The following is a 236,377-nucleotide window of genomic DNA, read 5'->3' on the forward strand; positions in this document are numbered from 1 at the left end:
AGGAGAGTTGCGCGTGTGTGGGAGGACGCATTTGCCTTCTCTCGGCGAAGTTTGTTAAGTCGCCGAGATACAATCAGTTGATCAACTATATTCCTCTCTTCATTATAATTACGCGAAGTTTTTTTTTCTTTCGTTGAATTAAAGTCCTCTCTCACTCTCGCTTTCACTCTCGCTCCGATCGCACTCTCAAGGATCATACGTTAATTGCCGCCTGTGCATTCACTCGTAAAACCGGGCGATCTCCAAGCGTGTTGCCTTGTATTCTTCGGTTGCGACGCGGCAAGGTCGTACGTGAACGGTGCGGCTCCTCGTAGTCGTGAGATCGTATCTACATCGTATGACGCAGGCAACGATGATCGCTCCGTATAGCAAGAAGGTATATCTTGATCGCCGACGCACAAGGCTGCATTTTATACCGAATTATCAGATTAGGATAATTTTCTGCCGCGGATCCAAAATTTTCTAATCTTTTCGATGCACTCGTATTACTACAGAATGGGCGCGGTATGCATAAACTTTCGAAATTGAACGGTGCCGTGCTGTTAGCGCGACCAGCGAATAACTTCGGAATAATTTCGGACGAGCTTTAAGCTAACTAAAAACCGATACGTTAAATGAGAGAAATATATATATGAATATATAAATAACCATTGAAAGAATAAAATAATTAGCATGAAATTTGCTTGCAAATGCGAAGATAGTTTCGGAAACAAATGCCACGAGCACATAATAAATTAAGCACGGTGCGAGGGGAGTACCGTGGATGGTAGGTAGATGAAAATGAGCCGCTGAGAGGATACTCTCACGATATTCCCTCACGTAACCCCTGGCAGTAGTATATAAGACCCGAGGACTTCGCGTCTCTAATTGCGTTAGATAGTGGTAGCCTTATTAATAACCCTCGCAGAGAATTTCTCGTGATGCAGCGGCGAAGGGGATTATCCCGTTCCGACGTGCCGCTCCGCTACGATATCCGGGGACTCGCAGAAAACAAGTCCTGGCACCGCGAAGAAGCAGTGCCGGGGGCCGCGTGAGAGCCGAGAGATAGTGGACACGGCATTTCACTTAATGATAACCCGGTCCTCCTTCCTCCGTCGCGCCACGAAGATGGAGAGAAAGGATCATATGGACACCGCGCCAGGACGAACCGTTCTTTCTTATTCTTGGTGCATCTGCGCTTCTCCGCTGCTGCATTATCACCGATTTGATCTCGCCGGCGCCTGAGTCGTGAAGGAACGTATGATTCCTATGTCCATAAAATCTCGTTACCCGGCCGTTACCCGCTCATCAAGGGTTATATGATTGCAAAAGTTACAATTGGTCATTATCGAGATGGGTCGATGTCCAGATCACCTGGGGTCTAAATAAATCAAGATTCTAGAAGTCGATTAAAAATAGATAGCAAATAGAAAGGCTTTCCCTTTCCCACGGTTCGACCAGATAAGTATCTAGTCCGGCATGAAGACCAAGGCGTGTCTTTTCTTTCTTTTTTCTTTCTCTCTTTCTCTCTTTCTCTCTTTCTCTCTCGCTCTCTTTCTCTTGCTCTCTCACATCGCTGCCGCTGTAGATCTTTTGCGTCTGGTCGGCAGGAGAACCGACATAACTCGATACTGGAGGGGATTTGCATGCGTGTGTGAAATTGCCGTGGTATCTCGTTACATGCCGTCGTCATTGCGCGCTCGTCGTCGTGATGGTACTTCCAGACGCCATGACGAAACGACGAAGACGACGACGAAGATGACGCAAGCTGGCATAGCGAGTCTCGAAGATCGTCGATGCAACATTGACAAACTAGGTATGCAGATATATACCTACTGCAAATACATAGGATGACGGTTGGCGATCAAAAGTCATGTAATGGTATGGGCCATCGTCAAGCAAATAGCTATAGTGTGGGCGTAGCTGTACGCGCCGGACGAAGGCGAGAGAGAAAAACCGTACAGCGAGGGAACGAGATCGCACCTTGCCTCCCATCATCCCCCTCCTCCCCCGATTCTTCTGCACCGTGGAACCATTACTTTGTCTCGAACGTGATTCGCAGGGATATGTCATCGATTTCGTCCCCCCTGCGAGATTATGAAATTTGGTTTGAATTACGGCGACACGCAAGTCTCTATAATTCCTCTTTTCTGATCTCTTCGATCGTTTTTACTTTTTTATATACAAGTAGTAGTTAAATTTAAGCCTTCTAGAATCTTTTTAGAAATATTTATCAAGTTTCTAAAGTTGCATAATATATTTCATATAATACTTTCTTTTGCATATGTCATTCATAATTTTATATAAGTGCACACATATTGATTTGATTGAATCATCGCTTTGTGCAGTATAACATCTCTGCAATCAGCGAGAATTTAACACATTATGGACGGCTTACAGAAACTCTCTATAAATAAGTGAATATAATTTTTGTAATTCTTCGTCAATATTAAAAGTCAAATTGCCGCGGTCCTGGATCGTTAATACATCGACGTACTGGTAATACGACATCCTAGGCAGGCATTATTATGAGCTTGAGGAAACGCGAGACAGAACGGAGGAATTTCTCTCGGAATCGTTAGTATAGGAATAGTAGAGTTAGTATAAGTATCCCCGTCCGCATAGCTAAGTGGACACAGTGGCGGAGAACGGAATGGCCGGGATCGACATGATGTCTTCCACATCCCGGCTATCTTGCACGCGGCACTTACCGGACACGGCAGATAATAACACGGAGAAGAAACTAGTCGTTGCACTCCCAAGACCTCCCTCTCGGCTGGCTGGCTGGCTTTCCTCGCGCTCCCTCAGGCTCCTCCTCCGCGGTCTTCTCGCCATACGTATATCCTTGGCGCTTCCTGCGTAGAGCGAAATTTCGCACGCTAAGTACGATTAACGCAACGAGGCTCGTGGGGAATGCAAGCAAAACCGTGACACGCGATGCGACCGCGTTAGGCGGACCGTTTGACGCATTCGCCGGAGATCCTATGACGGCGCTGGAGCCGTATATTAATTGCGCGGAAATTCGGAGCACGCGGCTAGACCCCGATCTGTCGAGTCCGCTCACGTATAATTGATTTCTTACTTATCGTAGGACGCGCAGTGTTCTCTTCACACACATGGCTTTTTGTCTCTGGATGCTTTTCCCGCTTGCACCAGAAAACGATTTTTCTCGTTTGTGAGATATTTTAAGAAAGACCAGGATGACACGACGCGCGAAGAGAAATCCTCGGTATTGTGGGCTTTCGCGGAAAGGATGTTTACTGCTGCGAACGAGAAGAAACGTTCTCTGTGCTGCAGGATCTTCCTCGATTACCGAGAATCCATTGATATACTCTCGATCGATCGCGTCTTCGTTTCTTTTTCGATCTTGTGACTAATATAACAAATGAATTTTCCGATGAGAGAATACAATTTCCTGGGTAAAATTCGCTGTTTATACAAGGACATAATTTTTTTTCAATTTTTTAAATCAAAGTCGAATGCCGTCAACAACAACGCAATTTCTGTTTATTTAAATTATGTTATGTAAATGCCACGAGAGTTGCTTGTACCTCGCACATATGTGTTATTGGAATCACCGAACGGGAAACCACGAGAGACTCGGGACGAGAGCATGTTGCATATTTTACATTCTGCTGACGTTCGCGCCGGACACAGTTCGTTCTCTCGTACTCTCGGAGTGTCGGCAAAAAGTATGGCGGTTCCGAGGCGAACGGCAGGACCGGGGGCCCTGTGAGTCGGGTCACAAGTTTTATACTTTTTTTGCACGGAGGCGGCTATAGCTGCGGCTGCGGCGTTGCTCGGTTCGTCCGGTATGCGGACCGGAGCGAACCGAGAGCGGGACATCTTCTGACCCGCGAGTGCCTCGTGCCCTTCTCTCGTCCTTAATTTGCGATTCCACGCATCTTTGGTCAGTGCTCAGAAGTTCTCCGCTCTTGTTTGGATTTTACCGCTTGCTCTTCCAATACGTGCGACGATTATAATATACTGTTCTTCTCTTAAAAATGATTTTTAAATAATCTATTGTGATGATTTATGTAAAAATATGAAGATTCGTTGCGTTGATCCCGACTATATTTTCTAACTCGCATATTCTTATTTCGTGTAATAATTCGTGATGATATATATCTATTTTAAGACGACAGCAATTACGACTGTTGTCACCGACGATTAACACAAGTTTTAAACAGTTCGAGATAATTTGGATAAGTTGAAACCTGAAATGACGTCGGCATGTCACTTTCGCCGAGAGATTAGAACTTGGTAATAATTGTAATTTGAAGAGGCTGCGTTTTCACGTTTCCTCTATTTTCTTACTTCTCTCGTCCGTGTTGTCGAATGGAAAAGCTGCATTTCTCTGCTGTCGAGATTTGTACAAGTATGGTACGAGAGTGGTTGTTATCTTCTTTATTAAACAGATTCTGTCGAAAAAAAAGTATGATGGATCGTTGGAGACAAGAATTCACGCTTACCGATTTAGTCGGTCTCGACTCGTCCCGTGGGACGTCGAATATTTTATTTAATATAAAACAAAACGTATTCCTCGCATGCTCTGCGTGCCGATGAAGCGACGAGGACATCGGTGCGGCTACATCTTCGCGGCCATATTGTGCTTCTCATGCTAGCGGGGCTCCGAACGTAGGTATCTTCGGATTGTCGTGGGTTCTCAACTTGAATTTCTTACATTACAGAAAATTTGATTTCTATTACGATAAATTAATTCTTTCCCACGGAATATTAATATCGTTTTGTTTGAATTAGAGCCCAATTGTCTCGTTGTAGTGGAAAGCATTTTTATAATGAGAACAAGATTAGAAATATTATCACACACGTGCTAATTAAAATATTTAATATCTTTTTGTAGAATACTCGGGACAAAAATTTAAGCAGCCCGGCATATGCTCCCAACAACTTACAAAGTTCCGCGCAATTTGTCCGACAAACTCTCGATTACTTCTGCGTGTGGTTACGTAAGCAAAAGATGGTGTTTTGCGTACGTGGTCGCAAAAAATAAATAAAGGAGGAGCAAGTGTAGCAAGCGAACACAACTGTGCATTCGCGTATCCGCATGCAGAGGAATTACGTGCACGCAGGTCTCGAGCGTGTATCGCACCTGCCGCGCGCGAAATGAGCGCGACGTTTGCGATGTCAAAGACCTGTTTTCTTTTCGAGAACCTGACGCCGGACATCCTCGCCGGAACAAACACTGCCTCGGACTCGATCTGCTATGCCCGTTATGATACATCTCGATTTCGAACGAAGTCGTCCGTTATCGTCTTATACGTTAGCGTAATGTTATAACATATCGCGTTCCATGTTAATAATATATTAATACTACATTAACAGTCATAAATGTGAACGTGATTAAATGATGGACACCATCGTATCAATTTTTAATTGACATTTTTCCAAAGATCCACGATCTTTTGGAGAACCCCTGCCAAGCCGGCCAGCTCGAGGTGTGCGTGTGGCGCACGGATATGAGACGTACACTGGCGCGACCAGTTCCGAGGACACTGTCGCCGGCAGCAAAAACACTATTGAGTTAATCAACTAATTTATAATTAAAATTCCACGATGGGAGTCGTTCGGGCCAGCCAATTCTCCGCCAGTCACCCGATGCGATCTGCAAGAACCGAATCAGCCGTCTGCTTCGCGTTGTTTCGCGGTAATCGCCGCCAAATTCATAGAACACCAATTAACCGCTCGTCTCGACACCCTTTCCGTTTCTCTCTTCCGACTCTCAGTCTGTCGACTTTGCGCTCGAAAAAAGATCGACCTAGTTTCGCGGCTCGTCATCCGGTTCCTCGCATCTTTGAGCGGAAATGTCGTGTGCGTTTTTGCTCGTCAAACCATCGAAAACAGTAACAGAAGAGAGACGAGATCATTTTTAATAGAAGTATTGTCGAATTTACACGTCAGTGTCGCAATTAGTGATAATTACAGTTGTCGAGAAACGAAACGAGATGATTGCAAGTACTGAATTTGCCACTCGTACTCGCGGTTAGTAATTACAACTTATTGTTAGACAGAGATCTTAATCCTTTTCAGTTTTTATCTCTTTAACGCTCAAAATATGAAATTCACACGCAAGATGAAAGTTATTAAATAGAGATACAAAGTTCGAATATATGACTTTCACATTTGAGACTTTTTACGTATGATAACGAGTAATAGATATTTATCCAATTACTCTTTTCTCGCGGTGTATATCATGACGCATCGTTCGTTATTTTTTTTTAAATGGAAAACGAGTGGGTACCTCGTGCTCGTTTGTTAATAACGGTGGGTTTCACGGTAGGGCAATGACGACGATGTCACGGACGCTACTTATCGAGTCCTTGTCACTTGACACGCTCCGCCGAACACGATGCTTAGATCGCGTTAATTATCTACGCGTGTTTGTCATGTCCGCACCTTTCTGCTTGTACGCTGCCACCCATGTAGAGCGAATCTTTATTCTCGCGATTTTCAAGTCGTCAATCCGCCGTACGAAGCGGATAAGCGTCTATTTTTAGATCTCTTTTGACATTCGCGATAACGTCATTAAATCGCATATATTCATTATGCGCTGTAATTTCCGCGAGAATCTTAAATTTTTCCTCACGGTTTAACGCACGTCCGCTCCGACTTAATCACTTAATCGCATTAAAGCTCTACGATTTAAATTATCACCGAGCCTCATCATCTCCATCCATTTCTATTCTTCACGTGTCATAATGGATATGAATGTTGAAATCCGCGGAAATCACATGAAAAATCGGCGAGTCTGCGCAATGCTAATTTTAATACTTCCGAGAACTCTGTAGCGCGCGCTATCCTCTTACTATTTAATGAAAAAACCGTGCGTCGACATTAATAATTTACTGATATATCAACTTGTCTAATCAATTATTCATTCGCTTTCGAGATGGTTTCTACCAAAATAGTTTCGGTCACTGAAAACAGACATGTACAAGTAGCTTTAAACATTTTTTATCGTCAAAAATTTAAGAACACGTTAAGCAAAATCTAAATAAATGGCTTGCTGTTTTCTGTACGTCGTATAAATATCAGTCGATCGATTTTCGAAAGAGATATAAAAAATTGAGCTAGCTTAACGAAGCTTAAAAAGGAACGCGCGAAGTTCGCACTTGATGTCTTTTTTGCGGGAATCTTTTTGTGCGACGTGATCTCGGTTTCAGAGTGCTCTTCATATGCGATTCACTGGACGATCGCGTCTCGATCGATATCGCGCGCATTTTTGCTTGCTCGCGTCTCACGTCGCGGAGGGAGGCACGTCTCGTTGAGCGACAAATTGAGCTTACGCGCGTCAAGGATTCAAGACGCGATCTCTCGGGGTATTATGCATCCGGCGCTTTTTCGCGTATATATATACCGCGCGTCGGCGCGGTTTTCTTCTGCGCGCGGCATTCCCGCAGCGAGAAATTAAAAGCTGCCTCGATAGAGAGATACCGCACCAGAAGCGGAGTTCGTTTGGCGGATTTACCGTGGCGATTATCCCAATTAAGCGCGTACGCCCTTTTCAGTCTCGGCCTGAACTACGACGCTCAAGTGCCACCGCTGCGGACCAGTTCCCGCGGCGCGCTTTTTGAGCCGTGCTACATTCAAGTAAGACGTTAAGTGCATCCCGTACGTTTCCGGAGAACATTATGGCCGTCTCGCAAATTCCCATTAGCGGACTCCGTCCTTCCCCTCGTCAGCTCTGACTCGTCGCTCCGCGGTATTAAGCATCGGGCAAGTTTTTCTCCCGGTCGGCCGCTGCTCTGCGGCGAATTCGGCGGATTCACAATTGGACTCTTCATCGACGACCGCACTGTTGCTATATTACTATCGCTTTTATCGAAGAAAGATTTCTTCGCGCAGAGAGATTTGCGTGAATCTGCAACTTATCTGAGAAATGGAGTCTTTCACTTATTTATGTAAAATAGCGTTGGCTTGTACTTTGCTCGAAAAATTGCGTTATCTTATTTTTCATTTATTCGCGAGTCGAACGTTGAGTTTTCTCTCGACGAATACAGTACACTTAAGTGAATATTAAATATGTTTTCATGAAGTTTGTTCACAAATGTATATAAGGAATGTCAAGTTAGGGCAAACTCAAACTCAGAGACAGTTAAGTCTCTGACATATTCTAATATTGTAGAAAAATACAGATTAAACAGAACGTGCGCTTCCTCGCACCAAACTTTCAACATCTCTCCGTTACTCTCTTGTTTACATCAGCAATTATCGACGTCATCAACTAAAACATACATTGGCTGGTTCTTGAAGTTCAATACAGCTAAACGCCTTACAAATATATGCATTAGGATTCGTTCTGGCTAGACTTTATCGGCCATAATCCCTTTTGGACGGTGTTAAACGTCGGGCGACTTTTTCTCTCGCTCGCTCGCCACGCCGTCGAATTCAGCGGATTCCAAGCTCTGTCTCTTCTGGCCATTGTCACCGTTCGTCCATATTAGCGCAGCGTCAATGCGGGAGAGACCGCGAGGAGATTAATTAGGGACGATGTTTTAGCGGCAAAAATGGAGAAGGGGGGACGTGGCAAGAAGCGGTAGCATCAACAGCCGTCTTAAGTCGCGCTAACTAATCTGGCAACGCGACGAGACGATCGAATGGACCTCATCGCCCCTTCTCCATAAGAACGTGCTACAAATTAAGCCCGGATCGGTTGAAACCATCTCGAAAATTTAGCCGCCGCGCCGGTTGCTGCGCCCTACGCTTCATTGTCTGTATGCTTGTGAACAGGGACGGACGGGAAGTTTCCGTAGCCCGAAGTATCGAGTTATTCTCGAGAAGGAATTTCTTAAGGAAACGTCATTCTAATATTCTATTCGTTAATTTTAAACAAATGACAAATATTTTTTAATGAAATTACGTAATGACTTGTCCGGGCTTCTGAATTTTTCTTTATGACATCGATATCCGCTTGATCTCCTAAATTTACATGATTTCGTAATTTAATTATAGGATTTGTGTTGAAACAAATTTAATGTGACGCGCGTGCGGGACAGTATAGTCTCGTAAATAAAATACAATAATATATTAATGTTTTGGCGAGAGGCAAAGATATATTTCATGTCGTGGAATGTCGTTTGATGAAATTCGTTCTGTTTATATTATAACATGAAGTAATGAGAAAACACCAGGTTATTGTCCTCACCATTGGATATGTTTGGATCACAAATAATGATATCGATAAATCGGCTTTGCGTCACTTGAGCAAATCTCTTCTTTGGCAACGGTAGCAACAACTGTCACTGGATTTATGATGGCCGGCTGTTGTCATTACCTCATTTATTATATTTGCCGCGTATTTTATCGGTAATGTTTACCAGGTACGCGGCCAACTATCACACTTCCCGTAATACCCTATCATGTGTGTCTCGCGAATTCTTTTATATATATAATCATTAATTTATTTCTTCGTTTACACTTCCACCTACCACTGCTACTTCTATTTTCGCGACAGACGAACTATTGGCATCCTCGTGAGAGAATTGCAAGAATAACCGCTGCATGTACGATCTGCGCGTTTCCATTTGCAAAAGCTTGTAATAATTTAAAGTTGAACAAAGTTATTTTCTTTCCTAGGCAGAAAACGCTGACAGTATTGCTGTACAACTAGATTAGCAAAAAAAAAATTAATTATTCTTGCAGTTCTGTGCAAGCTTGCCATTATTTAAATATAGGTAAAATTATTTTTCTTTAGAAGGCGCGTTGGCATAATTTGTCAGAATAAATAATCGATTTTTTCATTTTTAAAATTAATCTTTATATCGTCCTCGACAAAAAAATTTAAAAAGTATAAAAATAAATATAATATGCGACTTTAAATTAAGGTATACATCGTCCAATATATTACGCCACTTGGTGTGCAAGATTCCAGCGCGCCTGCTATTCATTTAGCGATAACTGCGGCTAAAGCAATTTTTCTTTCCTCGGTCGATCGGCTGCGAGAGAAACGACGGGGCCTTCCTATCGGCAGGAAGTGTTCGGCGTGGCTTTTATCGATCGATTCGCCATGTCGATCGGCAGCCAAGGCGCTAATGGGTTAGTCAGCCCGGACACGAACTCCGCCGTGCTTGGAGCGTGCAACCGGCCGTGGAAGAGAGGACGGAGCGCACGAAAAATACCCATGCTCTATACCTATACCTATATACCTATCTGCGTGCCGTTGCATATTGCATGTGTATACACGTGCTGCTCCACACGCGAGAAGTGTCGGCTATCTCGGCGGAGACACATAGTCGCGCCTAAGGATAATAAATAGAGATAGACGAAAGTAGATACTACGGTATGGACGCGAGGAGTTTGCGGTGTGTGTATCTGTTGCCCACGCCGGAGATTATCTCGTGGAGTTACGAGTGTGACCGGGGCCGCCGCGGGGCTTCTAGTTTAGATAAAGCTGCAGGCTGCCTAGTTCTATATCGATGCCTGTTCTTGATTTTCATGCGCGTTTGAAACTTGTTCCGTCGATTCTGTGTCACGCGGTACATATTTGCGTCTCTCCCTTCCTCCTCTCTCTCTTTCTCTCGTGTTGTTTCTTACGAGAGATCTATCTTTCTTCTCGGCTATCTCTCGTGTCAACCCACGGCGACTCTTTGGAACGCCGTGGCCGCTCCGCCCCGAACAATATTACGAATTACAGCGAGCGATTAGTAAGAACAGATATTAGGCAGCGTCACGAAGCACGGTCGTTTGTTTCGCAAGGTTTCATTCAGTCGCGCTCGATTGTTTCGAGCGCCGACTCCGGTCTTTGGCTATGATTTATCGTGACGGCCGCCGCGCGTGCTTACGTGACTCGCACGCTCACAATAAGGCAATTAGACCCCTGATTCTTTATTTAATAGAAACGATACGAATATTGTACGCCCCGGCTAAAGTCGCGTCGCAATACCACCTTTCGACCGTACCTGAGGGAGGAGTCGGGATTTTTTTTCAGCGTTCACCGGACAAAGTGCATCCGCGGTAATTTCGACTTTCATCTCTCCTCGCATGAAATCACGACCGAGAAGAATGCCATTCACGCTCTTAATCCCCTTTTGCACGGAAAGCGAACTTTTTTCCCCCCCTCTGAAACGCTCTTTAGCGCCGTAGGGCAATTAACGCGGAATTAGCCGTGTGTTCGCGCGGTCTTCTTGTTGCGCGTTGTACATAAAGTCATTCGGTGCGGCTCTTACCGAAGACTCGGAACCGCGAACTATGCATATACCGTGAACTTCAGCGGAACGATGACGAGGCGTAAGTATTGATGTAACCGTCCGTGTGTAATTACGTCAATATCTTGCGCGAATATTCAGTATGATGTAGAAATGAAAATGTGTATATATTTAATTGCTTCAATTTTATATTTAATTTTATTTAATTTTGGCTCCCCTTTAAATAAAAAATTGGAAGTAATTGACCTCCGTGATCTTGTACAAGATGAATAAAAGCGTGGATATTTCAATTTAAGTATTGGTAATAGTAAGGTAGAGAGTATTCTCTTCTAATTTAATTCTTTAATTAGCACTATATATGTATATCTGTTTTAACTGACCTGTACTAAGAATTATGATTTCTATTTTTGTTTCAGATGCAATGGGTAAGTGAATCTATCTCTCACCAAGTCAGGTATTATCGGTAAGCGTAACAGAATAGTTCCATCTTGTCTGAGGTATGTGGAAATTTCCTGCTCGTATCGGTTGCGTGCGGATTAATTATCATAATTAATGAAGCGATTTGTTAGATTAGCAGTTTTTACTCGAGAAAAACCCACGTTTCCGTAATCATTCCTGGAATTTGGAAAAAAAAACTCGTCGATTGTCGTAATCGCTCATAATGTTTACGTGCGTGTCGTGAGATTACTAATGCTGACACGAAACATAATTACATGCACATGTGAGCACACATGTGATACGTATACGGTCACGGACATAATTAAAAATGGTTAATATGAAATTCCGGGATGCGAAGAGGTGAAATTAAAATTAAACATCGCACGTGAAATCCATAAATGTAAAAATGTTTTCCCAAATTTGCGTGATTTAATTTCAGCCGCTTTTACTTCGTCATCTGCTCTACTTGGCAGAATAAATTAAGCGCGATTAAATTTGAACACATTGCGAGCATAATATTTGCGGGCTGCAGAAAAAAAAAACATTTTAAACTAGGTACGTAAGAGAGGAAGAGCGGCGATTGCTCGATTCGATAATAATCCTCTTAATGGATCTTGTCGGCTGTCGGCGACACGGTCTGAACGACGAGGATCGGTGAGACGATCTTGCGTTACCGATCTGTTACGAGCGCAATAGCCCACTCTCTTACATTTCTTCTTAATTCCCCCTTGTGCGTGCGGCGCGCGCCGCAGTAACGAGGCGCTTCGGCTTAATTAGATTAATTAGATTGCAAGCGAGGCGGATCGCGCGGATGATGGCGCTCGACAAGATCGAGCTTTCTGAAGATCTGTCGTTAACCGCATTAACGTCGTTAAACGATCCTTTATTTTTCTTTTACGCAATATTTTGTAAACAAGTTGCTAGTTCTACTCGAACATTGCAATGCACGTATAATTAATTTGAGATTTATCAAACCTTTGAAAATGACAATTTACGCCTGTCTTTTCTCAACGTTACGTACATTAATTATACTATTACACATGTTGTGTGTATTTTACACTCGTTATATGCTGTACTCACTCCAGTAGTTTTTAAAACAGTATTTAATGCATAGATGATAAAATGTGATGATTCCTCAAGAATAATATATCCGTATATATTGATATTTTGTATTGCTTTTGCTACGGCATAATCGAATAACGACATGGCGACTGTTAATAATATCAAATAATAAGAAACGCGGAGGATAAACGACGTACGGATAATAATAATCTTGAACGAATTGCTCTCATCTTTCTACAGGTAGTCTTTAACAATTCATGCAACTATCATTAATCCTTTAGCTAAGCACAAAAACTCATATAATCAATCTCTATGGAATGATAGATATCGTTACAGCCATCTCATTAGTACTTTAGTGCCATCCAATCAAACCAAATTATGTCAATGACATGTAATAATAGTATTACCGATTAATCGTTAAGCCTTCATAAAATTTATGACGTTGGCGATATATAAACACCGTTACCAATTAAATTTAAATAACGCAATCATGTTTGTTGAAAAATGAAAAACGTATTTCGGATATTTATTGCGTGTATAGACAATATTATTTATCTACTTATTATTTGATTCATACAAATTTGATGAAATGTATACCGAAACGAAAGCGTAGACGGTCTCATCGTAAGAGAATGCGCTCCACTTTTTGAGCGGTGATCCACTCGCCAGCCAACCGACGGTTATTGAAGAAGTGAAACGAAGAAGACGCGATAGCACGGTTAGGCTCATCCAGTTCAGTCGGACTTTTTCTCGCGGTCGCGAGCAAAAAACTTTCCGATGGCCCCACTTTTTAGTCGTTAATTAGTTGCATTTTTTTACGATCGCGCACACGTGCAGGGCGAGCCGACGAAATGGACGGAGGGAAGCGCGATCGAGGAAGAAAAATATGACCGAGGAGAAAGAGAGAGACACGAGGATATAGAACGCGCGAGAGGAAGCTGAAGTTAATTTTTAACTCGCGCAGAGTCGCTGCACGCATAATGTTTGGCATTGTGCAGTGCTTCTCGGCTTGGCCTCCTACGTCCTAGAGCACACAAGAAGGAATCTTTCGACGACATTGCGCGATAAGAAGTGTACATGAAATACTCGCCACCGATCGGGCATCACCGCGACGTTTAAAGTGTAATTACTATTAATCGTGACTTGAACTATTCATTAACGCTCACGGCAAGGAGCCTCTTATGGATAGGGTACACGGTGGCTAGGTAGATCGCTGAAGCGCGTGCATTAATCGAACGGTACTCGAACGATCATCTATAGATATCGTAGATAGACGTCAGGGTAACGTCGATCTATGATTCCCCGTCGCGTTACGAGACTCGCGTATAACTTAATACTTTGTAATAATGTAGACAGGCCGAAAGAAAAATGTTAATATGAAAATGGAAGATGATTTAGCTCGCTTACGGACGTTATCGCACTTCTGGTACGTGGCTAACAGTATCAGGACAGTAACGGTAATTGCTTCGAAATTCTGACGAGGATAAGAACACTCCTCATTAAGCATATGTGTACCTACTCCCCGTTATACGATGTTAGATAAGCGAACGTAAGGGAAATTGAAGGAGGAGTATACTAATTTTAATACATATGCGTTCGCGTTCGACGATTCGCATGATATTAATTTTGTGCCGACGCGTCGTGTCCGAGGGAAATTAATTTCGTACTGTGCATCCTTATAAAAATATGATTATGAACGGCGTGTATTACAAGCGGGTCAAATTGAGCGCGGCGGTAAATCAAGCACGGATGGGCGGGTTAATTAAAAAATTCGGTAGTAGCCGTGAAAGGTTGGAATTAAATTTTAGGGGCAAGATGCGATTAACGGCGTGTGTTTATACTTATTGGATATACTAAGGCCGATTGGATCTGACGTAACAGTGGGCAATTTTGGGGAAGGTCCGACGATAAGATAAAACTATTTGTGCGTAGATGTTGTCCCGATTTGCTCGCCATCTCTTTATATCGTTTATATTTTACGCGATGGTCTTCTACCATTTTAAAATAAGCATTAATTTCGCCCTTTTTCTCTCTCTTTCTTTCTCTCTTTTTTTTCTATCACAGTCATCTTGGCATCTGTCTGATCATAATATGCATTAATGAAACAGATATGGTTTCGTGGGAGATGGTTGATATAAAATGTCGGTCGCTGTTTGAATTAATTCGGTATAACTAGATTCGTAACGACCGGCCGGCGCGTTGTCAGAACGCCCGCATCCTTGTGTCCATTTCCTGCGATAACACGTATACTTGTGCGTATTAAACGGACGCATCGGAGACGCTATTGCCTTCGCAAGACCGACCGGGATGGATAAGATAAGAGACCCTTACTTTTTCGATTATTGACCGTTCTCGGCCGTTCCGAGGACTCTTTGGCACCTCGTTCCGTGATGCAGAAGTCTCCTCAGCCGCTATCGCGCGGATATTCGAACGGAGTCGTAATGGCACGTTTGTCAGATTGTCCGCGACAATTAGAATGCAAATCCGCGTTGCTCGCATATGCATATGCACGAGCTGGTTCCGCAAGCCATTCGCGCGGCCTGCGAGCGGCTCTATCCATCGGATCTCTCGGGCCCCGCCGAGATCCATTCGTCCCGGGCACTTTTCAGCGCGACCCGTCGCCGTCGATCGGTCCCCAAAATTTAGCACGTCTTCGGCCCCGAATTCGACGCCTTTTATGGCCCGTTATTCCACGAATTGACGAGAATGAGAACCCGAGGGCGACACGATAGCGCCAGGAATCCATTCGGACGGTCGACGACGTGCTTGAACGGATACCATCTTGATGGTCCTCGTGGCGCTTATTAAAATTAAATGCTACTTTCGGAAGTTTTACAAGTTCACTCGGTGACTCTTGTCTCCCTTCCTTTTGCCGCCCCCCTTCGTTCGCGAGGATAGACGGCGCGAAATGCATGCATTATGGCACCAAATATCGCCAGTGACTCTTTAAGTATGCGTGATGAACATTCGCATGGATCTGCACGCGTGACGATAAAAGTCTCTCACGTTGTTATGGCGAATCGTTTCAGCTCGGTTTCGACTTTCTCAATGGCGATGGTGGCTCAAGTACAAAACCGTAAATGCCCGCGCGCACATTCGAAGATAGGATTTCTTACGACCAGAAATACGACATTTACGTTAGTGTTACTTTCGGTTTTACACCATCTCGAAATGGCTACGAGCCGGTTAATGTCGATCGCGGCTGTGCCCCCTAGGATTTCCCTTTACATACATATTGCGCCCGATCCCTCGGAATTTATCTCTAACAGCGGTCTCTTCTCAGACCTATTCAAGCGAAGCTTCTTTCGTGTCGTCTCGAATGTCTCGAATTCTCGAAGCTCTCTTCTCTTATCTAACGGCGAGAATAGATTTTTTTTCGCGGTTTGCACCACGAGACAGCGTTTCCTTCCGTCTTTGCGAGCTCGTTGCATCGGTTTCACATTTTCACGGCGTGTCTCTTCGAAGTCAGACGATTCTGTAACGTCGCACGGTTTTGCGGTCGCCCGACAAATAGATTACGTGCTCGCGAAGGGTATTCTTCGTAGGGTGCCCCAACCGCCCTTCTTCGCCCTTTTACACATGCCACTCACGTACTCATCCGCGTTCCGGGGACGTCGTATTCGCCAGAGTTGTCGCTCGACGTGTTCTTCTCTCTATTCCGGTCCTCTCTCTTCGGGGCGCTTCTCCCAAAAATTGCAACGCGTTAGCACGAAATCCACTAACCATTCCATTATTAAATCTGTGTCCGCATTACATGAATATAGGGGCGCCGCGACGTCACCGGCATTAAAATTCACGTCATGCCGGAACCGTCGAAACGATGAGACGCGATCGAGCTTCTCGTCGATACGCCGGAACGGATTACGCGCAATGACTTTATCTGCATCGTGCAATTAAGCGTGACCACAACGCTGGTCGATGATGCATCCTTCAATTAAGAAATTATTTTTTAATTTATTTAAACGTTTATCCTAACGCGCGTGTGTGTTGTTGCACGCTGTTTTTGTCGTAACAATTATTATATTATTCTTCAATTATTCTTCAAACTATTCACGACGAGCGATAACACGATTAAGATCTTTAAAGAAGAAAATATTATTTTATATGATGTTATTGTGTCATTATTTTCCGATACCGAAGTTCGTTAAAGAATCAATTATATAAGATATTTAGAAATACGAAACGGATAATCGTCACGTCTCTCATAGATATATATGCATCGTGTTATTTTTTTATTATAACTACAGCATTGCAAGTTATATCGGGATATTTTTAGGCAATAACAGGTAAGAATTAATTGTAATTTTGTATTTGACAAGGAAGCAATATTTTTTAATATTTTGAAAAATTGTGAGCCAGTAATTGTCATCCAGTAATTAACTTTAGCTACAGATATTAATATCTGTAGCTAAAATTAATTGCTGGATGACTCATAATTTTTCGAAATGCTGCTTTGTTCTACTAAAAATTGCGCGATGTTCTTCTCGACTTCTTGCCGCGAAAGACAACCGATGATCACCAGCGCAGCAACCAACGGGATTCAGCGACGAAATGGCAGCCAATCGGCAACCGGCACGACACGCGATACCGAAAAACCAGAACGCTCTCGACGAGAAGGTGACTAAATCGACCGTAAAGTGCTATCACTCGCCGGCGAGGACGCGCGAGCAAGAAAGTTGAAAACAGGAGGAGAAGAGGGAACGTGGAAGCCGGGATCGGATTCGTATACGCGTTCCACCGCTGATCGCGCGGAAAAAACTCACGCCTGTGATCTCACCGCGAAAGAGACTCCGGAGTTGTTTATCTACTTATTATGTCAGTCCGTGGCTAATTGGGCATATTTGAAGATCGGAGCTTCGGCGGGGCCGCACGGCATTTTCGCACGTATCTTATACGAGGGAGGAAATTGACTCTCTTCTTCATCCAACGCGCCCTCCGCACCAAATCCTCCTCTTTTACCTCGCGGTATTCGCGGGTTCGCGATTACAAGGATACAATAAGCCGGTAACAGGCTTCGGCCGGTCCAACGCAAGAACAGACGCATAACTTTTGGGCGATCGCGACCGGCTCGCCATCCGTCTTTGAGGAACCATCGTGCCCATCGGGCTCTTCTCGCTGCGTGCTCGTGATCTTACCTTCTTTTTCTTCTTGTCCCGTTGGCAATTCTCAGGTTGGTCCAGGGCGCGTCTCTTCTTTCGTTACGCTGGCTGACTCGGGCGCCGAGAGATGCATCGCTTCATTCTACGCGCGCGGCGCGGCGGCCGGCCACTTAATCCACTTCCCAAGGAGACTGGGCATTGCGCGCGATAACTTGTGCGAATTCGGACAAGTGCCCGCGTAATTCGCGATGGAAGATTATTCAACTTCTCATCTTGTCTTGGTAGAGAGCGGTAGATCCACGTTTTAGAATTCTGTAACAAAATATGAGAAATGAAGGAGACGTAAAAAAAAAGAGTTGAACTTTTCTCTCTCTCTCTCTCTCTCTCTCTCTCTCTCTCTCTCTCTCTCATTCTTTATCATATGTGAAAAATTATAAATCTGTCAAAAGTTCTCTACAAAAATGCTATTACTCTAAAGCAATTCGTTTTGTAAGGATCCTGATTTTTCTCTGTGCGGCTTCTCGCCTTTTTTCGGCTACATAATACGGCGGGTGGATCTCGCGCCAAGTTGAGGTCGTAAAGCAATTTCGCGATTGTCTTATCTTGATGTCTTACAATTAAGCAGACGTCATAATTGAAGTGCGCGGGCCGCGAAGAGAATGAAGTGCGATCAAGACATCAAACTGTCGAATGAGAAGGAGAGAAAGAAATGATGCGATCAGAGCGAAACGGAAGAATAGGAGAGGGAGGAATAAGCATATTCAGTGAGAATAGCCGTTTGCGCGCGAAGGTGGGAGAAAGTCTTATCCGACATCCTGGATAGGATGTGTGCAGCCAGTCGCAAGGTAGTGCAGTTTATTAATGTGATTTATGGGGAGGCGAATGCCCTCCCTGTATGCCGCGGTCCTTCGTAGTTCACCATCGCCTTCCCACCCACCTTTTCCGGTATACTCGTCGTGTATCGAATCGATCGAGTTTTGTTTTATTTACCCGCCGAGAGAAGAAAAGAGCGCACTTCCGTCGTGCGTGTTTATGCATTCGTGCGTGCATGCGTTATACTTCGCACAGGTGTGTAACGTGGCACTTGCGCGTTCCTCTCTTGTTTCTGCCGACTTGTCCCACACGATCTGCGCGGTCGGTCGGTCGGTCGGTCGGTCGGTCGGTCGTTCGGTTTAAAGTGCTCTCGGATTCCAATACATAAGCTAAAACGACGCGCGAGCCGCTTTGATAGTTCATAAAGTGAAACGGATTTTGATTCGGCGCCTTTTGTAACACAACTCGCCGTCTTATTGGATTATATACGGCGTCGCGAACGACTGCGCTTCTCGAACTGCGGTTTTTTTGTGACCGCAAATAAAAAAGGATTTATGTAGCAAGAAGTTGTGTACGAGCCTCGGTACGAGCTGTCTTTTTGTATCGAACTCACAACTACTGTACAATATTTTGACCGTGTATTCCGAAGATTGATGAGACTCAAAGATTGTAGTATAAAAATGTGGAAGGTGCAATCGTTTCCGAATTGTAAACGATTAAAGAATATATTCGACGTATATCTATTATAATTATATACCTACGTTTTTCAGAATACGTTAAATATTTTGTCGCGGCAACGGAGTGACTGGTACACAGCAAGCCGCGCGCAACGCTGGCTTTTTTTTTACAGTGTACGACTACATACTCGTTTATACACAAGGCCGCGCTATTATTTCCATAGTGAGACAGGCAGGCAGTGGGTGGGTGGTGTACGTTGCTCCGTCTGCCGCATTATCTTTCCTGAAGCGATCGCGACAGGCACAAGAAGATACGCTTATTCCATACGAACTGTGAGATAATTATTTTATTAAAATTTGCATTTAGTCGAAAATGCAAGTGCGAAGCGCATATGTGTCTCGATAACGCTTCGCTTTTCATCGGTTCGTATTTTTGCGGCTCCGTATTTTAGTTGCCTCTGTGAAGCTATTACGGGGAATTTTCTTTATGCGCGTCACGAATACGTATCGCTGGATCGGAAGAGAGCATGGACCACGTATACGCTTCCTACGCGAGGTCCCTGGACAGAGCCAGATCCGCAACGAAAGTGGCGAGTGGTGGTCAGTGCCGAATACCAAACGAGTTCGTCTCGTTCGGACGACAAAGCGGTGTGTCATACATAAGGTATGACCGGACCGTGGTGAAACGAAAGAGGGCGAGATAAGGGATGGAAATGGCACGGAGCCGAGAGAAGGTGTGCGGAGATCCGAGCGGAGGTCCGGTCGGCGGAAAGAGGATATTGAAACGATATAACGTTGCATCGCGCCGAGTTCGCGGTCCATCTTGCCCCATGGGACTGGAACGGGCGATTTTCTCGGGTCCTGATCAAAGGAAGGAGCTGCGTGCGCGGGCATATATTTCCGTGTCGCGTAATATTTCATGAGCCGTTTCTCTTTGTCGACGATCGGCTGCGCGCGGAATAGGGAATTGCTATCCGGACGCGCGCTACGTGGCCACTTCGGCACGACACCTCGATAGCCTCGATAGCGGCAGAAAAGGAGAGAAAGAGAAAAAAAGATGGAGCTGTGAGGCGGGTGAAGGGGGATATAATTGCAACGGGCACGATCTCATCTTAAGGTCTCACGCGAGACTGACAGAAGAGGAACGGAAAAAGAAATTTTGGTTTTTCGCGACGGCGAGGGAAATATCGTTCGAGTGACCGGTAATTATTATAAGAATGGAAATCGCGATTTGTGTCAAGAATTCGTCGTTTAATCTATGCGTTTATCTGCTCGCCCGCAACTCGCGAAAATCCTCGTGAATCAACTTCTGTATTTTGTCATGCTCATCTCACGTACGTATTTTCGTGTTTTCGTCTTGAAATCATTTATTCGGGTTTTTATGGATTGTTGTACATAGTACATAATTCGTTTAAAAAGATCGCATATTTTGTAGTTCGGCAACGCTACGGCGCGCGAAAGAGATTTACTTGCCGACGACTGCGCTTCTCAAGGCCACCAGTTTGGCCACTCGAATTCCTTCGTGTATCGAAATTTCATTCAAATTCTCAGCACTCGCGCACGATGCAAACGGCACATTGCGCTTTGACCATCTGGCAAGGCGCGTGTTCGCTTAGCGATGCATTGTAAAGGACTGACTGAGAGAGAGTCAATGGTGGAGAACTGGGAGTTGGAAGACGAAGGAATTCATAAGGTAGAATGAGTCGCGTATCCACCGAACACGTTTTTACTCTCTGGATATACTTTCCTTACCATTGTTGGTTTTTTAGTTTCTTGAACATTTTAATGTATATCATATCGCATCTACGAATAATTCGAATCTTTAAAAATATAATCTGTTTCTTCGCTATTTCAGTCTGCAAACAATGCAAGTCGCGATATACATATCATATACATATATTATTTCTCTCTCTATCTCTTTCTCTTTCACACATATCTTTTTATCATAGAATGTTTTTAAAATATTAAAAATACGGATTAAAAAAACTATAAGCGAATGGTCAGGTATTAAATTCTTAAACATCGAACATACACCTACAAAGATACCCGAAACGACACAGTGTCGAGTTTGCTGATCGTATCAGGGACTTTTCGTTCTCTGTCTGATAAATCGGTTCGCTGACGTAATGTTCGATGCAAATCGTCGAGTGGCAAGTGAACGCGCGCCGGAGATGTACTCCCACGGAGGTCCCCGGGTGCGATCGCCGACCGATCTTTTCGTTCCCAGATGATTCGTTTAACAACGTAAAGGGACGAAGATGACACGCCGTTTCCCGGGAAATACGCTCTACGACGAGAGAAATCCGAACACGTATTATATATTCCTGTACACATATGTATGCAGTCGCGGAGGAGCGCCAGTCTTTTATCCTGCGCTCGTCAGACTGCATTGCGCAATATGAAACGTATATGAGAAGCAAAAGAGAACACTATAGGGTAAGGTTTCTTTCTCGCCTTGCATCGTTCGTAAATAGATCCCGCGGAGACTCGCGGTGATTATCGCAGATAAATCGTCTCGCGGGTAGAAGAGGTTTCTCGCTCATCGCGAACAGGAAATGGGTTCGTGGGTAGCGAAAGGACGGTAATTGATTCTCATCGTCGCTACCGCGGTAAGGAAGGTAAAGGGTAATCGATCGTAACTGCGAAGTGATTGAGGTTTAGTCGGTGCTCGCGTTATTAGTTAATCAGTTATTCGTGCGCATCGTGGAACGCGGTGAGGGATAATCGAGCGTGACTTAAAAATTATCGGAGTGTCGGAACGCATTGGATTTATACCCGATTGAATCGACATTCTTGTCAGTATTTCATTTTGTCAACTTATCTACAGGCCGACCGATTGATACTTTTTTTAATATCACCGCGCGTGTGTGCGCATAAATTAAGGATCGCTTTAATTTATGCCAGTTTCTCGGTAAGTGTTTACACCACAAGGAGACAGAGAACAGTCGATCCTCTGAGACGTGGGCAGGATGGATAATCTCTGAGGATCTATCTCGATCCCTCTCGTTCGGTCACGCCCAGGGTAGGACTTGGCGGCTGCTGCGCGTCATCACGCCGTTCGTAAATTCACGGCGGACAAACTGGCAAGAATAGTTCGCATAATTCCTCAAGGCCTACCAGTTTTGACGGCGGCGGTCGACCTATCTTGGCACAATCTCTACCTCTCTCGCTCGCCGCTGCTCCGTTCGCTGTCTGTCTTTCCGTCGAAAGTTCGTCCGTCTCCTTTCATCTCTCTTTTGTTCTTTCTCCGTTGCTTTCTGTACGTCGTCTGCGGTCTGCTCTGTGAATGCGCGACGGTTTTAGATTCTGAATCTCCGCGCGACCGAACGGAGAAATATAGGCCTGAGGAATGCTAGACGAAGATAAAGCGCGCAAAGGTATGACCAATAAGTGTGTTTAATTCCTTGTTTCTTCTATTAGTAAAATTAAATTATTAGTAAAATTAGTAAATTATCAAATTACTAAAAAAAAACACGATTATAATATTAAAGCCATAAAAATGAAGGAAATTTGAATTCAGATATAATTTAATTAGTTCAAATACAACTATTTCATATGCTGTCTCTCGCAGATAGGCAAAAATATATTCTGAAAGTATGCGAGAAGGGTAGTGACCACTGACATTTTTTATTATCGTACATGATATCTGCAGCCGGTGTATTGCGATACTCGTTAAATACCCGTATCGCACGTATACCCTGTGTGAAAATTGGCGGATATATCGATAAGCAAAAAACCGTTAGGAAAGATCAACAAAAACACACCTTCGCTAATAACGATCACAGGCAATACCCGCATTTTGCATCAGGCGCGTACGGATATCTACGAATGCACAACACCGCGGTGCCATGCGACTCGCGAGATATGCGTTTTACACGCATGCATGAATCACGATCTTTTGCCGTGTGTCGAAGATCGAAGGTCAATCGAGATCCCGCTCGCGCGAGAGGAAAAGAGTTTGGCTCGTCTATGACGGGGCAGTTGCTGCCTCACGAGAGTGCATAATGAATGAACAATTAAAGATTGCGATTGCGTTGCGTCGCTGTACACAACTTATCGCGTCCGGAGATGCACAAACTGGTTTCGCGCCAGTCAATTTATCTTTGCGAGTATGAAAGTCTTCTCCGCGTTGCTTCCGGTTGCACAACGATCTCCGCTGGATCTTTGCCACTCTGCTCGTTTATTAAGGATCGTTCCGTTTTCTTCGTTCAGCTATCGCGCACAATTGGTAATTCGACGAGAATTTTGATCGCCGCGATTGTGTAAACTGATGCAAGTTATAATATTTTGCCGACTATACATACAACTATCGGTCGATTACAGCTGGATGCGATTATTTGTATATAAGAAATAGGTGTATAGTTAATATTTCAAGTAGAAAAATAAAAGAAATAAAATATCGATGGAAATATACTCGATCCGCTGCACCGGCGTTATTCGCAATATCGCTTTGCGTCCGAAGAACGCTCGGGGAAAAACACGAAGCCGAATGAGAGAAAAAAAGGAGTATCGAGCTGTAATGCGCTTATAATTAATTTCCGCGTAATTAGAGGACGTTGGCACGGACGCGGATGGCACGGCGGTTATCTCGGTCGGACGATCGTTACACGGCAAGCCTGTGCGGACGGAGGCTGCACAATGAGCTGGAGCTCCCGTTATTATAATACATCGGAGAAAATTAATATACGCCAGGCGCAATCGGTATCTCATCGCTCGAAATAGGCAGCAACTTCCTAAGTACAAACGGAAATTATTAATACCCAAGCGTTTGGACGCGTTAAGAATTATCACGTTCTACGCTGCGGTGGTTGCACGAATGACAATAGTCATGCTACGTGATTTAGAAATGATTTAGATATTCAATATCGTGTATCTTTACACGTAATTTAAAAAAAAATGTGTTTGAAAGTTATAGAGCCGTATAACGTTAACAGTCTTCATGAATGCGTCGATGGTAGCAGAGATTCACGATAGTCTATTTCGGTATGTAATTTCGTTGACGGACTTGACGAGAGTGAGCGATGTAAATGCTGGACGTATATGGATGGTGCACGATTTGACCTCGCTCGGTTGAACTCTCGTCGTGCGACGCGCTGTAAATCATCAAGGCCCACTGTAGTAGCGATACGAGTCTGAGCAGTTTGATGGCCGCGGCTCATTGACGCGGTTCCTCGAGAGAGAGAGAGAGAGAGAGAGAGAGAGAGAGAGAGAGAGAGAGAGAGAGAGAGAGAGAGAGAGAGAGAGAGAGAGAGAGAGAGAGAGAGCGAGAGAGAGAGAGAGAGAGAGAGAGAGAGAGAGAGAGAGAGAGAGAGAGAGAGAGATGCCCCTCCATTCACAGGATTCGCGCTGTTATCATATATCCGCACGCATTTAGACTCCACCTATCGCGGTTCCATTGATCGCGATCGCACATATCTTTCTTACCTCGCTCCATCGCGAAATATTGCTCGTGCGTTTTATGCAAAAGTATAAAGATCGACGATTATCTTGCCTATTTATACTATATCTTTATATTCGCGCGTAGAACTTTACTAAACTTTATAAATTACACCAAAATATTAACTGTAAGACATAAGGCTATTAAAATATTAATGTATTAATTATTGAATTTAAATTGGTACGAACTTTATTTCTTGTGCAGAATGCACTTTGATTTCTTAGATTTTGATCGAAACGGACGAGTAGTGTAGAAGTATAGTGAATGGAGAAGACACGTGAAATAATTAATGCGCGTCTTTTATTATAAACCGTTTTCCTAATTTTGGAGTAATATGAGCGCATGGCAATATATAGTCGGCGTGATATATTCTAATCATGTACTTATCGTTCGATCGAATGAACTTATTGAGGCTAGCTTACTTCAGTTTGCCTCTCGCTACCATGCACGAATAACTCTAGTGGTGAACTATGATATTAATTCCGTCTCGTTTACTGATTTAGACGATATCGATTTTAACTGCTAATTCATGACATTTGATTGAACTCATGCGATTGTAAAAGTTGTATAATATCTAAGTGAGTTCTATGTTTTCAATATATTACAAAAATTATTTGTCGTAGCTGTCTGATCGAGAGATTTTGCCGTTTTATTTAATCCATCTTGGATTCTTTTCACATGGACTCTGATATAGTATTATATTTCGATAATTTACAACTATCAAATCGCGTAGGTCTTCGATTCGTCGCTGGAACCATTACCTACCGCGATCCGCCTACTAGAGTAGCAACTTCCACTCTTTCTCCCTCTCTTTCTCGCCTCCGTCGTTCGGTGCTTCTGCTGGCTCGCTGAGATCGTGGATAACAGTTATTAGAGGCTTTTTATAATGCGCGTGTATCTTCTGTCCCTTTCGTTTTAACGGCCCTTTCGCTACTTCTCGCTCCCGCTATCTTGCTCGTCCTACCGTTTTGCACCAACCATCGACCAGCGAGCGACCAACCATCGTGGAAGCAAAAGAAAGGCGGACGAATGTCGGGAGAGTGAGAAAGAGAGAGAAAGAGAGAGAGTCGCTTTTCTAGAGTTCGACATGCATCCACGTAAATGTATGCGTAGGACACTCCCCGATGCTTGATTATATATAATTATCGGCATTTTAATAACTAATCATTTTCCCCGCTCCTTCTTCCACCGCATTTCTGCGGAGAAAGGAGCAGCTTCCGACGATGAACGCCGCTACCGTATCTCCGGCTTCTTTCGCTTCCTCTTCGGGGTGCATCTTCGTTAAGCACACGACCGACCGGCTATATTCTTTCTATCGTTTCCACTTTGTGCTCCGTTAAAATCTTAATTACATACATGTCGAATAAATATCTTAACGGATTCATTCGATAACGTTCGTTTTTCTCGACTGCAATATCAGAATATTTGAATATAGGCGATATTATACGTGTACTCGATTAAAATAATACTTATTATTGCGTCAAAAATATGTTTCGATCATGATGTATAATATATACCTACAACTCGAGATATAGTTTATATTTTACATCGCTCTCGATCTGTTTCTTTTTTACGTCTAGTAAAGTTATCTTTACGCGAAACGTATATAAAAATTTATCTCAGTTTTTTAAATAAATAAATGCGAACAATATGATTTGATTTGACATGATTTTTTGACTACATACTAAACGAACGTAAATTACAAGATTTTAAGAAGGCAATTTATGTATATGTATGTTGCGATGAAAGGTATTCTAGAGTCATGTCCTATTATCACTTTTAGAATCTTTAACACGTTGGATAAGTGCGAGATATTATTTCGACAAATAAAATGACGTGAATGATAATTACGAATATTGAATCAGTAGTACTCGCTCAACAGAGTTTTTACTGTGCTTCGTGAAGAACATAAAAAAATCTACTGGATTGCACTGCGGCTGAAAGGGCGACTGCTGAAATCCCGTAAATATTCCCGGGTGTAATTAAAAGCTATCGATTTGTCGTAAGCCGCGTAATTGCACGAGTTACTACGCGCTTCGAATAATCGCTCCGAACCCCACCGATCGCCGCTTGCACCCGGTCCGAAAACTTGGTTGTGGGGCCGCGTCGCCGGAGATAACGGAATATTTACATATTATCGCGGAACACCGACCCGACGCGATCTACCTACGTCTCCCACGGTGAACTAGTCAGTCTCATGGGGCAAAGACTCGCGCGCCATCATAGATTTCGGATATCATTGCGTAGGGACGAGCATTGTAGTCGCCCTGTGATAAGTTAAGGTTGACTTTACAGCGTAAAAAATAGATTCAAATTGCATTTTTTAATTGAAATTTATTCATCGGAAGGAGAAAGAGAGAAAAATGACGGACGTAAGAATGGTTGATCGAAGAATTTCATTCGATAGCTTTCAAAACGATTTTTTAATTTTAAAATAATGCGTAAATATTCTTGCCGGATTGCATTTCGAGTGCAATCTTACACAAGCATTTTTATGTTGCCTTGAGATCGTCTAAAATTCCATGGAGAACTCTTAAGAGCAGACGTTCGAGCATAAAACAGTCGATTCTTCCATTCCGGAAGGAACGCCCGAATCTCTTTCCTTAGATATATACACTAACCGAAATTCTCAACTCCTACCGAGAACGCGGGAAGCGGGAGGAAGCTTTAAGGGGAGACGATCGACGCTTTAATGCTCCGCTCGAGCGGTGAAGTGGCCAAGCTTTATGAAGCACACACGGTAATGGTCGTCTATTCGTGGAAGGAGACGGAAGGAACGATTTCGGCGTCGCGTCCGCGTGTGTCCGTGGGCTCGTTCACGGGGTGTAAGTGAACTCGCCCGGGGTTGTAACGCGGGGTGGTGAAGCCAACTCGAGTGGAGTTAAGGGGCAGCTCCTCCGGATAGCTCTTCCTGCGCGGGAATAAGAAGCCCAATACTCCGCACTTCCGTCCCTCTTCCTTATATCCGAATGCGCATAAATCACTCTCCCGCTCTCAGTTGGCGCTCCGAGGATGTCCCGATATTACGTAATGGCAGACACATCGTTAGCAATAAACTTATAATTTGTTTTTCCTCGATGGCCGTGCATTCGTAAACACGTTGGCACCTGTCTAGATGTCGTCTCGCGTTCCCCTATATATTGACTTAAAGTATCGCGAGAAACGTTGCTTCAACGGAACATCCGCGGTGTATTTTTATTCATGGGATAATAAAGACCAGTTTGTGTGTGTGTGTGTGGAATTATTAATGCACCGCTATAGCTTGCGAATTACTTTATTCTGGTTCGTGTTCCACTTCATGAATGAACATTTATTGAGTTTCGATTCGGTTTCTATAGGATCATCAAAATAGTTCATCTGCGATATTCATTCGAAATATAATTTATTTTCTCTCATAAAACTAATGCTCTTTATCATTTGATATCGAATCACTACGGTTATGTTGCGGATATGTTAAAATTAACCATGTCGTTTTTTAAAGTCAGATTTTCACAAATGTATACATCTGTTTTTTTTTATTATCCCTTTCGGATCAAGTATAGAGAATCTATTTATACCTTTAGCGTAATACGCGACAAAGGTATCTTGAGGATCGCAAAAAAAGGAGGGATGTGTATATAGAGTGTCGTCGGATATATGGCCAGAGGGTGCAAGTGGTAGGTAAATGTAAGCAGTAAGCCATTTTCCAGACGATGAGGCGCGAAGCCCTGCACGTCTTCTTAGCACGAGTAATCCCTGCTTTGCCAACCGAACCGGCCGATGTCCCAGGGGATGAAGCCACCCGCAGGTGCGACTTCGGGGCTTCCTCCCCGAGGCCCATATTTAATATCGCTCAACCCCGTTATAGTCCGCGCGCATCGACAGGGAGTAACTTGCTTGGAAACTCGTTTTCTCCGCACCGCACCGGAATACATTACGATGTTGCGAAGTCACTTTTTGCCCGGCGATGAAATTCCGCATTGCCTCCTCGTTCGCGTCATAAAGACATGCGATGCTTAACAGTTAACTTTAATCGGTCGCACGTGGCTAGTACGCGTTATCGATCGGTATCGTAATAAATCCGCATCTGAGGTGAAAAAAAAACATGAAACTTTTCACGCCTAGATTAATTAAATGCGATTGTCGAAGTTATGTGCTGTGATTATTCACTTGACCCCATCGTGTAACGATGGCCGGCGTAATGTCCACGCATGCATTTTACGAGACCGCCTTTTAATCATTATTCGCGTCACGCTTTTTTGCGTTCGATCTCGCCCATAAGTGTCTCGCCGAACGCTATGAACTTTTGTGACAGCTGTCAAGATTCGCGATCAAGTTAGAGCGACATTTTCTCACGTTTGTGACACAAATCCGTCCGTGGATTTCTTATTGTGAAGTCAAGTTCAACGATTCTTGATAAGATTGGCAATTACACACCCACGCGAATCGATAGTGATCGAAGAGAGGAGATGAAAATGGATGAAGGAAAGATGAAGAGACAAAACTGGCTGCCACTCTGTTTTTCTTCATGTTACATTATTTTATTCATTCGCTATCTATTACTCGCTTTTTTTTGTATGACGATGAACGGCTATATGACCTTAGCTTGTCTAGGCACGATTTTTTATATCGGATGAATATCAGTATTTTTACTGTGTTGATCGCGATAATAAATATTAAAAATTTAATGAATATTAAAGATGTATCACACTAATACAGAAACATGTTTTAATGATGAGTTTTTGTTAAAGTATGCTGTAATCGTCTTGTTAGAAAATTGATAAAATCTATAGGCAGAATACGCCTAAAAATACGCGTTAATAATATTAGCCATAGAAATGAACGGAGATGCTTTGCCATTCGATTGCGTATATACGTGCACGATAAAAACTCAATTATTGTTTCATCCAATTGCGTGAATCTTCTTTATTATAGTCTCGTACGATCACTTTGTTTTTCTTTTTCGCTCACTTTTCTAGGTATGCGTTTTTGTTTTCTTCAGTTTCCGCATGCTATTAATAAATCTTTTCCAACCGTTTTTTTTTTCGATCTTCTCCCCGATGATTCGTATACGCCATCGCTCTTAAACAGTAAGCAGCACATTAAATTTGACGGGGTGGAAAAATGATTTCCGCGGTACGCAGCACCGCATTATTTCTGCCTTCCTTCCGCGTCGTCGACTCACTTTTGGCGACGTAAATTTTCAAGCCCGGCCGCTTCCCAAATTCTCCGCTAAGTCGAGCTAATTTAAGTTTCGTTAGGGACTTCCCGGACGGCCGGGGCATAAATTTGATTTCGCTTTGATGCCGCGACATGTCCGCAATGGTATAACACTCAGCGAGTGTTAGACTCGCATGTTACTTTTTTGCTCGTTTTATTCCGTCGCTGTATACCTAACAAATTTCTTTCGCGACAATCGCGCGCATATATGAACCGCCGACTGTTTTTAGGAACGATTCGGTTGCCCGACCGAGTCAACTGTCGGTCTAATTTAACTGGACATTATTCGGTCATCATACGAGCGTCGCCACATAATTAGACGGCCGCGTGGCGACGCCTACGGCACCATTGCGGCGCCGAGCGAGCGCGATAGGCGCAAGAGACAATTTCATTGCCTAAATGAAATTTGAACGAGCAATTCTCTGAAATACACTTGGACGTGGGCTTTCTTGGTTCGGCACCCTTTCGGCGCGCATGTGTCGCAGACGCCAAGTCGAGATACCACCTGCTCGCAGGACGAACACCTGAATAGTCAATGATTCGTCGCGGTAATCCCGCCTTGAATGCCCAGCCTTTTTAAGAGGCGATAGGCACACGCTTAACGACGCGCATACGGGCCCGGCACCTTTTTAGTCACTTCTCATTCAGCATTATGCGTGAATTCACCTGTCGTCGGTATGTCTCGAGGTGAACCGTTCGTGGTCACCTTTGATCCGCCTTCCGCTTGGATAAGATCCAAGCGAGGCATTGTCAATGAAGAGGGCCGCTATTTAAAAATAGTATTGGATTTTTTTCGGTATATTTATGCATCAAGATTCCATTCAAAATTCAAAATTAATTCCGCCAGCGATACTCTGAAAGAAATATTGTAAACGAGCTAATCTAAACACTGTAATGAAAAAAACCCATAAAATACTGTGAAATACTTATGATTTGATGAATTGATAGTAAACGAGTTTTATCTTAACATTTATTAGCGATATAATTGTTTCTTCTATATTTTTACCTTTCTTTTTTTATGTCACATTAAGAGTTTAAAAACTACATGCTATTTTCATGCGAAATATGTTATATTGACATATACTAGCGCTTTGGGGTTAACGAACACACTATCGTTCAAGACACATCGCCATGCTACGAATGGATGAATTTTACGGGCATCAGGCTTTTCCCTTTACACCCTTATTGCGTCGCCGCGGATACCGTGTCCCTTCGTGGATACTATTTGCCCTGCCCGCGGACGATGCAGCCGTCACCGCAGTCACATCCATAGTTTATATCGCGCGAACACGCGGATCCCCGCGTAATGGCCGTCCGTAAAATATTTATCACGGAAATTAGTCGCACAATGATGTATGCCACCAACCGCGCGCGCGCGCCCGCGCACGTATGTACGTACATACGTACGTACGTACACTACATACATACAAAGTAGGCACGAGCGAATAACGAGGGTGCGCTTGCGGACGCTGCAAAATTGGCGTGAACGCACGTGCGTACGTATGCGAACGTGGCGAATGTGCGTGCGTGCGTGCGTGCGTGCGTATGTACCGTTTTCGGCTTGACAATACACGCCCGTCATGTCGTATCGACGACATATCGATTTGCCGTTTCGACGACCGATCTTTCCACTCTCGCGCGTCTGTCGATGTCGTTATAACGGATGGCTCGGCGAGACGGACGATTGCGTATTTCGCTCTTTGACGATTTTTTTTTTTTCGTTTCGGATAAGTGTGATGTCTTGATCAATCCTGGCGTGACGATGACGGGGAAAAATAGTAGATACATTTTTTACAAAACATGGTGTTACGCGGGAAAAATAGAAATCTGCAATGTATCTGTAAACGCAAATGGGTTATTGGTCTATTACAGTCATTATGTCTCTTTCATTATTTCTCAGTTTTTGACGTAAGAATAGAATGTATGAGAAGAATTGTTGAAGTACAGTTCTATTTGTAGAAATTGAAAAAAGGTGACCGTTGACTTAATACGCCCTCAAAAAGACCAGGTGTTCTCGAAATCGCCGGTCAATAGGACACGGTGGGCGTTTGCCGTATAAATGAGAAATGCGAGGCTGCCGTCATAGGACTGTGAGAAGGACATAAAAGGAGCTCAAACGATTACTAATGAAATCTTATATGACCGGGACATTATGCGGAATTACTGAAACAATTATTTCCTGATCCGGATATTCTATCAAATATATATAGAAGAAAATGAGAGTGATAGACAAGAAAAGCGGACGGTAGGAATAATCCTACGATTAACGAACTCTTACTTGACTTGGGCTAAAAATTTTCTAATAAATTCAAGTGCTATAAATGTTTTTTATTACATGTCGACTCTACACGATTACTTCGATTTCACAGACGTTTCGATTGTTTATCTAATTACCGGTATCGCGTAGGCCGTAAATGATATCGTATGCATATAGCGTAAAACTCGTTTGAGGACGTGACTTGACAATCGTTATTCCACCATGCTGTATAAATGGAGTTTGTCACGCGATTGTCGTAACGTCGAGACGGTCGAGCGTAAAACAAATTGTGACGGAAACAAAGTATTAATTAGCGATTCCCTGTTGTTTACCGGCTTACGATGACGCGGTTGACATTGGGAGATGTTTTACTCGCGGTGGCTGCCTCTTGCTATTACATGTTATTTAGTCGGCGGTCCGCGGTATTGCGTTCCATTACTTTTACGACTGGGTCAAAGCCAAACCGTACCGGCCGAGGTTCGTGAACCAATTCGTCTCTTACGCTCGTGAGTGGGACGGTTCTCAACTTCGGTCCGGCATCACGATTGTAGTGGCTCGTAAATCCATAAACAAGTTTCATCCTCGCATTTAAATCGACTCCGGGGACTCCCGCGCGTTCATTTTACGTTCATTATAAATATTTATTTCGGCCTGACACACCGTCAATGCGGATTGTATTAGCGCGAATGAAAGCCGAATTTGGAAGAAATTTCTCGCGCGTCAAGCGAGCCGATAGCGCAAGTGAAATTAAATCGCGCGTCCGTACATTAATTAATCCGCATCGCCGCGCCGGCACGTCGATTCGCGCGCGCGATAGCTAATACGCGGCTTGATTCCATCCGATACGCAGTAGTTTCTAATTAACGAGGCACTGCCCGATCGATTCAATAAAAGTGACCGAATAAATCGATGATACGCGCTATCATTATACACTCGCCGTGCGTTAAATCATTATCCCTCGCGTGATTATATCGGGTACACAAAATTGCGGCACGAAGCAAATATTTTTTAATTACACGCTTCGACGTTAATCTCGTAATGACGAAACCTCGGTGAATATTTCACGCTTTCATTCACTATTGCCAATGCCGCTGCGCGCGACGTTAATTCGACAACCAAACGCGATTAAAGTTCCGATCAGATCGGGAATTATCCCAAACCTGGAATTTATCTTCTCGCATCCCCCCCCTCCCCGCCGTGTCGTGTCATCTTTCGCTGATGGCGGGGATTTCACGAAATGCGAAGCGAAGCGGAAAGAATAACGGGAGCATCGCAGGCCAGACAGGACGGACGAATACAATTTGAATAACTGAGAGAGGCAAAGTCGCGACTCGCGGTTACAAAATCCACAAGGGACATCAAGTTCTCGTAAAGCCTTGACGTTTACCACGCTCGCGAATGCGGCATTAGCATCGAGAAGTGCCAGAAGTTTAGCTCGCCGTGTCATTTCGATGTCTCTTTAACTTGGTCCTCTCTCTCTTTCGCTCCTTCTACCTTTGTTTCTCTTTCCGCCGTTCTCTCCCTTCGTCTCCGTTCATCTTTCTTTCTCTCTGGGTTATCCTAAGCCGAGAGATCCTTCTGGCTCTCGATGGATTTTAAAATTGCATGCGAGGAAGTACCCGACTGCACGTAACTATCTTGCACGTCCAATGATGCACGCAATTGCATAAATTAATAAGTACTCCCCGACACAAGATGCTGCCGCCGTTATGCCGCAAGGCATTCAAAATTTCGAACGTGATGTTAATGCGACGATTCGACTTTAGTTTCTCCTCGATGTATTTTGCGCGCTATAAAATATAATTTTATAGCGTGCAAAAAACTAGTTGCTTGAAATTCCGAAGAACTTGTATATTCGTATATTAAATTTTGAAGATAAGATACTATGCGTGTGTTATGTCATATGTTGTGTATAGGAAGACAAATCAATAAAAAAGTATTTCTGTAAATACTTTAATCCATAATGAAACAGCTCTTAACTCCAAAATTGTTTGAGTATACTATTTTTAGTTTATTGGATTTGCATTTGGATTTGATATAAAAGATATGAAGAAATAAAAAATAAAAAAATATATTTATTAATATTTTATTGGATTGTGTATTGGACTAATACAATATATGATTTTATGTTTAATTGAATTCGATTTATCTAAAATATAACTTTCTCCATAGTATATAAAAATTCATCACAACTGTTCTTGAAGCACGTTGCGGCTGCAGAACCGATAATCTATGGTAATTTTCCATAAAATTCTCTCGGCGTATAATTCCCATTTTCGTGTCTCGCTTCGAGTGTTCGCGCACGTTCTTCGTACGTAATTTAGGCAATTCCGGAGCATTTCGCGAATGAAGGACGCGCGTAAGAGCAATGAAGTTTGCGCATCTCGAAGACCTCATAGGTGGGTTATGGGTTGGAAGTTGAACGAGCTGTAGCGGAGAAAGGCGGCAAGCTATAGAAGAGCGAAGCGGAGCGGACCGGGGCGGGGGTGGGTTCGGTCGTTGGGGTGCAATGACGTAGGGCGTCGGAGGCGTTGGTGGCGCTAGGTTCCCAGCGGCGTATCGATTCCTCGATGCCAGGCAAGGAAACCAACCCCTACGCCCCTTTCCTCTAACTTCGTCCACCCCCGAGCGACCGTGCCGGCTGAGCCAGCCCTCTCTTTCTCTCTTTCTGCCCATCCAGTCGACCCAACCACCTACCATCTGCGACCCCTCTCGTACCGCCTCGTCTTCCGCCCATCTCCGACTCTCTCCCCCGAGCTGCTCCGCCACCCCTCTTCTATCCACCATTCCCACCCTCATCACGAGCAACTTTCCGGATATGAATTAACAGAGTTACGGAGCCTCTGCGGTGGTCGAGCTTCGAGTTATGCGGCTTACCCACTGCAAAATGTCTCTGATGCCTTGTGCCTCTGTATACAGGCATGAACACAAAGTATAAGCGAGTTGTCGATAGGAGAGATATCGCGTTAGTTTAGAATCGTTGAGCAGAGTCTCAAGTCGTTCTCCGACTTCATTTTGATTTATGTCGGTCGAAGGAGAAATTGGTTTTTGTAGTCGGGCCACGCGCGAGGCTAATAAGGTAATTAAATCGACCGATGCGAGAGTGTCATAACTCGTCACGAATGTTGATCATCATCAGGGAGTAATCTGTCATAATATCTAAATGTGCTAATAATCTAAATGACATCAACGACAGAATCAATGAATTTGTGACGTCAAGAAAAAACTCGATCATTATAACAAGTGAATGTTTTTACGGCTAAGCTTTTTAAGAAAGATGCTAGAAAAAACTCCATCGCCATAATATCAATTATATTTTTGTATAGATAAAAATTGGTTTAATTTATTCGTGACTTTTAAGACCAATTATTTTTTCAATCACAACTTTATCTTAGCAACTATAAAGACTTTAATGTTTTGCGTGTTCAGTTTTCGTTGTTCTTCATTACGATACGATTTTACTTTGTATCAACTCCACGGACGAGCACTTTCGCTGGCTGGTGACAGATCGACAAAATTAGAGTGCCCTTCGGGTTCGGGCTTCCCGTCGCGATGCCATTTAACCCGCATGCAGTCATAGAAGCATCCGGCTGATAATGCCATTCCGCGGCACTAGGTTAGTGCAAGCACGCGGATGCAATGTCGAGAGGGCAGAATCGGGGGATCGAGGGGGGCGGGGGAGGCGGGGTGCCAGCATACCCGGGAGGAGAGGGTAGTCGACCGAAGAGGGGCGGTCGTAAGGGGGTGGTCGCGCAGAGAGGAGAGAAGGGTTTGGGGTATTAAATCATAGAGCCGGAGTGCGCCTGCCGCCGCAGTTTACTGCCGGATAAAACGCAGCGACTGTTATGTTATGGACCACCTGTATGCCTCGACCCTGAACTCCGCTCTCCGTTCGTCTCTCTTTCCCTTTCTCTCGCCCTCTCTCTTGTTCTCTCGAAGCTGAGATCTATATAGGTCCGAAAACAGCCCTCGTGCCCCGTTCGTACGCGGACGCGAAATTGCCCGGCAGTTCGTCGTCCGTCTCGCAAATTCCCCAAATTTGTCTGCTCTTGACGGGCCAATGGTAATGGCTAAAAGGTTCCAAATTTTTATTGTACGCCCACTATGTTTCTGTCGTATACGGTTTATTGTTTAAAAGTGCTTGATCGTCGTCTTACTCAACAAATCGTTCATTCAGCTCTCCTCTCTTTCTACGTAAGTTATTAAATAATTAAGATTTTTTCCGATACCTATACTCAGACCTATACTGCATTATTTTTGTTTTCGTAATTACGAATTTTACTGCAATTAATTAAATCATGTAATGATGCAATTATATCGTTAGTCTTTGTACAATTTGACATTCATTAATTTAAATATGTATATAATTGTGTAATATTTAACAATAATTCATTAACAATAATATAATTAACTTTGTTTAATGACATCACACACGCGATATTTAACAAAGACAAGATCTATGTTGTGCTTGATATTGCAAAAAGCCGTTCGAAATCTGTTACAAATGCCGTTCCGTAGCAGCAGGCATCGTGGAATCACGCGATTTCTAGCGATTCGCCGACGAACAGCGTGAACATGAACTGTGCGACGAGTAATTAACGCATCGCCCGATCCGACAGGTCTGACGTGCGCGTTTAGGAATGGAATTCGCGGCGGAAGCGGCCGCTTGGCACCTAGACTGGCGTTCACCAGGAAAAACGACGTTCCCAACGAAGGGAGAAAGACATGGAAGTGGGTTTTACGGTCGTTTGATTGCCCATGAAAGAAAAGCGTCGTGCGTTATACGTGGTGCGTTCTCTCCGTCATAATGCCTCTCTCCTCGACCTTGGTACCGGGGAGTTTTTTCTTTCTCGTTCGTCTCCGACGAAGAGAGATCGGTATCCACGATTATATTATAAATATACATGTAACTCGGTGAGTTCCCCGACAGTGCTCTCTGTGAACCTCCGCGATCGCGTCCGCCTATCCGTGTGTCCGTACAGCCGGCACACATATATGCGCGCATTCGTGTTGGGCCGCAGCCGGTACCATATCTGTCTCTTATACATACACCGATATATCCTAGGAAGGCAAGGCACACGGCCGACTGCGCGAAGCAAGCGAGGCGCAACCTTTCTCTTATCGCTTTGTCTCCCTCCGTTCTTTCTCTCCTCCTCGCTCGTGCGTTGCTCGCGCGCGCGGGCCCGCGCGCACGGGGCATTAAATACAATAAAGACATTCAATGGGAATTAATCGGGTATCTACCTATCTACCGTTCACTCTCGGCGTATTGTTGCGTCGTGCCGCCAGTACAACGCCGGTATACAGGGCCGGTGCCGTGACGCCATGCCGGAGCGTGCGCAACCCGTCTCGTTTCTTCCTTCGTTCTCTCCGTTCCTCCTCTCTTCTGTTCCCTCGCTTCGCCGTTTTTTTTTCTTTCACCGCCTTCGACCGAATAGAGATATTCCGTAGCAGAATAATATCGCGGATCACGTTTTTAGCGGGCGTAACGCCTCGCCGCGTCCTCGATATCGTTGCGTTGCGCTGCGTTATTCGCGTCGCGTCGTCGAACACACACACACACACACACACCGGCGTTTTCTACTACCCAGCACCCAGCGAGTGCTTAACGAACCCGTACCCCGTACGCATCTTCGGCTACGTGGCTTTTTCCAAGCAGCTGGAACGCGTCGCACGGTTCGATACGCTACGACGGCGAGGACGTATATCTCGGTCTGTGAATTTATTTCGCGGCGTTCGCGCCCAGCGTCTTATAATTAGACAGATATACATCAAAAATATCTCACTGCAGAATCCGGTTCTTTTAAGCACTTTAGGAAATTTACGTAATAATGTACGTATAATGAAGTAGCGTATATATATTTCGACAAATGAAAATTTAAAGCGGAACATTGTTGTTTGTGGAAGGCCTCTTGATACCAGTCCGTGAATCATTATCTTTTATTGCTCGGTGCAAAAAGTTGCGAACAACTTAAGAATCTATAATACTACGTCGCTGAATAGTGACAATAATGCTCAAAGTCGTAAACTCGCCGGTGATGTCAAGGTAAAGCGACAATAATAAAGTATCTAGATATCTAGGCTATATAGTGCGCGATTTATTCAGAATAACCAGAGCGACGCGTAGCACGATGTAATACGGTTAAAGAGACGTAACTTTGTCACAACTGTCACTCACTGTGGCACCGTGGCGTTTCGTATCTACCGACACCACAAACTTTTGCGTTCGCGCTGCACTCATTGTTGGACGCGCCGTCGAATTTACATTATTGACGCGACTCCGTTATAGAACTTTTCCCGGCAGTGGTAAATAATCCAGGTAATCGGCGCCGTATTGTGCCATGCACTTGGTATGTATAAAGAACGGAGAGATACGCCAATAAAACGGCGATGCCGGGAAAATGCGACTAATGGCGACACGCAATAAAAAATTAAAATTGGAACTCGGTCCACGAGCGGAAAAAAAAAGCGAGAGCTATATTAAAACCATCAATGAACGTTACTCACGTAATTACTAACGAGTGGTGGATTTTCCTTTCTGCAACTAGATTTCCGGAATATTTCTCTCTGTTCATTCAAGACTTTCAGTTCTACGTTGATTTTTACGATGGACGAAGTTTAGACAAATATATGTTTTCTCAAATCATTCACCGTATAATATAGAATGATAATTGCAAGTTCGCATTGGATATCGCCTTATCGACAATGAAACCGTTCCCATCTTTCTCTTCGACGTCAGTATACTCTCCCTCGCGAGTCACCCGCCCTTGTCGTTACAATTATTATTCATCTTATCTCTCGCTCGATTTGCATTATATTTAAATTTAAATACACAGCTCAGTTTCCGCTATCCCACCTTCTAAACCTTCTGTCTATACATAGTTCCCCTCTCGTCCTCTTGTTGTTCTGTCATTTCCTTTCCGCAGTCAGAGCCCTCGTTGTTTGCACTCTGACAGACCTACCTATCTCACATCCCTTTTGCTCACTAAACTCGTTTTATGATAGTAGAGACTGTAGAAATATTGTCAAAATCTATACGATTGTGTGAAAACTGATTCGAAATAATATGTGTCCACTATTTGAAGATTTTTATGAGATTTCTTCTTACGAAATTTAGAGAGAGATTTCTCCTCTGTCTTCCTATGCGCGAAAATATTGCACTACATAAACAAAAAATATTCCTATACGTTTAATAATTAAACACTTTGTAGTAAATTATACATTCTAATTCTTTTTAAAAATTTCAGAAGAACTCTTTTACACTTTCAATTCACACATACAAAATACAGCACATATACGATGACGAGTAAAATAAGTAAAATATTCCGAAACGATAACGGAATTGCGTTGTCATATGAATTTTTTTAAAGTTGAAAAAATATCTATCGAAAGTACTCGTGAGATATTTTTACGTCGCAACATTGCCAGCATATCAACTTGTTGGAGCGGAAAACAAGTATAGGACACATGTGAAAAATAGTATCGTAACATTTTGAGTAATATACGAAGTGGCAGGCTGTTATTTTAATTGAACGGAATTGCGAAAAATGCGCCGTGCAGTGCGCGTCTCTGTACGGCGATAGATCCAGTTACATCATTTCCTTCCATTCGTCATTTCCGTTTTTCCTGTTTGCTGCACCGCAGCGATATCTTAATCCTTCGTGGAATTTTTGTTCTCGTCATAAACAGATCGGGCAAGCACCCGACCTGCCTCAATCGAAACATTAGCGGTGAAACGACGTCGTAAATAACGTCTTAAGTGTACCGTCATACCATTGACCCTATGCCAAGAGCATGCTGACCTACCAGAAGCTTTTTATGTTTTGTCTAACGAGTTATCGTATGTTCATGAATGGAAATAAGATAGATTCAATCACGTAATAACATTAGTCGTCACGTTCCGTTCTAAAAAATACCAGAATAATTTTTAATTATAAATATATTACGTTATAAAAAATTATCTTATTGTAGTAGAAAATTGTGATATGTCACTGTCACGAAAGAAAGGATATTTTTGTATAATTTCGGGGGGGAATATAAAGAAGAGAAAGGTACTTCTTTCTTTCATCGAGATGGCCGTTTTAGACGAAAAAGTACATTTCCAGGGCTCGTATTTGGCGATGTCGAAAGTGAAAGAAGGAGAAGTAGCTCACGATCCGGCATCTATAGAAGACGTAAAAACTGCGGGGATCGTTTCTTTTTCCCATTTAGGAGGAGTGAAGCGAGAGGGCCGAGAGGAGTGATGGGGGGAAGGGCGTCGGCGATAAAGGTAACGTAGGGCGTCGCGACGTCCGTCAAGCCGCGCCGGTTGGTCGGCCGGCGGTGTTCTCTCCGTCTCTCCCTACCCCGGGTATTCTGTGGCCTTCGGCGAAAAGGATCTTCCACGTCCTTTGCCTCCCTACGTTTCCTCCTCTCGTTTCTCTCTGGAAACGAGCGGAACGCTTCTCTCGGGATCAAGGAAGAGCGCAGACTCCAAACGGCACCGGCGACCCCCGTGAATGGCGACCCTCACAAACCAATCGTATTCCCGTTTCCATCCCTCTTCGCCGCCGGAGGACTACTCCGACGGGAGTTACCCTCCGCGCCAACCCTGTCGACGTCGTTACTGTTACCCTGGCTGCTTGTTGCCCCTCTTTGCGCACCCCCGCACCTCGTCTCCACCCCTCGTGCTCGACCGTGATTCTCTCTCCGGCAGGACGCCCGGCGTCGAGGACGATTCACCGTTCCCAATGTAACGACGTTATTTTCACGTTTTAATCGTGATCCGGATTACGTGGTCTGCCGAAGATTCCCGCCACTGATCGTCCATTTGGCGGTTTAAATCCGTCGCTACGTCGTAACCGGAAAACCCCGGGGGGTACAATTCACAATTTCCTTCATTTTTTCTTCATCGATTTTCCCGACTTACGCTACGTTTAACACAAAGTTGTTTTCTCGTGTTTTAATAAGTTAAATAAATATAAATTGTGTACAACCGTTTTATATACACTAATATATATATTATATATATAATTTAATAAAAAAAATAATGTATTTCAATTAAAATCTATTAATTTTCTGTTTTCTAGATTAATTTTATTATCTTGATAATTGAACAGATCAGAAACTTTAGAGTTTATATAAGTATATCGTCAATTGTACGTATGTGTATGATTATATTAGATATTTTTATTTTTTTATATCAAAAGGAAGTAAAGAACGGAAGATCTAAATAAAAGATTGTGTGAAATAATAATTTTATTCATTTATTTCAGCGCTTATCGGGAAGCGATTTTAAAACCGTCTTAAAGAGATGAAAATAATAAATGTCATTCCATGATCGTAAAACTTTTATCGTGTCGATCGTGGCATCGAAATATAGCTCGACTGACTTTGGAAATGATTACGAATTCTCGGCTCATCAACCTTTTCTACTGGCACATGCTCTCTCGCGATCATTTCTGACTTCCTGGTATATTCTTGCATTTCCCGAATGTATATTCTATCACCCATACATACCTTCTTTATTTTCACGCATCATTTTTATGAAAAACTTTTATATAAAAGAGACGTATTCTTGATTTTTGAGATTATTTTTAACAAAATTTATTTTTATGTGTGAAATTCTTTATAAGTCAATTTGATTCTTTATGTTATCATTTTTTTGGGGTGCTTTACGGAAACAGAGAGTCAACTTCACTGATCGGAATCAATCGTCGTCATCGCCGTGCAACGGAAGCATCACTCCGATATATTAGGTGGATTTAGATCGACGCGCCGCGCCGCGCGCCGGGGACGGCCGTCTACGATTCGCAATTATTGTCGATGGCATTATCGACGCGCACCTGTCGCGCTACGTCGCTGATAATCGTCGTGTGACTTAACGTAGCGTATCGCTCCTATGACAGGTTTGTGCACGCGTTTCGCGCGCCGCGCGAGACACGCTTCTGACTTATCTGCGCATCGGCAGAGGGGTGAAACAGTTACGTGTTACGGTACGCCTCATTGTTGCCCCGCTTTAAACTCGCATCACTCAAATTATCTTGGCAATAGGGATCGTAAATTACAGAATTTCATCGCCATCGTTGATTTCGCTAACACTCGAAAATTTATGAACCGTCCATATAACTTTCATTCCTCGATGCTGTCTATTTACTTTTTAATCGTTCTCCTCTTTTCGTCCGCGTGCGTTAAACTCATTAAAAAGATAGAAAAGCATGTTATATTGACACAATGTCGACGCGTTAGGATTCTGGAGTGAAGCGTTATAAATAGCGTATCCCGAAACAAAACAGCTGACGACATGATTGCCACCAACTTCATCACCCCTTCTTTCTCCATATATTCTCGTTTTTCTCATCCTGCTTTATTTTTCCTCTTTGGATTCGTTGAAAACGGGTGGAATTTAAAAACAATTTGGTAAATTTGCATCTCCAGAAGGAAGCAATACAGATAGAAGGTGTGAGAAAAGGCGGTGCTCGTATCTTTATTGCGGAACATAATGATATCAGCCTCGTGATATTTTATCCCGTTCGAGCGAATTAATGCAAAAGCGAGTGCGCGCAAAGGGGGCGATTTCCGCAACGGAAATGCAAGAATCGTAGGAAATGCCTGGAGAGCTTAGTACACGTCAAATCGCGTTGTAAACGGAGAATGATCGCGCCACGGTTCCGGCGGGCCCCGATCAACGGCATAGATTTTTTTTATTTTTTAGATTTACTATTTCCTCGCGTTACACACATCACGCGGAGTAAACAACATTGCTTTCTTTGCGCGCGGGAAAAGGAGCTCGTTACCGCTCGTTAAAAATCATTGTGTTCGTCGGAGAGAACCTCTGCGGTGTGCGGGGATAAATTTTGCCACCTGCGTGGATACTCCGCAGTTTTACGTCCGTATTTAAGGGGATAACGAACGCGTTTCGCACTTATAGATGCGGGAGAGATGATCGCGGGGCAAGTGGCCAACGTAATATATTTCAGCTTTTATCGTAGCTCGTGATAAAATTAATGTAAAGTAATTCCGCTCGTATAGTTGCACTCTTAGCGCAGTTGCTGCATAAATTCGATCCTGTCGTGTAACACACCGGGCGAATTCATATAGAAGCGCATTTTCATTAAACGGCCGATATATTGCATCGTTTCAGCGAAAACGATTAACGAATTCCTCGGATATAATTCACCTCGCGACGGATCGTTTGATAGATACTTAAATCCTAATTAAATCGAAATATCGGCATAAGAAGATTATAAGTGCAATTATAAATCAGCATTATTTTAAATCCACGCACTTTCAATCGCTTTTACTTGTCGCAAGTCGCAACTCCCCATTCATGACACGGGAGCAATTTATATGAATATATTGATGTAAATAATAATTAATTAATATGTTTATATTAAGCAACATTAGACACATGCAAGAAAGATACGTATAAAAATAGGTACCATTATTCAATGAACACATATTTGAGTAAATTTTACAACAAAACGTCAGTAGCATTTAAGTTATATCTATCACAGGGATTACGTGTGAATTTTTTTTTTTTGCAAAATGCCCAGAGAATTGACAAAAATCCGGGATATTGTGGAATGAATAAAAATCACACAATCTTACTAGTGATTTTGCAAAATCCTAGGTTCTGTCTTCTGTCAGTGAAATTGCGAGTTAAAATTTTTATTAATTTATATTTATAAATATAATATAAATTATATTTATATTTATAATTTTTATTTATTCCACACAATATCCCGTTTTTTTGTACATTTCATAGGGATTTTGCAAAAAAAACGAATTACACAAAATCCCTGCGACATATACAAATAACAAACTGCATATCGTTAAAGCTTGCCGACAGAATGCGAGACGAATTTGTCGACGGATCGACGATGGTAAATCTTACGATTGTGATGGCGGCATGCCTTTGCGTCTCGCGTTTTAACAACTCGCGACGCATAAATTAAGTCAAGAAGCTCGATATCGCGCCGAAAGAAAAGCCTATTTGACGAATCGCGGTCGTATTAGTCCGAAGAACGTTTCTCGTCGACGTTCGTGGGAACAGATAATAGCCGTTCATTATATGCGCTATTAATAACCAATCGCTTTTATTTTACAATGAAATAATCCCGAGTGGAACAATGATTAATTCATTGGACACACACACACACACTAAGCTGCAAATAATCTTTTATTACCGTAAGCAAAGGAAGTTCGCAATTAGATTTTTCAATGTTCCACTTGATAGATGGTCTCTTAATCAATACTAATATCGATTACGCCTCGTTAGATCGAAGCGGCGAGGTATAAATTTCGATTTCGATCGTCAATGTCCGATCGACAATGTCGACTTCCGCGTTGCCGGGGCAGTTATACGGTCCGATTTTGTCGAACGTATATATAAAGGCTCAGTCACAATGAGAAAAATAAGGAATAAGATAAAGGAATAAGGAATAAAGGAATGTGTCGCATCTCACTTCAGTACACGTACACTAAAGTGAGATGCAACATGCCTTATTCCTTATTCCTCTTCATCTTATTCTATATTTTTCTCATTGTGACTGAGCCCTAACTCTGCCTCTCGCCGCGGCTAGAAAAATCCCGGCTTCGGCGCGACGCGCAAGCACTTCGATTCCAACAAAACGTCCGGCGCTCTTTTTGTCCGGCTCCTCCACGCGCGCCTCCACCTTCCCTTTCTCTTCTCCCGCTTCGCTCGACCGACGCGGCCTGGCTCTTTCCTCTCTTTTCTACCCACCCCCCCCGCCCTTCCCGCTTACCCCGCGGTCACCGTCGTGGATCAATACACCGTAGCGAAGCGGCAGCCCCGTAAATGTGATTGTTGCTCGATTTCTTGCGTCTTAATTGCCTCGCGCTTAACGACGTAATTACTCGACGGGGAAAAAAAAAAGGAGGCAGGAAAGAGACGCGACTCGCGCGGCGAGGTCGGCGCCAGGATCCTCTCTTTTCCCTCTCGATCGTCCCTCCCCTCTCCCGCTTACCTGCTCGCCCGTCAATCGCGCGCCGCTTCTTCGCTCCCGTTCGAAGCGTTCATTCCTCCTCCCACACGTAATCGTCGATGCCATACCGCCGCGTGGACCTGGACCCCAAAAGTGCATATCAGGCCGCGTAGCGCAATCATCCCGCATCCCGTCGATGCTGTGCCCGAAGGAGTGAGGGGCGGCGAAGTGGGACGGAGGCGCGGGCGCGAGACGAGACGAACGGAACGGAGTCGAGCGAAGAGCGAACGCGGTCTCGCGCTCGCGCCGTGCGCGGCGTTGCCGACGGTGCCGCCGACGCTTTCCGCGTCGCTCGTTAGCTGGCAGCACGAGTAAGGCGTTGTTTGAACGGCAAGTACGGTAACGGGCTCGCGCGCTCGCGCGTCAGCGTCGGAGAGTACGGTCAGAGTGGAGAGTCTTCGCGCTCCTCGATCTCCGACAACTCCGACGGATGATTTCTCACGATCACACGACTGCGACACGATCTAGGGTGATGAATCTTCTCCTCGTGACCGCTTCTTCCGTAAGTACCCGAATTTCTTGACGGTGACCCTTGGAGTCTATCTACACAAGTTTCCTCCGTCTTCCTTTACATTCGGCGGTACTTGTGAAACGTACAATGTACGCCATGTTTGGCCGTGACGGCCGTGTCGCATCGTGAACGACACGATCTCTTTTCGATCGACCTCGCACACGCGCGCGCGCGCGCGCGCGGCACGCTTGCATTAATATGCGACGCGCGCGGTCGTAAAGCGGTAAAGCGATTAATAGAGCGCGATCGTGTTTTATGTATTTTTGAGGATGATATATAATTCGAATCCCCTGGGCGCGGTTCCTCGCTCTTCGCCCAGCGCCCGAATGCCTTCCCACCGCGCTTCGGCGATACGTCGTTGCACTCGATCGACCGATCGCTTTGAAATATAAACAGTGCATTTGCATGTTTTCCGGATTTAATTAGCTCCGATGCGATTATTAATTGCCCGCGGCCGCGGGAGTGGTTGCGCGTCGATACGCGCGCCGCGCCGCACCGCGCCGCCCGCCTCGTATTTACAATTTTCGTTCGTAAACAACAAACCGTGGCGATGCCGCGGGTCGGATTTTAACGAGGGAATTAATAATCCCGTCTGCATGGCGGGAGGAGAGATTGGGGACTGGGACTGGGACGGGGACGACGGGGGCGGGCGCGTAAAGGGTATACCCAAAACGGGGCGCGGGCGAAATTCGCTCTCCGTACAGGAGAGTCGCGACCGCGATCGTTAGGTTCGCGATTTTACGACTAACGCGTTTAGAAAAACGCGAGAGCAGCTCTTTGCATAACCGGGTGGAGTGGATCGTGGATTTTAACCGCGCGGATTTCTACTTGGTGAATTTTAACCGGCTATAGATTTATGCGTTTCTTTAGTCCTCGAGGTATATGTTGCACGTCGAATCGCGAATTAAGGTCTCTCCGCAAGCAAACGTTCGTATTTTTATATATTTTTTTGTTTTATACCATACGCTTCCACACAGAAGAAAAAAGTGTCAAATTAGCAATGATATATATTCATATACGCCAAGAATATATAATCTTATAAGAATTTCAGTTTTTTATTTCAACTTTTTACAACTTCGTTTAATTACATATACTTTATTCAAGCAAGTTTTTTTCGCGCGTTTAATAAGCAATATAATCTCATTTCAAGATTATATATTCTTGCGTATATACAAGTATATAAGTGTTAATTTAACACTTTTTTTTCTGTGCATGTTTTGCATCCGTATACATCGAATCATTTACGATCTGATTTAGTAGTGGCAAATTTTAAGTTTGTCAAAGGATCAATTATTTTTGAAATATCGCTAATGATCTAGAAATATTGTTATTATATGGTAAACTTTATGGAATAATGGTGGCGTGTAATCGGTATGTTAATATTTAAAATTGCAGCGTTGACTGCCAATCCATATTTGGAAAAAAGGTCCTCGACTTCGACGCCAATCCAATTTGAGTTACGCATGCTAAATTATTCAAAATCCAAAATATATAATATATAAAAATAATAAATATTTTTGTTAACAGACGTGTTAATAAATGTGCAATGTCTGATAATAAGACAATGGGCCAAATCGCCAAATACGCCACGAGTTAACTCTAAATTAATGTTTTGGCAGTCAACGTGTTAAATTCGTGGTGTCAAATTATGCTCAATTTTTGAATCATTTTTAACCACTTCTATAGATCGCTATTGGTCCTACTTAATATGTCGCTAACTTAACTAAATCAATGAAGTTAAAATAATATTATTATGTTTTAAAATAATAAATTTTAACACATATGGTATTTAAAACTAACGAAATATTATTTATCTTAAGATACTGATACAAATTTCATCTTTTTATATTTAACAGTGTATAATTATCCGTCGTTGCTACATGAAAAAAAAAAAAAGTCCGAAAGAGGCGAGAGCCACGCGAGTGGCTCTGCGCGTGATTATGCGTTTCGGCGCGTCGCTCGGACAGATTGGTGCGAATACGTCTTTCGTTTCGTCGAGCGCGCCTGGCATCGGGTAGTTTTGTTTTACGGTCGTAATTCAAGTCGTCGTGCAGGGTCAGCCTACCGGGGCTGCCGAGATAGTTTATCATCATTTAATCCTCCCGACCTGCCGCAACATTTTAAATCTCTCCTATCTCGGTCCCGCGTGTCGTGCATGGCCGGTCTGCGACACATGCCCGCGGCACGCACCCGCGTCCACGTGACTCACGACCTCACGAGGTGCACGCGGCGCTGACGGAAAAGAGAGAGAGAAGGCACGCAACGATTCGTCGTGTACTATCGTTTCGTCGTCGCTTCGATATCTCTTTATTATCGGTCGTTTATCGACTTTTTCTCCGTTCGGTTCTTCCATCTTTCTAACACGAGCAATATTGTAAGTTTATCTTATGACCAGAAAAGAAATGTCAAACGAATACTTCGAGTATGAAATGACAGAAATTGGACTGAGTCTGATCAAAATCTTATAACGACATTGTACATGAAATTCCCATTAAGTTAACAAAATTCAACGCATAAAGTTGAAATGCGATCTCAATAATTTTTCCTCTTTGCTGGCATCAGCAGATTATTAGTGGTTTCGAAATTTTCAGTTTTATTTTTATACGTATCGTTAATCTTGGGAAAGAGGAGAAGGAAGGAGGGCTAGAGAGAGAGGGAAAGGGGACGTCAAGCGCTGTCGATTTTGCCGTGAATTTACGCTAAGTGCAAGGCTGTTGCAGCGACGGCGGGCCGGTAATTCGGAGAACGTGGTCCCAGGGCCTCGGGAGCGGGTCGGAGGTCGGCAGGCAGAGTGCCAGAAAGAGAGGAGGTTCCGCGACCCGAGAGAACAGGGCGCGCGGTTTATCCGGACTCGGCGCTCTCGCCTTCCTCGGTTTCCACCTTCCGGCGCGCACGTACACGCGGATTCGGCATTGTAGCGCTAATTAAACTGACGCGTGTCACAAGTCACGAGCGGTGACGTCACTCGCCATGATTTCTAACCGTCCACTATATGTATAGTTGAGGCCGGACTTCGGCTTGTCCAACTGTCGTACATACCCTCTCCGCGCGCGCGTCTCCATTGCGGGCTCTAACTCCGTGCGCGAGGCCATTAATCTAATTATATCCTCGTGGACATCTCTCAAGTGCCAACTGCATCTGTAATTTCGGGAAGATAAATCGTAGCGCGAAAAACTTTTCTGATCTCGCGGAGACGATCTTTTCGAGACGATCACATCGGAATTCACTGTGATATAATGATACGTGCGAATTATATTATTTTATTGTATAAGAACATCGGCCGAGAAAAGAATTTCGATTAGATAGAAATCTTTCGTAATAATTAATGATACATTCCTTGTAACAAAATCCAGTATCGATGATGTATCTGCTTTTGAGATTGTAAGGTCCGCTGTGAGGCAAAGCATTATTGCATCGATTTCACCCGTCCGAAGATTAAGTGTTTGATTTACGATATTAATGCGCAAGTACCCACGCTGCGAGATCAATAGCGATTTTTATCGAATTATTAACCGGCGCGGGCAAGCGAGTGCAATGCTATTAGTCGACGCTTCGAAATGGTAATCAGTGAATATCGACTCGCGGTTAATTAAAACATTTTTGTGCATTTTATAATTGTAAATTTACTGTTATATAGGAATTAGGAATGAATCTAATAACGAATCTGTATAAAAATATTATAAAAATTGAATTACGTATACCAAACCGTCAAGAAGTTTGGTATAATAATTTTTTTCAGATATTTTGTTTTAATGTTTTCAAACTTATACATGCCGCGTAAAATGGGAAAAATATCAACGTATTTTTCGAATACTTTCTTATACTTTAGCCAGATGGAAACAATTTCAGATTTTGATATGTTATCATTCACTCCCACTCGCACTTGTCTGTATCTAAACCTAAAACACTCCACGAAGGCGTCGCGCGATAAGGGCTTAAAATGCGAGCAAAGTATGGCGCAATCGCCATTGGCGCTAAGTGCCAGCGTAAATTTGACTGCCGCGGACGAAAGAGTGTTAATTGTGAACTTACGTTTTATGGAGGAAGTGGGACTCGCCGGGAGAAGGCGCGACGCGACGGCGGGTATAGCATGGCGCGCATTACCGAAGCCTGGCGTTCTCAGCTGTCGTCGTTGAATTACGTTAACACCTTTGTTCGATCTTATCGTCGGTTGACCAGCGGGACCCGTCGACCGTTTCCATTACGCGGTTTCTCGCCATTACACGTTTAATGATAATCTCGCATCCGCATGCTGCAAAACGACGGCGTCGTTCGCGTTCGCAAACGGGGAAATTCACTCGCACACACTTAGCCGCGCGACTATTAAAGCGAGTACCTTATCGCTTCACTATCTTTATTTCCGCTAATAAGAATCATCCCTCCTTTTCTCGATTTAGATAATGCGCGTCCGATACGATCGTACAGTGTTTCGATCTGATCGTAATATTCTTCGTACACTTTTTTACAGTCTCCTGATAATGCGTGCGGATGAATTCACGCGCGCATAAGCGAAGACGCATATTATTATCCGTAAAACTGGAATAATTACATGCGTTGCGATAATGTCCAACTGTCACTTTGTTCAATATCCGCGCATGATTTTACGACAGTAATATAATTCTCAGGTGCTGTGGAGTTATCGTGCGTGTATACGTTTTATGACTCTCTCTTTTCGCTGGACGGCGGACGCGCAAGAATTTTTTGTACGATTAGAAAATGGCGTAACACGTTGTTTAAAATTAATTACTATGTACATCGCTTGCGCTTAGTGAAGTCGTCCGGCTCGTTCGCGACATCGTCCCGTACCGGCTGTTACAAACAGCATCCTGTTTATCAATAATTTGAATTTGAAAGACGCACCGAGAGACGGCGAGTTTGCAAGCCGCAACAAATTACGTCTATCGGGCGTCATTAATCACTCGGCATCTCCGACATCTGCGAACGCAGACCTCCGCCCGTCGCCCTTTACTTACCGAAGAAAGACGGTGTTTCTGCTCGCAAATGGAAAATAGGAATGGCGTCACGACCGCCCAACAACCTTGAAACACTATCCGTTTATTCCACACAATTAGATTTTAATCGAGAAAAAGAGCGATTTTTTTTATTTTAATTTTGACTCGCTTTGCTCATACATTCGTTTGCAGAAACTTGCGTAAAAATTTCAAAACATTTCAAAAGTATCGATATTCAAAGAACGGTTATAGAGGCTTACGATTTGATGCGTGAAAATCTTGAATAATCTCCCAGCATCTTCACAAGAAAACAGGCTATTAAACCTTGTCATTTAAACGAGTTGATTACCACCAGCATTATTACCGTAAATCGCGCAAACATCCGATTCGCCTCGAGCCGCGAAGCGAGGGTAGTTTTAATTAAGATAAGTGAGTTCGAGGTGCCGACGGCAAGGATTATTCGAAAATAATTTCGACGGACGTATATAACGACACGCCCGGTTTATCCAGCGTGCTGATCTACGGATTACTTTCGGCCAAAGAGAGAGGATACCTATCCCGAATAAATTACGCGCCAGTAACGTCGGTGGGTGGTGCATGGTGGCGTGGAGCAACGTAAGGTTAGGCGGAGTTCGCAAAGAGAGGACGAAGCGAGAGGGAAAGGGAGAATAAGACGCGAAACAACGAACGAAAGAGACGTCGAGAACGGATAGAAGAAGAGAGAGACACGGACGAGCCCGAAAGGAGAGCAGGTGCAAACTTGGCCTGTCAGGAAGTCGCTTACAGCTCGAGGACAAAAGCTTCCCGAGGGACTCGTGCGCGTTTGGAAGCGGCACTAGGGACGCACAGGTCGGTCTGGATGGTAGAAGACGACGACGAGAAAGATGGTTGGAGGGAGCTCGAGGGGAGCGAGAGGGACGAGCCTAACTGTGAAATAACAGGGTGGCCTCTTCAACCCTCGCCTTGAAAATGCGAGCCTCATACGTCACTTCCTTACGGCGAAAGAGGGCGGCGTCTAAGGGTGGAAGCGAGTTATATTGATTTATTTATACCGAGGAAGCATCTCTCTCCGACGTGATGGGGTTATTGGGTACCTATATTCTATCTATAACATCCGCTACGGTCTCCACGAGTGGCAAAGCCGGATACCGAGACATTGAGGATCCTCTCCAAATCTCTCTATCTCAGCCTGGAAGATTCGGATCGATGATCGCGCAAAATCCATTTCGTATAGCAATTAAAATCTTTTAAATTCCGCGAGGGCTTCCGGGAGTTTGTGCGATGCATTGCACGAATTTGCAATGACTGTCGAAAAGGCAGATAAAAGATATACGTTGCTCGAGTAATTTGCCATTGTCGAAACAAATTAGTCATGGGAGAGATCATTGTCGACGTACGGAAGAAATAAACGCGGCGTCCGTCGCGTGTCCGACTGTTACATTCCAATTTGTAACCGTCAGCTGTTGTTGGGTGCAAAAATAAAGTCATAGCGGGAGTTTTGCGTCGCGCGTGGCTATACGAATTTGGTTTCAAGCGAAGATGACGTGGTCGTCGTATTAGTCCATCCACCTCCCACCGATCGTATACTCACTCCTCTAGGGCTTTGCCCGATACATGACTCGGCCCTGTGGCATGACTGTCGCGAACACGCGAACCCGTTAGACCAAAGTTAACCCGCAATTTAGCTACGGTGATCATTCAAAGGAGACGTCTCACTCGATCCCACTTAACGAATCTTTCTTGTGAAGAAACATTTTGCACTGTCAGATGCGACAATTATTCTGCAGACGTAAAGTCGACTTCGACAACGTTCAAGTTAGTATAGCAGTGGTTTGTCTCATGTTGTTTTTCGCTTCCCCGTTTTATTGAGAAAGATTTTTTTTGTAAAACTTATTTTATATATTTTTCTGAAAATAGAACGGTCTTAATGTATCGTAACTATACACGTTCATGAATGCCACCTAGATTTGACATACGACAGTCGTTTCAGCCGCATACCGAGATTCAGAGAATTTGGGTCAAAATACGGTAGAAACTCCAGAACTTTTTAGAATTCCCACGGTAAATCACAGTTATAGAGTTGATGGGGCGATGCGTATGATTACACCCTGTCTCCTAGCGGCTATAAATCTCCATCTATCCGCCCCACCTTCATCCTAGGATTCTACAGGTATCCAAAGGACCTGTGCCTCCGAGGACTTCGAAATGGCTGTGACGTATAGCCTGGCGGTGCGTAATGGGTCGGCAACGCGAGCAAATGACTTTGAATAATCCTGATATATTGTTTATTCACTTATCCGCGGCGTGGAAAGACGTGATCTCCGGCAACGAGATATCTCAACGAGACATCGAATCGACAATGCGCACTTTGAATATTTACTTATGTATATTTATCGTGTTTTTATTATCGCATTTTTCACCAATCCTTTTTTAACTTGCACGATATTGATGAAGAAAAGATCATCTCAATAGATTTACAGGTCAAGTACCGGGACACACTAATCTCTTGTTATTAACATGATTTCGATTGTCCCTTGCGTCGGAATAACCATTATTTTCGAATCGCCGACACAGCCCTGTCATTTCGATTAACCAAAACTGACGGGTCGTGCCGTGACCGTAAAATCAAGAGTTAAACCCACACTCGCTCGGTACACTATAATCAATCGTTGGCTCCGTTTTTAAATCCATTAGTTTGAAGCGCGCGCCAATTGAACGAGAATTTCAAAATGATATTCAAAGCTAATCGCTGGGGAGTCTACGGAGGATCGTTATCGAATCTTTATTATTTGAAATTAACATCCCGGTATCTGTGATAAAGCGACAGTTGATCGCATGCAAAAATGTTAACAAAAACTTAATATCGGTGGACTGTGCACGCTCGCACAGAACGGGCTGAAGCGAAGCAATTTTCTGCTTTCCAAGAATATAATTTTCGCAGGGGGATGTGCCCCGCTATATTTCCGAGATAAGACTATAGCTCCGCGGGATCTCCTCTCACCCAGCAAGACCCTACTCTCTCGTGTGAAATTACTTCGCTCCGCGGCTTACTCTTATCCCCCGGCGCCACCCTTTCTTACCGTGTATCCTCATTCGGCCGGGATCTCCCTGGAAATAAAGTAGATACTTTTCCTATTTTCGCATCTGGAAAATTGCAATACTGCAGTCGCGAGTGGTGCTCGCCGCTTGATAAATCACTTGGAAGATAGAAAATTGTCCGAATTTTTTTGTGTGTGCAGCTACACATAAAGAATAAATAAGAAATTATTATTTTCCTGTTAATTTGATATAAAAAGCGAACTTTTATAGACAATATTTTTTCGTTTGATTGCTTCACGTCGTGGCATTGATTAATATTATGTTGGGTGGTATAACCGCCGTGCGAATACCGCGCAATTTAGCACAACTGCTTTTCCGCGCTCTTAAGTAATTATTATAATCAGCATAATTGTAGGATTATTCTTATTCTGGCGAAGTAAATCGCAGGGATAACGTCGCACGCTACCCGGTGGAAAAAGAATGAAAGTGCTATAACGGCATACATATAGAGAGCATAGTACGATAGAATCTTTTTGGTCGAAGTCGTGACGCCGACGATCACGAATCTTACGCTTCCTCTACATCAACCCTTTCTGTGCATACTTTTTCTCCATAGCGCTCCGCATAATAACGTTTTCGTGCGGGAATTGATACGAGAACATTTATTTTTACACGAGAACGGGCTATTTCGCGTTATCAGCACGATTTTTTAACAATATTTTGATTGCGACGTATTATAATCGTCGACATTTTATCTTAAAACAAATCCATTGAAGAATTTTTTTCATAACGTCAAAGTACTGACTCACCAATACTTTTCCTGTTTTAATGCATTTAATGCGTGTGTCAGCGGTGCTACTGAATTGTTAATGGAGATTTATATGGATACACTTTTTCTCTCTAACTTTAATTCTTTTTTCTTAAAAGTGCAAAGTATACGATATCTATTTCTAATGCGATTATGCTTCTTACAAACACGTTTATTAAAACGCAGACGACAAGTAGCGATTGATAAATCATAACTGAAAAACTAAGTTTTTCATAATTATATAATAATAATTTTAATGGGAAAAAATTGTTTCAGGCAAATGGTGTCCACGTAGGGAATGGAGTTCGCCTCCTGACGCGCAACGCGCGGCGTCCGACGCGCGTCGTGGTGTCCTTTACTCCTCGGTCTTCCTCGGCAGTCCCGGTAAGTAGAGTTCTTCGCACAAATATGAAATTTTTACACTTTGCGCTCTTCAATCGACTGTTATTAGCAACGAAGCTGAAATAAGGCTCGTCATATTAGTTTCAATTATTTCATTCTGCACATAACGCGACTGTGTGAGAGTGATCTCTATAAAAAATTTTTTAGATGCACATTTGTAAATATTAGAATATCTTATTAGTCATTGGGAACACATTGCCAAATGATTCAAGATTTTTACAAAAGCTTCTATTTTAATACGCTATCATTTTTTTTAAGCAATAATAGTTATTCAGTTTATTATCTAACATGTGTATATAGATATTTCTCCCACATACTTATGTGTTTATAAAATTTTTGAGGGTTTGTTTTTTATAAAAGATTTTTTTCTATGACTTTTTATTTTATTGTACGTATATTATTTTTAGTATTCTGTAATTCGTCCTATGCGTACTTACGCATTTTATTCTTTTTGCATTTTATCTATACAATTGTTATTTATACTTCTCTCTTTATCGGATTATGCGCTTGAAGGAATTTATCGTAAAGCGCTAACTAAGTAAATAATGCAAATGGGGTAATTAAAAAAATGCACAACTCTGCAATTTTTAAAAAGCAATTTATGTTTTTAACTACCAATATTTTTAATTATATTTTTTAAGTGTAATGTAAAGTATATAAAGTTGTCTCGGTTGTACGTAATGACATTTGCCGAGCATAAATTTATTTTTATTCGCCCGAATTAATCTTCAATCATTTTTAACCGTGTGCTGTGCGTAAAGCGAAGGGAAAAGATGCGTCGTTTTATGTGTGCACTTGGTGTGCGTTGTGGGTGGAGCGAATCGTTGGCCGCATAAACAAGTTTTAATCGGACCCGGGCATTCGCTATACGCTGAATAAATATTGATAACGGGTGACGCGACGGCCAATCAGAATTGCGATTTACGAAATAGGACGCTTACATTCCGTTCGTTTTGCGCGCGAATGATTCGGCTTGGCGATGATTAGCGGACACGACGCTGTAATACGCACTGCATAGAGTTGTAGAAAACTCACTGGAAACTCTGTTGTTTATCCTTTCTAAATTAAGCTCGACTATATAAAGAGAAAGTGCAACTCATGATATCACAATTTTACAAATCATTGGGATCAAGTATACGTAAGATCTAAACTGAACAGTTTCAATATTTGAAAAAAATGGTTAACAAGTAAATAAAAAATTTTTTTACGACAAAAGTTTTTTAATATTGGATTTCCGTTGTTTCACTTCGTTATTACGCGTGCGCGATCCTGTAGTAAGCGACATCGTGTCGACCTTCTTCGAGAGGCATCGAGATCCTCTCGAACGCCACCAGATAAGCATCGCGCGAGAGGCACATTACGAGGTTGCGAGTGACTCGCGTTTGATAAGTGATCGAATCGTTCTGGAGATGCATCGAGCCTCGGTATTGCGAAGGGCCAAGCATCACGCATGCGTACACGTTCGCGGGCTGTCTCCTCCGTCTGTTCCTCTCTTTCGACCTCCCTTTCTTCGTGGAGCAGCGGGTACCCTCCGCGAAGAAAGGACGAGACGAGCGCGAGAGAGCGAGTCGCCCCTTGTCGTCGGAGAGAAGATCGGCGCCTGGGAGCGAGGAGGATGGGATATATTCGCGAGTGTGAGAGTGTCGGTCGGCATGCGAACGGAGCAGAGAAAGCGAGAGAACGAAAAGAGAGAGGAGAGGAGAGGAGAGCCGAGGGAAAGGGTGCCGCCATCTCCATGGCAACGAGGCGAGGCGGGAATGCGACGGTAACCATGGCAGCCGCGGGTTCCTCTCTCGGGCCGACCTGTCTGTCCCTCTTTCTGGTCTCTCGTCCTCCTCGTTCTCCTCATCTGGACCTCTTCCTTCCGCTCACGGAGCGGGTAAGCGGTCGCGCGGACGCCGCTCCTCTCTCGAGCCGATCCGTAAAGAAAAGGTGGGGCGGACTTGGGCTCGCGCCGCTCCAAAGAAAGGGTTTTTCTTTTTTTTTTCGTTTCCACCTTCGTTTCGCGCAGCCTCACGTGGATCCCTTTTTTTCCGTGTTTAGGAGCATCGGGTCAATTTTGATACGTGTAGAAAGTACTCGCGATAGCGACCGCGTAGGGGTGAAATTTCGTTTAATTTGGCGTATTCAGATTGTATCTAAATCGAAAGTGCGATTTATGTCCCTATAAGATTGATATAAAATATCGAAATCGCAATGTACATGTTCTCACTCGTAAAATAATTCCTTCGCTGTTTCACTCGAGGAAAGTAAATATCGTGTAATAACGAAAAGCCTTATTCATTCTTTCCATTATATCTCTTTTGTCTCTTTTGTATTTTTAATTATAAATTATCTCAATATTTTTCAAGCAAACGCACGTCAAACCTGCATGTATTTAAGTGCGTAGTTGAAAGCTATCGACATTCTTCGACGCGGAAACGCGGTTCGCCACTCAGTTCTCGGGTGCGGAATATCGTAGACGCGCTTGATTATGTACGACTGTCGAGGAATCCTGAGATTCCAGGCGTCGTTTAACTCTCGATACGTTGCGCGACGACGCGGCGGCTAGAGTCGAGTTTCTGCGTCGACTACGACATTAGCGTGCCTCTGCGTTTTCCCTGGCTGCATATTTTCATCTGTTACGAACGCGATGACAGAGGCAGCTCCCGATGTCGCCTGCGTTTATTTCGAATTTGATAAGAACGTTTTAAAAATGGCATATTGTTGTAGATACACGTTACGATCATTCTTGAAGAATACTCAAATTTTTCCTCGCAGTCTCGTTTCCACTTTAATAGCTCGTGTTTTATACCTATTAACTTAAAGAAAAAGGCGATTAATATACGATTTCGATCATATTAATATCAATGAAAATTAAAAATTTCTTATATCAAAACGGCTTTATTTTTGATAATTATTTGAAGTCACTTGGAATAAGGTACCATTCCCATCGTAATTTTAGAGCGTGCGTTTGTTAAGTCGGAATTTCGACCGCGGCTTTGAATGGGGAGGAGGGTGGGGGGAGGGACAAAACGAATTAGGGATGCGGTAACAAAACAAATTCGTCGAAATTTCGTCAGAGCCGGTACACGACCGCCCGCGCGCGGTGGATCTCGTTACGTTTACTGGTAGAAGGAGGTTAGCCGAGACAGGGAACGCGGGGGTGGATGCTGGAGAAACGGAGGTGAAAGAGGAGGAGAACGGGTGGAATTCTCTCGGTTTGGTTTTTCATGGGTTGCACATCACGTCCCTCTCTTCTCCCCGTTTCCATCGCGTGGAACCACCGTACTGTGCACACCCGTTACCACCCCTTTGCCACCCCCCCCCCGTATCGCCCAGCAATAGCACACGGCATGGCTCCCTTTTCTGTGAGTGTGTAACGTAATGTAAGGGTTGCGCCCGCGTCGGCGTTTGGGGTGAGAGAGTTTAAAACCCCTCGGGGCTTGAGGTCCGGGCCGGTTAGATTTATCGGATGTTTTGGTTGGCGGCCATTGTTAGCCACCCTCTCTCTACTCTCTTCCTCTCTTTCACCACTCTACGCACAGTGGCGTAACTCGTGCTACGTCGTTGCTAGGAAATCATTTTTCAATCTCCCGCAGTGCATTTCGGATGTCTATGGGTGATGAAAGAATTGACGTAGCCATCAGATATATCATTCAAGTTATACATTTTGTAGCGTTGTATACTTTTTGGCTAATATAATAGCCACATTTCTTCCGCTCGTTGTTCTGAATTAAATTATTAATATATATAATAAGCAAAATTTATTAGAAATATAAAAGAGCCGAGAAAAAATTGCAAATTGCATTTAAAAATAAAAAAAACTTGTTTTGTACATACGATAATATATATTGTATAATATTATCTTAGGTTTATAATATTAATTATACATATTATTATTAATACATGTTATTAATAGAAACTTTTTCTGCAATGATGCATACAACACATCATATTTTTACTTTCAATTGATGAAAAGATTTTTTTTCGCAATTTTTATTTGCTCACGTTATCAATTAATAAGTAAAATATAAAAGCGGCAGTAAAATGCAACGTGAAAGAATATGATAATGGAAGAAAATTTTTTATTGTCTAATACTCGATTATATCGTTACGATCCACCGTTACGAAGATCATCTCGTGGTGTTCCGCGTGCAATCGTTCGTCGCAAAGCTCCTTCGTAGTAACGCGGATCTTCAACAACCTCCTTACCAGCATTGTGCGCGGTAGTTTGAGCGGTGTTCAACCCCGCGACTCGCGACCCTTGTGCTTGGTACACCGCGGTTATCCAAAAGCAAGCGTGTATAGTTACGTAATTGATGCAATTCAACACAACAACGGAGTTTTGTTCAAAATTTGCGAAATTTACCTAATTATACTAATGTATGTTAATAATAATTATCTAAGTGTCTTGTCAATGATGTCAAATATTTGAAAATTCAAAAATATTAACAATACAACACAACAAATTTTTGGGGGAAAAATTAAAAAAAATTGTCTAAAAAATTGCAATATTTTATCAATTTTTGTTTTTAATTTTAATGTGGAATACATTATAAACGATACAATGAGAGAGAGAGAGAGAGAGAGAGAGAGAGAGAGAGAGAGAGAGAAAGAGAGAGAGAGAGAGAGAGAGAGAGAGAGAGAGAGAGAGAGAGAGAGAGAGAGATAATGGTTACTATAAAATAAATAAAAGAAATGAAAATTTTGCAGAGATGGAAAAAGAAAGTTTATTCGAGTTTTGCAAGTGATTTCGAAATACGAGCTAATTGGGACTTTATCGGATAATGTCAGGGAAGTTTCATCACGACTTATAGGCCTCGCGGAAGAGAATTCGTTGCTGGTCGAGAGCAAGTTACACAATAGCTGGCCCGGCGATAGGTGATGGCGGAGGAGAATAGCCGAGGTAGAGTTTCTCTCGCACGGAGAGCCGCCACAGGGCCACCTCGTGTTCTTCGATTAGCAAGAGACCGACCCGACCATGACCTCTCCCTCTCTCTGTCGCTTTTCGTCTCTCTCTTTTTTCATCGTCCATCGCGTATACCGTGCCATAGGTGGAGAAGATTCTCCTCCGGTCTCGCCTCCTCGCTCGCTCCGTTTCTCTCGTGCTTCATCTCGCGGCACTGATTGGACGATCCATCACTGTTGCTTCTCTCTTCTCCTCTCACTCGGGCTCTTTCGTCTTTCTCCGTCTCTCCCTTCTTGTCCTCTCCAATGTCTATTGCCAAGGAGTCGGACATAAGCACACGTATGTGTCTGTATGCACACTCACTCATACACGCACACACGTGTATATACATGTATACGTATATAAATATATATATTCATATATACATACGTATATAAACATACATATATGTATATACATGTATTATTATGTGTGTATGTTTAAAACATCTACGCGTGTAAGCGTTTGTTGTGTAGAAGCATGCGTGAATGTGACTTCATACACGTGATTGTATGTATATGTATACATATATGCGTGTATACTATAATATGTACACGCGTAGCGCTACGTTGTCACGCTACGTTGTACTCGTGCGACTCTCGAACGTATACACACGCGCGTACCGGACTTTCGTATACCGGCGACCATAGCCCAGAGGGTCGGCCATTCTCGTAAGAGGGTGGAAGGGTAATTGGTTCCCATGGAGGCAGAAAACGCCTTGCTCGAAAATGTCTCGTTGAAACTGCACGATGCAGCTGGAAACGCATTAATGAAGATAGTTGATAGAAGTGAAAGGTAGAGAAACATTTTTTTCGGGGAGATACAAAGTTGTCTTTAACTATTATACAGTAGTTGATGATCACAAACAAATCACAGGGAAATAATTAACGATAACGGTAACGTCTCTGTTGTATATAGACTTTATTAACTTCTTACATTTAAAGATCAAAGGTATTCATTGTGATCACTGTTCTTCGATACAATTGTTGCAACTATACGTGGGAAAAGAAATTAAGTAGCCTGAATGTGAAAGAAATGTACGCGACGTGTGACACACACACACACACACGCACGCACACACGCACACACACATATATATAAATATATATATATTATATATATATAAGCTATAAAGGGAATATATAAGCTTGCCACCATCCACAGTTCGTATTCATTAATTCCTTATTCAAAGCCACGGAAATAGTTCCAGAGTTGCGAGAGGTACAAAGCACAAAGCTCTGTCGCGGAACAAAGAGAGGCGGAGGGAACGCGGAATAGGAGATAGTGAAAGAGCGAAAGCGAGAGAATTGCAGATTTCATGAAGCCCAAGATAGGCACAATGGTTTAGCTGGCGAGTACATCATCTCTACCTGCCTCCCCCCCTCTCTCTCTCTCTCTGCCTCTGTCCCGTTTTTCTTTCTCTATCTCGCTTCCTACGTGTCTCTCGGTCTCTCTGCAATATTCATATGTGTTGAATATATTAATGCGCCGAGAGATATGTGAAGCATGCGCTGGAAAGTGCGCCGTCTCCGTTAGCTGCCTGCTTGCTGGCTGCTGTCTGCCTGCCTGGCTGGCTGGCTGGCTGGCTGGCTGGCTGGCTGGTGCAATATTAGTGAAATGTGTCTCGGAGTGCGCCCATGTGCGGCACCGATATTAAACAGCAGCCGTCATTGCATCTGCCCTCCCGTAACCCGTCTGCTCCATACGCGTTTTCAGTTTCCATCGGGAATCTCGTTGGTCCTTCGATTCCGGACACCCTCCGCAGCACTCTCGAATTCTTTTTCCTTTTAGTTTTTACTTCCGTTCTTCTGACTTCCCTTCGTGTCATCCCAATCCACCGGCTTTTGTCGTAATTCACCGAATAATTTATCGAAGGTGCAACGCTATTGTTATATTTTTGTATAAAAATTTGCGGTCGACGATTCGTTATTCAAAGGACTTGCTGAAGTAAATCATAATATAGTTAACAACAACGCACATATAAGTTGTATTTATATTATTATAATCCAACTCAACAACAAAAGGTACGAGTTTTTTTTATGTGTTTGCAGTTATATGTAAAGAATGATCCATTAGAAATAATATTCTTCAGAGATAATGCGTAAAGTGACAGACTTAAAGAAAAGAAAATAAGTACGTTATAGTACCTACAATTAATTATCTACAGATGCTGCTCGATGCTCTTTTAGACTTTCCTTTAGGATAATATTTTTAATGTACTCTTTCCAATACCAGTCAAGTCATGGCAGCCTCATATTACACATCGATGAGCGAGTTCTCTCTTTTAACCTTCGCATATGCAGATACGATGCCGAGGCTATTACTATGCAAAGTAATTATGACTTCACACCCGGCTTCTTGCGCAACAACACGCTCCAATGAGTATTCCATTTGCTTGATGATTCAATTTAAGCCTCAGCAGAATTTGTTTCTTGCGCGATCTTATTTAAGCATTTATTTTTTAAGAATATATTGTACAATGGACCTAATAAAGGTGAACGAGTCTAGTAGCCGAGCAATTGAAAACGAAACGTTTACCACAAGAGATCGTATCTCGCTCTTTGCAAAAGAGAGAAAGAGAGAGACACGAGGTACTCGCTGATATTTCCGAAGGAAGGAGACACGTATTGTAACTTTATTTCAAACTATGTATCGGTCCGCTTCCACAATTTTTTTGCGAGAGAGATGAATACTGCTGGAAGAGAGTGCTAGCGGAGGGCGAGTTAAAGCCGAGTGCAAGAGAAAAGGGGAACGTAGAAGGGGTGGGTTTCGCGATGTAACAATACGATGCAGTACGGTATAATCGGTAGTACCGGCACACGCCAACTTTCTCTCTCTCGTCCCTTCGCGCTGATCCTCTCGACTGTGTACCCTCCACCTCCAGCATGCCCCTGCACGATTCTCTCAACCTACGACCCAGCCCCGGCAGCAGCAGCAGCAGCAGCAGCAGCAACAGCAGCAGCGGCAGCAGCAGCAGCAGCAGCAGCACCCAACCCAGACCCTGGGGCTGTCAAACGCAGGCCGAATCTTCTTCTGCTCGTGACAGCCTGGAAATGAAGAGAGTGCCCCGCGTGGCGTATCCTACCCGCTTTCGTACGTTAACGCACGTTCTAGGTACGTACGTACGATTCGTGCACACACGTGCGAGCGAGCGGGCGCGCGCTTACATTATCCCTTTAATATGTGGTCGGGCACCGACGCGAATACCGCTCGTGGAATAAAGCGAGAAAATGGATCCACGGCCCTTTTTCTCTAGACCCTTCTTTCGTTCCCGCTTTTCGATCCTGACGATCGCTTCCGGGCGTATTTGCATCTTTGTATATCGACTATATCGGTTTCCGTTTAGTCGATTATGTAAATTGCGTGTTTGATTGTGGCCGCATTATTTGTTTTTTTTTTATTATGACATTTTTTAAGCAGTTTAATATCTTACTTGAGCGACATATAATTGATCATACAGAGTGTGGATTTAAAAATAGTACTATTCTCAAGAAGTCATCCCGATTGTCCGCGTGTATCATTTACTGCACGCGTAGATTTTGACTTGTAGCTCTTTCATTGCTTTCTTTTTTTTTTTCTTATCGACCGGGAGGTTTTATCGCGTTGGTAGTTACTTTAAGGAACGGGCTAAAGAGTCTGAAAGGGTCCCTACCCCGCCGATTACGAAGCACTTTTCGAGCGCGATCATTAGCGCAATTATTATTGTGTCGGAGCACAATGAGCGCACCGCCATCGCCGACAACAATGGACGTTGAAGGTGAAGAGGCGAAGGGATGAAGCGCGCGCACCGGCGATGAAGCGAAGTGGCTGGCCGTAGAAAAGAGGAGAGCCGGTAGATCGCCGTGATGGAACGAAATGAAAATAGAACAAAGGCCGCGAGCGAGCACGTAAAAAAATGCTAATGAACAGACGCGGCCATTGTCGTTAATTGCATTTTGTTTTCTGTACCGCGTAACTCGCGCCGACATCGTTCGACGGCAGTCCTTTCACGGCAACATAGAGCATCGCGATTTTTCTTTAAAATTTATCGTTACACAATAGATATGAGTTTTCGTAACAATGTGGTACTTTTTATATCTTATTACAAGGATGCTCCGCTGAAAAATATTGACCTAAGACATTAGACATTACGATCTCTCGTTATGTGTCGATGCTCTTCGACACATTATGTACTTCTTGCGATAGGGCGAGTCTATCGAACAGTAATGCCGAGTAATGTTCGAGTAGTGAACTAAAGTACGACACGTTAAAGAACATGGTGCGAGAGAGGTGCATCTGTTAAGACGTGCGTCGAGATACTTGATTGCGTTGGGGCCTCGTATATGCTTGAAACAATGTTACCGCTACATTATGTTATTGCGGCATTACATTCCATTATACATGGGATCCATTGCACATAATCTATAAGTACATAAGAGCTTGTATTGTATTTTTCCAGTCACGCTCTTCTCTCATACTTCTTCTTTTTTCCATGCGTACGATGGATCCCAGTTGAGTATTGCTTAAAAAGTAAGTAATACTCTAAGTAAAATAATTAGATAATTTTTTTATGCTGAATGATGTGTACACGTATCATGATAATACATATAATGTATCACGATATACATATAATTAAAGTTGAAGGAAATTATAAACAAATTTGCGACACGATAACGCAAAAAGTTGCAATAAATTTCGATATTGATATTATTCAGTTATTTATATTACATTTGGAGATGGCAGGGTTTATATAGAAACTTTCAAAAATTCTTACATAAACATTTTACTTAATAGTATCTACTGCTTCTAATCACGAGTCCTTCTTTTATCGAGATTTTCTTCGTAATTGAGATGTCAAGCTTTCACAGTCTTCGTTCATCCCTTCTTCTCTTCTCACCACCGAGAATGAGGCGCGCACAAATTATTATGCCGGACCAGGCGGCGGGACCTCTCGCCGTTATCTCCTCGGCTGCTTGTTTCTCACTCCGCTCTATTAGTTGCCTGTGTCCCAAGAATCTATACGGTGCGAGGTTGTCTCTGCGTTTTCTCCCCGCCGCCGCCGCCACCGACCGTCTTTGACGTCGGCGCGAACGATTCAGTAGGATCTAACGGAGTTCGGTGAAATACTGCGACTCGATTTCGACACTTCGGCATCATTAATTAGCGGTGCCGCACGACTTTTATTCGAGCTCCTTCGCGTTTAATTACAACGGCAAGAGAACAGAAGAGACGCGCGGAGATCGTCCCGTGCGTGTTACACACTCCCGGACTACCTGCCGGACGTGACACACCGGCTCTCACGACCAACACGTGCCTCCGACTGGTATCGCCTGGTATCGGCGGTGTCAAACACATACAACTATGCACGTGGACCAGCACCAACTGACGTCGTAAACGCCGATCGTGTGTACGATTCGATAATGAGGTCGTAGCTCCTTCGAGCCACAATTGCGAGGGGTTAACGTGCGAGTATTTGTCAAGTATGGTACTCCAATTCATTTTTAATCATTCTTTGTTAAAATTGAATATGTTATCATTAAATGTTCTGATATAAAACATATAGATATAAAAATATTAAAAAAAATTTTATTTTAAAAATTCATGTTTAATTTCAAATTGTGTGTTCGATCAATGCGATAACGGGTAACAATAGAGGTTGATTTATCATAAATACAGGTTGATTTTCAGCGCTACCCTTGAATTAAGCGGCCCTTTGTTTGTTTGTTGTTCCGGTTTAATTCTTTCGCGAGGTGTACCATCGAGGGTCCGCGGTATAGGTCAATGGGAAACTAATTGTCGGTGCTTGAAGGGTACAGTCAGAAGCAGAGGGGAGTGGCGTAGCGACGTTCGCTGTTGCTCGAAGGGTCGATTCGAGGGTGGTCGAAAAGTCTAAGCACTCGATGAAAGTAGCGGGCGGCGCGATGGACGATGCGAGACTAGACGGTTGCAGTGGTATTAGTGACGCCGCGCCGTGACGATAGTCGGTGGTGGTGCTGGTGGTGTAGTGATAGTGAAGGGAGAATGAGGACACTTGAGTGAAGAGGGCCGACAACAGATTGCCACGGCGAGAGAAACAATGCAATCCCGTCCCTCCCCTTGCCGCCCCTAATCTTCCCTTCGCGGATGCAATCCGCATGCAACGCGTGCTACGAGGCACTCGATGACTCGGCATCGAGTGTTTCAATGGCGTATTGACTCGGTTACCAAAGTGACACGATCACGTGTCCGCGCGCCGCGCTTTGATCCGCCTTGTATCTTCTCGTCTGAGTCGATAATAACAATGCAGTATAGTTAAAAGGCAAATGTAAAATTTTCTTGTAATATAAATGTGCATTTTGAATTGAAATTTGGTATGCAACATTTTTCAAATTTAATTTGAAATTTGAATTTTATGATTTGCATTTTTTCGTTGGAGAAATAAATTTATGTAAATAATAAAGAATTCGGATTAATACTTTCTAGTAATTTATATTCATTAATATTTTATTTTTTAGTGCGGTCTTATTTGATCTTGAAATAAAAATTAGATCAATTTTCGTAATACATAGGCAACAGTTAAGCTCGCCTTCTATCCTCTCCGTGTATCTTGGACACTTAAGAAATTTGCGAAATTGCAGGCTCAATGCCCGAGGGTGCCGTTTACGGTATTCTTTAAATTCTGCCTGCGTAAAATATAAAGTATCGACATTATGTATTTATTATAATGCGACCTAGAGGCAGGCCGATCGAGCAGTCACGTTGCTCAAGAGGCCTCGAGAGAACCGCCGGTACGAAAAGGAAGAGACTCGAGAGAGGGAGGGTCGGGAATAATCAATTTATCACTGCAGGTGCCTCTGCGCATTTACATACGCGACGACGCGACGTTGCAGTCGTGGTTCCGTGTTGTAGTCGTTGTTTTCGCGTTCGTGGGCGCTTATGCGCGCGTGTGCGATGGAAATTGATGGTAGATGAGTTTATAGTGCTTTTTGCATATAAAAACCGATAAGAATATCGGAGTTACTATTAAAATAATCTCTTATTACGGCATTCCGATGTTGAATGTACAATATTTCAGGTATTAATTATCACACAAAAAATATTACACACGGCGCTAAAGATATGCAAGTAATGGAGAGGCTCTTAAATATTATCCACAGAACGAATAATGTTACTCGAAGTGGCGTTAAGACACCATGGTGACCTTGACGTCGCTTAACGGTACCTCTATAAATTCGTCTTCTTCATTAATCATGAGGAGAGAGACAGGGGTCGCGAGCCTTAAAATATCTTTTACATAATCTCCGAGTAGTAGCAGCAGCAGCAGCAGCAACAACACCGGCACGTAATGTTGACACGCGAAGTCCTGGATCGACGATCGGTTTGATCGCGGCGAGTCACGCTTTAAATATCTCATTCTAATTTTAATAGGGCGGGAACATTAATCGTTAACCGCGACCATCGGTAATCTGGTTCCACTGATTGGTGCTAAGGTCGCGCACTTAATCTATCTTTCTAAGTGCGCCGTAAAACCGACACTAATACGAGCGCAATCTGAGCATGCATTGATTTACGAGGTCGTACGATCGTCTGTCCACGCGCCGCGGTTCCCATCTCGAATTACGTTAATCGTCCTCGTAACCGATACTACGCGTTTGTTGCTCTAATACACAATATGTAAATTGCCTCGCGTTACTTCTGTTTCATACATTTTAATTTCACTTACGGTAATGACATTAATTTTTTTTTCTAATATTGTGTCGAATAGAATAAGACATATCCTTTGATAAATAAGTATACATTCGTTATCATTAATGCCTCGTAGATCACACTATAATGTGTCACGTATAGCTCGCAATTTTCTACATTTTACGAATTTTTGTTTCGTCAAAGTGCGAATGTAGCGACGCCACGTATCGCGGTACTGAAAGCTACACGTTCTTATCCCTTCATTTCACCTTGATCGCTTCTATCCTTTTTTCCTCGGTGACTTCGCAGCGACAGCAACGACGGTCGGCGATAAAATAATCGTAAAGTAACGGGACGTCTCGCCCACGCGACGGGTCTTTCGTGCGACGTTACATACTCAAACACCTACTTCTTCTATCTGCATATCAGGCAACGCAACTTTTCCCTCTTCCGTCTGTTTGCGCCGGTTCACTCTCATTTTGGCCTCTCGTGAGATAGCGACCGTGCTATGCGAAGCGTACTGCACACCGCCATAAGGGGTTAGCTTTACGACTGTCGATATTGCCATCGCATCGTCGTGTCGCTCTAGGTACGGTCTGACCTCGGAAACTTCTAGCTCTGTAAACGTATTCCCGCGACCTTACGTATCCCAGCTCATATTTACGTGCTTGCGTTATAAAAGATTCAAGCGTGTTATATTATGACATTTTTATGGCAACTACTTAATTGTTACTAATATAATTTTTAATATTATTACATTTTTTATATAATAAGAAATATATAATATTCAAAAAATTTTAGAAATTTTTTAAATAAAATATTGTGAAAACAAGAGAACAGTATTCGGAAATGGAATTACAGTTGTCGTCATCGTCGTTGTTGTCTTTGTTAGCAGCTGTCGCTGTTTTGTCTGTTTCAATTTCTGTCTCTTTCTCTCTTTTGCTTCATTTTTTCTACATTGCTATTTTTCTCTTTAAATCCCTTTATCTCGTCTTCCCTCGCGCTCACTTCGAAAGCTATTCTAAGCTGCGATCCCGCCGTTATTTTGGTTACGTTAAAAATGCATCCATCGAGTCACGTCAACGTACCCATTCGCCATCGCATCACCGACCTTTCTCATAGTCGGAGCCTAACGCTTCCACATCGATCTCTGATCTCCTAGAGATCACGAGGAGCTCACAACTCTCACAAGTAAAACGCCATTAAACGACCGTTTGTGTACCGTCCCTCGGGGATGCTCTGGTTTGCTAATTGATGCCATTATAAATAAGATGTTTCTCGTCTCTCTTTGCTGTCATTTTATGTGCAACGAGTAAATCGCTGCATTGTGGCGATTTTAAATGCAAAGTTGTGTTTAGCGCAGCATTTTGTGCTCGTAACGGGACGGGAGAATTCCCACGAAATGTGGATATCTTGTTAAAAGCGAACGAGAGAAATTCGAATTTTAGAGACATTATCAATTTGAATGTTGCAAACACGTATCGTTTCTTCAAATAGTTTCGCGTCCTACACATTTTTAGTCGGGGTGAAGAGAGATGCTCCAATCAAATTCAGAGAGAATGGGAAAAAGATAGAATAGAAAGAAGTTAGTCGCAGCTTTGATATAACGTGAGATGGAATTTGGTTTGATGGAATGTCGTTTCCATTCCAACCAATGGTCCTCCCTCGCTTCTTTCTCGACGTTTACTTCGTGCGCACTATCCTCCTCTGAGAACATGTGTGTGAGCCCGTGTTAAGACGACCCTCGCGTTTTCAGCCCACCGTCATACCAATCTCGAATGCTTAGGAATGGGCAAGTCTGTAGCCACCTAAAGCAGCCAATCGGACGGATCGCCTTATTTGGATCCATATGGCCTTCTCCTGTGTGATCCGTCAACGCGCATCTTATGTACTTAAAGTGGAGATGTAATATTCTTTTGATTTAAGAAAGCAAAGTGAATTGTTTGCTATTTACGTGTGATATATATAAATATAAACTTCTTGCTTTTTGCTTTCATATATGAGCTTAATATATAATTTGAATTAACTTATCTGCTTTTTTTATATAGATAACAATTTGATGTGATACAAATATTTTACAACAGAGTATCATATTCGATAAAATGTGTTCATGACATGGTCAAATCATTCATACATGACTAGTCGCGTCTAATACATTTAATTGCTCCGCCATATGCGATGATATTCCATCACGCTTCTTGACGGAAAAATATTTCGCTCCTTTAATCCGGCTCGGTACGGAGGGATGTAAGTCAACGGAGCACTTAAGCATGGTGCTGCGATACTCGGCACTAAATAACGCGGCGCGTCCAAAGAGAAGAGGCAAGGTACGGCCGCCAGCCTCGTTCTCGCCCTTTTGCCTGCTTTTGCGCCGCCGCCGTTTCTCCATTCCGTAGATTCGTGTCATGGATAAAAAGCTCCTTCCAACTTGTGGCCAACCGTTCACGCGGCCTTATCGGCAATCGGGTTACGTCGACGCGGTCGATAGCCGACATGCTCGTATAAAATATCGTAGCCGACTTTTATATCTGCGCCCAAGTTTGACACACCGGGGAGAAGAGATACCCCCCCCCCCATATCTGATTTTTCTTCGTGGACGCTCGCGGAAAATTGAATCTCTGTTTGTCACGATAATTCATTGTTCGTATCGGGAGCCTGGGATCTTTCGCCTCCTTCTGACCGCGAGCCAAGCGACGAACCTCAAAGTTCGTGTCGTCGATATGCGGACCGAGGGAAGTCCGATCGGTCTCTCGGTAGTTCAGTGATTGTAGAGTGCCGAATTTGTCGCCACGTGTTTTATAGCGCGACCAAATTGGCGAGAGAGGCCGCAGCCCGAAAGGGGAAGTTGTAATAAAACGGATGTGCTAAACGTGTCACTCAATGTCACTGGTAGATGCCGGGTGCCGGGTGTATTCGGGGACCGGCGACGGAGCGGGAGGATAGGCAATTCGAATCTAGTAATATCGAGCATCGGCGGGGACGGGGGGAAAGGGCAGCGTTGTTTCTCTTGGGTAAAACGGAAATTGAACCACGGCGGTCGCGGCAGCCGTGAATTCGCCACTCACTAGTTGCAACTACGCCACAAATAGAAGTTTAGACAAATAAGAACAAAGAGTGGTTATTGCTGGCATTAATGAAACGAAAGAATACGCGAGTGTAATAAAATTCACGAGTGAATAAGTTATAACTTATTGTACTTTCTTATTTTATAAATCCTTATCGCGCCGCGCGTATTCGCTAATGTAAGATCTCGTTAAATTTACGATATTCCACGATAATATGATCGCTATTCGGATTATTCTGATTATTCTTAGCACGCACCGCTATGACCGTAATAATAAACAAGTGTAAAGTATAAAGTGAGACTTACATACAAGTTAAAGAGACTCGCTTTTTTTTCCATAAAAATCTGAATCTGCTTGAAAAATCTTTCACGTAAATCGTGGGCCGAACGATTCTTCCGCGTCATTCTAACATTGCTGCTCCGGGAATGGGTATCAGGCAAAAGTCAGGGCGCGCTATCGATCAAACGAACCAGTCGCCCGATCCCTCCGCTCCGTCCGTGCCCCAAACGAATTCCAGTTGATCCAGCTAAGCGCTGTCCTAATATCGTCCGGTCGATTCTACGAGCGGATCTCTCTCCCGCGCTCGTTTTCGGGGATCGTAATGGCGAAGTGCCGAAACGGTTGCCTTCGGTAAAACGGACGGGAGCGAAGGAGAGAACGAGAGAGCGGACCGGTCGAGCGACGCTGACGGGCCGGCATGAATAATGTCGACTCATTATTCTTTCGGGGGATTTATCAGGTCGGAGTACCGATAACGCGCTCTTTTCGTTCGGTCGTTCCGCCGGTGAAGATGCATCCGGAGATAGCTATGCATTTATGCGCGTTGGTGGAGGATGAAGATCGGAGGGAGGGTTTATATTTCTTCTCTTTCCTCCTCTCTCTCGCCTCTTTCTCGCCGCGCGCGCACAAAGTTCTCTATTCTTCTCCGCTTCTCCATTCTCGACTCCCTTTGCATCGTCTGGCACTATCCCCGTGTGCTCTTTCCATCGTCGATTTCCACCCTTTCCTCCTTCCTCGCATCGAATCCACCTCGATGCCTTCGGCACCCTGTGTATATCGCTGGAGGAGACCGTATTATAGTTAGGAGAATCTCAGTTCGGTTTCTGCGGGGCGCTAACAAGACGAGCCTGCGGGCCAGTCGCGTGAGTTATAGGCCTTCATGCGCACTACGCACACACGTATACCCGTGTACACTTTAAACCGCGCGTGTGATTATGTGTACGTGCATGCGCATGTGCACGTCGACGGACAAACATAGCGCAATATCGCAGCCCCATCTCGTTGGAATAGAATATAGAGTGCATAGCGAAGCTGTCGCCAGTTTTCTGGCTCATTACTGGCCACCGGTGCTCATTTCTCTCGACCAGGCAGAAATTGGTTCACGTCTCTTTGCTTACTGCATACGCAAATATACGTTATGTACTAGAGCTCGAATCAACTGATTGCAGTGTTGACAGTTTGCAGACAATCGTATTTGTCAAATCGTTCAGATACAAAGTCTCGATAAGTTCGAAATAAAAATTAGAAAATTCGAAGAAACGCAATTACGTAATATAATTATATATTATCTTTACTTATGCTGGATATCGCGGGGCAAGGGTCTTATCCAAGAAAGAGTTCATCGACCGGATAGTTCCGATCGGTTTATAATTATCATTTGAGTAGCGAGGGAAAGAGGGGGTGGAGATATGGAAATAAACGAGTGTTAACGCATCACGGCGCATGACGAGAAGTTTAAACGGCGTCGGGACGCCGCACATGGTGACAAAAAGTAAAACTCGGGGACGCCGCAGTCAAGTTCGCTGGCGCGAGGAGAGATCTCCGCCGTGGTTTATACTAATCCCAGGACGAAAGCCGATATGTTCTCGTTCGGGACACGTGCTCGTCACATGTCCCGAAAACTATCCGCGCTTGTCAACAGAGACGAAGGCGACGACGGCGACGGCGACGACGACGACGACGGAGACGACGAGGACACGCGTCGAGCGTCGGGAATGCCGTCGACGGTGCATCCACCGACGGCACGTTTCCATTAGCGCTTTTATTTGCGTGGGTTACAGCTGGTCGAACGACCGATTTTACTGCGGCCTCTTCTCCGAGATAACGTGCTTGCCGAACGATCGCTCAAGGGGACCGCGCTGAAGTTTACGTAAACATGAGGCGTCACGGAGATTCCGGAATCTCCGCGCGCGAATTACCTGTTAAATGCGCTGCCCGTCGTTCACATCAACAGGAAGCCGAGAATATCACTGGGAGGATTTGGAATTGTAAAGCACGTGGCCAGCACTTTATCCGTTCGCCAAAATCGCGCATGAATACGATTTATTAATTCAACCAACAATGATTTTGCGATAAATTGCGGAAAGACGAAAAATTTTAAATGCGTTAAAGCATATTAAAAGCTTGTAGTACTGCGATGATAGAAGTATGTTATTATATAACATAATTTCGTGCGCGAGCGATTATATATCTGTGTGTGAATAATATATCAAACATGATAGGGGAATTGAATAGATTGTTAGAATCCTCCGCAAGTAATGATAGCGATAAATAAGTAAGTGAAAGATTAACCTCGCATTTTATATGATTATTCATCTAATACTTCGCTCACTTTCAGTTGGAACACTCGTTTATATTTCAATCTTGAACATAATTTATATCAAGCAAAAAGAGGAAGAATGACCTCTGATCTTCGCTATCACATGGCGAATATTTCGGTCATCGCGTACGACGTTGCGCGTTAATAATTTTCACCGGTAGACCAAATTAAGACGGAGTCTCACGTCCTACCGGTAATTATCACAGTAACAGCACCGTTGCTAGTAACAGCACATCACCGAAGCCGCAGCACGGTCCCGTGGCATTAATTAGTACAATCTTCGTACGTGCTCCGTTGGCAACGTTGCCTCGGAGATATCGTGTGGCTTTATCTATTTGTCTGAGCTTCTCGCACTATCCAACGGAGCATATTTCCTCCTCCGTTGTGATCAACGCAATTGCGCGAGAGTATACGTAAAAATGTTAAAACGCAAAAAGGGCGATTGAATTTGTTGTTATTTTTTTGCAGCACGCTAAAAATATTACTTGCCGAAGCTACAGTTTTTGGCTGACAGAACAAACATGAAAGTGTTACAAAAAGATATAGCGTGTAGATGTAATGACATCCAGCACCTGTCACTATCAGCGTGTGCCGTGCCAAAATTCTGCTCTGTTCCATGTCCCTCGCGCGCGTTCCGTAATTCTCGTGACAGTTTATCTTCCGCTGTCCATTCGCCCATAAATCCGACGAAGCGTCTACTTATGTTTTCCCGTCCCGCGGGTCCCCTGAATTAATGCGGACGCTTGGAACCGCGGATACAAATCGGCGATTTATCACGTAGATTGTTATCGAGCGTCGTGGAGTGTCGCGGATCCTCGCGAAACCGGTAGCCGCCGGCACGTTCGATGAATCCCAATGCGTTATTTCCTTCCTCGGACTTCCTATAGCGCCCCTCGTATAGCGCGCATCTTCGGTTATGTGTGTCTCGCGGCTCTCGATACACGCGCGTAATTGATACGACCCATATACGCGCGAAGGCGCAGCTATGATTTCCTTCGCTATACGGTCGCGCCACGCTGTGTCCGATCGATCTGTATTCATAGGTCGTACGGCATAAAATACACTCGGCATATCCATGAATCAGATAACTGTCACAGTTGCTCCACCGATGTCTCAATCAACCGCGTTCGGTTCTTTCGCTCTCGCGCGCGCGGGCGCCGCGATCTACTCCGCTCGTATTTACTCCTCCATTCGCCCATTTCTTTTTTCGCCTTTATTCGCCTCTCTCTTTTCTGCCTGACGCGCTTTATTTATCGTCATATAATCCCGCAATGCGCGCCTAGCTTCTCACCCACGGAGCTTCGGTGACTCGGCTCGCGCGCTTCGTATTTTTCTCTCGCGGAGATCGACGAAAAGAGAATGAAAACTTATACACGGTGGTAAAGAGAACGAGACCGTGGCTAACCGAGCACGCTGTGCGAAGGGAAATTCCGTTCTCGATCGGCGTCGAGTTCTCTTTCCGTCGGTGCTGTTTTTAACGAGTCTATATCTCGCTTCGTCAGATAAATCGGCAGAGCCTTTGGCGGCGGTCGTTGACAAACGACACGCCCGAGCAACGGAATGATTGCTTCTATATCGAACATTTTCGTCGCCCGCGCGATTCTCTGCTCGTTTCTGTATAAGCGATCGAAAGAATTAGAATCTGAGACCGCCGCGCCGTCGCTCCCGTTTCACAAAGTCTTTGGGCGACATTCCTGAAACTCCGAACTCTATCATAACAATAATATATGAAGTGAACGGAATGAAAGGCGATGCTTTTAGACGGAGAACGAAACGAAGGAGAGACCGAAATTCCATCCGTTAATCCGCATAGCTCCAAACATCTCTCTGGCCGTTTCTTCTCTCGTCCCTTCGTCTCATATTCCCGGTTCGTGGCGATAGGCAGATATTTCGGTCTCTTCCCTCTTCGTTCCGCGATACGCCGACGTGTCGTGCGTCATTGGGATTACAGAAATTCAAGAGATTCTAAATTTCTTTTTATCTCATATAAATCGATGAATCTGTTGCTTTATAATTCATAAACTTCTGGATCTTGATCTCTCTTTCGGTGTATATAATACATTGCTATTATAAAAGTTACAATGTTTTAGCGGTAATTTTAATGAAGAGCTTATCACATAACTTTCCTTAGGACAAAAACTGATTTTGTCAAGAGATTAAGTTTGTTATTAATCGGTGGAAAAGCGTTAATACATATGTTTGGGATAACTCAGCCATTTTATTTATCTTTTTTTTTATAGATAAGGGATATATAATAATTAAAGTAGATATAGGAGGTGAAAAATTGGTCAACTTTATATCCGAGACTTTATCCTAAATTGCTTGTCAATGTACACGTGGTTCGAGATGCGCGCAAAAGCGACGCATTAAATTATGTGCGTCGCGCGGCTCATTTGTAAGACAAACTTCCACAAAGTGCGCTTCACACCGACCAGCCTCGCGAGATGCAACCGTCTCCTTGCCGACGCCGCCATCGTCTTTCTGAGAGAGAGTTCCCCATCGCGCCTCATCTCTTCCACAATCGCCGATTAATCTCCCGGTTAAGCAGATTTCCGGATTAAGCGGCGCTCTCGTATGCGTCACGCAGATGCGCGGATACGTGCGCTCCGTGAAATCGTCCGCGACGATCCTCTCGCGTGCGCGACATGACGCGGCAAGGAACACCGGCGAGCCACATTTCATCGTCAAAAATAGTTTGAGAATCGTGAAAGAGGGAGAGGGAGAGAGAGACTTGCACTCCTCGCGCGCGGTTGTGCGTCGTACGAGTCTGCCGCGGAACTCTCGGATCAACTCCGGGCCAGAAGAGCCGGCGTGTTTTGGTGCAACGACCTTTCTCGCGATTTTCAGAGGCGTATAAAATGAGCACCTCGCTGCCGAAAAGACGATTCAATGTAGCGCTTTGTCTAAGGCCGGTTTTCACACGCAATGATTGGTGGCGCCAACTGACTGGCATTCATTGGCGCCAGAACCAACTGGCAAACTCACAAGTGTTTACACAGTGATTGGCGTATAATATGGAAAATATTTAACATTTATTAAACACACAGTAAATGACAACAACCATATAACCTCAAATTTTGAGGTTATATGCTTTGGCCAATAACCGCCAGTAAATGCCACATTACTAGCGCCAGTTTGCATCAAGTGTTTACACTTGCATTTTTACTGGCATTAGTCGACTGGCGCGGCCTGGCGCCACCAATCATTGCGTGTGAAAACCGGCCTTTATTACCGCTGAGCGAACCGATATCGCTTCTTCTTCTGAGGAGCGATCGATAATCTTGGCGATGTTATCTCGTAGCCTACAAAACTTCGCTTCGACGTCGTAAAGCCTAAAGCTACGATTATGGCGCGTCGTCTTCGTGACCGCGAAACGCGATACTCGAAGAGGCGTATATACGATGTCCCACCTTTTTCTGGTTTTCTTTTTTTTTTCCTCGCCCCTTCGCCCGACGGTTTTCTTTACGCACGTGGCATAGTCGACGCGACAACAAATAAAATGTCTTAGTATCCGGTGCGCGTTCTCTACCTACACGTTTATGCCGGGAGGGTCGCGCACTTTCGAGCTCGCATCTAAAGTCGTAGAAGCCACGCGAAGAGAAGTTTGAAGCGGATTCGCGTAGTTGGAAGAAGCGGTGACGGTGAATGAGAAAGGGTGTGAAAGGGAAAGGCGAGAGAACGAAAAGACAAGAAAGCGAGAGGGAAGGACGGGAGGGTGGGGGATTGACAAGAGCGGGAGGGGAGGAGAAAGAGAAAGAGACGAGTGCAATCCTCGTTTCGACGGGATGGGAATAAGGAGCAGTTTATTTTCGGCGGCCATATGTGCTGGTTATTTCGACAGTTTGCGCGGCCATTCTAAATAGAGGCTGCGGTCTCGTCTTCGAGGAAGATGTTCTCGGGCTTGACGTTCTATCTCAATGCGATCGTCGGCATCGATTTCCCTGGAGATTCCAAACGTTTTGGAATTTAATGAATTATGTAATTCTATAGTACATACATGAATTATTAGCATTATAAATTGTGATATAAGGAAATGTAGATTATATACACAGAGATAACGAACCCGATAAATCCAGCGATGGCTATAAATTCGATCGTGTATATTTCATCTTCCGAATTAATATTTCTGCTTAAAACGAGATCGGACTGATTGCCGCTGTCATCGCGATATTACATTTTCAACGAAAAATCGTATTTCGAGAATGGGGTGCGCGATAAAGATTGACTCTCTCGAAATAGATTATTGCCGGCGTGTGAGGTTTCACCCATTCTCCATTCGCTAAGTATAGCTGCGACAGGTCGGGAGAAAGAAACCGGGCACGCCGTTCCGGGCATTCGCGCGTTGGTCGGAAGCGCTATTGGACGGAGAGCCAGCAGACGAGCGTAAGAGAGGGCAAGCACGGACACGGGGATGGCATAAACATATAATTGGCCGCACTTAAATCTCTATAACATGGTAGTAAAAATGCGCGGTACGCCGCGTAAATCAACACGCAGACGATATGGCTTCTACCCCCGTTGCCGCCGCCGTCGTCGTTGACGTCCGCCGCCAAGAGCGTCCTCGTAAACGTATCGTACCAGGGTGCGCGAGTACACGCGTGTGAATGAACGCGCACTCACGTGTACGTATTTACCGGCAGATTTTTGTATCACTGGTGACGTTGTATACTTTGTTAGATTGAAGATAATTCACTTGTCGATATACCATCATCACATGCGAGATGTGTGGGTGGCCGCTGTCAATTTTTAGAGTGGATGCAATGCGTCATGTATCATCAGATAGAAATATTCGTATGTAAATAATTTTATTAACAAGTGACAAGGAAAAAGGGAGCTTTTAGAGTACAATGTGGTTGAATACGTAAGTTAATGTTATATCCAAGTAAACTTGGATTTTCTCGCGAAAAATTACACTATTTTTGTAGACCACCAAAATTTTGAAGATATTTCACGCCGGACTTATTTCTCGCCGGAGAACGTGAGATCATTTTGATTTAATTGTTATCGCATCGCTAAAGACGACTCAAAACATAGAAACGTCTGATGTATTTTTATGTATCCTATTATTATTATTATTAAGTTATTAAAGATCGATATAACATTAACTTACGCACTGTCAACCGTTGTATGTACTCTGAAAGTCCTCTTTTTACTTGTCACTTGTTAATTTTATTATCTAGAGTCCCTTGTTTTTTTATCCCATTTATTATAAATAATTGTATTTCTTTTAATGAACAACTATGATTGAAAGTCATAATTTCTCATTGCGAAAAGCAAAAGTAATTTCTATCAATTTCCCGGAGGTATTAAATAAACGAAAAAACATGTATTTCAATTATATCGGAGCATTAAAATGTTTCAAATCTTATTTAAAAATAAGGATATTGCTAGATTCTATCTACACGAAGTTCATGAACAGGCTTACTAGGCCGGACGTCCTCAAGCGTGGGTTGTCGATCACGATCCTGATCTCATGACGCGCGCTCGATTGCAACGACGAGAAACGACACATTACATTATCGATGACAGCTTGTGGGCGGATGATCGTGCGTGAAATACCAGTGCAGCTGGATTACATATGTACATCAATGTATCGGAGAGTATCTAAAGTCAAATAAGATTTTAACGACCTGTCATGGAAAACCACATTATACATTTTGAATGAATTATCGCAATCATGACGTAATATTTTTTTAATGCGGTTTTGCAGACATCTCTCGTGTATTTTATCGCTGTAGCGATAAATTTCAATATTTTCCAACGTTTCACACGTGGAATTTATTACATAGTTTTTCTGTAATTTTTCATTTATCGTCTGATTCTGTTAAGATAGAAATCAATTGATTGTATTAAGATTATGCATTTGTAATTAGTAATTACGAGAATGAATTAATCGTGCTAGGAATTATTGTACGATTAAAAAGGATTCAGTCTGAATTGTCGAGCGTGATGAACAATACTCTGACGAAGGAGACCATTTTCTTCTGCCGGGACACCGATAAGTCGTCGCCGTACGGTGCCGCACGGCACAGCGCGGTACGACCGGTACGCTACATTAACCCGATTCAGCGAGTAAATTAACTGCAATCAGAGAGGGACGTTCCCGTTAGCCATTCTGTTATTTCGCTAGCCACCCGCCGTTTCTATGAGCTCGCGGGCCGCCCTATTCGACTTTGCGGACACGCCATTAACGGGCTTCTGAGTCGAAGAGAGGGTGAACGTCTAACGTCGTTTTTGTCGTACGCGCAACGACTGCCGCCAATGGATCTAATGTTCCGGACTGGAAAACAAACTTGGTCAATGAGAAAAAGAAGCCAGCGTAATCGCCGATTTTCGTGAAACTAATCAATTGGATTCATAACGCGTATATAGCTCAGCGTCTTAACATCGCTGAATCATTGCTTTATTTTCAGTAATTCCGAGATATCTCGTGCTATAAAGTTTTTCAATTACAAATTACAGTTACAATTTTTTTTATGTAGCATTAAAATTTTTGTCAATAACTGACGATTTTTCTGGAAAATTGCGTTTCGTAGAATTTGTCGGCTCTTCGGAACGAATCGCGTCACGACACGATAAATATCCATCACGCCGAATCGCAGTGCCGAAGCGCCTTTTCTCGTTTTCTCTCCCTCGGAGCGTTTCAAGAAAGCGGCGCACGCGAGAATACGTCGTACGTGGCACCAATTTCCATCGATCTCCCGCCGTTCCGGTCCGTCCGCTCTTACGACGGACAAATTTTTCGTTTTGCCTGCCCGCCGTCGATCCTCCCCTTGTCCGATGACGGTCCGCTCGACGAATTCAAAGTTAATCTCAGGCACGAGACCGTTCTTTGGCGAGCGAGAGAGGGGTGAGTTGGCAGCGCCCCCGGGCGACCTGTCATCGTGAACCCCCTGGGAGCGCCCAGGCTCACCCTGATCTCTCTGTTACGATAGAACCTTGGGAATCGGGGCCTTGGGCATTACGATAAGGCTCGGTCATTTATAATCCGCTGGCGTAAGTAGCGCCTTCTCTACTGCTTCTTTCTGGCTGATTGCAAGGAGAAAAAATAAAAGGAACCTCGAACTTCCGGCACCACTTCCGAAAATTTCGATGAAATTGCATTTTATTCCATAATCACCTCAAAATTTATGTCACAGTAGGGTAGTAACGGTAGTCGCTCTAGTAGTATTATTACGATTGCGATCAGTAATATTGAATTTTGCGAGATAAAAATTTATGACTATAAAATATCTCTAATTTTGGGATATATATTAAAAATCAATACATACATTTTCAATATATTACAAATATATACACGGAAAGAACGGTTCTGCTGAAATCTAAAAATTTAGCTAGATACAGATCTGAAACTAATTTTGTTGCACCATCAAAATAAACATAGTAGGTCGTTGAAGTATGATGATAAACTATAAAAAATTTTGACATTTTAGCAATTAGTTTGAGCGCTCTATATAATTATTTCGATGTTGCAACAAAATTATTTTCAGATCTGTATCTAGCTAGTATTTTTAGATATTTCAGCAAAACTGTTCTTTCCGTCTAGTAAATAAAAATATGTAGCCCGATTTCTTTGTGCGATGTACGTATCGTTTGATAATATGAAAATATGACATTAGAGCTTCTGGAAAGCACAACCAAAAGCGTTTTAATATCTCTCATTACTGTCCCGCTTTTTGAGTCCCCAGTGACTGTGCAATTAAAAAGCTAAGATTGATAAATGACGGAGAATTAATGCACGCGCGGGTGGAGAAGAGGCGAAATGGGATGGCGAAGAGGCAGGCGGGGTACGCGGTTGAGCCGGGAACGAAGCGTGTGTACGGGGTTCTCGGGGTCGAAGGGGGCCGGGTGATTGCGGGTGGCTTAATGGTGTTTGTATGCATGGGAACCAGCCCTAGGGTCGAGGTAGTTATCGCCCACCAGGGTATGGACCGAAAATCGGAGCGCAGTTTAAACGCGTTGGGAATTCTGCTTCGACGTGCGAGATATCTCGCGATTTAGTCGCGAACTAAAATTGATTTCTTTTTTATTATTATATTTTATACAATCAGGCAAATTGATCTAGCATATTAACATGACAACACTTTATTATGTAAAACAATTTTATTAGAAATACGTGATAATATATTTATCCCTCGTCAACAAGTTGCCATAAATTCGAATTAATTACTGAGACGGCACGTGATGACCTTGGCTCTCTTCTTACTGTTGCAGGTGACGCGAGTAACGCGAGTATCGGTAGCGGCGAGGGCACGGGCGAGGAAGATGACGATTCGTCAGGAAAGAAAAACCAAAAGAAACGGGGTATCTTTCCTAAGGTTGCGACGAACATCCTCAGGGCGTGGCTCTTTCAACATCTTACGGTAAGTGCCCTCTTCTTCATAAAGCACGTTGACGACGTTCTCTGTTTTCGAAAGATATTAAGCGGCGCGACGACGCCGCCGCAGAAACGGAGTGCCATTCGTCGCTTTTATTCGCGAATGTCTCTTTTCGCGTATATGTATTATTTAAATAAGAAGAAAAACCATCGTTGAGACATGTCTGTCGATTTATAAAATCTTGAAATATTTTAAAATCGCAATTCGTTTCAATGCAAATACTATGCAAAGCTATGCATTTAGTGCATCTAAAAATTGCTTTTCTTATCGATAACGACTTGTAAGTCTTGTACAGCTTCCGTTGCTTATTCTTTTGACACATTTATATTTTTATGAATTGTACATTGATTTTGATCGAATTTCTTGAGCGTTATGCTTTCGGGAAAATTTTGTGTCTCTCGTTACTTTACTGTCATTGTTAAAATCTGCGGGCATGGCAATTAACAAAAAGCGCGTACTCCGTCGAACGAAGAGGGACGGTTAAAAAATGGGAGAAAGAGAAACGCGCGACGGGAGAGAGACTAATCTCGTAATGTCGAGATAAGGAACGATCCGTAGCACGATGGTAGTGGTGGCTTTCGATTCTACTGGGGCCCCGAGTATATCTAATGATTCACGGGTAATCTGAGCCGCAAAAAGCGCAACGCGATTAAGGGGGAGAACGCCAGCCGAACCTCGGCGTCGGCGTCGGCTGCAACCGCCGCAGTTGCGTAACGTTGCACGGCTATTCTCTCGCTCTCACTCTCATATTCCGGACACCCCATAGATTTCGGGTGTGATCAGGTTACCTTGCGAGAGCGGTAATCATATTGCAGCTCGGTTAATGCCATTACCGCACCGGGGGAGGTTGGCAGCTACCCTCGAAATCACCCTGCAGCCACCTACCGTCTCTCCCCTGTCCTCACCTCTCCCCGTTTCTCTGTACTGTATCGCGGCTTCAACAACCCCCCTAACAACGTGTATTGGATATGACGTCGGGGATAGTGGGTTCATGGTTTAATGCATATACGCTGTTTGCAGGATGACGATACCGCACTCGCTCGTAGAAAGACGAGCCCGCGGTCGGCGCTCCTCTTGCTTCTTGGTTAATCGCGTCGTCGAGAGCTCTCTCGCGAATGTTAACGACCTCATACGCGGTGCCCAAGTTAAAAGGATTTTAATGTAAAGCGACGATGCATCGGGACTCTATGTCCCATCCCTCCGACGACTGAGTTTCGATGTCTGTCGATTCGTTCAAAGTTTGTTTCGATGTACATTGGAAGCGCGGGGAATTTTAGTCGACATATGCGCGCTAATTCTTGATGCGCTTCACGTTCTAAATACTCATACATGTCTATCAGTACGACTACATTTTTATTTTAACAGTCCTTTACGTAATGCGCTTTGAATTATTTATGCAAAAGTATAATTTTAGACAGTATTTTTTTTTTTAATTATACGCAATTAAATCTCGAGAAGTAAAGTATAGCAAAATATGAATTTGTATTTTTCTTCATTTTGCACATTTATTGAATTATCATAAAAGAGATAAAAGTACGTTTGTTATAAATAATATAAATGATGAAAAACACCGTATCCAAGATACACGAAATTCGTCTGCGAGCGATTATGCGGTGCCATCCGCCAGAAATTACGGAGGTTTTTCACGACAGTCGTCTCGGGAAGCGCCGCATTCGTCTCGGCGTTATTACGAGCGATTAAGCGACTATATTGCGTCCCGGAATTCATTCGGGGGAGGGGGGGAGGGAGAGGATGCACCGGATACATATTACACCTTAAAAGAGTAACTGGCACGAACACGAACTCGTGTATTTACTCGAGTGCCAAGGTCTTTAAGCGCTCCTTCCGACATTTCATCTTTTTTCATCGGACAAATTATGATCTTACGATTTTCCCGTAATGTTCTAATTTTCTGCGCTTTTTTCTGCATCGGCGGTGCGCGTATCTTAACAATTTCGAGAGGTGGATGACCCACAATTTTGGCGCGAATTAAATATATGTATATCATGCGATATATCAACCACGGTGAACCGAGAACTCGATAAACGGAAAATTATGACACCCCATGAAGTTCCTTCGGACGATGTTTGCGGAGTCGAGGCAAGTCGAAGGTATCCGGCATAAATTCATTGTGTTCAATGCGAATATGCCGATCGTCGCTCATTCCGTTTCCATCGCTACATAGAAGCAACGCCGTCGGGAATTCCAGGTCGTGTTCAGCCATCGGCTGCCATCGTTTAAGCTTAGCTGGTTAAACATTTGGAATCGCGACATCTCTCGCGCCAAGGAATTCGTTGGGGCGCGCCAATGGTCTATCCCGTTTCGTAGCATCTAGTCCCGCATTGACGCGGTAGACGGGAAGCAGTCGAGCGCGCGGCGGTACGCTTGAATAGACATAGTTTATGTATACACATAGTTTAGATAGACGGAGAGGGAGCGACAGAGGGAAATAAGTAGCGTTCAATGGAAAAGCGAATACCGAATAGGCCGAGCAGCATTGCGTTAAAACGTGATAAGTGTGTATAACGGGGAGGTGAAGCGAAGGAAGAGGATGAAGGAAGATAAATATATCGGAATAAAATTGCGAGGGAGATTGGGTGTATTAGAAGAAGACGTAGGAAATTATAATAATAATTTGCAATATAATTTTGATACTAGGATTGTACAGAAAGATATACGAATGTTGCAAGCAAAGAGGGATAGAATGTAGATAGCGATCTCTCGTCTATTCAATGCACACTTTGATGTGAATTGGAGATTTGAGTGGAATGAATAAGGACAAGTGAACATGTTTAAATGCAACGTTTAATATTTTATAAGATACGGTCTTTTAATGAAAAAAAATACACAGTTGACTGAGAGCGTATTGTTTCCAATTTAAATTATCTATAATATAAGAAGAAACTAATATTGCTTGATTTTTTTTTAAACATCATGTATTCCTTTATTTTTTATTATAGTATATCCACATGTTTGCGCGCGCTTGAGCGCAGTAGTAATTATTAGTTGGCTATTAAGCAATTTGCCGAGAAAATTAAGTACAAGCACTCACACTCTAAGCAAGTGTGTCTGATGGAATCATAATTTATACAGATTAATCTTAGAGATATAAGCGGCATGAAAAATCGGGTTCTTACATTGACATTGTCATATATACTTTTAATGAAAGAGAGAGAGAGAGAGAGAGAGAGAGAGAGAGAGAGAGAGAGAGAGAGAGAGACTGGTGTTTGTGTAATTATTCTATGGCGAATAAGGATATATAAGAAAAAAGAAAATAGTATGGTTCAAACAATCGATGTATCGCGCAAAACGGACTTGGTGTATACGGCGCCGGAGTGCAACTGAAGATTAATGGAATTTCCTAAAAGCAAGTTTATGTATTCGTTGGCGCAGATCCCCACACGAGCTCGCATGTTTTGCTGCGTTACGCTGACTCGGCGATATTTTCGAAAATCGCGACGCTTGCCAATGCTCGATAAAAGTTTCGTACGGCACGAACGTCCGGCGCGGTTTGCTGTCTTCTTTTTTCATTGGATTGTTTATCGCCGCGTATGAATAATGTAATAGAAGTTAAGTGCATCGAGTCTCCTGAGAGGAAGTCGATGGTGATCCCACTCTCGTTATAAGTACCGTTTCATGCGTTCGCGAGGAGACACGGATCTTTCTCCCGTCCTTCTCTCACTTCGTAGTGCCCATTTGGATCTTCTCTCTCTCTCTCTCTCTCTCTCTCTCTCTCTCTCTCTCTCTCTCTCTCTCTCTCTCTCTCTCTCTCTCTCTCTCTCTCTCTCTCTCTTTCTCTCTTTCTCTTTCTCTCTCGCTTTTGCTCTCGCTCTCCGGTTGTCATTTTGAAAGCCATCCGCCGACCTCCCCTCGCTGTCAGTCCGACCATACATACGTCCGTCCGTACAACCGGCGCACCAACCAACTCTGCGACCCTCCCTAAGTTTAATTAGACGGAAGAGGAGCATACATCATGGTCGACTCCGTGTCCCGACCTTCCTCGGGCGGCGGAGTTGGGCTTTCCAGAATTGTGGCTACCGACCTAGTACTTCTCTCCTCGTCGTTCCTTCTCATACATACTTTCGATGTTATATGGTATAGGTATCTCTGTGGATATAGAATTTATAACCTGTCTTGTTGCCTCCGAAAGAAATTGAAATTTTTGCTGTTGGATTAATTTGAAATTTAAATTGCAAACTCAAATACAGAACGTATCATATATATTTCAATTTAATTATTTTTAATATTTGATAAAAAATGATACGTATTAGATTTCGGTGTCACTTGGATAAATTATTATGCATTGAAAATAATAGGAATTAATTTAATTTTACACTGTTCATTAAATAATTGTATTATGTGATAAGAATCTTTTAATCAAAATTTTTGAATTTTTAAATCTTTTTTTATCTAATTGTGGAGATATTATTGTCAGTTTTTAAATATTTTAAATTTTTAACTTTTATATACTGAATTTTCAACATAATAAATATTAGTTAAGAGACGTATGCAAATTAGAGAATGCAGAAGTAAAATGGAGAAATAGAAGAGGGAAATAAGATCGAAGGTTTAGAATCCACATATATAATCCATTTTAATTTACCTGGGACATATCTATCTAATTTGCAGTTTCCTGCAACTTTGCTTCTTCCACTTGGTCGTTCCTTTTGTTTTTCAATTTCCTATCTCCATTTTATCCCACTGTTTTACTATCTTTGTTGTCATTTCCACTATCCTTTCGCTTGCCGGCCATAAACTTTATTCGCACACCGTAGTATTCTTCTTATATCAATGGGAACATTCTATGAAATTATATTTGCCAACTCGCAACTTTATGGCACTTTGTTCCACTGAATGTTGTCCACAATCGTTTTTCTTAAGCAAAAACTTATTGGATACGCGTGTATTAAATTGAAAATGTGAAGCAATGAATCCGGTTCGATTTTCAAATGTGTTCGGATTCATGAATATAGCTATTATATCTCCTACTTTTAAATATCTTGAAAAATTATTGAAATGTCTCCAAGAATATAAATTATTATGTCAAAATATAAAATAAAATTGAAGTTTATATTTAAAAATATTTTTGCACACAGTCGATTGACAGTTGTATGATTATATTATTCGGACTGTAGTAATATTAAATGAACAGAACGTTAAAAACACAAGTTATCAAAGTGTGAATAAATATGAAAGATACACCAGGGGGTTACAAGAACAGATACATATTGTCTCTGCAATTTCTACGTTGTCGTAATAGGAGAACGCCGAGAACCACACACGGAGTGCAGTCGAGGCAATCAATAAGCTATCTAAGATAGGTAAGGCCAGCGTGCTGCAAGCCGCAAACCAGCAATGCCATTACCTGCATGAGGTAGAGTCTTACAGACCGAAACGTTAACATCTTTCCATCGAGATCGATAATGAAACGCGCTTCATTTGCTGCTCGCACGCCGGCACAGTAATATATCTTGATACGATCTTTAATTCATCCATATCGCCATCAAGGTATGATGCAACACAGGACGTACGTCTAATACTTTATGGCGCGATAAAGCTAGCAGGTAGTTCGTACGGATCTTATTTCTATGCGTTTGTCTGCTCAAAGAAATAGCCGACATTGTGCGATTATAAATTATTTTTGCCGGATAAGACATTGTCGAGCGTCATTAAATATTACAAAAGTTACGTGTACTTCGTTCTAGAATATTGTATTCTGTTAAAATAATGTGGGCCGTAATGTTAGATATCGGAACGACTTACTTGTCGTGGGCGTCAGATCACAGCTGAGCGCCACTGCCAGCAGTAGTCTCCGACGTGCCGGTTTTCGCGAAACGACGGCCGCAAAAGACGCGGAACTGCCTTCACCCCGGATATCTTAAACAATTTGCATAGACAATCATAGCGGCAGTTTTTTCGGCCGTAAAGGGGCTCTCGCTCCGGCACTCAACTTGACTACCGCACGACCCGTCGCGCGGCTGCTGGCTGTGCCTGCGCGCCGCCCCCTCCGGTACTATCGGAGCGTTTTATGCCGCCATAACCGTAGCGCGGCATGGCCCACTTAGATCTGCTATCTCGGTCCCGCTGTGGTGCCGCTGCGTGCCGGCTGACATCTATTGTCCCCTTGGCACCCCTGGACCGGCTATTATCCACCTGCTTCCGGTACCACTCGCCCGTCCTTGACGTGTCGTGGGTCAAGGTCCACAAGCTTGACCTGTCTTCCACCGCGTTTTGCATCCGTTCCGCCTCGCTTTGCGATACCTACCGCGAAAGAGACGAACGCGCGTCACGTGGTCGGACAATTCTTTCGCGACGCGAAAATCGGCTCTCGGAGGCGACACGATACGCCCGTTGTCACCCTATCGGCTCCGTAGGACATGGAGGAGACGTTTGCATACATCGACCGGCAGTTTTCCGCTTGAACAAATCCTTGAGCCTTCGTTTCTTCTTCGGGAAGTCAATGCTTGCCCTGGTCCCCTTGTATCGTCCGTTCTTCCGCTCACTGCTACCTTTTTCCCCAGAGACGTCTTTTATTCTGTCTGTGTTCCTTGATCTTACGACGTGCCTACAAAAGGATTCTCACGCTCGACGATGTCGCTCTTATAATGTATAACCATTCACGTATCCGTGGATATTTTTTCTCATTTACATTTCTGTTAAGATACGTCATTATTACGAGAATTTTAGACATCGTGAGGAATATAAAAAGTGGACGTTAAGTAAAATCTGACGTAGTCAAAATATTTATGAATAAAAAAAGTGGCGATAGATGCTTTCGATATATATGTTATAAAATATAAAAAATAAAACTCATACAACAATTTTTATAAGAAAAACGTCCGATCTAACGGACATGTATCAGTACTATGTGGTTATCAGACTTTTCGTCTTTCTTCATCTTGCCTCTCTTTCAGCCAAAAGGAAACGTTGCGAAGGTGGCGGAGGGGTCAAGCCAGACGACGTAATTTCCTCTCTTGGGGCTCACTAGACAGCTAGCTCGAAGCGACATTTCTACGTCCTCTCGCTCGTCCTTCAGTCCTCATCCTCCTGCGTTCTCCTCCACGTCTCCTCGATGAACTTACAACCTTCAACCTCCGCCACTTCGGCCGTGGGGCACGGCAACCCCTTTTACCTTCGCTTTGCTTACTGGCGCCGCCTCGCCTCGCATTTGAATATAATACTTGCCTCTCGTCGGGCTCGCGCATCGCTAACCGAGGCGAACTGTAATTATGTTGATACGCGGCCATTGTTGTATACGTCCTGTACTTCGAGCCTGAATGCCGAAACTCCTTCTTTTCCTCTTCGATGTACTCTTTACCGCTCTCTACCGACATACTCTCGCCCACTCGTGAGATTATGGATAGAATCGCAACGGATTCGTCTGCATCCGATTTCGCGATACGTTTGTTCATCAGAACCATCCAAACGGCTGAAGTTTCGCGATGAAGTCTTAATAATGTGAAGGAGACTTTATAGGTGGTTGAAAAAACAGCCCTTTCATTATGCTCGTGTTTGCACAGTTGTGAAAATGCTTTTTATTTAAAGTCGTTAGCTTTAAGAGAAAATCGAATTCTGTAAATATCGCGAGTGGAGAAAAAGAGAGAAAGAGCAGCGGCTCGAAAAAGAAAAAGAATTTTTGAGTGCCAGGAAGATAATTGCAAAAAGTACAAGCGGGAAGCTCCACCTCGGAATCGCCATCACCAGCAGCGCGCGGAGTCGTACCCCCATCTCTGCGTAAGGGGGGTAGTGTGCGGAACTGGGATTAGACTGTCGCCCCGCGACAGCGTAAGCCCCTATTTTTGCGAAATTTATCGCCGTTAATCCTTCACCCCCCCGCGCTATTCCATCCCTCTCCTCCGTCCGCCCGTTGTTCTCTCGTCGTGCTCTCCGCTTTTTTTCCTCTCTTCCTCTCTTGTCGATATGAAAAATAATAAAACAGCCCGTCTTTATACACCCGGGCGAGAGCTCTCGCCTCTGTCTCTCCCGCCGTTCTCCAGGCCAGAAGCATACCTACTCGCGTCGGCGAATAATCCCGCCTGGATTTAAAACATTCGTATCTTGAATATGCATTCATAGGTTTAAACCGAGGGCCGGTACGCGTAGATCTCGTCGTCGAGCAGGACAGAGAAAGGGGAGAGAAAGTCGTGCTCTCCGTGCTCTCTGTACGTATCCGCGCCCACACGCGTACGTGTGTGTGCGCGCGCGCGCGCGCGCGCGCGTACGCGCACATGTATGGATATGTCTATCTACACACGTGCGACAGCAGGCACGGCACTGAGCCTGGTATTAACTTGGCCACTCATTAGCCTTTCTGGTTCTACTTGTCGCTCGACGTAATCTCACGTCCATCCCGGCCGACCGTGTAGGCTTAACTTTGATGCAGGGACATCGCTAATTCCCGGTTGCTTTCGTTTTGGAACCTCTGGGACCTCTGTACCTGATTTCGCAGCCCGGCACTATCAGTCATCCGGGCCATTTATTTTCTCTCTTTTCGGATCACACGGTCGTTTCTTCGAGTTAAAGATAACTTTATTGCATTTGTTAACGTGAAACACAATATGCACTTTTTCTCGGCAATACCAAGATGAATTCGTTACGAGAGCGCGGAGCGACGCCATAACGGCTCTTGATTAATCTAATCGCAAATGTCAAGCATGGCAGTGGATTATGTTAGCCACTTATTAACGCTCTTTCGTGCCGTTGTACATGAGTAAAGCGTATACACGCGATGTAATTATGTAACAGCGATTTTCTCGCGCGCTGCGGGCGTTGATCTTCGATAGGGAAATCTTGACGAAAAACGTATACCTTTCGATCGTACCAAGCGTCCATTATTGTAAGCTATCGTGATGCACGATCGATGTCGCGATACCCTATCATCATCACTCAACTACATCCGGTAAGACCTTCTTTGGATAATCGCTTAACTGTCCGCAATTATCGCAACTTCGAAAGCGCTGGGGTCGGCGGACGTCCCATGAGGCACCATAGCGGATTTATGGCATGGTTCCACGTTGTTCTCCGTGCATCAGGATATGGCGGGAACCAAGGACAAAACGTTGCTCCCACTCTCTCTCTCTTTCTTTAGATCCGCGTGCTTGCCCGTCAACGTTAATGATCGTTCCGCGAACGCCAATCCCATTAAGGTGCGTTACCCGCGTGCGATTCCCGGTAGACCTCTAAATTCCTTCTAGGAGTCTAGGTAACGTTTTCAGGATACAAAGATGAGAAACGGAGTGCGAGGTATATGGGCTCGGAATCTTCGCGATCCGTCTATTGGATGTCCGTGGGTGTGTGTGTGTGTGTGTGTGTGTGTGTGTGTTTACTCGTCGGTATATCGGGATGTTCGCGTGTGTCGAGCGGGAGCGGAGGATATCGGTGGCACCCCATTAAGGAGAGTGCCGGACATCTAGCCATAGAATGCAGCTTTAAAGACCCTATCGTGGTTATGGGTCGGGGCAGCGATCGGGCGTATGCGTGCGTAGGTTGCGTATCGAATCGTACCTGTGCTTACAGCGCGTAGCAGGCCGAAGTGGCATCAATACTTGATGCGTCTTCATACATTCCGACTCTGTTTATCTTCCCTTCTCTCTTCTATCCCGTGCCTTTATCTCTCCCCGCTGCCTACACAACGCACGGGGTCAGGCTGGGAAATGATTGTAACGGCCAGCGCTTTATATTATTCACATTACATTAAGCGCTTTCTCGGTGGTCGCGGGGAGTGAGTCGGTGAGATCTGTAGACGCGATGATGTAGCTATAGGCGGGGGAAACCGCGTTTGTTCTATTCTTGCGATCGGGGGGAGGTTACGGTGCGGGGACATTGGGGTGACACTTTGATACAATCGATCTATTACGGCATTGCGGGCACTGGCTCGCTTCAGAGGACAACGCAAGATTCTGATCTCAATAAACGCGCTATCTTTTGACCGTATAGGAAATGGCATTCTCGTCGAGAAATAACTCGCTGTTATTTACTTTGAAAAAAGTATGCTTCTCACAACTGTGTCATTGTAGAAACAGAAATCAATTTTCTTTCTTCAGCGATATATATTTTTCCATTACGACAACAGCTTATGAAATATTTTTGATTATTTTGGAATAATTATAAACGCAGGAAAAGCAGTTATCTTTCATTGGGATATATTTATCAGTGATTTTATAAGCATATGTACATATATAGTTATTTTTTTCTTATCTATACTCCTATCTCGCGCTTGTAACAGATCGTTAATCTCGTTAGGCGCATTTGTAAAATTAATTATTCTGGCGCTGACAAAGTATCAAATAAAACACCGCGCGCACGCGTTTTCAATTGATATAATAAAGGATGCAAAACAATGGAGCCTCGAATAAATTACATCCGATAGACTAGCGCTAGCGAATTACACCGGAAGAGTAAACGACTACGCACCGTGAATTTCTGTGACGTATAATTAACGGAACATTAATTAATAATTATTACATACAATTGTGCATAATCCAACGCACATTTACGTTTCGACATATAATTTACGAATTTGCTGATTTCGTAAGCAAAATTTGGCATTGTGCTTTCAGATCGTGTTTTTCCCTATCCGTATGTGTCGCATACAAGATAAATATTTTATTATATTTTTCTGTTTCCCTTAAAATGTTGTGACTGTGAAATAGAAGAGAGACATGAGTGTATATGCTTGCTTAATGCTACTCAATTCTATTTCCAAGTAGAAAGTTGCTCCGTCTTTGTATTTGCGTTTCTCTCAGCTTGGAACGCAAGGACGGGACAGCCGAAGCGAGTCACGTCAGATTTTTGCGGCATCTTCGTCGGTGGACGACACGACGACGGTGTCTTCGCCGCTCTTGTACCGGCACCGCCGCGATTGGACGGTTAACGAACCGGCGAGGCGAACGAACCACTGCGGCGATTCGCCACGCGCTTCTCTTCTCGCTTCTCGCGCATCCTCCTTTTATCGGATTGGGCGTTCAGAAGACGAAGAGAGCGAAAGAGAAAAGCGAGAGTTCGCTTCGCCGGCTGAACGGGGCTTAGAGTGGATCCGGATTTCACGGTCTTCAGACGGTATCGTTCCCCGTTTTCTTCTTCTTCGCCTTCTTCTTTGCTCCTTTCTTCATTCTTACACGGCGACTTCTGAGAGGCGACTCGTTTCGCGGTCGATGCCGCGTAAATGCCCGTCGCGCGGCATATCCCGCGCGAAAGAAGCCAAAACGAGAGGATTGCACTAAAGAGTCGGTCCTGGGAATCTCTGATTGTCCGATGAGAGTATCACGAATATAATGGTTTACACATTAAATCCGCGCTCTCTATATTATTCACGTGAAGAACTGATATTCAAATTGTACAGTGATCGCATATATATACCTAAATAAAAACATGATGAAAAATTTAAAGAAATAAATGAAGTAATATTTTGCTATAAATTATAATTTAATACTTTCAAAACTTTATATTTTTTATTTTATGCTTTTGATTGAGATTTGCATAAGAGAAAGTAAGAGACACGCAAAATCTACGATAAAATTGATCAAACATGGTCAATTTTGCTCGAGTGAAATGAGACCGTGAGTGAAATAATGTCGGTTTAATTTTGGTTAATGAAAATTTCCACCAAACCTTCTGAAGTTAGGAGTTTGGAGAGAGTCGATTTGTATGAAGGTCGAGACAATGTATCCTCTTCTCGCGGCATCTCGAAATGGGAACCAGGCGGTCTGCAAGACGCCTCAATTGCGGGAATCGAGCCGACTGGGTCTCTCACACGCGCGCGATCCCGCCATCCTTTAATTCAGGCTGACAGGTGAATTCCTCCCGCGCACTTCTCTTCCTTCGCAACGACGCTATCCCTCGGGGTAAGATAGATCCGTTCCCAGGATTTCCTACGGGATACGCTGGATCTTATATCACGGACAGCCATCTCTATATAAGCAATTCCGCCCTTCGTCCTGCCTCATTCGAATCGTCTATAGCGCGACTATTCGATCTTCTGGGAATCCCCAGATATGCTGACTCTCTAGGCTAGCTAACGCCCCATGCGTTGTTATATTAAAGCTTTTTGACTTATTCATGCTTATCGACCGACAAAGAATTTCGAAAAAGAAAGAAAAACGACGAACGCGTCGCGTTTTCCATTCAATTACAATGGAATGCAAATTTCGATAATTATTTCGAGATTCTAACATCGACGAACGATAATAGCTGTTAAATAATGACACTGTTAGGTCTTCGAATAATCGCCGGAACACATTTTTTTTACAATCAGTGCCTGGGACTTGACTAAATTCACGTTCTCGCTCTTTATGCGGTTGAGAGAAGAGAGATCGAAATCTGCGCGGACGCACAGCTCGGTCTCGGACACGATCGGGATACGCGGCGGTCGTTTCTGTCGTCGGGCGAGATCGAGGTGGGCCAATCTTCGGGCGAGATCGAACGCATATACTGCCATTTGGCGTACTCGCATACGCGGAGCTCTCGCGCGCTCGAGCTACATCGGGTTCGGAATACCGATGTCAAATTACATTAATCGTAATATCGTGAGATATAACCCTGTGCCACATAGAGATTGCATCGGCAAAAAATTCCACAACGCGGTGCATGTTAATTGGACAAAAATCTGCCCCGGTCCCCGTCCCCGTTCTTGTCCGTTGTTCGGCCTCGGTCCGCCGCGGATCGCGCGGATCGCCGAGCGTAGAGAGAGAACATGACGAGATAGGAATCGGCTTTCGCTTCTTGTGAGCGTCACTGTAGGTAAGGTACGCGTATACAAGCCAGGCTAACCGCTGAAGAAACAAGGTATAACGATTTTACAAAGTATCTATCTCTTTCCCTTTCCCTTTTCTCTCTCTCTCTCTCTCTCTCTCTCTTTCTCTTTCTCTTTCTCTTTCTCTCTTCTATCTATTCCTTCCTTCCTCTTTCACATTTTCCCGTCACACGCACGATTATGGCAGCGTATTACACGAGTACATGGTGCTTTCGTACGTGCGTATATGTTTCTACCTGCGTGTACGGACACCTCGGTACCGTTGTGAAGTTCAGCGTCGATGCGTCTGGCATGGGAGGGAAAGAGAGGAAAAAGGGAGAGAAGCCGGCTAGCGAAGAACCATTAGTCATGATTAGGCCGTTGACATTGACGCCGTGGCTGGACGGCGAGCTTGTGGCTCCGGGCAGATGGAGTCCTTTGATATACGCGAGCCAGGTCGCGCACGGCATGATCTTCGTTTCTCCTTATCTGCGAGTTATCTCTAGAGACCAGTCGTAACCGTGTATGATTTAGCGACGTTACTCACGCCTTGCGCGAGGAACCGAAGCGCGTGAACCCTAAAGCGAACTCGGCCCACCTAACGATGGAACTCGGCGTCAATGGAAAAATATTTTTGATTCTATAATAGCTTTTTTAGTAGTTGAAAAAAGCTTTGAGATATTCCCATAAATCCTGCTTTGCGTAAAGATTTTCTTTATTTTGAGATTCTTGCGCCCTTATTAAACAGCTTAAAATTTAATAGTATAGAATATCATCGAAAATTTTCCTCTCTGATTATTTCCGAATTCTGACTCGCTCAACTTTCGATTTTGGTACAATGGTGGATTACAATATAAAACATACAATGTAGAACGTTAATAATTTTTTAGAAAGCGCGCGTATATATGTGTCAAGTTACGCAACAGGGCAAAAAGAAGATATTATTGATATCTTCTCTCTATCATATAGATAGGCTACAGTTTTTTCGTATATTCTGTATTAAATTATATGAACTGTGTTGGATTACGCCTCAACTACTTTTGACGTTTCATCGATCGTACGATACTCACTTCTTTGGAAGTTATAAAAAATATGTATTTTTTTCTGTTTTTTGTCAAGATTTAAAAAAATGTAATGTTGCTGCATGAAATTCTACGTTTATTAAGTTTATTTAATTGACCGAAATTTTATAATTTATGATTTTGCGTTTGTTTAATAATAACACGAGTGCGCAAAGTGATGCAGCAAGAGAGAAATACAAGATATTAAAGTGATATGTGTTTGTGCGGCAGCTTCGCACCGCGAATATCCGCGACGATGACAGAGTTTTTGCGGATGCATATTGCTATAGTTGGATCGCACGAGGGCTCAGCGAATCGCATTCCGCTGTCTTCACGAGTAAGAATGAGCGGACCGCGAGAACCGAGAAAAGGAGTGCGAGACCGTAGAAAACATCCGTGGACCGTGCCGGCTCATCAACGCCTCCGACTCCAACGGTAGAACCCATTGGCGCCCTAGAACAATGCCATCTGCATTCCGATCCCGCGATCGAGTGAGAAAGCCAACGGTGGACCGTAGAATTTTTTCTTGTCCGTCGACACTATTCGAAATGACAGACCTATATTCCAAGAAGCATTCGCAGCATGTCTATAATAATAATCAACGCTGAGTTTAACACAACTTGCAATTATAGAGAACAATAACACAAATAGCAACCAAATAATCCATCTAACAATTTTACAATTATAAAATTATTCCGTTAGTGGTTTAGCGTATAAGCTAAATTCGAGTTTATAAAATATTTATAAACTCGATAACTTATTGTTAGGTATATTTATTGTTAGGTATTATATAATAAGAGAGAATTCGAGAGAGAGAGAGATCACAGAGGCAGTAATTATTCTCGACGTATTGCATTCTTCAGCTCCGTTTTCCGGAGCGCACCGCTTGGCAAATACTGCGCTCACGTGCGAGAGATATAACCCGGTCGTGGACCGATGAAAAAGTGAGGAAACGCGCTGCCGCTTCTCGCGCCAGAAACGTTTAAAGCGGAGCGGACTGCGTGATTTATCAGCGCAGCCCCAGCGACGCAACCGGTGAATTTCGCAGAGCGGGAGTAAATGAAGCGTCTAACGACAATCTCGCGGTCGAGGAAGACTGCGAAAAGCGCGAACAGAATGGAAAACGGAAAGCGCTCGAGAGGTATCCGTGCTTGTGCATTGTAACGCTCTTTCTTCCTGTTTCCTATTTCCATCGTACCGGTTGTACCTGCAGGTAGCTTCCTTCGTTGCTCAGGCGAATTAGAATGTTGTACAATAGAAAGTCGCATAAGAACAGAAAGCAAGAAGATGAAAAAAAGAAACGGCGCATAGAAGTGAAGAAGTGAAGAAGCGCGCGTTGCAGGGATATCCTCTCATCATTATTTTTCTTTTAAACAGTAACGTAAAAAGTACAGAATAGGCACTCTGTGTGTTTTCCATTTCTTTCTTTCTCTTCTTCCGACGTCAACGCGATGGAAGAAACGCGGGATAGGAGGGAAAAAAGATACAAAGAAGGCGCGGAGGATAAAAGCGATGAAACATAGTGCAGAGAAATTGAGCCGGAGAAAGCAAGAGACGAAGAGATGCGGAGTTGTGCAAGTGAGGGTGGAGTCTTCGGGGGAGAAGAGGTGAAACAAGGGAGAGAACCTCGACAGGGTGGCGGGCGGAAGAGGTGGAGGATGGGCGCGGGGGAGGAGGGAGAGCGAGAGGGCGCCCGTGGAGATTTATGACAGGCGTTAAGCAGTAATGAAATTGCTCGTTGCTCGTTCCTCCAGGGGGGGCTGCAAGGGGGATGGTGGGAACCGAGTGGGACTCGATGGGGGTTCGAGGCTGCTGGAGGTACTGGTGGCGGTGCTCGCGGCGGGGCGCAGGGTGGTTCGGTGTAGTATACACCAACAGTCACGTGGCGCAATTACCTCTTACCAGCTGTGTATCCGCGGCATCCTCTGAAGGACTTTTAATCGCGCACCTCTACCAGCCCTCTAGATTCTTCCGTCTTGTCATTTATCGCCCGTATGAGAAATACGAGACAGGTTTTCGTATGTGTGAACTCCTCACATACTAGGTCGACGCGTATTTTACATAAACAGTCAAGATATAAAAAAAAACATGCTTTCGCAATGTTGCAATGATAATAATTGATTAGTCAAATCTGCTAGATTTGGCTATAAGTAATTATAATTAAAAAGGTAAAAACTGCCACATACGCGTTCTTTGCACTTTATTTTGATTAGTTGATTAAAAATTATGCGGAAGTAATACAATATCTATATGTATACATCGTCGCAATGTTTAGATGAGCGATTCTCAGATGCGGAGAGAGAAAGTAGGATGTAAACATTCAGCTGGGTTGTTTGCCTTTTCGCCGATTATTGAACGTTCGGATTATACAGAGAGGAGCGTCTACGTTCAGGGATTGTCTTGGATGGATGTAGAGAAGGGAATTCGACGCGGTTAGATCGATCGATCACTGCTCACGTACGACACACACTTAGCGCCTAGCGATCGAGCTGAACCACGTCATAGGCTATTCAGGCATCGACCGCCACCTGTTTCGAGATCATTGGCACTTTTATTTTCTGGCTTGTTCCATTCTTTCTTTGTGGATGACATGAATTTCTGTTTAAACAATTATGCTCTTTTATATGTCGCTAATTCGTTCAATAAACCCTTTCATATGTTTCGTTACTTTTCAATCGCGTTATGTCACAATTCAAATAAAAAAAAAAAAAAAAAAAAAATTAAACGTACCTTTGCTGCCTTTCTTGGGTACAGATCGCAAAATGGGACTAAGATCCGTAAGGATATATTATTACTAGGGTATGTTTATGTAGTATGTGTCTGCCTTGCGAATGGGGACTTAGGAATTTTGTAGTTGGAATTCGTAGAGGCCGTACTCCGGATATCAGAAACTGTTATGAGGGTGAGAACGGCCAAAAAAAAAAATTTGCCGAGCCAAACGAAATACATATCCGTATCCGACCACAAGCTTCCATTTCCGGTCCCTGCCAGACACTGGCCCACTATATTTCCGAGACATTTATCCTGGTTTATCCTGGAGGAGAAGGCTGAATCGAGAGCGTCGAGGAAAAGGGAGGAGAAAAGCGGATGAAGACGAGGAAGGAGGAAGCTTGCTTTATCGTACGAAGAGTTGATAGATCTTATTCGTAGATACGCTGGAATTTTTCGAAGTGACCAACTTCGTGCGCAAACTGGGAAATTTTTATTCTGCGAGAGCTCCCGATCATTGATCTTTGAAGTTCGAATACACATCTCCGCGACCCAATATCGCTTCAGCATTCGAAGATTTGTTAAAGTTGGATAGAAGAGTTATAGTTACTTTAAAACATATCGACTGCCTTCTTCCTATTTTCTTTTCGCGTTTTGGATAGTGTAGATTAACCCGATATATCTCAATCGCGAATACCTATGATATCTCTTTCTAATCCAATATAATCTTATTGCTTTCCAAGGCGAGTCTCAAATATATAAATTCTACGTTTAATATCAATAATATCACATATTAAGATATGAAATTACAAAAATTACCGTTTTATTTTGTGAAGTTTTTAATCATCTTATTGTGATATGTATTTGTATATAATATAAATTATAGAGTAAATATATTATATACATATATATTTAATTAATAATTAATAATTTCATTCTGAGTGTCTGCTATGCTTCTTGATACGAAGTTCATGTGACGTTTATAAATATAGACCTTAAGTAACACAGCAAAAAAAAGATTAAGTAATATAATTTCTGTAGATTTATTATTTTTACATATTAGATTTTGTGAAGTACGTATAGTATGATATTTAGCATCAGATAAAATCAAGACGCCCTGAAATTTTTCCGTTTCTCTTCGTTTCGGGTGAACCAATTTAAACGTTACATTTCTTTAGACGTATCAGCCGCCGTTAGACCGTAGTATATCATCCGTGTGTATTCGTGCAGTGACAGCTAGGATAGGATAGGTAGAAAATGGAGGAACCAGAGAGAATAGATACACGTGCGGATAGAATAGAGAGAACCACATGAGCATCCGAAGCACAGTACTCGTCCACCGAGGCCAAGAGCTGTTCGTGGCAAACGGCCAATCAAATTCCATTTGGCGGACTCGCCAGATGACGTCCGATAAATACACCGTCGTTCATGACGATGATTCTCCTTTCTGGTGAGATTATCCTCGTTAACGTAATTGTTCGGCGATCGTCTTTACGATGAGGGACCTTTGTATCGCTACGGATTATAGACCGAATACATAAATGGCGGGGTGCCCATTACTATGTATCATTATATGATGCATCTAAATCAATTGCGAACATTTTGACGACAGATACGCGTGAATAAGTAAAAAATAAATTCTAGAAAACCATGCGTATACAAAAAATTATTGCGTCTGTTTAATTAACACTTAATATTTAAAATAATGTTACGCAGAATAAATAATACATTTAACACTAATATAGGATTTTATATTATTCGTCAAGTTCAGCATGTCTGGCGGATAAATCAAAACGGGCTACCTCCGTGTGGGATCTCGCTAGGCATCCGGAAAATTTGAGAGCGACGGTACTCGTTCCCGAATCGGTGCGCTGAGAGCTTTTGGTCTCGGAAATAAATTTTCGAACCGGCATGGATAGCCAACTCTGTCCTCTCTGCCCCTCTTTCCTTCTTTCTCTTTCTCGTCGCCGCGACAAGAGAAGTGGATGTTTTCGAGGGCGTCGCGCGGTGCATTGTTTGCCGTGAGAACCCGGCGCGGAGATGCGCAGAGAGATATTGCGAAGAGATAGAGAGAAAGAGGAAGACAGATGGAGAAGGTGAGGAGGAAGAGACGAGAGCGCGAGAGACGGACGAGAGAAAGGAGAGAGAGAGAGAGAGAGGAAGAGAGAAGCCGAGAGAGAACGGAGAAGGGGGAGAGCTCTCGCATCGATCTAGTCGTCGGTTCGGCCGGGGGCGGAGCAGGGACACAGGTGCTTCTCCTCGTCTACAGGCTTAGTGTCTGAACCACCAGTTCCAGAACCACCTCTGCGAATCAGCCTTGATAGCACCGACCGGCTGCTCTATATAACTGCGGACTCTCGTTCGAATTAGATGAGTATGCGCTGTCCCGCTAATGCACACCGCTATTTATAAATGAAAATTTTTCATTCTCGTCATACATGTTTCTATGTAAAAGTGTTTGCAGATTTTTCATTTTTCAAACAATTTTTGCTAGGGACAGCCGTATCGGTTCGATGCACTTATCCATTTAAGATATTATTTTTTATAAATGCAATGCAATAATCATATTCTAGTCTTTTTTCGGATGTCTATATGTGGATCGTTCTTTTTAGGCACATTCTATATTTTCATAGCAATTTTGTTATTTATTTTTTCGACATTCCAAAGTGTTTGATTTCTTTGGAGCTTTTTTATCCTTGCTAATTATACAACATTGAAGAATTGATAGAAGCAGAAATATACCTCCTGTATCTAAAAAGTAGTCGGTTTTGCTGGCAGTAACATAAAAATCTCTTTTTTTTTTCATTGTCCTTTCGAGCGAAGTCCGCGACAATTACGAGATCCCCGAAAGATTTATAGGAATGACGGGGTGGAAGAGGAGCGTTTCGGATGAAAGGAGCGAATGCCAAGATCGGAACGGGCAAAACTTTCGTTCCGAGGACTAGCTCTGTGAATAAATTAGAATTCGAGTGAATCTACGGTGATGTATAATGTAACAGATACCACAGAATAGGAGAGAAAGAGCGCGAGGAAGAAAAAAAAAGCGAAACCGCTTAAATGACCAGTTCGAGCTGATTAATTATTTCGATTTAAAGTCGAAAAAAGTGCCATGGATGGACATAATTCTCGGAACAGGAGAGACTTCTTTCGTAATCTCCGATGCGGCTTTTGCAGATCGGATCCTCAGAAACCCGCCTCGTCACCGGCGTTGCGATCCCATCTCCGATTGCCGAGGATGACCCAGGTTTATGAGTCAAAAATCCTCGGTGTGAATTTTAGAGAACCCGAAGCAGAGGAAATCGTAGATCTTGAATCCTACATGTTGTAACGCGTATCTCTCGTTTACTTTTCTTCTCGTCAGGGGTACGGCCGATCTCCTAACGCGAGAAGAAGGCTCGGATTTATGGGCGGCTGATCTGGTTTAGGATATCGCCGACGTGTTCGCGTGTCAACGGATAATATCTCCCGTGCGTGTCTCGGCGATTTATAAGGAATCCTCGAGTTCGGTATCGTACGTTGAACTGTCCGCGCGCGTGGGTGCCTTTCGCGTGAAATCGATCGTACAGTTTCCGGGATTATGCATAACGACAGGTGTCGATTCGCCGCGTCGTAAACTTGAAAAAATCGACCAACAGTTTATTCCACATTCGTGAACAATGTATCTGCGGGATTCGATCTCGGTTACGTGTCCGCCAACTTTTCTGTTCGCTTTTCTGCCCAACTCCGATGGTCGTGCACGCCTCCTCACGAATATATCTTCTTCTCTCGAGTCCGATTCTCCAACCTTTCACATATATGTATATACATATATGTATATACATACTCGACAATATTATCCCTCGGAGGGGCACAAAAGTGGCGCGTTTTTACGATCAGATGGAAGCACAGAGCACGGGCCTCTGAGAAATGATGGAGTCGCCTCGGTCGCCTTCTCCTTCGCGTGGAGAAAATAAGGAGTCGAAATATAAAAGGAACGGAGAAGGAAGAGAGGAAAGAGAGAGAAGTACAAGAAGACGAAGAAGAAAACGAAGAGGAGGAGGTGGCGATGGTGGCGATGGTGGTGCCGGTGGTGGTACTCAGGACTAGGGGAACGAAGTGAAGAGGAGAGAAGACTCGGCTCGGAGATCATCTGCCGCTATAACAGGCTGCCAGCTGGCAAAAAAGTCAAATGCGAGGTTCCCTTCGCTATGCGATGCTATGTTGATGGCGTGTCGCTGCTTATTTTCAACCCGCTGCCTGCATACCTGGTTAGATCCGAGAGGGATCTCTGAAATGTTCTTGGCTCCGATCCGAAATCATATACAACTGCTCTCGCCTCTGTCTAACGCCATCTTTTCTCCCTCTCTCTTTCTCTTCTCGTCTGTCTCCCTGGCCGCCGCTGCTCCGTCCCATGTTCACGATCGGCTATCACTAACGTCGACGACATCGCCAATCACGCATTTCCGTGTTTTCGATTCTTTCGATTCTCGCACGTAAAATACGTAAACGAACAAATGAGTTAACAGTAAAATCCCGTTTTCGAGAAGAATATAAATCGACCGCATTCTTGGCTTTACGATTGCATCTGACATATTCATGCATTTTGAGCGAGGTAATGAGTACCCGGCATCATCTTCCTTTCATTTTATCGAGCATCGTTCCGGGCACTACATCATTGTTGAATGCCAGCTCGAGAGTGAAATCGTACTTCCGTTGGGGAGTTTGGAGGTTTCCGGACAGTAAACACGATACCCCGGTGTGCAGTATTATTTCGTCCCGCGAATAGACATAAAGTCTATTTGTGATGTACGAGTATACGAGTTTCGGGACAGGCTCGTGTCGGGCATACGTATCGTGACGCGTTTCGTGCACCGGCGGGTACCGGAAAGCCGCGTAGGGTAGTGCCGCACGGACAGGTACGAGAGAGTTACTCTTAAAATGCAAAAACGCTTTCCCCGTTTCACGCTGAAATTCTAACTCCTTCGGCTTGTTATACAATCTTATCGCGGCTTCGCTCGCGGCTTTTCTACCGTCTCACGTGTTCTCTCTCGTTGAGGGTAGAGGCCTTAAAGCCCCGTACGAGAAGGTACGAGAGGAAACGAGACGGATGTGAAGGAGGAAAGAAAGGACAGAGAACGCACGGCAGCCAGTCAGGCAACCCCTGGCTTGATCCACGGTTGTACCCTAGGCCCGTAGCGGGTGTCGGAAAGGGGGACCGGGGTCGGCAGGAGGTGGAGTGTGCGGGGCACCCCTTGGCTAGGTAGTAGAAGGGGTGTCGTGATAACGTCACGCTCTGACAGAGTGCCGCTGCTATCGCGCCGCCACACGCTGGCAGAGAAACAAAATGGAACCTCCGACCGACCGACCGACCGACCCTTCTCCCCCTTCATCCTTTCCCCTCTTGCGCACCCTCCGGGCCCCGTCTCTTTCTCTCGTTTTTCTCTTCGCTCACCTCGCGTTTTCTCTCGTCGGGTCTCTCGCAATTTCGACCTTGATGAAATATTCTCAAGAAACTGTCGACACGTCGCCGAGCAACGCGAGAAACGTTGGCCGCTCGAATTATAAGAGTCATCGACATACGAAAAGCCAAAAGAAGAGAGAGAGAGAGAGAAAAAAAAGAAAAGGGCCGAAGAAAGAAACGGCGAGATGAGGAAGAATTACGCGGGGAGAGTCGAGTACCCACCTTTTCCAGTCGTCTCGAGGCACTCGAGATTCGATTCGGGAGATTAATGATCGGAGGATCGGGACGATCCTCTGCCGAGCGCCCTCGGGCTACGAGACGAAACCCCGTTTCCCGTCCTTCCGATTCGAGGAACGAAGGACACGGAAAGGAGATCCCGTCTCGGCGAGCGGACCGCAAAAGAGATTGGGAGCACCGTTGATATATGAACGCGATCCAGCTTCGATCTCGGAGCCAAGAGAATATTAGTTTATCTTTGGGACAAAATCGATCGTCGCGTCATCAATGACACTTGACAATTTGATCGATGAACGTTATCGCCGTCATATCACTTGCGCGTATCGCGAATGCATCATCTAATTTCACGAGGAGGCTAAACATTATCTTTTGATTTGAAGATAACTATAAATATGTATTCTATATTCTGAAATATTTCTTAATATTACTCATGATGTTTTCTATTTTAAATTACAAAATGGCATTGGTTCTCATACCGAGGTATCGGAATTCAAAGCCGTATCCCAACCAAACAGGCCGCGCGCACAGAGATTTCGGAGCAAAAAGTTACGCTCTCGTATAATGCTAGCGGGTCGTTGATTCGTGGTCGTTTATACGCGGCGTGACAACCGCGCGTAATATCGAGTAAATCGGGGAAATTGAAACTCGGCGGTTCCGCGATATCGTTGCGCCGCATAGGTAGGTATCCATGTATTACGACGCGTTTGTCGCGCGACTACAAAAGGTGCGCGCGAGTGCGCGAGGTTGGTGAGCGCTGTACTGCTGTGTGTGTGTGTAAGCGAGAGGTGACAGAGTGAGGGAAAGAGAGAAAGAGGAGAGAACGAGAGAGGCGGGGAGGGGGGAGGGGGGGGATCGATATGACGAGCGTTGCATACGCGGGCTCCGGCAGCGGAGCACACGTCCTGCTCAAATGCACACAAGGTCACACGGGTGTCCGCACACGGAAATCCGGATCGGATCCGGTACACCGATGCGCGAATGCGCCAGCTTCGGATTTTTGGCCGCCTGTGTGGCGCAAACGCGACTCTGTCTCTCTATACGCACTTGTGGCCAGCTTCGAATTTTTGGCCGCCTGTGTGGCGCAAACGCGACTCTGTCTCTCTATGCACTTGTGTCCTACCCGGGTGCGTATATCGGGCGTATATCAAAAGCCCATAATAAATAGGAGCGTCCGATATTAATTCCGTTAATTGTAAAGCTCGCCACCGCGGGCTAAAAACCTTTAGGCTGTCCTCTGTCAAAGGTACGCGTTACGGACTCACGTATATTGTGTGCGCACATATTTTCCAACGCTCTAATACAAACTTACGCTCAACGTGCAATGTGTATATCGCGCGCGCGCGCGGGCGTGCGTGTGTACGAGCTCGCCAAACGTGCGCGGAATCGACGTCGGCTAATGGTACGGAAGGGGTGGTGAAAATAAAGAGGGTGGCCGGGTGGAGGCTGTAATTAAAACAGGAATGTTAATTACTCTTTGCATTACTGAAAAGCCTGTTATTGCCAGTGGACGTGCCGCGCGGCAGACTGGGCTGACTAAAATGCTGCAGGTGTAGAGGATATTTTGTTATTCCGTCGCGCTCGTTAGCCGGATTTCTTCTCCAAACTTGTTAATAATAGAAAAGTATTTTGACACATAGAAAAACCGATTGATTCTACCCGTATCATCATTGCGTATCATAATGACGGAAGCAAGAACTTGAAGCGAATTTTGAAAGGAGATTGCTGGCAACGCAATTGAAAATAATTGAATGAGTTAAATTGATTCGAATACTAATACACATAAGGCTCCGTATGCATTTGCGTAATTCACCGATTCGATCGTGAAACAGGAAATATCTTATTTGGCGATAATAACCGGGCCTACATCGTGTGGCGTACGAGACGATCGCGCAGCGATCTTCACTGAGCTGCCGTCGAGGTCTCGAAAGGAATTCCGAGGCAGAAACAATTTCTTCAATCCAGCACGGATGCGAGCGACGGTTCCTGGAACCAATAGTAAACCCGCGGCGCTCAAAATCTGAACCGGGGTCCCGCCGATATAATTTATGCCGAAGACATCACGCGTTCCTGCGCTCGCGCTGAAATCATCAGGCCGGGAGCGGGGCCTCTTCGCTGATGGAGAACGGCACGTCCGGACACGGCCGCTGGAACACTTAGTTGTCGTTAAAAGGTTTCGCAGTTAAATACAAAGGAGCAGATGAGACAAGGCGGTCCCGTGGGTCAGGCACCGGGTAAGGTTGAGGGGTCGTAAATACGGGTCCGAGTTTCGAGAGACTGAGATGATTTATAGAAACTTAAATCCCCGGGGCCGTCGCGCGTCTTTCTTTCTCTCCCTCCCGAGTCGACTGTCTCATCGAGCAATTCTCTATATCTATTCTATACACACGCGCGCGCGCGCCAAAACTACCGGCGTGCCTATCTATCTTTTCTTCATCAGCGAAGCGATACGCGAGGACTTGGAGGACGAGGAGAGGTGGGTCCCTCAGTCTCTCAGAAGGGAACCGCGCGTTTCTTCAGCAGGGGCCACGCTGCGCCCCACAGAATATTTAATTACAGCCTTTACAGTCGAGCGAGAAGAAAATAACGCGCCGGACCAACGCCGAATGGCTTCGCTCGGGAACGCACTGCTCTGTGTTTACCTCGTACTTCTAATTGCTTCGGTTGGGGCGAGTCTGCCATTACGGCGGAACGGAGATCGCGTATCTCTCTATGTCGATGTGCCGTTGTATGTATGTGCCGTACGTATGTGTGTTTGCGCATTCAATATACGTGGTAGCCGTGGCTGAAACGAAACTCCCGAGCGATAATTATTGAGCCCTCCCGCTGTTGCTGTTGGCGAGTGCGATTCCTCTGCCCCGGCAAAGTTCCGGGCGAAATCGCCTTTTTCTTCTGGTTTCTCGAAAGAGTTCCCGAGAAAGCGCAGCCGTTCAATAATAGTTCGTCGATAAGTCTCGGAGTAATTGCCAGACTGAGGAACTTTTACGTTTTACGACGGGAAAGAGAGAGCGAGTCTATCTGCGTGTTATATGGGCGCAAATTATTTCGTCACTCTGTAATATCTACTATATTAATAATTTAACGAAGTTGCAAACGTGACATTGTAATTGCTGTCCTTTTGCGTGTAGCCAGAGGACAGCATTAAATCGAAATACATATAGAGTAATAATATGGTGAAGTGTATGAAACGAGTTTGGCACTCGGACTAATCAAACCCCGTATCAAAGTGTCGCAATCTTTTGTGTGTCTATTATAAGTTTATGGATTAATCAATATTTTATTTCTCTTATTCTTGCAACATAAAAAATTTTTTTAATTAACAGACAAATAATTTTTCTAAGAAGAAAGGATGAACGATCGACAATGCGAGTGGCTCTCTCTCTCTCTCTCTCTCTCTCTCTCTCTCTCTCTCTCTCTCTCTCTCTCTCTCTCTCTCTCTCTCAGCGATACAATAATATTTCCATGGCGAGTATTAATACGAACCTCCCTTTAAACGTGCAGGCATCTTCGTAAGTCGTGGTAACGTTGTTGCTGCACGATGGTGTTGGTGAGGAAAAGGGGTACGGCCATGCTGGTGAGGTGGCCAATGGCGCGCGGAGCACCTGCCTCCCGTCTCTCGCATGTTTCACCGGACGTGTGTGCCGGTGAACCGTGTGGGCGTACGTTTCTGCACGTGTATGCGTACACGTATCGCGTAAGGGCGAGCTCACGTGCATGCGCGCGTACTTCGTTCACGTACACACACACACGCACACACACACACACACATACACGTACGCATCCGCGTACACGCGAATGTTTTGCCCGCACTTCTTTATGGGGAGATTGCATTGCAGCGTTACCGTGGTTAGCACTTGCTCCTTCAGTCTGGACATTTTCCGTACTTTCTTGTGCAAAAAAAAAAAAAGAAAAGAAAAAGGAGAAGCGAAGAAAAAAGGATTTACCTCCATTTACTTTTATTCTCGCGGATAAAAATGACGTGACAGTTGAAAGGAAAAAGGAGCGAGCTGTAATTAAAAGTGTTACAAAGACATGGTATTTTAATGTTTTCCGCGCGAAACTAATAGTGCAATTATATCGAACGTGATCTGACTAATTATATATAGCCTGCTATCTACCGCGCCGTCGACTGACGTCGATGTTTCAACTATCCCCGATTTATCTAGCGTTACTAATTTCCGTCGCCGTCGACTAATGCGGGTATTCGTTCGCACCTGGTAGTTAGTTGCCGCTCCTATACTTAGCGAGATGCGTGAATTGCATTAAAATTGCACGTGAGCACGACGACGCTTTCTCGCACGCCGCTGCTGCATGCGCCACGCGGGGAACATCCTCTCGTTTTCTTCAGCACAAGAGATTCGCCATTCGTCCCACCAATGATTTAAGGTTAAAAAGTAATTGACCATAATCTAAGAGATCGGGATAAGGCACACGTAATCGTCGCGATGCTCAGGATGCCAAAAGGAGATCGGCTCTTCGCGCGTCGCAGCAGGGACGAGGGCTGCAACGCGTGTAATTACGCACGCGATCATACGAGCTCGTTCCGATAATCGGAATGATGCATTCTCCTCTTCGTACACTCCGCTATGCCGTTGCAATAATTACGCGCGCCTCCGTGACAAGCCCGAGGCGCGGAATATCACCGTTATCTTTATGATGCGTGCAAAAGTTTTCTTGATGGGAAAAAAAGAAAGAAACGTTCATTGTAAAAAAATTTTGTAACCTACTATAATATAGGTGTAAATTTCCACATATTTTTAATTTGTGTAATTGTAATACAAAATTACTTCTTTCTTCCGTACTGTAATTTTGTAAAATTTTAACTATTATAGTGGGTCTCAAAATTACCCACTATAATAGTTGTAATTTTACAAAAATTTTTTACACTGTTGATTGTGTCTCGCTCTTCCTCAAGTCGACAATCAGAGCGGACATCTCGTGACAAGGTCGCCTACCATCGATGACAATCCGTCGCGGATCGTCCGCGTCGATATCAGTTCGGACCAATTACGGTGACCGCGCGGAATTTATGCATCGTTCGTAGAACGTGTGTACTGGCGCGCGACAAGAGATGCAAAGCTTGATTAAACGATTAAACATTTCGCGATTAAACATTCCGCGATTACACAGTCAGTCAAGACGATACCGAGAAAGATGGATCGGCCGATTATTGTTGACTCATTTTTTATATGGTATCGCAACATATAGTACAATTTTTTGGGCGTTTTTTAAAACGCAAGGTAACTTTATCAATTTAATTAAATTTCGTAGCGTTATAAAAATTTTTTCTATCCTTTAAAATGCAAATTTTTGCTCTCCGTTTTTGGTCGCGCATTTACAATAAAATTACTGTTATTCTGACAGCGTTTGTTAGATGGTACGAATTACTGTATTTTGAGAATAATTTCACGTGTCAGCGCGATAATTTCTTCATCGCGTACTGCCGCTGGAGATTACCGGTAATTAATTACGTCCGACTTATATGATGATAGAAATAATTCTCGCCCTAGTTCATTGTTTTTCATCTGTCGTGGCGTTTATTGCGTAATCGCGTGCGCGCGAGTATCTCCCTGCGTCGCTTATTCACGTGCGGCGTCGTACGATTTTCCGCAAAACTTTTCGCGTATCTACTTCATGTGGGTAAGTAACTCCTGCGAAGGCCGTGACGTCCGTACGCGGTCTCGGTAAATCGCTCTCGAAAAGTAGGAGACGGACGCTGAAGGGCGGAAGGGAGAAGAGAAAAGGAAAAGAGGAAAGAAACGATAATAAAAAAGACCGAGTCGAGTGGTCGGCGAGGGCCGCGGAGGTACCAGTTAAAATCTTCATTGCGATCGGCCATTCTTCTCTCGGAGGTCTCTCTCCGTCTTGACTCGGATTCGTCCAGGTTCCATCTGGTGCTTTCGCGCGCGTCTCCCTCTCTTCACCATGTAATTCTTTCCGCGTCGCTCCTCTTCTTCCCCGTCCCGTCCCGTTCGTCCTCGGCTCGGCGGCGAGATGGTACGACCTAAGGGCAGTGGTGCGTGCACGCGAAGGTCGGCACCTTCCAGCCTCGTGCCGGTGCATTTAAGGATGAGCTCTTATCCGCGAGCGAGGTCTCGGCGTAGCCGCGCCTCGTCTTGATCTCACGGATTTCCCACGGAGATGATGATTGCACGTTGGCGAAAACCGCGCGCACGGCCACCCTTCATTCTCCGCGCTTTCGATGGTCTGTACTTCGTAGTTTCGACGATCTTCTCTCATTGCTCAGCGCACCTCCGCCGGCGGGGTTCTGTTGAAAGAGAGAGATTTCGAATTAAAAACTTCAGATTTGACAATATCTTGTTGGGTTAATAGAACAAATTTCGTAGAATATTAATAGCTTGAACTGTTCAGGCCAGCAAACTGTATATCGACATCTTGCTAATAGCTAATCAATTCTTTAATAAAATTTCTTCTTTACATGGTGAAAATCTAAATCATTAATAAATCAGTCTTGATTGCCAGAAAGATATTGTTCAACAATATTAAACATTTAAAAAAATACCAAGTTTGGTAAATTAGTATAAATACATCTGAGAGTATATAAAAATATATTTAAATTGTTTTTTTTTTTTTTTTAATATTAATTGACAAATAATTTCGAGAAGAGATTATACCACGGGGTAGAGTCTCAAAAGAACAACGATTGAATTCATAAATTTTCTCACAGTCGACATGAAGGCAAAACCTGTGTGCGAATGACGCAACGGTCCAATGTTCCGCGGCGTAAAGAAGGACAGAGCAATTAATTGCGTATCTCGTATCGGAAGCGAGAGCCCGGGGCGCGAAATTGGCGCGATAACTCCTCGCAAAATCGTCACGCTGGGAAATCTCTACGTGTCGGGCGAGAGCAGCGCGAGCCGCGAACCGACCGAAGTGCGCGCGCGGGTCACAGAACTCGGCTCTCTGCCGAGGTTCGGTTCTCCTGCCGCGCCGCACTCGCGCGTCCACCATAATAATTCCCCCGTGATTTTTATTTGGTCCCGTTTCATTGCCCGGGATGGCCTATGGGCAGCCGGTACGGTCTGTTATTAGCGTCTGGTGCTCGGCGTTATTGCCGCACGGCTATACGCGCGGCTCTTGTTCTCCCTTTCTCCCTCCTTTTCCGCCGTTATTCGCTCCTTCTTGCTCGTCTTTCTCGTTCCCCATCAACGGGAATGGTGGTGTGCGGGGCCACGAGAAGAAGAGGGATTGGTTGGATGGGAATCCTTCCGCCGGGTACGACGCCATACTATTAGGGCCTGTACGCGGATACAGTTCGCCAAAACAGCTAAATACATTTGGCTTTTTTTTCTGCATTTCCTCACTTGATATCAATGCAGAAAAATGTTTTACGAGTTTGATGAAAATTGCGACTGCGTAAAGTATTTTACGCGATCTTATAATCCGTAATATATTTCCATACATCGCGCAAGTAGACAAGACTTGAATTAATGTTGTCAACGCAACATCTGTGATAATCATTTTATATGATCATACCGTGAATAATTGGACAGGCGGAGAGGCCGCCAATAAAATTTGACATGCACGTTGATGAGAATCAAGCGAGTTGCATTGTGTCTGTCTTATCTTTATCATCTTATCGATCGCGTTATTCTGAATTTCAACGACGTTGGTGTATCGAGAAAAAGTCGCGTCGAGAGAGCAAAGAGTACACGTTTGGTAGCTACCGCGCGCGCCGCCGCTACGAAAGACATCAGACTTGTTTTACGGCGCAGTTAAATACGATTTAGGTTTTAATTAAACCTAACTCGAAGCGAAGCGCGATGGAGGCGGGCCGCTCGATTCGAGACTCGCGACGTGGCGGGGTATAGCGGCGATAAAATATATAATGTACCGGCCTTCGCTTTTCCTTCCCGTCACCCTTGCCTTCCCATTTTTACCTTTCTTCGTTTCTGTTCGATTAAAAAAATGGCGCTGGTTGCGCCGGTAAACAGGCAGAATGCTCGTAAAGACGGTATTGCCGGCGAGAGTCGGCCGGCCGCCCTGCGTGCGCGTTCGCTATCGCTATCGTGTTCTCCTTAATGCGATCGTGTGCTACGCCGCTCGCCGCACGCCGCCGTGGCAAACGCGTGATTGATGCCGAGGTATTGAACGATCATCGGCCATAATTTTCAAACGGTCGACGAACGGGATTGCGCCGAGCCCGCCGGCACCGCTACATGAAGAGCGAACTGATCGGTCGAAACCGCAAGGCACATTATATGAAGATTTTCGAGAATTTTATTATGTTATTACACTTAACTTTATGTTGTGCATATTGATTATTTAAATTACGCTGCATAATATCTCACGTGTTACTGTATTAAAATTTTATACAATGAAACGTTTCTTCTCGCGTCTGATTTGTAAATTAGAGTTAAATAATGGCCATTGTGCGTGATTTATTTAGAGTGCATTAAATATTGTAAATAAACTAGTTATTGAAAAGTCGTAGCCGGATAAAAGTTTCAGACAATTTCGGTATTTTCAGTTAGAGCTGTTGGCTTCGGTCAAGGAGGCGGGGGGGGGGGTGAATTCGGACGGTCAGTGGAAAGCGCGAGGTGACCGCAGGCATAGAGAGCCGGGGTTTGGCGTAATGCGCGCGTATGACGTGTGCGGATAATTGCAGTAGTTGCAGCCACGACTGTGCAGTCGTGGCAGCAACGAGCGAGCGGTTGGGGTTGTGGTGGCAAAGGGTGTCACCGGTCGGCCCCCCTCCCTCCGCTACCTACCCGTCCTTCCCTTTTGCACCACTAATCAAATTCAAATGCATATACCTAGCAGCCAGTGCACACACTCGTGCCGTTGATGAAATTATGGTCGACTGCACTCTGTACCGGAGCGGCGGCGGCGTGGTGTGCTCCCGCGCGCGCGTCAACGACTTCGCCGAGTTATAGTCGCGCGATCGTCGATCGGAAAAGATCGCCAACGTCGATGGCGCGCGCCGCGCCATATTCGGATAATGCGAGCGAACATTAACGGCGGTAATGGAATTTCTAAGTAACGCGACATGAAACGTGTCCATCTGAGTTTCGATCTGAATTACCCCGAGATGTCTGGACGTGTGTTTCTCGGGGAAAAATGTTATACGATTATTTGTGTTACATATTACGACGGCGAAGATATACAATTTACCAAGAAAAAGATAAGGAAGCAATTAAAAGATAGATGCCATCCAGTCTTATTGAAATCGATTTTCGCACATTTATTATAACGATTCAGCAAAGTCCAAGTAGTATATTGCAAATATCTATTTCCGAAGCGTGAAAGGGGCCGAAACGAAAGAGTATACCCGAGACGGAGCATCGATTACGTGCTCATTGAAGGATCTTTGAAGGAGGCAAGGCGGATATATCTGCAGAAGGGAGGGGAAGCGTATCGTCTACGATATCCCGTCCGTCCTGCATAGCCCGTGTACGGTGCAGTGATGCACATAATGGGCGGGATGTGCACTTGCCGCGGGAGCCAATTATTCGATACGGCGGTCGGTAGATTCGCTATATATGCCGCCGCTATCTCCCGCACGCATCGCGCATATAAGCCTCTGGCCATGTCCTTCCTTTCTGTCCCGATTTTATTTTTTTGCCCACGTTTCTGATTTTCTTTGTCTTTATCGAGAAGACTGGAGCGTATAGAGGATTATGGAGACGCGAAGGTATTCGCGAGGCAATAGAAACTGCGAGAGATAACGACGAAATGTGTTTCACGATAAATTTCATCAAAATTTAAATTGTGTTATTATTATTACTATAATAACAAAAAAAATGTAAAATACCTTAAGAAATTGGAACAGTTACGTACAATTTTACGCTTATAAAATCAGGACAGGGCAGTATTTTTAAAGGGTGTGAATTCGGGCCCGTTAAGTCGTAAGAAGTCCGGATTGAGGCCAGATCAATGGAGGCGAAGTGCCATTACAATACCAAATGGCGGATCCCCTTGCCATCGACACATCCGGTGGACGCACCGCGACGATGTTACGCCGCGGGGGCAACAATGGCAGAATCCTTCAATTGTATTGAAATCCTGGCGAACAAATGTGCGGCTAAATTCGTCAATAAATCTACAAGTCAACCAGCTCGCCGCATCTTGCCGACAGCCTTTCTCTCCCCCTGCGCGCATCTACGTGAGATCCACGATGTGTATACAGAACGCTGATATACGCATACGCTTGCACGGACGCATGTGTGTGTGCGCGCGCGCGCATTGAAATAAGAAACGCATTAAAATGCAGCCCTGTATCTCACGAGGCACCTCCGCACCCCTACAGTGCGGTTTCTCACGCGACCGAGGTGGCGACGATAAGCGCCATTTTGGCTGAAGGCGATGCCAATTCTTATTCCGACACCTGGTGCTCTGAGAAAATTTGTATGCTCCGGCTTTGGCGGTGGACGTGGTATTTCAACGTATAGTTTTAGGTAAATGTCTTGTTAAACAAATTCTCTCAAGATTTAGAAAAACCTTTACGTGAAATTGTTATCTTATCATTTGTATAAGATAAAGTAATACAATAATATGGCAACGATACATTATAATAGTTAACGAGGACACATGGCCATCCGATGTCTCAAATAATAGGACAGGGAATAACATTTTATGAGTCACGTTCAACTACTTAACGTAACGGTCTCAACCTGTCCCAGGCGATCTGCTCCCATCGTTTTATAAGTGCTTCGTGTTATCGTGGAAAAAGTAACGGAAGACCGGCTATAGCCGACCCCGACGCGCCTTATAGGACACCCACGGTATCCCGCGGGATACCGCGGCCGATCGTTTCCTAAGAGCTGCCTATGCAACTTTGATGAAGCTCTCCCGATTCCCGACGCGGTTATACTCTCCCGCTACCACGCGTGTATTCACACGCGTACGCGCGATATACGTTAGTGTACTTACGCGCGCGCGTACATGCCTATATCTGTCACGGTGTGTTCGCCTGTATTTCCAATCATTGTAAAACTACGACAGACACATCGGATCGTAAACCGATCGGGAAAACGATATAGAATTCGTTTGCGTATTATATGTATGCCCGCGTGGATACACACACATGCATAATGCAGGTTGTACGAAGAAGTGGTGGGAGCTATACGCGTGCGAGAACGTAATGGGACCGATGTGTTATCTGGAAATGGTTTTAGAAGGGCGACACACACATCCCTCGGTGTACATAAAATCGCCGAAGCACTAGGATGCCGTGGCAGGAAACGTGAAAGATCTCGCGGTACGCTCGGCATATGCGAAATCCTGAAATATAATCTCTCCGTTGTATGTCTTTTTCTCGTGGCCCCCTTTTCTCAATCCCCGTGGCCAACAATCGGTCCTCACGGGCACGTAAAACTCCTTGAGACGGTCGTACGATCCCCGCGAAATTGGTTTTATACGAGATATGACGGTGGGATCGCCTATGTTCTCGCAAAATGCTTTACGCGTCACTTGCGAATAATCATCGCTATAAAAATGAGTATTATATCAGAGAGCTAAATGAAATAAAGTATTTTTTAATTACATGCATATAATTTATATACTTTACATATAGTTACGTCTCGATCGTTATATATCTATTTATATATAACATCATGATTTCTGAACAAAATTAATTAAAAAGGTATGCCTTGTTTCGAAAGTAATTGTAGCATTGCAATAATTTTAAAAGATATAGATATACTTCGTGTAAGCTAGAATGATATACGTCTTTATAAAAGTCGATATCCTCTGTTTGCGAATTCAATCGTTTCGTTACTTGTTCAGTTAAGTCTCATAATTTTAAATCTCAATTTATATGATTTAAATATTACCGCCCAAAAATGCTATTTTTTTATTTCTGCTCTTTATCAAAAATTGTGGTCTCTGACAGTTACGTCATTTGCGATTTCGATTCGACCTCACGATAGCGTGCGTTATCGCTCTCCATAATTAACTTTCTTACAAATCCGCGAATAATCCCTTTTTTAGAAGGCGCGCGACATTCGCGGTTCAATACATCGGCGCACTCTTGTCTCACGTGTGGTCGCGGCAAGCCTAATAGGTTCGATTACTTTCGCTGTTGTTTCTTTTGCTGTCTCACTTATTACCCGTGTGATAAAGTTCCCGCGAGACCGTCCGCAACCAGTTTTTCTCTTCGCCGCACGGTTCGTATTTTTGCATGTAATCGCGGCAACGTAGTAATTCTCCGCGGCACTCTCTTGCTATTTGTATCTTCTTGCAATCGAACGTGTAATTAAAAGTGCCCCCTTCTCCCGTTGATTTGCGCCCGAGCCCACACACATTCGTGCTTTTTGTTCGCCAAGCTTTTTTCGCTCATCTAGATTGACGTCCTGCCGCATGTATTTTCGTACATGTTCGCACTGACATTCGCTAAAACCGCATTTATACAGTTTCGCCGACAAACTTTTCGCCGACGCGACGTGAGAAGGAGAAAGGAGGGGGTGGCGGAAAAGAGGGTGGAAGAGAGGCGGCCGCGAGGGCAGCTGTCTCAGACATGTTCGAGGAGAAACAATCGATGGCTTTTAAACAGGAAGCACATACGCGTTTTCTATGGGGTCGACGTTATCGGTACGAAAACGTGCTTGCGCTCCGTAAAAGGACGACGTGTCTCGTGTCCTCCGTTTCCTTCGTTTCTCGCTTCCTGCCTGTGAATAAGCCGGGGTTACACCCTCCGGCTGCCGCGAGACACCCTTCGTCAAAGCACAAAGCTCGCTGGCTCGTCGTCTCGTGATGCCGGAAAGCTCGGCGCTACTCTTTCGCCGTGTCTCTTTCTCTCTCTCTTTCTCTCTCTCTCTCTTGGTTACTATTCTCATACTACTCTCATTTGCACGTGACGACCGGCTCCTCCGCATCGTACGTTTTGATTTACGTCGGGCCAGCGCCACTCCTTGTTCGTCGTTTCCTCGGGAATACCCTATGTCTTCCATTTCGCATAAATGGCACGCGTATTTAGCGAAAATTGCTGAATCTACATCTAACAAAGCTGAAAAAAAAAGACGAAGAAAACGACATTTCATAAATGTGCAGCTTTTAATTTTTATTTAACGATATATGTGTGTGGAAGGATAATACATAAAATAATTCTATATTTCGCGTTAATATCAAATCTAGGGAATGATATTGGCTGCCGTTGCTAAACTAGGAAATAACTTTACTGCTGTGTATATCATTTATCATTAATATTCGAATACTTTGCGATTACATTTTGCATACTTTATCGCATGACTCACCGCATAACTCATGATAACACGCCAAAAGTTCTTTTTATCGCGCGAGATGTTTCGGAATTAATCATTCAACCTCGCGCGATAGATCGTGCGTCGCAACCGACGGGCAGCGCGAAACGAGCCGGGCTCTCGTATCGGAATTGCGAAACTATTTGCCCCATATCGGCCAGCGCGCGCGCGCGCGCGCGCAAGCGTAATTTATCTCGTCTTACATCTCCTCTCTCTCTCTCTCTCTCTCTCTCTCTCTCTCTCTCTTTCGTTGTACGTCAACGTTACGAAAGGCCACGCTGTTCCTCAGGGTACACGGGAGGATTATACCGGACGTACCTGCCTTGCCAGGAGAAAACGCGCGCGTTCTGTCCTCGCAGAAATTAGCATACCGGTTTATTAATTACGGCATGAGCCTCCTTCTCCCGGGTATGCCTGCTTCTTCTTTCCCTTTATACGCGAGCCGCGAGTCGGGCATATACGTTTAAGATTCGTTCTCGATTCCCATCAGCGCGACTCGCTGGTGCTGCTGCTGCTGCTGCTGCTGCTGCTGCTGCTGCTGCTGCGCGAGGAAGAGCCGCCTCCTTTTTCTCCTCTTTTCTTGCGAGCATAAATCTCTCTTCGCCCTTCGCGCGACGGCTTTTTTCAGCGCGCCGACTATGCACGCGCGCGTGCACGCAGCTGGGTTGTTATCGAGCAAGAGTTTCGTCGCGCGTCATTATGTTCAACGAGGGGGAAGTAACAGGAAACGTATCCTTGTTCGTGCATTCGTTGCGGACGAAGGAAAGCGGAGAAGTAGGGATCGAGATCCACGCGAATTCGTTAAATCAGTTTTTTGCATTGATGATGAAAATTATTCTGGCGATTTATCTTTACTCGTAATGCCGTTTTTTGTCTCGTAAGACAATATCGTTCTCGATTTATTGTACATTGTTGAGGTATATCTCACATTGAGGTACTCAATATTCCGAGTCAATAAAGCAGTTTTCGAATAATTTGTTTCTCTTTCTGTTCCAGGTAAGTACGAAGCGTCCAATTCCCGACTGAATAGCTTATGGGGGGGCTGGGATCAAGTTTCGCATCGGGAACGTAAGTATATGTACACAAGCGCGTGATCGTCATCGTTCGGTCCGGAGAATATACGGCTGATCGCCGATGCGAAAAGTAATCGGGACGCCCTCGCAAATCCCAGCTCGATCTCTCGGCGCAAAGATTGCTGCGCCGCGTCGTTTTCCTCCTTCAACTCGGAGCCTATCCTCTCTCTCTCTCTCTCTCTCTCTCTCTCTCTCTCTCTCTCTCTCTCTCTCTCTCTCTCTCTCTCTCTCTCTCTCTTTCTCTCTTTCTCTCTCCCACCCTCCCTCCCCTCCCCCCTGCATCTCGCCGTGAATCTCCCTATATCCGAATGCAATCTAGAACGCATTTCGCGGGCGTCCTGCAGGACGTATACATCTCCCGGCGTATTATGGAGTAGAATGGAAGGAAAACGGGATGTAGAAACCGGGTGGAAAGAGTAGGCCTCGGAGGCCCATAACCCCATCAGGGCTCGTCCCAGGGGCGGCATAACCCGCAACCATCCTCCTTCCACCCTCTTCGGCTCGGCCACCGACTCGTAACCTCTCGATGGCGGTCCTGCGGTCTCATCGGCCAACAGCCCAGGAGTCTTCCTCCCGGTTCTTTCTCTGCTTCTTCTTCAGCTTCTTCCTCTCGTCCCACGAAAAACCCTCCTCGCTCGCGGGGATTGAAAAGAGGCTGTAGTTACCCACCAGAGACCAGCGGATACGAGGAAGTTGGGCGAATGGAATGAATCCTCGTCTCTTTCGCGGCTGAATTCTTCCCGACGACGACACGTTATATTAATTTGCCGTTCGCTCTGTGTCAGAAGATATTTTTTCTTATCGTGACTTGCCATTTCGCATAATATGATGGAAACATCATCTTGGACGTATATGTAGCGCGTACATCATCGTTTCGGTAACTACGTCGCCATTTGGATTTTTAAAAAGCTTTTACTGCGCGCAAATAAAGGTCTCGCCATTGGAGAGCAGGTAACGCTAGGTAACGCTATCGATATCACTAGGGTCCGGACATCTCTTGAAGTATTCACAAGCCACGAAGTGAAACAAAAGACGGTCCACCGCCATGGGATAAAGATACGGAGACCGCGCCGTTAACTCACTTACCCTCCTTCTTTTCGTTCATTTTCTCTCTCTCTCTCTCTCTCTCTCTCTCTCTCTCTCCCTCTCTCTCTCTCTCTGGTTTCCTCTCTTCTTACGACCTTCATGGCTCCTCGGTAAAACGAAGGGCATATAGATGGCCACCTCGGGGCCGCCAAACCTCGATAATGGAGGCCGCTAATAAATTCACCCGTTAATATAAAATAATCGTTAAATGCACTTAGGACATACTTACGGCGTCGCTGGCAACAGAGAGTGCTATCTTTTTTTATTGAAACCACTTCCCCCCCCCCCCCCCCCCCCCCGATATCTTCGTCTCTCCGTGAAACCCCCTAGATGTACCGCATGTGCCAATCTCGTGGTGAGAAAAGAGTCATTCTTATTAAAATATTATTTGGAACATGTGTAAATCAAATCTCTTTCCTAAGTAAGATTTTATTTTTTTGTTTAATATTTATTTTGAAGAATTGAACTTTTTTATTGAACTTTTATATTAAACGAGATTGTATATATTGAACTTTTTTAAAATTAAAAATTAAGTGAATTCGATGATTTTAATGAGTTAGGAATAGTCGAATAGTAAATCGTGATTTTTTTATTCTTCGGTTAATGAGTAAATATTTGACGTCACAGAAGAGAATACACCTCGATGTTTCCTGTACGTATTGACTGACGTTATCTTCAATGCGATACGTACTGTTCCAACGTTATCCTGACGCACTGTTCCGGCTTCCGTATAATCCTACGGGATACTACGGCAACCGGAAAATATGAATATCTCGTTCACGACGGAGACAGGTGTCGTACGCGGGAGATACAAGTTTATAGCACATTATAGAAAGTAAAATTTTGAATTTACAATGTGGTTGAGGAGAGTCAAGTTTTTGATATTAATTATCGATATTGTTCTGCAGCATAATGACTAAAAATAGAACAAGTATAAATGATCATCTATATGTTCTGTGATTTCGCGAATAATAAAATCGTCTATTAAAAGTCAAACTAATGTTTTTAATATTTACATACTAATCTTGAGAATATTTTACTCTAATTTCTCACAAGTGATTTTTCGCCAAATTTATACATACGCAGATGGTAATGTTTTTTTGCAGGATATGAGCACAAGCTCCGTCAGGAAATATATACCCCTCCGTCAAAGTTAATCCCTCCTGTGCCTCGAATCGACGACGCTACAAGTGCCAAGTGCATAATTCAGGAATTCGTATAACTTTATCCCTTTCATGTGTTTCCCTCGTCGTCGAGAAACTCTGCAGGGTAATTTCCGGATGACAATGATATATACAGGATGACGTTACCGAGGAAAGTTTACGTGCGAACAAAGTCCGCGAGAAAAACATGCGCCGTGTAATTATTACCGTGGCGTAAACAAAACGAATAGCGGCGAGCGCGTAATGGAGAAGCATTTTCCGCCTAAGCGCAGTTTTATTAAGTCGCTAGGGCACGAACGAGACAGGGAAAATAAGATTATAAGTTGCTCGACGTATTATGATCGACGACAAGAAACGTCCCTGTATTACTCCCATGTTCCGCGTTTGCATATTTATATTTACGCTATATTGCAAGATTTTTAAAGAGAAGAAAGGACGAAATTTGTGCCCACGTTTCCGCAATTACGCGTATCAAGACGTCTTCGCACACAGCTGTGAATTGTGCCGAGGTAATCAAATGGAACAAACGACGCGTTGATAATACCGTGAAGGTTCATAGGGCCGCAGAGAGACGTAAAGAGAGCTCGAGAGAGAGATAGATATATATATACAGATGTGTACGAAGGGAAGAGAGAGGGGGAGGGAGAGGGAGAAAGACAACGAGAGAAAGAGGGAAGCGGAGACAGAGAGGATCTCGATTCGCGCCTCATTGCCGTTTAAGCGAGAGCCATATCTCTTTGTGGAAACACGAGCCCATGCATCTCCCGCCTTCACCCTGTTCATCTTCCGCGATCTCCTGGAAGGGCCCCTCTAACGAACTCGACGTCCACTTAGGGGCCCTAAAAGGATGCCCGTAACGAGCCGCGGCGCGTACCCCACCCCCGCGAAATTCGAACTCGGCCACTCGAGCCCGCGGGCCACTCGCCGACGACCGACGACTTCGGCGACGACGTGTGTGTATACTCGCACTCCCACGCATGTAGGACTCTTCGTGCACACGCGGGATATTGTGATATATATTATGCACCGGGGTGACCCAATATTTTAATAAAACGCGCGGCCACCATCCGTAACTAACTGAGTAACCCGTAGCGAGAGAGAGATTCACTGAGGGAGAGGCCGGAGCTGGCTGGAGGCCGGAGAGGGCTGCAAAGAGAGGAGAGTTCCTCTCCGCGGGCACCGCCGCATCATGATGTACGGGCAATCAGCCGCATTAATGCATCGCGTGTGTGTTGCACGCTTCTATAAACCATATTTATAACGCTTGGTACGCGTAATATATCCCCCAAGTATGTTACGCGGGATGCCCCGCGTTGAGATGGACGTGGTGAAAAAAGTGCGAGGCGCGAGTGGAGCGAGAGGGAAGGGAATTCTGAAAACTGACCGATCGCACCGTGGTGCATCGATTATGTGTGTGTAAAACGTTCTCAGATTGCTACAAGGTTCCGTCGTTTACGAGCGCGTGATGTCTCGCGGTTACTCCGCTTCGGATATATTATATACGTTATCGCTGCGTCGCGCCTATACTCGGTTAAAAAGTAAAAATAAAAAAAAATATCTGTTACATTGTTACCACGTACATACACGCACACTGGCGCAACCTCGTCGCGCGTATTTACGAGCCGCTTATTCGCTTTATGAATCACAAGCGCGAAAAAAAATCACAGCTTTGAATTTATCGCGTACAACATGCCTGTACGAAGCGCACTTGTAACGATTAAAAAATCAACGTTATTTATTTTGAAGCGTTATTTATCGTATTACTTTGTTGTTACGGATACGCACTTTCGACGTTACTCGTACACAGTGATTTTCAAGTTTTCTGTAAACGGAAATTAGCCAACTATATATACTAAAATTATATGAAGAGTGATATATCTGAAAAATTATATTGTATCACACAAGATCAATTATCGTGTTACGTAACGATGAGAATGACAGCTTCTGTGAAGAAGCTAATTACATACAGTGAACATAGAGCTTATGCAGTTAGTCACATCGATCGATAATTAATGGCTAAAGATAGAGTTAAAAATGTTTCTGAAAAATACGATCATAAAGAATGGTATTGTGAGAAGATGCAAAAAGTTGCGAGATTGATGCACGTCCGTGTTATATATATACAACGCGATGATAATGCTATGCGGTGGTGGCTATCGTTATGGGTATAGCGCTAATCAGAGCGAATCGTATCGCACTCTCATGCTCGCGGCTCATAGCGCCGCGGCAAAGGGTTAGCGCAGATGCGGGGATGGTGATGACGATGAGTGAAGGCAATGTATCCACAATATATATATAGCCGAGCCATTATTATTCATATATTCCGTATCACGTTTGTTCATACAAACCTATAGCGCGTGCCCGCAAGCCATACAGCTTGACATGCATCCCCGTAAATAGTCGCAGGTAACCATTTCCGTTTCTAGTGGGGTCGACGTATTTGTGTGCGCCACCCTCCCCACGTGTTCGTCGCATCGTAAAGCGCATTCTTTGGCAAATATATTTAGTTCGATGAATGTAATATACGATATGTCACAAAATACTTCAAAATGTGAAATTATATCAGATATCATGATGTAATTTCTCTTTGGGAAATATTTTCAGTTTCTTATTTCTTATTCAGTTTCTTTCAAGTTATTATAAATTTTTAACTTATCCACGTATAAAAAAATCGTACAATCGTTTTATACATGTGCGATTATTATATGCTTTTGACCAGTATCGTTTCACACATATACCGTAATTGCAAATTGCAAAGTGTATTTTATTGCAGCCATCACGAAGACGAGTATTTATTTCGTGCTTCTTTTTCGCCGGTTGTTGCCACGAGAAGTTGTGGTGCCCCATGATAAGTAAAGTATATCCGCTCGATGCATGCAGTTTCGTTGCACAGGATCGAGGGTGTAGCATTCACGAGAAGGCCGTGCTCAGCGGTATAATTGCTGTAGAGACTGACCAGAGAGTGCAGACCGCTCGCACGACCTCTCGTTCTCTGCCCTCTCCGATTTACCTCCATCCGGCATTTGCCTCTCCTTTTCTCTGTACTTCGTTGCCTTTATTTCGCGTTTGATTCCCGGCAACGAAATTACCAATTACGGACTAATCAATCGATCTCGAGGAGGATTCGGTTAACATCGCGCGCGATACAATCGTTATCGCGGAGATAGGCATGCATTGATCATCTTTTTTTCTTTATCCGGGTATCCGTTACATAAAATTATACCGTGTAATGTAAACGTACGTCTTCGTAGAAGCGCCATCGTTGGCAGAAACGTATAGGTGTTGACTCGTTTCGGCGTTACGGAGGTGGAGGGAAATAAACGCGAATGCCGTTAACGAACACCTGGTTCCTACATAATTCTTTATCCAGGTGCTCCTCTATAAATCGAGGTAGATGCGCGGCAACTGTGTATCTTAGATCACGGTGGTTCACACTGCTCATGTCTCCGTGGGCTTTCAGCACGCGGCTGAATTACTGCGTTTAGTAGCACCAGAATGACCTAGATACGCTTCGTGGCGCAGATATATATACTATTTTCTGTGGTTCCCTCGATCTATCACACAGACGTATTAAAGAGATCTTACATTTAATTCATAATATTTCTACGCTGTAAGAGATATTTAAAAAAATGACATTAAAATTTTTATTTTTATCTCTTTTTAAACAAGTACGATAAATTATTAGATTATTCCGAAAGAAATGGCAAAACGTAACATTTTAAATAAAATTAAAATATTATTCTGTCAATTTTTTGCCTTTACACGTCGTAATATCATTTATTCCAATTTACGTATACATTTCTTCTTATTTTCTCGCGGTCGAAAGTGTGAAGGTAGATCGCCGCGTTATTCCGGACATTACTTGTTTGTTTTCGCAGACCACCAGCCAAGAGATGCTAATCTATTGTCAGACACGATGCCCTGGACGTTCCGAGTCGCGACACCTTCATGGTTTCCGTGTCTCTCTGGCGAAATTCTCACGCGCGCGAGTGTCTCTTAAGTGTTACGCATCTTGACTCTGACCTTCATCAAAGCCGGCACGCAGGCTTTACCCCATTGCGACACTACAGAGTGCGGCAAGATAGTTATTGTATACGTATACGCATGTAAAATGTGCGCGTGCGGTGCCATGTAAATTTCTGCGTGGGGGTCTTTATGTTGGCCCGAAGGATACGCGTTACGTTGTATACCATCCTTCCGGCCTCGCAGGCAGATAAATAATGGTAACGCGACTCTACGCGATTCCGTCTACCGCGGTTCTGCCCGTCTTGTTTGCATAACCAGCCATATTGGTGAACCGCTTCATTCTTTGCAGTTGATATATTCCGACCACGTTACGTGTTTTTGCAAAATCGAGATTGGACTCCGCTTCTCCCGAGACGTTCTTCTTCGAGCAAAAATTAAAAAAAAAAAAAAATGAACTATATTTTTTCTCTATTAATTTTCTTTTTAAATTATGCTTCTCGAATCAGTGAATTTTCAAAGACTATTACCCATAATAAAAATAGTCAAATAACGCCGCATTTGCTAATGGTTTCGAAATGGCTACTTTTCATTATACACACTCATTATCTCTCTGTTACCTATTAATTTTTCATTTGCGACATATGCTGCATCATTTGTTCGAATAACGTACGCTGCGGCTCGATCGGTTCGGAAACTTTGGAATTTTTAATTTAGCTCATTCGTTACATCGTTTCCCCCGCGGCTTTAATTAACCTACTTTATATACCGCGTATCGAAATTACGTACATACGTGCATTATGCACCTGATGGTCCTTGAAAGCGTCTATAATCGGTAGTTTATTGCTGCTGCGCGGTAAACCACCAGCGAGAGTTCGAAACGGATATATTGCGCTCAATGTTGATAACCGTTTGTCAATAATGGTAATCGGTATAATAAAAATTAAACATCTGCGTACATTTGAACACGCGGCATACATTTCTCGCTGCATCTACAGGCCACAAGAATACGGCATTCGTAAGACACTGATGTGTTCAATCGTGAAAATGCAGCATTACTTCTTGGCAGCGGTAAAATCGCCGACGATTACGCGGAACTTATTATCCGGCCGTGACTCGAACTGGCCGCATTTTCCATTATCGCTCTTTTATTCGGTGCAGCACGTCTTGCATGTTCCATTTACTTTTTGCTCGGTCAACGACGTCCATCTCGATTCTATTTTGTAGCGCAACGGGAGCCTCCGCACTCATACTTGCTGGTTTTATTTTCTTAAATCCTTTGTAAGAGCGCGGTGCCGCGGATTCTTACACATACGATCGCTTTTTCCCGCGTTAACATTTCGTCTACGGTACATAAGCGGTATGCCAGTATAGTCGATACACATAACTTTACCACGCGGTGCACTCGCGAACGAGTAGGTTGCTTCACGAAAATAATTAACTCATCGTGCTCCGATTGTCTCTGTGGCCTTTATTAATGCGCGTAAAAGCGTACGTATGCCCGCGATGTGTACACGGAGAAAGACTTCAAAGCGTGATCCTTCTTCAGCACCTCGTTCGCCGTTGCAAAAACGCGTAGGAACAATCTCAGGCTCGACGCGGCGAACTCTGAGAGAGCGGATGAGTACATAAACAACACTCTCGAGTGGCACGGCGGGACGCGCTAATGACCGGGATATTAAATAACGATAATGACGCCGTCAACAGGTCTCCTTTTTGCCCCCTGAATCGCCCACGATGACGACGATGCCCTTCCGCGCGCGCGGAGGGCACGGCCCAGAGGGGGACCGGACACTCGATGGCGCCGGACGGGCGAATCGCGCGTTGTTTTCGCGGCGAAATTTCACGAACTTAATTGACCGCGGCAAACGGACTCGCGAAATAATCGACTTCCTTTTGCGACGTATGCTTGCGGCTTCTTCTTTCCCCCTTGTCGCGTTCTTTGTTTCTTGCCGGATGGGACGGCGACGATGCTCCTCTGCACGTCGCGTCGGGCCGCGATCGATCGCGTGCGAACGCAACGCGAAAACCTACACTATGAAGTTCATAATTTATTCCACCAGACGAAATGAGGGGAACGACCTGCAAAGTTGCCTGGGCGTTACCTTGTCTTTACGAAATAAAGACACCGCAAGAGAGAGAGAGAGAGAGAGAGAGAGAGAGAGAGAATTTCTCACAATGTGAGAAAACAGTACCCATGTTAACGAATTTTAATCGTTTTTTCATTTCAAGACTGAGCAACTAATTTTTTATCTTTTGTTAGATTTAGAAATCTTACGCTCAGAAATTTAAGTCTATGAAAATTTGCTCGTTTTGATAAATGTTATTTTAAAAGTTTATTGATTTCGCAAGTGCCTTTTTTTTATCGCGGATAAAAAGACGTTAGAATACCATGGCATGGTATGATCGATCGATACAGTGCCGTGGCAATTTGCAGCGTTTTAAAACAACACAATTATTTTCAATATTCTGGAAACAGTGTCGTAGAATAATACTAATTATATTGAAGAATCTAATAATAACCGGTTTAATTTTCTCGGTGTTGATTTCACGATAAATTAAACGAGGGGTATAAATAGAACAATATGGACATTACTGCATTTGCCGCGTCACGCTATATAAAAATGTATCGCTTTCATAACTTTTATAACATAACATATATGGAACATGGTTTATTAACATTTTTTAAAGTTTAAGTTTCGTGAAGATAACGTTATATAATTTGCGTAATAATACACATACAATTTAATCTAAATAAAATATCTTATTAAAACCGAAATAACAAGTTTTTATAACTTGCAATTTTTATGCTGCTATGTACCAAAATTTAATTCGTTTCGATTAACTCTATATTAAAAAATATTTGGATGTTTATATAACCGCGATTCATATGGATATATTTCCAATATATTCGTGCGATATCACGATGTATTTGACGTGACATATAAATCGTGATATATATTTCAATACTTATATACTGGCCAGCGACCCAGCGCAATAACCATTTGAAATATGTTCCTCGTGCTGGAAAATCTGCTTGATTGAGTAAAGTTAATTTATTCTGCGCCAAAAAAAAAAATATTTGCCGCGTTAACGATAAAAGGGCGTGGACATGACTCGGTTGTTCGCCGGGAATAGGTTTCATCGGACTGATCGACCGGGCGTGGGAATGCCGATAAACGCATTATTACGGCGATGAAAATCACCGACGCAACGGACTGTTTGTATCACGGCCGGTGCGCCGCTGGTGCAATGCGGCCGTGGGGCCGGTTCGTAAAATCCAATGAGCTGTCATTTTTATGCCGCGCGCGCGATGCGCACCGCCGGAAACGTTTGACGTTGCACGTAGTAAAATCGGCCGGAGCCATCAAACGTATAGATAAATACGCGCGCTCTCTCTACCAACGCGAAATTTTGTAATTCCAGATCGCCATCGCCAGCAAATCGATTACCTTTATTATCGGCGTATCTACTTCAAGTTTTAATTTGCTAAAAAACGGATTTAATACGCAATTAACTCTGTAACATAATGTAACTAATATTGTATTAGGTTCGTGTGCATTTATCTATCGCAAAAATGCTTCTACGCAAAGATAAGGGTAACTAAATTAGAAAGTTTTGTAAAATTATTTTTCTCGTTATGCATTCTTCTCAAGCACGATGCTATCGCACGACTTCAATCTCGGCCACAGCTGGTTGTGGCCGAGATATATTCAGGTTTGCGGTTTTGATGACTTCGCACGGACGATAGTCTATGAAAATCTCGAGGCGGCGCCTGAAGCACTGACAATCACCTGTCCGAGCAGACTCGCGTTGCATCCACCACCGGCCACACTACACAGTATACGATGCACAGGTGCAACGCTACAGCTTACGCGCTCAGCCTGATGGATCAATTGTCCGGGGCCAAGCATAAAACGCAAAACGACACCGTTCATCGCGATTCGACCTGACTCGGAAGATGTCATTCGTCATGACTGAAGCGATGTCGCGCGTATTATTGGCATCCGCCATTCTTGAGATTATCGATAAGATGATGCGATTAAGAGAATTGTAACCAACTATAAATTTGGAAAAGTGCTTAAAAAATTAGTCGACTGTACGGCGCGCGACTGAAGAAACATCTCTGAATTATAGTTAAGATATTTGCAAAGAACACGTGCCTCGTTAATATTTAAAGAATTTAGGTGGAGTTCGATTACGGAGGGATTTTTTATTATCATAAATTGTTACGCTTGTGATGATTATAATCGCGTTCATTGTGCACCGTGTGCGAATTGTCGATGAGTCAACAAAAAAATATCGCCACTCTCTCGAGCGGCGAAAAAGTTTATTATCGATATTATGGCATAATGGGTACACGCGTTCGTGTTGTTGCTGCCGTTGCTGGCTATCGCGCGTTTAGTGCTTTCATTCTGTTACGACGTGGAAAAGCATTGGGTGTGTTTTTCCTATTTTTTGTATTTCCCTCTCTCTCTCTCTCTCTCTCTCTTTTTTTTGAAAAAAATTCCGCGTTGCGCAAATATCGCGTCAGTCGCCAACGTATCGCGGAAAAAAGTTCTGCACATTCGGAAATGGACGCCTGGCGAAATGCGCAGCGACGAAATACGTCGGACTTACCTGTGATGGCAAAATACCTCCGAATGTCCAACGGGCGTTGTGTCTACGTGTATGAAAAACAAAACAAAACAAAAGGTTTTAAAAATACATAGATTTTATTTATAGCCTAGGGGGATACTCGTTTGTTGATATTTATTGCCGTACACCGGTAAGCTTTAAAAATGCATTTTGATATGTACGCGAAACAGAGAAAGAGAGAGGGGAATTTGTTCCTATTTGTTTGAAAGCGTTATGCACCTGTCAATGGGTCGGCTGCCATACGTATGTTCGCCCGGAACGAGCGGTCAACACTTTTCTCCGCGTGCATCACGATCTGTTCCATCCGATCGCGTCAATCACTCAAACTCTTCGACGCGCGGGTTATCGATGCACCACCGCCACCATCACCGCCGCCACCAGCACCACCATCTCACCACCGCCGTCGACACCGCTCTGCTACCCCCGCGCCGCACTGCAATCGGCCATTCGTCCGTGCAGCAACCTCCGTCAATTCGTCCGCGCCTCTCTGACTGACGTCCTCATTATGAATATTGTATTTTATGATTGCGAATGTCGACCGCGCGCGATGCTTTATGCTCGACGGGAAAAGTGATTTACCTCGAATCGCGGGACATAAAGAAAATATTGCTAAATCAATGCGTGCTCCGAGCAGCTGTTAATAACACTTTTGGACGTGATTCTCGATATCGACAAATACCTTTGACGTATACCGCCTATAAAATCAAAACCGGTATCGATTGCGCGCCCGAAGGATTATTTCTACGGATAATTACGTAGCGTGTGAATAATTTATGCTCGCTATCATTTCATCGAATAATTTGTCGCGTAGAATTATTCTCATATCGAATGCGCCATCTTTTACGACGACGTGTCGTACAAGAAGAAATATGGGACTATCGTTTTAATCGCGTTCACAATGGATCGTGTTACGCTGTAATATTTTTATGGGGACTTATGGGCGCTATCTTCCGTCGGTTCTTGTTGATACTGATCATTGAAGACATGCAATTTGCATAATTCCGTTTGTTAAAGCATGTTCGTTAGAGCACACGCGCCTCTTATCATGAATATTTTATCAGAGACAATAAGAATATAGACCAAGTTATTTCGTACGATAGTTTCAAAGCCATTATCTGTTGATAATTGGAATTGCTGATGCAAACAAAAATTATTTAATAAGATTAATTACAAATTAATTTAATCATTAAGATATATTTCTACAGAAATATGAAGAAACAGTTTATAATGTGCGACTTGCGAAATGGTACGCAGCTAAATATTTTAATTAATGCGACACTCCGGCGATACGACCGATAACACGCCCGTTTACTTTGGCGATTCGCCTTATCGAACGTGGTTGCTCCTCGTACTCTCGATACGGATGTTGCGTGCTTATTCATGAAACGAGCAACGATATCAGCCGCTCCTTGCCTTTCTTTATCGCTGAACAACGCTTGCCTCGCTTTCAATAATTTCGACTGGTGTCTCAGCCAGTTACATTTACGCATCGTCGTGCGTAGATGTCTCCTCGAATACACATTTCGCTACACTACGTTAATGTACTCGGGACACGATATATACATAATAGTAATCAATCACATAAGATGTACCCTCTCGCAAAGGTTGAATTTACTCGAGTTATTGCACGATTAGTAACAAAGAAAACATTTTTTGTGTAAATATATATATCTCAGGTAACTTTACGATTATGTGACTGAAAGACCGAAGTCAACATATGCCAACTACATCTAAATAATTCGTCAAAAGCGCGTGATATTAGGATACGTAGCGGAGAACGAGCGAAGAAAGCTGCGAAGAAAAAAAGGTGTCGGAAGGATGAGCCGCCGTCGTGGATTTTCTTGCAACCCGTATAGCCCGTATTTCAGGCCTCGCATATATGACGCTAATCGAAAGTATAGGGAACTAAACGAAGCTTTCTCCCGTCACTACCCACACGTATACACGAGGCGCTGAAACTTGGTGGTGGAGAGGGCGAAGGAAGGGAGGGACAATGCGGGACGGGAACGCGTGTACGAGGTTACAAGACGAAATAAATACAATATTATGCAAACGGGCGAGGCTGATCGTGCGTGGCAAAGCCTCGGGAATCTCGGGAATCCCGAATAAATTGACACTAAACGCGGAAGGGTCGCCTCTCTTCCACCCTTCCACCTACGAGTCCCGAGCGTGAGTAGCGGAGCACCTACGCTCCTAAATGGGTAAGAACGACGAGATGCGACGAGGAGAAATATATATCGATGCCCTCGCAACATGCCATACCCCAATATCACCTAACAGCTATTTCGCTTATACGCCTCTGCGCCAGGGGTAAGAAAGGAAGACGATCTGGAAACGTGTTCTCCGGACGGAGCTATGTCCCGTTCGAATGACGAAGGGACGATCCCGTGACGATTCGCGTACCATACTCTTTGTTTTTCTGCAATGGAAAATAAAATCTATAATTTTTGATTTCTCAGAAGATATCATCGAAACGCAAATAAATATGAAATAATGGAATACAATAAATGTTGCCAAGATATATCGATTTCTCTTATTTATTATTTTATTTTTCGTAACAAACTATGTCTGTAAACATTTAAATTTTCAAACAAAGCTTGCATTAATCCGGAGAACACGTTTTCAACCGCTCAAAAGAATCTTCGCGAGTCTAATCCTCGTTTCATTTTTTTCTTTGAACCTGCAACTCGATAGTAAACTTGGGAAGAAAATGGTCTTCCAGGTGCCAACCGTATCCTTGTTACCGATATCGGTAACGATGACCATTTGCGTCTCGACCGGACCGATGTATATACACGGTGTACTCCCACGCTTTTCTGCAGCAATCTAAATTCAGCCTTCTCTATTGCGATCGCCTACGACCTTATCCTTGTCAGCTGAACATAACGCGTCTTACTGTGTCAAATGTAAATGAAACATGTGATAATTTCATCCTCGTCGATCGATTGTTTGCTATTGTCTGCGTAGTATTTCACCTTTTTATTTCCTTTTATTAGTCATGAATATATAAAGACGAGCTTTCTTTGGATGACGATGAATACTATCTTTGAGATAATAAGAGATATAAGGGAAAAGTAATAACTATATATATATGTATATTACATTTCACATTTCACGATTAAGATAAAGGACTTTTTTATATATTATGCATTTTCATCACGAATTGCCGTATAGTTTAAAATTGTGCCCTCTTCAGACCTTCACGACGTCATCATCGTTCTCGTTGTCCCTCATCGAGAGATGACCGGCACGAGTGAATCGGTGCCGCGTAGGAGAAGATTACACGCTTTAAATGGATAATTAAATAGCAACGGAACTGACTGAAAGACTGACTGGGGATGATTGCTGGGTAGCGGCGCGAGCGTGAGCGTAGAATTGCCGCCTGAGGGGCCCCTAGAAAGAGGAGGAGGTTCCACCATTACGCTCGGCCCTCCCTCCCCGTATCGAAACTCAGCGGAAACGTTATAATTATCCCGATTCCCACAAGTCACGAGGCGTGCTTGGTACCGATTGACGTGCGGCACGTTGGGTGGGAGAGAGGGTGGGATCCGAGCGAGCTGGATTCTTGTCAATAATTCCGCCCGCCTCTCATTAACGGCGAGAATTCGATACGGTCTTCAAACATTGACTCTGAAGAGACGGGGATGGTAGTAATAGCGACGTTGGGAATAGTAGCGTTCGCATTTAAAGCCAGCAAGAGAGAGAGAAAGAGAGCGAAGGCTGCACATAATCTTGCCAATTTTATGAAGCGGTGCGGATATCGAACACCTAATTCAACGCCTTTCATTCCGTGTCTTTCGCTCAGATCTCTCATTTTGGGTCGTGTAATTACGCTTTTTTTCGTAATTGAGATATTGAGGTTTTGACAGAATTGCAAAAAACGTACACGGTAAATATAAAAGTTACGTTAGAAGCAAGTTTATTTTACTAAGATCTTCGCTGGAAGTAGGTTAATCAGATCGTCGAAGTTAAAAGCCTGGTATCTCTCACACGTGAGATTAGGCTAGGGTTACAACCAACCGTTTCATTAGTACGGTTCAATCAGCGTTGAGTTCGTGGGGTCGCGAGTGGCATACGACGCTTGCAGCAGGCGAGAGCGTGAGGCCTAATCAATGAAATTGGGAGACAAAGTTGGGTCACTAGCCGGGGTCAATGGTCGTCGGACCTGCGGACGATTGAACCTTCCTGTGAAGGAAGGATCCGCCTCCTCCAGCGCCGCGTTACCTCGAAGGACACAATGACGGGGGTGTGTCCGCGTACTGCGACAAGGAGGTGATCAACGAGTCTCCATCCCCTCGGCACGCTACGTCTGGCGCCCTTGACGCGTGTTCCTTGTGATCCGTTGGATCACGTAGTTTGATCGTGCGTCGAACTCAACGCACGTTCGCGTATGCGCCCTCGGCGCATTGGCGCTGTGTGTACGCGTACGCGCGTAGACCCTACGGTAGACAGGGTCGCGTGATAATGACAGGTTTGGGCGTCGCACGGTGATTGAGGTGGCCGTGTCACAGAGACTCGGCTCGACCACGCCCCGCAGGTCGCCGTACCAATTCGCTCGTCAGCATCGATTTCCAGAGAACCGACCAGCGGAATCGTCCATGGATTCCCGAGAGCCTCGCGTACGTAAAGCTACCTTCGGGGCTGTCCTTGAGCCTCGTATCGGTGATCGCCATCAAAAATGCCACGCATCACTCGATGCTATCGGTTTTTTACTTGTTGTCGGTATTTTTGGCACTTTGAAACCGCTTCAGCGTTTCAAGTGCAATATTTATTGCACGCGATCAGTTTATTTATTTTATGGCGCGAGTTGAGAAAAAGAACACGAGTCCCGCGGTAAGAACCTGTAATTTAAATTTAATTTTAATTTAAAACAGCCTACGGTATTTTCGGTATCTCAATACATTTATATTTTATGCTAGCGTGTGTTTCTTACTTAAATATAATTACTATATAAAACTTTTTATTTTGTTCTTTATATCGTAAATATTTACATGTAGATATATACATATAGCTATACTTTAACGAAAGCGATGCGGAAGTAAAACATTCCGATCCTTATTAGTAAGCGAATCTGAGGGACGTAAGCGGCTGTATATTGAAAGCTCCGCCGCAATGACGAAGCAAGTCGCGGAACGATGTCTATCTGGCAGATGGAACTCCACGTTTGTCGAGTTCTCATTGCCGTGTTGGTTAGCGTTCTACCACGAGTCGGCATCAGAGCAGCATACCATCTTTGGGTACGGCTTATCTGGTATCGTTCGAGCATGGCGCAGATATAGCTGCAGGCGCGTCCGCACGCATACCTTTATGCATTCCATTGTGTTTCGTTTGTAATTATACAAGGGAACGCGAAGAATCTTCAAAATAGCACGTCACGTGATAAAATTTGGATAGTAATCGATCTCTTGATGCTGACAGTTGAATTGATCTTTTATCTAATTTGTTAAAAACGCGTGACATTTTAAATCCTTTTCTGTTCATTTTACATTCTGTTCACATAACATCGTTGTGTATTATTTCTATACATGTTTATACGCATAGCGAAAATCGATTTTTTTCATATCAAAAAGTGAAAGAACAAAAATTTAATGCGACAGAAAGTAGTTGTATTGATGAACTGTTTATCACATAATATATTGTATTATTAAAACATTATCGCACAAATTTTTTACAAAAGTAAAATAAAAGGACAATGAAAAATATTGTTTGGTATGCGCGTACATGTGTGTGACATGTGTCTATTATAACATCAAACGTGTCATACAATACAAATACTTTCTGACAATAAATGTGCGTTAAAATGTTTTCTATCGGCCAATTACAGACTGTTTTCATTATTCTTGTCAATCGGCTACAATGTCAGGCTAGTCTTCCGTCTTAAAGAGAATTTCATTCAAGTTCTTTCGACGTGCAGCAAGCCATTACCGCTCCGCGAGGTCGTCGTGTCCCCTCGAAGCAATAATGGTATATTAGAAGATTTTAACGCCGAAATCGAATAACCTCCGAGCCTCCGAGGCGATAACGAAGTTGTGTCCGCTCATGGAAATACTTTATATATAATATATATATATACATGCCCTCTACCTACCGATGGAGGGAGACAAACGGAATGAAGGTATTACGGATGACTGACGCGCTGACATCGTCTATTTTATATCCGCCCCTCGCTCATCCGCCATTTTCTCCTCCTCATTTTCACATCGCCAAAAAGCCCGCTTTCCTTCCCATCAATTCGACCGGTCGGGGCAATTCCAGCGCGAAATTCACTCGTGACAATTGACTGGCTCCCATCTTTCCGTTGTAATTACACGTGAAGTCATCGCGGGAACGAAGACGTTCCCGTTTTACTTCGACCTTGTGGGAATCGGCACTTCTGCCTGAATGCGATTATCTCGCTCTTTCTCTCGCTCTGATCTAGTCGGTTTTAAATCCTTCGCAATTCTGACAAAGACGAATTCGCATCGCGACCACCGCCATTTATTTCATCGCGTTTTACCCTTCGTTTATCAGCTCGCCTGTCACGAAGGATTCCACTCAGCTCTCTCTTGCTTTAGTCGGCCGATCCGCACGATCCGATGATCAGGTGATGTGAAATCGACGTAGCCACCCGTAGTGACCTCTTCGGGCTTCGCGACCTCATCCGCTCGACATGAATTCTCTGGACGCGAGGCGGCGGAAGAGGGGACTCTGAGGCGCGTGATGACGAGGCGCGATCTCTGGTGGCTTCCCACGCCCCCAACGCCCCGCTCGTTAGTCGGAGTCAGCAGCGGGTCGTCATCGACGTGTCATTCGGCACCGAGAGCCCCGATTACCACGGGGTGGGGTAACATCCCGGAACGACGAAGGACACGAAGAGACACGAGGCCCGGAAGAGCTCCAATGTGCATCCCATCCACCCGTCCCAGGCATCGACGACCTGACGCAGCACACGCGCGGTCCCCGTCATCGAACCGATGCGCCAGCAAATTGTCACGCTCGCGCGCGGGAACGTTGCGAGCGAAATTGCGGATCAATGCGCGAATAGTACAGAGACGAAAGAATAACGATGTCTTTTTAACGTCTGTTACGTCTCGCTCATGAAATTAGATCAATCGCAACACGTATACTTTTGCATCGTAAGAAGTATAGAAATAATCTTGATTACATATTGAACGAAATGTACGATTTGTATTATTTTCATTTTATACATTTTCTTAGACACGGGTGAGTATTGCAAATGTTAGCGGTCTACTTCGTAAATTGTTTAGAACGACTAACTCAATTTTGTCTGATATTGATAAGTTTATATATAGATACCTTATTCAATTTAGTATCGTAATTGAATAATTCCGAAGATGGCCCCGGAAGTATCCAGCGAGCAGCCATCAATTCAGGAAACGGCCCCGCATCTAATACAGACATTTAATCCATCGTCTATTTGTACTGATTTGAATTCGGGCTACGAACGATCTCATTGTCTCGAGAATTGTCTTAGGGAGCAGTTTGCTCCTCAGGAAGACTACGGTTATTTCAGCTATACCGGTGCTGCTATCAGGGTAGCGAGCCGTGGATGAGGTTTGCGCACCGCGGAAAGGGGTCGTCTAGAGGCAATCGGGCTAAACTACGGACTCATTTACACACTTAGCCCCGCTTCCGCCTGGCTCGTTCCTGCCCCAGCCCTCGGGAAAACCCAAATGGTTTTCATATTGTCTTTTTACCGCTCATTTTCATTTTATCGCTTGTTTGGCCACTGAATCGTGCTCTTGCAACGCGGCGCGTTTCATTCTCGTCGCTTCTGCCTTTCTTTCTCCTCTCGTTCCCATCTCGGATTTGTATTCGATGAAGAGAACCAAACGGGCCATTTCGTCACCGGTGCCACCGATGATATCATCGTAATTTTTTATTATAAAGTATACCTCATTAATATATGTGTATTACTTAACGGAATATTGAAAATATAATAATGTAATACGATGAGCAGTTTTGCATATGAATATTGTACAACGATATAATGAAAAGCCTTAGCAAAATAAGCGAAAAGTGTATTATGTGATGTAGTATTCCGTGGGCAATATCTTTTTGAAATCAAACGTGCGCGTCGCCACGGCTATAACGCAGCCTGGAATGGGAAACCGTCGGTGGAAAAGCATCGACGCTACAGGGTTAGGGGTTAGCCCAGAACGGACCGCCACGAGCACTTAAGACTATTGTTTTCAATGTAATTGGATAGCTCCTGCTTTCCATCTCCCTCCCTCAACCGTTGCTTCCTCCTTCGCTCGCAGCAGCTATCTCGAATCGCGCGGAGGGTTGAAAGCAGCCAGCCAGGCAGTCCCCACATAGCTTCGACAATTATCTTGATTGTTTTATGCATACACCAACGAACCCAACGGGCAACTTATCTCTGGAAAATCCGAACCGTAAAGAGAGACTGCGGAGTATCGCTTCACCAAATATCGCGTATATTTCTGGCGATTCAGAACCGTTTAATATCGCTGATCGACGAGCGTAAGACAGGTGGTCGTTTATTACATTCCGTTTATAAATTTAATAATGCTCAATCATTACTCGTGGTACATTTATTAGCGTTAAAAATAATGCATGTGCCCGTTTACATATTCACGGTACGTGTCAGTATAAATTCTCGTGAATCATACCAACTTTTCGTCACCTATACATGGCTACGGAAAATTAAGGGGAAATTAACTGATATACGTGGTCGATTCGGATCTTGATAATCGAATGAAGTTCGTACACCTTGCCAGTCGGTCTGACGCGGATATTCACTCGAGGCATCCCGCATGTCGTGCGTCGATCATGTCGACGAATCTGTAATTTAGCGCGCATCGATTCGCGTTCGGATCGTCCTCTCGAGGGGGGGTTCCCCGCGCCCGCGCGAGATCGTCTCAATTCTCCGCTCGACGCGGCTTTATACGCGACGTTAGATATCCACGGAGATCCGATGGAAACTCTACGCTCAGACAATACGCTCAGCCGATTTAATTAGGATAAGAATCGCTCGGATCGGATATACACCGGCGCACAATGGGGTGTACCGGGGATGGGCGGGTGGGGAAAACGGAGCCACGCTTCTGATGTATGTATATCGTGGCTCGCCTCCAAGAAACATGATACAGCATCGGTCGCGGAGGGGCCCGGGGGATGGATTTGTGGGCTACGGCAGTGTCCAAAAATACCGCAAGCTTCGGCAAAAAGTAACGATCGGGAGCGTGAGGGAGGGAGGACGTAATACCGCGGGCGCCACGTGCTAATTATGTAAAAATATGATGCGGTTCGTCGGCTCGCGACGCAGCCGCCGGCGGCTTTTATGCGTGGCCGGATCTTTTTGTGTCAGTCGATAATTTGGCACGGGCCAAGCTGAGCCAAGCATCGTTCGTTGCGTAACCTTGATTTTGTATTGAATTTAATGCAAGTATATCATGAGGTATGTCTAATAAATGTCTTGTGCCGGGTACTCACTAGGCCCTGCGCCCATCAGCAACGTGCAACGCAACCGTTGCTGCAACTAGTGAGTACGTCTTATTTCGGAACAAACCCATTGTGAAAAAATTGTAGCGACCGTCGGACCGTTGCACGTTGCAGGTCCTAGTGAGTACCCGGCATTAGAGATTGAATGTTACAGAGCAACAAGACAGGAAATAATCAATGCTGAAGTAGTTTTTGGTCGAGAAGACTTCCTTCTACAGTTGTTTTCTTTCTACATCGAGAAAATTGACTAACATAATCCTCGCGTGTCGCGGATAGATAGTCTTCGTAGGGAACGTCTCCATTGGGAACGCAACTGTCGGCGGACTATTTACTTGTGACGATTACGTGCGTCTAATTTCATAATTGCGGTTAATGCGAGATTAAAATTGAGATGTGCCTGCGCCCGCGAAATTAATACGTCTCGCTAGGTGTAATGTAATTGAGCGTCGGTGACTGTTTTCTGTACATCGCGTGCAGAATTTTTTTTTAATGCTCTTCAGAGTGTGGGTATCGCTCAATTCCGACCGCAAAGATTTTATCCCGTTTAAGTAAGTTTTGTGAAGATCAGTCCATTTATTTTTTAATTAATTAATTCTCCGTTCTTTAATTATAAAGCGAATATATTTTTTGAATTAAATGTGCGCCACTGATTATTTGAATTACGTTAAGGAATTAATTATAGCTTTGATTTTATTATGAAAGAAATTGTCCAATGCGACCGCCGACATTGCGTTACGTATTCAAAAAGGATTCACTTGAACTCTGCGAAGGTTAATATCATGCGTGAACGAAGATACCGGGCTTGGCGTAGCACGCAGGTGCGCAATGTCGCATATGCGTGTCATACATTTTTTAGAAGCTTGGCACAGGGTTGACTGCGTAACATCGGAAAGATTCGGTTCTTGATATTAATGCTCGCGGTAATTTTTCCGAAAGAACGGTTAAGAAGTTGCACGAATTTATGGCACAAGGTCGATGGAATATCCGGTGAGCGTTATAATTTATCTATCCAAATAATTTTCCATGATGGACACGAGACAGCCAAAGATTTAATGACACATAAAAGATAAAAGTGGACTATGTATGTATAAAGAATACTCCAGTTGTACTTATTGTTGGTCTATTTAATATTTTCAGATTTTGTGTAAATAAGCGGCTTTATCTCTTTTTTCTTTTTATTATAATAATTTATTTTACAGTAATGTTCAAATTAAGCTAAAATCGAACGAATCTTACGTTTTGCCGAGTTCCTCTACTACATCAGTATTCTTCTTGCATTTCTTCGGTGTGCACTCGTATAGTTTCTCTTTTGCGAAGGAGGGACAATACGAGCGGCGTGTCGCGCTTGGCGCATCGTTTTAGCGTATAGTACGAGTGCATCTGCGTCGATGCAACCGCGCGATAAAAAGCGGTCGTCCGAGAGCGCGATATATAAAAGGAACTTTTTGCTGTAGCTGCTGTCTCTTTCACCGCCCCTCCCTCTTCTTTCTCTTTCTGTGCCTGTGTGTTTTTTTTTTTTCGTTGTTGGCCAGCAATAAATAATATTTCGCAGGTGCATCTAGACGATACGGCGCCTGTAATGCGTGGATCGTCGCGCAGATAAAAGTCAGCGCGCGCGATACACTGTTCTATGTACTTACCTTGGTGTGCGATAAATCACTCGATAAATTATTTGAAAGCCCCGCCATGCGTCCGTCGGCGAGAAACGCGAAACGGTAAAGCGATGGTAGAGCGAGACGCGAGAAAGATAAAATTGTTTCTTTTATCCTCGCATTTTATGTCCGTTAAGTGTTGCGCTCAACGTAACCGTTCTATTGGGACTAGTATCCAATAATTGCAATCTTTCGTTGGCAATTTCGCTCTCTAAGTACACGAGTTTTTGACTTGCGTTGCATTAATAGTTACTGTATGCGAGATCGTTCGTATTTAATTTATTTCTAATGGAGCGAATTTATATTCTTTTTGCAGCATCCATATCCCTCGGAAGACCAGAAAAAACAGTTGGCACAGGACACGGGGTTGACGATTCTTCAAGTTAACAACTGGTGAGTGCATTATTTCTTACACGATATAACCATTTTACCGCGCGTAAAATGGTTAATAATTTTCAGGTACTAAAATTGCATATCATAAAAAAACTTCATGAGAAAATCGATTTTTAAAATTTAATACGCGGCTCTTTTAATTTTTGATTATTATTTCCAATTTCTCAATATGTTGAATTTTTGATTGTCATTTCCAATTTTAATATGTGTGTGGTTGAATGGAAATAAATCGTTCAAAAATTTGGTATATATTTCATTCTAAACATTTGTCATGAAAAATATGCGATAATCGGGGAATTTTATAGGGTGTATTCAGACTTTTGCGTGTTCGCAAGTGTAAACAAATTTATCTCTCGGCCACGATCGAGTCTTCCCAAGCGACGACGATCGAAAGCTCGCTCGATCGCTCCGCATGCGTGCCAAGCGAGAAACTTTTTTCTAGACCGGCGGGCATGAGAGCGCGGCGAACGGGCGTCGAATCATACGGCACGTCGCACGTGTCATATGCGAATTCCAGACACCCTGAAATTACGCCCGTACATCAAACGGAACGAGGCGTGCACGACCGGGGCTCGGCACACCAGCGATTGCACGTTGACGTTGCAACAAGCTGATTATTTCAGCGCGCCAATCACGCGAGTATAATACAAACGGCGCGGTAGGCGTAGTATGCGTGTCAGCGAGTCAAACGGGCGGGCTGATTTCCGTAATTTGTGTTTTTCCATGACCTCAAGGAAGCGCTGATCGCAACTGTATAGTTCCCTGACTTCGATTTAATTCGCTCTGACACGTGCGTCATCGATATTCACGGTGTTTTGCTTGTTGCACTGCGACGCTTACGTAATCTCGACGAACGAATTTTGTATTCGTGAGATTTTCAGGATTGTTATCGTATTTTGATACAGAAAAAAAGAATTCTATAAAATATTGCAAGAATCAAATAATACGTCAGTCAGTTGTGTTTCGCATGTCGTATTAAAAGACTGCTGTTTATAAAATTGGAAAGATAGAAGCATAGTATTAGTTGCCAACGGTTTTTAGAGAGAGAGATAAGGGAAGAGTAAATGAGATCATATATGTATATGATCTGAGCGAGCAGTTTCATAACATAAGGTTAAAAATATAGAGAAGTATGTATAAATATAAAATATAGAACGTATGTATGAAGAAGACGTTAATTGTCGTTTGCTCTTAAGTTCGAGGAGTTATAAAATCACCGCCGTTATTAAGAATGGGATTAACACTAAATTCCGCGTCATACTTAAGAAGTTATGGCGGAGAGATCGTTCCGTCCTCGATAAAGCGAAATTTATTCCGGATCGTTACGATGTTGAAAACATTTTGCCTCGATCACGTCATCATATTGATCGGAAATATCGTGTTACGTAACTTTACATCATAATGCATCGCAGTAATCCTCATATTTTTCCATACAATTCATTTGCTCGCATTCGCGGTACATAATGCTTCTTCTCTAGCGTGTTTTATATCGCGTTGGATGTACATTGATGCGTTAGAGATCCTTTGTTACGCTCTATGAGAATATTAGATCGCGTCGCTGCTTCGCTGCGCAAAAATTCGCTTTTTGCTAATATTTGACGTATAATCTTGTATACTTTTTATATGTCATGGCCAACACATTACTGATTACACTATCATTTTCTCAGGGCCAAGTATCTATGCATTTATATCTATAATTGTATATATACGTTTGTTCATTCGTGCTCGTGGAAGTATTTACGCTATCACAGACGAATTCCTTCGTTAGCGATTAATATCCTTTGTACTATTTTCTTTATGTGAGATATTTCAATAAAATATCAAAACTTATTTTCCAAAACGCAATTCACATCGTAGATTTGCCGTGTGAGTATTGTAAAAGGCATTTTCATTTGTACGAATTTGTTTGCTCTCAATTATTAGACACATTATAATAAATGTGCTGTTGCTCTGGTTGGCGGACGTAATGTAGCGTTTAAAATAATATCTCGCTCGCGCTGGTCGCTCAGTCTTGTGTATAGAATTGAAGAGCTTCTAAAACGTTTATGCGCCGCGTTCGCTTTACGCACCTTTAATCTTAGCGCGAAGAGTACCGTAACTGGATATTATACTAGTCGCTGTTACATAGCAACTTTACGATTTTCGTATCTGGATCGTCAGTCGCAACCTCGGCAATCTCTTCCTCAGTCGTTTTCGCAATTTTTTGTTTGTTACGAAATTTTCTTTCGCTCCGAGATATCTTCGCTCTTTTTTCTTTTTCGTGCTTTCTACTATAATGACTAACATACCGGTAGACACGGTATTTGAGTCGGTTGCAATTGCCTGGATAGTAACCAGGCACTGATTCGCGATTCTATCTTTATTCTCGTTATCTCGCAAGTATTCTCGCTGTAGTTATCTCGATTTTTGCGGGGGCAATAACTTGTTGCGGAAATGTTTCACGTTCCTACGACCCGGTAGTTAGACTCATCCACATTCGAAGACATTTCGTGAAGACATCATCGCAGTCGTCGCAGGTGCGACCGATAAGTTGCGGCACGATTGTACCGGCGATTACGTTAACGGCCGGGACGCATATTTACGGCCCGCAAATCGTTTACCATTAACGTAGGCAATTCGCAGATAACCGTAGTGGATACAAACGAGACACGTTGATTGCGAAACGTTTGCACAGACAGTTAAAAATGATGAGTTGAAAAAAAGACAAGTGCGCGAGAGATTGCTACGAGATAATATACGCTAACGCTTTACGGCCATTTTTTGGTATACATTCGCAATTTACGAAGGAAAACAGTTTTGGTGCATACGAATTTACCAGGAATGTAGTCTGCGAGATTTAAAGATTTCTTTAATGGCGATAATCAATAAATTGCTGCGTGCGACCATTATGCGTCATAATAATACATTTAAGTTTTACTTTACGTAGAATTTTATCAGACATTGTCAACCTTGCATCGCCTTACAACGTATTGCTTATTTAACACCCAAGCTAATTATTATGAGCACAGAAATTGTTAGTCCATTTATCATAATAGAATAATTCTCTTCTTAAGTCATTATTTTACATTGCATAACGATTATTTCTCGACCAAGTCCCAAGCAATTGTGATATTTCCAATGCTCGTAAATTATAACACGGTACAAAGTGTAGTTTAAATATCTGCGATTTGTTATTTAAACGGAGAGAAACGGTAGATATAATTTTAGCGATATGACGATCTCTATGTTTAGGTAATCATTTTTTTATAATTGTTTTTGGTAAACTTACAAAGTAATCACATCACGTTATTTTCGAAGTTTATAAATGATTCCACAGAACGTATGTAAATTTAGGATCGAGTTACCCGCTAGGTGCAAAAAATGGTGTAGCGCTCTCCGCGCGAAATTTTATATTCCAAGGATTTCTCCAATTTCTCTCTTTCGCGATGACAATCGCATTTCAATAAAGTTTTCCCGGATATTTTCGGAACTCGTAAATTATTAGACAGCCAACCGCATTACTTCGAGGACAGGTTTTCGTGAACACGATCGTCGTCGCGACCGTTAATTCCCTACGATCCGGTATTAGCCGGAAAGGGTTAAGACGACGTTAGAGCCGTCCTGTGAAAGCTTAGTCCTTTCTGTCCCGCGGGGAGAGAGACAGAGAGAGAGAGAAATCCCCCGTTTCTTCGAGTTGATCCACCTCACCCTATCCTCCCGCCGCCCTTTCTCCCAACGAGGAATGGGCTGGGTCTTGCACCCCCAATCTCGCCATCTTGATAGATGTTTCCGCGTGGCACCTGCGCCGGCATCCGAATTACTGCGAGCCCTGTTTACCGTGATATTTAAACGACGTAGTCGCGTCACAACCCGGCCCCTTCGCTCTCGCATTCTCTCCTCTCCTCTCCTCTTTCCCTCCTCTCGTGGATGAAATCGTGTCGCGCCGCAGTAATCTCTTCGGCTAACTTTAACGGCAGCGAAGATCGAAATAATCCAGATTGCCGTCGTTCCACGGGGATGAATCGGACGAACGTGCATATGCTCGACGTATCGTCGGAACCGGCAGAGGGGGTTCGGGATGCAGGGAAAGGTGCGAGACCGCTCGCGGCCGGATATAAAATGCGAAACGAATTGCATCGGTACACGGCGGAATATGCGCGACGCGTCTTCTTCACTTTTCTTTCCATCATTCTTTCCCTTTTTTTTTCGTTCTTCTTCTCTCTTTCTGTTGCGCCGCGACGCCGTGGAGACGTGGCTGGTTGGCTCGCGGCGCGTATAAATAAAATCGTCGCGACATTCGCAAGTGTCTCGCGTTGGCTTACGGCGAGGCGGGAATGGGGAGGACGGAGGATTACGGTAATTGAGCACAAATCAAGTTTAAGGAGGACCCACCGGTAGCGATCCACGAAGTTGACGCTCGCGATGCCTTCGCGCAGCCAACCGCGCGGCGCCGTCGTTTATATTTATTTCCATCGCGTTTCTGGACGCGCCCACGCAAAGCCGCGGTAATTACCGAGTCGCTGCGCTTCGTCGTCGCGCGAACGGTGCTAATTGCGTCGTCGACGATCGAAAAAGTGGGGTGGAACCTGGAACATTTGGCAAGAGCTCGTTGTTTACATTCGGTATTTTTCAACGTGTCGGCATTCGTCGGATGTTTCTGCTGAAATTTACGTCAGAAAATACATTTTTCTATAAATTCGCTGCGTGAGTGAAAGCAATTTTTAATTTATTTTTAAATTAATTAGTAGCGTTATATATACACGAACGATGTCCATGAGTATACGATCGCTTTTTTTCGAATTTCAGATGGTATCATTTTGTGCAGTACAATAAAAATAAAGCACAAGATATTTTTCTTAAACAAAAATGATATTTTCTATATATTTTCTGTATATCGAGATTTCGAGAGAGAGTTTTGATCACATATCGGTCCTTGCAGTACTCTCTTCAGCTTCCAAATTCTCTGTCTAAGGGCAAAGCTTTAAACGGTTTTAAACGATTGTTCGATCTTCACTTTCCTCCGCGTATTGGCCTTCTTTTACGGGGGGGGGGGGGGAACCGTCTCGAGCGAAAAACGGAATAGAGAAGGTGAAAGCAAACTCCATTCGCGTTTTTGCATAGCGAGACGAAAGTGCGCGTCGTGATATACGATTTGCATTGGTGAGCAGGAGCAGGTATATAAGGGTGCGGGGACGTAAGCGTCGAGCTTACGAGGCTTGCACTTGCACCCGAGAAGTGCATACGAGCGAGCCCACGGCAATTTCTTCGCGGCGCGATAAGAGTTTTATGATATATTTCGCCGGAGGAAACTCATGTTTCCGTAATGCAATTAGAGCGTGGCCATTGCCTCCGTGCCTTGCAACGCGTCGGCCGGACAAGGAGAGCGCACCTATACGACCACGATGACTATGAGAATGGTGGCGACGGCGGCTCAGAAATGGCTGCTCTAATTAGAATACGCTGGACAAATGAAATAATTCGTAAATAAAATAGCCGAGAAACGTCTACGTATGCATTGAGAAGACCGACCATTCCCTCGGGGCGCTTTCTCTCGTTCTCTTTCTCTCTCTCGTTCTCGCTCCCTTCGTCCACAATTTTCCGTCACATATATCAGCCTGGACAGTAGTTAGAACCGTTGCCAGCTTGTTTTACTGTGTGCAGCCCTCCGCGGCTTGTACACAAGCGTGCGCATACCTCTACCTAACGCGCGTCTGAAAATCGCACGTATACATTGCAGGAATCAGCGTAGGGAAGAAACCACTCGCGTGCGTGGTGCGTGCGCGAGAATGCGCGAACGATTACGTACTTAGAAGTGCAGGGAGATGAACGGTTGAGAATGACATGGAAGGGATCTCTTGAAATTGTAAAATTAGCAGGTATATAGATGTTGCAATAAAAAATTACTGTGGTATGCATTAGCGCGATTGTAAACCGTATTCAAAGTCGACAATTGCTCATCCAGGAATGGGCCATCTTCTTATTTGAAAGCTAAAATAACTTTATCCTCCTGTTTGAGAACCATCATCCGCAAAACCATCGTTCTTCGTGTCGCACACTAATGTTCACGTGCATCATTTCAGCAGCGTGCGAGCGGCGCAAATGTGTGCTAATATTCTCGCTAATTTAACCGCTCTCTCCCCACTTGGTGGTAGTATCTTGCTAATAAAGCAGAGGTTATTTATCGGCTCTCGCCCACCTCGCGCATCCTGCTCCTCCGACCGCGGTGGCTCTGGGGCTGGCATGGCACGGCACTAGGCCGTTTATTTCGTAGCCGCTACTCGCGGAATCTCGACGACATTTTTCTTTTGCGCGGTATACACCGCTGTATGTCGCAAACGGTAGCCCACGATTCACCCCGTTTAATCCGCGGTCGAAATAATTTCATCCCCCGCGCCGTTTGTCTCGTCGGCGCTTCCTCCGCCGACGCCGTGGCAGTGTATGAGTTTTTCTCTATATACGCACAGTATATATACCGCGCGAGATACGTCGTAATTTAGGTTGCTTAAGTCACGGATTAAATAATTTTATCACTAGGCTCATTTATTCTCTCAATGTATATCTCGCGCATTATATATCAACGCGGCACGGCGCGCAACGAAATATGTCTTCTTGCACAGCGTAAACAGTCGCCTTTATTTCTCGCGATGAAGATCGTGTTGACATCCGTTGAAAATCGTATTTCTTCGTACTACTTCTTCGTACGGATTAATTACAGTCTCCGAATCTGTCGGCAATTTCTGAATCTGTCCATGTTGTGATAAGCGGTTTCCTGCGCGCGTTGAAATAATTCCACCGTCTTGAGAGCATTCTGGTTCCACTTTTGTTTCTCCACGACACGGTTCTTCGTTACATACGGTGTTCCCCGACGCCGATTTACTCTATTTAAAACCAGAGGTCGAAATAATTTTATCACTTACAGCTGCACCGGCGCCGCGCAACTCGCAGTATCTTGAGAGGGTTTCGATGTTAACGGAGACGAAGAGCGATTTCGTCTAAGCCTCCAAGACGACGTTTAATCACCGGACAAAATTTACCGCTTCGTGGTTACTTATAGGGAAAGAAAAAAGACTCTGACACACTCGCGTACGAGATGAATAATAAAACGTAAATTCCGGTGATGCCGAGAATCTCGTCGAAATTGTCATCTCGATTTGTATTTATGTAGGATTTGTGATACAATTAATACGATTTTATTATTATGCTTCATTGAATAATACATAATAATCGTTTTCTGTATAGGGAAGATCTAGTACCGACTGATTTTTCTTGACGGCAAAAAGAAAAAGAGCTTTTTCTACGAAGTGCAGCTACTCGGCGATACTTTCTCTCGGTTTTTTTTTTCGTCTTCACCATACGATCGTTAACATCATAACTGTACGTCGCGGGGGTAATTTAGATCGTTGTAAAACCACGAGTAATCTACGACATCCCCTTCGTATGTCGTATGCATGTGTATATGCATTCGGCTGTAACCGACTTGCTAACGAGACATTTCGTTTTACAAAATCGTCCGAGACCCGGGAGCCACGCGAATGGGGCCGTAAATCCCCGCGACCGGATGTTAATATCCCTCCGGCCCTCTCTACCCCGCGTGCTCCCTTACCCCGGTGCGGGCCGCCCCACCTTCGGTCCCGTGTTCTGCAAATATTGTTGCACCGGCGTGGATGTCACAGTTTTAAAGGCAATGGCCGTTAAACGTCGCTCCCGTTGCTCTGGACCGGACCTAATCTCGCGCCGCGTATTCCACGAAAACACCATGACTCGTTTTGTAAACGGCCTTTGCCAGCGCGACTGAACGATGGGCGATAAATCATTGGCACGCGTAAAGGTGGTAACGCGTTTCGTCATGGCGGTAAATAATCCGCGCGGATCGAGAATGCCGCGTGGCACGCGAGACAACGGCACCGCGCATATAAGATGGTATAAAATTGATTTATCATTAATATTAACGAGCTTACAATGTGCCCCGTCGCCGCGGCCGGTATAAATTCCGTCGCGATAGAACTTGAATCGTGTTCATCGATGTTTTCACGATGAAAGCATTTTTTTCGGATTTAATTACGTCACGAAGATTGTAGGAAAGTAATTCCTGCGATCGGTTTTTTTCTATTCTTGATCTTTACGTGATCATTGGGAGTATCCGGGAATGAGAATAAGCTGTATCGTTTGCATTTCAAAGCAAGCAACTTCGCATTCGGAATCAGCTATATTCAGTTTCACTGCAGATTGTTCGATTACCTGTAGGATAGAGAATGGCTCACTTCCCCGCAAATGAGATTGTCGAGGAAGAAAGCACGCTATTATGGGAAACGGGGATGGACTCGCCGTCTTACGTATTCAGTAACGGCGGCGCGATAATTTAACAGTAGATTTCGAATCTCGAATCTGCGACGATCCCTGCTCGTTGTGAAAAGAATAATCGAACGGTAATGAAAAATTTGCATTTAATTCAATTAATTAAAAAGAAAAGAAAAGATATACTTTTATAGCGCATATTCGTTGTAATTCTTTGAAGGTTTTCGAATGATATGATATGCATAAATTTACAAGAAAAATTATAAAGAAGTTTATATATGTGATCTTTGTATCTATATGAATATTTTTATTCAAAATTATGTCAGAAACTGTATTCCGAATTTGTCATTGAGGAAAATGGATTGTTTTATATAATCCGCTCGAAATCGGATGATTCGGTATTCTGTCAATGTACTGCTATAGCTAATTGGAGAATCATTATCGCTCGATCTGGCTCGAGCTATTGAAAGACGCGTTTCTCGAAGAATTTTAGGAATGTTTCTGCGTTCCAACGTGACCACGACGGTACTCGATAATGTGAATCAAGATCCATGCCGGGCAGACTCGTTTGCGCGCAGCGAGGGCAGGTGACATCAAGAACTGTAAGTCACATGAGTATGCGGTGTATCGCCGGTGTTGCTCGTATCGCGTCGTTCCATCACTTCGCGGTGCCTTCTTATAGAGTCCGCCTTATACGGTTGCGCACTCAGGATTTCCAGCCTGATTGAGTGTAAGCTCCCCGTATCGTTTATTCTCCGGAATTTCAAAAACTGCCTACTGACTGCATAGTCGATGCGCGATACAAAAAAAGCTATCATTTAAATTACCAATTATTACATCGGTAAAATTTAATTGGACGTTTTATACAGATTTTCGTAAAACGATGCGTATGATATATTATAGTATGATTTTAGATGCGATATATCTTATTGTAGAATTACAGTAATTTGATCTGCTGCAATAACAAAACTTGGCGTGCTCATTTCATGCTCGCTGGCTGACTTCGTCAAATGATCTCGTTTAGTCATCCTCGTGCCACGTATCCGCCCCCTCGACGTCTCTCATCAACTCCGCCGAAGGCTCGGAAAGTCCCCTCAATGCGGTGGTACTACCACCATCGCCTCCTGTAGCTAGCAGGAAACCCTCTGGGGGCCTTGGGGTGGGCAGGAGTCGGATATCTAATTAGCGGGGGCTGATCGGTAATTACTACGATTAATCAATCCGTTTTCCATTTGTGCGCGCCGCGCGCGCGCTGCCGGTCTGAGAAGGAGAACAAATTGAAAGCAAGAACGGGATAGGCATATCGTAATAGTCGACGAGGAAGGGAGAAATAGGTCCCGGTTAGAACCTCCGGCGGAAAGGGGTATACCAGGATCGTGAGAGAGAAAAGGGATGCGGTTGCGGCGGAGCGAACTTGTTCCACGATTCCGTAACCATGGTAGTTTTGAGATTGGGATTGTCGGCCTTCTGGTCAATTAAATTTCCCACAATAGAACTACGTTCATAGATCTAGTTTGAATATTACGTCATTTCTTAACATTTTCAAATTTTCCTTAATGGAATATCGGCTATAGAAATACTGTACGACCTGTTAACATATTCGATACTTTAGAGAAAATTAATGGACTCGAATGCCTCTCATTGTTAGATATATTCGTTTGTCGAGATCTATGTTTACGTTTATATATATATATATATAGAAAGATATATTTGTTATGAGAGAGAGATTTTGTGAGTGATATAATTAGATTAGATGTCTTCTTTGCTATTCTTTTTGAAATATCCGGACAACAAATGTGTGTGCTATGATTTGTGTTAAACTGATTTCGCAATCGACAGGAATCGTACACGATATGCACTTGTAAAATGGAAAGAGAGAGATGGACGGAGAGAAAGGGAAAGCTATAATACAGAGGATCAGTAGCTTTACGAGATTGACCGGGTCAAATGCATATGTTTCGACCCACTCGACAAACTTTTATTGCATTAGACTCCGCACGTGCATCTGCCTTGCCACCCTTGCTCTCTCTTCCTCCTCTCTCTCTCTCTTTTCCTCCTCTCTCTCTCTCTCTCTCTCTCTCTCGCTCTCTCTCTCTCCCCTCTCTCTCTCTCTCTCTTTTCCTCCTCTCTCTCTCTCTCTCTCTCTCTCTCGCTCTCTCTCTCTCCCCCCCTCTCCCCCTCTTCCTCTCTCTTTAGTTCTGTTCATTTTATGTTTATTGAGAACCAGCGTTATCACTAGCGTACACAGGAAAGATACTTTCGGTTGTGTTGCTTGTTTATATACTTGGTTATTATTGTGAACGAGGTCATGGAACTGAAGACGAGAAAAGTATGTAGAAAGCACTGTTTTTAAAAATATTTAAAAATGAACAGAAGAATATATATATATGAATATAAAAAGTTGTAAAAAAAAATTAGTCATAACAATTGAAATAGAAAATGTTATAAAAGTTATATAATCTGATAAGTCTATTAACGAATGAAGTAAAAAGTGATTTGGTATATTGATGGAACTTAAGTAATAATTATCATAAGGGGGGAACTACAACACATATTGAAAAAATAGATTTTTAAAATATTCTAACGATATTTTAATATTTCAACGAAGCAGTCTTGAAAGATTATAGCATTGAAGAATTAGCTCAATATATAATAAGAAAGATCATTATGATGTTACGGCACTCGATGTAGAATCCTATTAGGAACAGTACGCTAATGTTGCACAGGGGTGTTGGGGCATATGGAACAAAATCGCTTGATGCCATTAGCTTCGACTTTGTAAATAGTTTTCGCTCGAAGAATAACAACGCCGGCACGACGCGGAACTGAGGGGTTGTAACCCTAAACCCTCGCGCTCGCCATTCTCTGTGAGCGTCGACATAGTAAAGAATGCCCTCGTATGGAAGGAGTCGATTGTGATCGATCATCGGGGATTGCTCTCTTTAGACCCTTTCACGAAAGGGTTAGAGCTCACCGCATCGAAGGGAAACGGGCTGCCCCGTTATTTGTTTTGCGCGAGAAGATTATCGCGTTATTACGCCCAGCGAGTCAAGGGTCCCGAAGATCACCCTAGACTTGAAGACACGCAAACACTTGGCTTCTCGAATTACATTCCAGGATTGGGAGACGACATGCCATTTCATGTTGTTTAATCTCCCGATTTACGAAATCGAGACATTTCCTTAGCAATTCTAGGTAGAATCAAATTATTAACATTAATTGACCAAATTTGCGCAAATTGTAAAAGCGCGCGCGTGCTTAACTCGAATACGCATAAAAATTAACATTAAAAATTAATAAAATTTTAGCATTTTAAAGAATTAATTCAAATTTATTTATTTTAAAAATAACTTTCTACAAGAATATATATCTATTGATGACGAAATTGTTGCGAATTTTCGCTTGAAAATGCGTAAAATGAGGTATATAAAAATGCAGGAAACGATTTCGCGTAATCATCATAGTTGCAATGATGTCCGTAAGCGATAAAGTTCTATCGTTATTTTATTGTTTTGGCAAAAGATAGCCAAAGGTGAACTCGAAGCTTGAGCGGGCACGTGGAGACGATGGATCGGAAAGATGGAAGTGACTGTTATATAAGAGATGGTGGAGCTGAAGGAGATAGACCGGCCGCCTCGGAGGCTTACAGAAGAGCCGTTGAACAGGGACAATGCTTTCATCATTGCCGCTCTTTCTTTCATTCCCTATGCCAAAAGTGGACCGCTCTATCTCTCTCTTTCTCTCTCGCTCTCTCTTTGTCTTTTCTTTTTACGCTTTTTTTGGCCGCAAAGGATCCATTGTCGTCGAGTTGTAGGTGGGTACCGTCAGCCGGTAGGTATCAATGTCTCTACGCGGCAAGGGTTGGGGGATGGATGGGTTTTATAAAAGTCCCTTCTTCTTTTCCGCTTCCTCTCGCTCTGTACGCTTCTTCCTCACTGCGTTGTCTGCATTCTCTCGGTACCGCGTCTTTAAAAGACAAAAATGGTTTTTTCTGTCCTACTCGACCGCGATTGGTATATGGTTTTTCTAAATAAAATTATTTAAGCGCGCGGATAAACTGGTAACTGATTAAATGTCCACTTATGAAAAAGAGATTACTTAAATTTCATTTCAAATCTTACATTTAAATTTATAATATTAATCGATATAAAGTTAATTCGTATATGTTGAACTTTTTTTTATTCTTTTCAATAATATTTATGGATATATATTCTCTCTTTGTGACGTTGCGGTGGGAATTTCTATTGCTCGAGCAAATCCTCCATTTTCATCTCATGTCCCCGAGGATGAAGACATCTTTCGGAGTATTACCTCGCGATTGTAGGATGATTGTCGTCTGGGAGCCCCGCGGGAGGCCGCCAGATGTTTCGCGGCGACCCAATCAGACGACCCCCGAAGCAGTGCGCGACAATCAACCATCAAACAATCTGTCACCCTCCGGAACAGTCCGGTTGCTTGGATGATCATGAGCCAAAACACATACAACCCTTCGGTTCTTTAGTCTTTTCATGGAGCGAATGCAAGTGAGCATATGTTTTCACGGCCGGTTTGATTATTTTGCGTGCTATGATGCGTGTGGTAAAAGTGGGTGGCTTTTTATTGTTCGTTTTATATCGTACACGCATTCAGCACATTCATTTTTAATTTATTTAATATATATATAACGTGTCGTAATATATGCCATAATATGTAGTCGTAAAGTCCCGTTGTTCGGATCGTCAAGAAATTGGAGAACAGCACGCGCATTATTACGGGATCAAAAGAGAATGGAAGCTTAGTGTCTCTTGGCGTTTTAGCCGCTATAAAGGACAACATAGACAGGATCTCTTGGTTAAGGACGCAGCTCGTGGTATCTCGCACGGAAGGAAGCAAAAGGCGTTCACGGGGTTACAGCGTGCCTTAGGTCCTTGCTGCGCCATTCGGAAGCTCGTTTGATGGCCCGTGTAACCGTTATTGTCTCTAGACACCACCTCGTATCGTTACTGCAGCTTCTATGGCATCATTGACCACACATCCGATAACGACAGAACCGAGAAATTGTTAAAATCCACCACGCTGCTCCTCGCTAACGTCTATCCTTCCTTCGTTATTTATTCTTGTGTACCTCTGCTTGCACACATTTCGAGTTTACTTTCATCCTGTCTTAGTTCATTCTTTCGTTCTTTTCTTTTCTTGGGTTCAGAAACGAGGAAGACGCTGGCTGGCTAACGTCGTGGAGAAAACGGCGGAGGCGGAACGTAGTAACTAAGTTTTTATTGGGCAGTATATTACGCGGACCGGCGATGGCTTCCGTCTCGCCAGCGTCTAAGTTAAGCGGATAACCGTATATTTCCGAAGGAGGATCACACGCCCAGCACCTGCGTTCCAATACTTAAAGGTGTCTCTCCTTCCACCTCATCCCTTTCTCTCACCATTCTTGATAACTTCGTTCTGCCGGTTAACCGCATCTCTGTAGTATCTTTTATTAAAAGTTTCATTATTCTGAAAATTCTTACATTATTAGTTCGTACGCATATTTAGATTGATTTGTATTTTTTTACTTTTAATACCTTTTATTTAGAGAACGATTTAATATAGAAAACAATAGCTTATTTACATTCATTGTCATAAAGAACTAAAGAAAGGATATTGTTCGGAAAGGTATCAACTTTTTCAATTTACGTATTCCACCGTTCAAATAATGCAATCGGTTTTCTTTTTTCGGGAACTTTAGTCTCTTTATCTTTAATTAATCATACTTCTTCTTCCAAAACCTCTCCCTCTTAACCGGATTGTACTATATTAAATTTATAATAGTTTTCACTTCCCGCGCGATGTTAAAGCTTGTATCCCTCTTACCGGGAAGCAATTTACGCTAATTACAAACGCTGCCTAATTATATATCCGACCTATCCTTCCTTCAGCCCCAAATCTCTCGGCGCTCCTCCCTTCGCACCTTTCACTTTAACATTCACTGAATTTGCAAGGAAAAGCCCTTTTCGTTACGGCAAAGGCATAGAAACGTCATTTATAATGTATAAAATATGTTTATAATACACCTCAACGTTTTATAAGAATCGAGATGAATATGCGTTCATCTTCGTTATGAAGATTACAAACCTATTCGAGCGTATAGCCTAAAATACTCACTGAGCGATTTAACTTTCTGCTTTAGATTTTCTTAAATGTTTGCTTCGCGGTGATTTATGTGCTGAAGAATATATTTTTAAATATTTTTTTCCGCTAATTTGAAGGAAATTTCAAAACTATTGACAAATACTTTCAATTATTTACGGTTGACATTGATAAAACGTGCTTACTCATTCATGCTTCCGGAAACTGTGTTATACAGTCATTATGAGACGTTAATATAGTTAATTGTTAATATAGTTTAAATACGGCTATTCTCTAAGATTGTGATTTCGTACTTGTCTGGTAAAATCTAGTTGATTTTTAATCGCGAAAGCAATATAGTTACAACAAGCGCACTAACAAAGCAATATAGTTATAATAAGCACACCAATAAGTAACCAACAAAGATAACCAAAGGATTTCTGGTCTCGCGGGATTTTGCATATTCTCCCGAATCTGAAAATATTCGCATGCAAAGTCTTTTTGGCGTCGAGGGAAGTTTCGAGGGAAGCGGAGGGCGGCAACCGGGAGGCCGGCCCGTTTATAATAAAGCGCAATATCCGAGGATTTTCTTAAGTTGCATATTCAATGATTTCCTCGGAGACTTTGGTCGTTCGTCGTAGTGGTACGAGGGGAGAAACAGAGAGAGGTAGGGCAGGAGAGGCTGATGTATATCGAGGGAGCAACGTAAAATTGGAATCGTTAAAACGAGCCGGGCACATATATACGCTGATGTTCAAAATAACAACTTTTATTTTATATATATATATTGGTACAAAATAATTATAAACTGAAAAACGATTTATTTGTATCTAATACGGAATTTATTGCAACGCGAATGAAAATTTAAGTGTCGAAAAATATATTTAAAAAAGTTTTATATATTGACACAATAGGAATTTATACTTCTGTATTATTATTATTATTAGAAGAATGAAACTTTCAATAAGAAGAGAAATGAAAGAAACGATCCGAAGCGGGGCTTAATGTATCTACTGCATATCTCTTGTAAGTTTCATCGTGACGATAGATGTCCGTCATAATTCGTCAGTTGAATGACAATCCGGAGCAACTTATTCGACCCTTTAGGTACACAGATTGCCACGCACTGTTTGACGCAGCGTGTATTGCCGTGGGTGGCACCGGAACTTCAATTCAACGTGGCAGCGGCCGACTACATGATAAATATTGTTTAGCCTTGTCCGACGTGAGTCGGTAAGTGAAGCCGGGGTTCGTCGCGGCTGATGGTGTTGGACCGGGTGAGTGATGTCCAGGCGCGCGCCTCCCGTCAACGGGATAGGTCGGCGCGAAGGAGAATGATGATGACATAATGACGTCGCAGTGGGCGAGCAATGGCTGACATCCGCCACCGAATATTCTAAATCACTTGCTTACGCTTGTCCTCGTTATCATTATCGTCATCGTCGGCATCGTCGTAAACGTTGTCTTCGTCGTCGTCGTCGTCGTCGTCGTCGTCGTCGTCGTCGTCGTCGTCGTCGTCGTCGTCGTCGTCGTCGTCGTCGTCGTCGTCGTCGTCGTCGTCGTCGTCGTCGTCGTCGTCGTCGTCGTCGTCGTCGTCGTCGTCGTCGTCGTCGTCGTCGTCCTCGTCCTCGTCATCGTCGTCGTTGTCGTCGCCGTCGCCGTGCGCGTTGTTCTCCTTGTCACCAGTGTTGTTCGCGTGCTTGTCACCGTCATTCGTGTTTACAAGCCTCCAGCACCCGTTGCCTGTCCATCTCTTTGTTACCGAAATTCAGCCTCCGAAGCCTCAGTGAATGGATAGTTACAGGATGTTCATTATCAAAGCCGCGGAATGTAATGACGGAAGCGTAACGATGATTACATTGCGCTGCGCTGCGTGCCCGTGGTCTATCGAGTGATAATTTCGCGTGGCAACCGCGAGCTTGTATGAATCACGTTTGAACAATAAATTAATCAGGCTCTTTATCACAATCTCATATGAGCGAGTGTGCGATTTGATTTTCTGTATTAAATTAACGGATATTGTTGTTTAACGCGGCATTGAAAGAAAATGTTATTACTTGGATGTGATTTGGCAACCTCACGCGACTCACACAATATACTCGTTTCAGTGTACTCATCTTTAAACATGTAGAAACCTTCGGTAACCACGTAGCCCGTTAGCGACGATGACGCGGTACTATCGACTAGAGCCGTTTAAAGGCGCCAATACGGTTCACGGTGGTGAAGAATAAGGGCACTCCCTGGCGCCCCCTTCTTACAACGCTTTATTTCTTCTACTACGGCGACCGGAGGTACAGTTACCGGTGCAAAACGTGGGAGGCCGTATCGTGGAAACCCTCCCTTATTCGACGAAGGCTGGTGGATGAGGGAGAAAGAATGCTGGGGTCTATGAAAAATGATGACGCGGCGCTTGTAAAAGAAATGAAATCGGGCCCGCCGAGAAAAAAGAAAGTGAAGTTTGCCGGTGGGGTTGAAAATCGAAGGGTAGCGACGAAAGCTGGATGGATTCAGGGGTTGCCGGCGGTGGAGGGGGGGGAGAAGAGGGAGCTAATTCCAAGTGTCAGGAATAATAGTGTGCATTATCGAAGTGACGAGGATTATCGAGAGATTGTCGCATGTCGTTTTCAAGTTTATTCGCTGATCGACTTCTGCTATATATTTTTAATAATCGACTGAGAGAGAAAGCGAATTTCTTATATTTACAGTTCTTTCGAATAAGAAAGTTTAGCTATTAAGAAATGATTATCAATAGAGATAAAACGCTTTTTATTAATTTATCATGAATCTCGTATCAATTAATTTTACTATTTGTTTCTTTTATTTAATTTTTTATTTGTGATATATATATATATACAATTGAAAGTCTCTTCTGAAGGTGATAATGCAATTTTTATTTTTTCTTATTTGTAACATTGTACACTGAGTATGTTGTGTATATGTAGAGTTTCATAAGTCATTCATTTTCTCTAAAACGATCGACGAACTCTACGAACGGCCAGTAATCGGCCTACGTGGACTCGTAAACACTATACAGGCTGCAGTCATAATCCAAACCTTTACAGTTGACCAGAAACTACCACGAAGACATCGAAGCAGTCCTTTAGGTCAGGTGATCGGTGTTCCGATTCTCACGAGAGTAGTTTAAGCTCCTTCGTGATGTCATCAGACTTTAACAACAAATTCTGTAGTCTCTCTCTCTCTCTCTCTCTCTCTCTCTCTCTCTCTCTCTCTCTCTCTCTCTCTCTCTCTCTTCCTCTTTAAGTCAGTTCTCTTTACGTTTGTTTTTTTTTTGCCAAAAGAAGTTACATAATACAATAGAACACGTTAAGAATATTTTGTACAGTTTTTTATTATTATAATTGACGCGTATGGCTATCCTTCTCTGAGAACGTTTCGTGCGCGCAAGGAATTTATTCTGATTCGAGTTTTGGATTTTAATCGAATTCATTTCCTTTTGTATCTTCCGTATTGAGCCCACTTTTTCGGTCTGCCCATGCCTTCGTTCGCGATGATACTTAACATAACAATGAGCACGAGAAAAGCATGTGGAAGCGTGAGGAAAAGTAGACGGGATAGTTGAGCGCGTGCGGCGATGCGCATTTTGACAAATCGCTTCGTTCCTCGTCTTCTTCGTTGCCGAGACCCTTTTTTGATCTCCTGGCGGGGCTGCACGTCTAATTCTCCGGAATGTTTTCGGCCTGACGTCTCGCTGGGTCTCAGCTTGCCTCCATCCACAACGGATAGTTTTCTCCTCTTCTCGCATTTTAGTCTATGCGTCATGCTTTTTCGAATCTCTTTATATCGAATTTATCAACGCTTCACGGAATACGGATATCTCTATGACATCCTCTTTATTGTACGGCTTATTTCCGTTGAAGAAAAATATCAGTATTGTACTCATATGCGCATGCACATATATTATATTTATATCAAGCAATAAATTAAATACATTCTTTATTAAAAACAAATTTGTGTTATAAGAAGCAAAATATTTTAAAATATTTTAAAATATTAAATTATATTTTTCTAATGGTATCTGTAGTTATATAATTTAATAGTAAATTATTTTATTAAAAATTTTGTACCGGGTATGCTAAAGTTTTAGTTAGCAAAAAATACATTGAACGGCCAAATGAACATGACCCAGAAAGAGCCTGTCGTCTCCCCATTTTCATTTCCCGTAGCAATAGTTCATTAAAAAGGTGTTTTAGGGGCAATTCCATGAGCTATTAGATAGCTTCTATCACTCCTCCGGGTGCCATTTTCTTTCTCCCTTACCATCATCCTGGCCGCGAGGATCCCTGCCTGCGGGAGCATGGATTCAACATGGACATTACTCTGGTTACGGGATCGGCCAGTTTTACAGATCCGAGAAAAAAAAGAATCCGAGAAAATGTCATTCTAAAGATCATTACTTTTCCAAGATTTTTAAGATTTACGTGTTTCAATAAAGTTTTACAGTTAGTATTTAAAAGAGGTTAATGATAATTATATGAAAATATGTATATTCAAAAAGAGAAAGAGAAGAATGGCATTAAGCGAATAACAAGTTTATATAATAAAATGGAAATTTAAACGTCAACAATAAAAAAAATATGAAATGTTGAAAAATAGATATAAGAACATGTTACGATGAAATTATCGAATTTTTATTAAATGGTCGAGTAGTCTCAGTCGAGTAGTAATAAAGTTTTACAGTTAGTTAGTATTTAAAAGAAATTAAATTTTAATGATAATTATATGAAGTAAGAAAAGAAAATACATATATTCAGAAAGAGAGAGAAGATGGTATTAAGCAAATAACAAATTTATATTACAAAATGGACATTTTAACGTTACTAAATAAAAGGATGGAAAATATGACATGTTTAATCTGAATAAAATTACCGAATTTTTATTGAATGGCCGAGTAGAGTCTCTGTTACTGTTAGTCTCTGTTACTTTTAACGTAGCTTAAAATTCTAAAACAGAATATGAATCAAACTTTTTAAACAAGAAACGAAAGAATCGTTGTTGAGAAGTGGCAGAAGGAGCACACGGCGTGTCCGAGTTGATAAAACCTTCTCGAAAGACGAAGGCGAGGGTTCAACGGAACAGCACCATTTATCACGCGGTGGAACCAGGTGTAGAGAAAAGAGAGGTCGATATGAACGAAGGAAGCGAGTGAAGTAATAAACTCACGAAAGAGCGGTCTGGAAAAATCGGAAAGAATGAAGTTCTTTTTTCCAACTTTTACAATCGCTCGAATATCTCTCGTGTGAAAAATACAAAGTATTAATAAATATAACGTTGCGAATTAATATCTACAAACATATCTTATTAGTTTAATTAAATACAGCTGATATATTATAGAATATAGGAACACATTTTTTGTCTGACGTTTTTGAAATTAATGAAGCACGTCCCAGTGCTGTCAATATTTTCAAACCGTTTTCTTTTCTTTTCCTCGCACAGTGTTTTGGAGCGCTATACTTAAGGAATATCCTAAAACGCGGTGCGAAGCGGGTGTATGATAGTATAACGAGGCGATTACGCGAGCCACGGTATCCCTAGGGCCCTCCTTTGAGGAGGGTCTGCAGGATTCTGCCTGAGCCGCACGAGGAAGTCGCCCCAGGGTAATAACGCGTCATCTCCGGAAGAGGCGTTCGCGTAATTATACGGTAGCTAGCGGCCACCTCTCCTCCTTGGCTTCTCGTCTGCTCGCCTCCGCTAAACCGTAAACTCGTTGGTCCTGTAGGCTACCGGTCTTCCGTATAATATGCCCTATTTCTCATAACGTAATAATGGTGCGAGAATCCGAGGCAGGTCGCCATAATTCTTTCAATTTCTAACTTTCCACGGATTCGCAGCTTCTCTACGATATGAGTTGTACATATTAATTTACGCGAACCAGTCATTTTCATGACTATGTATATTCGATTATTCAATAATGTTATAGCTATAAATTATGAGACATTTGAAATATTCATGTAGTCGTGTCGCCTGTTATCAAGTACTATTATAAATTACAGCACTTTTACAGAATTGTTATATAAAGTAGGAGAAGTTTGTAACATAATAATAGCTCTGTACTGAGAAGATAGCTTGATTTGTGATAGCCTTTTATTTATGTAAGAAGGGACAAGACAGAAGGGTCTAGACTAAACAGATGCATAAATTTCATTTTTTTTTCTAAAGTGGCACTCACGATGAATCAAGTTATAATTGTCCGCTACTTAGGCGCATGTTTTTGAATTTATTTGCGATTATACAGAGAGCTCGTTTTAGTGCTGCTGTCGCGCATCTCCAGGAAATATCCAAGCAGTTCGACCTTGTGCGTCAAGTAGACTTCGACGTTTTCCGCTCACCTCGGGCATTTCATTATTACATTTAGCGGACGTAACAGAATAATGCGGCTATTCGTCTTTCTCGCAAAATCGACTCGCACGGAGCCGGCTTTCTCAAGCGAACGAATACGTGTGCTCGGCATTTGGTAATTATTCGTGCAAAGATAACTTAGCACGGCCGATCGGTTATCCGTAAGCGTATACGTATGCCGGTCCTTAACACATTCGCCTCGGATTTCCGCGCAAGTACATTATACTCTATTAAGACGCATTTAGCGTGCAGTCCGCTCGCCAAAGTATCTGGGTACCATTGCCTAAACGCCAAGTTGCGAGCACTCGTTATTGCGATCTATCTTTTCTGTAAAGTTTAGCAACATGTTTTGCAAAATGAAGCTAAATAACACTAGTTTAAACAGATCATTCGTATCTGTCCGAATATTCTCATTCTTTAAATACGAAATATTTCAATACGGATATCCGTTTCAATGACACTATGTGAAATACGTATTAAAAATCAGTATTTTGAGAAAAAACACACACTTACATAATTTCTCGAGAATATATTAAGTTTGACGCACAGCACTACTTTTATATAAACTAATTCGCACGACTATGAATGCTATCATTTTTTCAATACTTGATGAATTACTTTAGTTTAGATCGTTTTTATAAAATTACAAAGTTATTATTTTGATTGTTAATTATTATATAAATATACGTTGAAACTGCAGTGGTCATCAAAGCATAAAGCATAAGAGAGTGTAAGAGGAAAACTATATATCCTTAATCAGCCATTGAATCATGACCGGCTAGTTATCGTGCTTCCATTTCGCCATCCATTTCGGTTTAACGAAGTAGTAGCGCGTAATGCCAGTAGAGCGTTTGACACCTCGTTCGAGCGGGTGAACGGGCGCGGACGACCGAATGCGCCTACAAAGTGATCGTTGGAAAAGCGCGTGCGGTTCGTTAGATCGACTTGGTCGGAGGTGACTTTGCGCATTAGCCGCGAGACATCCCGAGAGCAACGTATTGTTGCATACTATTTCGAGAGCGTGTGATCTCAACGCAACAGCTGTGCTATCTATCACCAACAATGATTCAGTGATCGTACAACACAGCGCGCCGCTCCCGCTGCTCCGTTTATAGAGTATAAACTGAGGGAAGGCGGCGCTGAGAAAGGGAACAAACGAGACAGAGAGAGAGAGAGAGAGAGAGAGAGAGAGAGAGAGAGAGAGAGAGAGAGAGAGAGAGAGAGAGAGAGAGAACAGCAGCCTCTGGCTCGTGCCAGACTCGTGATCTTCAAAGTATAGGCAAACCTTTTTATCCTTCGCGAACAACCTGCCGTCGTTACAAACGCCGCCGTCGTCGCGACGCTACGTTCTCGGCGTCGTTTAAAGGACCGTATCCGGATCCAATTTCATAGTCGGCGATATCCCGCACCATTCTCCTTTCTCCTCCTCCTCCTCCTCCCTACCCCCCTCGCGCGCGTACCCAATGGATCTCCCATTTTTCTCCTACGTAATATTCTTTGTTCCATTTCATAACTCGTCATGGTTCTCTTTCGGTCCTTTGAATTACGCTCTATTATGCGCACACGCCTTCTGTTGGGACAAGTAACATTGCCCAATCTCATAAAAAAGTGTGATTCTCTTCGCGAGAGTTATAGTTTCATGGACGATGTAGTTTTATCATTAGTAAGACGAAACTGTGAATCGGCGCGAAACATTTCCGTATGAGCGCAAAACGGAAATTAATGCGATGGCGAACAAGTGCCGGTAATGGTAGAATGTTTTTGAACCGCGCACGGATACGCGTGTGTATATGTAGATATATAGATTGAAGCGAGATATTTCGTTGAGAGATTGAATGCAGCCATGCCTACGGGGCAGTTTAATTTATACCGCACGACCATTTTGTAAACTGCGGCGGGTAATTGCAAATTCTGCGGAACGTCACGCGTGCTATTTTGCGCGCTTTCGATTATACATTTATCATACTTTCTCAGAGTTATATGTCGTAAACGTATTTACATATTTATATTTTTCAAGAAAGCATTTAAATATGCAATCCTCGTGATCGAAGGTGCAGTCATTCCGATCCAGTAATACACTTCTACAAAAATTTTTAAAACTTTTCAACGCATATCTTTTTCCATTTTGGCGATATTGTTCATCGTAAAGAAAAATTGCAAGAAGAGCGTCATGTTGCTTTATTAAACTAAAAAGATGCTTCGTAAAATATTGGCCTGTTATTGTAAAAAGTCGCAATAACTTATTCGCATATATTATCTAATCTAAAGTCAGTGTTATTTATTTATTTTTTCGCGATACCAGTATAACTAAGAGAAAGCTGATGGTGTCTTATCTTCTTCACGGAGGCTATTCTGTTCTCCCTTTAGCCCTTCCTCGCTCTGGACTGTGCGATCTAGTCCAGATTCGTGTCGCGAGCTCGCTACGAATTCCGAATCTCTTTTTCGCAAGGGTTGAAATACCGCCGGTTCAAGGCGTTTCCTTCTTATCGAGTGGAACGGGACCTCGTGCGCCAGGAAAGAAAATGTAAATCAGGCCTTGGGGTTAGGGAAGGACGGGTAAAGCCCCTTCGCGCCCCTGGGAGGAACCAGGAGCTACAGTGGAATGGGGGGATGAAGTCGATCGACGCCCGGGAGCTTGTGTATGCGTCTGCCTTTTATATGTGCCCTCGACCGTGTGCGAGCGTCGGTCCGTCGATGCAAATGCAACTCTCGTCGGGGGTTGGTTGTTTCGTCGCCCGGTGATATATCGCCTCTCTTGCGCACAAAACTCTCTCTCTCTTTTCCCCCCTTCTTTCTCTCTCTCTTTCTCTTTCTCTCTTTCTCTTCTTCATCCCCGCCTGTGCTCCAGAGCGAGCAAACTCGACGTATTTTCGAGCCCTGGGGGCCAACGCTGCCGGGTCTCTACGCTCTAGAGTCGTCTATTTTTTTTTTTTTTTACTCTTTTCGTCTTTTTATACGTCCCTCTGCTGGGAGCAGGCTTTAGGCGGAGCCGGACCAACGTCGTTTCTGTATTAGTTTTTACGAGGATAATACACAACGTTTAAAGGGATAAGGGATTAAACGGGCCAACCAACTGACCACCAACCCTTCCGCGTGTATCGTGATATTTATACAAGCGACGTGTAACATGTAGATTACTGTGGGGGTAGGAGATGAGAGATTCCGTCGGCACTAAATAGATCCTGAGAAGTATAAATATAAATTTGTATCAAAGAAAACCAACGGTAGAATCAATCGCAACAACCACGTGGGGCTATTAATGTTCATGAAATTTTTATATATGTGTTTAGTGTTTCACCACTATTTTATATTTATTCACAAAATGTCTCAGTAGTTTTAGAATCATAAATGTGTATCGTCAAGTGCAATTAAATTAAAATATTTTGATGAAATAGACCCTGCACTTTTGTGAGTGCATTGCAGTGTTTTTTTTTTTTCAAAATATCATACCAATACATGTTGAGAGTTTGAAAATCGCTATGTCGTTTCTGTGTTCGTTATCACGGGAAGATGCAATATGTAACGTAGCATTCGACGAGGGAACGATTCCCTCGGAAGAAATAAGCGCGACATAAGGCACCGGAAGGGCGATCGTACTCTGGCAAAAGCCGCGGTCGCTTAGCGTGGCCGCTTTGGGAGAAAGCATCATAAATAACGCCCGAACTTCGGATCTACTCTCGCTCCCGTCGCCCGTCGCCCGTCGCCCCTCATCCCCCGTGTCTCCCGTTTTTCTCTCTTTCTCTCGTCTCGCCTGTGTTTCAGTCCACGGATATCACCGCGGCTTCTCATCCCGCGGTGTTTCGGGCGGGCGCGCTTCGATCTCTCCCGGCAGGGCTTCGCGAAATATGAGTAAAAACTACGAATAAGAGGGTTGCCGCTGTGTTACATCCATAAATAACGGGACACGTGACAACCGAGCCGAGTGGCTGTCGTCGAGGTACTCGTGTATTACTGTATTTTCTGGGTTTGCACGGGCTGGTGTTTTCACACGCATCGCCGGAATAAAAGGCGGCTTCGCGCCGAGCCTTGTCGCGGTTTTTCTCGCGGTGGATACCGTCGAAAAACATCAGTCTTATATTTTCGCGCAAACATTACTTTTGCGACCACGCAAATATGTCGTTATTACGAACCAGTCGTATATCATGCAAATATTAATAAACACAAACGATAGGCGCCGGGTACAATTTATTTATAATATATTTATTTTGTGTGATTGTCAGTTCTTAGCAGAGCAGAGCGAGAAATCGTAATAGTTGGCAGTAACGATAAATTATTGTTAAGACTAAATATGCATTATGCGTCTTAATTTTTTTACGGTAAAGCAATACTAATTGTAAGTAGGAGTACCGTAAGCGAATAACAAGAAGTAATAACAGTGGACATCGCGAATTTACATCAAACATATATTTTCGTTAATATTTGCAATAATCTCAAGATTTGCAATAGCCGCGGGTATTAACGCTAATGCATACGTTTTAATATGTATAGACGGTGGATTTCTTGACGCCATAGAATCTCACTTGCAAAACGGTATACCTGCACGTGCCACGCATTTCGGCATCACGGGAGCGAGGCACGAATCGTGCGAAAGCCGCGAGTTTCGGATATGCGCAACATGCACGCCAGACTCTCGCGCTATGCAGCGAAATAATATATGCAGACGCTAATACATAGACCGCGTACTCTCTTACCTTCGCCTTCGTGCCAGCCTTCGAGCGAGGGTAGCTGCTGGCTCGCATCAGGGTGTGCAACGTGCGCCGGTATGCATCCTGTCTCTGCGCCTGAGTGCATGCTGCAATATTTACTCTCACCATGCGGCGCAGCGCGGCGGCTCCTTATACTTCTAAAGTGAAACATAACCAGTATCGCGTGCGGTGAAATACTAGCGAGACTCTTTCGACCGTCTGACATCATTCTTGGATATATCCCTATAATTTGCAACACAAATTTTGAATTGTAAAAAAAATAAAAATATAATGCATTCTAATATGAACGAGCGCTTTAATTATTACAACGTGCTTAATAAAGAAAAGATTGATATATTGATAATCAAGATGTCGTAATAAATATTCCAAATAAAAATGCAATACCTAATTACATCAAATATCAATATCGTCCTTAAAATGTGGAAATAAGAATGAATTTGCCAAAGTATTCGAGTATATACAACTAAGAAGTTTGCACATTTTTTTTTCTAAAGTTACATTATAAATGCCGATTGAATTTAACTATTTGCATTTATTTGTTTGATCGGGCTACGGTTCACCCTGCGCTGCGACTTGAACTGAATAAGGAAAACCGAGATTGATAGGAAAAAATCTGTGGCGGACGAGTGATTAGTCTCGTCAGTTCGGCCTGCGGTAGATCGCCGCCTGGATAAAGCGCATTCGCGAGTGCTCGCGAGTCGTAGCACACGAGAAGCCGACCGATAGCAAATGCTTATGCCTTGCCTCGCATGTATACCGCACCGTGTGCGGCGTATACGAGCGTCGATGTAAGACAATGCCGCGATTATCTATCCGCGCGCCATGTACGGGGAGGGTACCGCGTCAGAGAGAGAGAGTATCCGTGGCTTGTCGACACGGGTTCGGCCGCCTAAGACATTATATTAACGTGCGGGCTCGAGACTCTTAAATGTCCCGACACGACCCCGCGGATGTTGTTTTAATCGGACCCCGTGCTCTCGCTGCGAATTCTCCCGGCCGAGCTGTTCGCGACGGCGATGGTGAAAGAAGGAGCGGAATGGCAGATTCGAGCGCGTACTCGGATGACAGGTCACTTCACCGAGAAAGGCATTACGAAATAACACTGAGTAACAATTATGCTAATGCAAAAATGACGTGTTATTGCAATTACAATTGAATCTCAACGTACAGTCAGAAGTGGAAAACAGAATTTTATTGATAACAGTTATAGAAGTTACAATTAGATTCTCAATATTTGTGTTTTTTATTTCCGCACAAATATATATATATATAATATTAAAAAATAACATATATTCTCAGAAGCTGAATTCTGCATAGCTTATTTATCTGTATTCTTAATATTGTTTTACACGCGCGTGGCACAATGAGATTAATGCGTGATAAGAAATAGTGTGAGTAATAAAATGCATATCAGCAACCGAATATTTGCATTTTTATCTGATATTTTGCCATGAAAGATTAACTGGATTAGCCTGTAAATTTGTGAATGATCTTATATCTTTATATCATTTCATGCCTTTTGTATCAAGAAAATTTTCTAAATAATTGCAAAGAGAGAGAGAGGGAGAGAGAGATTTCAGAGTTCGACCTATAGAATTTAAATATAAAAGAATTAAAGGACTGTTCTACCCTTCCATCGTCGTGGCTTTCTTCCGGCCTTTTGTTAGGCCGTGAATTAGATCGCGTAATCCCGTTTGTATATACGAAATGACACCGTCGTCTCGCATAGCTGACGTTTAAGCAGCAAGTCTGCACGAGCATTGTCAGTCTGTAATTGACTCTGATTGGAAAATTGGATTTGGATCGTCGTAACTCCCGTCGTAGTGAATAAGCGCACTCGCGCGAATCGTTTCGGCGACGAATTCGCTTCCACGGTACCAAGCACTTCGTTAAGCTCAATTATCCGAGGAGAGGGTTATCAATATGAGTACCATTGAGAATCAGGAGGCGGAGATAGCAACTCCGCTATCGAAATCGAACTTCCGCGGGAGCCCCTTCGAAACTTCGCTGTCGAACTACGAAACTCCGGAACTTTCTTCCGAGTACAACGGCAAACTTTAACTTTTAATTAGTTCCGCGTTAATTAAAAATTGGTTTATCTTCAATCTTTTATCAATGATAGAAGTAGCGGACATAGACTTTTGTTACAACAGCCGCACTTTTTTGTTAGAATTTATTTAGCCACTCCACCTGACACTGTTGTGAAAATTATTCTAACGATTTCGCGCGACTTTTGTAAAATTTAACTTGCTACTCCGGAATCGCGTAATCAGCACGTGAAACTATATTGAAAGCCGATGATTTCGAGAAATATCAAGACCTACCACAATTGTGTTTCACAAGGTTGTAAAACGCTATCATTAGGCGCGATGTGGTCGCCGGTGTTGCTTGCGGTTAGCCCTCCTTTTCTCGTGTGCGCTTCGTTCCTTCAAGCCGTCAACGAAGCGCGCTTGTACGTCGCGAGGTTTTTTGCGTGCGTGCGGTTTATTCCAGCAACAAGGATACATTTGTGCCTCTCCCCCGAACACTCGCTTTGCGGTTTCGCCGCAAAATGTCGTCCGTTTTAACGAATCCTCTACACTCGCTTGTGTATACCACGCGAGCACGTATGAGAACGAGTGTCTGCGATTATTACAGCATATTCCGCGTGAAACGTTGCGAATTAGTAAACGAAATATTTGCGGTTTAATTCCCGACTCTATTATTATTCGGATTATTATCTGCAAGTATACTTGACAGTTTTCTCGTTGAATATTGTAATCTTGAGATTGTAAAAATATTCACATTATATGTCGTGAGATTGCGTACTGAAAATTATTTTTACAACGTAGATTATACAATGGCTGATGTGTAACATAATTTTTTTTTTTAATTAATATCTTGTTTAGACAATGTTAGCTCGATGAGCTGCTATCTTTCCCTTTGTGATCAGCTTAATGCGAGAGCTTAGCCGGGCTTTTGTATGCGATCTGCCGGCTTAAGCAGAGAATTTTGTCACGTCATGGTCTGATGACGCTGGTACATCGTTTCTGTCGCGTCACATAGAGCTGAAGAGCCGCGCTGCATCCATTGTGAAACTGATGTTGTGACCCAGTGACTGAAAATATTATATAATGCAATTGCTAATTGAATTGCTGTAGCTCACGAAAGAATCGCCAAATTGATAAGAGCTATTTAGAAAGCTTTTATTTATTAATACATATACAAAAGGAATTAAAATGGAAAATATCTCACTTTCAATTATCTTTCGATCTCGTGAATTTTTTTTACGATAGACGAAGATGGAAAATTATGTCAGAATTTCTTTACCCAACAAAATAATTATAAATAATTGTAAATCAATAAAGTAGAAAATCTATTTTTATAATTTTTTCTCTCGCGAAAGATCTTGCAATCGTTTCTAATTTTACGTTCAATAAAACGCGAGAGGATAAACCGCAGCTCGTTCGGCTCATTCGAGTGTCGATTCGTTTTTTTGATAGGCGCCTCTTTCGGCTTCTTACGTGCGACTCGGCGCATTTCCATCCGACGTTGAACGCCTGCGAGAGATCGTTGGGAGCAAAAAGGAAGCACCCACTCGCCAGTCGTCCCGTGGTGAATCAAGTTGTGTGTGTCGGTCGTGCGGCGGGGGGTCGGTGCCCGACAGTATCGCTCCTAAAGCATCGCTTCCATAACACCGGCATACCACCGGTCCGATATCTTAAAGAGAGACCTGTTCGGGATCCGCAGAAAAGGAGATACAAGATATCGGTACAGGGCAAGTGCGCGCGAGCACGACGAAGAGAAGTCCGGGGGCGAGATTAGAAGGGGTGTACGGGGCCCATCAATAACCATTAGGTTCGCGTGCAATTATATCCACATTTGTTAGGCGTATAAAAGCAAAAATAGTCGTCGCCGAAAAAGACTCGCGACCGATCGCAACGAATCGCGCGTTTGAGCAAGCGCCGCAATCGGAGAGGGTCGGTCGATCGTCGGGAATTATCGGCCGCGACGATTTAATACAAGTCGGATATCGGACGTTGGACCGCGTTGTAGTTATCAGCCACATTTATCTTGTCAGCGGATATGCGCGCTGAGCATATCACGAAATGAAAATTGATGGAATCCGGATAATCGCGAGCGGAAGTAAAAGCTGTCATTCCTGATAACTCGCGCGCCGCGTGACAGAAGGATGCTTCCTTGACTGAAGAACTAGCCTTCCTCGTTAAATTATTTACTGCTCCGGCTATATCGATTTTTTCACGCGTCACGTTTCGCGACATTTATATATAAACTGACCGAATTGATGGCAGAAGAAGATAGCGTGGAATATCTTAACCATGTTCATCAGTTACCGCATTCACATCTCTTCTACCTAACGAGCAATAAACGCTCGCACCGTTCCCTTTCGTCTGCCTTTCGCGGAGCTGCTCGCCGAGTTATGCGTCGTCCGATAACGAACGTTCGTCCCACGAATATCAAAGATCTTCTTCTGACTCTCTCGCCCTCTCTCCCTTTCACGTTTGATCTCGAATCTACCTGCGGTTCGGTCCTTTCAAGCTCTCCCCCGTCTGGCTGCAGCAGCCACTCGGACGGGCTCTGTCTCGGGCATCGAGTGGATTTTTTGGTACGCGGACGATCCTGGGAATGGTGGTGCATCGTTAATAAAGAATACGCCGTGGGCACGCATGCCATTGGCGCTCGCGAGCTACAACCAGTGCGCGGCATATCTCGTTATTCCATATTAATAACGAGCGGGACCTCGACCGAGCCGGGAAAAGCGTGCCGCTTCTCTCTCTCTCTCTCTCTCTCTCTCTCTCTCTCTCTCTCTCTCTCTCTCTCTCTTTCTTTCTCTCGCGTAGATTCGAATCGTTATAATGATCCCGCTCGCTACCGGTTAAAACATTTCTCGTCCTCGGTGCGCAATGTGGCAAAGAGGATACTTCGGTCGAGGTACCTCGTCGCTGACGATGCTGCTGCTGCTGCTGTTGCTGTTCCTGCCGCCGTTGTTGGCGCGGTCATTTGGTACTTCTAATCACGTGCCACTCCACCCGAGTTATAAATGACTTCGCGCTTTCATCTCGTGCTCCGTCTTACCTCGTCTCGCGCCATTTGCCCCTGCTTTTTTTACCATTGTTATTATTTCACGGCCGATCCCTCTCTCCCGTTTGTAAAATTGTATAGCCGATGACAAGGAAGATGAATATCCGCCGCGGGGACGAACAAAATTTGCTTCTCGTCCTGCGACCTGCAAAAATGACATGATACCAAGTTTCCAATTCGCGCGGAAACGCATATTTAATTTAATTAACGACATAGATAGTCGCATCGATAAAGATCACGACTGATTTGCTAGAAAAGTATCTAACGTGAAGAGAAGAGTGTAAATTATAGCTGCGCTGTATGATCTATCAGATTTTATGGTTGTACTGCAGTTATCTGTTTGCGTTTTGCGTTTATATTATTTCAACGATCCTTACCATATGGACCTAATTATCAAACCTGTTCTTAATTCATGGAGTAGTGAGATGACGCCTATAATTTGCTCGTCGATGCGTTTTAATGCGCTCCGTTTGCATACACGCGTGAATTATTGCCGACGAGACGACCGACGGTAGGGAGCATTCTTCCCCATGTCCATAAAGAGACGCACTCTCATAGTGACGGTACACATGATTGTCGAGCGGATTGCGCTCTACGAGCGCGCACGTCGTGGATCAGGATCGAGCGAGCGTTGATCCTGATACGCGCGAGAGGTGCACGGGTCACATTCCACGGGGCATTATTTCCTCGCTCACATCGAAGACCAACAAAAGGCAACTTCTCTCAAAAGGCACCCTCGTCCCCCTTTCTCGGCGCGTCCCCCTTCCCTCCCTCCCTCCGTCGTATCACCATCTTTTCTCTGCCTTCCACGCTTCTTCGTTCCCGGACGACGGGCCCTCATTAATAGTATTCACCGGAGAAGATTCCTGCTTGATCGCGCCGGAGCGCGCGCGTTATGCTCGCTCCTCGGATGCGAGACGATCTCCGCTCTGCTCCGCCTTCCTCCCTCCCTCCCTCCCGCCGCAGCACTTTCACCGTTGAATTCTCCAGGTAGCATATTTAAAGTTTCTAACGAACTTCGGATGATACATGGGTTTGCGGGATTAGTTTGCCGACCGGAGACGCAATCTTCGGAATCTCCACGAATTCGATATATCATTCGCTCATCTATGTTCAAAATTCTTGAAGCTTTCTCCGTCTTACCAGAAACAAAAATCTTTTTCTCTTCTATACGTTGTCCATTATGATTATCATAATATATTGTCTTTTTTTGTATTTTTTTTTTTTTTTTTTTCATATTCTCATGCAATTATATTGATGGCCGGTCGAGAATAACGATTAAGTTCCATGATTTACGATGTTGGTTATGTATACACTCTTTTAACATATATAGCTATATTAAGCGCCGTAACTCACACACGCAATCCATTTTCACTCGAAGACTCGAGGGAATTCGTTCGATATACTTCACCATTCGCCAGAATCCCGCGCGAACATCTTCTCGCGCGATCGGCTGGCTCTTCGATCGTTACCCGCGGATGCTCCCGAGAAAAGGTGCACAGCGGCATCGCGCCGCGTGTGCAGAACAGACATCAGGGTACACCCACATCGCGTGGCGGGTAGCAGCGGGGGTCCGCGTGATTTGTGGCTGCACCGCGAAGTCACACAGCGGTTGATATATTTTACGGTCGGCCGTCTTCCACTCTCCGTCCTCCCTCGTACTCCTCTATATACCGATGCGTTCCTTCCTCTCTTCCTCTCCGTCGCCGTCGCTTTGACCTGCGAAAGGCCCAGCAGCCGACATTGTACCGGTATACACGAGCGGTCAGCCGCGTCTTTACACGCGGCTACATCGTATTTACATGAAAAAGGAGTTGCCTTCTTTCCGCTCCGCTGCTGCAGCCTCTCTCCACCTCCGGAGGAGAGACTTCTCGCGCTCTTCCGCCCCCGTAAAGCTTGACGAGGCGCCTTCTCCCCTGCCTCCGCGCCTCGCCCAAGATGCCCTCAGTGTAAACACGGTTCATCATTATCGCCGGGGGAGCCTATATTTCAAAAACTACAGCGCTGGGCACCTTTACGGCACCGTTCGTTCCGGATCTCTTTGAACGTCGGTGTGTCGGACAACGCTTTCTTCACATTTGCTGTTTTACACGCGCTATATTAGAACGGCCAGTACCAATCTTGTGCCTGTCAATTTTGCGCGAATGAGATCGCAACGAGTGGAGAAACGATCCCGCGATTGCTCGGAGTATTAAAAAATTTCGGCAGGCAATCAATCAGATTTTCGTGTCACAGCTAGAGAACTCGTTGCACACCGATGTAACCGAACGGTCGCGTTTCCTCGGGTTATCACCCTTGATTGTCGTTATCGCGTACCATCCGAATCTGCCACCCTCCGTTCCCTCCGTCCCTGCCTTCCCACTGAGACGAAAGAATTTAGACGCGCCCCGAGTATTATCGGGATATCCACGGCGAGATAGCCGGGGGGACGGTGTTGGAAAGACAGGTTGGTCGCCGCGGGGGTCTACCGCGAAGAACGCATGCAAGCGAGGAAGGTAGAGGAGAGAAATGGAAGAAGAGGAATAAGACGACCCCGCGAGAGAGAGCATGGCGTGGCGTATATACCTATATAGCCGCACCAAGACGATGTCGAAACGACGCACGTACGACATGTACACACACGTGCACATGCGTGCGAGCGAGTACGTGTGCACTTGCGTTTTTGCCTCGGCTGCTTTTTAATGCTTTTATGCCCACCGCGGAGGAGCTATCGGGGATCTCGCGTCGTAAGTCTGGAACTTTATGTTTGCGTCGGCTAACCTTCCTCCTTTACCACCCCGCCTTAACTTACGATTCGCCGGCATGCTCGTAGCTGCTCTCTCGCCTGGTCGCCTTGCTTGAGACGTCTTACGTCGTCGTTCTCGTTGTCCTCCTTCTTTTCCTCGTCTTCGTCGTCTTCGTCGTCGTCGTCGTCTTTCCCCATCTTCATCGTCCCCGTCGTCGTCCGTTCTTGTTGTTGTTGTTGTCGTTGTTGTTGTCGTCGGTGGCGGCCACGGCGACGCTCATGGTGTACCTACATGTACGGTACCTTATTCGCCACTCTTCGGCAGCGAAATTTTCTTCGGTGCATAAATTGTTCACTCTCTCTCTCTCTCTCGCAGACCAGTCGCCACCAACGTGAAACTGCTTTTACCAGCTCTCGCTGGAGATGCGCTCTTTAAAACCTTCACGATTGACGAGCGTCTGGCGAGTTAGTTTGAGAGAAAAAAAAACACCCTTTTTGGATTAAAATTATCTCAGCATACATACACTTCTCCCGCTCTCCTTCTCTTTCTTTCTTTCTACGTGTAAACAAGCAGTTGTTTTTTGTAAATTTTTCAATAGCACAACAGGTAATTTGAAAAGCGTGTGAAAAATTATCTAAATTTTATTAATTATGAGAAAGAATTTGTAACCGCAGTAATTTGACCGCGTCGTAGCCGAATTTAACATGAAAGGGTAGGCAGTCAAAATCTAGTATTTGCGCTTTGTTAGCGATGTTACCCATAGATATCGATATCTCAAGTCGAGAGGAACAGAGCAAACCAAATACGCAGATAGCGAGAGAAAGAGAGGAAGAGAGGGAGAGAAGGAAAAGAGAGAGAGAGAGAGAGAGAGAGAGAGAGAGAGAGAGAGAGAGAGAGAGAGAGAGAGAGAGAGAGAGAGAGAGAGAGAGAGAGAGAGAGAGAGAGAGAGATGGAGAGCGAGAGAGAGATGGAGGAGGCAGGCTTACAGACACCCTCAGCCATTCTCGAAGCCACTAATGTATGTAATTGATCTATTGTGCGATGCATTAGCCCTACGGGCACCAGATAGGTTATAGCAGTGCCGAGGGTGGAGGTGCGGACGGTGGAGGACGAGGAGCGGAAGGAAACTTGATGGAAAAGGGAATAGAGCGAGAGAGGGAGAGAAATCCGTGAATGGGAAACGGATTTCAGCAGCTTCTCTTATTAGTTCTTTGCGTCATTAGATTAGGCTAATGCAGTCTCTCCATCACCTCTGTCTACTCCTACCACTCCGTCGCTATACCTATCAGATTCTCTTCCCTTCTCGCTGATGCGTGCCGCTGAACGGCATTGTCAACGGCTCTCCTTTCCTCTAATTTTCAAGAACCGCGTAACGGTACACCAAATGGATTTTGTCGTATCGCTTCGAATTTAAATTTACCGCGTCTATCGATGTGATACTTGCTAAAAAAAAAAAAAAATAGGATGCGAGGTTGTTTTATCGAATTAATGATAAAGAATGCACATGTGATAGGATGCAACCTATTATACTTGTCCGAGTTTCGCTTCGTTGACGCCCTTAATTCGCGCGGTGCATTAGAGCGACGCGATTTGAGGTTTCACGATTTTCGACCTCGCACGCATTTCTGCAACGCATCACAGGCACACGTCGGTGTATATCCGCTAGGAAAGAAGGAAATTATCCTCATATTAATTCTATGCGAACGGTGCGGTCAGCGAATGCAATACCGCGCGCGCAATTAGGCTTGTCGACACGTCATTTCGCATGACTCAAAGCAACCCTCGACTCCTCGCGTTCCTCGCGACGACGTAATAGTTTATGCGGTCTACCACAGTCGGGGCTATTGACATATTTTGACTTTATCGCTCGTCCTCAGAAATACGCCCGCACCTTTCCTTCGGTTTTTTTCCCCTTTCATAACACACACCAGCAACTCGTTCACTCGTTACTTTGCGGTCGCGCTGTTTCGTATAGCACGGAGTGTCCTTCGCAATTACCGGAACAGATTTCGTGCGCGTGGGGCTTCTCGAGGGCCAGTCCCGATGAACGGTAAAAAAGTGGAAACGGAGTTGGAAACAAGGAGGAAAAAAGGTAACGCGTGGGCGAGGGTAACAGATGGGTGTAATTGGAAGAGGATGCCGGGAATTACGCGATTGCCGCAAGACGGACGAGCGATCCCGTGATATCGCAACGACTTCACGGCCGTACGTTTCTCCGAAGCCCCGCTGCAACTCTTCCTTTCTATGGACCCTATCCATTTTCTTTCTTCGATGTATGCTTGTCGTTAGCCGAAAGATTTCGAACCGCACGAAACGCCGCGCATCACCCGTCGTGTGACTAATCGCCCCCGCGCGATCGACCGGATTGTCTAATTATTTAGTCGATTTCGATCTCAAATCTCTCTCTCTCTCTCTCTCTCTCTCTCTCTCTTTCGAGAATCGACCTTTCGCGTGATGCGGCGTGCTTGTATTGTGAAACGTGAATTGCGTATCGGTCTGGTTTAATACCGACGATACCAACGGAATGAAAGTTAGTCTTCTAGTTGCCAGTAGTCAGACTCGTAGATTACACCGACAAACTTTTGGATCATTGCGGAGGGGTGCCGCGAGCGCGTTTGAAAATCTCATAACGTTGGAAAACGCGGGAGAAACCAAATCGGTTTCGAGCGCGAAACGTGCCGTGGCGCAATTCGTTCGCTGTTTGCTGAAGAAACTCGGTGCGCCCGGTCGAGAAAACTATTATCTCGAGTTGATTATGATTGCATGACTATGAAATTGCTCGCTACGAACGGCGAGCGGCTAGAAGCGCGCGCGCGCGAGGGTGGAGGCGGATAGCGGTGGCGGGCTTGCATGACTCCGAGTTTCTCAACAACAATCGTAACTAGCTTTCGGTAGTGGCGGAGCTTCTGGGGTGGAACCAGGCGGCGTCTTCCCACGTCAGCGTGACGGACAGACAGCAGCCCCGGGCGAACTGACAGACAGCGCGACCGGTAGCTCGTATTTTATTCAGTGGCCCTGGCGACCGAACAATTACGAGCGTTCCGCGGGCTCGTACCGAGGCTATGCACGCACCGGCGGTATAGCGGCCAGACGAAGCCAACAGGATGCGAGGCCCTACAGGATACTTCGATTGTGTGCGACGGATAATTATCGTCGAAACCGATTTGTCGGTCTCCTCAGCGAGCGAGAAAAGCACGAATCCAACGGTGCGCGTCCACCGCCCGGCGTTTCCGCGATCTTATTGAACGTATACGTGAGCACCGTGTCTAATTTGATAGATAATCTTCTCGGCTCCCACGTCGGAACTCCTGCGGCGGACGTCGCTTCCGTGGCCAGTCAGTCGGCACGATAGATTCTCGAAAATGTCTACCTTCGTGCCGTTCAAAGTATTAAAGTTTTATGAGATATAGACTCGCCTTCTTGCCGCGGGAAACGTAACGGTGGAATTAAGCAAATGAAAAAAAAGTATTAAAATGTTCTTCTAATACGATTGTTCGATTTGTCTACGACGCAGCGATGGGCGAGGAATGTAACGAGTGCACGAATATCTCCGTAGAAACTTCTCTCTCTCTCTTTCTAGTTTCGCGCACAGCGAAAATGTCATTCATACTTGCGCGCGGGCGCACGGACCGGCCTTTTGTTCTCCAAATTAGGATACAGAAGTGGATTCAGAGCTTGCCCGCATACTTTCCGGCCGCCACCGCGCAAAATCCGAGGGCCCGGCGTCAGCGCCGACTCTGTCTTTTTCCGCGAGCACGTCACAACGGGACAATGGATCCTTTCCGTTTCTCGGCGACGTCGGCGAAACCACACCGCCATGAATGGAAATCCGCTCGGCGACGTTAACGCGAATTTCTCCATTCAACCGCAGCACACTGTGCCTTAATAATAAAGAGCTGAGCGCAGTTATTGCAATTACAGCTACTGCCGTGGACGAGTATAAGTGCGTGGACGGTGAGTCATGCCGTGTGTTTGTGCGCGCGAAGGCATCGCGCTCTTTCTCCCTTTTTCGAGCCTCTTCAGGGCTTTGTCGCATCGCATTCTTCTATTTCATTGTCGAGAAAACCAATTTCCTGGTACCTAAATTACGCACGCTTCCGCGCTTGGGACTGGCGGGCCGAGAGAGAGAGAGATGAGGAGAGAAGACGTTGGATAGCGTAGGAACAAGAGATAGATAGATAGACAGAGAAAGAGAGAGAAAAGGAGAAAGAGACGGTGAGAGAGCAGGGATGAGAGAGGAGCGGAAAAACCCTGCTGTAATATCACAAGTTTCTACCGTGGGTCTAGCACGAGCCTCAAGCTGAAACGCCGGAGGCAGAGCGAGAAAGAAAGAACTGAGTGAAAGAAGGAGACGGAAAGATAGAGAAAGAGAGAGAGAGAGAGGATGGAGAGAGCGTGAGGGCGGGCGGGCAAAAACGTTAATTTGAAAACGTCACAGTTTAATTTAAAATTACGTAAGTAGGGGGCTGTTCTCTCCCTCTCTCGTCTCCCCTCGTTCGTCCTTCTCGTTTTCTACACCCTTTCCTTCCTCGTCTCTCTGGACTGGCTCATGGCGGACACGTCGTTCCTCCACTACCTCTGTACGGCAGCTACCGAGGCATTCTTGCGATCGTGGTAATAATAGACGCGAAGTTTCGCCCGCGATTTCACCTTCTCTCGTACTTTCCGCTGCCTGCAATTATTCAGAGAACGAGTGGAATTCTCTTTTTCGTGGGCGCGAGATCAGCGAAAACTCGAGGGAGTAAGAGAAAATTTTGCTGAATTCGAACTTCGTTTGTATTCGCCGGCCGGCGGGAGATTATGGAAAATTCTTCCCTTTTGGTCTCAGCTGAACAAGTGACGTCTGTTAAATCATCGGGTAACTAATGAAAGAGTTCGCGCGTGGCAGATATTTTAATATCTTACGACCATTGAAAGTACACTTCTACAATTTGTCATGTTTCTGCGCTTTCCAGATACACGCACACATATATACATATTGTAATCTAAGTGGAATGTGTCCAAGATCGCGATAAGATAATATCTATACCGCATCATGGAATTTGACATGAAAAAACAAGGGAGAGCGCGGATCAGCTCTTCTTCTTCTTCTCTTTCGGCCCAGCTGACATCTTGCAAATTTGCCGAAGTACAACTTTGAAAGTGTCTTCTTTTTTACCTCTAGTTTCTTCTATTTGGCTCGTTTCAGTCACCCGTATCCCGCGACTCCGTTCAAGGAGGCACTCGTAAAACTTCTCGGGGTTCTATCGAGAGTGCTTCGCGTGTCGAGTTTTCGTCGCGTGGAACTGACAGAGAGATACGAATCGAGAGGTGTATCGGTGTCCTTAACCTCTTCGCACGCTCGCATTGTGTCGTGGCCATTACAAAGATGCCTATTTTTTTTTACATCCTTCACGATTGTCATTTTTTCCTCCCTTCTCATGAAGCCTTGGTTTTGTCGCGAGAATACGCGGTTTCTCTATTTTATCCTCGTCGAAAGATAATGGGAAACAAAAGAGATGCAAATGATTGGGATATTTTCTATCTTTTTGATGGATGTTGGGTGATATCAAGATATGATATTATCATATCTCGACGTGTCAGTCATGTCCGCATCTTATTAAATAGCAATAAATAATTAATAGCATAAAAATTATTCTATGAATAATAGTGCTTATGTTTAAGATAAATATCAGATTTATTGCATTATTAATGAAACAATAAAACGGATGCCGATATGTATTACTCTTCTGAGTTATTAACTGTTGTAGCATAGAAATATTTTCCTCTTTACAACCAATGGTTATTATTCTCTGTAAATGAGTCATAAAATTAAACGTCGAACATACGAATTATTGACAACTTTAATTGTTTATATCTTGTTCCTAATTTTCGTCTATATATCATCCGATTATAATTTCCGATGTTTTCTTTCTTGTTTCAGGTGAGTACCCTGCTCTTGCTAACGTTAATGAAGACCGCTGGCATGCGTAAGTAAGACTTTCAGCTTGTCAACTCGTTTTGTATCACACGCTCGAGTATCGACATTGCATTTTCCTAGTCAGTTCGTATGCTTATCCAACGTAAGTCAACCGGAAGTGAGTTTCTGGTCAGTCAGGAATTATCCTCACCGGCGAGCGCTTCCTGTCGGTTCGGAACTCGCGGCCGATCACGAGCAAACTGACCGGAAGTTCTTCCGGAGCGCAAATAACGCGATCGATCGTCGCGCTTTCTTCATTTCTGTTAACGTTTCTCCTTTGACGGACGCGCTGATGTCACGGTTTACTTGTCGTTGCTCTAATAGGGTTGGGTACGAGGGAAACCCAAGAGGTATGGGGTTGCGCGTACGACACGTCGTTATGTTGTTTCCACGGGGGTGAGAATAAACACACTCGTGCCGAATAACACAAAGGTGGCGCGGAGGCGGACGGGGTACGGTTTTCCGTCGGAAGTGACGTCCCTCTTTCGCCGTCACGGTGGGGAGGCTACAGCGCCGATTATGCCTTGTTCTTTCTTCACAAAGTGTAGGAACACGATACGCAACCGAGTCACCCTCCGCGATCATCCCTTCCGCGTTTGAAACACGGCGATCGTTTTTTTTAGCATTCATCGTATAAAATCCGGATTATCCGGAATCATTCGTATAAGATGTCTCATAAGATACGGATTTAGCTGCAATATCTCCTTCACAATAATTTGCGAGCAATGTATCTTTGCTTTTACACATTTTGGTTGTGTTATATTGTTCAGTATTTTATAAGCGTTAATTCATCAGAAGATACGTAATACGCAGTGGTGAGAAATCATTCGAAACACTATACCATCCATCTTGAAACACGCGAACGATAGTTATTCAAAGTATACCTGGTTGAAAATCACGAATTTCGCCGGCATGCACCGGAAAACGCGATCGGCGCAGATAGCATCGGTCGGTCGGCCGCAGTAAACCGCTCTGGCGCGATTCTCGCGCGTGGAAACGCAATATTCCACGTTGGTTACCGTCGTTCGTCGACGCCGACCGACCGACGCGCGCACATTCGCGGAATCGTACAATGATCGTTTAATCGGGCGTGCGTCAAACAATTGGTGCGTCGCTCGCGCTCGCCGGACCGACCACGGCAACAACTCCGCATCGCATCGCATCGCATCGCGTCGCTTCGGCGTTCAACTCGTCTTCCGCAGAGACAAATAGCGCGAGACGGTCCGGCGAGCATTTGATTGCCCGTGCTGTTTGCGTGCGTGCGCACATGATGCGTATCCGCAATACGCACTCTGCTCGCGCGCGTATCGTCAGGAAATGCGAAATCGGGAAATCGCGCGTCGTACGCGCCGTTACGCTCGCCGAGCCATTCTGTTGAAACTTACGGCTCTTGGTTCGGGGAGAGATCGATCTTTCACGTGGCGAAATAGTGAACGAAATGGAGACATATGGCCTACCGGGGAGAATATCCGATCGATTAAATTTAAATCGATAAGAATATCGCGATGCTTAATATAATCGTTAATTTACTGTATATATCTATTTCGAGCAATCAAATGGAAAATGTGGTTAGTCGGTAATAGACACCGTAACATTATAGTAATAGTTATTTTGTCGTGACACTTTATCGTTTTACCTCATCAGCTAAGATATTCCTAGAATGCCACGTAGAATTATTTCACGATTATGACTCCTGAGACAACCGTCGTTATTAAGTATTAAAATCCTCATCTTTGTTCACATTTGTTCGTATAACTGAATTCTCTTGAATTTCACAATCGGGAAAATCGCGGTCCTATTAAACAGCAACATCGGACAAACGCGACATTACGGATACGGCTTTAGCCGTGTTCGGATACCTCGAGAACTGGCGAGCGAGACAACGACGATGATTCAGAGATATTTATGGGGTGCGGAGAGTTGCCGCGCGCGGAAAGAGAGGAGAGAGCGCATTGCGTACGGTCGAGTAGAATTACACGATGTCGACGATGATATAACGCGCATATCTCTTGCGAATGTTCTTTCCTGTCCCGTGAAATCTCTCATCGCCATCGCGGGAGACGAGGATCGAGGGATCCGAGGGATCGCGCGGGAGAAGATTCGACGCGCGACCTCGCGCGCGCGCTTCGTTCTCTTCGAGGCTGAAAACGCTCGACGGGAATCGGAAAAATTCCCGTCGGGTTCGTGCTCTTTTCTTTTCGGCGCTGCCTATCCTGCTTGCTCGAATAAATCTCTTCGGGTTACGGTTCAATGTCCGCAGGTATCCGCCAACACTAGCCCCCGGTGCTAGTGGAATGCCTCGTACGTAGAGCCGCCGCTACATACTACGGGGGAACTCCAATAACTTCGGACTAAATTCCTGTCGACCTCCACCACGTTCTTCGAGGACGGATTTCCATCGTGGCAGATCCGATCTCGTGATCGATCCTTTCTCTCATAAGATTAATTCCGCGGCGATAACAATCGGCGTAACATCTTCGGTTAACAAAAAAGCCAACGCTGACGTATTCGAGTGCAGCAGCTCCGAGCGTGTACGTCTCCGACATTGAGCTTCTCGTGACGCGCGAACGTTTTTGGTGCATGTAAATTATGATAATAACGTTTTTAGTTATGCACCATAAGTAAGAAAAACGAATAAATTTATTACATATATAGCTTTATGTAATCTCTCGGTGGGATGTCGCGAGCGGGACAAGTACATTACGATTACATAATTATCATTGCGCTATCATCGGAGCACGTGCGGTAATACGGCGTACGTCTGTCACAGGTAATCAGTCACGGCTGAGAATCCGCGAGCGTTCGTGATATTGAATAATTTCACATTCATTACACCGTTCCGAGACATAAATGTGAAAAGAAGTTACCACCGGTGACTTCTGACGAAGTCACGGAGATATCACGTCATAACGTCCTGGCACGAAAGCTGACGATTAGGCGACGGATCGTAATCAGAGGGACCGTATACCATCGTCGTCATCAGGGAGACCACTGACTTCCTTTATCGACATTTTGATACAAAATGGCTGCGCCCTACGGGGCGCCTCCGCGTAATCTCTCTCGATTCAAATTAACACACGCAGAGCTCGCCGGGGGGCCCCAGGTCCGTGCCGCGCGGGGATGCTTGCGCCGCGGTATAGAGAAGATAATATCGCCGTACACATCCAGATCCTCTTTGTTTTTCCTTTTGGAGAACGATCGACCCGCCCTTTTCTTCTTTTCGTTAACGATCGCGCTGTAAAGAGGCGAGTGACAGGCGCCACGCCGGCTTTGACAAATCGCTGCCGCTATCCACGTCGTTCGCGATACATGCATAATACGAGACCATAGAAACTCAATCTATCCTCTTTTCCCCTTCACACGTATATAACAACAAGGAGAGAGATTAATTTCATGTCATTATGAGAAAACTAACGGAATGAAATAATTTTTCTACTTTCGATTGTTTCAGTCTTCTCAATTTATAGCAATTTATATAAGAATATAAGACAACGTCGAAAAATAACATTATAAAAGCTCTGAGATAATTTTTCCAGTATAAATAAATATTTATTCAATATTATTTATTTGTCGCGTATTTGTGAAACGTAGCAATATATGTTTTGTATATTACACTTGTAATCTCTTAGTTTACTTAATACATATGTACGAGTGATAGATTGTTAGCGGGAAGAAGTGTTCGGGACAAAGTACCTCGTCACAGTGACTCGGCCGGTCTCAGTAAGCAAGTTTTTTCTGTCCGAGTTTGATCTGATTCACTCGATAAATAAGGAGTTCGGATGAATCGACTGCGACTGGTCCGAACGCTCGATAACTCGCTATCGATCAATTTTGAATGCCGACCGCTACCGGAGGCGCTCGTTTCTTGTCACGCACAATTCGGGTCGTGCTATTCGGTTAATCGATTATCCCTGTGTCTTCGAAGACACGAACAAAGACGTTTGTGTCCCGGTCGAATATATTTACGAGACGCTTAACGTCTTTGTAATTTTTGAGGAACCAAAAAAGTTTTGTTAATGATCACCTAGGAAAGAAATGCGCGAGATCTGACACGGGAGCTATTTTACATTTAGCGCATCAGATAACGGTTGCCTGATATCTGTTTAATTATCTAAATTGTATTGCCTGCTCTCTTATCCACGGCGCGATAACTCGTCGCCGTTATGTAGGTCTGTTGTTTCCGAAAGCACGGAGCGTGTACTTCTCATATATCTCCGCGTAAAAAGAGATGAAGGGGACGAGGATGGTTTCCTTACGAATAACCAGACGACGTCGTTACGCTTCTTTTTGCACTTTTTGAGATCGTTCGATTTTTTTCATTTTGCTTTCAGCCTTTTGGTTCTATCATTATTTTTTGCCGTATCCATATTATCTGATACGGATTTACTTGATTACTAGGATTAATTTCTGTTACTTAATGTATTTTAATGCTGCAATTTTATTTTCTTATAGTTTGTTGAAACAAGTTTTATCCTAAATAAGTTTACTAGTTTACTTGATATTTATTAATGCTTTCTCTGTGCTGTACTCTTAATAGACTGCTTTGTTTTGCCGATAAAATCTATTTTGAAAATAGAATTTCGTTGGCCCGACATAGCGCCGATAAAAGATTTCCCTTTTCCGTTTTACCGGTGTAGCTACTTCACGGTGGAATGAGCGGATTTGCAATAAGAATGTCGGCGTATAAAACTGTCAATAAGCGCGCTGACCCCAAACGTAATTTCACAGCGTCTCTCGCTTGCAGCGGTTACAGCGGGAAGTCGAAAAAGAGAAGAGCGAGGGAAAGGGAAATAGAAGCGGGCTTCGGAGAAATAAAAGAAGGTAAAACAGACGAATCATGCGCGAGGGAGAGAAAGAGGAAAAGAGTGCACGCGAGGAAGGGTAAAACGAATCGGGGAAAATAGAGAGAACGAGAGGAATCGAAGAACGAGAGAAAATAAGAGCACACGAGCTGGCCGCCGCCAGTGAGCCGAGAGAGAGAAAAAGGGGGGGGGGAGGGGGAGAGTGGAAAACGACGGAGGAAAAGGGAGGAAATAGAAAGAGGGAAGAGAGAAGGCGAAGAATACGAGAGTAAGAGAGCTGCGTGATACGCGAGAGCGCCTCTGCCGGGGTTATATGGAAATGTTGGTCAAATATATCATTCCGGCTTGACAGTGCAATTCTCTTATCTGCCTCGCGCCGCCTGCCGCTCTACCCCAAACCATCCGCGCGCGCTTCAGGGGTGGATGGAGCTGGAGGTGGTGGTGAGCGCGCGAGAGAGCTGCTGGTGAACGGGGAAACGGCGGATCGGGGGCTGAAGCGCCCGATAGAGGATCTGCAAACACGCTGCCACCCCCCCTCCCCCCGTTTCTCCTGCCTCATCTCTCCACAACCTGCTCTTCCCATCGAACCTTCCCCAACCTCCCGTACAGTACCATCCTCTATGTCCTCGTCCATCCACGTCCTTCTCCTTCCTCGACCTCCGCCAACGTCCCGACTGGTCTTCCATGCTCGACGGCGGATCTAGCGAGATGACGAACTGCCCTGCAAAACAGAGCGAAATGCAAAACTTCGAAAATACGTGGATTAAAGTTTCAGTTTGCCGTGACTAACACGCACGTCTCCGAAGTCCCTCCAAAGTCACATTCGCGTTTTGTTTCGGCATCTGTTTTTAATCTTCCGCGCTGAAATTTGGTATTCAGTATAATTTGTTGCTCAAGACAAAATTTAATTTGAGCGGGCAATCAATTCAATATCCTTTAGGCGCAAACTACATCTGTCAACATTGATATGTGAATTAGAAGTAAGATTGATCGCATTTCCAATCTCTTCGAAAATCGTTGAGTTCCTGAAGATCAATAATATTTTTTATTTAATTGATAACTACGAGTCGGATATAACTAGACAGCAGTGAAATGAACAAAGTTACCGTATTATTAGTCATTTCGAATCAACATCATTACTCTTGCATTTGCCGCGTGTTGTCGTTGCCATGATCGATTCCTCGCGTGCACGCACGTGATCACCTTATTCCCCCTTGCAATTCCGCAACGGGACGAGATATGTGTAGATCGGGAAGCTGCGTATCGAGTCCATCCATACTACCGAATGAGAGCGTGTAATTTACACGTACGTGCAAGTTGCACACGTGTGCAAACGCTTGCACAAGGATGTTCGCACGCGGCCTATCGGGGGGCAGGCGGGGGCAGGAGCACGCGGACAGCTCGTTCTTGATGTATTGCACACACTTTATCTCTTCCTGGGTAAACACGGAAAATCCTCAATTCGGCTGGCGTCGATAAGGACCAAGGTGTAAAGATGGCGAAACTGCAAATTTCGGCTCACTGCTTTTCCGCATTTTCATAAATCAGTAGTAGCAGGGGCTCGCTCATGATTCTAGTTCTCTTTTGTATCGAGAGATGCGGAGATCTATGTATGTGCTAACGCGAGAAATTCTAGAATGAGCCCAGCGTAAGAGAAATGAGAGTGATCGATCATCTACTCGCGAAAATTAGCTCTGAAGTAGCGCTGAGTTTAGGAATCTACAATAAACGCATCTCTTTTTTAAGGAGGAAATTACATCTTGATGTTCATTAAATAGTAACTTGAGATTTTATTAATTTGCTAATATTATTAACTTATTATTTTTACCAATAAATCAAGCAAACAGACAGTTTAGAACAGATTGAAAAATTTATCTGTGAAATATATTTCTATCGAACCTAATTCCGCATACTGTTATTTTAATATACATATACCTATATTTAACATCTAAAATTGATACGTGTTAAATATGTATTTTATAATATAGTATCTTTCTCAATATTATATATATATATATATATATATATATATATATATATATATTTATTAGGTATATCACAGATATGCTTCCTATTTAACATTACAAAGAAAGCGATTTTTTATGCCTTCTGCAACTTAACACTAAAAATGTTATGTCTAACAAGAAGTGTTTAGATTAAATTTAATGCAGTAAGTAATTGTGGTATAGTATGTTCTCACGTGCCGGGCGCAGTAAGTGGTAAAAATTAGCTTTAACAGCGCGTAAGCGCGCTTCACGAAGACGTCACTTTCGATTTCCTAAGTAATTATCTTCGAGAAATACTCTATGACAGTCCTGTTACCTCGGACTTGATAGATAGCACAAATAAACATCTCACGGCTAAACCAGAAGCCATCACGTGTACCTGAAGTGGCTAACGGCAGCCTCAGCTAAGAATAGGAATATTGTGTATTATTGCGTATGCCCAAGACACAAAGATTGAGAATGAATATGAGATACCCTTCGCCCTTCATTAACCGTTTGTAATTACGACTCATGTTTAATAGTTAAGCGAGAAGTATTCGAGACTTCTCATTATTTGAACATACCAACGTATTATTATTAAAATCCAATTATATTTTGACAGTAGTTATATATTTTTTATAAAAAAAATTATATACATAGATCTAGTTAAATATACTTTCTATACAAGAGAGAATATGAAACAAAATATGGTGTTCAACTAATGAAATTATTCCGTCATTGCAAAATGAAGAACAAAGAAACTAATAAGACTGAAAATAAGAATAATTTGAGCGAGCACCGCAAATCTGGAGACATTTTTTGAAGTAGAAAAAGAAAGCAATCACTTTTCCTTATCAGTTGTCTCGGATCTCCCTGCTTTTACTTGGTCTACTGTTTCTTTCTTACTCATTCATTTTCCCTCTTTCTCCCCCTCTCCTCCTATATATACATATAATTGCTTCTTTTAACTAAGACTCCCGGATTTAACTTTGGACGCTTTTGTCTCTCTTTATCCGACCTAAAAACGAGACGGCAAATTCCTGTCGCGCGACAGGGCAAAGGCAGGCTGCCTGGATAGCCGGATTTTTAAATTGGTTCTTATAACTTTAAATACAGCGAACCAGCTGCGACCCCGAGACTTCTGGATGGAATCAAATCAAAACCGTTTTAAAAGTTTTCCTGGCTGCGTTACTTTATTCTTTGATCGGTGTTGCTTTCTTTCTCCTCGCGATGTTTTTGCGATGCCAATCCACACTCGATCGCTTCGTTTATTCTCTTTCTCTCTCTTGTTCTTGTAGAAAGATATCCTCTAGTTTCAGCCAATGAACATTAGCCATTACTTATTTTTATCGTAGTTGACGAATATTTTCAAAGAGACAAATTTTTTTTGCTCCGAATATTTCTTTGAACATTTGCATTAAAAATAAAATCTTTGTGTTTGTCTGCGACGTTACGCATTCGTAAATCGATTCCCCGAAATAATTTTCTTGTAGTCCACTTGTTTCGAGAATACTTTGTGCTCAGTACGTGTCCCGCTATCTCTCGCGAGGATGAATTTCCTTTCTACCAATTTCCTCCCGCCAATCGGAGCCGATCGAGATGGAGATGCAATTAGAGGGATGCACTCTCGGTGCATAGTAATTCGGTCGGAGGACCCGAAGGCAGACGTGCGAAGAAGATGAGAAGAAAGAAGCGCGATGTCAAGACGAAAAACGGGGGACGATGTAAGAAAAAAAAGAGGAGAGAGGAATGAAGCGCGACGAGAGAGCGAATGAAGCGCTATCCCACGCCGGAGGAATATATCGGGCTATTATTTTCTGCAGTATTTTAACGTAAAATCCTTTGGATTCCTGGAGCCATCGTATCGATTCCTGTAGGAGAAACCAAGCGGTCGTTCGCTCGGGGAGAGGGTGTTCCGGAACAAGAAGAGGAGGAGGACGCGGAAGAGAGAGAGAGAGAGAGAGAGAGAGAGAGAGAGATAGGGGACGGTAGCTCCGCACGGAGCTTTTCCTGCGATGCAATCTTTGAAAGGAGAGCCGCGTCATTACGCCATGGCGGTGGTTCACGGACCATTGCCCCACCACCCCTTCGATTCCTCCTTCCCTCATTGCTTTTCTTTTCCTTCTTCCAACTTCCTTATCGCCCTCTCGCTCTCTCCTCCGTCCTGCCCGACTGGCTCTCTTGCTTTTCTTATTTCATAGGGGAGAAAGCTTCGCCACCGTATATACCCTACCCCAACGGCATACGGCACTCTCCGATTCGGAGAGCCGATCCAATGACACATGACTCAACGTGCGACAACCCCATGCATCACCGGCGGGTGCCGTGCTATCGCCCACTACTCGTTTCCCATAACCCTGCCGGTGAACCCAACCTAAGTTCCATCTCGCCACACTTCACCATTCAGAGCGAAGTGACTGGAACGACAGGTCGAAACCGCCAGGAAGCGTGTTTTGACTAGAAACTCGATTATTTCTCTCTACAATTTTTATCGTGCTTGGAACATAGTTCCTGGTTATCACTAGATTTTACACCCGATGTGTTGAGCGCACACACGATGATGTTGATTAATGATGGCGCCCGAAGCACAAAAATATTTTTTTTATTAAATGTTAATTATACGATTATTTACGGCTCGAAAAAGGATTTTTATTTCAGAAAGCCGAGAGCGTGATCAACTAGAAAATATTCATTGACTCAGTTCGTTCCACCTCAGCCGGTGGGGCGTGACGTCACCCTTTATTTCGATAATGAAGCTACAAAAGGGGTCTCTATTTATTTCTGCCGCACACCCATTTTCTCGCTTGCCCGCGGTCAACCGCGCCGCACTTCTTCCTCTCTCGTTACTCCACGCGCTTCGGTATACACTCCTCCGGTTTCTGGGTGGTGCATCTCCGAGGATATCCGCGCTAACAAGGTCCACTTGGGTGGCGCGGCTACGGCTTACCTGGTCGTTTACTTTGGGTAATATTACCGCGAGACGTTTTGCGAGCCGGCGGAGAAGTTTAGTCGCAGCGACGGTGGGTGGAACGCGGCACTGCCAACGCACGTTCAACGAAGAAAAAAGAGGAAAAGAGACGAGGCGAAGCTTCCACGTTCTTGCACAAAGTTGCACCACGACGCACTCGAACTCGTCTTCGGAGAGTCTTCTTCTTCTTTTTCTCTCTCTCTCTCTCTCTCTTTCTCTCACTCTCCTGCCACGGCCTCGGCATACCGCGACAAAGATATTGCCGGTATTAGCAGGTATGCGATGATGGTTTAAGCTCGGCCGCTCGCGCGTGTTTGCTAGCGCTATCGTCGTCTTCTTTCTCGTTTTCTTTCCGCGCGAGATGCAGCCGGGTTCTGCGTGGAGTATCCGGTCCGGAGTAACGAGCGCATGCAAATCGCTGCCACGACCCTATCAGTTATTTTTAATACCGGTTTGATGGCCGGCACCGCGATGACCACGTCGAATTTATTCCGGCTGCTTGATCGGCCGGACCTCCTTGGTGCAGCGCTGCAAAAATTTGTGAAATATTATTATGGATGTTAGCTCATCGTCGCCATTACGGCCGAGTCATTACATGTTTATGCAAACGTAATCATTCTCGCTCGTGCGGCTGCAAATACATTTCGATACCGTAAATTTGTTCGCCGTCGTAAAACAACCCAAAGCGTTAGTACGCGCGTTAATATACGATAGCTGAAGCCAATCAACGATAATGTTATGCATTCGGATGTTGTCAGCCTTGTTACTCATGATTAGGAATCGTCAAGATCGTCATCGATAAACTGGACATGCCTTATTGAGTACTTCTGCGTAGATTTCGCTTTATTACCAATTTAGCAGACGACGCCGACTCGAGACGTTCGCGCTACTATCGCACGTTAACTAATTAGAAGAAAATTAATTATCTCTTCGATACGCCGTTGAGCAATCGTCGTGGTAAATTCGCCGACCAAGTTTTCCGGGAAGCCGCGGTGGCATATCTTCGTCTTTTCGAATGCAACGCTGCGGCGCGGCCGTAAAAGTCGCGATAGCCGACGAATGATGGCTGCGGGATCGTAACGAGATCTTCGCATGCGATTAGACACGAGACGTCTCCGACGTGCACCAAACGTTTTCGCTCCGCGCACGAGGATTTACGGGCACTGTCCATTATCGATTCCTCGAAAGCGGCGTCTACGGCAAGTTTCGTGGTTACCCTACTGACGTCTACCCGAATCAAGGTCAGAGTCGTAAAGGAAAACGACAGCGAGCGACAAGGGTAAACCAGTGGCCGATCGATGCGATCGTCTGCGAAGACGGGCGATCCCGTGGAATTCTCGCAGGCCATAAACGCAGTAGTGAGCCCCGGGTGCAAGCTCTCCGGGGTTTATTATCGGCCCGGGCTCCCAATTAAGCGGCAGCAGCTGTGAAAATTAATGGAGCACAGCTTTTAAGATGTAATTGGGCACATTCATAACTCAGGATGAAAGGAGAGAGGGGAGGCCCCGAGTTGTGGCTCGCTCCGCGAGCCGGAGGAAGAGGGCCGATCTTCTCGCGCTTTCCGGGCACGCCTTTTATAATTGATACACCTATATACATTCTGAATAAAATCCATAAATAAAATCCAATTGTAAGCGCGAACATACTTTGTTGGGTAACGAACGGCGATTAATTCGCTCGGTAACTTTCGCCCGATCGTGCATCGCCGAAGGGATTCCCATAAGGCATAAATAAAAGACAGCACATCGCATCGTTGGAAGATCGATAATCTCAGCAGGAAATATTTTGTTATCAACGTTGGTATTCATTATAAATGGAAGAACTCTCGATGGCTCTCGGAAAGATCGCCGATAGCGGATGAGATACGGATTTGAGAACGCGTGGCATACAGAAAGAGGGGAGGTAGACGAGCGAGGCGAGGAGAGCGAGCGATAGATGAAAAGAGGAAGGATCTCGTTGCTTCCGCGAGGTGGTGATAACAACGACGTAATAATGGCGAATGACGCGGCATTGTGCGCTCAGAGGGACAACATTCGGGGATGGCAGAGGACCGGGATCGGACGCCCCTTTAGACGGTCGTAAACATTTCGTAAATTTGCTCCACAGGTGTGCCATCGCGGCAACTAAGCCATCCCCGACCGGCCCGAACTCGCCTATTTATTCGCGCGATATAAACTGTAACGCACGTAAACTATTCGCACTTGCAGAATCCAGGCAAATCTTCTTACATCCAGTAGTTGATAATGGGGGAAGATGGAGTTATAAAAGATTATAATAATATATAATTTATTCAGATTTATAAATATTGTGAATAATATAATTAAGTATAGTGAAGTATAATTTCTTTTGAAATTTATAGAGCAAAAATATTCTTCATAGTTAACCTGGATATCAACGGATATTATTGGATTGTATAATTTTTTGGAAACAATTGTGGAGAGTTGCTGGAAAACTGACATATTATACGCGTTTTAAATATCAGTATTTTAAGAGAAAAAAACTTTTATTTTGTAACTGACAAGGGAATATTTAATAAAATACCATTCGCAGGTATAGAAGAACATTTATTTTTGTGTTTCAAATTGTACGATGATGTCGATTAATTTTGAAATATTGATATCACAATTACGTTAAAATAATTATCATCGCTAGTGAGATTGCAATCGCAAAAATAGATTTCGAGACTTTTCGAGACTCCCTCTCATCTATCGGCCTGAAATTTCGGTGGCGGAATATAAACGTTTAAGCACATCACCCGCGGCCTTCAACGATATCTTCCTAAATATGTATTCCAGTCCCCAATCGCGGACCTTTCAGATCGCTCAGACTCTCCCTCTTGGAGAAATTCGAATAACGACTTCCCGTTATCTCATCCAGCAGCGTAATTGCCGGGGCAATCGTTAACCGGGATTATCTCCCGGTCCTGGAACGTAGTCTCTTCCGCTTCGCGGACGTGTGTTTCGTACCCCCATGCTGGATTCGGTTATAGGCGGTAAGGAGAAGGAGTTACGTGATGGCAGATGCGCGGCGGTGATGGTGAAGCGGGGGAGAGAAGCAGGCGGCGGAGAGCAGGCAGCGTTCCGGAAACTGCGCGCGGATGTTTGCTACGTACAACGTCGTACGTACGTATAGCAATGGCGGCGGCAACGGTAACCCGCGCTTCGCATGGAGTGATGGAAGAGGCTCCGTGCCTAGGATACCGGTTTCCGGTTTGGTTCCTTCGCCGATAATCTCGATCTCGAACCCGCCGCACCTGCGTCCTGCCTCCTTCTTACGCTATCGCGCGAAAAACTGCGTTTGCCACGAAAGAAATATGTAAAATCCGTATATGAACGGCGGGCGCGGCACGTGTGGCTGGTTCCGACGCTCGGTTTTTCAAAATAAAATTGCCCGGCGAGAACGGCAGTCCGCGATAGTTATGGGATAATTCCGTCGAAGTTCGATCTGAGAAAGGTTTCAGGAATATCGTGGATTGCGGGTTGTAAATTTCCGGTTGTAAGTGCACCGCGAGTGCGCACGCGGTTTGAATATGGATTCTATCGAATCGACTGCTTATCAATTTTTTAAGTGTTTCTTAACGTTATTTTTTACAAAACTCAATTATCATGTACATCATAAATTTCTGCGATATAAGCCATAAGCATTATAATTGTTCATGACGTATAATATTGTTGTAGGAAAGCTCTTTTTATTTATTTAACTTTTCAGTCTATTTTTTTCTTCGCGTCCCCGCACAATAAACTCCTCCATACTCTACACAGAGCATATAGAAATATAATGCCAAAGTCGATGTACGATATAACGGTTGCGCGCGAAGAGCCATTCGCCTCGTGTGTTCCCTCATGGGCTCTATTAGGAAAGTGTGATGGAGTTTTGCGAGCGCGATTACACCCAAATGAGAATTACCCCTTCGCTATGCGCTTAACATGGCGGCGCGGAATGGAGGGATGAGTGAGTTCGACCCTTTCACAGCCACCCCGCCGTTATGTGCCCCGTCTATGTGTCCGTCCGATGCGTGTTACATGTGAGTAATTCCGCGTCCTCGACGATGCACGGTAAAGAGGGACGATGGACAGAAAATTGCTTTATGCTCTGCTCCTAATGTACCGGAATGGCGCAGTTGCGCCGTGATGGCGGACCAAATACGTGTCGCGGTTCTTTATCTCCGAGTATGTATACGCTTTTAAGCTGTTATTTATTATAAGATAATGACTTCCGCATGAAACTGATTCTCGATCAACCTGAATAAAAATTAGTTCCAAAGTATTATTCGCTAGTCTTATAGTATTGCAATACTATAACATGTTATAGATGTAAATTACTAAATATATTTTACGTTTTAGAGAAATAACGTGTGGGTTTTTCTGATTTGAGAATATATACTTAAACGGATTGCTATCATATTATCTAATGACAAAATTAAATAAAGATCACTTTTGTTACATTTCTATAAAATAGAATAGCTCGCGATATATTATCCAAAATTTTTGTAATTGCAATGTTATACTGTTATTCTGCTTTTTTCTTTCATTCTTTATCGCGAAAACGCAAATATTTACCGGACAATCGTCTTCTCCGAATCTGCAAAGCTTTGGTCCGCATATTGGTCGAGGCGCGTTCCGCCATATTTCACGTCGTACACAAGCAACCACGTCGACGACTAAACCCGCGGGCATACAGAGAATATGGGATCCGGTGTATGTGTATGTGTATGTGTAAGAGAGAAAGAGAGAGAGCGAGAGTAATGGAGAAATCTTGGAGCCATGGGGTTGGAGGCTGTGCAGGGGTGGCGGAGAGCAAGCCGGCCCTTGCGCGTTATTTAGCGACAATGTGTCGCGCATAGAAACGGCCTTAAAGCAGCCAATAAACGCCGTTACGTGGCCGTCCATGGTCTCCCGTTCCACCGGCCTTGGGGGCCAATTTCGTCAGATTTTGGGAAATTGTTGTTACGTCCGAGAACGACGTTTGGCATCGCGCTTGGAATCAACAAACGGGAGTGGCCAGCCATCGAGGCCCGCATAGCTATCTTGGACAACTACCGTCGCAGATTACCACGAATTTCTTAAGATGCTTCTTCGTTGTAGCATAACAGTAGCGAGATAGTCTAAAAACCTATCCTATTCGCTACGAGCGAATTTTCTTCTCAGAAACACATGATCAATAATAATCGAAATTTGTATCCTAAATACTTATTATCTAGATTTTTATTTTTGTAAGAAAAATACGTTATTTGTGATGTTAAAAGGCACATACAGGAATGTTTCTTGTCTTCGCCTGCGTGTGATATATTCAATCGTAGGAGAACGAGAGCGAGAGGGAAAGGCAATTCGTACCGACCCCCAAAAGCGAAAGATCTGCGCTCCCACGCCCAAAGGACTGGTTTGCCTATTAACTCTCTACGTGCCGCGACACCTAAATGTTCCCCTTTACGCCAAGATAATGAAAATTACAAATAGCCTCGTGCCGAACGTGCGTATACGCGGTACGTTTGCGCGCGCTGCGTACAAGTGCCATGCACGTCGAAATTTGTGCCCTCACGCACGCCCGTTCTGGACTCCAGGAAATTACCGTGCATCATGTCGATGGAGATATACCGATGGCAGGAAGCAAACACGTGGGATACATTTTTTAGTAGGCGGATAGGCAATTGTCTATACATTCTTCAAGATGGATTATTTTTGTCGAGGAGAAGCAAGAGTTCGAGAGTCAAGAATTTCTTTTAAAATCCAAACGAAAGTAATTTTAATATTTTCAATAATTAACGGTGTCTCATATTAATATTAACTTAGGAAAAATAATGAGAAGTAATTCTGATAAAGAAATAATGTGACAAAATATATATGTTGGAAATGTTGAAACACGCAAAACAAGTTGAAAAAGTATGTAAAACATTGCAAAAGCATTGATGTATAATATTAGCGCCTAAATTGACTCAGTTGATTAGAAGTTTTCTAGATAAAGCGAAAAAAGTGGGAGAATATATAACGACAAGTGTGACGGGAACGAGAGAACTGCTGGTAAAGCGCGACTAATCATCTCTTTCTCAGCTTTGATTGCAACAATGTCCATTCGTCCCTCGTTGTCCGTCACCTTCAGCTGCGCCCGCCGACCTAAGCTGCGGTGCAACAGCGAGGGGGTGGTTGAAGGGCAACGCACCGCACGGACGGCGGAGGGTAGTCGTCGGCGGGCAACAACACGCGCGTCGGCGAAATTAGTTTTCCAGATAATCATCTCACGGTATTGTGTGTTGCGTCGTAGTTTGCGTGGAAGGTAAAGGAGGCGGTGGAGGCGACGTCGCTGCAGCTGCTTCGAGTACGTGGTCGGGGCACGCGGCTTAAAATATAAATGCGGATTAATCTGAAGTTACGAGCGTACGCTCGATAAGGAACGTAATTTTCACGAACCAGCGGGGGAACCCATTCTCTCCGAATCGCTAATTCTCCACGTGCGCGAGAACGTAATTGGGACATTTCGATCGAGCCGCCGGAACGCATGACTTTTTTTGCGAGTATATGTGACACCTGACGATCGCACGAAATCCGTTTTTTTTTTTATTTGTCATTCAATTATACCGATTATTTGTGTGTGTGTGTGTGTGTGTGTGTGTGTGTGTGTGTGTGTAAGATTTTATTTATCTCTCGTATACGCACGCGATACGCATACGCTATGCGCCGAAACGCTTGGAAAGAATGGCAAAGATCGCGATAGTCGGTGACGCTTTTCACGACGACGGCCCCTTTCTACTAACGCCCGCGTCTCGCGATGCTCCCGGTGATTAATGTTGCCGAACAAATTGTCTAGAAAAACATGTCGTAGCCGAGGCGCCCTCCGCCCGTTCGGTGCACCCTTTATCTCCCGGGTCGCGCCACCCTTATTTCCCTCGAGCGGAGAAGCGTTACCCTACTACCGCCGTCGCGCTGCTGTTGCCGCTGCCCTCCCTTTCCTGGCCGCGCCACCCTGTATATACAGCCGTCGTGTATACATGCCTGCATACATACATTACGCAGATGATATCCGAGTAATCCGATTTACTTCGACTTCGCTATCAACGTTTGCGCCCCCGCCCATTCCGGGTAATTATACGCCACCCTGGATGCTGCTGCGTTGCACTACTAGTCCTACATCACGTACGACGTGAATTCGTGCCAGTTAATGAGAGATTATATTATTCGAGGCTGGACACGATTTTTGTACCTCGAAAGGCTTCGTTAATTCGCCGGTATAAAATGCGGAATTTTAATTAGTCGAATAAAATTACAAAATCGTATATATTTTCATAATATTTAATGTTCTTTATTTCGACAACGGGATAGTTTAGTTAGTTTAGTAGATGGATAACTGTTTCCCGCGAGAAGATTATTATATATCCGGTTGTTAATTATATAGGAAAATTCGATGCCGCGGCACTTGACGCGGCCATTTCGTAAAGCACGAAGAAATACACGAGCCAATTCTACATCTTTATTAAACAGGGACGACGTCAGATGGTGCAAAGAATTGCATCACGTGGTTCTAAATTTCCTCGTTAAAGTCACATATGACATCGGTACATCGCTCGCAAAAAACCTCGGACAAGCGACGCCATGTCTACTCGCCGGCCATGCGTCATCTCCACTAAATCTTCCCGGTATCTTGGATCTCCTCGCTTCCCACCTGCGAATTACAAATTACCGGAGGACTTGCAGGACTTCGCCGATCTCCGCAATCTTCTTACTTTCTGCCTTCCACCTCTTCCTTCTTCTCCCCTTTCTCTTCTTCTTCTTCTTCTTCTTTTTCTTTCTCTTCATCTTATAAGCAGTCTTGTATAAGCATGACAGACGTGCCGCGACAAAAGTGAGCAGATATTCGCTATCGAATCATAAGCTAATTCGCTTGCGTTGGCTCTTTCTTGTCTTCACATGCCAAACTGCATTTTCCGTTATATTCGTTTTATAATACCTATTTCGTTCTGAGGAATCGCAATCTTACAAGAAAAGTACACATTGAGATGTGAGAGAAATTAAAAGAATGGATTCAATATAATTTTTTGTAAGAAAAGATACTACTATCAGTTTTTAATGAATTTTCTAATTGTGAAACAATGCTATCGCTTTATTTACGCAATGCAAATAGAAAATGACATTGTAACAACTATGTAATTATCGCGTCGTTTTTTGCGTTTACAAGACTGCACATCGATGCATTATTCGGCGTCGCGCAATCCGTGCGCGAAGCGATATGGCGCGGCTGAATGAAGCGCCATTGGACGAGAAAGCTAAAAAGGAAGACAACGCAAAAAAAAAAGAAGACGTAGGTATCTGGTAGCGATTTCGTGGTATTATTTACATCTGCCGGGCGAGATGCGGTGGCTCGTGTGCAGCGGGCGACACTTATATCCGGACAAGCGAACGGGGACAGGTATACCCTGGGCGCGCGTACACACGTAACCTACCTGTATACATTTCACTTTTTCGTGGGTAAATGTGCGCGAGCCGCGCGCGGGCACGAGCGGGATACCGTAGGCCGTCGCATAAAGCCCGGATTTTATTACGAGAGGATTCAAATTCCGCGCACACGGCCCCGAGCCGAGCCCCTACAGCGCGCTACTCCGCCGCGGAGGCGTGCGGCGCGGGATCGCGGGATGGCGGAAAGGAGAGAAAGACCATACGCGAGAATATAAAAAACTGTCCGGGCTGTGCGCGTGAATCCCCCCGCGGCGTAAACCCATAAACCACGCTCGCGTATTCTATTTCGCGCGGATAAAAATTTCGATCCGCCTCTAATGTCGAGGCCTCCGCCGCGCCGCCGCGCGCGCGGTCGAGAGCGGGCGTGTATTTTATTCCTCCTCTATATCACTGACCTCGAAATCTCCGGAGTCGAAAATCGTGCCGTGGTTTTTTCCTCGCCGCGCGCGCGGCGGACCAGGGCTCGACGGGCCCGTGGGGGGCACATGCGCCGCTCCGTAAGGTGAATGTCGTAATGAGAAACACAAGGACTCTCGGAGCAGGGGAGCGGAGAGGTCGTGAGAGGGAGGAAGTCGTAACCCGGAATGAGAAACGCGGCTGGCCTCCTCGTCGAGGAGGATGTATACGCTCTCGTACGTCTGCGGTGTCGGCTGATGGCGGAGAGAGATGTAGGGAAAAGATTTCACGATTGTGAGATGGTAAACGGGGCGCTTTAGGGCCATCCTGAGGACGAGCGGTCAATCTAAACGACCCCCTTATCTTCCACCCGAGGCTCCGCGTTTTCGTGAAATCTAAATAAAACGCGCTGGGAGACCCGGGATAAACCGCGTCCAGAGATCAACCGAGATCGGTCGGAGAGAGTGCTCTCTGGTATGAGTAACGAGACGACCGTACCATTACCCGCCTAAACAACGACCGCATTTGCGTCAGGAACGACGTGGTAACTGCGGTAGTTCCTTGCCGGTTTCGCGCGACTTTCGGACCTCTTTGTAAACGATGACGGGCGGCTGTCAGTATTTTATTTACGTTGCAACTTCAAATGAAACGTAATGAAAGATTTATCGAAAAGCAATATAATAGAGAACATACGTATACGAATGACTCTAAAACATAAACATTTTTCTTCGGGATAAGAATAGATTTACGCTTTCCAAATTTTGTTGAAAAAAATAAATATTCTAAATTTAAATCGAAAATAATAAACGGAAAGAATTCAGTGTTTGATTTACCAATTAATGGTGATAATTTTTTAAGGATAGGGATCGTGTTGTCAATTTCGGTATGTTTGGAGAGTTTGGTTTAATATCTACATCACCAGATATGGTGAAAACGAGACATCGCCATTTCTACCGTCCACACGGATACTCGCGCGCGAGTGTCGAGATGAGGAGACGGAAAGGGCGGCCGCGGCAGTTTATAACGGCGTCAGCAGTTGGTACATATAGTGGCTTCGTAGCCAGAGTTTAAGAGACTGTACAAGCTGACGCCTCCGTCGACTCCAACGTGGGTACCACTCGGTGGGATGGAGTGAAAATCGGGCTGTTGGGGGAGTCGGGAGCTGGGGAGATCGTAGCGCATGGAGGAAAGTAGACGGCGAGGGTGTTAGGTGTGACGCACAAGCGGGTAGTATCAACCCTCGGCGCGATGACGATGGCGACGAGATGAGTCTGACCCCGGCGACGAGGTGGCCGGTGACAATCGACTCGAGTACTCCGGCTACCCCACAACCGGCGAGGGTTGGCGACAGCTGCGAACCCAATAACGTGCGCCTTTCACGAAGCGAGCAGTTCTGTTTCGCACCCAGGGCTGGGCTGGAGTCCGAAATGGCTGGCACCGTGGCCCGATATCCTGCTCCATTACCTTAACGTAGCGCCTCTTAAGTCGTCGACCCGTTGCGCTGAAATTAATCGACGATATAATACACACGATCGGCACTACACCGATTTGTCAGAGATCCGTCAAAGTTACGAGCCACGAAATGGAGAAGGGATTTTTTTTTTTTTTTAATGGACTGTCGGTCTTACCGACAGTCTCGAATTTGTCAAAATTGCTCTGCACTCGCGAATCTAATAGCCGTTATGCGCTACGCTTACGCACCGGAAAAACAATCACTCTAAAGCAGGATTTGGCGTGTAAAAATCGAAGAGACTCTAACGCGTGCATCAGGCAGGCGAAGTGGTGTGACAGGCGGTAGATACGTAGATATCGAGCGCTATATGGATGTTACCCCCTCGATCCCCCGCTCGATCCTTTTATTGGCGAGATCACCGATGCGGCCATCAACATCAACGGCGAAACAGAGCGCGCCGGCACTATCGCGTTCCGCGACACGATTTAGTGGCGATACCGGCAAAACAATTATATAAATTTTGGGGGGTGGGCGGGGAGGGGGAGGGCGAGAGGAGGGGTCTGGGGACGGCAGCGCTCCGGGGGATAAAGCGAGGGGGGAAAGGGAAATGGAGAGAGGGAGAGGAAGTGGACGGTGGCGCGGGATAGGAATTTTCCGAAAAAGCGTTGCAGCAGAGTCATAGATTAAATGCAGCCGAGGTGCACGCACGTCCAGCCGAGCACGTCGATGCGACGCAGGCAGCCATGCGGCCGCTGCGGCGGCGGGAGCTATCAGTGACACGTCGCGTGTTAAATCGCTTTGTTGACACACATAACCCGTCTACGCGTATCCGATACGCGCGATCGCTGGCCCCGCGTTCTCGGCGTTTATATATCGCTACGCCCCTGCGGCCACCGGGAATTCGGCAGCAGTTTACTCGCGCTCTGATGCGTACCTTTTTCTGTCGCATGGCTTCTCTCTCTCTCTCTCTCTCTCTCTTCCTCTCTCTTACTTTTAATAAAATAACACTTTTTAATAAAGTTATAATTCAAACAGACACGAAAGATCAGTTTCTTGTATATGTGTCCTAATAATTTTTATAATAAAGTTCGAGCTAACAATCATAATTTGAACATGGTTCATTTTAAAATAAGAAGAAGGGCGTAACGCAAACGAAAATTTGCACGAATCTTGAATACTTGCTCGATTGTATAACGATCGTAAATGCAAATTTTCAATCCGGATGGCTGACAGCAGCCCTTGGATTCCAGAATTGTCGGAGCGCGCCCCGCAATTTTGCCAGCGACGCCTGCAGGAAACTCGATTACACGGTAGAAGGATATTGACGGTCCATAATGCTCATTGAATTTGTCGAACGAGAATTATGTATTGCGTAGGATTCGATTCGTTTGTTCGCGGGCGCCGCGCTTTTGAGGATATCCCGACGGTGCGCGGGCGAGACGCGCGCGATCGGACCGAGCCGTATTACAATAAAATCGTGATCACGATCGGCGGCGGCGCGAGAGAGAGAACAAAACGGTGAGCGGGGAAAAAAGAGGAACTCGCCGGGAGCGGCGCGTGAATCGACCGGTGCATTATATTCGGATAAAATGATTTTATCGATCGTAAATGCACCGACACGGCGGCGGCCGACGCTATTCTTATGAACGCTCAGATTTATATCCGTTCGCGTTCGATCGCGCGAGCTCAAGCGGCGAGCTTTTTGTTGGTGCAGTAAAATTATTTTGAAAAAAGCGAGCGTACGAAGGATCAGAGAGAGGTGTACGCACACATCGTACCTCGTACCTTTTTATCACCGAGAGAGAGACAGAATGACGGAGAGGGAAGGGAATATTTTGAAAATTCTATGATTCAATTCTATGATAATTCTGATTTAAGTAACTGAGTTACCAACTTGTCTCCATTGTGAGGCTTGTTAAATAACCATTATATTATTTGCGCGATATGGTTGTAGATTCTAAATGCGAGATACGAAGCGGTGCATGTTCCTCCTGATGTTTTATCTGTACGATCGGCTCCTAATAAGCATTCGTTTTCATGGAATGCAATGCCTATGACGATGACGGCTGTTTTCTCTGATGCAACGGCAACTTGCATCAGTGGGACTAAGTCCGTGGTAATTTTACACACGCAAAAATCAATTGCCGATTGGATTGCGAGGTCAGATCCTCATTAACTGGCGGCGCAGGAAAAGGGGGATAATTACATAAATAATCTAACTACAGGTCGCATGCGGCAGTCCGATTCAATAAAAATAATTGCACCGTTATTACTCCACTCTGGTATTGATTGAAATCCTCGTTACGTAAAGCAACGTATTCCACGCGCTTAATAATAATAATAATAATAAATTTTGATAATGCTAATAATGCAGCGCCACTCTCTCAAGCATCTTATCTATTTTAATATTCTTTTCCGCCTTCGGCGATGGGAATTATATTTCAGCTCGCGCGCACTCATTCGTGTTTTAATTAAAACGGTTCTTTTGCAACTCAACCTACCTGCCCTCCCCTCGTCGCTCGATCCGTTTCCTAACGCGTAATCATTACGAGACTGCCTTTTCGATTTCCCGTAATGCGACGCGAACGCTGAGGCCTCGCGCATTAGTGCGGCTCTCTCTCTCTCTCGCCAGTATAGTAACGCCACGGGAGCGAAATTGATTACCAATAGTACTGCGAGCACGGCGGCTCTCTCGCGCTCCCGTGTTCGGGCAGTAATGATGTTTTGATGCGAGGACCCGGTGCACTGCGTATCGACTGCAGTTAACTAATGGAAGCTTCCCGATAATTGCGAATGCCGTCGGAGAGTAAATGCTGCTAGCGCGACAGTAATCATCGTTATTCCACTCACGCAGCCGCGCAACGATGAAGGAAGCTCTTCTCTCGTATATATATCTTTGTTTATCGCCGTGCCATTTCAAAAAGCCTCTCTCTAGCCAATAAATATTACATACTACTCTTACAACGAAATTATCTTTTCGTTAGAAATGATTATCGATATTTATTATACATTCATCGATAAAAAATTGGCCGTAGCGATGAAATGCATATACATTTTTTTTGTGAATAAAGAGGGAGATATTGCGAATTTGTTGTTACTTATGTATCTTAATAATTAATTTTTAATTTTAATTGGACAATTTTCAATAAAAGAAAAGGGGGAATAAAAAAAAAGAGTTTTATGAGGAGTGCAAGTCAATCCCCGCAGTTTCTTTTACCGTCATCTTTCTATCTTAAAACTCTCTTAAAATGCCACGCGAGCTCGAGTCGATATATTGGATTATGTATTGCGCACATATAAGCAAATACAGGCATTATGTATTCGCTCGAAGTGCACTAAATTTAGTCACGGTACGAGAGGGAGACATCCGTTCCTCCAATTCAACACTATATTTTTACCTTTTTCTCGCAGAAACATGTTATATGTTATTGGTTCGTGAAAAGTATAACAGCGATACTGGAGTAAATTCCGAACGTCAGCGATTTGTCAATAATTCTCGTGCGCTGCTCTTCGAAATTCCGTTTGTAATTCACCGGCGATTTCCGAGGCGCTTATTCAATTCGTCCGCTCGGCGCTCGTTTCACTTTGCCAGTTGTTAATGGTTTCTCATTTCAATCGATGAAAACGAAACTGAAGCTGTTTTTTATTAGAAATCGTAAAGAATAGAAACGAAATATCTTATTTTTGTATTGAAAAACAAATGTTTCTCGTTTCTATTTCAAGATAACCGATTTCAATGATATCTCTCTTCATGCAAAGTTTAAATTCGATGATAAAAATAATTCGGCTTATTTCTCCATCCTCCTGTATATTCAAACGTGTATTCAAACTTTCCCAGCCGCAGGTCCGTTTCACAACACACTGTGAGAGGAGCTTCCCCTTAAATTCATAATCAAAACTGCATTAAAATCCTGAAAGCCCTGACGAGGGCGCGACGAAAAATGTTTTGTCATTTAAAGTGACTCGGTAATCGCCTCGATAACAATATGCTCACCTCGTTTTGGATCCCTCTCGTTTTGTCGTAACAGGTTTTCTGATTCGCAATCGATTAGGTGTTGAAAGACGATTGTTTCGTCGAACTTTATATGTCGTGGTGCTAATGAATATATTGATGAATATGTTAGTCTCAAGAATATGCATTTATAATTTCAACTATTCAGAATTTTTTTAACGAGCAATAAAGTTATATTGTTATATATTCTATTATAATTATTGATCTAAATTTTCAAGTTTTACCGCACAATTTTGTCTATGAATGTAAAAAAGGTACGATATACATTACATCGATCGTAAAATTTTTTGTCGTGTCTCTGCAACGTGGCGGGTTGATTTTCGCGACCGAACTCTTGGGAGAGAGTTTGGGCAGTCGCTCACCGTTCTCGTCCCTCTTCGCACATCCCTTCTTCTCTATCTTTCTCTTTCTCGTTTCGGTTAGAGGATTGTGCGCCATTGTTCGGGCGATATTTCAGCAGCGACGGTGGCTGCTATAGAGTGGAAGGGCGGGGGTGGTTAGCGGTAGTCAGCTGGCTGTGACACGCTGCCTACCTCGCCAAAGAGGAACCAGAGACGCTTAGGAGTATCCGGGAGCTAAAGAGAGACCCTTGGTTTCATGCTCGCGCAGCGATACTTTTTCGTCTGACGATAGTCGAGGATTTGACTTTGAAGCGATTACATATATAATTATTGTCGTGTTGCATTCGCATCTGCAACGCAAAGCTTTATTTCGAGAGCACGTATTATGACTATATTCAGCATCTTCTTACACTAGAGAGAATGACTGTTTTCTTTTACGTGACTCTTGGCTGAATAAATTAGAAGATAAAAATTTACGGTAGTTGGCTATTATACTTAATATCACAGAATTACGATATTGATATAGATATACAATAATGGAGATATTTGCAACGCGTTTAGATGTTCGATTGACGATATTATCAAAATTCTATGGCCATCTCTACGCGCCTCCATGCGCGCGTACGCTAATCGTTTCCGAAGTCCTTTACTACTCATTCGGTCGAACGAAGCTCCTTTGACTCATGGCGACTTGTCGAACGACTTACGGGCACCGTCCGCGTCTTAACTGCGACAATGGCCACGTGCATCCAGCGCGCAGCGCGCAGCGGCGTGAGCGAGACGCGATGAGAGTTTAATAATTATTATTCATAAGATTCTCCTGTGGGAGTCGGCCAGGCGTGAGACTAAGCAAGAAAGATGTGCTGCAAAACAAGAGGGGGTGCCATCGCTTCTTCGGGGCTTGCTTATGTCCTCCTCATCCCCTCTGGCACGGGGAACTGGAGTATTCCACGACGGGAAGGGGGTGTGCTCGAGTCAGTCGAGCAGAAACCCAATCACTTCCGGCGTCTGCGCCCATTAGGGCGCCGCGACGCTGACGTCGGCTGACGTACGCCCTTCCTCTTCGCGTCTCGCTCACTCTATCGCCGTTCCTCTCCCCCCGGTTGTTCCTATCTCACACTGTATTGAACCTACCACCCTCTTGGACTTCGACCAACATCAGAACAGACCGCAGATCTATTGTTCGGAAAGCGCTCACATGGAAGCTTCTTCAACGCGGGCTAATGACGTATCGAGGATTTTTTTCCTCTTTACCGGATTTCTCCGCTTTTGCTCGCTCATCTCCCGAGCCAGTTGCGCGGTTCGCTTTTTCTTGATTGTTACAAAGATAGCGGATCGCGTCAAGACAATCCTCCCTCTCTTGTATCGCGTGTACCGCATGTAAAATGCGAGGGAGACAAAAAGCTGTAAAATTATTTGCAAGACAAACTTACAGGTCTAAAAGGATGAATTCTTTATTTTTTATATATGTAAAAATTATCATGATATCTGAAAGAATTATTTTACGATTATTAAATTTGCTGTATTGAAAAATTATCTTGAGAGAGAGAGAGAGAGAATTATGAATATATATTAAATAAATCACAATTATCTTATTAACGTGATTCGTTTCGTTTGTGTGTTTCAGGTTCATAAACGCGAGACGTAGAATCGTTCAACCGATGATCGACCAGAGTAATCGAGCCGGTAAGATGAATCCATTTCAGCCAACAGACATTTACACATACCCACACGACACGAGAGACATGTACAATTTTGTGCCACCAGTGCCGACCATACCTCACGATATTTATTTTCGATAATATCAATTTTCTGATTTTTTATACGAATTAACATAATTCATTTTGTTTTTAATTAAAATTAATGTTTCTCTTTTAAGTGCTAGTAAGATTTCTTGTGCATTTTGAAATTATTCAATGTTATTAAATTTTTAGAATATACAATAAAGGTTTAACTTTTAACGAAACTTTATTATTATACTCAATATTACCATTTATTAAGATGAATGCTACAATGCGAAAACTTAACTTTGAACTATTAATTCTCTAACAAACTAAATTGTAGACAAGTTCATTCATTTCTTTCTTTATCAAATATAAAATATAAAATTTATAGATAGATGGTAAAATTAGTAGGAAAACTTGATAAAAACCGATTGTTTACGAATGGTTTTGTAACTATAGCTGACAATTTAATGCAATAGGACATATAATATCTTTGATATCTGCGATAGATACTCAGTTTTACAACTACTTTGCATGATATTCTTCGTAATATTTTTTAAATAAACGAAACATTCGAATCAAATAAAGCCTGTAGCGTCGTACGTATTTGTATATCCGCAATATTCGTCGTTTCTCTCGGAAATCAAATCACTTCATGATTCGATTATCGGTCATTCCACGTTCACGATGGAAATTTGAATTTCACTTCTCTCTTGCGTGTCTGATTAATATCATGTCCGACAATCATTCCGTTTCGTGATTTAGAAAGTATTATTACGAAGTTTCACACTTCACGCGAATGGATAACAGACTTTTACAATTGCGCAACTATTAATTCTTTAATTTTTAATAAAACTTTTAACCCTGCAACCATGCAGGTCGTTTACGTCCTCGGCATTTTGACTATATTTTCCAAAGGTTCAATGATTAAATTAACACAATTGCAAAATTAATTTTATAATATTATTATTGTTTAAAACTTATAGTTAAGATCTCAATGTACACCTATGACATTTTTGAGAATTTTTAAATTTTATGTGCTAAATAATTAACATAGATGTATAATCTTTTGTCTATGAACACGAAAAAAATTTTTATTGAAAAAATACTTATTTTTAAAAATATTTTTTATTTCAACGTACTAAGCATTTATAAAATAAGGATAATTTTTTTACGTGCGGCAATGACCTTATTAACTTTACTGAAGATAGATTAATACGAGAGAATTGAAAGTTTGATATCAGAAAAAGATATTCCTTCGTCGAATAATCTGTAAAGACGACGCGTTTACGAGGAGAGAATCACTTCGTTTGCAGTAAAAGGCGACAACAACGGGCCTTCGTGTTTAGGGTAGAACCATTCTCTTTCTCTTTCTTTCTCTCTCTTTCTCTCTCTCTCTCTCTCTCTCTCTCTCGTTCTCTCTCAGTTAGGGTTCAAGGGATCGGTAGTGATTCGGATGATGGTGAGAGGGTTCTTCCGTGGAGTACCGGGTGGGCAGAGGTGGATAACGTTCCGGATAACGTTCGGATAACACTCGGATAACGGTGGGATAATTGGTAGCGGTGATCAGACCGAGTTTTACGATCAGGGAACATGCTCCCGTTGCCACACAGTCGAAACTCTTCTCGCTCTATCGGCCGTGGCCTCTCACGGCCCGTCTTTTTCTTACGTTTTTATCCGTGGCCACGTCTTTGTCCCGCGACGCGGAAAGGACCGCCCGAGGAAAAGTTTGGCGAGGGTGAATCGAACTAAACGGTCGAAACATAGAGAGAAAGAGAGAGAGAGAGAGAGAGAGAGAGAGAGAGAGAGAGAGAGTCCGATTCGCCTCGTATTTTTACGACTGGCCCCCTCATAAACACTCACTGAGTTACGGGTTGTTTGCTCTGTCGAAACTGGGCTTTAGGGGCGCTTTATCCGCCATACGTATCCACGAAACGCGCTCTCCGGGATAGCAAGGAATCGTTCTCTTTTTTTTCGTACTTCTCTCTCTCTCTCTCTCTCTTTCTTTTTTTCCCTCAAGTTGACGCACACGCTTCTCGCGGGCTTCTGCAAATGATTGCCGCAGCCTGCTTCCGTATATTTTTTTAACGTATCGTGCATAAGTGCACTGAACGTTCGAGTGTCTTTATGAGAATCTTCTCTGTGAGTATCATAAACGTCTTTATGTTCTCCAGATTTCATTCAAATTCGCGTGAGCGTATTATCAATGTTGTGACCTGCGTGAACTGATACCCATGATGATGCTAATTACTCCACGAGATTTTCGCTGACAATCAAAAATGTTCTCTCGACCAAATTCCAGAAGTTTTGTTTTATTAAGCTTTCTCATTGAATTAATCATATGCGCACGGGAATAATAAATTTATTCACGCTATCGAGCAACGTTTTCTTTGTTTTGAGTCAACGACATTGATAATTGTCGCGCATACGCGTCACCAAGTCACCAAGCGAATTCGAGCGATAGCTAAAGGGATATTCGCGAGGGAAATGACGGGGGGGTGTGAGGCTCGCGGGTATCGAGGGACGAGGAGAGAGCGAGAGCCCGGCGACCTGAACGTCGTCGTTCGCATCGGGTAAAGTGGAAACCCGTGTACGCCAGATTATCATCCCGAGTCAATCCTGATCACAGTTCCATCGTGCCGCAAACAGGCAATCCACGACCTTTCCAGCCCTTCCGCCAGCCGCGTCGCCGGTGCCATCGCCTAGCTCCGTTTTCTCGCCTGCTCTCCGACTGGCAAACCAGTTTCGCTAGAAAGAGCATATACCTTTTGCGCGCGATTGAAATCGATGGAGCTACGCGAGGGCGTCCCGCCGCTGCCTCACGTCCCGCTCGATTATTGCGGCCAGAGAATGACGCGCGGAGATATTTTTATGGATGGAAATGGCGAGAAAGAAAGAGAGAGAGAGAGAGAGAGAGAGAGAGAAAGAGAGACGTCGTGAAGGTCCACCAAGTTCGCGGCTCCGACCATTTTTCCAATTCCTCGGAGACTCGGCCTGTATCCCACTCCGCCTGCTCCTATCCTGCTCTCCATCGACGATCAGCAGTCCATTAAAGCTTAATAGCCGAAGCATTAGGCCCCAGGGCAGATTTTGTTCCAACGGAAGTGAGATAAATGTATCTTTCAAATGCTCCTAGTCCCCCGTGATCTGTCGGTAGCAATGCTGAAATTGTTATTCCTCCTTTTGAACGACTACGTTTTACACCATCGATCAAAACACTCTCGAATTATTTAATCTTATCGGTCAGTAAACGTAAATTTCTCTGAATTTTTATCGAAGCTTTTTAATTTGTAATGTTGAGTATTCTTAAAAGCGATAATCAAATTTCAATGCGCATATTTAGCAAATCAAAATGCATTAGCACATCTATGTAAAAGATACTATTGGAAAATTTTTTTAGTTTTGTTAAAAAAGGTCCTTGTTAAAATTTTTGTGTAAAATAATCAACACATACATGTGTAGATTTAACATGTTATGTTAATTGAACTTGACAAATTTAAAATGTAAAATTATTAAAATAATTTAAAAAATATGTTAAAGTAACACACAATTTGAACATATTTATTAAATGTATTAAAATTTACAGAAAAAGAGTGTTGATTTTATCTTACAATCTTAACTTCAACATAAAAGTTACATAGGAATTACATTTCCTTTCCGTTGAAATATTTTAACATAATATCGGTGTTATTATTTAACACATTCATATTATGTTAAATTAGCACAAAAATTTGAGTGAACCGTTTGGGACATGTGATTTATGTTATATATTTAACACAAATTTTCCAACAGTGTACAGAGATATAACAAAATGTATACTTCTTAACGTAATATTAAAACATTTTTTTTTACTTATCAAATTTCTTGTTTTTTTCTCATCCATTAATTACGCAGAAATCCCATGAGCATATTGCTGTCTGTCCACACGTATTCTCGAATCGTGCACGTAACTTTTCTTACGCGAGCCTCACGAAGGATCGTATATTAGGACGGAGTCACGTTAATTCAGAATGCGTCTTGAGACGACGACGACGACGACCGTGCACGACTTGTCGAGACTTGCAGGCATGCATATCCTTCTCGGTTCGCTCCTCCGTATCGAGCTAATGATGCGCGTCGGTCGGATCATCAATCATACTTTCATTACGTGGATCCCAGCTGCTCCACATTGACTTCGCGGCCCGCGGGGCATTGTTATTATTCCGAGATGAGAGATGCATTCCCGCGCACGAGCGCGCACTAACCCGCGTTTCGCGCGTTACACAATGCGTGCGTGCGCGCACGCGGAATTCCCCGCTTATCGCCGATAACGGCTGCGGAAGCCATCGCGCGATCGGTAAGTTTACGATTCATCCCGTTCGCCTTAACGATCACAGATCCGTATCTGCGTTCTGCGGAGAATGCGTTTTCTTGCCTCGACATACGTGGGTTGCGCGAGTTGCTTGATATTCTGGTAAACATATAAAGTGCACCATCGTCTGCGATGCTCATCGCAACTCTCATACCGATATTTTAATATTAATGAAAAATATATCGTTGGGGCGTTACGAGTAACAATTTTTGATAATCGCAGTATTCGTAAAAGCTATATTCCTAACAAATCTTACAGTATTACTTTATGCGTATACAGTATCGTACAATTTTTCTGTGTAGGTGTGTGAGACTAAGAACCGGTTTATACTTGAAGTTAACGCCTTTACGCATCGTTAGTCTTCTTTACCCTGCATTTAGAAATAGAATAAATTTGACGGCATTAACGTGTCGTCAAGAGGTATAATTATACACGGCTTTCCCCAGCAAGCTTCCCTAAAGTTCTACTATATATAGCGATTGTGCTCGAATGGATTACGGTTATCCTTTATCCGACAGTGAAAGAACGGCTCGCCGAAATTAGTGTAAAATTAGTCGGGCGCGCGCACGTACGTAACGCGGACAGTAAACCTTTGCGCGTGGTGTTTCTAACGCCATCGTTCTTAATACCGCTCATAAAAGCGCGTGATCCCTTTTAAATCCTCCCCCATTCAATCATACAAGACCGCCGCGCGTAGGCACTCGAACTATAAACTATAAACCGGTGGCGCATCGTTTTACGACGTACAAGCTGCCGCCGTGTATCCCTCTTGCGAGATTTTATTAGGTTTATATGCTTGGAGAGAACCGTGTCACACGTGGTTAGGATAGGAAAGGTACACTCGGTTATACAATCTTGAGAATACAATAGAAAAAATACGGTACAGCGCGATGTATCATTATCGCTGTCTCGCAATGAAAATAACGATAGTTTGATTGACGAAGTTCCGCGTGTAATTTGCCTTTACGTGGACATTTGTTATCCGACATGCGAGATCATGTCAAGTGTAATAGCGTCTCTTTCCTGTTTACTAATGACATATAATTAATTATGTATCTCTTTCTTGCGGTGAAACGTATACGATGAATTTAATCAAATATGAAGTAAGTATAAATAAAAATTAACAGCTACTGTAATCGTCAATTGAGAAGAAAAAAGCGTTTGCTAGTAAAAGGTAGCTACTGATAAAGGAAATGCAAATGTCTAATGGTTACGTGTGAGAAAAAGGTTTAATTGCAATGTACGAGAGAGAAGCAACGTTACTCTCTCAAATTGATTCCGCATTCTCTCGGTAATAACTTTAATCCGCGGACATTTACTGAAATGAACTGCACTTGGTTTCTTTCTGGCAGTACTCCGACGTACCATACCATGTACAGACACTGTCTAACGTCAAGGCTGTATATAGTTACAGCGCTGGTAACACCGGTAGAATCGTCGTTCCCTCACGTGCTGCCAGAACGACGCAGTAAAAACGTAACAGCGGCACCGAAGTACCGTAAAGCTGCGACCGTACGGTGCATTTCGTGACGATACCGCGATAAAAGGTGTCTGCCACCTCCATGGCAACGATACGACTGAGGTATATTTGTCGAGTTTTTTCCTGTCTTGTGGAGATGACCGTTGCCGAATTAAGTGTACCTCCATTTTACCGAATTATACTACATCCGGTTTTATTAATTATTGGAGTGGATATATACATATTGCTTTTTGTGTACGTGCATCGAATAAAATTTGAGAGATTTGATTAACGTGATTGGAGTAGTATTAGAATTCAATACTTTAATCCATGCTATATCGAGGCTCGACTCAATATTTGACACGGTGACATGCGTAATTAAACAGCGATACGATTAACGAAGCGGTTTCCCTTTGTAGTCGACATAAAATATCCAATTACGACGCGAACGGTTAATCGCTCAGCGTGGCCGTTATACGTCTCCAGTCGCCACCGATGAAAGACTGGTGGCCGCAACGATGACCGATCTATTCACCGATTTCTGTCGCGGCTTGTTTCTCGCGCGGTAATTACTCTTTCCGAGTATATATACGAGACTCGCCGTCATCCTCCTCGTCGTCGTCCTCCTCCTCCTCCTCTTCTTTCTCGGCAATAAACGACTTCCCACGAATTGCCTCCGCTATAATCTCAATAAACATCGCTCATCCAGGCGCACTCAACTCCTTCGTCCGTTTGGCGGCTTTATGAGCCGGCGTTTGCATCAGTTGTATGAGAGAATCTTCGAGGAAAGCAGTTGCGACGTGTCCATCGACGATATCTTAATTGTCGGTTTTGCTTATTATTCGTTGCATTCTGCCGGTCGAGTCGGAGGTCAGGATGACACGCGAGAAGTCATAGATCAACACGAGTAGTCCCCTTCGCGTTGTCTCGTCTTTTTTTTGTCGTTTCTCCGCTGTCAGGTTACCTTGTCTTACTTGCTGTGTTTGATACCTCTTCTTGTCGGCCGTTTTCACAGAAGCTTGATTGTCATTTACGACAATCGTTTCGTCTTCTTGCTCCACCATAGATCGGCGGATTATAACTTACGACCAATAAGTTATTCTCCAAGCTCAGTTATTACATAAGCTTCTTTTTTACGCAATTTTTTCGGGTATGAGTATATAAATATAGTGAATCAGTTAGTATATTCAGTACATTAAAAATATTATGATCATGTCGGTTGCCTGATGAATTAAAAAGCCTGATAAATTCACGTGTACGTCAAAATACTTTCATCGTACAAAGTAGTTTGAGACGCATATCGAATATTGTGTGCCCAATGTATGGCGCAAGAACGAATCCTATTCTGCGGATCTAGTCGACGCAGACCATTCGTCACGCACTCGTCGAGAGCCTCGGTTTCGATAACGTCGCTCGGTCCCTTCGTTCTTTCTCTCTCTCTCTCTCTCTTTTTCCTCGTCGTCCCGTTTTCGCCCGTTCCGACGGATATAACTGTGTTGGTTTGCGGAGCGCGCTATCTGGCTGCCAAAGATCCCTTGGAGCAGAACCTCCGGAACGAGCTGGGCCAGACCAAACCAACATATAGCGCGTCCACTCCATCTCACTTGGCCGCTATCCCCACTTTCCTCACGTCGAGGCTGCGCTCCAACCCCCTTAGTCCGGTCTTTTTCAACCCCCGATTCCCCTTAACGCTCCCTTCTTCGCCGTTCGTCGTGATCCTTCCTCCTCTGCTCAACCACCGGATCGGCCCGGCGTCGTCCCTTCCGCGAGGGCCATCAATCAAGGTTGTCAATTTGTAATGGCGATTCTCTGTGTCCATCTCGGGGTGGGTCCAGACAGTCCACCCTCCACCTTTCTCCGTCTATCCTCGCACATCGACGATCTCTCTGTTTCCGTCGTCCTCTCTTCCCCCTTTTCGCCTCAACACTCCGTATACAGCTTCAACCCCCGCTTGAAGGAGCGAGAAAGAGAGCGAGAAGGGGGGGAGGATGGTGGATTTTACGAAGCTGAACACCAGCCCGCTGTAAACGTTCCTGCTGGCACTGATGGGATATCGGCCGACGAAGAAAAAGAGAATGCTCCCGCCGTCGAGTTTAACGTCCCCCGTGGACCCGGGCGCGCTAAATAAAATGGATGTTCTGGGGTCGAGAATCGAGAGAAATTGTACGGCGGATTCCCTAAAATGTCACCGGAGGCGTCGACATGGACTGCTCGATGGCGCACTGACGCTGATGCGTCGAAATCGAACGCGTTCGATTTCGACAGATCCCATTTGGTTCCGCCGAAATGGGCGATCGGTTTTATCGCGTCGCTTATTTGTACGAATTTTTTTTACGGAATTTTTCGCTACCTTCCAAAACTTTTCGAAAATTGTGTCTATCTTTTCATACAGATGTATAATTTTTATTAAACCGATCAGATCGAGCGATTGTTATTTATGCATATGGCAAGTGTAAAATTTATGATCTAAGTGATAAATTTTATACTCTCTTCCGTTGTTATAAACAATTAACTTCACGGCCAAATCTGATTTATCGCTCCGATTAATCCATTTAAACATAAACTCGCGACCATACTTTAGCGAGGAATAATCGAGGGAAAGTCTGAGCTAAAAGGAAGAGCGGAATGGACGAGATCGATCGAATGGTCCAAGTAGAGACGATTTCTTCCCTCGTTGTGTCCCTATCGACCGTCGCCAAGTTCTTTTTTTTCTACGTTTCGCGTCACGTAGACGTGATATAGAGTTACTTAGAGAGCCGATCCCCCGCACATTATACTGCCCTACGTTTGAAAGGTGCCGGAGCGGGTCCTCATACGACATAGATCATACGTTAATTGAAATGGGGTTCATGCGCGCCAGTCGAATACAAACGACCGACTTATAGAAATGTTATTATTTGCTACCGTACAGCACCGTGGGGAGAACATAACCGGGACACTGTCGGGCTTAACGGAGGAAATTGCGTTCCGTTCGTATCAACGTTTCGTTGAGCTCGATGCATAAAGGAGCGCCGATGGAAGCCCTATCAAATTCTTTTCATTGCAAATGAGGAAACATCGTCGGTAGTAAAACCGATATAAGCACTTATAATATTGTTATGCGTTATTCATATGAAAATAACATGTTGGAATGTCGGCATTATACTGTCACGTAAAGGCGTGCATATATAATTTTAAATGTAATAATTTCATCCGTTTAGAGAGACTCGTTTTCTCTTCAGAGTAATTCGCTGCTAATCCAACGGAGTCGAAGTATTAGTATATATTGTGATCAGGAGATCAATTACAAAATAGCAACAATGGCCCTTAGTGGAACCCATCGCACTCGCGTAATTACAGAGCGCCAGAAACTGCCGGCAGTAGCCGTGCGCCGTTAATACTCGGCCGAATGTAACAATAACTCGCAGTCGCCTCCCCTAACTGCCGAACTTTGATCCATTCTATGTAAACGAGCTAGGGTCCATTTCGTTACGCATAGGTATATATATAAATTGGCACGAGGGCGGGAATCGCTCGGACACGGAAATGAAGTCTTGGACGGTCACGATCGGTATGAAAAGATAAGGTCCGAGTTCTCTCTCGAGGGCGCTGGACAACGGCCTTTCTCCCTTGCTCTTCAAACCTCTCTCTTTCCCTCTCTCTCTCTCTCTCCTTCTCTCTGTTTCATATACGCTTTCCACTCCGCCAACGAGATTTTTCATGGCGTGGATCGCGTCCGGTGTATCAAGTCATACCCAGAAGGCTGGAGCTTCCAGCCGTAGCACGAAGGGTGGCTCTATCTTATCGGCGTAGCCATAATGGCCTGTTCTATCTCATCTCCAGTCTCGTTGACCGTTTGCCCCCTAGACCACTTTCGCCGTCAAGGCTTTACCGCGGTAATGGCGATCAGGAAGAAACCTGGCTGACTCGCCGCTTCAGCATCATACGCGAAAGAGGAAAAAGATTCGTATCGTCATGAAAACATTGATGCTTGTGCTGGCCTGTAGTTTTACCAAAAGCATATCGATTTCAAGTTGTTCGTATATACGAATGGCACACTACGATCTTCCGAAATTAAGTCGTTCGTAAGTTATATTTTATCTCTCACGTTTAGATACGCGATCGTCGCCGAGACGAACAATAAAAACTGATTGGAATTTGTAATTGAATTGATAATAAAAAAACGCTCTAGCAAAACCGTTTAGAATTAAAAATGCTTAAAAAGTGTATTAAATTAAATAGCAAATTCATTTGAGAGACTTCACTTTCCATTAACTCGACATGCGTTATAAACATGCGTGAAATGCGTGAGAACGTACAGTGTGGTAATCAATCGCGCGATGCAACAAAAGCGAGATTGCGAGGCGCAATGCACTAACGATGCTGATGGACTATTCAATCGAACGCAGCCACACCGGTTGCGGCTGTTACAAGCTTGATAAAGGACGTTATATAAAATGCGCATCGCGTCGGAGCGTTTTTAACTCATAGGAGGCTACTCTTCGTTCAGAGTAGCGCGCTTAAGAACGGATAGGAAGTTCCGCGCAGGCGGAATATATTGACGAGGCTGACTGGCTATTTAGCTATTAAGCTATTATGCATTATTATCGCCCATCGGTCGGCGGTTCCGCGCCCGCGCGCCGTGAAATAAAGTTGTCTGCAAAGTGCATTTCATCTCCACTCGGAGCCGGTCGGAGTTGGCCGGAGTTCTATTAAGAAATGGCACGCTAAGTAATTAGATCGTGTGATATCGATCTCGAGATCGATCCTTATACCTGTGACCTGGAAAAAGCCGGACGAGAATCGTTACTCAGCCGGGCGGATTATATTGCACATTCAGAAGAAACGGAACGGACGGAGTTCCCTCCGCGCGACATTTAAACGACCAGCCAGCCACCACCGTCGGAGCTTATTTATGCCTGTCGTAAGGAGATACACTTCCGACGTTTGTGGCTCTCATAACCTCGGTTTATTGACACGGTTAAGAATAGTTCCTATAATCCACGGAGATCAGACTTTGGGCTACAATGGCGCGCCCGATGCTCGACGCGCTGCCTCGTTAAAGCGGTGGAGACAGGTGCGAATTTAATAGTTTTATATTAAATTTTAATGATTGCGTCGTATTGTTATCTGCTGTTCGCTTTTATCACTGTCGCAATTACAGTTCCTAGGACGATTTATTAGCGATTTTACAACGCTTTAAAATTTATATACAAAATATATATATATATATTTTTTTTGGGGGGGGAAAAATTTTTTTATCACAACATTCGCACAAACTGTAGAAATTAGTATGTGTTTTTTTATGAGTATAAAATCTCAGAGATACGATTATATATAATGTATTTCGTAGTTTAGTATAGTAGTTTGCAACATAGTAGCCCAATCATCATAATTTATAGCCAGTATGGGTTAATTAAAATATCTAAATATTATGCATGCCATATAAGATGCGATAATATATACTTCCATGCTGCCGTTCTTACGCTTCGTAACCTTATAAATATTAATAAACGGTTTATGGACAGTGCGAGAAACATTTTCTCCCTCGGTGTATCGTCGGTCATTAATTATTTATCGCGTCAACTAAAGAGCCAGTCAGCCGCGAGCACTCATTAGGTTTTATCGGGAAGACCAGATGAATTTAGCGAATCGCGATACCGCACGCTGCATCGCTGACAGAAATTTATGTCAATTCGCGGTGGTGGTGTGGGTGCGCGCCATAGAAGAAGGGCCGAAGCTAAAGAACTGGGTTAAAATATGCCAACGCCACCGCGAACCCCGAAGAGTAGAGCAAATTAATTTCGGCTTGTCACAAGGACGATCATCCATAAATGCAATAGCTTCTTTGCTTTCTCCTCATCGCTTCGTACGTTCCGCGTTCTCTTCTTTGCCTCTTCCCGACCTATCGACCAACATCTCGCGCGAGAAAAAGAGCTCGCAATAATCGTGATTTATGTATTCATTACCAACCACTCTTCGGCACGACTCGTTTGCACTGTTTTCAGAACTGCACTGGCGCACAATATTCGCCCCGATGCCGCAGTTTGTTTTCAATTTCGGAGCCTTTTCGGACAGGCCGCATTATTGCACGATGCTTTCGATCGTTGGTCATTCTCCAAATAGCTGTTGCGACAATTACCGCGAATTAGTCTTTGTTCTCCGTTTGAAATTAAACTTTCCTACTATTTTTTGTATTTTACGAAGTTTTTGTAAATTTTATGATCGTGAATGATTCTTATTCGACAAAAAGAAAACGCGGGATCGCGGAGTGAATTTTACATACGAGTGAATTTTGCTATTCAGCGTATCATGCAACCGACATTAGCGCGAGCGAGATTTTGGTCGTACGCGGGGGATCTCCCGTTGATTTTCGTTGCCAACGTTCTCCGAATGTTCCGCGGATGAGATATGCTCGGGCTTCATAGCGCGGCAGCTGGGCCGATCGATGTCCGCGCACGGTTAGTGGATATTCGAGTAGAACGAGTATAGAGAACGTTGGAAAGAACCGAAACGGCCAGGCGCGCGCGCGGGGGTTGGACGTTAGGAAAGGGAAGTTGCTTGCTGGAGACAGCGGAAGAAAAATAGCGGAAGTCATCGACCTCCGAAGGGCTATATATCAGAGAGGGTCGCGGGAGGATGGTAGAGGAACCCTGGCGAGCGTAGTGCGCGAGTGTTCTCACGTACGTACACGACGCATCCGCGTCTGTGTGCGCGCGGATAAGTGGAAAGGGTAAAAGGGGGCGAGTTTTCGTGCGATTCGCGAAGTGTATACCAGCCAGAGGAATGAGAACGAAGACGTTGAGGAGCTGGAAGGACGAGAGGGATAAAAGTTGGAGAAGTAGTCGTGGAGAGATAGTACGGAATCTAGGATAGTAGTCCTACCGTTTTATCATCTAACCGAGGCGAGGACAACGACAACGTCGGCGGTGGTGATTTCGTTCCCTTTTTACTCTCGTTCGCTCCTTCGCAGGCCCCGCCGGGTTTATCTTAAATGAGAACTCCTGGCGGGCTTAACTCGGCTTGCCGAGGTTACTCCGGGTGCCTTTTACCTCCGCGACAGGATATATCTCTGATTGATTAAATTCCTGCAATTACGTCGCGTCGTATATCACATCGCCCCGGCTCACCCCCGAGGAGAGGGTGAGAGAGTTGAACGCGTTGAACAAAACTGTGGGATTCGGACAGGCGCGTCAAGATTGGCCCCTCCGTCGGTGGATTTGCGTCAGCAACGCCGTTTTAGATTTCATTGCGGTAGACATTGTACTGACAGCGGGCAGCCCAACATTGACTGAATTGACAAGGTTAATTTTACTCCACTATACAGCGGTAACATATGTTGGCGCTCTAACTATCGTGCATGCGAAAATGAATACAAGTTTGTCATTTGATATTAATACAATATATAGGATGAGATAAATCATTTTGTAGTTATAATTGTACTTATTGTTAGTTGCAATCCATACAGTATTTGCTCTTTGTAAAATGTTTTATCATCGCGTATATAAAGTATAAATATTATATACATATACATCAATACCATAGTTATAAAATCCAGTTTTCCACGCAAACCCAGGTGTTTAAGCGATATATCATGTTTTGTACTTTATAATTGTATGCGTTATTACTATTATTGTACCGCGTCACTATTATTATATTTGACATCGGTGCACGGATACAGCGTCAGAAATATACAATGTAAATTACAGCACGCGCTTCGACAATGCGACGCAAATCCGAATAAGCGATGCGCAACAATGCCAAACGATTTCCGCAATTGTTGCCATTATCGTTTTAATCATAGCATTTACGATCACGTCTCGACAATGGTAGCGCCGCCGAATCGGCAGATACATTGTTACTACGTCACAATACAACGACGCCGCGACACCGATATTATTTTCCAACTCGACGACATTATCTACAATCACTGTCGAAATGAACAATGCGTGGAAGCGAGGAGGAACGCTCGGCAAAGAGAAAAAGAGAGAGCCCGTAAAGAGAGCTTATACAGAAAAAGATACAGACGAAGCGTGGATGGTATATATAAGAGATAGAGAGAGAGAGAGAAAGAGAGAGAAAGAGAGATAGAGAGAGAGATAAAGGGAGATACAGGAGAGGGAGGGGAACGGGAATAGGAGATCAGGCAGCAGCAGGGCGGATGAGTTATTAGATCCGGCGTATCCGGTATTGCGTCGCGGATGACCAATAGTTTCATCGAGGGATTGTTGAAGGTTCCGGAGCACATTTCCGACTTCCGCTTGGCGAATCGTCCTTCCGCCTGCCCTATCGCTTCTTCTTCGTCGTCTTCTTCCGATCGTCATCGTTGCGGTCCCGTCGGTAGCCGCCGGAATTCTGCAGTCGCGAAATATGGGGGCTCGAGCTCTAAGTCGATCGCGGAAAAATATATACAGAGAGAAAGGCGAAATTCTCTTGGATTCTTCTAACGTCACTGTTAACTACCGACGATGTTTCACGTCTCTTCTTCCTCATTCCTTCTTTCGTCGACTGGCTCGTCTAAGAGGTAGTTTGATTCTCGAAGGCTATTGTTGCCCTCCTGTACAAGTGTTTTCACGACGATGTCGACCAACGTTTTCTCATTCTACACTACACGAGAAACATTCGAAATTTCCGGACACGTTGCGTGCTTCTGTTCCGAGAAATGTCATTAGAATAATAGGATGAATATCTGTCTTCTTCGCATCCGAACGTAATTATAAGGATAAGATGAATGTCAAGAATATTGGGAACATTCTTTCTATTATTAAAATTTAAATACTTTTTATTTTGTTTTGTTATGTGCATATATAAAGAAATTTTATTCCATTTATTTCCCATATTATTAACTACTTCTTTTACTTATACGTTTTGAACTGCATTACATATACTATTGCGTAAACTTTCTCTCGATATACTCGAGGTTATCATTTATTTTACTAACTTACATGGTATTGCATTACCAGTTCATAAATTATACAAGAGGTTCGTGTTCGTGATTTTTCTTTACTGATAAATATATAAGATTTAGACTATTTAAAGATATCTCCTCGAAGGTTTTGACGATATTATCGTACCATATGTGTATTTTATCAGTAAAATGTATGCATTTTACATATTTTAGCTTAACAGGATCTATCAGAAAATACGATAGCGCACGTAACACAAAGAACATTTAACCGAGAATATCTGATCGAATCATAATTAGGTGTAATTGAATTAATAAGCGTTACGAAATGAATATTCGTAAGGCGTTACGAGTTGTCAGACGGAGCCTTGCGAAAGTGAAACCCAACAATTTGTCCGACCCGGTTTAACCGGCTAATCCTTTGCCCCGGTACGCCGCAGCTTCGAAGTACTTCTTCGTGGACCTTTTCGTCGAGCACTTAGCGCTCCTTGCTTGGTCGCTAATTAAGTTGTCAATTCCGAGCGGGTCGTCGGGGATGAGATGGAACTTGGGTGCTTCCTTTAAATCTTGAGTGGAAGTTCGTTACTGCACTCGGCCACGGTGAACTCCGGAAACTGATGGTTGTTACTTAGACTGCTCATATCTATCATGGTTTCCCTCGCTCTCTTCCTCGCAAGCATCCTTGCCACTTTGCCCCCCCTTCTCTCTCTCTCTCTCTCTCTCTCTCTCTCTCTCTCTCTCTCTCTCTCTCTCTCTCTCTCGTTCTCTCGCCTCCGTTCGCGGTTTTAGTACCCTCCTTCGCGAAAGCGTCCCTCCTGGAAACTCTGTCGGTAACGTTAGGTCGGGTTATATCGAACCCAGGAAACCTCCGGCGAGGAGGAGAACTCGACTTGAACTCCGATGGAACTCCGGACGGAAACTCGGCGTGAACACTCGGCGTGTCGCCGCCAACTAAGTTGGAGAACACCACCCACTAACCTCCGTAAGGATTCCTCGCTCATCTAGCGAGCATCGGTGGCAGCCGGAGAGTCCGACCACCTTACACGCCTCTGTACCCTTCAGCTCCGATCCTCCGCCTACCGCTACGAACGTAGGCCAGGCATTCAGCCAGGCCGCAACCATAAGTTACTACTAATGTTGTTCGCGTGTTCCGCGACCGAATTTGTTGACGAGGATGGTTAGCTATATTTGTAAAATTCCTACGAGCGAACTAGCTTCTTCGCCGCCAAATGTAAATATCGACGTAATTTTCATGTAAATTTTATTATTTTCCGACCGATCATACTGGGTGAAGTTCAAACTGTGGTATATAATATTCTGACATCACACACTTAAATAATATTAGAAAGTCTTTATTAGAAACTTTTCAGACTTTAATATAAATTTTCGTTCAACGATGCTGAAAGACCGTGAAAACATATCTTCTTGTAAAGTAGTTCATCCTTATAAGCTTCTAACTTATTTTCTTCTCCTATTTTGAAGGAAGCAGTTCCGTTTCGCGGCCGAACTTCGACATTCCACCACTTCGAGCGAGTCTGTGTCGCGAAAGTTTAATTAGATCCACCTTGAGGCAATTCCAGGGCTCTTTTGCCATCGGTCGCCACGGCGGCAAGTTAATGAGTCGATAATAAATTTTATTCGGTTACAAAGATAGTGTCCTTTAATGAGGAAATATTCTGAGGAAATATTCAAACTATTGCTTCTCGTTTGATTGCCGCCAGAATTCGATTAATTTTGCTTCGTGGTTAGTTAAAAAATAAAATTCCTGTTACTTTATATCTCACTTAGAAGATCGTTTTTTCCCCCTTTTTTAAATATATCTATATAATTCTGTAGCCGTAATTAAATTTTACGGCTATAAACCTAAACGAGAACGAAACAAAACGTACTCACACGCGTTTTCATCTTACGTCCAGCCATTACCGAAGCGGTGAAGATCCATTTTCACCGCGAACGGAACATTTTTCTAGCGATTTAGCCGAGTAACGATTAACACACATACGCACACACGGCCGCTTCATTTCCTACGATCCCGCAGCGAATTCGCCTAAGTAAATTACCAGTCACGGGATAGAGCCCGGGAAGCATACCGGCTTCCTGGGCAACGGATTTCGTGTGACGACAGCCGGGGACGGATGCCAGGGGGCTGGTATGGGTATATAGCTTTGTGGATTTACACGATACCGAAATACAAGCGGCGAACCGACCTCGACCGGGGGAACTTTATTGCATTACGCCATGCGGCGTTTTTCCTATCGTCGTGGTCTCGTTGCACCGTCGGGCTCTAACCTCATCGAATTGACCCTCTACTTTGGCTTAGCCCGGGACAGAAATAATGTTCCTCGTCCTGCGGTATTCCGGCCTCCGTCGGAGAATCAACGAATTCCCCGGATGACTCTGAAGAGCCGCGCGAGGATTCCCGACGCCGTAAGAACGGCCATTAAGACGGCGATAATAGCCGGCGATAATTCGCCTTTGTTAATTAAAGCGTAACGAGGCGATAGCTCAAAGGTTTCATATAGTGGATCCGAGTACGCGATCTTCATCTTTGATCCTCCGCAATGCGACTCGTGATTTATTCACCAGGAAATTCCCGGGACGCTTTTATAGATTCCGATTTTATTTCTGGATAAATCCGACGTAGATTTCTTTTATTACTATAGGTATGAGACTCGATCGGTTATATATATAATCGGAGAATTATTATTTACATCATTTTTTAATATTTAAATATTGCACGTCTAAACATTATACACTCACAATAGCAATTTGTTATTTATCATAAAATATGAGAACATAAAAATTATATTTAAATCATTTAAACAAAATTAAATTTATATATCAAATTTTATTTTTCACTAAGATTTAATATAATCTCACATGGTTGATATTAATACATCGTTATCTAGCGTTTGTATCGCCACGCGAGAAACTTTCCTATCGCGCGAATAATTGATCTGATCTAAATCACACCTAATCGCATTTTGTTCCAAGACACTTTGCTGCGCATCGCCACGAGTCTTAACGACTTTTAATTTGCGGGCATAGAAAGGGACGGCTTTGCGAGAAGAATCCTCGCGGGTACACCACCAGGTTGCCCCTCCGTTCTCCCCTCAGCCTTTCCCCAATCGGGTCTCTCTCCTCGTAGCCTCTCCCGTCGACGTTGCATCGCTGCAAAGAGAGAAGAGCGATTCCCCTTAATTTCCCATATTGTGGCTCGTCTCTGCTATCCCAGGACGCCCCGCTGCGTTATAGCGCGGTTTAATCACACTACAAGCGCGCATCCCTCGTTAGCGGAATATCGTGGTGGCTATAATACGAGGCTACATTCCACGTGGCGTATACCACATCGCGAGACGCGGCATGCCGTGCAAGACATTTTCACCGCGCGGGAGCGGCGGCGTCTAGATCTCTCGCGCTGCCGTTGCGAAATCGGTAATAACCTTTTGACTTTCCTACAGCTGAGAAATGGAAGGCAAATTGACGCCGTTACGCTTTACACGAATTGCAAGTCGGAGAGATCCAGGTTGTCGAAGCGAGACATTAGACGATATCGAATAAATCTCTTGTCCGCGATTTTTTTTCATTCAGAACGGTAATTCAATCTTTTTACTACGAATTGGAAATTTTGCAGCATTGTCGCATGATTTATTTTATAAAAGCTGTTCAATTACTCTATTTTTCCTTTACATCCCTATAATCCTTATAATTTAAGATGATTATGAAATTTTTAAATTTCGATGCAAAGAGAATTAATATTTTTTTACGTAACAAAATATAGTTTTTGTAAAACTTCGAGTAATACTTTGATAAATATATATTTCCGCGTTTTTGGAGTAGCTTTGAATCGCCGCGAAAACATTCACGTCACCCTGAGTGTCTCGCGTTACCGATGTAGTTGGATCTATAGTATGATCGTACTTGCCGAAGAAACAAGGAGGAAACGGGGAGCACTAGCTATATCGAAGAGCGTTGCGCGCACAGTTGAAAAACACTCCTAAGGAAACCGAAGAAAGAGACAGAGCTCGAACGAAGGGGGACGCTCGCAATAATTGTGATTTACGATTTGGTCGCTAGCAAAGTATAAAGCGCGGAGAGTTCGTTTGAAACGGTGCAGTGGCGACGTATTTCGCGAGGCAGAAGAACTCGTCGGCGAGACGAGAAGATGAAGAAAAAGGCGACGGGGTACGGCGTGCGAGGGAGGAAGGGAGGAAGCGAGATTGCGGGCTTCCTGCTTTTTGACAAATCGCTGATGGAAAATCCAGCGAACCGTGAGAAACCGCGATATACTAGACCCCCTCTCGCGTCGATCGGCCTCGTGTATATGTCCCTGTAGTAGTCACAACGCGAGCGAGTCTTAATTGGCGTTCTTTTCCGCGACCTTCCGGAACCGATGGCTTAATTAGCAAAGCCCGTAATTATGCCTGGCGACACGTGGAAACCAGTTTCTTATCAACGTTAAATATACCCAAGATAGTGATATCGACGCGTCTTATGACGATGTGTTAGATCCTAGAATGAAATATTACAGTACGGTCTTTTTCGTTTCCATCAATATGCATGATATATCTGCGATATATCGTTTTAAGATTACACGCAGTTAATGTATGGAAGTAGATAAGTCTCGATAACTGGATAAGTCTATAGTGACAAACTACATGTAATATCGAGGGATACGAGTTGAGGAAGGGAAATTTTAGCATATGAAAAGCTTAGTGAAGTATTTCACAATGGCAGTCGGACCCCGGAGTGTCGCGGATCTCAGCGACACTCGTTTATCCCGGCGTCTCATTCTCTCTGTCTTCATCTCGCTCGTGTCGTCAGCTTCGGTTGAGCGTTCACTGCGGCGGTAGAGGGTAGGACGCAATCAGTGCCCTTGATTTATCGTGGCAATATACATTAAGATACCGACATTAAAACTAGGGGAGTCTCCCATGGATTCCGAGGCTCCATTACCGCTTAGGACAGAGGAGAAGAAGCTGTCGTCACGTTGCATCGAAATGCTCGGGGCGAGATTGAATTCTCAGCTGCACTTGATACGTTCGATATTTTCCTGAAATTAATGGTGATCGGTTATTTGCGCGCGGTCGAATCAGTCTTTCCTCGTTCATGACGCTCATTAGCAATCACGAAAACCGCAGCAATTTATTCACATTGACTGTTGCCAACGACTAGATGCATTATTGATGTTACCGATTATAAAAAGAAAATTATAATTGCGAGAATATCAAGAAGCTTTTAATCAATAATTAATAAAATATTAATATTAATAAAAAGGCACACATTCGTAAAAGACTATACATACACACATACACATGTATACAATATACAGGCACACAAACACATACACCACACATATCGATATCATCAATGTCACGAGCAAATTATGAACGTCATTATATCATAATTAATATTACTACTAAGTTTTATATATTTTATGTTACAAAGATATATTCTTATTGTTTAATGTTTTTGAGTTGTTAGCACTTTTATCAAAAAATGATATCAGAAGAAGTTAATTTGTATTACTTTTTCTTTCTGCAATATGCCAAACAAAAATACGAGTCAAACGAATTCGCTGAGAAAGCTGAGAACATTATGAGCTTACGATATAAGTTTCTGAAATTATCAGAGACGTGATCGTGACTTTGGTGAATCGCATCACACAGCTCGCCGTGCTCCCCCTGGATACGTGTTCCTCTCGATCTCCCTCATCCCACCTCTTTGAGATGAGGAGACTGAGTATCGAGTGGGCATCGAGGTCTCGAGTTCCTCGAGAACTTTGGGAGGGGTCACGGCGAGCTTGTCCAGTACCCGCCTGCCAATTACGGAACAGAGATCTAACCGTAGTAATGTGTAGTGTTTCCACCATTGTCCGCAGGACCGAGCGGGGCATACAGTCCGGATGCGACGATGGGCTACATGATGGACGGACAGGCCAGCATGATGCACCGACCGCCCGGCGATCCTACCTTTCACAATCAGTACCATTACCCAGAATACTACGGACATCACTTATAAAGGTTTGTTGTGTTACACTGATATTCCGATTATCACTTTCATCAATTCCACATCGGATTACAATGTATATGTCTTTATGAATTAGCCCATATGTTTGTTTCATCTCATTACAATGGCCAAAGCTTCCAAATTCATTTCATTATAAATGGAAATTTTTATGGGAAGGAGTTATATATAATCAAATCTTGTCAAACTTCTACTCTGAAAGTCTGGGGTTGTTTACGACAATTCAGATGTTTTGCTCGATTTGCGACTGTTCTAACACTGAGCATCTCAATTATCTTATTTAATTTATTTAAAAATAGCAGCTAATACAAGCAATCATTTATACATTATATTTATGTGAGAGATCTCAGAGTAAGAAAGAGAGAGATTTTATAAAGAAAAACACACATTGAGATAAAGTTATGAATAAAATAGAAATGTTTTACATATTTTAATTTTAATGTTGAAATAATGTCTTCGCGTTAGACTGAGGATCGTCAACCTCGGATGTTTCAGGAGTACTTGCAAAGTGGATTGGATGGCGAAACGACGGTTCTAGCGACACGAAAAGCGTGACGGACCTATCGTGCTCCAGCTGGCGTAGATCAGAATCGGAGGACAACGATGAATCGTGACCTCCAGGACGATCACCATGGTAGTCCCGATGATTTCTTGCTACGCCGCACGACGAAATGCGTGGACGTTTGGGTGCTTGGTTAATGAGGAAAAAGACACGAGGGAAGAGAAGGACGAAGGAGCGAAGTGGTTCCCGTCTCCGAGAGAAAGGACAAAGCAGATGAAACGCCGCGAGAGGCCGACGAGAGGAAGATCGCGGAATTGTCGAAGGAAGAAGGACGGAGCGAAGTGGCTGCGGAAGGCGACGCGAGGAAAGAAAGGACACGAAGGGGAATGAAGCCGCGGCTTGGTCTCGAGAGTGACGCGGCCGCGAAGAAATTCATGTGATTGTTCTTTGTACAAATATTGCGGTGTAATATTGTAGTGATTGAAGAATTTAAATGTTAAATTTTAATACGGTCGCGATCGAGATATATTAATGAAATATAAGTGATATATAGGCAATTTTAGCGGGCATGTACATTAAAAAGAAGAGGCAAATACACCCGGTGCTCGCACGGAATATAGAATATGTTCAAGTGCACAGACGACGCAAGAGAGGTTACAAGAAAGAGAGTACGAGAGACATACGAAGAAAAAAAAAATACGAAGCAGTATATATATATATGTATGTATACATATATATATTATAAATAAATATAAATAGCAAGACACACAGAGGAGAGATGAAAAGAGAAAGAAAATTATTAGATGGCACGGGAGATGTTTAAAGGTATATAAAAGTAAACGGACGCAAATGCGGCGGAGAATTAGGTCGAATGACATCGACGCGTGTGCCGGACTCGAGCGTCGACCATTCAATTGCATATATATATAGGAAACATTAAAATTTGTACAGTTATTAATTATAAATGAATTTACTAAAATTAATGGAAAAATATATTATATATATATACATATATATGAATAAATATATATACATATATATATATATAGATATATACATATACATAACGGAGAGTAAAAAAAAACGTGTGGCCCCGGTTGTAATATAAGTCGAGCGTTGTAGTTGGACTGGGACGATTATCGTATATTGCCGACGCGTACTAGACACAAGAAAATTTCCGCGCAAATCGAGAGAGGAGAGCGGGAGATGCGAGTGGCGCGAGTGAGAGAATACACGAATAAACGTACTGAGGGATTTTAGATATAAATAAAAAAAAAAACATAGATATCAATGAAAAAGAAAGAGAAAGAGAGAGAGAGAGAGAGAGAGAGAGAGAGAGAGAGAGAGAGAGAGAGAGAGAGAGAGAGAGAGAGAGAGAGAGAGAGAGAGAGAGCGAAAGTGAGAGCGAGAGAGTGAGCGAGAGCGAGAGAGTGAGAGAGTGAGAGAGTGAGAGAATGAGAGAGCGAGAGAAGAGAGAAGATTGGCGCTCTTTGTCGTGCATTCGATGACGCAGCAATATCCCTCTAAGAGAATCCTACCCTCTAAAATCCCAACCCAATCCAACCGCCGCTCCATCGTAAGTGACATACATACACAGACACGTACATACATACATCTATACATTCTCTCAGCTTCGTGAAAAGACACAGGCATATATACAGACACACCTCTGTACTTGTACACAGAACATACTCTCCCACGATCATATAAGAATAATTAAACGGAGGTACACACCGCAGCTTTTATTATAATATATTCTGTATAAATAGTTAATTCAATTGTGTGAAAATAAGATGAGGGAGTGGGCGAAATTCGATTGGGAGAATCGTTCTGCGAGCACGCGTTGACTTGCCTTGGTTTTTTTTGCTACGGAAAAAGGGAGAGTGAGGAAACAAAGAATCGGACAATGGATCGCGAAGAACAATTCGTTTTCGTCGTTATTTTCTTCTTTCATTTTCAACGAGATTCTGCGAAAATGTAGATGTCGAAGAAGGTGAGTGCACGCGAAACAAGCAGGAAAGAAAGACAGGGATTGACCTGACAAATGAATGGCCGATATTGAAAATAATGGAACTTTGCGTACCTATTATGCACTAGCGTTATGCAACGTTCTGTTACGGCTCGAAAATGCACGCATTTGTATTTAGCTTTTGCAGCGTCAAAGATTCACGTCAGTGAGTCTCTATTTATTATTTCTTTCCCCGTTTTTGTTCGACATTGTCATTTCCGTACAGCGCTGTGCTCAACGGCTCTTTGATGATCACGAAAAAACCCAACTCAAGTAACAGTCATTATTACATAATGGTTTATCGAAATTTTCAAAAAGACTCGTGACCGTGAAAATACGATCTACATCGAATTTATAACTAATAAAAAGTTTTCTCGAATTCTTGAAGAAATGGATCTCGATTAGTTGAAGTGATCAACGGGAATTTGGAACCCTGATAAAACAATATTTTTTATATCGTTGAGTAGAGGCTCTGTTGGAAATCCAATCGTGAAGGAAACAGGGCTAATTAAGAGCCATTCGCTGTTCTCGATGCGAAAGATTTATTCAATCATTAATTAGTTCGAACGTCTCGGTCTTTGTTCAGACCATCTTCAGCATATGATAAAATGTATGGCAAATTAATCGACGAACATCTTACGAATGACGAGGAATATCTATAAGTCTCCTATGGATTCCCGCCACAAAGGATGGAGATGTTGTTGAATCCTAAATATATCTTATGTAAAATGTGTGGGAGTGATAATCTGAGATTAAAATCTCGAAAACAGCAATCCATAATAACTGTGTTATAAGAGACATTGTCTACTTTTGTCTTTATAAGAAATTTAACTGGGCAAATTATATTCTTTTCAATATTACTCAATCGTAATAAATATATTGTAATATTAGAAAATAATAACGAGATTATTCTTGATGACTGACTCGAGAAATGCAGCAGTTCTAATTAGCGATGAATTCGAATCGAGAATCCGCTTGTCTCTACGTCTTATGTATATGATAGACAATGTGCCTGTTGCTATTATTTGGAATCCATAGGAGACTTATAGATATTCCTCCTCATTCGTAAGATGATTACTGTTCGTCGATTAATTTGCTATACATTTTATCATATGCTGAAGATGGTCTAGACAAAGACCGAGACGTTCGAACTAATTAATGATTGAATAAATCTTTCGCATCGAGAACAGCCAATGACTCTTAATTAGCCCTGTTTCCTTCGCAATATTTTTTTATAAATCGCATATTCATTTGATTGACGGGTGTATGGCGCCAAAGTAGCCCATTATTCGTGCGAAAGCAAACAAAAGGTGATCATCGAGATGCTCGTACATATGAGCGTGCTTCTGTAATTACGTCAATATTCCCCTTTTTAAACTGGGATCGATGAAGATTCTAGTTGTATCATCACGATATCACTTTTCCCATATTTACATGTTCCTTTATGCATCTACATACATTCACTCGTGATCATTGTTAACGGCCATTTGCGAATTCGAGCAAAAATTCATCTTTTTGCTTTCGATCTTTGTCGCGATCTCTTTACCCTCCCATGCGCTCGTTTTTCGTCGTCGAGTCCAACATTCCGATATTTTCGTTACTCCGTACGATTCGTCATACGCCTTTGTTAAAATTGTCTTTTTTGTCCGAGAGCATATTAGTTCCGAATGCGCAATCGAACGAAGGACGAAATAGAATGCAATCAATTTCCAATGTACATTTATCTCTTCCAATCGCTTGTCCCTCATTCCCCCGTTTACGATTTATATTTGAGGAATCTTTATATTTCTATACAAATCTTACCGCACGCGCGTTCCTGATATACGTAAATACGTTAACGAGCAAACGATGATAGAAAATAAGGAAAAGAGAGAAACGCGAACATGCGAATGAGGGAACAGGAGCGAGGGGAAAGAGTGTTTTTCGAAGGAAGGGAATGAATTTCCGAGAGAGACCTTTACAACGCGATACGCGCCAGACAAAGCATGTTTATTAAAAGAAAAAAATTTTTTTTAAATGAAATTAAAACGTCGATTATATATACGTGAGAGAGCGGATTCGCGACGAATAAGGGTACGAAATAAAAATAAAAAAAAAGAAAAAACGCCCCTCGTTAACGTCACATGCGTCACGCGAGGACGCGTGTCTCGTTGATCTCTCGACGATTGAGACACGACGCGGTTCGTTTGGAAGGATGGAACATTCGGGGTACCATTCTCTCCGATCGGCCGAGCGAAATGAGAGGACGACGAGTAGAGAAGAAGAGGGAGCGAGAAGAAGGTGAAAAAAAAGAGCGCAAGACAAAAATTTCATCAATATTTTCAATACACTCGCATACACGCAAATCTTGTATAAAAGTTTTAATATTAACACAATTGCTCCTGCCGGGAGCCGAGCGGCGGCGTCGGCAACGCATCGGTGTTCCTCTCACAACATATCCCACTCAAAAAAATTTATTCAGGAATAATTCCGACGGATAGGATTCCGCGCGCGAGAGAAAGAGAGAGAGAGATGCGATTCTCAAGATTGTACGAACCATCCAAAATTCTTCCTGCTAAAGAGGGACGTCAGCGTTGTACGGTTGTGCCTCGCGCGATCGGCGTTCTAGTATACTAAACTAAAAAAAAAAAAAAAAAAGGATAACCCACGTATACCGAAAGACTCAGGTGCGAGAAAAGTCAGTATAGTTATTGTCCTGATTGAATCGGAAGGATTACTCAAATTTCGTAAGTTACATTGTACGTGCGTCGCGCGAACGCACAGGCTCCTCTACGTGAGATGCGCGCCAATCGATCGTACGATCGTCGACCTTTCCCCCCCCCTCCCGCGAAGGGAACGAAGCGCAGAGAAGGATTCCTTGGCCGTTGAAATCCATCGAGTCCTTCCGACGCGAGTCGCGCGAACTTTCTCGTCGGGGAAATTAATCGCGATCATCATGCGATGGATGAAAACAGTATACGATAAGACGAACGGAAATTGTATACGCTTTGCGCGTGATTACGTCGCCGAGATTACACGCGCGAGACTGTCGATGAAGATCTCTTAGACCGGTATTCGTAGATCGGTTTTATATTCAAGATCGTGTACAGCGTCTCGAGATCGTACTTAAGACGATCTTGAATATAAGATTATGTGAATACCGCTTTTAATATTATTTAATTAATTATACATTTTTTAGTTTATCAATTTTAATTAATTTTAATCAATTTTAATCAATTTTTTATCACTTTACTTAATTCTCGCATGTGCAAGGATCGATTTTAGAATAGCGCGTATAATTTCGGCGCACGCAATCTTCTCAAGACTAAAATTAATATTATATTATTTACTATTTATAATGATAAAGCTATAAATATCTATAGTTATTGAGAACGAGACAATCACACAGGAACTACTAAATCGGTGACGGCCGACCATTTTCTCTGTCGCGCGTAGCGCCAAAGGCAACGGCGTATTTTTATAAATTATATTTGTTGAACGATGTATTGTTTAATTTTGTTGAGACCTGCCTTTGGCTATGCACGACGATATACGTTGAGTTATGCATGCGATCATGTATGAGCAATTAATTTCTCCAACGAAGAGTGACGTTTAATAAAATTATAGTAAAAATATTTACATACACAAATCTTGCAAAATAATTCAAAGTACATGTAATTGAATTTTTGTAATGTTTTTTTGTTAAATTATTTTTTCTGGTAAATATTAGCGTCACATAATGCGTCAATACAATAACAAACTCAGTTTGTAAACATTAACGCATTAATATAGATGCACGGAATGCAATCTATTGGAATTAATTTAATTAATGCGCAGTTTGATACAGCATACAATGCGCGGAAAAACTCGAAAACCAGAATTAATTTTAGAAGCAGGCAGATACGGACAAAAACCGGTATTCATAGTCAGATCTTATATTTAAGATCGACTTAAGTTTGGTCAAAGGCAGTCTTAAGACTGCCCATCCAACCAATTAAATGACCGGTATTAGCACCTTAAGATATTACTTAAGGATGTTCTCCGGAAAATCGATTTTATCTAGATTTTCTTGAAACTGTGAATATACGTTAATTTAGGTGTGCTTTGTATGCGATGGTATATAAATTTCAATATACCTCTTGCGGTATTAAAAATCGAGATATTGAGTTTCAAAGTTTCAACTTTTAACATGTAATTCCTATTCCGAGCTGTTGTAAAAGAGACATTTTAATGAATTGTGAAAAAAGTTGTCTCTAGATTTTTTGAAAAATTAGTATATAATGCTCCATAAAAATAGAAATAATATGCAATTAAGTGTCAATACCCTTGCGGTACTCATTTTCGAGAAATACTTGTGTAAAGTACGCGATTTGATGAATTTTTCGTTTCGGTTCAGAGTGACAGAAGAGAAGAGGCGTCAGTTACTTGGCAACGCCGCATGAGTTCTCAAGCGTGAGGTTAACTTCTTATTTTTTAGATGTTTATTATATGTAATATTTTGTACATAAACATCTTTTTAAGCACGAATACAAGTTGAGCACGACTGGAGCCGGAGAACGTCCTTAAAGACAGTCTTGAAATAAGATCCGATTATGAATACCGGCCAAAAGAAGATCGCACGATCGAGAACGCGCGCGGGTATCGGCACAATTCGAGCGAAGAACGGAGCGAGCGGACCGTCATATTGGCTGTTCGTTTTATAAATGAGTTCACTCGATTGAATCATCGCCTTAAAAATGTATACGAAGTAACAGTAAGGTCTATCTAAATAATAATCATGTTAGAGGGTAAATTGTAACAAAGATTTTATGAGCGGCGACACACGAGCGACGAGAATAATGCGAGAGGACGAGAGTAAATGCGTTATTGCATGCATGTGCGTGTTGTGTGTGTGCCTGTATGTATGTGTATATGTTGAATGTAAATTTTGGAAAATGCGTGCGTGAACAGTAGCAAGCCAAGGGATGAAAACAATGTATAACTATTGTACAATTACGGACGATGGATAGTTAAACTGCTACGACGTCGACTATTGCGACGACGATCATAATAATGATGACCAATCGCGCTGTCGCAAAAAAAATCATGGTAATCGTTATTATGATCGATAAAAGCGATGCGAATCGATCGCGATAACGGGGGTCTGTGAAGCTGATACAATAGTGACGCATACGACGAAGACACGATGTGTATAATAAGCTAAAATTTTATTATATCGGTATGGAATCAGATTTTTGCAACTGTTTGCGTATTGACGACCTATTGATGCCCTTAAATAAGAGAACGAAAAAAAAAAACTGCAAATAAATTAAAGTAAAAAGAATGAAATATATGAATTGTGTTCTGCTTTGTAAATCGTATCGCTCTTCGATATTAACTTACACGCGATTGTGATAGCAAGAGGAGCGAAAAGATGGGATGAAGAGTGTGAGTGTGTGTGTGTGTGTGTGTGTGTGTGTGTGAGAGAGAGAGAGAGAGACGAATAAAAGAGGGGGGAAAAAAGGAAAGAAGAAGAGAATGAATGAGAGGAACGTGTGCGAGGTAGAGGGTGAAAAAAATGTGATTGCGGTGTAGTTATGTATGGCAGTCGAAAATCCTTTCTACGTGCTTATCGCGAGGAGCGGAGGAGATGTGCTCGTTGCCCGGATTGTACACTCTCGCGTATACGAAACGATAAGGGAAACGTGGAAGAACGAAAACGTGGAGATTCCGCAAGGCGCCGGTCAAAAGTTTAAACGGAGGGATCGAACAGTGGGATACCGCACGTTGATGTAAAGTATTAAGTATTATGGGACTACGTGCATACATGTAATTGTACTAAAGGGCACAAGCCTCTCAAGCCATCACACACACCGAGACATTACGTACACACGTGTATTCACGTGCATTCAGATTCACGTAACAGACACACACACACATACACGCACACAATCATATACATAGCCACACCCGTATACGACAAATACAGGTACAAGGTACGCAGAGAAAGAGAAAGATAAAAAAAAAGAGAGATCACATTCGATCATTTGTGTACTTGAACTCGATCGATTCGGTTTTATTAAATTTCACGGATCGAACACGTGATGACGATGAAAGGAAGAACGATGTCAAAGGTGGTCTATGTTAGAGAGTGTCCATTGTATAGTGTTTTTTGAAACGTGAGCATTAAATGCTACATCTTGTGTACACTTGTATTACACTTTATTACGCACACCCGTGAGAAGATGCGACGTGACAAGTCGCAACGTCGTTGCCGAATATTGATTAGTCTCACTTCAAATTCAGAAAGAAATACAGGATTCCTTGTCCCAGTAATGTATTACTTTTCAATAATTTGGTTTAATTTATAAACAAAATCTTCTGGCCACACTCGACGTTCCGACTTTCGTAGCATAAAGAAAGAAGATAAACGGGGAATTACTTGATATTTAAAAGATTACTATTTTATTTTCGAGTATCACATACGTCTCACGCTTTGTCGTGAGAATGTTTGGTAAAGTATTTAAAATTTCCAATACTAACATTTCTCTTCAAGTCGATTCGTCAATATTTCCTTTTTTAAATTCTATCTTTTTAGACAAAAAAATAAATAATGTGGCTAAAATACAGGACTATCAGGGTATTTGTTAAAATAACAGATGATATTAGATATACGATTAAAGGCTATATGTAACGGATCTCGTTGAAGAATCGCTTGACAGTGAGAAAATGCATTCGTCGTCGCTTCAAAATCTTGTCAAGACCGTTGAAACAGGCGACATGGACGTTTCAAAATCGGCGGACCACTCGTCGCATGACCGACGTTTTATAGCTCTAGGAGAGATCTTGGCGGGCGAATTGGGTGGAGGGTTGTTAGCGAGCTGTCGATGGCTCCGCTTTGTTATCCACCGCCCCCGGAGTCACTTCTCCGGGTAGGACTGAAAAGCGAAAGGGTGCCGTTGCTGTATAAAACACATTTGCGATTTGCACGCATCCCCTGGACCCGAGTCTCTTCCTGCCCGCATGTCTCTGTCTGGCTACTGCCTGTTCTGAAATATGATAGGGCGGGTGGAGAGAACCAGAGAGCATCGCGGTGTTGCTGTAGGTGCCAATTACCGCTGATGGTTATTCCATGGAAATGGACCTTGTTACGCGGCAGCGTCGAGAATCGGGGAAGGTACCAATTATTTTTGCTGCCATCGATGCTTCCTGCCAGGCGTCATCCAATAAAAGCGCCGAGTCGGCGGTTCACCCGGCATCGGATGGTGCAAGAAACTAACGAGACAAGCCGTAATGTCGAGGAACGCGTGGCAGTCGAAATTTTCTCCCGCTTTCCTTCTGTCCATCTCATCACGGAACAATCGTCTTCTCCGATCTTTCTATTTGACTTAACTGTTTGTCTTTCATAATTGCTCTTTGAAATAAACACTAACAAGCTGGATATCTACGAGTTTAATGTAATTAATTTATATTTGGTTTAAGATCGTGTGTATGGATTTAATTTAACGCATTTTGTTTAAAGAAGATACTATTATAATATCTTTATTTAAAAATATATTTTATAACACCAAACACCCATTTTATTTAAAACGACGATCG

At 43.8% G+C, this 236,377-nt stretch overlaps 1 protein-coding gene across 4 annotated transcripts; it reads left to right on the forward strand.

The window, feature by feature from the left end:
* The first annotated feature begins 11,563 nt into the window (after window positions 1-11,563).
* On the forward strand, window positions 11,564-234,985 carry LOC143901549 (homeobox protein homothorax-like). Of its 4 annotated transcripts, none has more exons than XM_077413971.1 (8): window positions 11,564-11,569; window positions 54,699-54,806; window positions 64,246-64,263; window positions 81,277-81,425; window positions 140,191-140,267; window positions 205,493-205,551; window positions 226,144-226,306; window positions 226,776-234,985. In XM_077413971.1, exons 1-7 carry the CDS (start codon window positions 11,566-11,568, stop codon window positions 226,302-226,304), a joined length of 576 nt encoding a protein of 191 aa, XP_077270097.1. In that variant the 5' UTR covers window positions 11,564-11,565; the 3' UTR covers window positions 226,305-226,306; window positions 226,776-234,985. The 4 variants fall into 4 exon arrangements, with proteins under 4 accessions (XP_077270097.1, XP_077270098.1, XP_077270100.1 ...); XM_077413972.1 differs by having other exon boundaries at window positions 226,806-234,985; XM_077413974.1 differs by having other exon boundaries at window positions 226,165-226,306.
* The last annotated feature ends 1,392 nt before the right edge of the window (window positions 234,986-236,377 follow it).

This window comes from Temnothorax americanus, unplaced genomic scaffold, assembly GCF_048541705.1.
Source record: "Temnothorax americanus isolate GAGA-0224 unplaced genomic scaffold, ASM4854170v1 Scaffold34, whole genome shotgun sequence".
Taxonomy (NCBI): Eukaryota; Metazoa; Arthropoda; class Insecta; order Hymenoptera; family Formicidae; genus Temnothorax; species Temnothorax americanus.

What these genes read in the sequence shown, in the direction of transcription:
- LOC143901549 (XM_077413971.1), top strand. An exon ending in GGCTCTTTCAACATCTTACG is followed by an intron (nt 81,426 to 140,190) that starts GTAAGTGCCCTC and finishes TTCTTTTTGCAG; the next exon opens with CATCCATATCCCTCGGAAGA. An exon ending in CGACCAGAGTAATCGAGCCG is followed by an intron (nt 205,552 to 226,143) that starts GTAAGATGAATC and finishes AGTAATGTGTAG; the next exon opens with TGTTTCCACCATTGTCCGCA.